This window comes from Ambystoma mexicanum, chromosome 1q (assembly GCF_040938575.1).
Source record: "Ambystoma mexicanum isolate Mex_15411 chromosome 1q, UKY_AmexF1_1, whole genome shotgun sequence".
In the NCBI taxonomy this organism is placed as follows: Eukaryota; Metazoa; Chordata; class Amphibia; order Caudata; family Ambystomatidae; genus Ambystoma; species Ambystoma mexicanum.
The window spans coordinates 304,553,969-304,842,326 of NC_090922.1; the positions used below are offsets into that span (position 1 = coordinate 304,553,969).

Below are 288,358 nucleotides of genomic sequence, written 5' to 3' on the forward strand. Positions count from 1 at the left end.
ACTTGTTTTAGTATGGGTGAAAACAGCAAAAGGGAACTGTGACAATGAGATTCAAACAATTGTACATATAGAGGGACACCCATACTTGCCACTTAGTGTTACTAACCGATAGCACACATAAACTTTTTCATTTAATTTTAAATTGCAAGCATAACATATTTTTGTAAAGGACAAGTATAATAAAATTACTTGTTAGGTGAGTGAACTTGATGTTTACTCTGGAAATGAAATTGATGCAGAATCTGGTTCCTTAATTTTCCGAGCATTGTCATAAAGTGGGTCAATGGAAAAACATAGTTGTATTAGATATGTGGGCAGATCCAACGCTCAAGAATATCACTTTGTGCATGCCAGTAGGAATCATCATCGGGACACTGGACATGTCGGTGGTTTCTTCACTTGTGAGGGTCTGCACATCCATCACTGTGCTCTACGCCAAAAAAAAGGAACAGATTTCTTACTGAGCACAGAGATGTTCTCCTGTTAAATGTCAAGGTGTTTATAGAGGATTAGAAAAGAGGGGATGTATGTGAATGTGTGACGTGTTTCTTGCAGGGTCTTGCAGAGGGGAGCCTGGAGACACTGGGTCTGGGGAGGCCATGAGAACAATGGTCACTGTGCAGAAGATTCCTTTTGAAATGTACATGGTGTTAGTCACCTTGGCCGGTCACATCCACCCAGCCCCCTTGCTTGCGCATGGCCACAGGTGCGAAATGCCATTGATACTGGAGCGGGGGAAGGATGGGCATGGGGTGAACGCAAAAGGCCTGGCACACTGCTGAAGGGAGACACACTTGCGTGGATTGCAAGGGTGGGGTCTTGCAGAGGGGAGCCTGGAGACACTGGGACTGGGGAGGCCATGAGAACAATGGTCACCGTGCAGAAGATCCCTTTTGAAGTGTACATGGTGTTTGGCAGCTTGGCCGTTCACATCCACCCAGCCCTCTTTCGCATGGCCACAGGTGAGAAATGTCATTGATACTGGAGGAGGGAACGATGGGAATGGGGTGAATGTAAAAGGCCCAGAACACTGCTAAAGGGAGAAACACTTATATGGATTGCAGGAGCCGGGTAATTTTAGAGAGAAGCCTGGAGACACTGGATCTGGGGAGGCCATGAGAACAATGTTCACCATGCAGAAGATCCCTTTGGAAGTGTACATGGTGTTTGGCACCTTGGCCGTTCACACCCACCCAACCCACTTGCTTGCGCATGGCCACAGGTGCGAAATGCCATTTATACTGGAGGGGGAAGGATGGGTATGGGGCAAGTGGAAAAGGCCTGGAACACTGTTGAAGGAAGACACACTTATGTGGATTGCTGGGACGGGGTCTTGAAGAGGGGCACTTGGAGACACTGGAGACACTGGGTCTGGAGAGGCCATGAGAACAATGTTCACCGTTGTTGATAAGGAGACGATCCTTGCCCCCCTCCCTTGCATCGCTCTAGAAACATACAATATGTACTAACCAAGGGGGTAGGCATAGTCACCCCCATGGCATTCTGTTGCACCACAGCCTATAGAAAATAAACAATCTTTTATAGGAACCAATTGTGAACTAGACCCAATGCCATATTTTGTAACCGGCCCGAAAAACAATCTCTATGTAGAAATGTAGCTCTCATCCATCATCTGTAGGGTCTCACACAGCCAGCCCGCATCATCGTCTCCCCCTTGCCAGCTCTGCTGCGAGCCCTGTTCTCACAGAAGCCAGCCATGCCTTGTTACAATCCTGTGGTAAGATTTTCAAAAGAATGTGCTCTGCGAAGAGCGTGTGACAGTAAGTAGTCATATGCCAAATGCCCATTCATCTCCACTAAACTTCCCATGCCCTCCCAATCACCATCCCGGACAGTCCAGAGCCCCCCATCTTCGACCCCTCCAGTTCCTTTGGTGGTGATACCCATCTTACCCTCCAGTGCCCTGGTCACTCACAGACCGCCAATACAGCCCTAATCCTGTGTGGCAATATATTTTCCCAAAGAACAACAAATGGCTATCTATCTAAAGAGGACCCAAGTGGGCCAGATGGCAAATCAAACCTTTGGGGTCGGCACCTGGGAGAAGAGATTGCAGTATCACAGAGAATCCACAAGGGTAAAGGTTAGATTGCCAATATATTAGCTTATGCGACCAGAACAGACCTATTCATGCTAGATTTTATGTGTGTCATTATTTCTGCATTATCAAATCCTGTTGTTTGTTTTAGTTAGAAAGATGTGTGCTCCCTTGCCCTGACCTTCACACCGTGGAGATAAGCCCAGCGGACCCACGTGTGCCAAGAGCAATGGAGAGACGGCACCCAATTATTAGCTTGTTTCCCATATGGTATAAACTTTTCCGTAGGCCCCTCACCTATGCAATGCTAGAATGTGCACCCTATTCATGATGTCATCAGTGATGCTGGTACATTGATACTGGAGTGGGGATGAATGGGCATGAGGCGAGCGAAAAAGTCCTGGAACACTGCTGAAGGGAGACACACTTATGTGGATTGCAAAGGCGGGGTCTTGCAGAGGGGCGTCTGAAGACACTGGATCTGGGGAGGCCATGAGAACAATGGTCACTGGGCAGAAGATCGTTTTAGAGTACATGGTGTTTGGCACCTTGGCTGTTCCCACCTACCCAGTACTGGAGTGGTGTATAATGGAGTGTGGATGACCTGCTTCGGGCGGTGTGAGCAGAAAAAGGCACAAACCATTATTTCATGTCCCTCAGAAACGAGTGAGCATGTTCTTGATTCACTGAAAAATTGAAACAACTATTTGTATATGCTCATTTGTATTTTATTTAGTTTGGTGATGTTGATTGCACAAAGAAACTACAAATTGTATACTTGAGGTTGCAGCACAGTGTGCGAAAAATCCCCTGTAATGTCCGCTGTCACTGGGGAATTTTGTGCGAATGGCACCAACGACACAGGCAGGTATTACTCATCAAACACGGAATCCAAGCCTCCCATAAAGCCACCATCTAAATGAATGGTAGGCCACTAGCTTGTACCACCTGTGGAAGAGAAACATACGTACTGTAAGTGTTCCATCCTTACTTGAAAAGGCATGCTGAATTCTATGACATAGTTGCCCTTACAAACGTCACTTTATTGATAAATGAACTTAGACTTTGGAGTCCAGGCACATTGCAGGAGTGAACACCCATTCAATCCATAACGGTTTGGGTCAAAGAGGAATATTGTTTCGTAGTTGAAAGTGAAACAAACGTAAGCGATGAACACTGAGCTTTGCAAAAAGAGAGGGCAATATATCCAATTTGAAGGCTAAATTCATTCGTCGGTGATCGATCAAAGTGACGACAATGTAGGGTACAAACATGAAATATTATTGGTCGCAGTGGTCAAAATGACATCATACCTAGAGTACACTTACTCCTTACTTGGATTGTGAGGGCGAACTGCTGCTCTAACTTCGGGAACAAGCACCATCATAAGCCTCAACACGGACCTTGTGAGGCAGGCTGCCTTGAAGTCATGCAGCTGGGTAACGCATAGCGGTGCTGTGTCTTCTTCTGATATGTAGGCCAAGCATCCAGAGTTTTCTTTGCAGCAGCAGTTCTCCACCTTGGGTGGCATGACCTTGCAGCGATTGCAGGTAGACCAGGTGGATATGTCTTCCATGCGACTTGGCTTAGGCTCAGGCTCATGCTCCGGTTATTCATGTTCCCAACTATCGTTTGATTCCCCATTTTGTTCCACATCTTTCTCTTTCAATTACTTCCTTCTCGGAAAGCTCATGCTCGTATTGGTAGGGCTGTATTGCTGCCAATATACGACAAATGTTTAAATAAAATGCAAGTAACGATTGAAATCAGTAGTAATGCTAGTCCAAGTATCTGTTCGCATGGGCTTTTTGCTAAGAAAGAAGCTGAACAGAGCAGAAACGAGTCACAGGCAGTCAAAAAAAGACAGCGAAACGATTGAAAAAGCAACTCTGATGTTGTCTGATGAGAAGGAGTCTGTTTATACTTATTGAGGAAAGAGGCGTCTGGCCATTTCCACGGAGAAACGTCATTAGCTTGCGCACAGAGAACCTTGACACATGACGTGCTTTGGCTCTGAGAAAAGGGGCGTAAGCGTCGAGTGATGGTAGCTTCGGGGGCTGGGGATATGATTTAGTGCTGCAGGGGCACTCGTACTTACTGTGATGCACCAACGGATAAGATTAGCACAAGATGGCCGTGCCCGACTCCATGTTTTTGCATGTGTAAAAGTGAGGAAAACCAAGGTAAGATGCATAGGAACGTTTTTTACGATCGATCACCGTATGCTGAAAAACACATTATTTTTGAGCGCACTATCCATTTAACATGCACCCTAGACCCGCCCAAAGTTCAAATTAAGGTGGCCTGAAAAAAGTGATCTCATTATCCCAAAACCTTTGGCAGACTGAATAAGGCCTTAACATGCATTCCAGACCAGTGAAAGTCCTGAAATCTTTTTCAGCCTGAAAAACGCATCCTAGACCCCCAAAATTCTAGAAAACTTAGGGTGCCAAAAAAAAGGCCTTAAAACGCATCCTAGGGTCCTGAAAATCAGAAAACCTTGGAGGCACGAAAAAAGTTCTTTAAATGCATCCTAGACCCCCCAACGTTCCAAAAAGATTGATGGCTCAAAAAATGACTTAAAATGCACCATAGGCTCCCGAAAATCTAGAAAACTTTGGAACCCTTAAAAAGGGCATTAAATGCATGCTAGACCCCCCTAAATTCAGAAACGTTTGGTGTCCCAAAAAAAGTGACTGAGAGCTCCTAATGTCTCAAACCCTTCAGCAGCACGAATAAGGCCTTAACATGCATCCTAGACCGCCCAAAGTTCAAATAAAGGTGGCCTGAAAAAAGTGACTGAGAGATCTGAATATCCCAAACCTTAGGCAGACTGCACAAGGCTTTACGATGCATCCAAGACCACGGAAAGTCCTGAAATCTTTTTCCGCCTAGACCCAGGAAATTCTAGAAAGCTTTGGTTGCTCAAAAAAGATCTTAAAACGCATCGTGGGCTCCCGAAACACTAGAAAAACTTTGGAAGCATGTAAAAAGGCTTTAAATACATCCTAGACACCCCAAACGTCAGAAAAGCTCTGTGGCCCGAACAAAAAGTGAATAGTAGCTCAGAAAGTCCCAAAACCTTCGGCAGCCTGATAAGGCCTTAACACATCAGCTGTGAAAGTCCCAAATTCTTTTTCAGACCGAAAAATGCATCCTAGCCCCGGAAAGTCCAGAAAACTCTAGTGGTTGAAAAACAGCCTTAAAACGAATCCTCAGCCCCCAAAAATATAGAAAGCTTTGGAGGCCTTAAAAAGGGCTTTAAATGCATCCTAGACCCCCCACAAGTTCTGAAAGTTTCAGTGGAAGGAAAAAAGTGACTGAGATCTCTGAAAGTCCCAAAAGCTTTGGCAGCATGAATAATGCGTTAACATGCATCCTAGACCCCTAAAAGTCACAAAAAATGTTTCAGCCTGAAAAATGCATCATAGGCCCCCAAAAATATAGAAAACTTTGGACCCCAACAAAGGACTTTAAATGAATTCTAGACCCCTCCCGTCCCCCACTAAAGTTCAGAAAAGTTTGCTGGCTCGAAAAAAGTGACAGAGAGCTCTGAATGTCCCAAAACCTTCGGCAGCCTGAATAAGGCCTTAACATGCATTCTAGACCCCTAAAAGTCCTGAAAACATTTTCAGCGTGAACAACGCATCCTAGATGCACACATTTATATAAAAATTTGACAGCCCAAAAAGAGGCCTTAAAACACATACTAGTCCCAGGAAAATCTAGAAAATGTTGGATGCCCAAAACAGGACTTTGAATGCATCCTAGACCCACCAAAGTCCAGAAATGTTTTGTGGCCCATAAAACATGTCTGAGAGCTCCAAATGTCCCAAAGGATTTGGCAGCCTGAAAAAGGCCTAACCTATATCCTAGACCACTGAACGTCCCAAAAACATTTTCAGCCTGAAAAACGTGTCCAAGAACCCCAAAATTCCAAAATAGTTTGGCACCCCAAAAATGCCTTAAAATGCTTCCTAGGCAACAATAAATCTAGAAAACTTTGGAAACCCAAAAAAGGGTATTGAATTCATCCTAGACCCCACCAAAGTCCAGAAAGGTTTGGCTGTCAAAAACAAACGGGGGAGGGGATCACCTACTAGGCCACCTATGAGTTTAGAGATGGGGGTTGTTGCCGGCTTTTGGTGCCTGGTGACTCTTCTGTGCTTAACTTGTCTCTCAACTGCATCATTCTTACCACACTTGTTAAATCTGCGGTGAAAGTGTGCTGTCTAGTGAAGCTCTGCCATATCACTAAAACCCTGTGCCCCAGCTAACCTCCATATTTCACCAAATGTACCAGGTCATGCAATGATCGGGAGAACAATTTAAGACGATGAGGGACTGCTGCCGCTAGGGTGCACAGCCCTGTAGTTCTCCCGCTGCTGCAGAGTGGGGATGTCTGCATATCCTGCAGGCAGGGGCAGCATGCCAATAGAGGGGAACCAACATGGCCACACCCAGTGTGTGTGAACTGTTCCTATGGTTGGCAGGACCTCTGACATTCTGCCTCCCTGTTACAGCACACCAAACCCTGGGGAAAATGCTGGTGAACTTCCAGCTCCGATAAAGTCACCAGACTGGGCACGGGAAAGCAGGTAAGTGTTGAGCTCTGTGGGTGACAGGTATAACATTGCGGACTGCTAATATGGCCTTTGCTATGTAATGTATTTATTATTCTTAATCCAGTACAGATGAAGTAGGACAGTGGACTTCAAGGGAGCTACCACAATTGTTTTGATACCAGCCACAGCAGCCCATTGAGGTATGGCTTGTGACTGGGGTGAAGGAATTGATGGGTAAACAGAAATATTTGGATCCTCTCCTTTCTTTGGTTGGTGGGCACACATTTGGCTTTGGACAGAATCCCCAAAAATCTGGGGAAATGCAGCACTGCAGAAACAGTGGTTTAATTTTATTCTTTATTTTATTTACAGTTTTTTTATTTAACATGACCCTAACACCAAACTGTGCCATAACACTGACAAAAAAACATACACCATAAAACAATTAGAAGCAATAACAAATTGCACAAAAATGCCCAACCATAGCAACAGAATAAGAAAAAAAACATTAAAAGACATTTTAAAATTTTTTCCCCAAAGCCATGTTCTTATTTTGTTTTTGAAAACTCAAAAGATCAACAGTCTGAAGAAAAGTAGGGGTACAGAATCCCAATCCCTCACGGCAAACCCCAGAAAAGGATATCTAAAGTCAGAGGCGTGTTGAGATGTCAGGACCTCCAGCAGAAAATTATCTTGGCTATAGGGGATTCTCATACCCCCAGGAATGACCAATTTGTCTTTTTCAAATAACAGCAATAGTGAGAAGGAACAGCCCTATAAGCCAAGTGAGAGAGCTTCATTGAAACTTTAGCATTCAAAGAAAGTCAATGCAACTTTAGGGGATATTCACTCAAATTGAGTAGTAGAAGGGGTCCCCTTTTACACAAGCCAAAGTTGTGACAGGTGGTTATGCCCCCTGCTTCCAGTATTAGTCCTTCCCCCTTTCGATGTGCTTTGATATAAACTTAATATAATTTTGATATAAAAAGAATATCAAGAATGTTTGCTATTGATTATATATTAAATGCAAATTGGATATGAAGTGTTTTCTAATTTATATCAGTTTTGATTTGAAGTCAATATACATTTTATATAAAATCTCTATATAGATGGGAGCGGCGCTCGACAATGTTGCTCGGTCGAGCAGCGAGAGCGAAGTTAGCTCTGAAGACAGGGACTGTCAATCTAGGGGTTAGCAGAGTGACAATGTGATGATGTCACAGAGGGGTTCTGCCCTGCTATGATAGGAAGCAGATATATCAAATTGAAAAGGCCCCCAAAGATTTTGATAGCAATTTTATTGAATCCCAACCATTTGTGTACACATTTTATATATTTTAAGAATCCCAAAAAATGATGATATACATTTTGAGCTAAAGGGACGGACGATGGTGTGGTGGGGAGGGCGTAGAACCTGGATATATAGCCTTTGTGGTAGGCCAGGGAAACACGTGCAATCTCTCAGCTTTCCAGGGGCTATTCTGGAAACAACGATTATGAACAGCTACAGTAACAGTGAGGGAAAAACACGCAAGCCCTGTTTGTTCTGGAGAAATTTATACCCCTTATTGTATATTAGAGGGTGATGAGCTGGAAGATGCGCAGGACTTGATGGCAGAATGCGAGGCCGGTGAGCTCTGTGAGAACATGACTACACTCTCTGTTTACAGCGAGCCGCCGTTCACTGTTACGGTTATGGGGCGCTCTGTTGGACACTGCATTCAAAACATTGAGGAGCATGTGCCCATAACAGTTACTAATCTGGAAATGGCGACCTGGAATGGCGATGATGTGGTTCTGGAGCAGCTGATGGGCGTGGTACTGGGGTTACCATCCATGGCCAATGTGGGTTCAGAAGACAGTGGATATGAATCTATGGTTCTGCAGGCGGCCCTGATGCCGGGCAGTGACTTCGCTCCGCATGGAGCATCGGGAAAACAGGGTCCAAACACCTTGGCCATTGGATGGACTGTTATCCGGTGGGTATATTTTAAAGCAAGCTTTTATATTTTGTAGTGCATATGAACTAACTATAGTTAAAACCATACATCTCTGTTTTGTTTACAGCGTCTAACCGATCAAGTGGACGGAGATGAGGAGAGCGAAATTGTAGCAGAAACTATCAATAGTTATTGTGTTTGCCGCTCAAACCAAATTGCAAACCCAGGGGATCGCAATATTAGCATGTGTAAGACTTGTGTTTTGCTAATGGAGACCAGCGGTATTAAAGATGACATGGGTAACATCGGCTGTGACCTGGATTGATATTCTGTCCATACAAGGTTTTACGCCCATAGTGGTGAAAACGTGTTTAAACAACACTTTCACAGATGGTGCTCAGGACATAAAATTGATGACCCCGAGAGGATGCTCATGAGTGTTTTGAAATATCTTATAGGGATAATTTGCTATGCAAAATATGCCACATGTTGAACTCTAAATGCCTTTTAGAAATGATGCGAGTGACACAGCTGCTAATGTAGCTGAAGGTTGGCATAGGGATCGAAATAAGCATATCTAGAACATTATGGGCTATACAATCGGCGAGTACCCCTCTTTTGAAAATGAAGCAGTTTAGACAATGTGGCCGGTGTCTTTTAGAAGCAATGTTGAGAAAACAGTTCACAAGTGGGGGGATAAAGTACATCAAAGACATTATGGTAGAGCAGGGTGCATGGGGACTGAGATTGTAGATGTTTTGATATGTATTTGCGCTTATTTGCAGGAAATCAAAAATTAACACCTGCTGGAAACCGATCAATTTAATGTGAAACCCGCCGTTGGATGTGTACAATGATTACTGCTGGATTTACTTAAGGAACATTTGAGTACTGTATGTCCGAGGCTGCTGTGTTACCTGAAGGCACCAATGGAGATAAACAGAAGGAAATGTACCCGCTTATGGACAACTACTGGCAAAAGCACCACAAAGTTAATTTTTTGTGATTTAAGGTCACCGGTGGGCCCCTCATTGCGATTGAAGCCGGCCATCCTCCAACAGAGTTTTTGATGCATTAAAGGACACTGGCTGTTTGACAGGGAACTTCATACATTTTTGTCAACCCTTTCTCTATTATGTATGTTTGCTTATCGACGTGGTAAAAGGCAGTGGGCCTCATTACGACTAGTGCGGAATGGGTTTAGCGGCGCCGTTAATGGTGCTGGTGCTGTTAAATCCGCTCTGCACTATTACGAGGTCCCCTCGCCGGACCCGCTCTGGACATCTGGTTTTTCCAGATGTCCATAGCGGGTCCTGCGAGGAGACCAGGGAGCTAACAACGGGCCCGTAATTGATGGGCCCGTTGTTAGCTCCTTCCCCATTCCCATTGAGCCCTACGGGGGCTCGAATGGGAATGGGGATGGACCGGGCCCGGGTTCCCTGAAGGAGGAAATACCGGGCTTACCAAAGTCGGAATGGCCCGGTATTTTACCATTCAGGGAACCCGGACCCGGACATGATTTTGGAGGATGCCATGGTGCTAATAGCACCATGGCTGCCTCCAAAGTCCTAATGGGGCCCAGTGTGTCTATGAAATCATTGCTGATACATAGTTATTTGTAGCCAACAGGATCATCATGCAGCATCTGATCACCCAAACTATTGTGAATAAAATCTGAATAAAAATCACTGTTTTAAATGTTAATAAAAATATGCTGTTTATAATACACATCTTTATGTTCAATGGTTATGGGGTCGAACATGACGTTTTTGGAAATATACTAAGACAAAGTGCAGTTAAGAGCTTGTGGCAACATCTATCAAATAAAACACCAGCATCTGGAACAGCAACAGAGTTCTACCATGTGTCTTAACTTACAACGGGTGATTAAATACATAGAAACTGTTTCTCTAAAAAATGGTTGCCCTGTCACAGCCCAGCATTACACTTCTGAATAAAATAACATTTTTTAAAAACCAACAAGCGATCAGTGTTATTATACATAATAAATAGGAATACATAATAAAGAGGCAGCCCATCTTATGATTTTGAACAAATATTTTATGTATAAAAACGTAAATTTAAGACATTAAAAAAAGCTTATGCACAAACAGTTCATGGCAGAGAGGAAATAAGTTATAAGTGTAAAAGCAATGTAATGCAAAAGGAAAAAATAAACATGCATACTCAAATGCCCAACTCTCAGACAGTCAGCTAGGATGGATGCATCACCTGTGTGGCAGAGATGATATAGAATTCGAGAGATGTTGGGCGCTGTGGAATAGTTTGGGGTGGGTAAGAGATTAACCCACAAATTTAATAGCCATAGGGGTGCATCAGTCCGCCCGGTGCCAGCGTTCTTTTATTAAACTGAACACTGAGCATCTTTTGTAGAGTTACAGTGTTACTTTACCACTGTTTTTTATCATGCACTAAACCCGGATCCGTAACTCTGATAGACTGTGGGGTGTTACATGCGGCTTGCTGTACAAAGGATTGCACCAGGTCTTTCAAACTGTCAAAATATATTGTGACAGTGTTAACGTTCAGCGTTATAGCTTTTACCTTCATACTGATGGACCTTAGACACGTGTGATAGGCGTATGCTTTGGGACATGCAGATACAAACTCCACAATGTATTCGATGGGAGCTAGCTCTGAAGTTAGATTCGCTAGATAATTGCTGGTGGGTGGGTCGACATCCCAGGGGAAGCTGACAAAAACAACACTATCAATATTGTTGTACAGAACCCGGTCTTGCAATGGTTCCATCACAACAAATGGTTTTAAGTGAGTGTGAGCACTTATGAATGCAGCTATAAATAAGTTTGTATTGTCTGAAGTTGTTGGATATTCTGTGGCGTAGTGCCAGCACAGACAAGCCGCTTCATCATCTATGAACATGCAGCTGCTCACATAGCTATCAAATAGATAGGCATGGCGCACATTGGGGTCTGTGATGATGGTTGTGTTGGGAAAATTAACTCTTTGTGAAACCTTACCCCACAACAAATTAATTTGCATAGTTTTGTCAGCAAACCGCTGAGAAGGGTTGTCCTCGATGTGTTCCATTCACAAGCGTATGCCCTGATGTTTAAAATAATCATCTATGAAGGCCTGTTTAGAGGCATCATCCACAAAACCGACAGGAAAGCCAGAGGCTTTCTGTGTCTGCTCTAGGAAGACGCCTACATAATCACAGAATAGATAGAGAGTGATTATTTTAAAATGGCATATTCCGTGTATGCACGCCAGGTGATATCCCTGTGTCAAAGCTGTCTGTAGCTAGATCGTACCCTAAGTTCCTGTCAGCCGCCGCTCTTCATCTGTGTGTACGCACCTAGCCTGTTTTGTTTCTATGCATGTACGGTAGAGTGGAAACATTAGTTTACCATTGCATTGATAGGGTAACATGGGTATGTGAAGACCTTGGGCCTCATTCGACCCAGGCGGTAATGGGTTAACAGCGCCGTAAAAGGTGGCGGCGCTGATAACCCCTTACCACCTAATTATGAGGTCCCTTTGCGGGTTCCCACCTTAGCATCTGGTTTTACCAGCCGTTAAGGATTGGACCCACAAAGGGACCTTGGAGGTAATTACGGTACCGCAATTTGCGGTACCGTAACTACTGTCTTCCCCATTTCCATTGAGCCGTATGGGGGCAAAAATGGGAATGGGGAAGGGCCAATGGGGAATTGGGAATTAACGCCCCGCCAACCTTCGAATGGGACGGTATTTCTGCCATTCACCATGGCGGAATCGGTAAAATACCGGCGGCAACCATGGCGCTAGTAGCGCCATGGTTACCGCCTGGGTCATAATGAAGCCCCTTTAGTGAATAGACCTTGCACCCGATTAAACCGAAATACTGGTCTATATTGCCGAAATTCCTACAGATAATCTTGTGTCCCACAGGATAGGGATTGTCATTATTCACAGAGGGGTATAGAATGGTCAAATCTAGGTTTTGTATTTGCTCACCCTCTGAGATGCAACAATGTAGCTTTAAAGCATTTGTGTGGATATCGTATAACACATCTCAAAGGTTTACGGGATCAGGCAGATCCCTCTCCTTAAGAAAACGGCATACATCAAGATTGTTCTGCTCCATCGCATATCACTCGTGTTCCCAGATACTGACGAAGCGAACACCTCTGCTGGTTAGGAAAGCCTGTTTCAACAGGGTGCGTCTATGCAGCTGTTCATAAGTAGTGCACATCAAAATACAATTGGGACAACCGTGATAAAAGCAGCTGTTGAATTCGTAGGCTGTTTCCACCCCCTGAACCGCCACATAGCATTCCAGCCAATATTGCCCCTAGCGTTTCTCACTGCTGCCAGTTAGGGCATATTGTATAGAGATGTTTTCAGTCTCTGAGATGTATACAAGCCACTGAATTGATGCCATGGAGAAACGTTTCTGTCGCCCATGGTATGAATCCTGGGGGAGCAGCATGATTGTTTCAAGTTTTTGATATAGTTGTCTGTAGATCTGCATAAAGCAACTAGCCAACGTAGTACTTTCGAAATGATTGACATATGACACGTGTCCTACCCTTTATAGGTGTTTCATGAAAAATCATCTGAATGATCCCGTCCCTGAACAAATTACAAGCTTGTCTTAAAATATTGGCATCTTCTTGACTGTAGGCCCTTAACTCGTGGTGAAAGTCAAACACGCTGTATTAATTTTCCTTGTACCATGCCATGAACTGATCTTTCTCGCTAGGCATCATGTATTGAGCGCCATATTGGTCTGGGGTGGAATTGTGTCAATGTAGTTCTGGTTAACCATTGTGTTGAAAAGATGGAGAAAGAAACCCTTTGAATCGGGGAATCTATAAGCTCTTGGGAGTTTGCTGAGTTTCATGGGTAAAAAGTTCAAGGATTCAATAAGCATAACTGTAGAGGTACCACAAAGACAGCCATGACCTTAGCCCCCTGGGTGATAAGTTTTACCCTAATTATTTCCCAAACCAGTTGTTGCAACACAAAGTATCCATCATAGGATTTGGAATTATGTGTGGCCCGTGAATTTGCATATAGTTTGGTTGGTGGGTTACATTCTCTTGACAGGCCGCCATATCATACACTATGTAGTTCTCGGTTTTATCTTTAGGTCTACTGGCTGACATGTAACACATGTGTACATCCATGTTGACAACATAAACTTTACACACTTAACAGATTATCCTGTTACATTTGTGACTTTTGGGCCAAATTTCTTAGCAGGCGGAGTAGTCAATATGCAGTTCAGACACGACCGACCCCAACACAGCTTTCTGAATGTGTGTGTCTAGACAGACCCGAGACCTTGCGAACACGTTACACCGGGGACATTTTGCAGGTTCTTTGTTAAATGTTTGACATTCCTCTCTTAAACACAGGCAACAGTGATACTGACAACTGTGCCTATGTTTGTTTTTGGAAATGTGGTGGCAGTGCTGACTGAGATGTTTAGCCCTCAGGAAACCTTTTAGATTGACTACACCATAGAAATGGCCATAGTGGTGTAAAACATACACATTGTTTCTGCTGTTTTAGCCATTAGTGGGAAATATCGTCACACCCCATTTTTAAATTACAATATCTTGGTGGGTCTATCAAAATATTCTGCAAAGAGAGCAAGCTCTCCAAACCCTACCAGTGTGTCCATCAGTACCCCCAGCTCCTGTGTACTTGCAGAGCGTTTACACGTATATGGGCATCTGTTATGTTCCTTGGCTTGATTAAACCTATGAGACCAGACGCCAGGCAGAGATTTAAGGGCCCATGAACAAAATTTAACAACCATCTGCCTATGGATTTTATGATGTGGCTGTGCACAATTTTGCTTAAAGGTTTACAAACACTGTCGGAACAAGTTATGACAACCAGCGCCACGATTCTTAGCGGCACAAAACACAGGATCTCAGTCTTACTCTGCAGAAGTCTCTGTAAATTCTCCAGAAATTGTAAGTTGCAGAAAGCATCACAAGGGGATTGTCTTGTAAACAAGGGTCTGTTTAAACCCTCTGCCTCCATTCTTATTTGGAAAAAATCATTGGGGCAGACGGTTTCCAAAATCAGTCCACCCATTGTTTCCACAGCCTCTGTTATGACCATTAGTCCATACCACAGAGAGCGCAACTGGGTCAAGTACATGAATCTAAATTCATGTAAGACTCCATGGCCGAGTATGTTTTATAACTTCTTTGATAGGTCTGCACCCTCTCCAAATAAATCGGGGCCTCCAGTGTCTGGGGAGTTGGTGCAGGTGGTTTGCTAGGGTAATGGCATCTGGATATAACCAACCAGGGCTTTTTTATGATTTTAAATAGCCGATGCCTCTGAGCTCTGGACTGGGCCCATTTTTAAGTTTCATGCTGGGTCTTTGGGGCAGTGCTGAAATGAATATAAGCCCCCACTCTGAACAATCAGTTTGTCTGTGACAATGTCTGTGACAATGGTTGTGTTTTTAATTTCACCAGCACCCCTGAGGCACAAGGGGATGTGTGCCTGGTCATGATTTCTAATAACACTGGTTTGGGGGGGGTTGTTATTTGATAGTTATAACCCTTTGTGTTTGTCTTGTTTGTTTGATAACAGGTATATTCCCTGAGCGGTTATTGACAGGGGAGGAGCTGAGTTAGGACCCACTATCAGTGTAGTAGACCCACTGAGTCTTTGTGGGATAACGGTTGCATTGTGAATTTCTGATTTCATTGGATCCTCTGGGGCTATTTTGCTTTTGCCAACCTGTGGAGATGTGTCTAACGGGGTGCCAGGCTGCACCCTTTGAATGTTTCACAAAATGCATTACAAGACACACCTGTGACTGGTGTGTAGTTCTGAACAACTGCCCCGTTGGCTAGCGGGGTATCTGACTGTGACCCTATGGCTGGCCCACAAAATCCTGCTGATAAGGCAATATTATCACCCCTCGAATGTTTTATTTGCGTAAAAACTGCCCCTTCCCCATCTTTAAAAGTGCTGGAACCATAGATTGTACAGTCTCCTTCTTTTTGCAGTACAATTTTAAACCTTTGAGAAGGGCAAGCATTTTCATATAACCTTGATGTAAAGTGTTTTTTTTAGGTATTCTTTTGACTAACATGTGTATACCCGCATGTACCCTCAGCATTGTCTATTTGTCTTTTTTATTTTAATGATTTTTATTGGTTAAATATTGGGTTTGATACAGATATCGACAAGTTACAGACTTTGAATAAAACAAGAACCATAAAGAAATGACATAGTAAATGATTCTGGTCACTTGTAATAGTATTTCTATATAGCTAAATCATTTGTTAAAATCACTTACGAATATAATATGAACTATAGTAGATATAAACCGCATTAATATAACACGTAGTATAAAATTAATAGTAGCACTAGTCTGCAAAGAGTGACTTATATGTAGTGAATATAGAGATAAGGGGAGAGACGTACAGGGAGACAGACAAGAGACATATAAAAATCAGGAGGGTAGAGGATGGGGGGGGAGAATGGGTATATTGGATTATTTCATCAAAATAAACTAATCATTTCAAACATTATTAAGTTCTAGCATTTCAATATGAGTATGGAAATATGGATAATGATGCAAATATAAGGGTGTAGATTCATGTACCATGAGCAGTTGCATTAAAACAGTTAAGATACCTGGTGAAATAATACCATTTAGCATTATATTTAGGAATTGTGTTATGATTATTGGCCATGCACATTTCCAGTTTATGAGTGTTACAAATGGTATTCCACCAGATTTTTGTAGAAAGCAAACTAGAGTCTTTCCAGTTAGCAGTGATGCATTTTAAAGCTATACAGTTGAATAAATCATAAAGTCTAGCAGAGTCAGATGGGAAATAAGTTGTAATGGCTATACTTCTGAAAAATATGTTAACAAAGGAAAAGGGCACATCAACACAGAAGATAGACTTAAGAAGCTTCCAAATTTCCTGCCAAAATTTAACAATATATGAACATTCAAAAACATATGCATATACGTGGCAGGAGATATGCCACATGACCAACATTTTGCATTATAATTCGGATTAGACTTACCCAATTTGCCCGGAGTAATGAATGCTCTATGCATGAAGAAATAATAGTGTTGTGAAATATTTGCTGATACCGATATTTGTTTGATTTTAGCAAACAGACGATGCCAAATTTCATCTTCAAACATGAAGCCCAAATCAAGTTCCCATTTCAGACGTATAGGGCAAATCTTAAAAGTTGACGTGAGCATATTGTATATTTTGGAGGCTCGAACTTCACTAACTATGATAAGGTGCATTAGTCTAAGAGCATCTGGAGTAAGAATTTCATTGGAAAATTGGGCAAGTGCATCAAGGCAGGAATTAATTAAGCTGTTATAAAATTGAAAGTCCTTCTTAGGAATGTTAAATGTGATAGAGAGTTGCTGGAAGGAGAGGATATATGGGTCATCTATAATGTGTTGGATGAATCTGAAACCTTTTTAAATCCATGTTTTGCGGTTGAGGATCTTATTATTAATTACTATGTTCTTATTATGCCATAATAGTGGGGAAAGATGCTTTTTGGGGGTTATAGTGTGGGAAAAAAGAAAGGTTTGTAGAGCTGAGATTGAAGCTTTAATAGGGTCTAAAATCTTTTTAGACGACTGTTTAAATATTTATATATAGTCCGTGATGTTGTGTGGTAGAACTACTTGTTTTTCTAATGTACACCAGGTCGGGTTATCAGCGGATATAGGATCCATGAACCATTGACGAGATTGTTTTATAAGAAATGCAGAGTGATATGACTTAAAGTCAGGGAATCTAACTCCTCCCATATCATAGGGGGCTTTCAGTTTCGTCAGAGCAATTCTTTTACTTTTTCCTTTTACCCAAAGAAAATTAAGTAGTATAGAGTAAATGGATTTGAAAAAGGAAAGGGATAATGGGACAGAGAGAAGTTGCAAATAGTATAGAATTATGGGAGTAAGCATCATCTTGATAGTATCTAAGCTCCCCCACCAGGAGAGGTATAGTGGAGACCATTTGGATGTTAGATCCTTGAGGGTGCCCAGTAGTGTTTCAGTATTGAGTTTGATCGTATTTGGGATAGTTGGGGCAAAACAAAGACCTAAATATTTGACAGAGCTACTGCACCATTTGAGGCCAAAAGTGACAATATCATGTTTAAGGCAGTCTGGATTTAAGGGCATAATTTCTGATTTCTGTGTATTTAATTTATATCCTGAGACCTGACCAAATTGCGATAATACACTCAAGAGGTTGGGAATGTGAAGTTTGGGGTTTTTAATTAATATAAGAATATCATCCGCATATGCGGCTATTTTATTTATTGAAGCACCGACTTGAATTCCGGGGATGTTTTTGTTAGCTCTTATTAATTCTATTAGTGGTTCAAGAGAGAGGATATATAGTAATGGTGAGAAGGGGCAACCTTGACGCGTTCCTCTTAATAAGGGAAAAGAGGAGGAAGTTTGACCATTTAAGTAAATAGCGGATTTGGGGGCAGAATAAAGAAGTTTATCCAGTGAAATAAATTTTTCACCACACCCATGCCAACGTAGAGTTTGAAATATAAAATTCCAGTCAACACGATCGAAAACTTTTTCCGCTTCTAATGCAATGGCTGCATAGCCTTGAGTGTCTTTTTTGTCATTGGCTGCAAGGTTGATGGCGTTTAGTAGGAGTCTTGCATTAGAGGATATATTACGTCCTTTCAGTATTGATAAGGGAAATGGGTCGATAGTTGCTAGGAAGAGTAGGGTCCTTCTCAGGTTTTGGAAAAATGATAAGTAAAGCTTCAGAAAAGGATCCGGAGGAGCATTTTTGTGAAAGGAAATATGAAAAACGTTTTTTAAGCTTAGGTGTTAAGAATTGAGAAAATCTGCTGTAGAATTCTGTGGATAGTCCATCAGGGCCGGGTGCTTTACCTTTTCCGAGGCCATGGATGGCTTTAGTAATCTCGATAGAGGTGATGTCCTTTTCTAGATGAGATAGATCAATTTCAGAGGAGGTGGTTCTACTGATGTTGTTCAAAAGGAATCAATGTTTTCTCTGGCAATAGCACATTCTGGAGTATATAGATCCGTATAAAATTTTCTAAAGCATTCCAATATTTCATCAGACCTATGATGCATTTTGCCCAATTTATCTTGAATGTGAGAGACTTGAACTTTTTCTTTTTTGGTTTTTAAACAAGAAGCTAGCATTTTACCTGCTTTATTAGAGGTTTGATAGATCTTTGTTTTATATTTAAGAATGGTACCTGCAGCTAACTCAGTGATTTTTTTATTGATTTCAAAGTGTATTTTAATGACTTGTCGTAGGTTAGCTGAGTTAGTGCAGCATAGTAGTGTTGTTCTGCAATGGTGAGTTTAGAATAAATATCATCAAGATGTTTTTTCCTGATTTTTTTATTCTTGCCTGAGAGGGCCATTATGTGACCACGAAGGGCCGCTTTGAATGCATCCCAATTATTGACAGTGGAGGTATCTTGATCTTGGTTTTCGTTAAAGTATTGTTGAATGAAAGTATTGATGGATTGAATAGATTTAGGATAATTTAAAAGAAAATTGTTAAGTTTCCATCTGGAAGCACCTTTGTTCATATCTGTAAGGGAGAAGGAAGTGATGACTGGAGCGTGGTCAGAAATAATGATATTGGATATCTTGGAGTCTATAATGGATCCAGATAGAGTCTTTGTAGCAAAAATATAGTCAATATGTGATAATGTGTTATGTGGGGGGGAATGGAAGGTATAATCCAAATGTGAAGGATGAGATATCCTCCACAAATCAATTAGTCCTTTTTCTCCTAGACATTTTATAAAGGATTTGTGAGTTTTGTTGGGTTTAAATATGCAGCTTGATTTTCGATATAAAAAAGGGTCAAGAACCTGATTGACATCGCCACACATTATCAAGTTGGTGAAGTCATTTTTCAAAATCATTTATTTGATATTATTCCAAAAGGAGGGATCTGGTAGTGTAGGTCCGTAAATATTGAGAATTGATACTTGTGTCGTGTCAATTTGCAGTTTTACCCAAACCCATCTGCCATTTGTATCTGCATCTTGGGCAAGAATTTTGTAGGGTTGTTTTTTACTAATAAGTATAGCAACACCATTTTTCTTGGATAAAGCTGGACTAGCAACAACCTCCTTCACCCAAAGAGACTTGTGTTTCATTGTTTCTTTGAGGGATAAGTGTGTCTCTTGTAGACAAGCTACTGTTGGTTTAAATTTATTCAAGTGATATAATACTTTACATCTTTTGATTGGATTCTTGCAACCCTTGATATTCCATGTTATGCATTGAAAGAGATTTAGCTGGAGGAGATTTGATATTCATACACCTTATAGCAATCGCACAGAAATAAGCATATACCATTGTCAATTGATTGAAATTATGTTTACACCAATATTTGTACAGAAGGAAGGAACATTGGGGGTCAGGGAGGGGAGAGAGGGGTTTGATCACACCTTGACGGGTAGTATACCATGACGAATGAATGATTTTAGAGATCAAACAAGGCATGGGAAAAGTAGTTAAAGGGAGATATATATGGGGGATAGGAAACGCCTACCGGGTCGCTAACTAGGAAAAGGCGACTACCTGTGGAAGATGGACCCAAAAGAGCGCCCACCCCACATAGTAAATATCAAAGTAAAATCATAGCATTAGGTAATTAGATACTTATGAGTATAAAAGTTAAGTGATGGAGATCCGGTTTCAAGTAGTAGGTGAAGTTGAGGCCGCCACTGGAGAAGAGGTGTCCATATTTTCATTTTTGATGGATTGTATGAAGAGCCTTAAGTCAGCGGGATCATCAAAGACTGCAGAGCGTCCTTCGTATGTAACTTTAAAGGAGCAAGGATGGAACAAGCCATATCGGACATTAAGTTGTTTAAGAGCAGGCCGGAATGCCAAAAAGACTTTTCTTCTTTGTGCTGTACTTCTAGCCACATCCTGTGAGATATATAACTTACTGCCATGCCAAATTAGAGATTTACGTTCTTTAACTGTGGAGATAATAAGCTGCAGTTGAGAGTATTCCAAAAGGTAAAATATGAGCGTTCTTGGTGACTGACGAGATGAGGGAGAGACTGAGAGTTGGCCAATCCTATGGGCTCGTTGTATATTAAAAATAGTTTCCAAAGGCAAATGTAGTATGGCCGGTAATAATTTTTGTAGGAAGACAATGGGGTCTGTATCCCTCAGCTCCTTCAGGAAGGCCAGAAATGCGTAGGTTATTGCGCCTACTACGAATTTCCAAATCTTCATTATGCTTTTGAAGTTCTTTAATGGATCTCTCCATTTGTGCTACCTTAGGCGATAAATCTTCAAGCGCGCCAATTCTTTTCTCTGCCTCTTCTACTCTGTTGTTAACTCCGATCCACCTTTCATCTAGTTGCTGTAACTTAATATTTGTGGTTTCCATGAAGGGTTTGAGTGCCCTGATTTCAGCAAGAATGGCTTCAATAGCTGGGTCTGAGATTCCAATTGGAGGTGGTGAGTCACTTTTGGGTCTTTTCAGAGTAGTTGAGGAGGCGGTAGCGTCTTTGATAGAGGTGCCATTTTTCTGGTTGGCTTTACTTGTTGCCATATTTGAGCAAATGTTAACCAATATGATTTGTTATGGCGTCTGATTCTTTATTATTTATGATGGTTAGTAGTATATAATTATTACTTCCATATTATTCTTCAGGCTTTACTATGAGCTAGAGTGACCAAAAAATGGAAAAACCCAGAATAATAAGGCATAAACTACTGGAGATAGAAATAGATATGTTGATTAGAGCTGTTATCCAAAAGGAGAGGTTTGTACCAGTGGAGCTGTAGGAGTACTGCGATGGGTTGCTTGTAAACCAGTCTGTTTGCACCGTATAAGGCGGTTGCAGCAATAATGTATGGCAATGGTATGAAATTTAACAGGAGAGAAGAGATTATGCAGATGGGAGACTGAATAATGTGTTCAGTATTATACTTTTAATGCTTGGTATACCTTTTAGATGTGACCTGCTAGACCTCTCACTGTCTTTTTCCTTTCCGTTCTTTTTCCAACTCCTTAATAAGACTAAAGACTTGCGTTGCTACTATTATTCATCCTGTATTTCTTCTTTTCTTTTATATCAAAACAGTCCTCTTAATTTAAGGAAAAAAAAAAAAAGAAAGATTCTTTTCCTCTCTTTTCCCCCCTTTCTCTCCATTTTTTTATAAAGTTTCCGCTTCAGTATTTATTCATGCACAGTTTAAGTAGTGCATTAGAATTGCTTCTTACTGTATTCTTTTTTTTTTTCCTTTGTTTTCTTTATTTTCCAGCAGATGGTGCACTCGTGTGGAGGAGCGGCACGTCTAGGCCAAGACCAGGATGTCAGCTGATGTTGCACGCCGCTCCTCTCCTCACGAGGGGAGGTTCGCGTGTCGGCGTGCGTCCGATGCGGAAGCCTGTATGAACAGCTGACAGCGTGTGAAGCTTTCCAGCACGCCGGAGCCGCGGAAGAAGACGACGAGTAAAGGCGGGATGTCGGCGGCGCTCGGGAGGAAGATAAAGGTAAGTTTTAATATATTATATAAAACCTAAATGCATTATTAATTTTGATGTGGGGTAGAGCCGGTCTCTCAGGCAGCCATCTTGCCTCGGCGCCAAGCCACGCCCCCCTCAGCATTGTCTATTATAATAACACTAGCGCTGAGGTCATTTGAAATGTTAACGTCACCAACATTGTGACCCATCCCTCTATCATGACAACCTCCATTTTCAGTGTCTGCATTGGCACCCATACATACACCTGTTTCACTTCCCATATTACTGACACCCGGCTCATGAACATCCAACACAGGCACTGAAATAACACCTTGTTGTTCAGTTGTAACTGAATCACTAGCCAGAATTGTGAGGGGCATTAGGATGTGTTTCAATGGCTGTATCACCGCTAGTGTGGGATGTTGATGCAATCTCAGGGCAGCATCGGCCTGAGGCTGAACACTTACCAACTAGTCATTTGAAATGTTAACACCCCAACACTGCATTCCTCCCCATCATTGTGCACACTCCCTTCTTGGGTATCAACAGGAGCAATATTAACAACCCGAACACAGCATTCCTCCTCATCCCTGTGAACACTTCCCTCTTGAGTACCAGCAGGAGTAATATTAATAAAGTCAGCATTGTGAGTGTCAACAGTGATACATACACCTGTTTCACTGCCAGTGCTAACAATGCCAGCATCCTTAAAAAGCGCCTCAAGGGCTGTATAACAATTAGTAGGCATAGAGTCTGAAAACGTCAGGGGCGGTGGTGTGCCACTAGCTTGCACCCCATCTCCTGAAAAGCGGTCATCAATGTGTCTAACTCACTCAGTGTGTTAATATGTATAAGTGAAGTAACATCCAGTTGAACCTATCACCACACCCCCTTACCCACCATCACCACCCAAGTGTCTGCCTGCAGCGACGTTGCAAGCTTGCCCTGTTGGATAGATAGCAATTGAAGAGCTGAGTTGTCAATAGGTTTCAATGATGCATTAACTAGGTTATCTAAAATTTTGACAACAGCGGATCTGTCAGTAATATTCTCTCCTTCGTAAATAGCAACTGCTACACAGAAATAGTTAATGGTGCAGTGCCTTCATCATTGTTAATCACAACCATGCTGCTTGTGACACCTCCACCTATACCCAATTGCTTGCAGTGAACAGCCCCTTCTGCGCAGGTGTAACACCCTGGGCCCTCCCTTGGGACCATTCTTCCTGAGCCTCAGTCGGGACTCACAGCCTCGTGGCTGTTTTACGACATTGGGCTCATTCTCAACATTGTGTCATAACCTTTGCCGCTTGGAGCATCCAGAATTGATATCAACACACCCCTGCTGCCGCTTCAACATTAGTCTGGCCTGCATTTGTACAATTTAAAGCAGGTTTTTACCCCCAAATCAGAGGGAAGTGTGCCTGAACCACTGGTTATACTGGGGCCCTGACCCCTGCCCTAATTAAAGACATTTGGGAGTTTAAGGATCTGGTAATATCCACCAAGGTCCTCGATCGTGTCAGGTGTGGAGGGGCAGCTCCATGGACAGGATTTAAAACCAGACTGCCCCTCTGTACCGCTGCAGGGTTTGGCGATGTGTTAAATTTGCTACCCCTGTTGCCTGGCCCCTGGCACTGGTAGAACACATGGGTGCCGCTTGCCCAGAAGAACCCCTGTTAGGTGTCCATTTGTCAGGCCATTTCCAAGATATTGGTTGACACAGGCCAATGTGGGTACAGCACAGAGACCTTAACAGCCCTCCTGGATCTCAGACACGCTTCTCCCGCTCATTGAGGCCCCCGATCCAGCCGTGCCCATTTCAGCGTGTGAAGATAAACATTGTTGCATCAAGCCCATCAATCCTTCGGGCCTTGCCTGCACCCCCGCACTGCCCATTGCTGATCCTACAGAAACATGTGCCCCCATCCTCAGATCCTCAAAACACACGTGATTTGGTGAACCAGCTGCACAAATCTCCATATATCCAATGGGCGCCTGGTGCTGGGCTTCGAAATCCACATCCAGAGAGTCTGCTTGCTATGCCATCCATAGGCCATTATGAAATGTGGCAGAACCCCATCATCCTTTGGGTCTTGCAGGCCCCAAAAGCAGATGGACGTGTTGCCTTAGATGAAGCAATCACCATAAATCCAAAGGCTGCCGGTGGTCAGTGCCACATCCATATCCAGAGACTCTACCCGCTGAGTCATCCAGTTATTCGAAGACATGTTGTTTCTATATAGAAACAATATAGCTTCAGAATAGGCTGTATTTTACACAAAAACAGTCTGCCATCAATAAAAGACACAACCCATACATCTCAAGCCCGGATAACACTGAAGCGCATGTCCTTTAAAAAACTCTCATCAACTCTAGTACTTTATACCACTAAATCAGAGCTGTACCGTTTGTGCAACATGTGTGACCTTTGGCAAAAACTAAAATACTGAAATACCAACTTTACATTGCACGCATTTGAAATATTTCATCAACTGTATAGGCGCTGTGAAGCTGAGACAAGGCATTGTATGCGTGCAAATATGCTTCATCACAAAAAGACATGTGCACCAAAAGTGCAATCAGTGTTTATCTAATGTTTAATATAATGTTTGGAACAGCAATACAGGCTGTGGGTTCCAAGCTTTAATATTGAAGCATCTGAATGATTTTGCAAGTGTCTGATTGATTGTGTGTGTCTGAATAACTGTGTGAGTGTCTGAATGATTGCCACCCATCAAATCTCATCAACTCTAGTACTTAATAATAAGGGCGGCTGGTTCCAAACTTTAATATTGAAGTGTCTGACTGATTGTGTGAGTGTATGATTGATTGTTCAAGTGTCTTAATGATTGTTACAGTTTCTGATTGATTGTGCGAGCGTCTGATTGATTGTGCAAGGGTCTGATTGATTGTGGGAGTGTCTGAATGATTGTGTGCATGTGTCTGTATGATTGTGTAGTGGGGACACACTAAACACTTACAAAACCCTCTGCACACATTTGCAACTTATTCTAAAGCTTTGTAGTCCAAATCTCAAAAACAGTTCTAGAACATAAGCTACCAATGTCCTATCCTTGCCGACATGCATAACCACAGAGCATTCTAAGCAAACTGTACATTTTCAAACATGTCATTAAAAGCACATAGCTGTTTAGTTTAAAAATGCCTGCCTTTGTCCAGAAAGGACCTGCCTTATGGCCTGCCTCATGGCCTGACTCAAAAAGGGCCTGCCAATCGATAAATACAGTAAACAAAAAGCCTTATCAAGCTTGAATAAAACTGCATACATTCTATAAATCACAAAAACAATACATTAAAATATTGAATAACAGTTCTAGAATATAAGCTCCACACATAGAAATAGAATCCGGCGTGACCAACAGATTCAGTGTGGAGGGTTAGCTGGGAGATAGGCAATTTCCCCAGGAGTTTGCCTAGGAAAGGAGTAATACAAATTGGGTGATGGTTTTCCAGAATGAAGGGATCGGCAGAAGGCTTTTTGAGCAGGGAGTGCATAACGGAGTGCTTGAGAGGAGAGGGGAAACTCCAGTGACAACAGAGTAGTTGCAGAGATCGGCCTAGCCTGGAGAGAGCAAGTCAATGTTGTCCTTAATGGTTCTGGAGAGGCAGGGAGACACCTGTTTGGATGAGTTTTTTATAGACCGGACTTGTCTGGAAACCTCATGAAGTGTGACAGGAGAGAGGGAGGAGAGGGGGAGTGGAAAAGGGGCAGCCGAGGGGGGCCTGAGAGAGGAAGAGGGACGGAGGGCAGCAGATGAAAGTGAGGACAGGATGTCCTGAGTTTTGGTGGTGAAATGAGAGGCCCGGGCTGAGCAGAGGTTCTGGATGGGTGTGGTAGAGGAAGATACTTCAGTAGGATTGGCCAGCTCATTGCAGATTTTAAAGCGTTCAGCCATGTTGTTAGATGCCGCAGAGATTCAGGCTTGAATGTAGACTATTTTTTTGGAGAGGATGGACAGTCTGTATTGCCTTTGAAGTAGACAGCAGTCCAGTTTGTCAGGCGGTGAACCTGAAGCTCCCCATTCCCATTCAGCTGCTCTTCACTGGTGTTTCAGGGTGGCCAGGTCAGAGTCGTACCAAGGATTGGACTTTTTCTGGCAGGCTTCAGGAGGATCCTCATGACAGGGGCAAGGATGTCAAGAGTGTTAGAGATGGAAAGGTGAAAGGTGGAAAGGGCAATGTCAGGATGGGAGTAAGCCGCAGGAATAGGTGGAGTGGAGCAGATGGAGGCAAAGGCTGCCACTGACACTCTCATCATGGGTCTGATGACCTTGAAGGAGGGTGGCAGTGCTGGGTGGGCCATTGCCAGGGGAACAGGAAGCTTCAAGTGAGAAGAGAGAAGAAAGTGATCAGTCAAAGAGAGAGGAGTAGTGAGAGGGTTGTCAGAAGAGATGAGAGCATCCAAGTTGTCTCTGGCAGAGTGGATCAGACCAGAGAGATTGCAGAGGTTGTGGAAAAACCCTGAGGAGTCAGGGGCATCCAGGTGGCTGTAGTGATCCCAAGGAGGAGAAAATGGGAGGCAGGGGAGAGGAGATAAGAAGGGCATTCAGACCATTCATAGAGGAAGAGGGTGGCCTGTAGAAGTTGATCAGGGTCTGAGAGGAGCCAGAAGAAACAGAGAACCTGCAGATCAGGCATTCAAAGGAGGAGTAAGTTGGAGTGGGAATGGTGAAGACAGGAATCCACTCAGGAAAGATCAGGGCCAATCTGCCTCTGGGCATGTTGGGCCTGGGCTTGAAGAGGATCTTGTAGCACACAGGGAGAAGTGTGTCAAAATTTGTGACAGAGCTGACCTTAAACAATGTCCCGGTAAAACCAAGAACATCTAGATTCAGCAGTTCTAGGAGGTGGCGGATATGAGAGGAATGTTTGACAGCAGTGCAACAGTTTAGAGTAGCAGTGTGGAGCAGGTTGCCACTTTTGAAAGACTTCCGGGGAGGTATACAGGGGCCCCTGCCAGAAGTGGCAGTGGAGCCTGGGAGGTAGAGAGAGGAGGAGGAGGAGGAGGTAGAGGAGCCAAGGAAGACATGGATGGCAGAGGGGATAGAGAGGTGGTGGCCAAGGGAGGCAAGATAGCCAGGAGAGAGGCATCTGTCAAGGGAGACCGAGAGGTAGAGGATGAGACAGACAAGGGAGCCAGGAGAGCCAAATCTGGCAAGGGAGCCAGAGTAATGGAGGGAGGGGGTGACAAGGAAGCCAAGGACCTAGATGGCAAGGGAGTAAAAGTAGCGGATGGAGGGGGTGGCAAGGGAGCCAGAGTAGAGGAGGGAGGAGTAGACAAGGGAGCCATGGAAGAGGGTGGCAAGGGAGCCAGGGTGGTGGACGAAGGAGCCGAGGGGCCATCGCAGAGGTAGCCAGGGTGGCAGAAGCAATATAGCTGATGAGGTAAGGGAGGCAGATTTCGAAAAGAAGAAGGTTGGGCTGTGGTCCTTGAACCAGGATGGTACCATGGAACCTCCCAATGTGTGTCACCATTAATGGTTGAGGAGGAGTAAGGAGAGAGCAGAGCGACCATATGTCAGATGAAGGAATGACAAAGAGGATGTTGGTGTGAGTCTCTCTGGTGGAATCACTGACATCGGTGTCAGCAATGGGAAGGCCTGGGTGAGAGACCAGTGTGTCCTTCTTAAGCTTCTTCCTACCAGACTTAGTGAGAGGCGAAGGATAGAAGTTAGATAAACAATTAGAGAAGATAGGGGAAATAGAGAGCACTCTAGTGGGTGTGGGAGGGAGGAGAGGAGGCACTTTGCATGGCTGAGCAACTGAGGTGCAAGGGAGGGGAACAATAGGAGGGGGAGGGAGAGGGAGAAGAGAGAAACACAGGGATACACAAGTAAAGGGAAGAGGCAAAGAACAGTAGGTTACAGTAGGGTTACAACTTCTAGGACAGAGTACAGAGTACAACAGAACAGCCACAGGCAATGAGTACCAACAGTGGGAGCCGGCTCAGAGAACCCTAGAGGGAGGAGAGCCAGAAGGGGAACCTAGAGAAGAGGAGAAAGGCCTATTGGACAAAGCAAATCATGCAGGGCTCCACAAGCGTTCACCTAGAAGGAAAACACAGGCTTTGTAAGAGAAGTGCAAGAAAACAGTAGTGGGAGTGAAGTAACAGAGTACAACTACCTTGGAAGAAGGGCAGTCTAGTGGATGCATGGGACACCGTTCAAAGTAACAAAAAAAAGGCATTTGAAAGCAAAGTACGCACTAGGTAGGGCAGTTTAGTTGGATGAGGTGATGGCTGCACCAACCGTACCTTTCCTACTTTGCGGTTGTTGCTGATCGACGCTGTCCTTCATGCTCACACTCTTTGATTCTGCATCCCATTCCGACCGCTTTGTCGCCAAACACATGCGTCAACACTGCAACCATGTCCTGGGAGGGATTTGCAGCATAGGGTGCGATCCTTGGTTCTTAAAGGCTCAGAAGCGTGGAAGTTCAGTTGCATGCTACATATCATCAGGCAGCATCTGTTGTTTACCTGCGTTGTTCAACACCACGGCCTTGTCCTGCGAAGCGTGGAAGCTGTGCTGTGTGCTACGTATCGCCGGACAGTGTATTCTGCGTACATGCGTCGCTCAACACTGTGGTCCATGTCATGTGAGGGTTTTGATGCAGAGGGTCTGATCTTTGGTTCTTAAAGGTTTGGAAGCGTGGAAGTTGCGTTGCATGCTACGTATGGTCCGGCAGTATCTCCTGCGTACCTCCATTGCTCAACAGTAAGGCTGTGTCCTGCAAGGGCCTTTTTCTTCGACAAAGTCTCTCTTGTACTTGTCACGTTGTCCTCTCCATTGAACCGTACGCATATCAGTGGACACTGGGGTACCTACCATCTCTTTGCGTCTGGTGGAGGTTTCCTCCTCTCCCCTGGCGATTTGCACAGCTTGTCCAGGGTCAACTCTTTTTCAAGGATAAACTTATCTTGTACTTTTCTACAGTTGTAGATGGACTACCAGCATGTCACAAATCATGCTTTCAGCATTTTCACCAAAGCTGCACGAAGCGGCCAGTTCCTGCATGCGAGTAACGTAGTCTTCAACAGGTTCAGTGCTCTCCTGCTTTCTCTTAGAATTTTAGATGGTGCAGAGCATGTTTTCCTTGCTGGCAAACCTTTTTGCTATTCTGCATACCACTTCCTTAAAAGGGTCATCACCATCCACCTCTGCTTCTTCTGGGTTTAATCCTTCAAATATTCTTTGTCCCTCTACACCCATGGCGTTTAGTGGCATTGCTTTCTTAATCCCCGCAGCATAGCACAGACCGCCCATGGGTTCCAAGTATGTATTGAATATCGGTTCCCATTGTGGCCATGGGATTGTCGGCCTACCTGGGGCTGTAGAAATGGGGGCAGTGGCGTTGCTCCTTGCATGGCAGAGGTGCTTTGCTCTGTCCCAGATCCTCGTTGCCAATTATGTATTGGCTCTAAAATGAAAGACTACACTGATGTGAATTTTTATAAGCTTTAATTTGACATGGCAGCTTGAACACAGATGCCCAATGAGGCATGAAACAAGCCAGGTAAGTAATTGTCTCACTAAGGGGCTGCTGGTGAGTCTCTCTGGAGATGGGTGAGTCACTGGCCTTTAAGCAGTTGTGGAAAGTGCTGAGTATGGGGCAGCTTGTGCGGGTGTTCCCGCATGATAGCAGGAGATGTGACAGAGGCGCCCGCTCTCTTCTGTGTCCTCTTCTCTGTTGGCTTCCCATCTCTCGCGAGATCTTGCACCGGCGAGACCTTGCAAGGCTGCGAATCCACACCAAGCCAATAACTCAACCAGATTTTGATAAAAGCATAAGGCTCGCAATCTATTCTGAAGATGAATTGAGCGTCTTTTCCTGAGGTGCTTTCGAGAGTTTCTGACCTAGTGAGGAGGTGTGGGCCAGCTTCCCAGCAGAGGGATAACTCACCTCATGAAGCAGCACACAGCTCATGCTGGCTGGGCTCTGCGGCGCTGGAGTGTTTACCAGCCCTGCATGCCAGTGTTTGTTTTCAGGGTGCTGTGTTGATTCCATCATCTGGATCTGTGGAATTGCTTTGGCATTTGTGACATATCTTTCCTATGGCCACCTATACGAGATGAATGGGTCCTCTGGCGCTGTGACTTCCGATTTAGTTTGTAGACAAAGCAAAGTTTTTTCTCAGGATTTAGAATTAGTTTTACAGTCAAGTGAGCATATTGCAATTTCTCTTCATAGGAAATATCTTAGAGATTGCAAGAATGGCTGGATGTTAGAGGGTGTAGAAGCAGCAACCAGTCTCTACACAATGTCTCCATTACTAGGTGAACTGTATCATCAGGCACCAAAAACTAGGTGACCGATCAGCATGCAGTAACAGTACCACACGCGAACATCACCATGAAAGCGCGTACTGTGGAATCTGCTTGTAATCTGTAGCCTGGAGATGTGTATTTGCCTTTTCATAGCATTCAAGAATTAATGCGTAACGTACTTGATATCCCAGGTTTAATTCTGCCATGTAATCAAAAGCAGTTAATGTGGTCTCCATAGTGAGGATTTGGCTCCCTGAAAGTCATTGTTCTGCAGACATTTATGAATCACTGCATGCATGACCGCAGGAAGTGCCACGTTTTACAAAGAACGACTACACGCAGGAGATTGGGCTTTTGGCGCTCAGCCAGTTCTGACAGTTCAGGTTAGGTCACTTTGCATTCTCGTGTCTGGATCACTGCAGTTATATAAGGTAAATATACGCATATGGCAAATAACCACTACATATTAAGAAGAAGTATGAAAATCAATAAGGAGCAGCAAACGCTATGTTTGGCTCTTTGATAAGAATTGATCCAGGTGAGGGGCAGAGCTGCCCTGGCAGTGTCCGGACCACATCACATTAGAGCAGTGGTGTTCACACTTTTTTAAGCTGAGCCAGCATTTCGAAGCAGACCAATACCCTCAAAGTACCCTTGTGCTCCGGCCCTGTTATCACTGTGGTGGTGTAGCCCATAAAGGACAGGGAATCCCTGTGAAGGACTAGTGCTCAGGTCACATGCCAGTGACCATGTGACCACATCAATAAAACGGATGAGCGGTTTCGAGCGTGTTACACATTTTCCAAAATAAAAATAAATCAGTCAATACCAACTGACCCCTGCCTGCTGCATCGTTCTTCCTGCAGCGCAATGTGGGCACTGCGCAGCAGGCAGACGGCCTAACCTGCAGGGCCTTCTACTAGGACAGTGCCCTTGCTTGGCAACGCTGTACCTGATGTCCCCCATGCCCTAGCAGAGCCCCTGTGGGGCAACTCTGCAGTGTGTCCATGCCCATGCATAATCCGTGATGGCCTGGGTGCCTCCAGGGCATGGTGCACCCATGTGACTACGGGCTGACAGGGTGCCCCCTGTCACTGAGTGTTGGCTGGGTGCCCCAGCAATGATGAGTCCGGACCCCTGTGCCCTGGCGGTCCAGGCATAACAATCACCTCACCCTCCCCCCCCCTTGCACAGGACTACCAGAGCATTTGATTGGGAGCACAGTCACAGCTGCCACAGCATGGTCACAAAATCAAACATCACATGTTGGATTCGGCTGGACTAGAGTTCCCAAGCAGCTCTGCCAGTGTTTCTTTTGAGCCAGTGCTTTATCTCTGAGACTGGCATGTGCACAGGACACATACAGCCAGCAAGCCTAAATACGATGTGCATTGCTCAAAGAAAGAGGCTTACTGTCTCTTATGCATTTGTTCTGCAGCACAGTATATTAACCACAGGATGCATAAGAGCAGGCAGGCAGCAGGCTGCATGACTGCTCAGAGAAAGACTAAAAGGCTGGCCGAGCGGGTTCCCACTCAGGGTTCATTGGAGTGTTGTTTAATCTTTACAAGTTGGAGAGGCTTCACAGATCCCGTGTAGTTTGATGTAAATTACTCATCCACCCGCGTCTGTTACTCTCAAATCACATTGCATTCTGGTTCCTGTAGTCTTACATTTATAAATGATCAATAATAGCAATATAAGCACATTACGTGAATTCTTAAGGATAGCTGCTACATGCCACGATGTGGTGAACACATGGGGGCTCTGTGCAGTAATTTATCAATTACACTAGGATTTTATTGTAACTCATCTCTTCCAACTCCACAGTTACATTCTATGTAGTATATTGTGATGTAGTAGAAGAGTATATATATATATATATATATATATATATATATATATATATATATATATATATGTTCACTTGTCACATACGCACTTCCCCTTCATTTCCCATTTCCACTGTTGTAATATGAAATTCATACCATATAAAATGTTCCTTCAAGACACATGCACACTGAAAGGCGCAGGAAAACCCCACACCCTGGACCAGGGATTAATGTACCAAGGTATATTGTCCAGAGGTTGTTTTTAATGCACACATTAAATTACATAAATATTGCAGGAGAGCATAATACAACAGATTATAAAAATCCTTACACAACCATCATTCCACAACAGTCAAACCATCATTTGCAACTCACATCAATCAGCCTCATTCAACCACAATTTGATAAAAATTGAACCAAACTATTAGTACAATATATATGTAGTGGCACTGCATTGATTAGCCACACATAATCTTTATCATTTCATCCACATTGAATATGTATCAGCACAATAATTCTCGAAAATGTCCTCTGTTCCATGGGGTGGGTACATTCAACAGAAAATGGCTAGTCCCATCCCCGGGTGTTCTTCTCGACAGGGTCATATGCTCTCGGTAACCAAACCCGTAAGTAGCATTCAAAATCAATTCAAGGAAATTCTACATCTCGAGCAAGGAACAGAGAATGTTCCAATGTTTGAAAAGTTATTGCAGTGTATACCGCCAATGTTAGTGTTCATTCAGCTCAAAGGAATCGAAATTCAAAATTATAGCTGTTAACGCTGAGAGAACAACACGCGCTGCAGAAAACAAAATCCGATTCCAGTGACGGGTGCGCATTGCGTTGGCAGTTCGTGGCAATGGCGAATATGCATTTGACTTTACAGGTGCTATGTGAAATTCATACCATAAACAATGTTCCTTCAAGACACAACACCTGCTTTCCTTTACTGTTACCCATGTGAATGTCTGTGTGCTACATTAATGTGCCTGCTGTAGAGGGATCGGTTTGTATACTGATGTCAAAGAGGGTGATAGCTCACAGGGTGTATGTGCCTGCTGCAGAGATGTGTGTGTCATCTAGGAGTTACAAGTTTCCATTCCATATCCGCATCAAATGGGCTTTTGTAATTGGTACAGGGATACCTCAAATACCTCTGAATTCAGGCCCAGGTCCCTGCCCGCCCAGCTGCACACCTGCACTGCCTCCTGGCAACACTTGGACGTGGGTCTGTATCTGCAACCCTACAGTCCCCTTACCTGCACTTATTAGATACCTGTTGTCTGCGCTTAACTTTTTCACTTGCCACCTGCTGTCCGTAATACTTGTTGTTTTGCTGCCTTGTTCAGCACTTTCCACTCCTCTGCTGCCCCTTGCACTTTCCCCCTTCCCTCTCCCCTTTACTTGCGCGATCTTAATGTCACTGGGCCTAGTAAGATTGTTGTATTGTCCTCCCTTGTTCCCTCCTTTGCCTCGTCGCACCTTGAAACACATTTGTGTGAGCGCCCTATAAATAAAATATCATATCATATCATATATCATATCATACGCTCCAAACCTTTGATTTACAAAAAATCTTTTTACATGCATCAGTGCCCACCACCAAGAGTGAACTGGGAGCCAAATGAGGCCCTGGAAATGATTATTGGGTACCAAAAGAGGCCCTGGAAATAAGGATCAAAGTGGCCCTATTTTACACATTTTCAGCAAGCCCACCAATGTTCTTATGAGGTAACTTGGAAATGCCACGCAAGAGGCCCTTGGTGCAGAAGCCTACTGTTAGGGAGAATTCTCATTTATGGCTAATTTCCCTCACCTAGTGAGTCCCCCAGCAGCTTTGCTGGACTTCTGGAGTTTATTTTTTTCCACTTGGTAAGAGTGAGAGCTTTTCCCCCATTCTTACATGGGTTTTGCTATGTGTTTCTACCTGTTTTTGTGATTGTTGACTCTGAAGTACACCACTTCAGTAGCCCCCTTCTTTTTGTGTGTCACACAGCACCTTCAGTGCCATGGCACAGGGTTGTCTTTGAGACTTCCCTCTACTCCATTTCTGAGGCGACTACTGTCCCCCAGAAAAGTGTAAAGTTACCATTAACTTTACTTAGTCAATCTACCACAGATCCAGTACACCCCATCTTCCATGGAATACTGTAAAGGGTTAACTCGTATCCCTTTTTATCTGTACCTCCTAGAGCATTGTTTCGCTCTTTTAACATTTAGAATTTGCTGGTGGCAGTGGTATCTACCCTAACTTTTCTACCGCGATTATATTAAATAAACGTGGTACTGTTCTTGGCTATTATATTAGCCTCGAACATAAACCCGCTTGACCAAATCGTCTTTCTCTTGGCTCCGGTTGGGTTTTTCGCCATTTCTTTTTGTTAAAGTCCTTCTTGTGTTTTACTTTGCGTAGCAAACTAGGTTTGCCTACTTTGTTCACTGTCTTTTGGCAGGCTTCTGCCCAGAAGCCCTCCTCAAGGCGCCTGGGTGTCTAGGTGGCTGAATGTGAAGGAGAGGTGTAGTCCCCCTGCACAGGGTATCCTAGGAAACCCAAATTGCACTTTGTCATGATTGGCCCGGGTAGTTGTCGGGGCTGGACAACCCCCATGCTGGGTGATTGACAGCCAGGCTGCGTGAATGGGGGTTTTTCGCATAAAAGGCAGGTCTCTTGGGCTAGAAGTCAGAGAGTCACCACTGGAACTACAAGGAACCGAAGAGAAGCGGAGAGAACGACGGCTGCTGCAACTACCCCGTCCCAGTGAAGCCCTGCTGCAGTCCTGAGCTATCTGCCCTTCAACGACTCAGAGAAGATCCAGTCCGGAGGCTTCTTCCCTTGAGCTTGGTGGGGATAACCAGCTCATCTTCTACAGCCAGAGGATCCTCTTCCGTGTTCGAAATCGCTGCACACTGCTTTAGTGGTCCGGATAGCCACCTGAAGAGCCTCTCCTGTTTTTAAGGAGTGCACCTTTTATTCTGTGTTGCTGCTGCCGGCCTCATCTCTGTGTGATGCAGACCCCCTTCATACGTCCTCCTTCCCAACGAAGCTCCAGGAATCGTGGGTCTGTGGGAAACCAACAGAAAAAAACTGCCAGGGCACCAGCTGCACCATTGGAACAAGGTACTGTGTTCAGTTGAGGTAACTGGGTGAATCCCTTTCTTCTTCATTTCCAAGGCTTGCCCTTGTCTTCCCTCCTTCTTATGACTTTTGCTTCCGAAAATTGACATTTACTTTTGGCTACGTTGAATCATGAACTGTCGGACCGTGTGATTTTCGGCAACTGGCCCCGGTGTCTTTCGACCCTGGCTCCGGCCCTTTGACTTTTGAACTCTAGTCCCTGAGTGTTTCTTGATTCTGCCTGCCTAACCAAAATATCGCCTGTGATTTTTGCCTCCAACTCCCTCTGGGTATCTCAGGTGCTAAGTGTGTTTTTGCCCCGGTAGCATTTCATGTCACGGATACGTGTTTGTTTAGTAGACCGAACTGTCAAAAAGTGATCGCAATCCTATTCGCTTGTTTTTGTGCCTAACACCGGTTCATTCCAACACAGGGTACTTACCTTGACACTTACTGTACAAAGTGAATTGGTTAGTTGTAGTATATTTAACGTGTGGTCTTTGTTGAAGTTTAATAGAAGTGTTGTGTTTATAACGAATGGTTTAAAAATAAATGCACTTATATTTTTCTACCTGAAACCTTGAGTCAGTGTTTGCTTGAGTCACAGTAATTGTGGTCCCTTTCTGTAATCTCTGCTACTGCTCATATACTCTTGAGATAAGCCTGGTTGCTCCGCCGCTACCACTCTGACATAGTAGTACAGGCTTGTAACAAAGGTAAAACTTGTATCACCACCTGTAGTCTTAATTGTGTGTAGTGGTCCCTAGGGGCACTGCACAGGATTCTGCCTAACACCTACCAGCAAATCTCTAGAGTTCCCTATAGACCAGTCCACCCCTGCCCACCACCCTCCCCTACTGTGGACTTCATGATTATCTCTGATTTAATTTAGACAGCTGTTTGTTGTGAGCATTTATCCATGTTACTGTGATGCAGTGGGAACTGATTGAACGGACCATCACTGGGTATTTGACTAAGATCCAAACCGAGGTGCAGGCAATAAAGGCAGTTAAGGGTCAGTGGTACAGGTATGTTAACCCAGCCAACCAGAGAGGGGATGTGTGCTATGCTGGCCTATGTCTACGGGCAAATTAAGCAGAGTGAGTAACTGGGGATCCAGGCAAAGAATAGGACAGACATGGCTAGTGCAGGGCAGGCAACAGAGAGCAGGTCTAGGGGTGCGAGTACAGCCACTGAAAGGGAGTTTCCCAGGTGGGGGAGTGCAGCCACTGAAGGGATGGTCCATTGGTCAAACTGCCAGCATTAAAGGGAAAGAGTGGGCAAAACAAAGGATCAAAGAGTGGCACAGTGGAGCATGATGTTTAGGTACTAGTTGTGATGGGGAAGATGAGAGCCTTTCACTGGATGCAGCACCTTTGGTGCTGTATCTACTAAAGGGAAGGAATTCAGGTGTGCTGCTGGAAAGGAATGTTAGGACTGGAAATTTTAATAACCTGCAGCCATTAAGATGTGCTGCAATCATTGCTTTCCTTATCCTTTTTGAGAACAGCTGTGTGTTCAGAAGGGACTGTGCTGCCTTGATTGCAATATTCTGACCTTGAAGGAAGCAAGCGTTAGGACAGGGGATGGAGCCGTGCCAGTGATACCTAACTTGTGTATTTCCTGCAAAAATAAACAGGACACGTGGAGATGAGCTGGGCAACCAGACGTGAACACTTTGTCTTGGGCCAGTTGAGGCATTTGATGATTAGAGACAGAGGTGCATACTGGTAGAAAACATTCTGAATGTCCAATACAAGGGGGTTAAGTATAAGAGGTCTAAATCGCTGGGGGCATTTAGCACTTTATTCTAGTCTAGAAGAGCCTGCTAGCTTTAACAACAACCTTTGCTTTTTACCTCTGCTATATGCATCTGTTATTACTTCCATCCTTGGGAATTCATCTATAGGTGTAGCACTCAGCAATCAGATTTCCCCAACTGCCAATATGATTTCTCTTTGTTGCTTTGTTTGAAGCAGTCTCGCCCTCTATGCAATAAAACACGAATGTCCTTCTGTATTTGGTTCCAGAGAGTGCGGTGCTTGTGTAAAGCTGTGTTTACTTCTGGACAACTTGACATCCTTGAGAGAATTGCATCAAGGTAGGACATACGACGGTAATGTTTCAGGGGCTCTTTATAGAAAGATACTATCTAAGTGGTTAAGACGAAAGAAGCCCCTGGTAGTCATGGGTGTTAAACTAACTGTGCTCCATTTTGCTTTAAGCAGGAGTCCAGTGCATCCAGTATGAGGGTTATTGTAATCCCTGGTTGTCAGTAAAAGTCACCTTTCAATAGGGGCTGTACATTTAAAAATAAAACAGGGAGGCCACCAGGGGGTGCGCTGGTGTAGCCAGTTCAGCTTGACTCTCTCGCCTTGGGGACCAGCAAAGTGGATTGAGCCCCCGGCCCTTGCCCCCCCTGTGGACCACGAGCCTCGCTGAGAGGAGATGAACCTTAGAGGACCCTGTGGGAGAAACAACGCGCAAAATCGGCCCGTGGTTGATGAAGATACAGACACTGGCATCACCGCCGAAAACCAAAGCGTTTCAGCGGGGAGGGATGTGCACTGGAGTGATACGCTGCGTGCTCAGTGCCAGAGGAAGCAGACCGGGAGAGGAGGGGAGGTAAGCGCTTGCCCCGACCCTTCCTGAGATAGTTGTTGAGAGCGCAACCGAGGAAGTGAGGGCCCACCCAATCGTCAGCTGGGCGGCCGGCATGAGTGGGGAGCCGGTCCGCCTGTGGGAAGGGAGAGCTACAACTGAGTTGGCGGCTTGCGCAGTAGGCCGCCCGACACTCTGGGGGAGAGTACAGGAAGACCGCAGGTGTCCCGCAAATGTGGTTGGAGTGTCAGCGAGGCAGGAAGCACCCGAACTGGCCCCCCAGGGTGAGCCTCGCAAATACATTAAAGAGAGTCACGTGGAGCGGGCGCGAGACTCCTAATCAATAACTAGACCAAGTGGAGGGTTCCTTTAACTGGGGGATCCTGGAACCTGTATGTTGACCAAATAGAGGGGGCTACCAGAAGTGCAGCATGGCCTGATAACAGGCGGGAGCCTGCAGTAACCGGTGCAGGGAATATCTAAGTGGAGAAGGAGATTAGGCCGGGCATAGGGAGGCCTCAGAAAAGGGACATAAGAAGGCAGCTAGGGCATAAGGAGACGGGTGGCCCCCCTCTCATGAAGGGACCTCCGCAACTAGTGCCTCACACCACCAAAGAGAGAGGAGACAACCCATAGCCCAGGGGGGGCCCCTGCCAATCGACCTCGGGGGAGGTTCTCACCGCCTCACAAGAGCAGCCACGTACACAGGATATGCGCAACAACCTCCCGCTGGAGCCTGGTGGGAGGGGGTCTAGAGGTGCCCACGCCTTTACAGCAGGAGAAACTGAGGTGGCCATGGAGGGAGAAGGGAGAGACCCGCAGTAAGTACCCGAATGAGGAATAAACCAGAGGTGAGCCAGGAAAAGACGTGGAGAGATCCTGGGACCCCAGCACTACTTGGGGAGAACCAGCGAAGGTGTGGGCCCACAGGTCCTTTCTGGGGCATGTGCCCGCCTCGTGGTGGACCCTCTTGATTGCCCGAGCCAAGTTAGGGCACCATCTGTATGGTGCAGAAAAGAAAGGAAGGACGTTATAAATGGGAAGAGCCTGAGTGGAATTTACCACCCCACCTGCCCCGTGGGGCCCTAACAGCGTCAAGTGAACTTGACTAAGGTGAGGCCACTATGAATCCCATCTGAGGTATGTGCCTACCTTAGGAGGGGCCAAGCAACGTGGTGCTCCACATTCAGAAGGGGAGTGCAGAGATATACAAGAACTTCCCCGTCTGAGAGAGGGGAAGGAAGGAGGTGATCCAGGCATCCACCTCCCCACCACAAGCACCCAAGTGTCCCGGACTGTGGGGGCAAAGACAGCAACGCAAGTGAGCAAGTGAGTGTGGGCCCCTGGAAGTGAGTGAATAGGACCTCCCCAACATGTGAGACAAACAGCGGGAGTCCTAGGACTGAGATATGACCTAAACAAATAAAGCAGTGTCCCACCGTACCCATGGACTGGAGAGCAAGACCTGGACACTTCAAATACCAGAAACCAGAGCTGGGGAGTGTATCATCTAGTCCAATCATGTCGGAGGTGGAGAGCGATGCCATCTCCAAAAAGATAGACATTGCCTTCCTTCTGAAGAGATTAGAGGAATGAAGGCAGACATCCGCGGTAAAGTAGACCGAATAAATGTTAGAATTGACAGCATGGACAAGAGGCTACAGGGGGTGGAGCACAATCAGATCTTCCTCGAAACATCAGAAGCACAGATGGATCTGAGGCTGGTGGGGTTGGATAGAAGGGAAGGCGAGGTAGCTTTAAAGATGGAAAAATCAGGAGAGGAGAAATAATATGCAATTCTTTGGAATCCTGGAGAAGGAAGGAGAAATGGAAGCAGACCTTCAGAAAACCATCCACGAGGTGGTGAAGACGCTTTTCAGCGATGAGAATATGGACAAACCTAAATTTGAGAGGGTCCATAGAGCAGGAGCAACCGGGAGGGGCCAGCGCTCAGTGCTTGAGTGCTTCCACAACTATCCAGACAGACAAAAAATACTTGAGAAGGTAAGGGGGCTAAGCTCTGTGTGACTGGGAAATGCGAAGTTGGCGATCTACCAGGGTCTATCGGCACTAACACTGGTGAAGAGGGAAATGTGTGCCCATCTCACAAAGTGGCTTTGTGAGAAGGGCATGAGGTACCGCCGGGGGTTCCCCTTCTCTATATCCTTTGAGGATGAGGGATACAGCTACAAACTGGTGACCAAGGAAGATTTAAGGAGAGTCATGGAAGGGTTATTGGGCGGAGATGGTAAAAAAATGGCTGACGATGAAAGGGCCAGGAAGACAGAAAATGGCGCATGAAGGGTCCAAATAGACATAAAGTCCTGGGATCCAGAAAATTCAGGAAGCTTGTATAGCCCCAGGCGGGCTCCTACTGAGCCGTGAGACCCGTTGGAGCTGATAGCATTGAGTTTCAATGATTAAGAAGAGGCGGGGTGAATTTATGGGTGAATTGTATGTTGTTGTTAGAGGGAACAGATGGGGGCTCGAATTAGTGTGTTTGGTTGAGCCGGTCCACTAAGGGGGAGGATCATTTGTGATTCAATCTCGTCAGGGCAAATGGCTCTGGGGGGGGTTGGATGCCAAGAGGGGTGAGATAGAGGAGTGTGTGGGGTAGTGGGGGATCTATGTTCAGTATGTGAATGTGTTAAATCAATGGTGTGGTGTAGGAATCCGGTTAAGAGGGTCCAGAAATTGTAATTGTCTCGGGGGGGGGGGGTAGAGTGTTCCTTTGGGTAAAAGGAGATGTCTGGCCAGGGTGATATGCAGATAGGCTCCCTAAATGTCCGGGGTCTGAACTCACCTTCAAAAAGATCTATGGTTCTACGTGAGTTCAAGAGGTCCAATCTCGACTGGATATGCTTACAGGAAACACATTGGAAGAAGGGGGAAACCCAGAATACGCTCCCGGGAGGTGGGTTAAGTGATTATGGCGTCTGACATAAAAAAGACATGCAGGGTTGTGGTCTTGGTCTCAACCCGGATGAGCTTTCTGATAGATGCGGTACTGACCGACCCCAATGGGAGGTATGTATTCCCAAAGGGTCAATTACATGGGGTTCAGCTCACTATTGGTTCAATATACACACCAAATGTGCAGCAATGTGTATTCTGGGAGATGGTCAGAGACAAATTAATTCAATTTGTTGAAGGTCAATTGGTGGTGGGTGGGGATTTCAATATGGGATTTGGCCCACTGAGGGATCACAAGAGGATGGGGTGCACCAAATGAGGAGGGTTAACCTGAGTGATTCGGAGCGGTTAAAGGGGTCAATGTGACTCCCTCCAACCGGTGCAAGAAGGTGACATGCCATTCACTTTCTAATCCACGATCCATGATTCCTTCTCCCACATCAATTTAATCTTAGTGGACGTGACCATACAAAATAAGGAAACAATTTAACCCTCAGATAACCGAGGGTTGGCCGACTGTTATTCTGTTGAGCAACCACATACAATATTGGTCTACTGTTTTATCCAAAGACATTGTTGCTGCAGGGTTTGACAATCTAGACCAAGAATCCCTTTTGGGCCTAACAAATGGTATGTCAACATTCAGGGTATTGCTTCCACCACTGCGCATAGACCATTGATCAGTCCTTATTTCTAATTCTTGACAAATTAAAGTTTTCAAAGAATTCATCATGTTCAGTTTTAATTTCAATTGGTGATTAAAATGATCCTGCCAACTTGTGTTTCAACCGTACAGAACATTGGTCTTCTTCAGCACCAATGTATCATCTTTTCACATTATCAAAATTGATGATGGTCAACACAACATACACAAAAAAATGAATCAACATGATTTAACAAACACAATTCATGTTCCAATCACATGTAAAGGATATAAGTCCAAAAATAATCAACATATGATCATATTAATATAAATAATGCATTACGAGCAAATCAGGAAACATATTGCATCCAGGTGTTGAAGTGTCATTATCAGACGTGGATATAAAAAGAAAAGAACACAGAAAAACATCTGTAATATCTTTACATCAGTTACATCAGGTAATAAAATACCTAATCCATGATTACTCTTCTTTTCTGATTCTCTCACAACAACCTGTGGCTTCCTATTAACATCACCATTTCCAATGTGATTGTTCTACTGACTGGGTGTACCACTATCACAGTGACCCCTAATATTGTGACCAACCACTTTTTAAAAAGAGTTGTTATCTCACATATCCATGCACTCTGCACGTACCCCTAATGCCTCATATCTTGCTCTCACCCGTTAATGTTTACAATTCAATGTGCACCAGTACCCTAATGTGTTTTATCTTAATCCCAAACAGAGATGATACGTTTCCTTCCTTCTAATATGAAGTTCTAACTATATGATAGATTGTTGTCCACCAGTTTGCAAAATTCTAAAATTTTAAATATATTTTTTCTCTGTCAGACACTGCCTATCCATTATTTCATATTCATACGGTATCTGAAAACAATATGTCCTGCCTCGGAGGTTGAATTTAAAACTCAAGTCCCAATGGCTTTTGTTTGAACTTGTTATCTTTTTCCTTTTTTGGACGGAGTAACGCTTCTTGGTCTACAAAACTGGATATCATTACCTATTTATATTCCAAATGTTCCTTGAATTATTTCTAGAAGGTTTTCTATAACCATAATTTCCCACGGTGTAGATTAAAATAAAGGGGTTAATATTTCAATATTTCAATGTGCACGCATGTGATGGAATGACTATTTAAAGATGTGGCCTGCTCCAGCTCGGTTGCGTGGAGCAGACCACTGCCAGAAGAAGTCACATGCTATTAGAAGCAGTATAAAGGTAAGAGGAACTATTAATGTGACAATTGATGTTGAGCCCTTGTCAGGTACTTGAATGGGAGTTTTCCAAAGTCCTTGGTGAGGAATGGAAATTAAAGCCTCATTGATAGTATTGACTATCTTTATTTAGATCTGCGCCCTGGAAAATTATGGTTATAGAAAACATTCTAGAAATAATTCAAGGAACATTTGGAATATAAATAGGTAATGAGAATTTTGTAGGTCAAGAAATACCACTCCATCCAAGGAGACAAAAAAAGAAAAAAGAAAACAAGTTCAAATAAAAGCCATTGGGACTAGAGTTTTAAATCCAACCTGCAAGGTAGGACATACTGTTTTCAGATACCGTAAGAATATGAAATAATGGATAGACAGTGTCTGATGGAGAAAAAATATATTTTACATTTTAGAATTTTGCGAACTGGTGGACAACAGTCTATCATATAGTTGGAACAGCATATTAGAAGGAAGGTAAAGTATCATCTACGTTTGGGATTAAGATAACACAAATTAGGGTACTGGTGCACATTGAATTGTAAAAATTCACGGGTGAGAGCAAGTTATGAGACAATTAGGGTTACATGCAGAGTGCATGTGTCAAGATCCGAGTCTACCTCCCCTTTCTCCTCACCTGACTCCCCTGAGGTAAATCCTTGAAGGTCAGTCTCGGTCTTCTGGGGTCTCCTCTTCGTCCTTGAACCTTTGACTCCAGGTGCTCGAACCTTCTTTTCGTGTAGGTAAGGTCTGGCCCCTCCGGAGGCCACCTTGGCAGAGGTTAAGACCTGCCCTAGGGGAATGCCAGGGGGCCAGCCTCAGTTCTAGGGAAAAAGCTCAAAGGCAGAAAAAACCCTAGTCCATATATGGGTTCAGCTGATGAGTTCAAGAGATGGCACAGATCTTGAGGTACAATGTCCGGGATAATAGTAATCGTGGAATACACAATCCGAAGAGAGGATACTAATAACAATGGATAAAGAGAAAAGGAGAGAGCAAGGAAGAAAAACAACAAAAGTAAGGAAGAAGGAATAACGAAGAAAGGGGTGGAATACAAAGAATGAAGAAAGTAGCGGAGAGCAGAAAACAAGGAGGAAGTAAGTTAACGGTAATACACACAAGAGGAGAAGCAAAATGGGACACCTTATTAAGCTCCGCTGAACGCGGCGCAGAGAGGCGACGCCGAGGCCGCCAGCAAGAAGGAGGCAGGAAGCCGAGCGGACAGGGAGATAAGCAAGGAGTACGGAAGGGTTCCGTGAAAGAGGAGCCGACGGCGACTACACAGAGCGGTAGGCGAGCTAGTGTAGCCAGGAGGAGAGGAGGAAAACCAACAGCCGGACAATTAAGGAAGGCGGAAAAAATAGAAGTACGGAACTAAGGAGGACAGGTAGAAAGAGAGGGATATTAGTGTAGTACAGGCTACTACAGGAGGGCTATAGAGGAATCAACAGCACAGGAAGGAAGAACGAGTACACAGGACTCGGAGCGTTGAATGAAAACAAACACAGATACTGCGCACCGAGTAGTGGGCGGGGCCTAGATTTATAGGCACCGGCGCCATGTTGGGTGAGGACTAGAAAGTTCATCGAAGTCTGAACTTCCAGCGACTCCAACATTTCCAATCCTGGTTCCTGACAGCATGCCCCCTTCCTCTCGGGGGACCCCCAGGTTTGCCCGGGTGGAGACGATGGAACCTTCTCAGAAGTCTGGGGGCATGAATATGGTTTACCGGTTCCCAGGACCTTTCTTCCACTGAACCAGGTGAACCAGGTATTGGAGTCGACCCTTGCGGTATCTGGAATCCACCAGGTATGCCACTTCAAATTCTTCTGGAATCGGTCTTACCTGGGCATGACCCTTGTGAATGGGTCTAAGGAACGGATCTTCCTTATATTCTTTGAGCAAGGAGACATAAAAAAACGGATGAACTCTCTTGAGATAGTCCGGAAGTTTGAGCTTATAAGCAACAGGGTTTATTTGTTGTAGAATAGGAAATGGTCCAAGAAACCAAGGGGAAAACTTTCCAGCATGAACCCATCTAGGTAGAAATCTAGTAGATAACCAGACTAATTGTCCTAATCCCCAGTTGGGATTAGATCCCCTTTTCTTATCTGCCCATCTCTTCTGAGTTTGTTGATTGACCTGGTGTGCCTTCTTGGCGAGTTCATGAACTTCATGTATTTCCTGCAAGATACCATCCAAGGCAGGGATCTTCGTGGTTGGAGAGCAGAGCCCAGGTAAGTGTTGGGGATGAAACCCATAGGTGCACAAAAAAGGACTCATTTGGATTGAGGTATGCAGTGAATTATTATAAGCAAACTCTGCTTGCGAAAGGAAATGGTGCCACCTTTCTTGTTGTGGACTGCAGAAACACCTCAAGTATTGCTCCAAACTGGCATTTAACCTTTCCGTCTGCCCATTACTCTGAGGGTGGTAACCAGAGGAAAGGGCTCGGTGAATACCCAAAGTCTGACAAAGCGAAGCCCAGAATTTAGACGTGAACTGAGGTCCCCGATCGGATACTATAGTCCGGGGTAACCCATGCAGACAGACTATGTCTCGGACAAAGACATCTGCGGTCTCTGAAGCGGAAGGTATTTGTTTGAAGGCAGAAAAGTGGGCCAGCTTACTGAAAGAGTCTATTGTGACCATGATTACCGTCATGCCGTCAGAAGGTGGGAGGTCGACAATGAGGTCCGTAGAAATATGTTCCCATGGTCGTGACGGTAAGGAATGTTGCTGCAAGAGTGGCTTACCCGTTCGGTATTTATTAGAGGGCCAAATCGAGCATGAAGTAACATACTGGTACACATCCATTCTTAAATTTGGCACCAGAAACCTCTTTGTAGTAGTTCATAGGTCTTTCTAATGCCAGGATGTCCCGTCAAGTGAGAATCATGACACCAGGATAGGATGAGTTTCTGGAGTCTCTTGGTAGGAATGAAAAGGGCGTCTTCATGGTAATATAATCCATCACTACCTTGGATGACTGTAGAAGGGAGTTCTGTGAAAGTCTGATATTGAGGTACCAGATCTTGTAGGAAGGAAACAGTGGATGCTAAGACCTTGAGATTGGGGAAAATACGGTCATGTCCTTCGTAATTCCCTAAGCTATTCCCAATGCTTTGTGACAAGGCATCCGCCTTCTTATTTTCAGAGCCAGGAATGTATGTCAATACAAAATCGAACTGCAAAAAAAAAATAAGCCCATCTAGCTTGACGGGCATTGGTACATTCCATCTGTTGGAGAACCTGGAGGTTACGATGGTCAGTTCTGATCACAAAACAATGGATTGCACCATGTAGGAGATGACGCCACTCTTGGCAAGCTAATTTGATGGCCAAAAGCTCTCTTTCCAGGACTGAGTAATTTCGTTCGCTACTGGTAAGGGTCTTTGAGAAATATGCCACCGGGTGTTTGTAGTTATCAGCAGCCTTCTGCAAGAGGATGGCACCTATTGCCCCTATTGACGCATCAGTTTCTAAATTGTAAGGTTTAGTCTGATCCGGCTGTACCAAAATGAGAGCAGAGGAGAAACACTCCTTAAGGGTTTGAATAGCCCTCTGTTGTTCCTCTCCAAAGATGAACTTGACACCCTTTTTTAGCGGGGAAGTAAGAGGAAGCACCACGTTGGAGAAATTGGGAATGAACCTCCTATAAAAGTTGGCTAATCCTAAGAAGCTTTGTAGCTCCTTGACAGTGCTGGGGTCTCTCCATTCCCTGATAGCCTTCACCTTAATGGGATCCATCTCTATGCCCTTACCGGACAGAATGAATCCTAGGTAGGATACCGAAGTGGCTTCGAATTGGCATTTCTCGGGTTTAACCAAAAGCTTGTGATCCTGAAGTCGCTGTAGTACCCTCTTAACCACTAACCTATGCTCAGGTAACGTCTGGGAGAATACCAGGATATCATCCAGATACACCACAACCGATACGAACAACATATCGGCAAATACCTTGTCAATGTACCTCTCAAAAACAGCGGGGGCATTGACAAGGCAAAATGGCATCACCCTGTATTCGAATAGTCCAAAAGGGGTGCGGAATGCCGTCTTCCATTCATCCCCTTGTCTTATTCTTAAGAGGTGGTACGCGCCCCTTAAATCCAGCTTGCTGAAGTAAATAGCCCCCTGTACCGCCTCCAGGATGTCTCGGCTCAATGGCATGGGATACCTGTCCCTAATCGTCACCTTATTTAGCCCTCTATAGTCGATGCATGGGCGTAATTCAGCGCTATCCTTCTTCGGAATGAAGAACAATGAGGCTCCACAAGCGGATCTTGACTCCTGGATGAGCCCATTCTGTAGATTGGAGTCCAGATAGTTTTGCAGGACTTTCCTTTCAGGGAGAGACAAAGGGTACATCTGCCCGAATGGAACCACAGCGTCAGGAACAAGGTCAATCTCACAGTCTTCTGCTCTGTGGGGAGGCAATTCTCAGGGTTGAATGTCTAAAAACACCCCGGAAAACTCCTGATATTGTGTTGGAATCGAGGCGATTAGAGCCGGACCTAGGGCTGGACCCGACGTCACTTCTTCATATGTGGAGAATACAGACTGGTTCATACAGGTCAACTTGCAAAAGAGTGAATTAAAACTCACTTTATTGGCCTTCCAGTCTATGTGAGGATTGTGTTTTCTTAACCAAGGGATTCCAATGACCACAGGAAAGTGTGCAGCTCTGATCTGATAGAATACCAAATATTGTGAATGATGACTCAGCTCCATCCTTAAGGGCATCGTCTCTCTGGTAATTGGTCCGGAGGACAAAGGCCTGCCATCCACACCTTCCACCGGAATGGGAGTAACCTTAGGTTTAGTGGATACTTGATGTTCCCGTGCCCAGTTGGAGTCCATAAAGTTCCCGGCTGCTCCACAGTCTAACATGTCAAGCACCTCAGTGGGACCGGAGTCGGATAGCCACAATCTGACTCGGAACACCATCAGACTGTTCTCCTCAGGGTTGTTCATGGTTCTTGAGTGGTTGCAAGGGTACTTGGCACTTCCCCCGAAACTTCCCTTGCAGTAGATCGGGGGCTGAAGTTTTCCTTCCGCCTAGGAGGCACTTCCGGACAGTTTCTTAATAAGTGTTTATAGTAACCGCAATACATACATAATCCGGCTTCCCTTCTACGTTTGCGTTCCTCAGGAGTGAGAGGCCCTCGGGTGGCCCCTGTTTGTATGGGTTCTTCAGGAGTAAAATTTGTCCTGGTTGTGGGAGAATGGTTAGGTAGACTGACAGATTGAGGGGTACCTCTGATTCGTCGTCTTTCTTGTCGCCGTTCCGTCAAATGGAATTTTATCTGTAGAGACAAGGTCATAAAATCTTGGCAGGATACTGGTCGGGCCACATTTGATTTCATCGCGAAGTCCTCTTCTGAATATGGTTTGTTGAGCAGAGTCTGGCCAGTCTGCCTTAGCCGCCAATCTCTGGAAGCGGGATATGTACATTTGGACGTCTGTATTCCCTTGTATGACATCCAAAATGGCTTCTCGAGAAGAGTAGAATACTTCGGGTCTGTCAAATTCTTCCTTGAAGTTTGCTACAAAACGATCATAGTCATTCAAGGAGAGGTCGTTTCTGGCGACCAGCGGGGTAGCCCAGGCTAGTGCGTTCCCTGTGAGATTGGCTATTATAAATCCGACTCTAGATTTCGCTGATTCAAAGGCATGGGTTTGAAAGGCAAAATAAACATTACAGGCATCCAGGAAGTCCTTCAATCCTCCCGGATGACCATCGTACTTGCCGAAAGAAAGGGGCATAGCTGGTAGATCGCCGTGGTCATCTCTATGTAAGACTGCCTGCTGTCGGAGAGCGATATTCTCTGTTCTCAGCACCTGGACTTCGGCCGTAAGGTTCTGCATAGCTGCCACCAATTCTTGGTATTGTTCCAATGAGGCCATGGTAGGTGTTGGGCGTTGTATGCTGTCAAGATCCGAGTCTACCTCCCCTTTCTCCTCACCTGACTCCCCTGAGGTAAATCCTTGAAGGTCAGTCTCGGTCTTCTGGGGTCTCCTCTTCGTCCTTGAACCTTTGACTCCAGGTGCTCGAACCTTCTTTTCGTGTAGGTAAGGTCTGGCCCCTCCGGAGGCCACCTTGGCAGAGGTTAAGACCTGCCCTAGGGGAACCCAAGGGGGCCAGCCTCAGTTCTAGGGAAAAAGCTTGAAGGCAGAAAAAACCCTAGTCCATAGATGGTTCAGCTGATGAGTTCAAGAGATGGCACAGATCTTCAGGTACAATGTCCGGGATAATAGTAATCGTGGAATACACAATCCGAAGAGAGGATACTAATAACAATGGATAAAGAGAAGAAGAGAGAGCAAGGAAGAAAAACAACAAAAGTAAGGAAGAAGGAATAATGAAGAAAGGGGTGGAATACAAAGAATGAAGAAAGTAGCGGAGAGCAGAAAACAAGGAGGAAGTAAGTTAACGGTAATACACACAAGAGGAGAAGCAAAAGGGGACACCTTATTAAGCTCCGCTGAATGCGGCGCAGAGAGGAGACGCCGAGGCCGCCAGCAAGAAGGAGGCAGGAAGCCGAGCGGACAGGGAGATAAGCAAGGAGTACGGAAGGGTTCCGTGAAAGAGGCGCTGACGCCGACTACACAGAGCGGTAGGCGAGCTAGTGTAGCCAGGAGGAGAGGAGGAAAACCAACAGCCGGACAATTAAGGAACGTGGAAAAAATAGAAGTACGGAACTAGGGAGGACAGGTAGAAAGAGAGGGATATTAGTGTAGTACAGGCTACTACAGGAGGGCTATAGAGGAATCAACAGCACAGTAAGGAAGAACGAGTACACAGGTCTCGGAGCGTTGAATGAAAACAAACACAGATACAACGCGCCGAGTAGTGGGCGGGGCCTAGATTTATAGGCACTGGCGCCATGTTGGGTGAGGACTAGAAAGTTCATCGAAGTCTGAACTTCCAGCGACTCCAGAATTTCCAATCCTGGTCCCTGACAGCATGGATGTGTGAGATACAAACCTTTTAAAATGTGGTCAGTCACAATATTAGGTGTCACTTTAATAGGGATACACCCAGTCAGTAGAACAATCACATTGAAAATGGTGGTGTTAATAGGAAGCCACAGGTTGTTGTGAGAGCCTCAGAAAGGGAGAGAAATCATGTATTAGGTATTTTATTACCTGATGTAATGGATGTAAATATATTACAGAAGCTTTTCTGTGTTCTTTTCTTTATATATCCACGTCTGATAATGACACTTCATCTCCTGCATGCAATACATTTCCTGATTCGCTCGTTAAGGCGCTATTTATAATAATGTGAACATATGTTGATTATTTTTGGAATTATATCCTTTACATGTGATTGGAACATGAATTGTGTTTGTTAAATTATGTTGATTCATTATTTTGTGTATGTTGTGTTGACCATTATCAATTTTGGTAATGTGAAAAGGTGATACTTTGGCCCTGAAGAAGACCTGTGTTCTGTACGGTCGAAACACATGTCAGCAGGAGCATATTAATCACCAATTGAAATTAAAACTGAACATGAAGAATTCATTGAAAACTTTAATTTGTTAAGAATTGAAAATAAGGACTGATCAATGGTCTATGAACATTACTCTAAGCTGTTAATGGGATGGTACAGAGATCTGGTGAAACAGTCCAAGATGTTTCCAGGAGCATCTACGCTGTGCCCTAGGGCTTGCGGAAACTGGGGGACCCTGGCCCACATGTGGAGATCTAGACTATATTTTCCAAAGTGGGTTAGACATGTTTTTTGTTATTTTGAAAATGGCTGTTTCTCTTTATAAATGCTAATAAAATCAAGTTTAAAAAAAGAAAACAGAACACAATAGTCTCACAAAATGTAAATAGTTCACAAATGAGATAGCCACCTTTATTGTGCACTTCATGCAATTCAAAATGCATGCCTGCTCAATGGTGGCATCTTGGATAATAGATATGTCTGCAATGCCATACTCTACAGGCGGAAAACATCTGGCAATAGTAGGGAGGCCAGCTCGGCCTTGGGAGAGAGGGGGCGAGAGAAGTATCATGTTACACTACAGTATCAAATGTGGATGTTTGCCTACGTTCTTACTTCCTGCGTATATGATACACACATTTAATTTGTAGGATATTCTTTCTATTGTTACCTGATTCTCTAACCTATTGCACTTTTCAAAGATGAATACTGTTGAAGATTTGCAGTTAAGGCCATTCCTTGGATCAAATCCAAAGAGAAACATGAGGTGAAAGATTAGGACCAGAAAGGCTTCAAATCACATTTGAACAGCATGCAAAGGATTGTGGCAATACCTATAACAGAGCACTGTAAATAGCCTGGCACAATGAAAAGAAGTGGCTTACTGACAGCAGATCTCAAACTGCACTATTCTGGTCTTCCTGAACACATTTTGGTGATAAAGTGGCCTTGACAAAAACAGGAGACACCTAGCTGGCAAAAAAGTAGTGTATATCTAACCTGGACAACTCTCCAAGGCTGGCTATAATAGGGCATTTATTATTATTACCACAAAATTAGCTGAAGTCTGTTGAATGGGAATAAAACAGCACAGTGAGAAAGTGGAACATTCTATCCAAATGAACTGACTGTGTTCATTTTTGTGGGGCTTAAAACTAGTGTCAAGTGACCATAATGAAACTGAATGGTCTCACATCTAGGAGTATTTAGAGATCTTGTGAATTCTGTCAGCAGTACAGACAGTGCAATGCAAACCCGTGTAAAAAAAATGCAACAGTGTTTAATGGCATATCTAAAACAATCCAGAAGGGGCCAGCTGGAATGCATTTTGGCAGTATGTAGGGAGATGATTACTCAAGAGTTAAGAAGTACAGAATATCTTGCTGTTGAAGCTGATGACACAACTGATGTCTCTAATAAGATTAAGTCAGGGTTAGCCTTTCACTATATTGATTGCAACTGCAAAGAAGCTGAAAGATTTTATTGATGGAGGGGAGTATCTACTGTTGGAGTAATTAGTGCGCAAATGTCAACCGTGTTCTAATTTCAATGCAGGATGTTAATATTGTAGCATGAGGTGTGTGGCTTAGTGCTGATGTGTGGCATTGAGGATAAACTAAAGAGGGGTTGATTAGGAGCATAGTAGCATAGCATAGTGTAGTGTATTATGCTAATGGTCATAACATGACTAGATACTAACACTACTAATGATACTAATCTTAACAATACTGACATTAGTAATTAGACAGGGATGAGAGTGGTTTGCAATGGCCACAGACCTGCTGCAGGCTTCACACTACAACGTTAGCCTAGGAAATAAAGGCACAAATTGAAAGCTGCGTGGCAGTGCGCTTTGTGGACGTTAGATTAAGAACACAATGAGGCAGCCAAATGTGTTTTGCAAAAACAGCTCCTTTGTTCAAACAAGAAAACCAGAAATGATGTGAGGATGCCATGTTGCATGTTTCATCCGGGCTGGAGATTAGAGGTGTACAAATGTCATAGTAGAAAAAGACAGAAGGGTTTGTGAAGCTAATAATAAAATAATAACAATTTCACATTTATATAGTGCTACGAACCCTCAGGTATCTGAGCGCTGCTTATTCGAACCATGGATGTCAAAGTGAGCACTCTACTCGCTGTGCCACTTGACCTGCACTGGGGTTGTTTGCTGTAAGGGGAGGTGATGATTGACTAGACTCATCAGATGACATCACGACAGAATGCATGAAAATGGGTGGTGAAAAAAATATGGATCATTATGAAAATATAGACAGAGGTGAAGCAACGGAGGTTTACAAGCTAGAGGAAGAGGGGAGGAGGGGGTTGGCCAGAGAAGGATTGAGTAGAGAAAAAAGAGAGAAAGGCAAACAAGAAAAATCAAGGACTCGAGAATGGTTGCTGACTGCGCTACACTGAGCCGGGCTGTAGAGAGGAGGGAGACGGGTGCATGGAGACCTCGCTGTTCTCCTGCAGACAACTGAGTGTGGGTGAAAGAAGGCCTGAGTCCCCATGAGACAAAGGGCATCCAGCTGTGCAGGCAGAATCGGCATTGTGCCACTGGTGAGTATAAGTTTAAAAAATGAAACAATTAATTAGGGCAACCCCTGGTTCAATCTTTTTATGTCATGAAAGAGCAAAAAATAACACTTATTCTTCAGTCACCAGTGCGCAAATAGTAACCTGTTGAAAAGGGGAGTGCTCTGTAAGAGTGCTAAAAGTTTGTCAGTTTTACTCCCAAGGTTACAGATAAAGAATGCATGTCTTCTGCCAAATGTGCTAATGGGTAAATAGTTCTGCTTGGAGAAAAGAGAGATCTTTGTCATGGGTGGGTGTTTATCTACGGAGTTTAAACGTGTGCTGATACAAGCACAAATATAAATGTTCTGCTGAATTACAAAAGCTGTGCGTTTGCAAGTTGCATAGTCTGACTCTCTCCTGTTGATAACATGCATGGCTGGATCGGTTGATTTATTGTAATCTTAGCCCAGGTCAAAAGGGGCCGATAGCAAGTGGGGCTATTTCTAAAGTGCACTTGTCTCACTGAACTTTATGTGAAGATGCTTTCCAATTTTATCACCAGTCCACTAAAAGTATATGAGGGAGAGATGGTAAATGGCAAATGAGGTAGCGCTGAGAAGTGTAGAATTGTTTTCTTTCCCAATGCAAAGTGGATGGTAAAATGTAAAATTGCATGTTATGTTTCTTTTTTCCTATTACAAAAGGCGCATCCAGGTTGATGCTTTGCTAAAGTTTTTCTCATACCTTGTCAATGTAAATGTCTCATTTTGTTGCTGGAATTTTCAAATTATTTTATAAAGGTGCCAATTTATGAAAGCCTGTGTGATAGTCTGTTTTCAGTGTGGCCTAGTCAATCTTTCATATGCAATGTCGACGTCTGGCAAATATGGTACTGTCAGTGGAAAATCTAGTGCGCTTAGCTCTGTCTTGCAAGTCACTAGCCAGGGATCCCAGAATAAAAGCATAGCAGTAAATAGGTGACCAATGAACTAATTCCCTACATCTTAGTAGCAAGTTTATACAAGTGTTTTCAGAGAAGCACATATTCCTGCACTTGGTGAAAGTGGCTTAGATATATTTCCCTGCACTACTACCAGGGGACTGGGTGAATATCCTTGTGCATGCGCACTCTAAGCTAGATTGCCTCTTGATGCCAGGTGGCTTTGGTGGCACATACGTACTGGGTGGGAGATGAGTGAACTGTGGGCTCATGTGTGATATTCTAACAGATGTTATGTTTTTGGGAGTATGCTTTTGGTATAGAAATCATAATGATGATGAATCCTGTACTTAAGTTAACAAGCGCTACATAAGGGCGCGAGATAAAAGGAGGGGTTTAGGATGCAAGAGGGTGGGCTGGAATTATGAATATATACCAGCGAAAAAAACTATCCATGTGTTGAGGCTCTGTTTGTACCTCATGCCTGACCCACTAAGTTGAAAGGCAGTAAGGGACCCGGGCTCATTCAACCTGCGCTTGGCCTCTCTGCTGAAAAGAGGCCCATATTCTGCCAATTGTAGCTGTATTTTGTTTCAAAATTAAATGGAAAAGGCAAAAGGACGCAAAGTGCCCTCACCTCTGGTGGTGGTCCTAGCCATGTTAAAACAACCCCGTGGCGGGACAAACCAGATTATTCTATGATGACAATTACGGCCCCTTGGCAGTGTTGGCTGCCCAGAGAAGCATACGGGGTGGTGCACCACAAAAATGCCACCCCTACAATGTTTATGAGTGACAGCAATATCTCACATCACTCAGGTCAAGGTGGATGTACTATAAACGTTCAGTGGGTTGCGCTCTAGCAGTATACCTGCTGCGCATGCGCAGTGCATGGCTCAAAAAGATACTGGGTTCTTTAAAAAAAAAAAGAAAAACAAAGGCACACTTTTCGCTTCACCCCTGTCCCTCATACAGGTTGGGAGCGTCAGAAATTGCAGACCTCAATCTACCCTGTGCAAGACACAGGATGGGAAGCAGGTTGAATGATGACACTTTGATGATATCACTCGCTAAGTGAGGAATGTGGCACATGCTCAATCCATTCTACAGTCCCAGCTTTGATCCTCTACCCTACGCTCCTGTGACTTCCCTTGATACTGCTGACCTGTTGTTGGGAAGGAATGGAGGACCAATGAAAGGTCAGGTGACCTGCTTATCAATCACAAACTGTGAATTGGACACTCTGACCTACATAGAAACTCCTAGACTAAAATGTTTAACAAACACACCAGGAGCAGTGACCCGCAGCAACATATGGGTCACAACTAAAACTCTATTTGTAGAGGTAGCACTGTAGACCAAAGGGCCAAACACATGCACATGGTCGCAATTTGTTTATGTAATGTACATTTCTTTGTTTATGTCTCTTTCTATAATTCTGAGATTAAACTAGTTGTGTTGAATGTATTTACTTCTTCAAACATCTGGTTTATATGCAATCTTTAGCTTAGTATGTTCTGCATGTTACGATATATGAATTCTCGAATACATGATTACGTAGAGGAGCAAGAGACATTTGGTACTCCTTTGGTACTCCTTCGATTTTTTTTTTGTTTTTGTCACTTTATGCTTAAAGATTTGAGGACAAATAATTAACCTCCAGCTTGAAAAAACAGAAATACATTTTTTTTAAAAAGAGTTTGGGGACATGTAGACCCACCATAAAAAACAAAAAATTCAAAAGAATCATGTGAACTGTTTTTGCAATTTGTTGTTGCTGAAAATGTTACATTGATTGTCACTGTTAGTTAGAAAATGAATGCACACCCTTGTGAGTAAGGAATTGGACAATTAGGACACCCCTTGTTATATAATATGACGCGCCCACTCCACCTTAACTATGTGCAGAAGCGAAACAAGCAGCAGAGCAGAGAGAGACAAGGAGTGGAACGGAACGAACAAAGAAGCAGTGAACAGAATAAAGACTTGTCAAGCGAGTGCAGTGCAGCACTGCTGGAATCAAAGTCTGTGACTTTATGAGGTAAGAATGAAGCATTTACATCCCACGAGTAGACTGATTGCGACTGCCCTCTAACCTTAGTTACCTCACCCATTCCTTCCTTCCTTTCAAATTTTTAATGTGTTTATTTCTATATTGTTTCCCTTTGTTGATACCTCTCACTCCCACATCCCTCTGTTTAATTCTACAATCTCCTGATGCGCTGACCCCACCTGACCGACTGACCAATTCTCTCGTTCTGAAGGGCGTTCTCTGGGTGTATCGGACCCCTTCTTCCCCATCACACAGAGACAGTCAAGGAAGTAGCACATTCCTTGCTGTTGTGTTGCAGCCACATCTCCCCTTCAGGTGCCCACCTTCCCTGCCACACAGGCAGACAAGCCTCTCTCGAGCTCTGCATGTGTCGATCAGATCTCACTTGGGGAAGTGGCAATGCTCCCGAGAGAAGATGTCAGGACAGGTCCTGGGATTGGGGAATGAGGAAGGGGCTACTAGGCTGTAGAGGGGGGCAAGCCAAGCCACTAACTGTCCCAATCTGAGGTCCACGTGGATTATTATACCTCCATCCCCAGGTACCAGTCAGAGAAGAGCTATCAACTCGCTGACCGATTATTGGGGCCACAGGTGGTAGGCAGGAACAGAAAACACTGGGTCCCGGATGGCTGTAAGGGAAAGGCACGATTAGTAGGCAGGTGTGAGGTAACTTCAATAAGCACAAGTGAACAGACAGAAAATAACACCTACCCTAGGGATGACCGGTGGCAGCTTGGAACCCAGCTGTTCCACTGAAGGAGTGGAGAGTGAGGTTTTGGAAACCACAAGGCAGAAGGGTTCAATGAGGTAGGATAGTAACACCCAAGAAGCAATGCTTGTTTTCCACTGCAAGTACCTCAGTCTGATGGGTAGGACATAGGGCAGTCCAAGGAGCAATCCAGAGGTCTTTAGCAGTTAAGGTAAACAAGTTCAGAAACAACCAAATCCAGAGGGCAAAATCCAAAGGCAGTCCAGTGGGACAATCCAGAGGTCTAGTCAGTTCCAGTATACAGGGTTTCAAGGGGCAAATCCAAAAAGGCAATCCAGTAGAGAAAACAAGGTCAGGAATCCAGGATTTCCAGTAGCAAGAAGACGAGGAGCACAAGAAATGCTACTCGCCGAAGGAACAGCTGAGAAGCACTGACTGAGAGGGCTGGAGCTCTCTTAAGGCGTTCTTATGGGTCACGTGAATGTCCACCTGGTCACGTGACCACATTTTGTGTTGTTTCTGGGTCACATGACCGCTGATCGGTTCACATGACCTTCTGTTGTGGAGCGCCGTGCCCAATGGGCGCCCGCAATGACGGAGGGCACCCCTGTATGCCTGCAAGCACAAGGGCAAGCCCCAATGTGATCGGGGGAGTAAGCGCCAGGGACACCATGGCGTGCAGCGTGCTGCTGGAGGCCGAGCGGGTGCAGGAGCAGAAGGAATCAGCAGTCCGCGCTGTCGCTGTGAAGTCGGCACACCAGGTAAGCAGGAGGGGGTCCGTGGTCCAGGCTGATGTTGTGGCGAGAAGTGCATGACACTAACTAAATCAGCTTTTGATGAGGGCTTCAGCCTCGGAATCAAGTCTAAAGAGGAATGGCGCTTCTTTTCCTGAGGTGCTTTCGAGAGTTTCTGACCTAGCGAGGAGGTGTGGGCCAGCTTCCCAGCAGAGGGATAACTCACCTCATGAAGCAGCACACAGCTCATGCTGGCTGGGCTCTGCGGCGCTGGAGTGTTTACCAGCCCTGCATGCCAGTGTTTGTTTTCAGGGTGCTCTGTTGATTCCACCATCTGGATCTGTGGAATTGCTTTGGCATTTGTGACATATCTTTCCTATGGCCACCTATAGGAGATGAATGGGTCCTCTGGCACTGTGACGTCCGATTTAGTTTGTAGACAAAGCATTGTTTTTTCTCAGGATTTAGAATTAGTTTTACAGTCAAGTGAGCATATTGCAATTTCTCTTCATAGGAAATATCTTAGAGATTGCAAGAATGGCTGGATGTTAGAGGGTGTAGAAGCAGCAACCAGTCTCTACACAATGTCTCCATTACTAGGTGAACTGTATCATCAGGCACCAAAAACTAGGTGACCGATCAGCATGCAGTAACAGTACCACACGCGAACATCACCCTGAAAGCGCGTACTGTGGAATCTGCTTTTAATCTGTAGTCTGGAGATGTGTATTTGCCTTTTGATCAGATTCGAGAAGTGATGCGTCATGCACTTGATATTCCAGGTTTACTGTGCCATGTATGTTTTGTTATTACCACCTGTCCCTGATGTCCCCCATGCTCTTGCAGAGCCCCTGCGGGGCAACTCTGCAGTGTACCCATGGCCCTGCATGATCCGTGATGGCCAGGGTGCCCCCAGGTCATGGTGCACCCATGTGACCACGGGCTGACAGGGTGCGCCCTGTCAATGAGTGTTGGCTGGGTGCCAACACCAATGATGAGTTCGGACCCCTGTGCCCTGGCGGTCCAGGCATAAAAATCACCCCACTCCCCCCTTGAACAGGACTACCAGAGCATTTGATTGGGAGCACAGTCCCAGTGGCCACAGCATGGTCAGAAAATCAAACATCACAGATTGGATTCGGCTGGACTATAGTTCCCAAGCAGCTCTGCCAGTGTTTCTTTTGAGCCAGTGCTTTATCTCTGAGACTGGCATGTGCACAGGACACATATAGCCAGCAAGCCTAAATACGATGTGCATTGCTCAAAGAAAGAAGCTTGCTGTCTCTTATGCATTTGTTCTGCAGCACAGTATATTAACCACAGGATGCATAAGAGCAGGCAGGCAGCAGGCTGCATCACTGCTCAGAGAAAGACTAAAAGGCTGGCCGAGTGGGTTCCCACTCAGGGTCCACTGGAGTGTCCTTTAATGTTTACAAGTTGGAGAGTCTTCAGAGATCCCGTGTTGTTAGATGTAAACTACTCACCCACCTGCGTCTGTTACTCTCACATCACTTTGTATTCTGGTTCCTGTAGTGTTACATTTATAAATGATGAATAATAGCAATATAAGCACATTACGTGAATTCTTAAGGATAGCTGCTACATGCCACAATGTGTAGAACAACACTTGGGGGCTCTGTGCAGTAATTTGTCAATGTTACTAGGTTTTTATTGTAACGGATCTCTTCCAACTCCACAGTTACATTCCATGTAGTATATTGTGATGCAGTAGAAGAGAACATATATATATATATATATATATATATGTGTTCACTTGTCACATACGCACTTCCCCTTCATTTCCCATTTCCACTGGTGCTATGTGAAATTAATACCATAAACAATGTTCCTTCAAGAAACGACACCTGCTTTCCTTTACTGTTTCCCATGTGAATGTCTGTGTGCTACATTAATGTGCCTGCTGTAGAGAGATCGTTTTGTACACTGATGTCAAAGATGGTGATAGCTCACAGGGTGTATGTGCCTGCTGCAGAGATGTGTGTGTCATCTAGGAGTTACAAGTTTCCATTCCATATCCGCATCAAATGGGCTTTTGTAGTTGGTGCAGGGATACCTCTGAATACCTCTGAATTCGAGCCCAGGTGTCTGCCCACCCAGCTGCACACCTGCACTGCCTCCTGGCAACCCTTGCACTTGGGTCTGTATCTGCAACTCTACAGTCCCCTTACCTGCACTTATTAGACACCAGTTGTCTGCGCTTAACTCTTGCACTTGCCACATGCTGTCCGCACTACTTATTGTTTTAAATCCCTTGTTCAGCTCTTTCCACTCCTCTGCTGCCCCTTGCACTTTCCCCCTTCCCTCTCCCCTGCAATTGCGCAATATCTATGTCACTGGGCCTAGTAAGATCATTATATTGTCCTCCCTTGTTCCCCCTCCTTTGCCTCGTCACGCCTTGAAACACTTGTGTGTGAGCGCCCTATAAATAAAATATATCATATCATACGTACAAAAACTTTGATTTAAAAATAATGTTTTATATGTATCAGTTCCCACCACCCTGAGTGGGCTGGAAGCCAAAGGAGGCCCTGGAAATAATTACTGGGAACCAAAACAGGCCCTGGAAATAAGGTTCAAAATGGCCCTATTTTAAAAATGTTCAGCAAACCCAACAATTTTCCTATGAGTTAACTTGGAAATGCCACACAAGAGGCCCTGGGTGCAGAGGCCTACCAAGAAATCTCCAGAGTTCCCCATAGGCCCGTCCACCCCTGCCCATCACCCTCCTCTACCGTGGACCTCATGATTATCTCTGATTTAATTTAGACAGATGTTTGTTGTGAGCATTATTGCATGTTTCTGTGATGCAACGGGAACTGATTAAACGGACCATCACTGGGTATTTGACTAAGATCCGACCCGAGGCGCAGTCAATAAAGGCAGTTGAGGTCAGTGGTACAGGGATGTTAACCCAGCCAACCAGAGAGGGGATGTGTGCTGTGCTGACCTATGACTACGGTCAAATAAAGACGAGTGAGTAACTGGGGATCCAGGCAAAGAAGAGGACAGACATGGCTAGTGAAGGGCAGGCAACAGCGGATCTAGGGGTGCAAGTACAGCCAATGAAAGGGAGGGTCCCAGGTGGGGGCTGGTGATGAAGTCAGGACAGTGGTGCAGGTAATGAAGGGACTACTGGAGTGTGCAGGAACTTAAGAAAGTAGGGCGCCAGGAATGCAAGCAATAAAGGAAGTGGCCACTGCCTAGAGGAGACAGCAATGTTGGGAAGGAGCAAGGACGTGGCAATGGACACAAGCGCCAAGAGGGCAGTCACTGAAGGGATGGTCCATTGGTCAAACTGCCAGCATTAAAGGGAAAGAGTGGGCAAAACAAAGGATCAAAGAGTGGCGCAGTGGAGCATGAAGTTTAGGTACGAGCTGTGATGGGGAAGATGAGAGCCTTTCACTGGATGCAGCACCTTTGGTGCTGCATCTACTAAAGGGAAGGACTTCAGGTATGCTGCTGAAAAGGAATGTTAGGACTGGAAATTTGAATAACCTGCAGCCATTAAGATGTGCTGCATTCATTGCTTTCCTTATCCTTTTTGAGAACAGATGTGTGTTCAGAAGGGACTGTGCTGCCTTGATTGCAATATTCTGACCTTGAAGGAAGCAAGCGTTAGGACAGGGGATGGAGCCGTGCCAGTGATACCTAACTTGTGTATTTCCTGCAAAAATAAACAGGACACGTGGAGATGAGCTGGGCAACCAGACGTGAACACTTTGTCTTGGGCCAGTTGAGGCATTTGATGATTAGAGACACAGGTGTATACTGGTAGAACACATTCTGAATGTCCTATTCAAGGGGGTTAAGTATCAGGGGTCTAAATCGCGGGGGGCATTTTTATTGTAGTCAAGAAGAATCTGTTAGCCTTGACACCAACCTCTGCTTTTGACCCCTATTATATGCATCTGTTATTACTTCCATGTTTGGGAAATCTGCTATAGGTGTAGCACCCAGCAATCAGATTTCCCCAACTGCCAATATGATTTCTTTTTGTTGCTTTGTTTGAAGCAGTCTCCCGCTCTATGCAATATAACACAAATGTCCTTCTGTATTAAGTTCCACAGAGTTCTGTGCTTGTGTAAAGCTGTGTTTACATCTGGACAACTTGACATCCTTGAGAGAATTGCATCAAAGTAGGACATTCAATGGTAATGCTTCAGGGGCCCTTTATAAAAATATGCTATCTAAGTGGTTAAGACAAAAGAAGCCAGGGTGTTAAACTAACTGTGCTCTGTTTTGCTTTAAGCAAGCATCCAATGCATCCAGTTTCGGGGTTATTGTAATCCCTGGTTGTCAGTAAAAGTGGCCTTTGATTAGGGGCTGTACATTTAAAAAGAAGACAGGGAGGCCACCAGGGGGTGCGCTGGTGTAGCCAGCTCAGCTTGACTCTCTCGCCTTGGGGACAGGCATAGTGGATTGAGCCCCTGGTCATTGCCCCTCCCCCCCTTTGGCCCACGAGCCTCGCTGAGCGGAGGTGAACCTTAGAGGCACTTGTGGGTGAAACAACAAGCAGAATTGGGCGAGGTTGATGAAGATATAGACACTGGCGTCACCGCCGAAAACTAAACCGTTTCGTCGAGGAGGGACGTGCACTGGAGGGATACACTGAGTGTACAGTGCCAGATGAAGCAGACCGGGAAAAGAGGGGAGGTAAGCGAGCGCTTGCCCCCCTCCTAAGATAGTCGTTGAGAGCGCTGTCGAGGAAGTGAGGAACCACCCCCCCAACTGTCAGCTGGTTGGCCGGCGTGAGCAGAGGAGCCGGTCCACCTGAGTGAGAGGAGACCTCCAACAGAGTCTGTGGCTGGTGCAGTAGTCCGCCCAAAACTCTGGGCGAGAGAGCAGGAAGACCATGGAGGTACCGCAGAATGTGGGTGGAGTGTCAGCGAGGCAGGAAGCACCAGAACAGGCACCCTGGGTGAGCCTCCCGAATACATTAAAGAGAGTAACGTGGAGCGGGCGCGAGACTCCTAATCAATAACTAGACCAAGTAGAGGGTTTCTTTAACTGGGGGATCCTGGAGCCTATATGTGGACTCAAGAGAGGGGGCTTGCAGCACAGCCTGAAACCAGGCAGGATCCCGCAGTAACCGGTGCAGGGAACACCAAAGTGAATAAGGAGATTAGCTTAGGGCGTAGGGAGGCCTCAGAAAAGGGATATAAGAAGGTACCAAGGACATGAGGAGACGTTGGCCCCCCTCTCATGAAGGGCCCCCCGCACCTAGCGCCTCACCCCATCAAAGAGAGAGGAGACAACCAATAGCCCAGGTGGGGGACCCCTACCAATCCACCTCAGTGGATGTTCCCACCGCCTCAGAAGAGAAGCCACACACACAGGATACTCGCAACAACCTCCCGATGGAGCCCGGTGGGAGTGGGCCTCAGGGTACCCACTCCCTCTTCGGCAGGAGAATTTGATGTGGTCCTGGAGGGAGAAGGGAGAGACCCAGAGTAAGTATCCAAAGGAGGAATTAACCCAAGGTGAGCCAGGAAAATACGTGGAGGGATCCTGGGACCCTGGCTCTACTTGGGGAGAACCAGCGAAGATGTGGGCCCACAGGTCCTTTCTAAGGCATGTGCCCGCCTCATGGGGGACCCTCCTCACTGCCCCTGCCAAGTCAGGGCACCATCTGTATGGTGCCAGAAAGAAAGGAAGGATTTTACAAATGGGAAGTGCCGGAGTGGAATTTACCCCCCACCTGCCCCATGGGGCCATAACAGCATCAAGTGAACTCAGCTAAGGTGAGGGCTCCCATGAACACCATCTGGGACATGTGCCCGCCTTAGGAGGGGACAGGCAACTTGGGGAATGTGGGGGCAAAGACAGCGACGCAAGTCAGCAACTGAGTGTGGGCCCCCGGATGTGAGTGAATAGGACCTCCCCAACATGTGAGACAAGATCTGGGGCTGTGATATGATTCAAACAAATGAAGCAGCGCCCCACCCTACCCATGGACTGGAGAACAAAACGTGGACACTTGAAATACCAGAAACCAGAGCTGGACAGTGCATCATTTAGTCCAATCATGTTGGAGGTTGAGAGTGATGTCATGTCCACCAAGAGAGACGTCGCCTCCTATCTGGATGAGATTAGAAGAATGAGGGTGGACATCAGCGGTAAAGTAGACCGAATAAATGTTAGAATTGACAGCATGGACGAGAGACTACAAGCGATGGAGCACAATCAGACCTCCCTCGAAACATAGGAAACAGATAGATATGAGATTGGTGGAGTTGGAGAGAAGGGAAGGCGAGGTAGCTTTAAAGATGGATAACTTAAAAAATTGGGAGAGGAGAAATAATCTGCGATTCTTTGGAATCCTGGAGAAGGAAGGAGAAACGGAAGCCGACCTTCGGAGAACAATCCACAAGGTGGTGAAGTCCCTTTTCAGCGATGAGAATATCAACCTAAACTTGAGAGGGTCCATAGAGCGGGAGCAACCAGGAGGGGCCAGCTACTGGTACTGGTACTGGTGCAGTAGGGTACTGGTGCAAATTGAATGATAAACATTCACAGGTGAGAGAAAGATATCAGGCAATTAGGGGTAAGTGCAGAGTGCATGGATGTGTGAGATAACAACCCTTTTAAAAAGTGGTCAGTCACAATATTAGGGGTTACTTTAAAAGGGGTACACCCAGTCAGTAGAACAATCACATTGAAATGGTGGTGCTAATAGGAAGCCACATGTTGTTGTGAGTGAATCAGAAAAGGAGAGTAATCATGTATTAGGTATTTTATTACCTGATGTAACTGATGTAAAGATGCAATACATTTCCTGATTCACTCGTCATGCAGTATTTATATTAATGTGAACACATTTTGATTATTTTTGGAATTATATCCTTTACATGTGATTGGAACATCAATGGTGTTTGTTAAATCATGTTGATTCATTATTTTGTGTATGTTGTGTTGGCCTTCATCAATTTTTGGTAATTTAAAAAGGTGATACATTGGCCCTGAAGAAGACCTGTGTTCTGTACGGTCGAAACACATGTTGGCAGGAGCTTATTAATCACCAATTGAAATTACAACTGAACGTGAAGAATTTTTTGAAAACTTTCTTTTGTCAAGAATTGAAAATAAGGACTGATCAATGGTCTATGTGGAGTAGTGGAATGAATACCTTGACTGTTGACCTAAAATATAAGGTCCTACAATTCCTAGTAATATCGATTCCATGGTTGGACCATGGGATGGTCACAATTCTGGTTGATATGGGCGGTCTGAAGGGTCCCCAGGGGCATTGGAAGTGTAATGACTTCCTGCTAAAGGATAAAGCGGTGCAACAGGAACTGCTCAGTGGAATCAAAGAGTACTTCCTCTTCAATGATACAGGGAAGGTGGGGGTACAATCAGTTTGGGACGGCTTCAAGGCAACCATACAAGGGACCCTGATGAGAATAGGCTCCAAAAAAAGAGAGAAAGGGAGGAGAAAGAGATTAAGCTCCACAGGAAAATAGATGAGCTACAACCGGGAGGTACCCACGGGCAATATATTTCACCTGCCAAAGCGATACAGCTCTGAAGGTGCAAGACACAATTGAAAGCTATATTGAGGCAGGATATGGAAATAAACTCCTGTTCATGAAACAGAAATATTGTGAGAGGGGGGACTGAGCTGATAGGATCCTGCATGGAGATTTAGGGAGGAGAAAAAGAGGAAGACCAATGGGGGCTATTAGGACGGAGGATAACAGGTTCCTACACAACGTTCAGAGTATAGGGAGTGAATTTGTAGAATGTTATAGAACCCCCCTATTCATCGGAATGGGCAGGGGATGAGTCAAAAATGTACCAATTTTTGGAAAGGCTACCAATTCCAGGGCTCGCTGAAGAAATAGCATAAACTCTAGAGAATCCCATAACTGTAGAGCAAGTCACGCAAGCCATCGTGGGAATTAAATCAGGGACCACCCCCGGGAAGATGGGTTTATGATAACATTTTATAAACTATTTAAATCCATGTTAGCCCCGCATTTAATGAAGGTATTCAATGCATGCTTGGAGGGGGAACCTTTCCCCCCCACGATGATGGCGGCAATTATTGTTACGATCCCAAAGGAAGGGATTGACCCCACTAGATGCTTCTTGTATAGGCCTATTTCCCTCCTCAATGGTGATGTGAACATACTAGTGAAAGTCCTAGGAACAAGACTGGAGGGAAGGATGCCACTCTTAGTGCATGGGGACCAGGTAGGATTCATTAGGTGAAGTGAAGGATCAGACAACATCAGGAAGACTAGCAACCTGATTCACTCGGTGCAAGTGGAAAGGCTGAATACATGTCTAGTGGCATTGGACTCGGAAAGGGCCTTTGATAGGGTAGAGTGGCCATTCATGATAAAGGTGCTGGGGAGGATGGGACTGAGAGCAAACTTTCTGAAATGGGTGTCTGCCTTATATAACAGGCCCAAGGCAAAGTTTCGGAAAAATGGGGTACTCGTGGAGGTCTTCGAACTCCATCTACCTTTGTGGTAATAATAATAGATGCCCTACTATAGCCAGCCTTGGAGAGTTGTCCGGGTTAGATATACACAATTTTTTTTGCCAGCTAGGTGTCTCCTGTTTTTGTCTAGGCCACTTTATCAGCAAAATGTGTTCAGGCAGAGCAGAATAGTGAAGTTTGAGATCTGCTGTCAGTAAGACACTTCTTTCATTGTACCTTGTTATTTACAATGCTCTGGTATAAGTATTGCCACAATCCTGTTACGCTCACCTGGTCTCTGCGGGGTTGTTGGGGCACAGTTGCAACCCTCTCTGGAAGTGAATTACCCTTGTTAGACTCCTTCCGCTGCTTGTGTGCTGTGGACTGCGCTGGTTGTCGGCACTGCCCCTGTGAGGTTATGAGAGATCGTGAGAAGTCTGCTATATGACTGCTGTCCCTCTCGAACCCGTCTTCTCGGAAAGTGGTGAGCATGCGCTGACCCATATATTCTCACCTGTTGATTGATGATGACGAGATCTCCATCCTGCTTCTCACTGCAGGGGCGCGTTGAATGAACCGAGTTCCTTCACTGGCCCTTGTGCGTGGCAGCCTAGACCGGCTGTGGCTGAACCACTCCTTAAGATAAGCGTCTTTTGCCCTTTAAAATATTTTACTGTCTTTTGGCTTTTAAAATATTGTAGTGTTGATTCTTGATTATTGTCCGAATCCTTTTAATAATGTCTTTCCTCCGCTTTCTCCTAATAGGTGGTGTGCGGTAGTTGCGGTGCAAGAAGCGAGGCCCAATGGGAAGAGAATGGAGTTCACAATGTTTTAGGTCAAGCGCGAAGATTTTTCTAAGCGTAACCTTAAACGTAATGCCTTAACAGTTTCTAGCCTTGTCTTTTTCCCTTGCAGGCACCGTATGTCGGACATTGGGCTAGAGCGCTGCTTTCCGGTGGTCTGGAGATGGAAGAGGAAAGTTAGAGTACAAGGTGATGCGTGCCGAAGGAAGCAGATTGCAAGATAAGAGCTGCGGCTGGAAACTGGAAACAAGGTAAGATGCGCTCTGACTGGTAGCCGAAGACAGATAAGATACGCTTTGGTGAGTTGCTGAAGACAGGTAAGATGCGCTCTGGCTGGTAGCTGAAGACAGGTAAAATGCGCTTAGGCGGCGGTGAGCATTACGCTGTAATAGCAGAATAACGCGAAAAGAGTGCTTGGAGGCAGAGCAGGCTTTTATAGCCTAGCTCTGGCCACGCCCATAGTCTTGACTCATCAGCCCCCCTCTGCCACTCCTAAAAGGATGCTTACATGTGCATTCTGCCTCTTCCCAGCAGCCACGCCCGACCTAATGCATATGGGGGCCCCTGCAGGGGAAGCCAAGTACCTGCACCATAGAAAATGTGCTAGTGCACATTAATTTATGTGCAGGACTGAGGGACAATAAAAGGTCATGTGCCCCTTGATCTCGTGCCCTGATGGTGCAGGGTCTGGGGTTCTGGGTCCATGGCCATGACAAATCCTTTGCATGCTGTTCAATTGTGATTTGAAGACTTTCTGAACCTCATTTTTAACCTCAAGTTTCTCTTTAGATTTCATCCAAGGAATGGCATTAACAGCAAGTCTTCAATAGTATTCATCTTCAAAAAGTGCAATAGGTTAGAGAATCCGGTAACAATAGAGAATATATCCTACAAATTAAATGTGTGAATCATATACGCAGGAAGTAAGAACGTAGGCAAACATTCACATTTGATACTGTAGTGTAATATGATATTTCTCTCTCTACCCCTCTCTCCCAAGGCCGAGCTGGCATTCCTACTATTGCCAGATGTTTTCCACCTGTAGAGTATGGTATTGCAGACACATCTATTATCCAAGATGCCACCATTGAACAGGCATGCATTTTGAATTGCATGAAGTGCACAATAAAGGTGGGTATCTCATTTGTGAACTATTTACATTTTGTGAGACTATTGTGTTTTGTTTTCTTTTTTTAAACTTGATTTTATTAGCATTTATAAAGAGAAACAGACATTTTCAATATAACAAGAAACATGTCTAACCCACTTTGGAAAATATAGTCTAGATCTCCACATCTGGGCCAGGGTCCCCCGGTTTCCGCAAGCCCTAGGGCACAGCAGAGATGCTCCTGGAAACATCTTGGACAGTTTCACTGGATCTCTGTGCCATCCCATTAGCAGCTTAAAGTTATGTTCTATTGTGGAGGTGAACAACCCTCCCTGGAAGACCACCCTATATATATGTGCCCACTCGTCCTTGGAAATCTCTGAACCCTCTAACTCCACCCATTATCTCTGGAAGGTTTGCCTCCCCTCTAAACAAGTTTTGTTCATTGCCTTATACAGTTAACACAGTATACCCTTCCTTCTCACAGATTGGTCTAGGATGTTTTCCACTGGTGTTATTTCTCTAGCCACCCCTTCCGGCCACTTTGGGTCAATCAAGATACCCTTAATGCGAATATATTAAAATATAGAAATTGAGTCCACTCCCCCTATATTCCGCACCTTACCCCATTCATGGAAGCTCCCATCCTCAAATAATTGTCCCACTTTCTCAAGCCCTGCGTCTGACCACCTCTGCGAGTGCGTGAATCCCTTTTGCCCCAGTTGAAACGGAGGACCCCATATTGAAGACATATGGGAGGGCCACAAAGTATACCCATGTGTATCCATAGAATCCCACCAGACTGACCAAAAGACTCTTATTTACCGGCATGGCGCTATTAGCGTGTCCGCCCTCACAGGAGACCGCCAATAGCGCACCATTACGAGTAAGCGGACACGCGCATAGGGCCATGCCGGTAAATGACCCTACCGCCATGCCGCAAAAGCACCTTACCGGGCCCGCCCAAAGTGCTGATAGCACCTCCGCCCTCACTGTACATGCTATTAGCGGTCACCGCTAGTGACCACTATTAGCATCGACCGTCAAATAGCGGAAGCGGAAATAGCGTAATCGCACCGGAACGGGAAAGAGCACGCGGCCATCTTTAAAAACACAATCCATTGCCATCCTCTGCCCCCTGGACCATATTGGAGTAGTGAGCTGTGTGAAATCAACCGTGACACCTGCATCATGCCCAAGGCCCTGAAGAAAACCTGTGACAGGCAGCGGAAGGAAAAGTACACCAACAAGGAACTGGTCATGTTGACACAGACCCTTGCAGAGCATGCAGAGGTAGTCTTTGCAAATGATATGCGCCGCGCCACCTTGCTCAAGAAGAAAGCCATCTGGGAGGAGGTGGCAGTCAAAGTCAGTGCCGTGAGCACGAATGCAGGAAGAGGTGGGACGACCTCAGGCTGCGGGTGAGGGGCATCCTGGCGGAGAACCACCGCATTGCCACTGTTGGCGGAGATGGCTCCCCAATACGCCTGAAGGAATGGGAGGAGACATGCGCCAACATGATTGCCACCGAGAGCATCGAGGGAGTGGGCAGCATGGAGGTCGGCGTGGCTACCACTTCCGATGCAGGTGAGTGTACTCATGACAGGATGCGGTGTGAATGCACAGTCACCCCCATATGTGAGCCCAGACCCCACTCATGCATGGACACACATCCACACATGCACCCATCCATCACCTTGTCAGTGTCAGACCCAAACACACACACATGCACACATCACCAGAGACAAGTCCCAAACTCAACCATGCATGGATGAGGCACTGAACTGGCACATCACCTGCATCCACAACTGCTAAGTCCCAATGTCCACAACTGCATCATTCCTGTAATTTACATTGAGTATATTGAAACGCAACCAATGCCATCCCCCTTCTCGTCCCTGACAGGCTCACATACAGATGGGGAGGATGCTGCTGATGCATCAAAGGCACCACCTACATCAAAGAGGCCAAGGGCACAGGAGCCAGAGGAAACCCCTGCAACATCCAGGGGCAAGGGTGGAAGGCCGCACCTGAAGAGTGGCAGCCTACGTCACAGTGCCACTGCCAGGGCAGCAGTAGCTGCACCACCAACTGTGGCCCCACCACCGGAGGCAAACACACTGCCAACAATGCCAGACACCCAGGGCCCACCATCAGCTGCGGCAAGCTCTACTGGTGAGGCAGCCGCCACTGGCCCCCAGTCCGATCCAGAGGACACCCTACTCCAGCACATGGAGATGCACACCCCAAGCCCCCCAGGAAGCCCAGAGCCCGTGGCATCCCAGACCCCTGGTTCTGATGGGACTTACGAGGACACCAACCCTGCAATAATGTCACCCATGCTACCATCACCTGTTGCATTGGAGCCATCTGAGGGCACGGCATCCAATGCACGGTCACCCGGCACTGATCACCAATTCACCGCCATCCTGCAGCGCCAACAGGAGCTGACCGTGCTGGTTGGGCAGCATGTCGCTGAGGCTGCAAATCTCACCGAGAAGATAGTCCAGACGGCGAGGCACTCCACTGAGCGCATGGACGCCAACACAGACAGGATATGCACTGAAATTGCAAGTCTGAGGGAGGTGCTTGTCCGCATGGCAGACACAATGGACCGCCACTTTCACCCACAAGGCCAGTCGCCCCATCCTTGACTTCCGGGTCGACTCAAACAAGCCCCCTCAGGTGCTCGATGCGAACCACCAGGCGCACGTCTGGCAACCCTCAAGACCCTTCCAAGGACAATTGCAATTAGGGGGTTAATGGGGATACCCCGGTGTGCATTGGCCATGGCAGAAATGGCAGAGACATGAGGGACTGTTGTGGGGGGTGGTGGGAAGGGTGTTATGGGTCTGTTGTGGGGGGGTGGGAAGGGTGTTATGGGTCTGTTGTGGGGGGGTGGGAAGGGTGTTATGGGTCTGTTGTGGGGGGGGTGGGAAGGGTGTTATGGGTCTGTTGTGGGGGGGTGGGAAGGGTGTTATGGGTCTGTTGGGGGGGAGGGTGTTATGGGTCTGTTGGGGGGGAAGGGTGGTGGGATGTTGTGGGGGGGTGGGAAGGGTGTTATGGGTCTGTTGGGGGGGAAGGGTGGTGGGATGTTGTGGGGCTTGCACTTCTTCACCTTTATGTTAGTCAATACACTGGTTTCTGATGAAAACACAGTCTTGGACATCTTCATTGTGTGTGTGTGTACTTCATTGGCGACAGGGTCCATTGCGTGCTCTGAGACATACACCAGTGCATTTCTCCCCATATCCATGTGACAGTACGAACACATTTTCCGCAGATTGATTGCCTGATCAGATGCTGTCTCACAGCACGTGCCTCCTGGCCATTCCCTCTTGCAACGCCTGCATCCCCTTCACCTCCGTCCACATCAACACCATCATCCTCATCATGTGCTTCTATCCCAACGTCAGGGGGCAGTGGGCTATTCCGTCTGTCACACATATTGTGCAGCATGACACATGCCATGGTGATCTTGCCCACCTTCTCATGTCCATACAGGAGAGCAGCACCAGACCTGGTAATGCACATTGGACGTGACTTCAAGAGTCCAAAGGTCTGCTCAGTCACGATGCGGGTACGGGTATGTGCATTATTGATTACCTCCTCGTGCCTGTTCTGTGGTCTCCGTAAAGGTGTGAGGAGCCAGGTTTTCAGGGGATAGGCCGCATCACCTGTATGGGGGGATGAATGGGGTCCTGTTACTGTTCGCCTCAAGGGCGGCCTGTTCACATCACACAAATTGACATAGCATTGTGATGCAAGTGCTGATATGTGCGCATACATGCAGATGGTCTGTGTGACAGCAACGTGCAAGTGTGTGGCCGACCCTGCAAGTAGAAATGGCACAATAATGCCTACAACAGTAGTTTTCACATGTCCTGGGTGTGACCCGGTTTTAGGTGTCCCTGGGCCAGGCAAATTTTGTAGCACACTGCTTGTGTACTGACATTCTGACACCAATGTTGCCATGCTGTGAAGCATCACTTCCGTGGTGCTATAGGTGTGTGGTTCAGTGCCATGTCTAGGGGTGTTCCCTTTGCATGAATTCAAGGGTACATTGCTGGGTTGATGCTGTGATGCGCTGATTCTGTATTACCATCTTGACGCCATGTTGATGATGTGTGTAATGTGTGGTGTGGCATGATGTGCAATGGGGATGGATGTGTAATATTTTGCAGCCTGCACTGTTCTCATAGTCGTGCACCATCAAATTGCATGTGGATGCTTCTCAGGTACATCGTGGCCTTCCCTGAAGGACATTGGTGTACATCTGTATGTCCATTTTCCCTACGGACGGAAGTCAACACCCAGTTGGATTATGTATCTTCCCCCCCCCATTCACACCCAGTTGGAGTATGTATCTCTCCCGCCCAAAATCACGCTGCCATGTGCTTGCCCTGCTACTCACAAAGTAGCCACGTACGTTGTCCGGTGTGTGGCTCCATATAGCGTGGCATACTTGAGTCCCGCAGAACCATGGAATCATGTGTTGATCCAGGGAATCTGGCACAGCAATGTGTGATTATCTTGCTGGCGTCACATACCATTTGGGCATTGATAGAGTGGAATTGCTTCCTGTTTTTCGGTACACTGCTTCATTGTGATGTGGGACCACCAATTCCGCATGGGTACAGTCGATGGCCCCGATGCAACTTGGAATGCCTGCCAGTGAATAGAAGCCAACTTTTGTGTTTGCAATCTCCTGGCCAGTCTGTGGCATGGATATGTGTTCAGGTGCATGCTTCAGGAGTGCATCGAGTACCTGGTTCAGCGTGCGTGAGGATACTGGTTGCGAGATGCCATGCATCTGTCCCACTGTATGCTGATGGGTGCCTGTGGGCAGGAAGTGGAGCACACTCACTACCTTCAGTATTGGGGAGATGGCAGTTCTGATGTCTATGAGGCTCGCAATGTCGTCGTGGATCATGTCCACGATGCTGGTGATGGGAGCCCTGTCCAGATGGTACAGGGTGTGTATCTGCTCAGGGGTCAGGTTGAATGGACTGGCTCTGGTCCTGGGTACTGGTGGGTGCCTCTGTGGTATGATTAGGTGCCGTTGTGGTGCCTGCTGTGCCTGTCTTGCCCTCCTCCTCCTCCTCCTCCTCCTCCTGCGTCTCCTTTGTGCTGCCTGTTGTTGTGGCAGCTGCGCTGCAATGAGGTCCTCCAGGCCATGTAATGCTGCCAGTATCGGTACCATCTTGGTGTGGGGAGGGGTGTGGGAAGGGGTGTGGTGTGCTCCTTTTGAGCTGCCACAGTCTCCATTGCCTTCACCTGTGCTGATTTGGTCCACCTGTGGCAGGTGGGTACACTGCCCATTTCCCTTAACGGGTGGTCCGCGATGCCGGTATTTGCACCATGGCGGTATGGGGTTTGGGGGGATTTACCATGCCACTATTTGCATGTGCACTGGCCTTGTGATGCTGTGCTAATAGCGGCATGGCGTAATTAACGGAATGGAGGGTCGCGCGCACGCGGCGGGTCCGCTATTAGTGGCACCGTAATTGGCGGTGCCGCTAATAGCGGTGTGCGGGTCGTGATCCACATAGGGATTTAACATTACCGGTAAATCATTACCGGTAACGTTAAATCAATACCGCCTTCCGTGTAATGAGGCCCTTAGTGTGGGGTGGGACAGAATGCGTTCCGGGATTGATCTGGTCAGGGACCAAAAGTAGTCCCTGACCTTCAGAGGGTGCACTACAAGATCTTCCAAGTAGGTCCAATAAGTCCTGAGATCTTCCCTCATATGTTCCAGCATCCCCCTGGTTTGTGCTGCCTTATAATACAGGTGGATATCCGGGAACCCAAATCCCCCATTTACCCTTGGAAGGGTAAGGGTTGCCGTTTTCATCCTTGGGGTCTTGTTTCCCCATATGAATCTTCGAAGCTCTCCTGTAACTTCTGAAAAAAAATCTAACCCAGGAACTGGCTCGGGATGGATGCAAACAGATATAGCAGTCTGGATAGGACATTCATTTTTATGGAGGTCATCATTCCATACCAGGTTAGTATCAAAGAGAGCCACCTCTTCAGGTCCGCCGTGAGTTCGGCATGAAAGGTATTATAGTTAGCCGCCACCATCTCTACTAAATTCCTTGTCACCCATATGCTCAGTTATTGAATGCTGCTCTGGTTAACCAACATGCCCTGGTAGCTCTTTTCCATACTTAGGAGGGGGCTCTGTACCAATAGTGGCAGGATAGCAGATTTTCCCACATTAGTTTTGAGCCCCGAGAGGCAGCCATACTCCACTATCTGGGCAATTAGCGCTGGGAGGGAGATGTGTACATTTGTTAGGTAAGCCAGTATATGGTCAGCAAACAGGGACATTTTGCACTCAAGTTCTCCCCCCTTGATACCATTGATCCATTCATTCACTCTAATTGCAATCGCCAGCGGCTCCATGGCGAGGGCGTAGAGGATCGGGGAGAGGGGACATCTGTTGTTTGGCGATAAAACAGCACAGTGAATAAGTGGGTCATTCCATCCAAATGAATTGACTGTGTTCATTTTTGTGGGGCTTAAAACTAGTGTCACGTGACCATAATGAAACTGAAGGTTCTCAAATCTAGGAGTATTTGGAGACCTCGTGAATTCTGTCAGCAGTACAGACAGTGCAATGCAAACCAGTGTAAACAAATGCAATAGTGTTTAATGGCATATCTAAAACAATCAAGAAGGGGCCTCCTGGAATGCATTTTGGGTGTATGTAGGGAGATGACTACTCAAGAGTTAAGAAGTGCAGAATATCTTGCTATTCAAGCTGATGACACAACTGATGTATCTAATAAGATTAAGTCAGGGTTAGTCTTTCACTATATTGATTGCAATAGCAAAGAAGCTGAAATATTTTATTGATGGAGGGGAGTATCTACTGTTGGAGTAATTAGTGCACAAATGTCAACCGTGTACTAATTTCAGTGCAGGATGTTAATGTTGTAGCATGAGGTGTGTGGCTTAGTGCTGATGTGTGGCATTGAGGGTAAACTAAAGAGGGGTTGATCTGGAGAATAGTAGTATAGCATAACATAGTGTAGTATGCTAATGGTCTTAACCTGAATAGATACTAACCCTTCTAATGATACTAATCTTAACAATACTGACATTATCAATTGCACTGGGATTAGAGTGGTTTGCATAGGACACCAACCTGCTGCAGGCTTCACACTACAACATTAGCCTAGGAAATAAAGGCACAAATTGAAAGCTGTGTGGCAGTGCGCTTTGTGGACGTTAGATTCACAACACAATAAAACAGTGTTAGGCAGAATCCTGTGCAGTACCCTTAGGGACCACTACAAACAATTAAGACTACAAGTGGTAATACAAGTTCACCTTTGGTACAAGCCTGTACTACTATGTTAAAGTGGTAGCAGTAGCGGAGCAGCCAGGCTTATCTCAAGAGTATATGAGTAGTAGCAGTGATTACACAAAGGCACCACAATTACTGTGACTCAAGCAAACACTGACTCAAGGTTTCAGGTAAAAAAAATATAAGTATTTATTTTTAAACCATCTGTAAAACACAACACTTCTATAAATTCAAAACCACACGTAAAATACACTACAACCAACCAATTCTCTTGGCACAGAATAACTCAAGGTAAGTACCTTATGTTTTGGCGGACCGGTGTTGTGAAACAAAAGATGTTACCGGAAATACATACGCAATCACTTTTTGACAGCTCCGTCGTATTAATGAAACACGTATCGGCAGCAAGAGATGTTACCGGGGCAAAAACTCACCTAGCACCAGGGCTAACCAGAGAGAGTGGGAGGCAAAAATCATAGGCAATACTTTTGTCAAGGCAGACAGAATCAGAAAACACTCACTGACAGAAATACAAAAGTCAATAGGCCGGAGCCAGTGTCAAGTGGAACCAGGTTCCTGTTGTCGAGGATCACACAGTCAGACAGTTCAAGATTCAAAGTTGCCAGGAGTACTTGGATGTTGTCAACAGAGGAAGCAAAAGTTATAAGAGGGAAGGAGGACAAGGGCAAGCCTTGGATGAGGAGAAAAGGGATTCACCCTAGTTCCTCGAAGCAGAACAGAGTACCTAATTCAATAAAGAAGCTGGTGCCATGGCAGTTGTTCCTGGTAGTTTCCTGCAGACCCACGGTTCCTGGTGCCTCGGTTGTGGAGACGAGAAGGAGGAGGTCTGGAGGGGCCTGCACCACTCAGGGATGAGGCCAGCAACATTGACAGTGAATAAAAGGTGCGCTCCTTTAAAACAGGAGAGGCTCTTCAGATGGCTATCTGGACCACTACAGCAAGGTGCAGTGATTTCAACCACGAAGAGGATCCTCTGGCTGTGGAAGATGAGCTGGTTGACCCCACCAAGCTCAAGGGAAGAAGACTCCAGACTGGATCTTCTCTGGTCGTCGAAGGGTAGATAGCTCAGGACTGCAGCAGGGCTTCAACGGGATGGGGTAGTTGCAGCAACCGTCTTCTCCGCTTCTCTTTGGTTCCTTTTAGTTCCAGTGGCGACTCTCTGACTTCCTGCCCAAGAGTCCTGCCTTTTATGCGAAAATCCCCCATTCTCACAGCCTGGCTGTCAATCACGCAGCAGGGGGGTTGTCCAGCCCGGACATCCACCTCAGTCAATCATGGCAAAGTGCAACTTGGGTTTCCTAGGTTACCCTGTGGAAGGGGTGACTACACCCCTCCCTCACATTCAGCCCACCTAGACACCCAGGCGCCTAGAGGAGGGCTTCTTGGCAGAAGCCCGCCAAAAGACGGTGAACAAAGAAGGCAAACCTGGTTTGCTGTGCAAAGTAAAACACAAGAAGGACTTTAACAAAAAGAAATGGTGACTAAACCCAACCAGAGCAAAAACGAAAGTATTTAGTCAAGCGGGTTTATGTTCGAGGCTAATATAATAGCCTAAAACAATACAACGGTTATCTAGTATAATCGCGGTAGAAAAGTTAGGGTAGATACCACTGCCACCAGCCAAGTCTAAATGTTAAGAGAGCAAAACAAAGCTCAGAGAGGCACAGACAACAAGGGGTAGAATTTAACCCTTTCCAGTACTCCATGTAAGATGGGATGTACTGGGTCTGTAGTTTTAAAAGTGACTATGTAAAGTTAATGGCAACTTTACCTGTTTCTGGGGGACAGTAGTCAGCCCCAGAAAAAGGAGTCATTGGGGAGTCTTAGAGACAACCCTGTGTTACCGCACTGAAGGTGGTGTGTAACACATACAACAAGTTGGGCTCATGGAGTGGTGTGCTCCAGAGTCTAAGACCACACAACAAGTAGAAATGCACATGACAAAACACAGGTAAGAGTGGGAAAAAGAGGCACACTCATACCAAGTGAAAAAAATAAACTCCAGAAATCCAACAAAGCTGCTTGGGGACTCACTAGGTGAGGGAAATTAGCCATAGAATGAGAATTCGCCCTAACAAGCAGACAAATGTGTTTTGCAAAAACAGCTCCTTTGTTCAAACAGGAACACCAGAAATGATTTCAGGATGCCATGTTGCATGTTTCATCCGGGCTGGAGATTAGCAGTGTACAAATGTCATTGCAGAAAAAGACAGAAGGGTTTGGAAAGTTACTGGGGTTGTTAGCTGAAAAGGGAGGTGATGATTGACTAGAGTCATCAGATGACATCACGACAGAATGCATGAAAATGAGTCGTGAAAACATATGGATCTTTATGAAAATATAGACAGAGGTGAAGCAAAGAGAGGAAGAGAGGAAAATGGGGTTGGCCAGAGAAGGATTGAGTATACAAAAAAGAGAGAAAGGTGAACAAAAAAAATCAAGGACTTGAGAATGGGTGCTGTCTGTGCTACACTGAGCCGGGCTGTAGAGAGGAGGGAAACGGGTGCATGGAGACCTCCTGTTCTCCTGCAGGCAACTGAGTGTGTGTGAGAGAAGGCATGAGTCCCCATGAGACAAAGGTCATCCAGCTGTGCAGGCAGACTTGGCATTGTGCCACTGGTGAGTATAAGTTTAAAAAAGAAACAAATAATTAGGGCAACCCCTGGTTCAATCTTTTTATGTCACGAAAAAGCAAAAAACCATTTATTCTTCAGCCGCCAGTGTGCAAATAGTAACTCGTTGAAAAGGGGGGTGTTCTGTAAGAGTGCTAAAAGTTTGTCAGTTTTACTCCCAAGGTCACTGATAAAGAATGCATGTCTTCTTCCAAGTTTGCTAATGGGTAAATAGTTTTGCTTTAAGAAAAGAGAAATCTCTGTCATGGGTGGGGTTTTATCTAGGGTGTTTAAACATGCGCTAATACAAGCACAAATATAAATGTTCCGCTGAATTACAAAAGCTGTGCATTTGCAAGTTGCATAGTCTGACTCTCTCCTGTTGATAACATGCATGGCTGGAATTGTTGATTTATTGTAAGCTTAGCAGAAGTCAAAAGGGGCAGATAGCAAGTGGGGTTATTTTTAAAGTGCACTTGTCTTGAAAGACCAAAGAAAAATCGAGGCTTAGTACCACAAATGAAATACGCCAATCACGGTTTGAAAAGAGACAAGTATCTTTTATTATTGTACAGTTTCAGAGCAAAACAGATAGCTATCTGGCTTCCAACACCTCACAGTGTGTACCAGCAGACACAATGAGAGGTGAGAGTGCTGGACATCTAAACACACACATATTTATATTATTTTTTAAACATTGTCCAGCCCCTCTCCAAACTAATAAGTAACATGCTAGAGTTTGTGCCCAGTTCACATGTCAAATATTACAATATTGTACAACGGATTAAACAGATTTGCATGTTCATGAAGTTACAATGATGCTGTTGGTTCTCTGATCCACGGTATGCCTTGTTCCAAAAATCGCTACAATGCAGTTCAGCCAGGACACACGATCTGAGTTTGTTTCCATTGTCTCATTGTTTATATGAGGATGAGTCTTGTGAGCGCAGACAACACTTGGATAGCAGTTCATTCGAGTCACAAGGTTTCTTTGCATTTGTCAAACAGTCTGCTCTCGGTCAGCCTGAACATAAACGAAACTCAAAGGTCGCTCGACTCGACTGCAAGTCGAAAACACAGTCCACCATTTTAGAACATGAACCAAGAGTTGGAATCAAAATGGCGGATGATTCCTAAAATGGCGGCGAAGTTGATTGAAAATCGGAACATTACGAACGCAGTTTTCTGTGCAACGCGAATGTGCTTAGGCCAATATTTATAACAAGGCGGTATTATATGATTATGGTTTAACAAACGCTCCTTTTGGCCTAAACCAAGAGCATTACTTAACCATTCGCTTTACTCAAAACCCCACGTTTCAATGTCCATACATCCTGAATCACATTCTTCAGAAATATCAATTGCCATGATTTCCTTGATAGTGATATCCTTCATTACAAAAACATTAGTCATTTTCTCGGGTGCATGTATATTTGGTCCTAATGTACCTATAGTTTGCGCACAATATCCTCCTATCATCGAACATATGGCAGGAAGACATTGTATGCAACAACAAAAGAACAATAGAACACCAAGAACTGTCACCAGGACTGCAAAGAGCTTCCAGCCCCATGAATGTAGAAAGTCCCAGAACCAAGCCCTAAGATCCCAATTTCCTTCGGGGACACGTACTTCCGTACTCAAGGTATGCAGATTTCTTATCACCTTGAATATGGTAGGGGAGGAGTCAGGGATGAAAACACAGCAAGCAGATCCCACCAATTTATATACCCCACCATGCTCGGCTAACACCATCCTATTTTGTAGGGCCACTTTTCTAATAGCTTTTTGTTCCAGCATCATGTTATATATTATATTGGTGGTTCTGTTGATGGTTTTCTCCAATTATCTTGCTAGTCTCCTGGTATCCTCAGAGTTCATTATCTGTCTGCAAAATGGCACAAAGGATTTCACTACATCACCCATAACCTGCGAAGGAGTATCACCATTCTCGTCCTGCCTCAGATGAGCTCTAGAGACCTCAGAGGTGCTAGCTACATATACCCCTGGTAACAAGATACCCAAGTAACAAGTACCCTGCCAATCTCTAGCTAACCAAGGATAGACTTCAAAGCCACAAACAAAATAAACAGGATCACCTACATATAGAGGTATTTCGTCACTGGTTAGATTTGCAATGTTGGTACAACCCTCAAATGTGCCCATTGGCTGAGAACCATCCCTTTGTATGCAGAAGGAAACAGAGTTGGGGCTATGATTGACAGTATAAGAAGGAGACATGGCATCCCGGTTGCCTACGGGAGCCATCTTAAAAGACATTAGCGATTGGAAAGGTCTAGAAAGTCTATAGGAAGGCCTAATAGAAGCAACATTGAGTTTTCTCCTATTCGCAAAGAGGGAGCATCCCAAAGGTGTCAGGACCCGTTTCTCAAATTCATTCAGATTAGTGCCATCGAAGTTCCCAGAAATACTGTCATTCCAACGACCAAAGAATAGTGCCCTTAGTGAGGCGTTGCATGCAGCACTCAAACGAAGAGAATGAACATACCAGCCCAACCCTTTTTCCCTGTGCTGTGGCAGATGTGAACACACTCAGCAATTTGTTCTGTTTAGAATCGCATGGGTCTTATTCATGATTAGTGGAGAGTATTATTCTAATAACGCTGTCTATGTTGGGAGTCCCTAGGAGGTAGAGTGTGCAGATGCACGAAAGATGAAGACACAGTAGGAACAGTTTCAGAAGGTAACAAAGACTCAAGTGGGCGCACCCCCTACAAACACCAGAACCCAAGCAAAAATACAACTGTCAGACCAATTAGTACTGTAACGAGAAAACAATGAGTCCTCAAGGACCATGATCTTTGTCATGGCACTGGACAAGGGCCCATGTTCTCATAAATTAAAGGGTCCAAAAGGACCCAGTCCTGGCGCCTCTGACACCAGGCTTATGCAAAAGTGTACTTTGCACACTTTGTACCTAAGGCACGTGCTTCTGGGCAGGGTGTGGACATTGAAGAACATTAGGGTGCACGTGCAAGAACCTCTGGGAGTGGCAAGGTAGAGCCAGAAGGTGGAGTCCAAGGGAGGGGCCATGGCCAGCCTATTTAAGGCCAACCCACCCTCATACAGGAACTTTGCATTAGTCTGCTTTCTGCAGTGTAACGCTTACCGCCGCCTGCAGAGTTCTTACCTGTTTTTCAGCTTTTCATCTCGATGCGCATCCGCCTGGTTCCAGTCCATCTTTTTAGCTAGCGCGCATCTTACCTGACACCAGCTACACCATCGCTGAAAGCACATCTTACCTGACCCCAGCTGCACCACTGCTGAAAGTGCATCTTACTTGACTCCAGCTACACCATCGCAGAAAGCGCATCTTACCTGAATCCAGTAATCCATCGCCCAGAGCATATCACTTCTTACCAGCGGACGTCCTGCTATGCAGGAGTTCCTCTTCCATCCATCATCATCACGTAGTCTTCCATCCAGCAACCGCGGACAGATTTTCGGATAACCGCTTCCTGCTCGACACCGCCAGGCCATTCCTGAAAAGGGAAGAATACACAAGGTTAGAAACTGCATAAATAACTTACGCTTGGCCACGCAAAAACTGTGCCTTACGTTCAACTCTTAAATCCAACTTACCTTCCATTTGAGAACTTCGCTATCCCCTTGGGCATAGTTTGGACTCGCTCTAAACACTGTGACTCCGTGCAGCCATCTTCACACCTTTTGGGGAGAGAAAAGACATTGCAAGAATTACAAACTACAATTATGGCAAAATAGACATTGCACTAGAACACAGACAATAATCATTGTTAAGAACACTTACCTTCCAAGTGGTTGGTTGCAGCCGGTATGGGCTGCCACATCCATGGACCAGTGAAGCAACTAGGTCCAACCAAGGCACCCCTACTAATCAGAAGCAGGACGGAGAGCTCATCTGTATAAGAAATCAGGTGAGCTGACATGGGTAAACGTTTGCTCACTTCATTCTGGCACGAAAGGTTTGAGGGAAATCACGACACCAGCATGCCATTCTCATTGCCTCTCACATTTTCTCAGGAGCAGTACCAGCAGCCAGATCATTCTACATTGCAGCGGCTGGGGGAGAGAACCGATCCAGGGGAGCCAAATCCAGGGAGGGCTCCAACCGTGCCCCAACGTCCCCGCAGAGACCAGGTGAGTGTAACAATCTTTGATGAACAGATTCTTTGTTAGCCACAAGACCAATAGCTTGTTCCTTACGAGTAGAGTTAGAAAAGGGCATTGTTTCTCAAAGTCCATTTAGAAGCCTCTCCATCAGGCTCTTTTAGTTCATCCGTCGGTGGCCCCTGATCACGTGGCATATCTTGCTTGAAGGTAAGTTTGCCAGTCCCTTCCACTTATTATATTTCAGTGAGAGAGTGGCAAGGGACTAGCTCAACAGTGGTTTCTTGTGGGCACAACGAATGCTATGCTCTAAGTCTAGTGCCACGGACGCAGATCGTACCTCAAGACTCCAGGTACAGTGTGATCTTCGAACAGCGTGCCGTTGCTTCCTGGTGCAAGTGGTGAAACAGAGGCAAGATTGCTCAATTTTGCAGAAAGCTCCGAAGAAGAATACAAAGGAAAAGCAGCAGTCTCCCCAGGCCCCACGGGCTCAGGAAGAATTTCTGAGACACCCTCTGTGTCAGTTAGCTTGCGATGAGGAACAAAGTGGATGATTTCCTTCTCTTCTCCTTCATCATATGGCAGAGGAAAAGGTATCTCCTTAACGTGCGTCGTGTGGATCCAGTGTTTCTTTCCTTCTAGTCGTACAGCGGTCTGTGTGGCTTACAAGACTTGAAACGGTCCTCTTCAGCGCAGTGCGAGATAGGATGCTCTTTCAAAGACCTTAGTGAGCACCCAGTCGCCGGGTCGAAGTTGATGACCTGGTCCCTCGTATTTTACTTGGAGGGTTCTTCTCGCACCTGTTGGTAAATCAAATATTTTGAGTTAACTGGTCACAGTACTCAGAAATATTGGCTGGTCTCCCCATCACTATTTCATAGGGGGACAGTCCTGTTTTTGTCTCAGGGGTCATCCGCATTGACAATAAAGCAACTGGTAAGGCATCTGGCCATTTCAAATTGCTACTGTCACAGATCTTAACCACATTGTTCTTTAATATACCATTAAGGCATTCTACAAGTGCAGCACTCGAGCATGCCTGGCTGAATGGAACCGTTTATCGATTTGTAATCCTGCGCATACTTGCAGGATAACAGCAGCGATAAAATGTGGACCGTTGTCCGACCAAATGATCGCTTCCAAACCAAGCCTAGGAAAATATTCCTTAAGCATAGTTTTCACCGTTGTCATTGCTGTGGCTTCTTTTAAAGGGAAGGCTTTGACCCATTTGCTAAAGGCACAAATGGCTACCAGAACATATTTGTAATTCTGACAACGCTCCATTTCGATGAAGTCGAAATGTATAACTTTGAAGGGCAAGAGGGGGGACCAAAACTACACCTCGGTGTTGATGTACCCTTTCCCACATTATGCTGTAAACATACCATGCAATTTTGGACCAAACACTCAGCAGTTTTCGGGATATTTATATTTACCCTGACAGGTTCTAGCAATTTACACATTTTTCAAACACATATATGGGTTGGGCCATGAGCCACTGTAACCATAGCAGTGACATAAGCATCGGGTTGCATCCATATTTTCTTGGCATTATCTACCCAACAACCTTCATCGTCTAAATTTGCTAAACCGTCAGGCCATTGTTTAAGCTCTTCTGTAGTGGCATCAGCTTGAATGTTTTTTATCAAATCAATTCCTTCATCTATTATACAAGTGTTCATGGCTTCTTTTGTTACATACATTTCCGAATACAAATCAGTACCAGTCTGTTTGGCTATCCTGTTAGCAAAAGTGTTTCCCCTCCCCACATCATCTGTTACTTTCTGGTTGCGGTGAACTTCATTATTGCTAGTTGAGTAGGAAGCACACGGGCTGAGAGTAGCCGAACTATCAAAGTGCCATGTTGAATCTTAGTTCCATGTGAGGTCAAGAAACCTCTTTCTACCCATAATCTACCAATGTTGTGGACCACCCCAAATGCATACTGGCTGTCTGTAAATATATTTACACTAAGCCCTTCTGAAAGTTCACAAGCTCGAGTCAATGGGATAATCTCTGCGGCCTGCGCGGAGTTATGCGAAATTCTTTTGGTTTCCACAATCGTGCTTAATGTAGTGATGGCATAAGCAACAAGCAGTGGATGTACCATCCGGAAGTTTGAAGCAGGAACCATCGCAAAACAGTTACCCTAGTGGATCTTTCAATGGTGTGTCGTTTAAATCAATTCTGTCCTTAGTTTCTTGTTCTATGGTATAGAGGCAGTCATGTGACATCTTGTCACTGCAAGCAATTTCTTGCGGAAGAGGCAATAGTTTGGCCGGATTGAATGTGCAACATCTCTTAATTTGGATATGGGTTGCAAATAGAATGTGCTTGTATCTTGTTAGTCGTGCTGATGTGAGATGTTGCGTTTGTGTTCTGTTCAATAGAACGTCTACAGAGTGGGGTACCATCACAGTTAAAGCATGACCTAAAACCATACCCTCACTTTGTTTTACAGATACAGCAGAATAAGTGACAGCTCTCAAGCATCTCGGCAAAGCGCAAGCAACAGGGTGAAGCGTGGAGGAAAAATAACCGCACAGTCTGTTTTTCCCTCCATGTTCCTGCGTTAACACAGCCAAAACACATCCATCACATTCCTGCACATACAAAATAAAGGCCTTGTCATAATTTGGTGTGCCCAAAACTGGTGCTGAACACAACGCAACTTGAGCAGATCAAAAGCTTTCTAGCAATCCAAGTTCCACCGTAATGGCAAAGAAATGCCCTTCTTTGTCAATTCCAACATTGGTTTTATCAATAATGAAAAATTAGGGATCCACTGTCTACAGTATGAAGCCATTCCCATCAAGGATCTGACCTCTTTCTGTGTATTTGGGACAGGCATGATAGAGATGCTTTTTATCCATTCAAGTGTCAGTCTTCTTCCCTCCTTTGACAGGAGATAGCCTAAATAGGCAACCTCCTGTCGACAATATTGAAACTTTTTCAATGAAACCTTATGCCCATGCTCTGCTGGATGGATAAGCAGCAACACAGTGCCCTCCTTGCAAGCAACTTCTGAGTCTGCAGCTAAAAGAAGATCATCAACATATTGTAACAGCGTACAAGTGGAAAGCAACTCGAGTGTGTCGAGCTGCTCCTTCAAAGCTCTACTGTAAACACTTGGACTATCAGTGTACCGTTGTGGCACACGAGTGAATGTAAACAAGCATCCCCCTAGGGTGAATGCGAACAAGTATCTACTGTCAACATGTACGGGAATGCTAAAGAAAGCATTCTTAAGATCGACAACACTAAAATGAGTAGCTGAAGCTGGAATCATCGTTAATATGGTGATCACATGAGGCACAATTGGAAATTGTGGAGCAACAATCTTATTGCTAGCACGTAAATCAATAACAAAACGTAAAGGAATCGTATTATCCCCTTTCTTGTACACCAGTAAAATTGGGATATTGCACAAACTTCCTGCAATTTCCTCAATCACTCCATGATACGTACAAAATCAGAAACTATACTCTTTAAAGCTTGCTCACTGTCAACTGAAATCTTATTTTGTGGAATAGGTGGCAATCTAACACCTGGTTTCAAGACAATTTTAACAGTTTCAATTTGCAAAATGCCAACATCATTATCTGAACTGCCCATGAACATGCCAGAACTTTATCCAATTCAGTCGGTAAAGGCCTAGTCAGAAATTGTGAAGTGGATGTTCGCTGAGGTGAAATCATCAAATGCACTCCATCCGGAGAACAATGAATTACCACATTTAATTCCTTCAACAGATTCAACCCCAACAAGTTTTCACCACAATTCATCGTCAAAAGAAATTGACATTGATTGGTGTATGGCCCCAGTGAAATCGGTACCAGCTGAGAAACCAGACTAACCACTGGCGTACCAGAAAACCTCACAGACATGTTATTCTGCCCTGATAGTGGAATATCTGGAACCCATGATAATATACGGAACACTTCTGTGCTCCTGGATCTATCAAAAATAGATGCTTCCTATTCCCCACCTTCATTTCTACATAGGGCCCTTTCTGATCGATGGGAATAGGCACTGGTTCCAGACTCTGCTTCGGACTATCCTAACTGAACAGTATATCGTCAAAAGCAAGATCCTCAGAATGATAGGCAGTTGAAGGATTATCAATAATATTCCTATTATCAACACTATGCTCTGACTATCCTGTGAAAATGACTGTGGATTCTGAGAGAACTGACTTCTACCAGGACCCCCTACCCCAGGGCGGCCTCTGGATCATCAACCCATGGTGCCATATGTGTCATTCGATCGCTGCTGAAGGATCGGGCATTGTGCTTGCCAATGACCTTCTTGTCTGCAATAGGCACATTGGTTCCTATGTATAGGACCCATCTGCGCATTACTCTGTGGAGCAAACCTACCTCTAAACTGTGTACTCCCACCTCTGGTTCCTCTGACTATCTGTTGCAACAATACTTTGGTTTTCAAGTCTCACTTCTTCTTTTCTATCCTCTCTTTTTCACTATTGATTCTATTTTCATAATACTGAGCCATGTGCAATACTTTGGACTGTGATTTAGCTTGCCAGGCGCTTTCGGAAGTCATAATTTTTGATTGGAAATCAGACAACAATCCACGCACAAATTTGTCCACAAACAGCCTTTTTCCTCACTCAGTACTTAAATCCTGACCACTAAAATCTGAAAATACTTGTTCGAACCGATGAAATAACTTGTTAGCACCTTCAGATTTCCCCTGGATGCAAGCAGTAAGCTTGTCCCAAACTATTCTTCTCTCAGGAACTAGAGTCTTCAATTTAGTTACTATTCTGTCTGGCAGTGTCAGTATCACCTGCAGCGGTCTCTCACCAGCTTTCCTTTCTCTACCTATTTGACTCAAGTTAACCCATGTGTCACCCAGTCCTGCCTGATCATCTACAGTTCTAATCTGTTTCCATAAGTCAGCAGGTAGAATCAAAGGGAACAGCTAGTCTACATCACCCAGAGTGAAAACTGACAAATGCAAGACAGATTCTATTTCTTTATAAAATCCTGTTGGATTTTTCCTAATATCTGGAATTGACTATCTAATGGTCAGAACCACTTGGGAAAGAAAGTTTTGAAAAATTTTGTACAAACGGTAGTGGAGACACTACCGCTGGTGGCAAAGGCAGAATCATGGTAACATCAATTATTTGTAAGGATGGAGATAGAGAAGGGGGAACAACAACAGGCAGAGGAACAACAACTGGAGGGGGAAGAGCAACGGGAGGAATGGGAACAACAACGGGAGGAGATAAGACGGCAGAAAGAGGCACATAAGGAGGTGGTGCGGTGGCAACAGTCCTACATTCATTTAAAAGTTTATCAATGAACTCGTCTGAGGCATGAAAATCCTTAGACGGATACATTTTCTATACACCAAGTAGAAAAACCCTATCCATGTTTCTAATAGACGCCGACTGTTTCTGTTGATCATATAATAATGCTTTCTCTGAGTTAGACATATGACGACGTGCATGTTTCTCTTTACTCTTAAATTGCTGCATAGCTTCCTTTTTCCAATTCTGAATTACATCAAATGCTGCAGGCCTAGCCTTTTTTTTAACAATGTAGACTCTAAATACTCCATACGGGCAATTTCAAAACTGCCATGAACTGGCCACTGAAATTCAGAAACATGTCTAGTTTGTCTGCGCCAAATAGCGTTGAATACTATACTACCAATGATGTACTTACAGTACATAGTAAATGCCGGTGACCCCTCCTGTGGCGCCAGTCGGCCAAATTCCAAAGATTGTCTGTCTCTGTGGCATAAACCCCTGAAACAGGCACACAATTTCCCAGGCATATCAGATCACTGGTGTCACCTGGCATCGTTTGAACTCGCGAGTGCAAATCTACAACAAATATCAGGATACTTTGGAATCGGGGCACGACTCACATGATTACAAAGGACTAAGGAGGTCCGATCGGATTACAAAGGATCCTCATGGTTGGTGATTTCGGCAAAGAGCCCACCTCGATATGGGGACCCTCGTCAAGATGCCCTCTCGACCGGCGTGCTCACTGTTCAGGGATCGGATTGTGCAGTATTGTCGAGGTGTCGCATATCATACAAAGGGGCCCCCTTTTTCTCACTCTCCGATCCCGGTCCGATAGCCGAGTCTTCTATTCAGCGAGGTGACACAAATCTTGAGGGTCCCTCTTCGGGTGCCACCTGAAAGACCAAAGAAATATCGAGGCTTAGTACCACAAATGAAATATGCCAATTACGGGTTGAAAAGATACAAGTATCTTTTATTAATGTACAGTTTCAAAGCAAAACAGATAGCTATCTGTCTCCCAACACCTCGCAGTGCATACCAACAGAAACAGTGAGGGGTGAGAGTGCTGGACATCTAAACACAGACATATGTATAATATTTTTGAAACATTGTCCAGCCCCTCTCCAAACTAATAAGTAACATGCTAGAGTTTGTGCCCAGTTCACATGTCAAATATTACAATATTGTACAACGGATTAAACAGGTTTGCATATCCAAGAAGTTAAAATGATGCTGTTGGTTCGCTGATCCACGGTAAGCCTTGTTCCAGGAATCGCTACAATGTAGTTCAGCCAGGACACACGATCTGAGTTTGTTTTCCATTGTCGCATTGTTTATATGAGGATGAGGCTTGTGAGCGCAGACAACACTTGGATGGTAGTTCATTCGATTCACAAGGTTTCTTTGCATTGGTGAAACAGTCTGCTCTCAGTCAGCCTAAACATTAACGAAACTCAAAAGTCGTTCGGCTTGACTGCAAGTTGAAAACACAGTCCACCATTTTAGAACATGAAACAAGAGTTGAAATCAAAATGGCGGATGATTCCAAAGATGGTGGTGAAGTTGATCGAAAATTGGACGCGAATGGGTTTAGGCCAATATTTATAACAAGGCGGTTTTATATGATTACGATTTAACAGTCTCATTGAACTGTATGTGAAGGTGTTTTCCAATTTTATCATCAGTCACTAAAAGTATATGAGGGAGAGATGGTAAATGGCAAATGAGGTAGCGTTGCAAAGTGTAGAAATGTTTTCTTTTCTAATGCAAAGGGGATGGTAAAATGTGAAATTGCATGTGATGTTTCTTTTTTCCTATTACAAAAGGCGCATCCAGGTTGATGCTTTGCTAAAGTTTTTCTCATACCTTGTGCATATAAATGTCTCATTGTGTTGCTGGAATTTTCAAATGAGCTTATAAAGGTGCACATTTATGAAAGCATGTGTGATAGTCTGTTTTCAGTGTGGCCTAGTCAATCTTTCATATTTATTTTATTTTATTTATTTATAATATGCATACAACAATAAAAGTTTTACATATTTAAGCACATCACATCATAAAAATTTCCATCTTAAAAACGCTTCATAGAAATCCACACTCATCTAATAATATAAAAAATATCTTTCAATAATTCTTTTAAAATTTCTAAAATCATCACATGAAATTTCATCATATAAAAAATTAAATTCAAATCCTTCCCATCAAATAACTTCCTCCACACAGTATGCATATTACAATTATACATTGAATTATCATAGGCGATCAGAGATTTTCTGCGTAGTTTGTCTAGACTTTCACACTCACATATTATGTGGTATGCCGATTCTAAAGCATTTATTCCACAGAGATGACAAAACCTGGTATCTTGTGGAATGCCCACTTTAGGTCCTAGTATTTCCATGACATCGCAATAGTTAAATTTAAACAACAAATACCAGTGGATAGTGGAGCAATCAGGATACGCCAATTGATAGTTAGGTATTTATCGCCAAATGCTCTACAAATACTCCACTATTGGACTGAGTTGCCAGATTCATTAATCTTTGTTCTCGATCAAGATCGCATATCAGTTTTTTCAATTTGCGTTTTATCTGAGCCGCAGAGTATAGCAGCCAGCAAAAGGCCTCATTATTGGTCCATTTGAGGTAGATTGATCTCCTTCTATCTATCATTGCAACATCTATTTTGGTATCAATGGCATCATATTGCTCCATCATTCGCACCATAAAAGTACTACTAGCTAGCTGAGTCAGTTTAACATATAGCATGTCTGTTAACAATAGCACTCTACTTCTTACACTAGTTAGCTCGCATTCCAATAATATGTATTCATAGGGCAGAGTTTTAGGCATCCGCATCAGTATCCTCAGCATTTTTGCCTCGAATTTGTCTAGCTCATTTCTAAATTGATTTCCCCAGATTTCAGCTCCATAAATCAGGCAGGAGACAATTTTAGCAGAGTACAATTTGACAAACGTTTCAACCGAAAAACTTCCCTGACTTCCAACAAACTTGCTTAGTGCCATTGTTGCAATCATGCATTTTCTTTTAGTTTCAGACCAATTTTTTTTCCATGTGAGTTTATTATCCATAATAACTCCTAAATATTTATATTCATTGACAACTTCGATCGGCTGCTTATTCAATGACCACCCGCCGTTATACCTTTTCTTGTTAAGCTGCTTCGTCTCAAACCCCATAATTTTAGTTTTCCCAATATTAATAACAAGATTACTTGCTGTAGCATACTTTTCTAATTCATCCAATTTTGCCTGTAAGCCTTTGGGTGTTTAATCTAGTAGCAGGAGATCGTCGGCATGTCCCAGCTTCCTTAGCATAAGTTTACCTAACTTAATGTCGTTCATTTGAACATTAGTAACATTTCTAAGAAAATCTGCCAAATTAAACAGGGTGGCAGCCAATGTGCACCCTTGCTTTACACCACGTGACATCTGGATATTTTCAGACAGTCTCCCCTCTATATCCAATGGTATTCTCACTGAGGTTCCCTGGTAGAGCAGCTGTATCATATACAGTAGCTCGCCAGGTATACCCCAGAGCTCTAATTTGGCCCATAGTTTACTTTGTGCACTGGTATTGAAGGCAGCCGAGAAGTCAATGTATGCTACATACACTGGCAGCTCTCGAGTCTTCCAAGAGTACTCAATAGCACTTACCAGAATAGCTATGTTATGAGCAGTAGAGGACCCACTTCTAAATCCAGATTGATATTCTGGGTAAAATCCCACAGCTGGATATCCACAGATTCAATTCAATCAGCAACATTTTAGCAAAAATGTTTGCAGGGATATCCAGCATTGCTAACAGCCTATAGTTGGCCGGATCTTCACGATCACCTTTTTTATAGATGGGTAATATGATACTCGTTCTCCACGTATCAGGTATCCACCCATTCACTCCTATCCACTGAAAAACAATGTTTAGGAACTTGGCCCATTTTTCAGGAGACTGATGTAATAAGGCATTGCAGGTACTATCTAGTCCGGCAGCTCTAGACTTAGGTAGCTTTTTTATTATATTGGTGAGGGAATCTACTGTATAGTTACCCTTCCATATAGTTCTTTTAAATTGGTGGTTGTTTTCATCGCCTCCAAGGGTACCTATTGTTTTTATGACATTAGTAGTCCATCTATTTTCTAGCACACAATTAATGGGATTGTCTTTTCTTTTCCCCTATTAATGATATCCCACATAGTTGGCTATTCTTATTACTTGATGCATGTGCCAGCGAGAGCCATGTTTCTTCTTTTTTTTTTCTTTAAGTGATATTTCAACCATCTTCTATACTCAGTTTTACATCTGTGCATCTTATCTATGACCCGTGCATCATTCTCTTTAATGCAATTTCGAATATTCTTCCTAAGAGTTTTTATTTTAAATTGTATCGCGTTATCAAGTTTTCAGTGTGGCCTAGTCAATCTTTCATATGCAATGTCGAAGTCTGGCACATATGGTACTGTCACTGGAAAATCTAGTGCGCTTAGCTCTGTCTTACAAGTCACTAGCCAGGGATCCCAGAATAAAAGCATAGCAGTAAATAGGTGACCAATGAACTAATTCCCTACATCTTAGTAGCAAGTTTATACAAGTGTTTTCAGAGAAGCACATATTCCTGCACATGGTGAAAGTGGCTTAGATATATTTCCCTGCACTACTACCAGGGGACTGGGTGAATATCCTTGTGCATGCACACTCTAAGCTAGATTGCCTCTTGTTGCCAGGTGGCTTTGGTGGCACATACGTACTGGATGGGAGATGAGTGAACTGTGGGCTCATGTGTGATATTCTAACAGATGTTATGTTTTTGGGAGTATGCTTTTGGTATAGAAATCATAATGATGATGAATCCTGTACTTAAGTTAACAAGCGCTACATAAGGGCCCGAGATAAAAGGAGGGGTTTAGGATGCAAGAGGGTGGGCTGGAATTATGAATATATACCAGCGAAAAAAACTATCCATGTGTTGAGGCTCTGTTTGTACCTCATGCCTGACCCACTAAGTTGAAAGGCAGTAAGGGACCCGGGCTCATTCAACCTGCGCTTGGCCTCTCTGCTGAAAAGGGGCCCATATTCTGCCAATTGTAGCTGTATTTTGTTTCAAAATTAAATGGAAAATGCAAAAGGATATATTTTGTTTAATATTATTTTTGTTTTTGTCACTGTATGCTTATAGGTTTGAGGAAAATTAATTACCCTCTAGCTTTAAAAAAAACAGAAATAAATAAAAATAAGAGGTTGAGGACATTTAGACCCACCGTAAAAAAGTCAAAAGAATCATGTAAACTGTTTTTGCAATTTGTTGTTGCTGGAAATGTTAGGAACCATAAGACATTGATTGTCACTGTTGGTTAGAAAATGAATGCACACCCTTATACATAGGAAATTGGACAATTAGGACACCCCATGTTTTATAATATGGATGCCCCCACTCCACTTTCACTATGAGCACCAAGCGAAACAAGCAGCAGAGTAGAGAGAGACAAGGAGTGGAACGGAACTAACAAAGAAGCAGTGAACAGAATAAGAACTTGTAAAGCAAGTGAGATGATGCACTGCTGGAATCAAAGTCTGTGACTTTTTGATGTAAGAATGAAGCATTTACATCCCACAACAACACTGATTAGGACTGCCCTCTAACCTTAGTTACCTCAACCATTCCTTCCTTCCTTCCTTCCTTTCAAATTTGTCTTTCTTTTATTTCCATATTGTTTCCCTTTGTTGATATCTCTTGCTCCCACATCCCTTTGTTTAATTCTACAATCTACTGATGCGCCGACCCCACCTGACTGGCCGATTCTCTTGTTGTGAAGGGCGTTCTCTGGGTGTATCTGACCCCCCTTCCCCATCAGACAGAGGCAGCCAGGGAAGAATCTCCGTCCTATCTCTTTTCTCCCATTCCTCTCTAAGCTACTTTAGCGCCTTGCCTACTAGCAACTCTCAACCTTTGTCATCAATCTCTCTCTCCTACACCCCCCTCTCAATCTGGCTTCCGTCCTAAACACTCTCCTGAAACGGCCCTCACCTACATCCTTAACTCCCTCCCCTCCGCTCGACACTCTAAGCAATCGTCTGTCCTTATTCTTCTTGATCTCTCTGCTGCCTTCGAAACTGTCGATCACCCCCTTCTTCTCAACACTCTTTCTTCCTTTGGATTCAAAGGCACTGCTCTTAACTGCTATCCTCTTACCTCCCCTCTTGCTCTTTTACTGTTCCCTGGGGCGGCCGGTCCTCTCCAACCCAGCCTCTGGAATACGGCGTTTCCCAAGGCTCGATACTTGGCCGTTTCCCTTTCTCACTCTACACCTCCCTCCTTGCCCCTGTTATCTCCTTGTTCGGCATTTCCCACCATTTCAGTATTTCATGAATATACTCTGCTCTTCCTTTCCTCTTCTTCCTTCTCTACCGACCTCCACCAGAAACTCTCTTCCTGTCTTACTGCCATCAAAAACTGGATGTCTTTCCGCTTTCTTTTCCTCAACACTGACAAGACTGAAGTCATATTCTTCCCCTCCAACTCTCTTCCCCCTCCCTCTCCTCCACCTTTCATTCACTTTCCTCCTTCTAATCTCCCTATCTCTGTCCACGCTCGCAACTTAGGCATTCACTTTGACTCCTCTCTCACTTTTTCCCACCATATCTCTCTCACCTCTTGTGCCTGTCGTTACCACCTTTTTAATATTCGCAAAGTCTGCCCCTCTCTCACTTTCCATGCTACTAAACTTTTAATCTCCTCCCTTATCTTCTCTTGCCTCTTCTACTGTTCCTCCTTACTCTTTGGACTACTTACTTCTCATCTTGCACCCCTCAAATCTACCATTCTGCTGCCCGTACCCTCTGTCTTCTTACCTCTCGTGACTCCATCCCTGTTTCCCTTTCCTCCCTTGGCTGGCTTCCCTTTCACTCCCAACTTAAATTTCATTTTCTCTGCTTAGTCTTTAAATCTCTCCATGGTCTTGCTCCCCCTTATATCTCCTCCCTCCTCTCTTTCTACACTCTCTCCCGCTCCCTTCGTTCTGCTGACCACTTCCTTCTCACTGTTCCTCCATCCCCTTGTGCCCCCTCCCGTTTCCGCTCCTTCCAGCTCCTAGCCCCCCTGCACTGGAACTCCTTACCTCTCTCAATCTGCGCTATTCCTACCTTCTCCACATTCCACACATCCCTTAAATCTATCCTTCTCAATTCCCTGCCATGAAACCCCTTCCCCCTTCTTGCTCCCCCTCCTTCCTTTATCTTCTCCCCTTGATCATCTCCCTCCCCTCCCCCACCACCCCACTCGCAACCTTTTCCCCTTCCGTTTCCCTCCTCCTTCTCCTCCACACCCCTCCCTCTCCATCTCAGTTCTACTGCACTTCTCTCCCTCTTCCCTTCAGTTTAATTACTCCAGTTACTGTTTTGTTGGACTGATTCATAATTTGTAATTTGCTTCTACTTTTATAATGTTATATCTATGAAGTTGTTAAAATGTTCAGCGTTTTGGAGTAAAGCGCTATATAAACTAAATAAATACAGATATAAGAAGCACACATTCATTGCCGTTGTGTTGCAGTCACATCTGCCCCTCATGTCCCCATCTGCCCTGACACACAGACACACACGCCCCTCTCGAGCTCTGCATGTGTTGAGCTCTCAGTCATCTGATCAGATCACACTTGGGGAAGTGGCAATGCTCCTGAGAGAAGGTGTTAGGACAGGTACTGGGATTGGGCAATGAGCAAGGGGGCTAATAGGCTCTAGGGAGGGGGCAAGCCAAGCTTCTACCAAACCAGCTTTTGATGACGGCATCAGGCTTGGAATCGATTCTAAAGAGGAGTGGTGCTACTTTTCCTTAGGTGCTATCGAGAGTGTCTGAGTTCCCGAGCAGGTCAACCTGACCCAGCTTCAAAGCAGAGTGATACATCACCTCATGAAGCAGAACAGAGCACATGCTGGGCTCTGCGGCGCTGGAGTGTTTACCAGCCCTGCATGCCAGTGTTTGTTTTCAGGGTGCAGCGTTGATTCTATCTGGATCTGTGGAATTGCTTTAGCATTTGTGACATCTTTTTTCTATGGTCACCAATCGGAGATGACTGGGCCCTCTGCCACTGTGAGCTGCGATTTCTTTTGTAGATAAAACAATGTTTTTTCTCAGGATTGAGAATTAGTTTTACACTCGCGTGAGCATGTTACAATTTCTCTTGATAGAAAATATCTTAACGATTGCAAGAAGTGCTGGATGTTAGAGGGTGTAGAAGCACCAACCGCTCTCTACACAATGCCTCCACTAGACAAACTATATCATCAGGCACCAAAAACTAGGTGACCGACCAGCATGCATCACCCTGAAAGCCTGTACCTAGCACGTGGAGGTTGTGAGTGAATAAAGGGCAGAGCCCCTTTAAGGAGAGGACACAGAACAGTGGGCGGGAGCGGGAAGACAGGAGGAAGGGGAGGGGCAGGGAAGGAGGAATAAAGAGAAGGTTGCAATGGAAGCAGGCTCTTGCGTAGTTATTTATTGTGCGCAGTGCTGCCCTTGAACAGGGCCAACAACTGGTGATGAGGGGAAACGAGCACCACCATTGTCATGGAAGAGGAGCCCTGCACAGAAGGGCCCAGCGGCAGGAGAGCAGGTGAAGCCCAACTGAGGACAAGGGATGCCAGCCCAGGGAGACATGCCGCGTAGGCAGTGTGGCGGGAATCTGTGCCGGGGAGGAGAAACAACGGATGAGACCAGCAACATCCAGGAAGGACGGCTGCAACCGCAGGACTAGAAGGACCCGGCAGTATGGCAGAGGGCAGAGACCCGGAAGAGGCGACAGCCATTAGCAAGGATGGCCCGGCGGGACGACGGGAGAAAAATGCCCACCAGTGACGCCCATAATGGAGGAAAATGTGCGCCACTGAATGTCAAGCCCAGATGAGGAGGGGCCGTGTGCCAGCAGTCGGAGCGCACAGGACCGCTGCAGCAGGAGAGCAGAGGCTCAGGACAGTGCCGAGAAGGGGCCCTCATGCCCAGCAGATATCCAGAGAACTGAGCTGATGAAGAGGAGGAGCTCCAAGCAGAACGGCGGGTCAGCACAGCCCAGCAAGAGGAGCCACGACGGGTGAGGAGCGCAGCATGAGGAGTTACGTCCAGGAGGGTTGGAGGGACGACGAGCCCAGTAGCATGAAGGTGCCCAACTGTGACGAGTGGAGCAGCATGCAGCAGCCCCAGTGTAGTGCTCAGCAGTGTGGAAGTGGGATGGACGTACCCAGCAACGAGGAGTGCAGCCAGAGGGATCGGGGTGCACACCAGTGAACAAGGTGCCCGACGGCCAACCACAGAGAAATGTAGAATGGAGAGCCACGCGGGCCCAGCAGGCTCCCAGCGGTCCAGTAGCAGAAAGCCAGCCATGCACCAGCAAAAAGAAAGCTACAGGTGTGGCACCGCTGGTGGACCGAGGAAGAGAAACCTGATGAGCAGAGGAAGACTAGCATGGGCAGACAGTGTAAATAGCCAGCAGCAGCAGAGGAGGGCCGGTGTGCCCAGCAGCAGGAAAAGAAGGGCAGTGTTCCCAACACAATAGGGACGACAAGGACTGCATCGTCACCAGCAGCAGAGGTGGGACCCCGAGCACAGCAGCTACGTGGAGGGCCGACACCGCCCAGGGACAGCCAAGCAAACGGAGATGAGAGCGAAGATCCACCATCAAGAAGCAGCCAGAGGAGGCTGCAGAAATTGCTAGACGGGGAAACACAGGACATAAAAAGCAAACAGGAGGCCACGTCGAGAATGAGGATCGCACACTGAACATAAGACAAGACTGTGCAATGGTAAGAGGACCGGGCCCCCCCCCACAGAGGGCCCACGCTGTTGCGCACCCGGAACATTGCACAAATAAATACGCACCAAACAAGGCCTCGAATATGTGCATGCCACGCACCCGAGAGCACGCCACGAAAGAATACACATCAGAGCGCATTAACATTGCAGCTCAACAGCCAGACGAGGCCCCAAATGTATGTACACCTGGCAATGCGACAAGGGAGCCCACACAAACGACCCCACCAACTAGGACACCAACAGCACAATACGCTGCAGTCAGGCCTACATACAGTGACACCTAACCAAATGGAAACAGCGTGGCACACCAGTGGCCCCCACCACGCTAGCCAGCAGACCGACAAAGACAACCGCACGCGGTAAGGAACAAGAACCATGTGGCACACTGAAGTCCCAGGCCGCCACACTGAGCAGTTCAAACAACAAAGGACATAAAGTACGTTGAAAGAAAAGTGATTAATGTGGTCCCCACAATGCTGATTTGGCTCCATGAAAGCAATTGTTCTGCAGACATTTATGAATCACATCATGCATATCGCAGGCAGTGCCACGCCTGTCAAAGAATGACTACAAGCAGGGGATTGGGCTTTTGGTGTTCAGCCAGTTCTGACTGTTCAGGTTAGGTCACTTTGCACTCTCGTGCCTGGATCACTGCAGTTATATAAGGTAAATATACGCATATGGCAAATAACCACTACATATTAAGAAGAAGTATGAAAATCAATAAGGAGCAGCAAACGCTATGTTTGGCTCTTAGGTAAGAACTGATCCAAGCGAGGGGCCCGAGCTGCCCTGGCATTGTCCGGACCGCCCACATTAGAGCAGTGCTGTTCACATTTTTTATGCTGAGCCAGCATTTCGGAGCAGACCAATACCCTATAAGTACCCTTGTGCTCCGGCCCTGTCATCACCCCAACCCCCATTGAATAGGCCTGCCAGAGCATATGATTGGCAGCACAGTCCTAGCTGCCCCAGCATGGTCACAAATTAAACATCACATGGTGGACTCGCTGGACTAGACTTCCCTAGCATCTGTGCCAATGTTTCTTTTGAGTCGGTGCTTTATCTCTCAGACCCACATCGGCATACGGCTTCAAAACCAATGCTTGCACATATAGCCAACAAGCCTAAATATGTTCCTCCTTGGCGTAAGCAGGGAGAGCGGCTTGCTCTTTGTCCCTTGTGGGACCTGACTTGATCTTGCTGCTGCAGTTCTTGTGCCCCCGTGGCTCTACCTGGTCCCGTTCTCCTTTCCCTCTTCCTCACTCCCACTTCTTCCTCCTCCCTCCCTCCCTCCTCCCGCCTCCCATGAGGCCCCTCCACTTTGATTGGGTCTATGACCCTCTGTTGGCAATCTTATTGCCAGCACTGCACGCTGCTCTCCATTTCATCCTTGGCGTGACCAGGTGAGTTCGGTGTGCTCTTTGTCCCTCCTGGGACATGGCTCGATCTCACTGCTGCAGTCCTTGTGCCCCTGTGGTCCTCCCTGGTCCCGTTCACCTTTGCCTCTTCCTTGCTCCCACTTCCTCCTCCTCCTTCCCTCTTCCTGCCTCTCAGCCGGCCTCTCCACCTCTGATTGGTCAGACCCCTGGTCATATCTGCCCTTCACAGGGCAGCCCCCCTGCCTTTGAAGCCCTGCGGCTAAGGGCCCCTAGGCAAATTGCAGCTCCTACTGAGGCGGCTCCACATCGTGTCTGCAGGTGTCAGCAGGGGAAGCCAGTTGCCAGCCATCATCCAGCAGCAACTAAGTAAGGTAGGGTTAGGAATAGAGCCTCCACGCTACCCTGATTACCTTGCCATATAGTGGACTCTCAGACATAGGTATGATTTTACACTGTTATTGAATTGCATCGTGAAAGTATTTAAAAATTGCATTGAGAAAACTAGGCCTTTTTCCCCACTTACAGGACTCCTATACTTAGGTGTGTTTTTCCTCCATTATTTAATTGCATTGTGAAGTAGCACCGTTCTTGGTTTTTGACTCCCAGCAAAGCATTCATCTAGCATATATTCTACCATTATCTAAAGCTCTTGTCGTCTTGTCCTATTTTTCTACTATTGTCTCGTCTCTCTTTGTCTCATCTGCTTGCGCCCCTCCTTGTGTCCCTCCTTAGTGTTCCCCTCTTCCCCTTGCACACCCTTTCCTCTTCTCCTCTCCCTACCTACTCTATGGTGCTTTCTGTCTCTCCCATCTTTTGTAACTGCTTCTCCAGCGATTATCATGCTCTCCTCACTAAATCTGGTAGGAAGAAGTTTAAAAATGACATCCTGGTCTCCAACCCAGGCCTCCCTATTGCTGACACCTATACCAGTGCTTCCTCCATGCAAACCCTCACCGACATCCTCTTTGTTGTTTCCTCGCCAGACCTATGGACTCTTCATATGGTCTCTGCGCTCTCTCCTTTCTCTTCTTCTCCTATTAATGGAAGCGCCAGGTGGGAGGCCCTCCTGACCTCCTTCCACTTCTCTAAGGTCATCATTAATGTTTACCTGAATGGTACCTCAAGCCAGCCTTCTCCTCTTTGATAGACGCTTGCCGTGCCTCATCAATTTCCATTCTTCTCCTGCTGTCCCCTCTCCCCCCTGCACGGCTTCCTCGCCTCCCCCTGCTGTCTCCTCCCTGGTTACCTTGCCCTCTCCTCCTTCCTCTTCTGCCCCCCTTCAGGCTTCTTCCACACATCCGCAGGGCGTACCTCTGATTCGTACCCTTCTCCGGAAGTCTTTCAAGGACGGCAACCTTCTCCATATTGCCACTCTTAACTCTCACTCCCCTGTCAAACACTCCTCTGACATCTGCCGCCTCCTGGAGGAACCTGATCTCGATGTCATCTGTCGCACTGGAAGGGGGCCTGAACGTCCCTGAGTGGATTCCTACCACTGTCATTCCTATGCAGGCCTACTCATCTTTCAAATGCCTCGTCTGCAGGCTCGTTCTCTTTCCTGGCCATTCTCTTACTGTGGTTACCATCTATCGGCCACCTGGTCAGATCTCCTCCTTCCTCTCTGAGTGGGCGGACCTCTCCTCTTCCCTCCTGGCCTTGACCACTCAACTCCTCCTTCTTGGAGACTTTAACATCCACCTGGATGCTTCTTGTCCTTCCTCTGTACTCTTTCGCGACCTCTGCGACTCTCTTTCACTCTCTGTTCTCCTCTCTGGCCCGACTCACTCTGCAGGGCACACTCTGGATGTTCTGATCTCTTCAGACCTTCCCCTTTCTATCCCCCTCACCATTCCTCTCTCCTGGAGTGATCACTTTCTCCTTTCCTCCAAGCTCACCCCCTCTAACCCTCAGGCCAAGCCTACCCCAGCATTGCCACCTGTCATGATTCCTGCCCCTCATGTCCCCAGCCCTCCAAGATGTCAGGCTGGAGCCAGGCCACAATTACCTACATGGCCCTCAAGGGTCTCTCCATCCCTTCAAAGACCCACTTGGAGTCAGACTTGGCGCTTGTGGCACCAGACTCACTCCCATAGGATAACATTGGGGATTGGTGCATTGATGGGGACAAGATGGATGCCCCCACATATTTCGGTTCCCAGAACTGCATGTGCAGTCTAGTCTTTTGGGTGTGGTTCAGCCCAGAGACACCTGGGATACCCACAGACCATTTAAGCCACGCCCAGGCTGAGAAACATGCTTTGTGTTTTCTACACCTGCAGCGTGACACTCACCGTGTTCGGAACGGTCTCCAGTAGGCCTGCATCCTTCTTCTGCGCTCAGCTCCTGCAAGACAAGAACACCGTTAGGAACAGCCTTACCTTGCGGCGCTTCTGTCCATCATTCATCGCTCCTTCTGTTCTGCGGGCATCTTCGGCAGTGTCATTCCCATCCAGGCACGCCGCTTCCTAAGGAAAAGGGAAAAGAACAGAAAAAAGGCATTAGTAAGCATTCAGCAAATCTTCGCTTATTTTTTAAAGACTGTATGAGCTTCAAACGCTTACCTGAATCCCAGCCGCTCTGGGGGATCTCTGTCTCCGGAACTTCTCATCCATCTGCAAGAGGGAAAAGACACTCTAGGTTAGCATGGAAACAGCTAGAGGCGCCGCATACCACGTTTACTCACCGCATTTCTTCTTCATAACCGGCATCCACGCTGAAAACGTCGCGGCACCTAAAAGACACAGAAAAATAACTCAGTTCAATACAAATACGAAAGGGTCGCATTGCGCATTGCGCTCTCACTCATCTTCAGCGCTACTCATCTCAGCAGCACGTCGCCATCCCCGGACGCCGGCCATCATGTAAGGAAGGAAAGGAACGAAGTTAGAGAACTGTTCAAAATACTCATTATACTTACCTGTCAGACTCTTGCCAGTGAAGGAACTAGGGAGCAACAAGCCCGCATCAATCAACGCACCCCTGCACTGAAAGCCGGACGGAGAGTACACTTTCCAAGAAAACAAGGTGAGCTGTGGATCAAAGGGAGGGGTTGGACCCCAGGGAAGAAGGGGTTCAAGCACACAGAGACAGTAGGGAGTTAAACTCTACCAATCCTGTGTTTCAGGCCCAGTCTCCAGTCGAGTAGACTCCAGGGAAGGGTTTGAGGTCGTAAGAGGTCAGAACAGGCTCAGTGACGTCCCTGTGGATACCAGGTGAGCGTTACACCACCTACCTTCTCGGTTATCCAACCCATGATGCATGTGTCAGTTGAGGCTTTCGCCGCCACTTTCTCACCCCCCTGCTCCATTAACTGACTTACACCCGGACATAGCCCTTTCCATGGTCCACTTTGCTATAGCCGATATTCTGAATGTCGTTGCCCCTATCATGAGGATCCGCTTGAAGTGAAACTCGTGGCTGTTAGGGAGAATTCTCATTTATGGCTAATTTCCATCACCTAGTGAGTCCCTCAGCAGCTTTGTTTGATTTCTAGGGTTTATTTTTTTTCACCTGGTAAGAGTGTGAGCCTTTTTCCCACTCTTGCATGTGTATTGGCATGTTTATTTCTACTGTTTGTGTGATCTTGGGCTCTGGAGCACACCACTCCATGAGCCCCACTTTTTGTGTGTTACACAGCACCGTCAGTGCAGTGACACACGGTTGTCTTTGAGACTTCCCCCTGACTCCATTTTTCTGGGGCTGACTTTTGTGCCCCAGAAACAGGTAAAGTTGCCATCAACTTTATATAGTCATTTAAACTGCAGACCCAGTACACCCCATCTTAAATGGAGTATTGGAAAGGGTTAATTCCTATTCCTTTTTGTCTGTGCCTCTCTGAGTTTCATTTCGCTCTCTTAACCTTAAGACTCGGTTGCTGGCAGTGGTATCTACCCTAATGTTTCGACCGCGATTATAATATATAAACATTGTACTGTTTTAGGCTATTTTATTAGCCTCGAACTTAAAGCCGTTGGACCAAATACTGTTTATTTCGGCTCCAGTTGGGTTTAATTGCCATTTCTTTTTGTTAAAGTCCTTCTTGTGTTTTACTTTGCGTGGCAAACCAGGTTTGCCTCCTTTGTTCGTCCACTTTGGCGGGCTTCTGTCCAGAAGCCCTTCTTTGGTGTCTGGGTGTCTAGGTGGGCTGAATGTGAGGGAGGGGTGTAGTCACCCCCTGCACAGGGTCTCCTTGGAGACCCAGGTCGCACTTTTTCCTGATTGGCTGAGGTGGTTGTCCGGGCCGGACAACCCCCCTGCTGAGTGATTGACAGCCAGGCTGTGTGAATGGGGGATTTTGGCATAAAAGGCAGGACTCTTGAGCTGGAAGTCAGAGTCGCCACTGGAACTACAAGGAACCGAAGAGAAGCAGAGAAGAAGACGGCTGCTGCAATTCCCGAGTCCCGGTGAAGCCCCGCTGCAGTCCTGAGCTATCTACCCTTCAACTACAAGAGAAGATCCAGTCCGGAGTCTTCTTCCCTTGAGCCTGGTGGGATCAACCAGCTCACCTTCCACAGGCAGAGTGTCCTCTTCTTGGTCGAAATCGCTGCACACAGCTGAAGTGGTCTGTATAGCCATCTGAAGAGCCTCTCCTGTTTTAAAGGAATGCACCTTTTATTCACCGTTGCTTTGCTGCTGCTGGCTTTATCCCTGGGTAGTGCAGATCGCTCCAGACGTCCCCCTTCTTGTCCCCACGACTGAAGCTTCAGGAACCGTCTGTCTGCAGGAACTACCAGGAACAACTGCCGTGGCACCAGCTTTTCTTCATACGAATAAGGGACTGTGTCCGACTTCGAGGAACTAGGGTGATCCCTTTTCTCCTCACCAAAGGCTTGTCCTTATCTTCCTTCCCTCTTATAACCTTTGCTTCTATTTTGACAATATCTAAGTACTCTTGGCAATCTCGAATCGTGAACTGTTCTAACCTTGTGATCCTCGACAACAGGACCCCTGTCCCATTGACACTGGCGCAGGCCTATTGACTTTTATCTACGTTTTAGAAAGTGTCTCTTGATTCTATCAGCCTTGACAAAAGTATTGCCTATGATTTTTCTCCCCAACTCTCTTGTGTTAGTTCATGTGTTAAGTGTGATTGACTATGGTAATGTTTCTTTTCGCGGGTACGCTTCTCTTTCATAAGACCGAACTGTCATTACTGTCAAAAAGTGATTGCGTAATAACCCCCGGTAACGTCTTTGTTTCACAACACCGGTCTGTCAAATCCAAAGGTACTTACCTTGAATTGTTCTGCACATGGGGAATTGGTTGTGTGTAGTGTATTTGAAATGTGGTTTTAATTTAATAGAAGTTAAGTGTTTTGTGAACATATGGTATAAATATAAATGTACTTTTACTTTTTAATCAGAAACCTTGTGTCAATGTTTGCTTGAGTCACAGTATTTGTAGTCCTTTGTGTAATCTCTACTACTGCTCATTTGCTCTTGAGATAATGCTGGCTGCCTGCTCTGCTACTGCTACCACTCTAACTGTGTACTAAAGGCTTTTACCAAAGATGAAATTGTACTACCACCTGTAGTCTTAATCTTGTGTAGTGGTCCCTAAGGGCACTGCCCAGGATTCTGCCTAATGGTGGCAAGACTCAGACCTCGTCACCCTTAAACGCAAGTGCAGGGTGGCTAAGAGGAAATGGCATGCTTCAAGTACACCCTCTGTCAAACTGGCCTACTGCCTGCTCCAGAGGCAATACCGGCTCTCTTTACGCACCAAGAAGAGAGCCCACATCCAAGCCTGCGTTTCTGTGGCATCTAACAACTCAGCTGAATTCTTAAAAATCTGCAAGGAGCTGGCCAATCCTGCTATAGTCTCTACCTCTCCTGTGCCCTCCCAGGCCTTCTGCATGACACTGGCTTCTGTTTTCACCTCTAAAGCTCAAGACATCCTGTCCTCTCTCTATTCCTCTCCCCCTCATCCCTCATCCCTCTACTCCCTGCTCTTCCTCTGGCCCTTCTTCAGCCACCCCTCCTCCCTCCTTCTCTGTCTTTCCCCTGTTCTCCCCATATGAGGTTTCTAGACAAGTCCAATCTATGAAAGTCTCGTCAAAACAGGTGCACCCCTGTTCCTCCAAAACCATCAAAGACATATTGACACTCTGGCTCCTGCCCTGGCTGACTACTGCAGCCACTCCTTTGCCACTGGATTCTTCTGTTCCCGCTGAAACACTCCCTTGTGCACCCCCTTCTTAAGAAACCCTCTGCCGACCCTTGCTGCCCGGCAACCTATCACCTAATCTCCATCACTCCTTTCTTGGGCAAACTCTTTGAAAAACTGGCCATCTCCCAGCTTAATCTTCACACTGAATATTTTGGTTGTCTCCATGACCATCAATCTGGCTTCAGAGCTGCCAGGAGCATGAAAACTGCTCACCGGGACATCCATGAAGATCTGCTCTCCAACCTTGATTCCAACACCCCATGTGTCCTCATCTTACTTGATCTCTCTTCTGCCTTTGACATGGTCAACCATGCCATCCTGCTCAACCGTCACTGTGATAACCTGGGTATCACTGATCAGGCCCTGGCTTGGCTGACTTCTTTCCTCTCTGATCGACCCTCCCAGGTCTAACTTGGGTCCTTCCTTTCCTCTATCTCTATCTCTACCTGTGGTGTTCCCCGTGGGTCTAACCTCTCTCCCTGGCTGTTCAACCAATAGCTGGCACTTCTTTCCCACTGCGTTGTCGCTCTTTGTCCCAACTTTCAGAGCTATGCGGATGACACTCAACTAATTTTCAGACTCCCCTCCACTTCTTCTCCTTCTCTAATCTCTGACTGTCTGTCTGCTATCCAGGAGTGCTGTGCCACCAATAATCTCTGCCTTAATGCGTAACGTAAGACTGAGATTCTCCTCATCAGCACACCTGCTCCCTCCTTTCCTGTCACTCTCTGGCCGGCCTCCCTTGGCCCTCTCCCGGCTCCCACCTGTGAGGCTAAAAACCTCGGGATCATCTTCGATTCCACACTCTCCTTCTCTCCAAACATCGCTGACTTCTCTAAGAAGTCACACTACCAGCTGCACCTCCTCAGAGGTATTCTTCATTTCCTCTGCTTCCCCCAGAAGCTCAATGTCTCCAGAGCTCTGGTTCTCTTCGGGCTGGACTACTGCAACAGCCACTTTCTAAATCTGCCTGCCACTGCCCTCTGCAACTCATCCAAAACAGGACTGCAAGACTTTTCCTTGGCTCCAAGCCCATGGATCGTATCTCTCTGGACTGAAATCCCTCCACTGACTCCCTGTGGCGGTGAGGATTAAGTTCAAAACCCTCTGCATTCTCTGGGGCCTGGGAACCCAATACCTTTAACTCTATCTCCCTAAATATCTTCCTTCTCCAGCTCTCCGCTCATCCACCTCCAACTCCCTCAGGGTCAGTCGCTTCTCCAAGCAACAAGTTGGTGGAAGATCCCTTCGTCTGCTGGGGCCTGCCTCTGGAACAGCCTCCCTGCCTCTCCAAAACTTAAGGAGAACCATCGGTTCCAGAAGTGTCTCAAGATTTTCTTCTTTGATTCTGCTTTCTCTCCTCCTCTTTCCTGCTGATCTCCTGGCTGAACCTGAAGCTGCACTGGTTACATGGCTACCCTCTGACCTCGGGCCCAGGTCCCCTCCCCCCATTTGCACACCTGCACTGCCCCCCTGGAAACCCTTGCACTCTGGGACCGTTTCTGTATCCCTACAGCCCCCTACCAGCACTTGACACCCGATGTCTGCACTTTCACCTGCACTTGCCGCCAGATGGCCTCACTTTTATTTATTTATTGTCTTATTTATCTACTGTTTATCCTATGCACTGCACTACCCCCTCCCCTTTCCCCCGCACTTTTTCCCCTTCCCCCTTCCCTGCACTTGCGCAATATCAATGCCACCTGGCCTAGTAAGATTGGTTTCTCCGTCTTCCCTCTGTTCTCCCTCCCTTGCCTCGTCGCGTCTTGAAACACTTGTGTATAGGCGTGTTATAAATGCCATATCATATCATATCATATCATATCATGATGTGCATTGCTCAAAGAAAGAAACTTGCTGTCTCTTAGGCATTTGTTCTGTAGCACTGTGTATTAATCACAGGATGCATAACAGCAGGCCGACAGCATGCTGGATGACTGCTCAGAGAAAGAATAAAAAGCTGGCCGAGCGGGCTCTCACTCAGGGTCCTTTGGAGTGTCGTTTAGTCTTTACAAGTTGGAGAGTTTACAGAGATCCTGTGTCATTAGATGTAAACTACTCACTCACCGTTGTCTGTTGCACTTCCCAGAGACGTCATTTAGGGGTTACTGCGACCCCTCAGGTCTCCCTTGCTACCCCTGTCGTCTCCCTTGCTACCCCTTCAAACCCCCCTTTTTTCTTTTTAATTGCAAGCTCTGGGACTGTGGCCAGCATCATGTGGCTCTTTGCTTCTGAAGTGGCTGGCTTTCTTGTTCAGGCCTCTTAAAGAAAATAAGACAAAAAAAGAACAGGAGTTCCACAAGTCTAACACTTTCAATAGAAAGAATAGGGATACTAAATAAGTTGTCTTTCTGGAATTCAATGCGATAATTGATAGGGTCATTAAAGGTTTATTTCAGAAACACTTCAGGGGCTTAGTCACTGATTTAGTCTGTTCTTAAACACCTTAACTAAGCCTTTCATCCGTCTGAGGACGATAAATGATTTCAGAAATATACATGGCATGAAATGGGCTCCTCTTAATCTTTAGTCACACAATTCGCCTCAGAGAGTCAGGAGCCAGGAAGACAGGGAGGCACGTAAACTAGCGATTATCTACATTCATGCCTGCTTATTCAATGCCCGAAGCTAAGTCAACACAATGTGCCCAGCATTTCTTGCATTTCTGTGCAAAGACACGTTTACCAGCCCTTCAGGCTGTGACCATTTTCAGCATGTGAAATGAAAACCTAGCAAGTGACCAAAGTAACCAAGATGAAGTCTAAATGGCGCAATTCAATGTTTGCCCTTAGGCTAACATAAAATAACGCTGAATGGATGCATTTTCATAGCATGTGCTGATTTATGTAGTCATTTATGACTCTGCTTGGAAGCTAGGTTAGGTTGACCTTGTCGCTTGGTCATAAAGCACAGTACCTCAGAACAAGACAAACCACTCCTTTTGAGAACACATACCTATCCTGATGCCCTCGATCAGAAGCTGGTTTAGTTAGTGATTGGCTTGCACCCTCCTGAGTACTTATTTTAATTCCCACCCTCATCATTCCCTATTCCCGGATCCTGTCCATACTGTTTCTCTCAGCATCATTTGCAATTCCTAGAGTGTTAGAATGAATGAGCTTACTTACTCCTGTAGAGCGAGAAAGGGGCTTTGTGCCAATCAGGACCACTGTAGTATGGACATTAACGACAGGTGTGGGGGAAGAGAGAGAAGAGAGAGAGAGAGAGAGGTAGGTCACTGTGTGGGAAGGGGAGGTTCAGTTGAACTGAGAGAACTGCCGTCAGAATGAGAGAAATGGTCAGTGGGTTGGTGTCAGCACATTGGGAGATTGGAGAATTAAACATAGAGGAGGGGAAGGAATTAAAAGAGGCAAGGGATGGGATGGAGGGGCCAGAGTTATCAACAATGGTAAAGGACAGATATAAATATGAAACAGAGAACACAAGTTTCTACACGGAAGGAATGGCCTTGGGAACTTTGGTCAGAAGGCAGTCATGATCAGTAGGGTTGGGTGGGCAGGGTACTGTTTCGTACTTACCTTAGAAAGTCACAGACAATGCTTGCAGCAGTATATCTGGCTCGCTTTGCATGGCCCTATTCCCTTCTTGGTTTCTTCGCTCGTTCTGTTCCAGTTCCCCTCTCTCGGTCTCGCTCTCTCTCTGGTCCTTCTTTCACTTCCTGCAGATGGTGGCGGTGGAATGGGTGGGTCCTCTAGGCCTTCCCAGCAACAGGACAATGACATTGAGGGAAGTCACGGGTGTTGAGGGGACAGGCAGGGACTGTACTAAAGACCTGATGGTTCTTCAGACCTCCCTCAGCTGGTGACATTATCATAGCGTCATCATTCAACCCGTCCCCTATCCTAGCTCTTGCACATGGTGGGGTGAGGTCTGCATATTTTGACCCCATCCCAAACTGTATGTGGGACATGAGTCAGGGTGAGGGACAAAGTATGATTTGGCAGTGTTTCTTTTTTAAGACCCCCAGGCATCTGTTTGAGGCGGGCTTGTAAAGCTTTCTAATTCTTGCCAAGTCCAACCTTCACTGCACATGTGCAGTGGGGCTGTCCAATTAGACTGCTCCCGCTGCACATTTAGAGCAAAGCCAGCTTGTCTGCAAGTGATACAAGATATTTCTGTCAAAAATCGAACTAGAGTGGGTGGGATTTTGGTGGGGCACCTGCCTCTATAAGCCTGACACCGCTGTCACACTGCCTTAAATGTCATCATAGGATAAACTGGTTTCTCCCTCATTGGGCTAGTTTAAACATGGCCTGGACCACCACCAGAAGCGAGCGCTCTTGTTGCCAGTCACAGCACAGTGGCCAAGCAAGGGTTAAATGGGCATGGAGTCTTGACTCCCCTCCGACTCGCTGGGCTGGCTTGAGGTGCATACAGTGCCTCGCGGTACGAATAGTTGTTTCCTCTATTCTATATCCATAATTCGTGCCCACCCTTTTGGATCCTGAACCCCTCCTCTTATTTCCTGCACTTATGTGGCACCTGCTGACCTTTGCACAGTATTCATCATTAGTATGATTTGTATGCCAAAAGCATACTCCCAAAAACATACAATTCTTAGCATCTCACATCCGAATATAAATCCCCCAGAGATACACAGTGGATGCTGTGTGCTCATCTAGTCAGTCAGAACGACCTTGGCAATATACGTGCAATACAGGAAATCCTAAAGATAATGACTCAGATGCAAAGCACATGGAATCATTAGGTTAACAGAACAGACGATTCAAAACCATTGTAACGCATGATAATACAAAGCATGGGGAACAGAATTCATGTGTAAAGCCATCAGGGTTGCACTGCCCCAGCGGAACACTAGGACTTCCCTCTGTAGGCGTTGGGGCATAGAGCCTCTTTTGGTAGCACCACGGGACTCGGAAGGATACATAAAAAAAGGAAAAACAAAAATGGCCTGGGTCGTTCATATAAAACTGGCTGCCGGCGCTGCGCATTTCTTTTCTTCAGCTCCTCCCCGACCCCCCCTCTCCCCCCGCCCAGCGTTGACGGGGGGGGCTTGCGCCTGTGCATGAGGCTGGGCACTGCCCGGTGGACCACATGTGCCCAGCTCTGCAGCCTGCTTGGCTGTCTGTGTGCTATCAATCACTGTCGCTGCACAGTGAACAGATGCACTGGGGCCGGGCAGGTGTCAGGGCTGCACGCAGCAGGTGACTAAGCTGGCTGGCCGCTCTGTTCCGACGAGGGAACTATGCAGGGAGGCCACGCGGGGGAGGGTTGCTGAATGGTCTACAAGGGAGAGTGGGTCCGTGTTTGATCCTCGGGAGGAGGGAAGAGAAGTTGCCAGAACCAGAAGGCTGCCTTTTGTTGATATTGGTAATTGGTAACTCATGGGCTGTGTGTCCCCCCAGTAGAGTGGGTAGACATGTCAGCTCAGCTGCAGTACAAATGTATTGCTTCATTTCTGAAAAGTAAGCTAATAATACCAATTTCACTGATATGTTTGTAAGATGTGAATGTTTTATGTGTAAGCCCACTTTGGAATTGCACATGACATGCATATATTTGCACCCCGGTATACTGTATAGTCACCCGTATACATGTGGGTGGATTGGAATTTGGAAAACACATCCAAATAATGTGTCCAATTCTAGCAACCATTACGTTGCCATTGCATGCTGACGGCTCAGCATTTTCAGCTGTGCGGCCGTGTTTCATTGCTTTGTTCACGTTTGCTCACATGGCTGGGCACAGCGGGCTGGGATGCATGTCTCACAGTGAGAGAGCCTGCTTGTTTGGATGTACTGTAGTCTTCAAATAATAGCTCCGGAATCGTAGGGTGGAAGTACTTGCAAGGTCCAACTCTATAGCCCTTTCCTTGCCTTTAAAGGCCCTGCCACAAATGATGTGAAACAACCTATGTAAATAAGCTACATCGTGATACATCTCTGTCCCTCAGAGTGGGATAACCCTTTGTACATGGATTGCAAAAACATATACCTACTTTTTGTGAATTGGGAGGGTGGGCATGGCGAGGAATGCATCATTATAGGAGGTGATTTGAACTGCAACTGTGCCGATGAAACAGGTACGCTGGTTAAGGACAAATTCCTCCCTAAAAGCGTAATGAAGCAAAGCTGCCCCGACAATGAGAGATCATGCTGGCAGAGGTTTTTCTATAGCTGGGAACTTGAAATGCTTAATGGCTGCACCAAAACTCATGCTCCTTGGAATTTTACCTGGAGGAGAGGTAATGCTAGTGCGACCCTTGATTATGTTTATGCAAACTGTGACGTGGCTTAGTGGATGTTAGAGCATTGCGCTAGTGTTAACTCATGGAGTGATCATGAGGCACTTACTCTTAGAATCAGGGTGCACTCTCCGTGGGTAAGAGTAAAACCGCCTGGGGAGTTGGTGATTAACCATTCGGCTAATAGTATTAAATGGTCAGAGAATGACATCAATAGAGCCAAGCGGGCCACATTTTCCATGAATTCCTCAGACCGCCAGGTTTTTCATGGACATGGATGACATCGAGAGATGGATCCTGGTCTTCTGTGGACTACATGCCTCGAAGCAATTGCCCGTCATAATTAGAGAGCACAAGCCACATTTGATCTATGATAAAATAATCTGGGATGCTAAACGTAAGCTCTGGGGAGCTCTGTGTAGAGCAAAGTCAGATACTCAGAGGGTCTATTTACAGAAGATAAGGCAATTAAAAAAATCCTACCACAACTGCCTTAAATGGTGGCACAGATCCAATAGAGACACATTATTGCAACATATGGTGGCTACCCTTTGCAGCTGAGATTCTCACAGTATTTGGTCCACCTTGGCTGAAGCTAAGGGGTGTAAGAAACGATCTCTGATCAACCCCATAAATGAGCATGAGTGGGTGGATTTTCTAACTCCTCCCCTTTGTCATCCCTGCCGCCATATATAGATATCAAACCCCTCAAGCCTTTTAAGGCAACTGTGATGCTGGAAATGCATTGGAGGGACAGGGCCTCCCTGTCCTTGTCCTGTAGTCCTGTAGACAAAGTCTAACTCCCTGGCTTCACAAGCACTCTGGAGAGCCTCCAAGCTCATCCGAGTCAATTTGCCATTTGCAATAGACTCCATTGTTTGTAATGCAGTTATCTTGTACACAACTAAACCTTAATTTAATAAAGTGCAGATATTTTGTAAGTGGCACGGTTATACACTGATTCTTAAAACCATAAGCATCCCACCGCTGCCACCAGCTGTAAAGGACCGGTAGGGGGTGGTCTGTACTTCTGCTCTCTATATGGTAGAAGAGAGGCACAGAGGACCCCAGCCAAGATTCTCTAGTACGGTAGCAATGGTCGAGCAATCAAGGCCTAGATTCTCAGGAGGTGATGCGGGCTGGTTCTTAAGTACAGTGTAGTCCCCAAGCCCCCACAAAGGAATGTCCACACACTGTATTGGTTAGAGCACAGTCTTTATATAATCAATATTCAAGGTTATGTACACTTATCATAATAACTCACTTTGTACTTAGGAAAATCAACAATGGCAAATATATACAATTCTAAAGTGGTACCACCCTTTGTATTAGATCTCATTAAAGTGCATCAACAGTACTGTAACAATGTCACACAGATCAATAGAGTGAAACCAGCAATAGAGAGAGGAGAGAAAACAAGATGGTTGAGCAATGGGCAGAATACTGGCCCCTACCACTAGACACAGTTCTGTGTGGAGATCCCCCCACTTGGGCAACCTGTAAAATAAAGATATAGCACAAGCCCAGTCCATATATTGTTCTGCAAGTCTTATTCCCTCCTATAATGTTTTTACCCCCCCAATGTACCTGGCGGAGTCGAGTTCTTCGAAGAGGCTTCGACAGATCCTTCTTGAGCGATCCCCTTTCAAGCGGGAGTCACGGACCGTAGAGAGGCGTCGAGAAGCGTCGAGGAACTCGGTGTTCGGCGACGGGGAATCGACGGCCCTTCTTGAATGCCTTCCCTTTCAAGCGGGAGACACGGGGCGTCGAACGTCCGTCGACAAACAAGGTAGAACGGCGTCGATGAGGCGGCAGCTTCGTCCGAGCGGTGCTCGTCGGCGTCGGAGCGTCGGAGTCCTGCAAGGCAGAGGCGTGCGGGGCACCTCGGTGACAATAGTTCTGGACCGCAAAGATTGTGGAGACGGAGGCCCAGCAAGGGCGTCGAGTCGTTCGAGTCTTTGTGGTCTTCGGGTGGCGGGAAACCCACCGGCAGGTTTCTCCTCGGCGCGTTGGTCGTCCTCGACTTTCTCCGGCAGGATAAAGCGGTCGACGGTGCGGACGAGGGAGTCCTTTGATTCGAATGTTCTTAGGCAAAGGAGCGGACGGCTCCGGTCGTCGGCGGCACGGCGTCAAGTGGTTCCCACGGCTGGGCAACACAACTTCGACGGGCCTCCAGCGGTTACACAAACCTGCGAACCCTGGTCGACGGCAATGGACTTTGACGGCAGCGATGTCTGGGTGCTTCACTTCGATCTCCTCGGCGGTCCCGTCTCGGGTCGGCAGCCTTTCGAGGGTCTGTCTTCCAGGGCGCTTCGGCGAAGATGGAGCGGTGCTCGATGGTCCCTCGGAGCACGTGAAGAGGGTGCCTTACCAGGTCCTCTCTCGGGTCAGTCTTCGACGATTTCGGCAGCCTTCGGATCGGTCGAAGCAAATGCAACAGCAAGCCTTCTTCTTCCAGCTGGACGTCGAGGATCAGCAGTTCCAGTTACTCTTGGGGTGGAGACTCAGCTCCAGAACGCTTCTGAACGCTTCTGAACGTTCCCTGAACCTTCTGAACAGTGGTGAGAGGTCCCCAGATATACTATTCTGTCTCTCATCCACACTGCTGGCACACACTCAGCAGCCAATCATACAGAAGGGCATTCATGCAGTCAGTCAGCCAATCAGGCACACAGTGCATTCAGGCCACACTCCTCCCTTTCAGACACTCACAACAAGGAATGTGGATTGGGACAAGTACCCAGCCATTCAACACTACACACTGCATTCAGGCCAGTTTCGAGCAGGGCTGTCTCAGTCTTTGTCTCTCATGCCAGAAACCAGACAACCACAACAAGGAGTGTATATTGGTCACACACTCCATTCACCCAGGTCCCACCCACAGGAGGTACCCACAACATACAGTCACTGGGAAGGCTCCAGTCAGTCTAGCTGGGCCTTCACAACACCACCATATATGGAACTTCCACCCAACAGCCAGTCAGGGGGAAGGGACAGAGTCAGGGCTTCCCAGGACTTTGGGAAACAAGGTAACAGGCAATAGAAAGCAAGAGGCCACAGGGGCCATCTTGTTTCCTATCAGGAATCAACTGATCCCCATGGCAGGGCCTGGGTATCCCAAAATGGAGGACACCCAGAGCACCTGTCAAATTCAGCATGGAGCTGCCACCAGCCCATACCCTGCTCTGTGGGCCACCCGCAGGTGCCCAAAAACATACACTAGGGGTACAGGGTTGTACCCCTACCCATGGGTGCCATAAGGGTATCCCATGGGTCTGTTCCCCAAACCAAAAGAGAGAGCTGTACTGCCAGGAGTCCCACATGGACTCCTGGGCAGAAAACATGACAGAACACACAATAAAAAGCAGTAAAGGACAAGGATTCAGAGGCCCTGTCCCTCTGATGCATTTCCAGCATCACAGTCGCCCCCCCAGACTGAGGTGGAGGGTGTCTAATCTCCCACGGGATAGACACCCTCATCCAGACGGTCAACATACCTTCTGGAAAGGCCATCTGCATTATCGTGACTCTTCCCTGGTCTGTGCTCTATGGTGAAGTCTAGCCCTTGCAGGCTAATGGACCACCTGAGCAATTTCGGATTCTCACCCCTCATTTGCATAAGCCACTTCAGGGGCTTATGATCTGTTTGGACCTTGAAGGTAGACCCCGTAAGGTAGGGCCTAAAACGCCTAAGGCTCCAAACTATGCTAAAACACTCCTTTTCAACAGTAGCCCACCTAAGTTCTCTACCCTTGAGTTGTCTATTGATGAATATGATAGGATGTTCTCTCCCTTTGTCATCTAACTGGGACAAGACAGCTCCAATTCCGGTGTCGCAGGCATCCGTCTGGACGATAAAGGGTCGGCTGTAGTCAGGCGCACACAACACAGGTGCCCTACACAGACTTTCTTTCAAGCGATCAAAGGCCCTCTGACAGTCTTCGATCCAATTAACCTTCCTAGGCTGTTTGGGTGAAGTTAGAGCTGTCAGGGGTGCAGCTATGGTTCCATAGTCTGCCATGAAATTGCGATAGTACCCAGTGAGGCCCAAAAAGGCTCTCACCTGGGTTTGAGTAGTGGGAGTCTCCCAGTTCTGTACATCCTGTACTTTACTGGAGAGAGGTTGGATTTGACCCCCTCCTACCTCATGACCAAGATAGGTAACTTTCCCCTGAGCTATCTGGCACTTGGTGGCCTTGATAGTGAGGTTAGCCCTTTTCAAGGCCTGCAACACCTTATCCAGATGTGTCAAATGCTCTTCCCAGGTGGAACTGTAGACGGCAATGTCGTCTAAGTAAGCCACACAAAAGGCTTCCAGCCCACTGAGCGCATGGTTGACCAATCTCTGGAAGGTGGCAGGGGCATTCTTCAACCCAAAAGGCATGACCCTAAACTGGTAGAGTCCCTCAGGTGTTGAGAAGGCCGTCTTTTCCTTGGCATGGTCCGTCAGAGCTATTTGCCAATAGCCTGAGGTAAGGTCAAAGGTGCTCACAAATTTGGCAGCACCTATGGTGTCCACGAGCTCATCAGCCCTGGGCAATGGGCGCGCGTCAGTTTTGGTGACGGCATTGACTCCTCGGTAGTCCACACAGAACCTCCAATCCTTGGTACCCGTCTGGGAACTTGGCTTGGGGACAAGGACCACTGGACTGGACCAGGGTCTGGTTGAGGGTTCAATAACACCCAGATCCAACATCTTGGCGACCTCAGCCTGGATGTGGTTCTTGACGGTATCTGACATACGGTAGCACCTGGTTTTGACAGGCACACTGTCGCCAGTGTCAATTTCATGCCTACACCACGGTGTAAGGCCTGGCTTCAGTAAAAACAGAGAGGCATACTGTTGGAGCAAAGCCCTGCAGGCCCTCTGTTGCTCTGTTGTCAAATCCGGAGAGAGATGTACTCCCTCCACTGAGCCATCCTGAGGGTTGCTATGCAGCAAATCAGGAAGGGGCTCAGCTAGCAAGAGACATGAGACTTCTGCTCGCCGGTGGAAAGGCTTGAGCCTGTTGACATGGAATATCTGAGGGGCTACCCCAGAGGCTCCCATGTCAACCAGATAATTGACTTCGCCCATCTTGGAGATGATCCTGAAGGGTCCAGTCCACTTATCTGCCAAAGCTCTAGGCTTGGTAGGCTCCATCACAAGGATTTCCTGTCCCGGAGTCCAATCCACTTGCGAGGCTTTAAGGTCATGCCAGTACTTATTCAATTCCTGGCTGGCCTTGAGATTTGCTGTTGCCTGACCCATCATCTGTGTCATCCTCCGTCTGAGGCTTAACACATAGTCCCCCACTTGCTTGGCGGGACCTGGAGGGGTGGCTTCCGAGCCTTCTCTGATCAAGGCGAGGGGCCCCCTCACGGGATGTCCAAAGAGTAACTCAAAGGGGCTGAAACCAACACCCTCTTGAGGTACCTCTCTGTAAGCAAACAGCAGGCATGGCAGGAGGAGATCCCATTTCCTCCTTAGGGGTTCTTCCAAAGCCCCTAGCATGCCCTTGAGAGTTTTATTAAATCTCTCAACCAGACCATTGGTCTGGGGGTGGTAAGAGGTGGAGAACTTGTAGGTTACCCCGCACTCTTTCCACATGGTTTTCATGTAACTAGACATGAAGTTGGATCCTCTGTCAGAGACAACCTCCTTGGGGAATCCAACACGGGTGAAAATGCCCAGGAGAGCCCTGGCAACCACCTTGGCAGTAACAGTCCGAAGGGGTATTGCCTCAGGGTACCTGGTGGCATGATCTACCAAGACCAGGATGAACCGATGTCCACCTGAAGTGGGAGGGTCATGGGGACCGACGATGTCGATGCCCACCCTCTCAAATGGTGTGCCAACCACTGGCAATGGCTGCAGTGGGGCAATGACACTGCCTACAGTCTTGCCAGACAATTGACAAGTTGGGCAGGTCCTGCAGTGGGACTCCACCTCTACTCCCATCCATGGCCAGTAGAAAAGGGCAGAGAGCCTCTGCTTAGTCTTCTTGGTCCCAAGATGACCAGCCAAGGGCACCTCATGTGCCAACTGCAGTAGGAAGGGCCTGTAAACCTCGGGTACCACCAACCTCTTGAGGGCACCAGGTTCAGGCTTAGTGGGCTCACTAACAAGGAGCTCACCCTCACAATAAATCCGAATGTCCTAGGCACTTCTCCTTGTGCCTGGGACAGGGCCTGTTTCCTCAGTCCCTCGAGAGAGTGGCACTCTCTCAGTCCCTTACAGAAGTCTGCCCGGGAGGGTCCCCCTTCAGCTAACAAGCATTGAAGGTCGGGATGATCCTCCGGGTTGAGAACCTCTCCCACAGGAGAGTCTTCTGCCTCTTCTCCCACAGGAGTTGAGTTTGGGTTTTCCACTGGACCCAGCCCATCCGGAGCATGGATCCCAATGGGTGCTGTCGGAACAGCAGGTAGAGAAGGTGTTCCCTCCACAGAGGTGACCTTCTTGGTCTTCCTTCTTCTTGCCTTCGGCCTCGCCTTTGGCTCAGGTACCTGACCCATAGCCAGACCCGGTGTCACCTGTGACCTAGTGACTGCAGCAGCAGTCATGGGAAGACCATCCGAGATCAACCCCAACTCTACTAGATCATTTCCTAACAGAATGTTAGCAGGGACATTGTCCTGAACCAGGACAGGAAGCTTTGCTGTCTTGTCTCCAATCATGAGTGTGGCAAAGGCTACAGGTGATAATTTGGGAGGCCCACAAGCTAACCTGGTGGTTCTCAGAGGAGCACCTACATAGTCCTCTGGCTTGAGCAGGGTCCTGTCCACCACTGTCATGCTTGCCCCAGTGTCTCTCAAACCAGTAGAAGGCTGGCCATTCAAGAGGACACTTCTCAAAAACCTACGGGTGTTCTGTGGGATAGTCGCCAGTACTTCTGCATACTGGTCCCAGGCCCACCAAGTGTGATCCCGGTAGCACCAAATGTGATCCCGGTAGAGGAGGGGAGGACAGTGGCCTCCACCTCAGACACGGGGTAAGGATAGGTCAGGCTGATAGCCTGTACTCCAAGTGCCTTACCTTTACACTTAAAGTCACCCCTTTTGTGATCCAGAGCCCCACAGTCCCAACAAGCGCCAAGAGCGCGGGGTACGGTACTGGAACCACTGGGAGCCTGCTTTGCAGCAGGTGGACCACTAATCTTATTCCCACCCACAGATGACTTATCCCCACTAGATTTTTGGGTCTTGGGAGAGGAAGGTTTAGGTTTACCCGACTGTGACTGCTTGTGGGACTCCTCAGCTTTCTGAGAGGCCCCCTTTTCTTTGTCCTTGTCCTTCCCACTGGAGTCCTTAGGGGACACCCGGTGGGAGACCCACTTGTCAGCCAACCTGGCCAGCTTAAAGGGGTCCAAAATGTTCTGGTCAGCCACATACTGACGCAGCTCTGGTGAACAGGCTTCAGAAAAATGCTCAAAAAACAAGAGGTGGGACAATTCAACAAAAGTCTTAACCTTGTATCCATCGATCCACCCCATCATGTTCATGTGCGCAGCACTCACCCAGTCAACCCAAGACACATTCTCTCTTTTCTTAAAATCCCTGAACCTTCTAAGGTATTGGGTAGGTGTCTTGCCAAACTTGGCAATCAAAGCAGACTTCATACACTCATACTGACCCCTTTCTTCCACACTCAGCTTCAGAATACAGTCATATCCAGTTTGAGGCACTCTGCTTAACAAACACTTAGCCCAATCTCTTTTATCAACATGTGTGGTGCCTATATCACTGACATACTTGCTGCCACAAGTGCCTGTAATCTCACATAAATTAGAAGGTTTACAATCAAAGGGGTTGATAAATTCTTTCCTTATGATGCTTACGGTCTGTGGTCTGAAGGACACATTTGGAATGGCCCTGCATTTACTTTTTATTCTGTTGGTTGTGGATACAGCGGGCCAGGGAATACTACAAACTGCCTTTTAGCAGTGGTATTTAAACATTTTTAGCCTAATCCCACGCCACTGTTGTTGATCACCCCTAGATTCCATATCTGATTATATTTTCTATTAAAAGCAGTCACTGTTCTACCTTTTGAAGAGCCCTGTGCCCCCCGACCATCCTTAGAGGGGCCATCACCACAGTCTGAAGACGAAAAACCTTTAGTTTTAAGATGTCCTCATTGCAAGTATACACATGGCGTCTTCCACCACTACCAGATCAGCCCACGCATCCAACACCCTGACTCTTTATGATTTCTTATCTTAGTATAACTCACAACTCGAAATGGAGTTAGGGCATGCCGTTTACTTTTAGACTGTTTTGTGTATATATATATTTTAAGTTGGATTGTTAGGGAGTGTTGGGTGTATTCTGGCTTCTGTGTTAGCTTTTGAACACATGTTCACATTGACCTGGGAAGTCAAGACCTATTATTCTCATTAAATGTCCTGGTGCAGCTTCAGGAGTTGTGGTCTGAAACCAGACACTTAAGGACTGCTTTCAGAATGAGCTGTCGCCTCTCACCAACCCCCACCCTTTCGTTATTTTCGTTGTCATGTAAGTGTTCACAACCCATCACAATTTGTATTGCCTAATAATATGTGCATGCCATAAAGTTGCTAACAATTAAACGCTTTACACTAGTAATTTCCAGGCCTCTGTTAACTGTGCAGCTGCAGTCTCTGTTTATTGTCTGTGTCCTGCCCTGCCTTGGCTCTGTAGGTCAACAAGATGAAGTCCAGATAGCCCAAAATTGCTGGGGCTGACGTAACGCCAAATATTTCCAATGGTCATTGCTGGCCTCTGTATAATCTTGTATCATACTCGTATGTTTGTGGGTGCTCTGTTTCTTCAAATGTTGCATAAGAAATAACGCAGTTCGTTTCTCATTTTAACAATTTTATTTTTGGTCGCCTTTAGGCTTGGGCCAGTGAACTTTATTCATTTGTTTTTTATTTCTTTGCATGATTTCGTACAACCCTGATTGTCTCTGCAACTGTGCCTCTCGTTCATTATTGATGCCCGTAGCCCGAGGTCTGAGGTAACTGCTGGTGGTGCCATTTTCTGAACACATGACAGTCACAACAGCTCAAACACAGATTACGGTGTGGACAGGTGAACATTTCTGATGGTAAGCCTCTACATTTTTCAAACTAAACTTGCTTGTTACTAATCACATTACGCTCCCAATTGTTGTCATTTATATCGAACCCCAGCATTCCAGTGGGTGTGTGTTTTCTCTTTGGAAAGCAAAGCTCAATATTGTCTTTTCAAAATTGCAATTTTGTTCCATAATCATCAAGGCAAGCGGCGAAAAAATTTGGTAATTGACAGCATCATGTGTGTGTAGCATCTGGCAGCAGACATGGGGAAATGATCTGCAGAGAAGAAGTTTAAAGTTATATGTTTTAAATTCCCTTTATAAAACTAGCGTTTTAACTCTATATGCCCACAGCATTGCATTAATGCAATGCATATCATGCTTGCTAAGTTGTGCATACGTTACACATGGTTCTTTGTAAATGTCATGACCAGTCATTTTTAACAAAAATATAAATATGTAATTTGTGCAAGCAAACCCATAGCTTTGTGAGGAGGCTCCATAGCGGTTGCAATAATGCAATGAGGAAATGAAGGGAAAATAGAGAAGTGGGATAGATGGGTGAGTGGATGCATGTTTCTCACATTTATTGAGACTGATATGCCCTCGTTGTATGTCCCTGTATCATTGAAGATCTATGTTTGCAAGATCATGAACCTATTTAAAACATGAATTATTTAATCCATTTATGTTTAAAACATGCTTTAAATGCACTCATTTTGACTAATTTTACTCAACATTTTCTTGGGGGATACTCCCAATCCCATCATAGAAGGGCTGGGCTCACGCACTGTGCTCGCTCCTTCGGTGGAATATGATATGATATAATATGGAATTCATAACACGCCCGTACACAAGTGTTTCTAGGCGCGAATATGGGGCCAGTGTGAAAAAGAAATCAGCAGCCACTTTTAGTTCCAGCCCAGCCCTGAAAGCCAGTGCATTTCAGACCATAGTCCATCATCAGCACTGAATCTGTATCAACTCTCACTGGATAACAGTATTGAATCATCAACTGCAAAGACCAGGATACAAATCTTGAACCAGGTGAGTATATGTTGTCAGACCTGTATATCAGGGTGGGCAGTGGGGTGAACAGAAACAAAATGGCTGAAGATAACCCAAGCAGGGTCCAGAAATGGAGGTCTCCTGATGTAATTGCCCCATAGATATGCACTGGGACTATAGATTAGATGAGCAGACAGCATCCAGGGTGTCTCTCTGAGGGAATTATATTCAGTTGCTATAAGTCCTTGGACCAGTGACTTTTTTTCTCTGTAGTGCGCCACACTTCACTTTACACTTATTTTGACAATTCATATTTTGGTGCACACAGTGCTGCCCACCATAACACTAACGTTCGAATCTAACATCTCACACATGAGCCCACACAGTCCACTCCTTTCCCATCCACTACCTTCATGTCACTAAATCCACCTTGCATTAAGAGGCAATTTAGCTCCAAGTGCATATGTACAAGAATACGCGCCCAGTCCCATGGTAGCAAAATGCAGAAATGTAGTATGCTAATGTGCCGCAGCTGTTGCTGTCCCAGTCAGTTTGTGTGCTATTGTCATATGTAAAGTGTCAAAATGTATTGGGCGGTCACTCTCAGTTCAGGGAGCTACATGTAACGCTCACCTGATTCCCGTAGAGGCGCCGGTCTTGACTGGGCGTATACCGTATCTTCAAAGGTGATGTGTAACACACGGCTGGCTCTTTGGGCTGGACCTCTGTGCACTGTATGTCTGACTCGAAGGGTAAGATGTCTGCAGATAGAAAATATGGGATTAAGGAACTGGGTTATTGAATGTCTCTCTCTTCTTCCCTTTCTCTTCTCCTGTAGAACCCCAAAGGTTAACGCTCTCACCTTAGGTAAGTGAACGGCGTGCTCTCCATCTGCCTCGGGGCAGGGTGCTGTAACCAGTTTCTTCACTGGATAAGGGGAGCAGGCCTCTTGACTTCAGAGGACTGCTGTCCGTCGTTTACTGCACAAACGGTAAGTTTCGAGTAATTCTAATGTCTTTAAAGTCTTTAGTAATGATGTTTCTTGTTTTGCAGGGTTCCGGCGATGGCGGATGACGGGCTGAAGTGAGTTGAAGATGGAGCCCGTGTGATGAATAGAAGCGCCTGGAAGCACGTAAGTAAGCGCTTGTTGCCTGCTTCACGATGCGCTCTAACTGTCTTTTTATTTTGCAGGTACAAGTTCGGAGCGGCTGCAGGGTGCCGGAATACCCACTGGGTTAGATGTGGAAAGGAGTAATGGCACGTGAGTATTAAAGTTCCCCAATGTCTTTAAACGCACCTTGTTTTGTCTTTCAGATGCGGGATGCAGCGCCGAAGGCCTCCGGAGCGTGCGAAGAGTTGGTAAGCTTTTGTCTTTCAGATGCCGGAATGCAGTGTGAAGACCTCCGGAGCGCACGAAGAGTAGGTAAGCCTTTGTCTTTCAGATGCCGGAATGCAGCGCGAGGCGTTGGTGACAGCCGATGGACCGGGTAAGTGAAGAGCTGTCACTGAAGACCGTAATGCTAACCTGTTCTTTCTTGTCTTTATAGGTGTTGCTGAAGACTGGATTCAGGATGGTAAGCCTTTTTCCTTAGGCCCAGGATCAGATGCAGAAGACACGATGAGCGTTCTGCTGCAGAGGATGCAGAATAACGCAAAGCAAGATTCATCCATCGGGTGTGGTTTAAATAGCCTCCTGTAGTGCTTAGGTGTCTCCTTCCACAGCCACGCCTAGGTAAGAAAAGAGTTCCTGCTTTCCAGAAGAGTTCCAGTGTTCTGAATCTAGGGAGTGGCTCCTGCCCCACCCAACAGGAAAAGTAGTTCCAAACAGAAGAGGATCAGAGGCTCAACTGGCAGGCAAGTAAGCAGCATGGTCTGCTGCAGGTAAGTCCACCCAAGCATTATGAGCCCGGCGCGTCCAGCGCTGGGACTGGGCATATTTATGAGCCTGGTGCCACTGGCGCCAGGACTGGGTCCAAAAGGTCCCAATTGGGACTGGTTGGCACTCGGAACCTGGGTTATGGATCTGCTTCCAAGGGAGTTGGGAAAACCCTGACCTTTTGGAAGCAGAGATCATGACACTACCCCTCCCCAAGCCAGGTGGCGCACAATGCGCTTTGCAGATTAAACTTTAGTGAAGCCTCCAACATATATAGTACCATTCACCAAATACTCTCTTTACAACCAATAAGCTAGTAACCAGGCCGGTGTATAGTAAGAATATATATTTATTTAAGTTTTTAGAAAGAATAATAGAACAGTCACAAAAGCATCAGCCACCAACGCTGTGGCACTACACAATATCACAATTTCAAATTACTTGTACGAAATGACTGATTTATATTTCTAATAGACTTTCAGTTACTACAACATACAGGTCAAATTTAGATATGGGCACTTATCACTTTACATTGGATTTCTTGCAATTGAACCCATAGAAAAATGTAGCACACACAGTTATTGCTTAGTTTGTTAATGTGCTCTTGTCTCCCAGCATCCCCGACCCTCCAGGCATCAAGCAGGTATTACCCCTTTGGGGGAAGGCAAGGTACAGGCAGTCGGAGTGCAATAGGAAAATTGTTTTGGCATTTTTTTATTTGAAAGGCAAGGTGTGGGAATGAACTTTTCAACAGACAATATGTGAACTGCGAGGCTTTGACGATTCTGGTTTGAGAATAAATGGGAATAAATGGTAAATTTCGTTCGCACCACTCATACAAGGGAATTGCAATGCTATAGGTTCCTTGTTTGAGTATAATGGGAAAATGTGTTTTACACACTCCACATTCACTTGAAAGGAAGAGTTTTAGGGTTACTTCTTTTTGGGATTATGGACACCCCCTTCTGTTCAAATCTTAATTTCATAATCTATCACCACACCTACTTTCCATTTCCTCAGAATTATGAGAAGGGCGGAATAATAATTTTCTCCATAATTCAAATTGGATGCATCACACAGAATTCATATTTCCATGGTACCAACACGCTTCTTATCTCCTTTAATATGTGTCTGGGGTCTGCTCGTTGGGACACATGATTCTCTTTTAATTAAAGAAAAGGTGGCACAATGATATTCTATGGCAAGGCATCACCTGGGAGTTCATAGTTTCATATGTAGCCCCCACTTCTCTTCTGTGACCTGACATGAACATCTGTTTATCAGCAGGGTCTGTTCATACACTATGTTTGAAGATAAATGAGTGGCTCTGAAGGACATTTCTTGACGTCAATTTAGCCCTAAAAAGGTCATTTATGATGGCCACTAATGCACAAATATTTCAGAGGCCTGACCATAAAGGTCATTTCTGCTGGCTTATCTCAACCCTCCACAATTCCGATCTAATTCTATATATTTCTTTTGCATTTAACTGAAACCCAGGCCTGGTTTCTTCTATAGGGCCTCGGCCAAAGGCCTTAAGGTCGTGGTTTCATTTCAGTGGACAGGCAGAATCAGCCTTCATACTTCTGAAAGTACAGATTTTAAATCAACAAGATTTGTTTACATGTAACATTTAGTATTGCATCTGGGCATTTTGTTTACAATACAATCTTTCTTTGCATAATTTTTGAACAGATATAAGTTCACTTTTGATATTATTCACATGAAGTCCATAGTCGCATAGAAACCAGTGCTCAATGTCCATTTCAATGTCACATGCTGCTATCTGTCTCTTCAAGTTGAAATTGTAACTTTTCATATTTTAGGAAAACAGCATTTCAAGCTACACATGCCTTTTCCTATTCATTGGGTATACCCAGCAGTTTCTCAGGTAGATTCCCTTTCACTTGGGCACCTGTCCATTTCAGTAGAGTTGAAATAGGCCCATTAGTTTTTATTTCACTAGGCCGTATGTCAGAAATCACTGTTTTGTACTGGCTTTTATATTTCAATGGGACTCTACATTAGCCAGCTACACTTTGACAATAGGGGCCTAGCATGCCTCTCTGTCTCTGTCACTCTGGGGATGTATTTTCACCCCACAAGTCCCCCCTAGGTCTTTGACTCGGTGACCAATAGAAAAGAGCAAGGGAGAGTGGGGTTTTCTGTGCTCTTTCTGCTTTGGGCCTTTGTTTTTCTTGTCAGAGCATGTCCACTAGTTTAATGTCCTGAGGGAGTGGCACTCTGGTCTGCACTCCACCCTTTTTGGATTTTAGGGGTTGGTCCTGGAATGCCTCCCTTTTTGGAACGACCTACCCCCGGGCTATGAAGGTAATGACTTATTGAGTCTGCAGAGAGTAAACAAGAGGTTAAGTATATCATACAGTACTTCTTTCCCCGTTAAATAGGCATACAATTTGAAAAACAAAAGAACATCACATAACACATTGATATTTATTTCCCTTACATGAACATGTCTACACACATTATTTTCTCATCCTGATTTTTATACATTCTTTACAAGTATACATTACTTTACTCCCTGTAAATGTGTGATATTATCCATCTGGGTTTCCATTATTTCCTTTCATTCTTCAGATGGTTCCTGGGCTCTACCCTCAATAGACTCTTCAATCAGTTCAACAGTCTGTCTGGGGTGACAGCTCTTTAACTGATTGATATGGACCAACTTCTCTTCTGCATGTTCTCCTTTAGGGATGCAGATCTTATAGGCAACAGGTGAGATTTTATAAACAATTTCAAAGAAACTGTACAAAGAGGGAAGGAACTTCTGCTCTTTGGCCTGGCTCCTTTGTGAATTGCACAGGTAGACCATTCAACTACTTTGCACTCCTTCTTGGTAGTCTTTAAGTCATAGTAGGTTTTCAGTCCTTCTGCCGACTTTCTAAATTTCACTGAGCATAGTCAAAACAAAAGCATGCTAAAGTGTCAAATGTTTATTTTCAATGTACTCATGTGTACTCATGTGTCTTGGACGTGTTTATCAGTGTCTGCTCTTGAGTTCTGTAGAGCAGATGCTGAGGTAGCACCATCTTTTGTCCAGTCTTGAGCTGAAATGGAGACATTTGTGTTGCAGGAGACGGTGTGGACCTAATGGCCATCAGGACAAGCAGTAATCGGATGTCCCAACTAGGTCCAAAGTCCTCCACAAACTTCTTCCAGGAGCCCACAATTGTTTTGATTGCACCTCTCAAATCCCCGGCTCAAGGGTGGGTGGTAGGCAATGTGGAGTTTTCTTTTTACACCTAGGATCTCCCAAATCTTGGTTATCACCTCGCTGATAAAATGACTTCCTCTGTGCGACTCAATCCTCGGTGGGAGTCTGAAACGAGAGAAGATGTTGTTGATAATTAGTGTGGTAGCTGTCTACGCCTTACAATTCGGGGCCAGAACACATTCTACCCACTTGGTAAACAAGCATTTTATGGTCAACATGTACTTGTTTCCTCTAGAGGAGCAAATCACTGGCCCAATGAAATAGACTTGCAAATCTGACCAAGGCAGTGTCATTCCCCATTTTTGTGGGGGAGATGTGTGTCTGAGGGAGTGTGGCTGAAATTGAGCACACACAAGACACCCCTTCAAGTAGATATTAAGGTCCTGAGCCATATGGAGCCAGTATGCAACCTTGTGCAAGTTTTCTATTGTTGTATGAAACCCCCTATGGCTGGCAGTGGCAGCGTCGTGTGTGACTTAACATCAAGGTTTGGAATCAGGTAGGTACTACCCACTGGTCACATCCAGAAAGGGATCTCCGTACCAACAAACCGACTTGGATTCAGAACATTTTGGAAAACGTCATCAACACCTAGAGATCCTCTTTCATGGTATAATCCGATTCTGTCAGAGGAAAATTCATGGGGTCTTCAATATGCAGATAACATTTCCCAATAATTGGGTCCTCTTTTTGGGCAGTAATCAAATCTGCATATGAGGTTTCTTTACTCCACTGGGCAGTTGAGAGTTCACTATTGGCATGGGCTTCGGACCTGGTAACAGCAGTAACCTGGATTTCCCCCAACAGGGATTCAATTTCTATGAGATCCCTGTGAATGGCTCTGGTTTTTGCCAGCTGTCGGCCAAGTCATTCCCAGTTTTGTCTCATCCCTCTATTTTGGAATGACCTCTGATATTTTTACAATATATGGTTCTCATTGGTGGTCAATAGATCATCAAATGATTGGATTCATTTCCCATGCTTGGGCGGTTTGTTATTTGCACACAGCATGCCTCGATTTTTACAGTTCATCAGGTGTTTGTTTGTTTGTTTGTTTGTTTGTTTTATTTAGTATAGCGCTCCAGACCCAGGGGTAAATGGGCGCTTAAGGACAGGTTACATAGTTACAGTAAATAATCAGTTATACAATTGTGGCGTTAAGATGCCAAATATAATATGTACAGGCAGGTAGTAGGAACATTTCAAAGTATGTACAATATATACAGTTGGGACTGAGCTTAGTTTATCTGAGGATTTCCTTCTCCAGAAGCCAACTAATGACTAATCTTCTGAACAATTGGAAGGATTTGGTCAATTTAATACTCAGTGGCAGGGTGTTCCAGAGTTGAGGGGCGAGGACAGTAAAGCTTGAGCCCCCCGCTCTTTTGGCGGAGAATCTGGGCACGGTGAGGCAGAGAGTATTGGATGATCTGGTGAGTCTTGTGTTAGGCTTGAGGGAGAGTTTATTGGTGAGGTACTGGGGGGCAAGGTGATTTAAGGCTTTATAGGTGAGGCAGAGGGTTTTCAGATCGATTTTCTGTTGGATAGATAACCATTTACAAGATATTCTTATGTGGGAGATGTGCTCTCTCCTGGGAATATTTAGTGCTGCTCTCAGCGCATTATTCTGGAGGATCTGAAGTTTCTTGATTATAGCTTGGTTGGCACCAAGGTAGAGGCTTTTGCAATAATCAAGCTTCGATTGTACGAGGGCCCTCGCCAGAATAAGGCAGCTGTTTGTAGATAGAAAGGGTCTACAAGCCCTAATTAATTTTCCTGTGTAGGCGGTAGCTGAGGTGGTCATATTAACTTGTTTGGAGAGGTTGGTATTGGCGTCAAGGTAGAAGCCTAAGGTTTTCACATGATTCACAACTGGAATGATGTTGCCATCTATGATGAATTTGGAGTAGTCAGGGCTGAGTTTCTGTAGGTTATTGGGGGACCTGACCAGGAGGAGCTCGGTCTTCTCATCATTCAGGCAGAGGCCGTGTGTGGCCATCCATGCCTGAATGATGGCGAAGATTTCGTTGATCCTGGTGGCGTCAGTGTTGTAGTTGCCGGTGATGGTGAGGAGTATCTGGGTGTCATCTGCGTAGTTGGTGTAGGTGACACCCAGATGGTCCAGTTTGTCAAAGAGGGGTTTAGTAAAGATATTGTAGAGGGTAGGGGAGACGCAGGACCCCTGTGGGACACCGCATGTGATGGGGATGGGGTCTGCTGCAGCCACAGATGAGAAAACCCTCATGGTTCTGTTGGCTAGGAAGGATTGTATCCAAGTGACAGCAGAGGGTGAGAAGTGGGCAGCAGAAGAGAGGTGGTTGCAGAGTATTTTATGGTCAACCAGGTCAAAGGCTGCTGAGAGGTCTAGGAGGAGTAGGATGGCTGCTTTGTTTTTGTCCTTGATGTCATCAATCTGACTTTTGAGGTCAACAAGGGCCGTTTCTGTTCTGTGTTGAGGACGAAAGCCAGATTGACGCAGGCCTAACAGTTGATTGGTCTCCAGGTAATCTTGGATTTGCAGGTAGGCGACTCTGTCGAGGATTTTTAGCAGGAAAGGGACCGTAGTGATGGGCCTGTGATTGGTGGGTATGGCCGGGTCAAGAGATTATTTTTTTAGGAGGGGGAGAACCCAGGACTGTTTCAGGTTGTTAGGTACAGAATTGGTCGAGAAAGATAGGTTTATTAGTTTGGAGATGAAGGGGGCTAGGTCTCGTGCAGCATCTTTGATGATGTGGGTGGGGCAGCTGTCCCCTTTACAATTAGAAGGTTTAAGGGATGCTATGATTTTTTGGATTTCAGGTATAGTAACCGGTTTGAAAGTAAAGCCGGAGGTGTTACTGGTCGGGGTGGGTGTGCTAGGTATGAGGGCATTGCTGTTTGAGAGTTGTAGTCTTTTGGCCTCAATTTTGTTTTGGAGACCAGTAATTTTGTTGGCCAGGGCATTTTGGATACTGGTGCACCAGGGCTTGTCCTTCACGCAGGTATCGGTAGGAGGGTTAGGGTTTTCTAATTCCTTCAGGATGGTGAAGAGTTCTTTAGCCGAAGATTGGGCATTATTTATTCTAGCATTGTAGGTTTCTTTTTTAGTGCGGATTATCTCTTTCTTATAGAAGGAGGAAATGGTTTTGAGATTAGATTTATTTTCTGCAGTGGGGTTGGATTTCCATAAGGTTTCCATCTTGGCTTTCTTTTTTCTTATAGATTTGAGTTCTGGTGTGAACCAAGGGTTCAAGTGGGCTATGGGTTTACCTTTGCGTTCCTTTAGGGGTGCAACAGCATCAATGGCGCTGGTGAGGGCATCATTGTAGGTGTTGACTAGAAGGTTAAGGTCGGCGATGGCAGGGAGTGTGTTTAGAGAGGGGAGGATCAGAGGTGTGAGGGTCTCCGCAGAGATATTGCGCTTGTTTCTAGACAGGCAGGCTGGTGCATAGGGGCGCTGCTTGGGGTTGGGATTATTTAGGTTGATTTCAAATGATATGAGGGAGTGGTCAGTCCATACAAGGGGTTGTGGGGCTTTGCAGGTGATATTGCAGTTGTGGGCTGCGACCCAATCTATGGTTTTACCTTTCTGGTGGGTGGGTAGTGTAACGACTTGAATGAAGTCGTGCTCGGATAAGGCGTTGGCCAGGGAAGCAGATGGAGAGTCGTTAGGGTCATTAAATCCTAAATTGAAGTCTCCTAGAATGATTTTTTGGGAGTGGGGTTTGGAGTTCTCTGCTATGAGAGTGGTAATGTCATCCTCAAAGGATCCTGTGGGGCCTGGGGGCCTATATATTAGTTGCACGGTAATGGTACTCTTAGGGGTGGTTTGTACTTTGAAGGTGAGGTGCTCGCAGGACTTTAGCGGGGGGGAGGTGATATGTCTGAAGTCGAGTGAGGATTTGAAAATGATAGCTACACCTCCTCCGCGAGCATTAGGTCTGTCTGCTCTGAGGATAGAGTAGTTGTCGGGGACGGCAAGAGTGAGGTAGGGTCCTGCTGCTTCATGTAACCAAGTTTCTGTAGTAGCAAGGAAGTCGAGGTCTTCTGAGAGGATAATGTCAGCGATTTCGGTGGGGTGGGCTACTAGAGATCTGACATTGAGTAGTGCACCTTTTAGAGAAGTTGTGTTAGTGGTCTTAGCGCTATCCTTAGTGGTTGAGGTCTTAGTCATAGGTTTGGTAGGCAATTTGCTAGATGTGGTGGGGAGTCTAGCACCGAGTCTATTATTGCGGTCTTGGAGGGTGGGGTAGGTTGTGGGGCAGTGATCTAATGGGTTGGGAAGGAGAGGGTTGGAGGCAGTGTGGTTGGCATTTGTTGAGTTGGTACTGTTAGGTAGGATGTTGGCTGGTGTGGCCTTGCTTTTAGCGATGAGTTGTTGGTGAGGGGTGTGTTTGAAGGGTGGAAGGGAGGGGAGGAAGGGTGTGGGGCAGGGGATGGGGTGGTGCCTAGGGCAGCCTAGTTTGGCTAGTCCATTGTTGTATGGTATGTAGCTGTTGTTGCTACATGGAGTGTTATTGTTTAAGATACAGAAAGGGAGCATGGTGAGTATGAGCCAATGGATCATAATTGGAATTGAGGAGAGAGTGGGCAGTTTGGTTGTTGACACAGTAAGGTAGGCAGGGCTAGGTTCGAGCTAGCTGGTGTGGTGCGGAGGCGGGCAACTTCAATTAGAGCACAGCCAAGGTTACAGATTGAAATTGCTGTTATAGTGCAGAAAGGGCAGTTTCAGTAATACAACCACAGGTAGGCACAGGCTAAGTTCGAGATTATAGCTAGGGTGCAAAAGGGCAGTTCAAATGATGCAACAACCGGTAGGCACAGGCTAAATGCGAGATTATAGCTAGGGTGCAAAGGGCAGTTCAAATGAAGCAATCACAGGTAGGCACAGGCTAAATGCGGGATTATAGCTAAGGTGCAAAGGGCAGTTCAAATGAAGCAATCACAGGTAGGCACAGGCTAAGTTTGAGATTATAGCTAGGGTGCAAAAGGGCAGTTCAAATGAAGCAATCACAGGTAGGCACAGGCTAAATGCGGGATTATAGCTAAGGTGCAAAGGGCAGTTCAAATGAAGCAATCACAGGTAGGCACAGGCTAAGTTCGAGATTATAGCTAGGGTGCAAAAGGGCAGTTCAAATGAAGCAATCACAGGTAGGCACAGGCTAAATGCGGGATTATAGCTAAGGTGCAAAGGGCAGTTCAAATGAAGCAATCACAGGTAGGCACAGGCTAAGTTCGAGATTATAGCTAGGGTGCAAAAGGGCAGTTCAAATGAAGCAATCACAGGTAGGCACAGGCTAAATGCAGGATTATAGCTAAAGTGCAAAGGGCAGTTCAAATGAAGCAATCACAGGTAGGCACAGGCTAAATGCGAGATTATAGCCTGTCTGAAGTGATGAAGTGATAAGGGCGTTACTGTGCACCAGGTACGATAGTATTTGCAGCAGGAGGCAGCTAGCTTAAGACTCATGTCAGGGGCTGCAGTGAATAGGACAATTGTACATAAAGCTTACAGTCTCACCGTGGAAGCCTTAGCAGGCTTATCGTGCAGGCTGGGTTGGCTGGCTAAAGGCTAAGGAGATAGCAGATGCAGGGGTCGAGGAGGTAGGAGTAAGAGACCTGGACCATCAGGCAGCATGGCCAGCTCGGTCAGCTCAGTCAGGAGCCTTTTTCCGTGGGCCGGCGCTCGCCTTCCGGCGAGAGATGATTGGCTAGAAAAGATTCTAGCAGCCAATCCGGGTCCTGCAGGGCTCAGAGGCTCGAGGAGGGGAGGGTTGCAATGCATGGGGCGGCCATGTTGGAAGGTGGATGTCCTTGTGTTGGGCAATGGCGGATGCACCTTTACACCCAGCAGGGTGAAGGTGAAGGTAATGCTGCTCCTGCAGCTCGGAGGGGGAGCAGCCAGAGCTCCTGCTCTGAAGAAGAGGTGTTTCACAAACCCATTCCTGACATAATCTAAATCAGTGATTATGACCAGTTCTTTGAGTTGGTGGTGAACAGCAGTGAGGATAGCAGGAAAACTGCCTTAAAGTCTGCCACCTGACTACTTCGGGGTCCTATTTTGTAACCAGCCAAGGGTTCGGGGGTATCATTCACCCAGGCATTCCCAATGTCAGCCACTAATTCCTTTTCCCTGTTATTTTCAACAGGGTAGGAGCACCCATCCACATAAACGGTGGGTATCCCCTGACACATGACTTCCTCATAGACTTTGTACGGGGAAGTAAGGTACGCCTCCATATGTCCTTGGTCCTTAGATTTTCATCCTCAAGACAGTTTTCGTGAGCACAGTCATGCAAATCAGCCAATCCTTGTGCTAGAGAACTCTTCTTATTTTGGCCATATCTGACCTCCACAGGAAAGGCTTGCATGGACAGAATCCAGAAATTAATTCTGGAATTACTCACGTTCCCTGTTTGGATTCTGTAACTTTGGAAATATTGCAAGGGTTGGTGAGGAGCCTCAACAATGATGTGCTCCCCCTGGATGAATGGCGGTAATTCTTCAACTCCCACACTGTTGCCAGGAGTACATTTTGCAATTGTTGATTTTTTCCACCTTAGAGGATTACTTTGTTGACCTTTTCATGCTTTTGGTATAATAAAACTTTTAAGCAAGTATCTGAGAACCCCGTCTCCAAGCAGAACTCCTTGTTCTTTATGGGGTAAGCCAAACAACGGGCTTAGGGAAGGCTTCTCTTTAGTTGTTTTACTGCCTCGGATTGTTCCAGACCCCACTCCCACTTGACCCCGGACTTAAATAAATGGACCAAAGGTCAAGTGACCTCTGTGTAGTCTTCAATTAACTTTCTACGATAATGAGTGTGTCCAAGAAGGCTTCTTAGTTCTCTCAGTAGTAGGGTCTTTCAATTTCAATAATGCTTATTCGCTTGGGGACTGAGACCCTCAGGGGTGATTTTGTGCCCTAAAAAGTTCACACAGGTCTTACACCACTGTGCCTTATGAAAGGACAGTTTTGCTCTGGCTTTCTGCAACTGGGTCATTTCCGTTTTATGTTCTCCACAGTTGAGCTCTTGATTAAGACATCATCTACATAGGCCAGGTTTCCCCTTTTGCCCAAATCGGGAATGGACTTATGTAGGAAGATGTTAAATTCATTGCCAGAGTTTATGTATCCAAAGGGGTTTCAGGTCCGCATGTATTGCTGCCCCCTGAAGGTAAAGGCTAGCTTGTACTGGTCTTCCCTACTCATGGCTACTGTCCAGTAACCATTGGTCAGGTCAATGGTGGTTTACACCTTTGATCTTTGGATCTGTGTCAGCCATTGAATAATGTAGAGAAGGGGCCATCTTGACATGTGGACTCATTTGTTTAACTCCCGTAGGTCTGCACAAAGTCTCTATTGGTCGTTGGTTTTGAGTATACCCAGTACCAGGTTGTTAAAGGTACTATGGATTGGACGGATTGCCCTATGGGATTCTACATCTTTAATAATCTCTGTGAGTGACTCCATGGACGCGAGAGGTAACCGGAATTACTTCACAAATACTGGAACAATCTCAGGGTCGTGGGTATGATGGTTGGACGTACCTCTGTGTGTCCACATTCATATGAATCCACTGAAAAGATAACCTGAAAGTTTAGAAAAACCTGTTTCATCTTCTGTTTTGGCTCCTTGGTCTCACAGGTATCAGCAAGATTGATTAATTCTTCGACCATCTGATTAAGGCCTGGAAAGACCTCGGGCTTGGCAATTTTGGTGGTATCCTCCAGTTAAGTGGAGTTGAGTGGAGAGATTTCTTGTTATGCTTTTGGCTATATATGTGAGTTTCCAAGGATGGCAGGCAGTCACTGTTGACTCTGAATACCTCCTCATCCTTCCTGATGTCACAGGTCACATCTTCCACATCATAAGGGCTAGAAAAGTACACCAAGAAATTTCCCCTGTGCCTGGTGAAAATCTTTTCAGGAGGGATACCGTCATTAAAATTGTAGCAGTCATTTGGAATCAGTCCAATAATCTCATTACCTAAATCAATAGAATAATGTTAGGCATCAACAGCCATTCCAATAAAGGTGTCTGTGCCCAAAGTGATACTTAGAGGGTCACTGTTATCCACCAATATTCAAATTATGTTATGTTCTAGATCCAATAGGGGTGTCAGATGTAAATACAAGCCTTGATGTTGGAGATGATAAATGAAATTTATATAGGCCTACTGATTTTTGAGGTTCTGTCATTGCTTAACCTTTAGTGGAAGGGTAAATTGTTGCATCTATCCTGGGATAGGGACCTCTTCTGTCACTTGAACTTCAACTGTATAAGGCAGCAATTGAACTGACCGGAATGCTCTCTCAGTATTGTCAAAGCCCATGGGGTTACCCATAAATCAGAACCAGGCTTTAGTATTAATTAGGTCCAAATTAATTGCGAATCGATTGAGAATGTCACTACCTAAGTAAAAGGCAGAAGGGTCATCTCTCACGACCCAACAATTATGTTCTATGCTTTTGTCACCAATAGACATTTCTATCATACTCCTGCTAGGCAGGAGATGTTTGGAATTTGGTGTTTCCAGTCTTATTTGCCACTTATCAACCAATTTAAATGTGGGAATGGTTGGAACCTTCAGGAGTTTACTGAATAATGCTTCACTGATGAAGCGTCTTCCATTATTCAGGCATACTCTGGCGAGAACAGGCCACACTCTCGTTTATCTGAATGGGGAAAACAGCTGTTCATTCTTTATCTGGATGTCGGTCAGACTTTGAGCCTGTTTTTCACCTTCTTTCATCATGGGATCTGGGTTTTCTGCTGATGTCGGACTAGTATAACATTTCAGAGTATTCCCTTGCAATGTGGAATGCCACTTAAAACTGGGAGGGAGGTTGATTTTCAAGAATTGAGGACCATTCCCATCACCAGTTTGTTCTCCTCTAGAGATGACAGTGATGTCTGAGACCTGATTGTTCTGGAAATTACTATCCATTTTCTCTGAACGTTATTCAATAATGTGACATGTGCCATTCAAACTCACATAATTTGTGCTCTGTTTTAATTTAATTGGCCAGTTAGTCTGATTCCCGAGGACCTTGTTCACATAGTCAATGAATGATGATAATCTCTGAAGGAGGTCATTTCCCAACAGACAAAGTGTGCCCTTTGGAGTCACGACTATCAGGTGTTTCATCCTATGTCGGCCAATTTTTATTTCCAGATCTGCAGTCCTTTCAATGGAAACATCCTTCCCATCAAAGTTTTGGAGTTGTCCGGGAAGAGGTGTTAGGGGAATTTGGTGACTCTCCCCGCTTCCTGAGTTCAGTTGATCAAAGGCAGTTTTGGACAGGAGGGTGGCTTGTGATCCCGTATCCACCGCGCTGATAATGCAGACTGACCCTGTACCTTGAGAGGAGCATATAAAATTCCTCCCTTCTCCTCAAGGGGGCAAAGAAAATGTGCATTATGTGCCAGTTTGGCCATTAACTCGTTTGTATTGAACTCTGACCATGTTTGATCTTGGACAGTTTTCTGTGTCAGAGTCTGGAAAGCTGTAAAAAAGATTTTGCACCCATAAACAGTTGGGATTGGGAAGTTCCCTTTTTCCCTGGATTTTTTGATGTCCCCTTTTTCATGGAGACAGTTCCCCAAACCTGTTTGGGGTTAGATACCTCTGTGATTTCTGGGTACTCTGGGTGACATTGTTTGGGCTTAAGAGCTTCTTGCTTTGGGTCGGTTTCCATACTTACCCCATCCAAATCAGGGTCTTTTGGGACCAATTTTTCCTTGGGACGGGTCCCTCCATCCCTGAAAGAGAAGATTTTCTTCCCTTAATCACCCAGGGATTCTTCTCCTTCAAAAGGGATGATTCAGACTTCCTCCACAAATTGGGTTGTCTTTGGCTTTTGATTTCTCCTACTTACCTTCTGTTCTTTAGGTTTCAGCTTTTCAGGGGATGAAGATTCATGTTCAGGCTCAGAGGTTTCTGAGGGTTTAGTTCCAGTGGGAAAGAAAGCTTCCTCTAGGGCTTTGAACCTCCCTTTCACCCGCGCCCCCTCCTCTGGAACCTGATGGTTGTCAGAGTTTTCTTCCTGTCATTGCTCCCCCGGGGCATCAGACCCGTGTGTTCAATTTTTCTGGTCAGCAGTTTCCAGCTGAGGGTTCTGCTGAGCCCTCAACATGCGACCCAGGTCTTGTGTTAATTGTTGGACTTGTTGCTTCAGTTGTGACATTTTTTTCTGGTAGGCAGGGAGGTCTTGATTCATACCTTTGCTGCTCCAGGAAAGGGTAGCTGTCCCTTCTCCCGGAGTAGCTTGGGTATTGGATGTTTCCCTCATAATCTTCCATTCTAGGTCTCCATTCTCCCAGGTTCGGAAATCTATTGTCCTCAAAGCGGGGAGAGAGGGGAGGGTTATTATGGAAATTAGGGCTTGAAGGATATCTGGGAAAGAAACTTAGGTTGGGGGTGCAGTATTACTTCCTTCCTGAGGAATGTTTGGAGGGAAGTTTTGCAGGAAGTTTGGAGGCAAGTTTACTGGGGTGGTACTTACCTGGTTGGGCCCCCTTTTCTGCACCAGGGGAGTGTAGACATACCCCAGGAAGCGTCAGTTACCCGTGTATCTTGTACTGATGCAGTTGACAGGGTCAGATAGAGCATTGGTATGGTATCTTCCCTGGCTACCATCTGATTGGTTTGGATCCGAGGGTCTCCTCTGCCTCTCATTCTGTTTATTGTTGGGAGGAGTATTTTTTAGGCCCCCCGTCTCCAAGTCCAATGGGGGAGTATTTTGCAGTGGCAGTTGTGTTTGATGGTTTGGGTTTTTCTGGGTTATTTTTATTTTCAGAGAACTTTTGGACCTCATACATCCCAGTGGCCTGTTCAATCACACAAACCAGGGTCCTACATTCATGGATCATGGATCATGGAAAGAGCAACAGACGTTTCTTTCACTGTAACCGCAACGATTGCGTGGATCGATTCTGTTCCCCGAGACTCCTGGAAAGAACAAGGAAGCGAGCAAGATTCCCCTGTTGAAACGGAGTCTGACTTGCCTTTCGCAAGCACTCCTAGATTAGTATTTGATATACTTCAGATTCACAACAACAATAGAGGCTTTCAACGTCCTACTTTGTCTGAGCACAGCGGACAGTATTTATGGCACTTCCTACTGCTTCCCATAAGGGGCAGCAGTACATTTTCTGGAACAAACTGTGATTGAGTGGGACCCAATAGAACATACCAGACTCTTACAATCAGCAGAGCTGTACCTCCGAAGTAGAGGAGGTATATGTAAAACAACACTAAGAAGTTCATCCCTCATTGAACTTATATGTTGCAAACTGAATAGTAATAGTGGGCTAAAATTTGAAACAAGCATGATCAACCAGAAGTACTCCACACAGAAAAATCTCTTTGAGATGAATAGTTCTTTTTTGTCCTGAAGACGGCTACACCTGCAATAACAGGCATATTCTGAAAGTGTCTGATTGTTTTTGTTGCTATTAGCCGAAACATATGTCGACTATCACAAGAGCCAAAGGTTTGTAAAAGGCTCCTTTTTGATAGAGCAGTGTCCTGTGAACAAGAGTGCCCTACCCTTGTGTTTTTTTAATAGTAGTATTAAAAAAGCACAAACGCAGGTACTAACCCCACTATATTTTAATGTCCTGTATCAGACTCTAGTCTTTTCTTGTTTATTCTATACTATGTTCCAGTCAAAGATCTTTTTAAAAAAAATATTTATACATGTTTTATTGATAATTAAATACAATTTATATTTTTTTATATATGTGTATGGTTTCATAACTTGCATTGCATGCTAGTAGGAGTGCATCAGGAGATAGTCTTCCCTATGAGTACAGGTATAGATTGAAACTCTGTTTTGAATAAGTGACCAATATAGGCACACCGACAGATGACAGAACCAAGAGAGAGGGTTACCACCTTTGCTGTACTCCTTTTCTCATGGAAATCCCTTACAAGTTGGGTCATTATGTGTTTTGGGAACACATGAAAATATGTGTTGATGAACTACCGGCTATTGGCTTTCACCATATCACTTTCCTCTCACATTTATTTTTCTCAGTCCCCATCTCTTGATGGTGTGCAGAGGCCTGAGCTTTCAATTCTGACACCAGTGCTTGTGTGGCTTCTAGTACTTTACTTTGTGCCATTAATCAGTCTCTTAGTCCCTTGTTCTCTTCACAAAGGAACTTGTTTTCCTTCTGTGAGGGTTGCATCATCTGCGCATATTAAGAGCATTTCTATTTCAGAAGACTAATCTCCTCCCCCTGTGCAGTTCTGGCCTGTGTTGCCTGCTCAAGGTCAATCTCTGCTTACCTCACACAATCCGTTAATTGTGCATTTTGTAACCTATTGTCAGTAAGTTCCTGAGAACATGACTTGCTTTTTTCCACATCTCTCCTTAACTGATGCACTTCCTGAAACAGGGCACTATTCTCTTGAGTTAATGTGTTATTTTCTTCCCTCAACCGCTCTCTCTCCTGTTTCAAGGTGTTCAGACCCATTCATAATTAACTGGTGGTTTTCAGCTTTCAGTTAGTTTACCTGTGATTGAAATGTGAAAATTGAAATGTGAAAATGTCCTCTAAGCAGTCTCTATTATGAACAATCTGCTAATTAAATTTGTGTTGACTTGTGCTCAGATTTTCAACACATACTTTATACTCCCCTTGCAGTGCAGAAAATTGGGTTTCGCGCTCTGCATTTGCTTGCCGTTGTGTTGTTATCTCATCATTTAGTTGACAGCTCTGTTGCGCTTTTGCTTTTAATTGTTTCAGCTCTTTCTGGGCTTGATTGAAAAGCTCAGCCTGGTTTTGCACAGAGGCCACATTATTCTTGTGTCTTTCTTCCATGATCAGCATATGGAAATACACGTATGCTGTGAGCTGAGCTATTTTAATTTGTTCATCTTTGCTGATTTGTTTCATATAAAAGTATGCCAGAACCTGGTGTAAGAGACCGTTTTCCTGCCACTTGTCAACATTTTCAAGGGTAACCTCCTGCATCATTCCGGTTTGCCACATTTCATGTTCTTGTTCTACCCATTCAACTTTAATTAATAATTTGGATGGGAGGTGCTTCGTGGCCATATTGATTTTGACCGTGCTCATTCTGAAATGTGTCCTGCACCTTACATACTCTCTATAATAGGGCAATAATCTCAACCCTGTTCATGCTTAGTTTCCACTCACAATGACAATTTAAAATCAACACTGTTTTATCTATACCCGGCCTTAGAACCCAGAGTAGAAGTCTGAATTGTAATTGTAATTGGTTATTTTTAATGCACTTAACACCTAAATGTTTCAGACCCGGGATTGAACCTATGTTGCTCTGCGTCATCTTGCATTCAAGGTGAGTGAATTGCCACTGAGCTATCCTTTGGGGACAAGGCAAGGTACAGGGAGTGGGAGTGCAATGGGAATATCATTGTTTGGCCTTTTTTCTTTGAAAGACAAGGTTTGAGAATTAACACTCTAGGAAAAATTATGTTTCAACACACAATAAGTGAAATGCAAGGCTTTGAGGATTCTGATTTGAGAATAAATGGGAATAAATGGTAAATTTCTGTTTGCACCACCTATACAAGGGAAATGCAATGCTTTAGGATCAAGGTTTGAGAATAATGAGAACACTAATTTACACACTCAACATTCACTTGAAAGGCAGAGTTTTGGGGTTACTTCTTTTTGGGATTAAGGGCACCCTCTTCTGTACAAAAGTCGGGAGTTTCTGAAAAATAGCCACCCAATTCCTTATTGTTTACACCGCTCTAACACACTGGGTATAAACATTGCTAGTTTTGAACGCTAACAACCCTCATCCTGTGATTTTTCAATATGGGAATTCATTGATTTACTTTAATTAAATGTGCTAAAGGTCTACTCAATTTCACCCCACTCCCCACAATTTAATGGAAAAGATTAAGGCAGGCAGTTCCCAACACAATTCAATTTACATGCATAGGGTTGTTTTCTATGGGATAATTAATTTTAGTTATATATAATAAAATGTGCCAAGGGTCTACCCAGTTCCACCACCCTACAGCAGGGCTCTTCTGAGAACAGCACAGATCTGGTCAAACGCTTCAGTCAAGGATAGTCTTCAGCACCCAGTCCTCCTCTGGCTCCTCAAATGTCAGGCCCAGCTAGCTTCCAGATATCCCGGTCTCTGTCTACTATGCAAGTTTTAAAGCTTTTCCAAGTAAACCAGTTTTCTCCTGGACATTTTACCCTGATGGCTTTGGTAGCTCTCCTTGCCTCTCTGAGAGTTGTTCCTCGAAAGAGTCCAGAAGTAGACTACCTCCAGGAATAGGGTGGAAAAAGTCAAGTCCTTCTCAGATTGAAATAGGATCTCTTATAGGGCTGATGACTCTCACATATTATAATAATTCCCACAATATGGATTGGCTAGCTCTCTTCGCCCCCCCACCAATTCCGCCCACTGCCTGCTGAAAGGACAAGGAGTTGGGAGGTGTGGATGAAGGAGGCTGAGGGAGGAGAAAGATTCATTACCCCTAAATGCCAGGTTGGTTTACCATTTTAGTGTTCTTAAAATCTCACAACATGGCAGATAGCTTAATTTTTCAGATAACTGTAGGCACATATATATTTTTGCGTTCTATATTTTATGGCAAGTCAGAAAATACTAATCTTATTTCAGCACGCCCTTCGTGGGACAAGCTACTGTATTTTTTTATTTGATCCTGCGCTGAAATAGTAAAATATCTGACCTTTCAAGATTCAAACCTTAATTTCACAATCTATCACCACACCAACTTTACATTTCCTCAGAATTATGAGAAGGACAAAATCACAATTTTCTTCATAACTAAAATTGTATACATCACACATAATTAATATTTACATGGTAGCGACAGGCTTCATATCCCCTTTAATGTGAGTCTGGGATGAGTTCACTGTGACACACAATCCATTTTAATTAAAGAAAAGGTGGCCCACTGTTAATTTATGGCAATGCACCACCTGGGAGTTCATATAGTTTCATATGTAGCCCCCCTTTTTTTAAGTTTCATTTCTATTCTTTGACCTGACATGAACATCTGTTTATCAGCAGTGTCTGTTCCTACACAATGTTAGAAGATCCATTAGTTGCTCTGAAAGCCATTTCTTGAGGTCAAGTCGGCCCTAAAAAGGTCATTTCTGTTGGCCACTAATGCAGAGTTAATGGGGAGGCCTGATACTTAAAGTCATTTCTGCTGGACGGTTTATCTGAACCCTCCACAATTTCGATCTAATTCTATATATTTCTTTTGCATTTAACTGAAACCCAGTCCTGTTTTCTCCTAGAGGGCCTCAGCCAAAGGTCTTAAGGTTGTGGTTTTATTTCAGTGGAAAGGCAAAAGCTGCATCAATACCTCTGAAAATACAGCTTTTAAATCAACAAGATTTGTTTACATGTGACATTTAGTGTTGCATCTGGGCATGGTGTTTACAATACAATCTTTCTTTACATACTGTTTGATATATAAAGTTCCTTTTTGGTATTATTCACCCACAGGCCACAGTTACATAGAAACCAATGTTAATTTGTACACAAAACAAAATAGGCCTTTCCCTTTAAATGTTGTCATTTTATATGATGAAAATTAAGTATTTTTATTACTAACAAATGCAAAATGCTTGGCTTCATTTTGGATATCTGCATCAATTAAGTTGAAATTGTAACTTTTCATATTTTAGGATAACAGCATTTCCATTCACACATGTCTTTTCACATTCATTGGGCATATCCAGCAGTTTTAAGCTCTCAGGTATATTCCCTTTCACTTGGGCACATGTCCATTTCAGTAGAATTGAAATAGGCCCATTTCTTTTAATTTCACTAGGTCTTATGTCAGAAATCACAGTTTTGTACTGGAATTTATATTTCAATGGGACTCTACATTAGCCAGCTTCACTCTATCAATAGGAGCCTAGCATGGCCTCTCAGTCTCTGTCACATTCACCCTGGGGCTGTATTTGCACCCCACAACAGCATACAGTCTTACTTGGCCACCGAGAAATGATCCATCCCTTTATAATGTATTGATCTGTTGCAGGAAAGAGGGGCAAGATGTATAGGACTTGTTTTTAAAAAAGGCAGCCCGGTGGCACACAAGTTGGGGTTGTCCACACATACTCCTGGTTCTACAGTGTTTTGATTCAAATAGGATGGAGCGTCCACCCAACAGTGTATGTACACTTCGACTGAAGTCAGTCACTTCATGACTGACTTGAGTACCACTTCTTCTGCAACGCAGTAGCTGCAGGCATTGCAAGGGCAGGGCCATGTGCGTGGGCTATGGAAAATTGTTACATTTTAGAATTATATTGTATTGTACCTAGTACCAATGTACTTGCCAAACAATGACTCCAAGAAGGTGAATATCACACAGGCTCACCTGTGTTGCATGCAAGTCTGAAAGAAATACAACCATAAATCGGGCCTAATTCATAGAAGCATTTTATAATGGCAAAAACCCATTGGAAAACATTCTGTGAATCATGTCCATAGTGTAGTTTGCAGAGATCTCAAGTTGTGCAAGGCCAGGTGTGCAATAAAAAAAACTCCTTGCATGTAGGTTTGCATCATGTTGCATTTTGGGACATGTTGTCCTTCATTTGCAATAAATACATGAAAACAAAAGGCATGCAATACATATGCCCAGATTTATGGAATATAATTAACTCTATTTCAAGATCTTTTATTGAAACAAAAATGATTTTTCAAAATATCGAAAGTTTCTTGAAATTTCTTAAGTAAAGCATTACACCCATTGGCTGATTTAAGGTGAGCAGAAGAGAAAATATGCATATGTTTAAATTATGACAGGGTCAAGTTTTTCTTTTTTCTTTAAGCAGTTGTTAAAATGAATACCATTTGAAAGGGTACTATTTAATCAATATTGCCTGAGCTTGTGAGAAATAGAGGATGTAATGAGCTTACATTCCTGACTTGTGTTCTCAGAGCCTGACTGAAGTGAGGGTGCTTAAGGAGGGCTATAGGATCATAAACCCCTGTACTTCACAGCATTTCTAGGCAATTTAGCTATTAGCACCCAGTCGGCGTGGGCTGAGCTGGCCTGGAGTTCCCCATTGGCCCTGTTAGTCTTACTTTTGAACCCGGCTTTACCTCTCAGACCCACATCTGCACAAATTTGCACAGCCAATGCTTGTACATACAGCCAGTATGCAAGACTAGATAAGATGTGGATTGATCAAAGAAATAAAACATGCTATCTATTATATATTTGTTCTGTGGCACCGCAGGTTAATTTCATCATGATGTGATATGATATGATATTTTATTTCTATCACGCTTGTACACAAGTGTTTCAGAGAGCGACTATGCAAGGGATGGGAACATAGGAGAACACAACACAACAAGATCTTACTAGGCCCAATGACATTGAGAACGCGCAAGTGCACAGGAAAGGGAAATGGGGAAACGTGCATGGAAGGGAGAGAGTGGAAAGTGCAGAGCAGAGGAGAGCAGATAACTAATAATAAAAATAAATAGAACATGGAGGCAATAAACAGTGGTAGTGCAGCCAGCAAGTGGAAAGTGCTGTGTTTAAGGCAGCAGACTGGGTAAGTCTGATAAGTGCAGAAAAAGAAGAAAAATGAGGGGGGTGGCTATATGGGTACAGATACAGTCTTCAGTGCAACAGGTGGCCCGGAGGCAGTGCAGGAAGGTGGCAGGGTGAGCAGGTACCTGGGCCCAGGGGACAGAGGGTGGCCAGGTGCACAGTGCCAAGAGAAAGCAGATCAGCAGGGAAGAGGGGGAGCGAAGGCAGAAGCAAAGAGGAAGGTCTTGAGGTGCTTCCGGTACCGGAGATGGTTCTCCTCAAGTTTTAGTGTGGCAGGGAGGTTGTTCCACAGGGAGGCCCCAGCCAAAGATAGAGATCCACCCCCAGCTCTTTTCTTTGAAAAATGATTGACCCAGAGGGATTTCGAGGTAGAGGAGTGAAGAGCTCGAGAGGGGAGGTATTTGCGCAGGGATAGCTGAAGGTATTTTGGACCCAGGCCCCAGAAAGCCTTGTGGACAATGCAGACGGTTTTGAATTTAATCCTGTTCTGGATAAGTTTCAGAGTGCGGAGAGTAGAGGCAGGTTGATTTAGAAAGAGGCTGTTACAATAGTCAAACCTAGACCTAGAGAGAACCAGAGCTTGGGAGACAGTGAGCTTCTGAGGGAAGGGGAGGAAAGGCAGAGTACCGCTGAGGAGGTGCAGTAGGAAGTTTGACTTTTTAGAGACCTCAGAGATATGGGCGGAGAAGGAAAGTGTGGAGTCAAAGATGACCCCGAGGTTCTTAGCCTCGGAGGTAGGGGTAAGAGGAGGGCCAAGGGTGGCCGGCCAGAGAGTGAGGGAAAAGGAGGGGGATGGTGTGTGTTACACTCACCTGGCTCCCACAGAGGCGTCGATAGGAACTGGACAGCTGCGGTCTCCATCAATGTTACACGTAAGGCCGAGATGACGGACTGGACTGGCCCACCTAGCTTCGTTTGCTTGGCCCGTAGGAATAATCTTCTGCAAATGGAGAAAGGGAATTAACCACCCGTGGAGTTGAGCGTAAATCCCCCCACCCCTGCTGTTCTCTCCACAGATCGCCTTTGATGTTGCCTCCTATAGTCTCACCTGATGGTTTGAAAAGATGAGCTCTCCATCCTGCATTGAGCGCAGGGGCGCGTTGATAACCAGTTGCTTCACTGGCTCGAAGGAATTGATGAGTTCCAGAACAATATTGACTCCGAGATTCCCGGCAAGACGCCATAAGTATAAAGTTTGTAAGAGTTCAAATGCCTGACTTTCACTCTTGTCCGATTCCTTGCAGGTTGCAGCTTGACCCTAATGAAGAGTTCCTCGTGGCAACCGGTAGTATTCTGGTAAGGATTTGTATTTTCCAACACAGTTCGATAAAATAAAGTCAATATGTAACCTGTTGCTTTCTCTCTATTCAGGCGCTGTGAGAAAGTATGAAGTCTTGGGGAATAATACCTCTGGCGGTAAAATCAGGTAAGTCTATTGTGGTGAGGAGGGTTCCCCTTGTTAGCCCCTTTGTTTCACCTTGCTGTCCTTTTGTTTCCCTTTAGGGGCCGGGGTCCGCCGAAAATGCAGTGGAAGCTGCGCTGACCCGTGAAGAGGAATAGTACCCCCGGTGGTAAAATCAGGTAAGTCCATGGGGTGTAACTAATATTCCTATGTGTATTCCCTTAGCTCACCTTGCTGTTCCTGTCTTCTCCTTAGGTGCCGGAGTGCGGCTGGAACATGCAGGAGGATGCAGTGAAATGTGAAGATGCTGCGAAGGCCGGTGAGTTCAGCGCGGCGCTGCAGCAGGCGAGGTGACGCGCATAAAATAACTTCTTTCTTCCAGCTTGAAGGCGCGATGGATCGTGAATTCAGGTAAGGATTAAAGGTATTGCTCTTGTTCTAACCTTTTCTCCTTCTTTCTCCCTTTTTCTAGGAGCTCCAAACTCGAGGCGGGCGTGGCAGAAGGCTGGATGCCGACTTGCAAGCACAGTGAGCATTACGCTGCTGGATGCAGAATAACGCGAAGCGTGTGCTGCTCTTCGGGTGTGGTTTAAATAGCTTCCAAAGTAGTCCCAGGTAAGTATTCCTCCCCAGCCTCGCCCGAGTAAAAAATAGTCCCGAAGTAAAGTAGTCCCTTCCAAGCCTCTTTTGGCTTGGAGCTCTTGCAGCATGGTCTGCATCAGGTAAGTTTGCAGCATGGTCTGCATCAGGTAAGTTTTAATCTATAAGCCTGGTGCCTATGGCGCTAGGACTGACTCTCCATATGAGCCTGGCGCCATAGGCGCCAGTACTGGACCCAAATAGCCCCTAGCAGGGGTTGTTGGGCTTGCTTAGGATAACTTGATGCCTGCTTACGGAGTTGCTGGACGTGGTCTGGATCCCCGGGGGTAGGCATCATGATAGTGTGCCGATGAGGAGGATCTCAGTCTTGTTGGCACTCAGACAAAGATCATTGGCGGCACACCAATCTTGAATGGCAGTTAGGCAGTCAGAGATGAGAGAGGAAGACAAGGTGGCCGAGGGCAGCCGGAAAATGAGTTGAGTGTCATGAGTGTTGCACTGGAAATTTGAGCAGAAAATGGCAATGCAGTGGGCGAGATTTGCCAGGTATTGGTTGAAGAGCCAAGGTGAGAGGTTAGACCCGTGGGGAACACCACAGGTAGAGAGGAAGATAGATGATAGGAAGGACCCCAGTTGGACCTGGGAAGGTGGATCTGAGAGGAAAGAGGTCAGCCAGACCAGAGCCTGATCAGTGATACCCAGGTTATCAAGGAGACAGTTGAGCAGGATGGTGTGGTTGACCGTGTCGAAGGCAGAAGAGAGATCAAGAAGGATGAGGACAGAGGGAATGTTAGAGTCCAGGTTGGAGAGCAGATCTTCACAGATGTTCAGGAGATCAGTTTCTGTGCTTCTGGCCGCTCTGAAGCCAGACTTGTGGTCATGGAGGCAGCCAACAGAATCTGATTGAAGGTTAAGCTGAGAGATGGCAAGCTTTTCCAGGAGTTTGCCCAGAAAGGGGGCAATGGAAATTGGGCGATAGATAGCCGGACAGGAAGGATCAGCTGTGGGTTTCTTGAGAAGAGGATGCAAAACGGAGTGCTTCAGAGGGGAAGGATCCTGAGGCAAAGGAGTGGTTGCAAGAATTAGCAAGGGCCAGAGTGAGGGTGTCAATGTGGTCCTTGATGGTTTTAGAGGAACAGGGATGAACCTGTTTTGACGAGGCTTTCATGGATCGGACTTGTCTAGCGACCTTGTCAGGAGAGAAAATGGGAAAGGAAGAGAGGGACGGTAGGGGGGTGGTTAAAGTGGAGGTCTGCAAGCACAGACTGAGAGGGAATAGATGCATAGCAGCTGCATGACTGCACAAAGAATGTTTAAAAAGCTGGCCAGGCAGGTTCCCACTCATGGTCCTTTGGAGTGTTGTTTAGTCTTTACAATTTGGAGAGTTTACAGCGATCCCTTGTTGCTGGATGTATGCTGCCCACTCACTCCTGTCTATTAGGCTTGCATCACTTTGCTTTCTGATACCTGTAGTCTTACATTCAAAAATGATAAATGACATTACAAGAGTATTACTTGTATTCTTAAGGATAGGAGCTGCAAGCCATGATGTTCAGGACACCACCTGGGGGCTCTGCAGGTTTTATCAAATTAGTGTGAATGACCAAGTAGCAGTGTTAGGTGAGAAAAGGGAGCAGTAGTTTGCCAACACTGCAAGGTTTATTGTAATTCCTCTCCACCAGTTCCACTGCGGTTTCCATGTAGTTTATTGCTATGCATTAGAAGAGAAAACATATATGTTTACTTGTCACATATACACTTTTCCTTGATTCCTCATTTCCACGGATACAATGTGAAATTCATGCCCTAAACCATGTTCCTTCCAGACACACGACACCTGCTTTCCTTTACTGCTACCCCTCTGAATGTCAGTGTGCTACATTAATGTGCCTGCTGTAAGTGATTTCAATATGGCACACACCTAAGTCAACGCCTAGCGTGTAATGCACAACTGAAATCCTTATTTATTTTTGTCTAAAAGTTATTTTATTCTGAACGATGTACAACTCATATCATGCCCCTCTCCTGGACACCCCCCGCCCCCCGGGTCGCACTGAACGAGGAATCAGGCAGGTTTGCAAAGTTAAAATATTGATTTATGTATTTAGAATTTAACCACACTATGTTTTAATAGTACACACTAATCACCAATGCGGTGATGTATCCCTAGATAATCTCTTTAATACAGAGGGAGTAATAGTGAGCAAAACAATTCAGCACAGAAAAGATACTTTTGTGTGTTTTCAGATCAAATAGCAGTGTGGTTACTATTTCCCCCTGCACACCCCTCACCCCCCCAACAGGCCATGTAAAGAGATAAGAGGAGAGAGCAGGTATTCAGGAATGGCAGAATTCTAACAAAATCTCAATCCCAATTTCCCCCCAGCAACACAAGAGAAAAACAAAATTGATTGGCAAACGGTCAGAATGGCAATTGAGAGAGGTAATTGAGGGAGTTATGGACATTTTAGTGGAGGTCGTTTTTTCGAGATAGGCGCAAGAATGGGAAACAGGAATGTGCTTTTAAAAGGACAAAAAGGATTTCTTACACTAGAGGATGACTATGAATAAACGGATACCACGCAAGAACACAGCCACTTGATCAGGGCGACTGCCTGCAGTGGTCCCACCTTCTTCAGATGAAAATATCAGTGCAAAGATAGTTTTAACAATACTAGCACAGGAGGAAGATAGGAGGGATAGGATACAGAGTTCAGGCAATTCAAAAGTACTCCTAACAATGCAGGTTCTGAATACAAGATAGGATGGATTTAAGATTGGGATTGGACTAAGCAAGGTACATATGTTAGTGACACATTTCTATCTATAGATACTCACTATATATGTTTCAAATGGAACCGTCAGGATTCTGGTCAGGGATTCTGGTCAGGGATTCTGATCAGGGATTTTGGTCAAGGATTCTGTTCAGGACAGACTGCTGGGCACATCGGATTTTGGCAGCGTCACGGCGCTCTGGACACCGCACTGCAGGACTGGACTGGATCTGCAATGCACTCTGGTCACAGCATGGCACAGGATTGGATTGAACCACCCTCTTGGTTTTGAAGATAATTATTTTAGCAGGCAAGCAGTACAGCACATCCCAGCTGTCTCTTGTTCCCCTTAGGTTTCTGTGGTTGGTTCTGGTTGTGGAAATTTAAGGCTTAGCCGAGAATGGTTCAGCTATGCAATGGGCCTTTCTGCTTTGCCGAATTTCTGGAGTCTGCAGCAAGTAAGATGGATAATTCTGCGGCAGGGTGCCAGAATCAGGATAGTGGGTGAATCTGTCTTTCCTTATCTGCCTTCTGCTGTCTCTATTTATGCTTATGATAATGGGTGTGTGTGTGTGCTGGTTTAGCCTAAGCTCACCCCTTCGACAGAGATTGGCCAGGATCTCCTCTCAGCCTTGATAGGAGGAGAAATCCAAGTGTCATCTTTATTATGTGGGTTTATGAGGCTTAGAGTCCACCCCTGGCCTCTTGAACACAAAATCTACTTTTGATACAATACATATTTCCACGTGTGCAACCTTTATAACAACCACATATACAGATTACATATTGTGTACAGCAGCTACTCCTCCAACCCCGTAGCTCTAAGATCTTGTGTCTGCTTTTCCCAGAATTTCACCCTTTTCATCAGGAACACAATGTTCCATTTATCTGCTAATTCCTTACAAATTATGTCACACGATCTTGCTGCCTCTTGAAATGTGCAGTCATGAAATTAGATTTACCATTCTGTTATTTTTGTGTTCTTGACAGTTTTCAGTGGCATGTTATATGTATTTAAACAAAATGTTTTTTGTGAATTTCCAGCCACAGATGGTTGTTTGTCTCTGCCTCTTTTTGTCTCCCTTCAGTTCGGGAGCAGTCTCCTCCCTGTTTCCTTGGCAGAGGCCATTTTACGACTGTTCACAACTGGCATTTCCTTTAGCTGGAGGATGTCCATTGATTAATTCTGGGCTCACCAGCAATTCGCACCTCCCTGTGAGTTTCAGCTGGGGGGAAGTGTCCTCCTTTTGTGAGGAAAGCTGTTATTCCAGTTTGGGTAGTTTTAGCCAGGCTTAAATTTAAATGTTATTTATGTTGCATTTTTCCTGAATTTAAAATAAACTTGTGATTTCCAAATATCAGCTAGAACACTTATTCAAGATTTTAAGCCATGGGATAAAAACAGTTACAACACAGGTTATTCTCAGCAACAGGCCACTTAGATTTCAGTCTATACAGGTTTTAAAGTTTTAATCAGGCTTCTGACAGCTGTCATTCAGGCGGCCGAGGGTGCTGCACTAAGATTTTGACAGATTCCACTGGCAGGCAACTTTTGCTGTGGATGTTTCTTTGATACTTTCAGCCGCCACTTTTGCTGTGGAAATCCCTTGATGCTTTAAGCTTTTCAGGACATTGAGTGTTCACAATGATTTGAATTGTAGTACCCAGTAAGAATTTTGGATGTTTGAGGGTGTTTTGTACCGGCATTTTGCAGTTTCAGCAACCAAGAAAAAGTGATTTGAAGCAAGATTTTGAGGTTTCAGTTAGCAAAGCACTGCCTTTCCTTCTGTACTCCATCTTCAAGTGTTGTGGAGCCCAGTGACATGTTTCCGGAGTGCGATCTCTGTTCCACCACTGACAACATGCATGGCAGATTGGGCAGCCATCTTTCTGTGCTTTGCAAAGCGCAATTTTCAGAGGTTTTGGCGCACACAAGCGTTTTGCGGCCATTTCGGTGTTTTTGTCACCATCAGAACACAATGATGCCGCATGGCAGAGCAAAAGTGGGTTAAGACATCCCACAGAGCCCCCCCTCACACTTGAGTTTGAACACCCATCAAGAGGAAGTCGGGTGATTGGGATGTTCTTTCTTTCTTTGGTCCAGGTGAAGAAAGTCTTCTGCTTCTCCCATCAGTGGTGGATTGACATGCTCTCCTCAGCGGTTCTGGATGGGAGTATGGAGCGATACTCCAGGCCCCTTGGGTCTTTCCTCCCGGTCCCCGAGAGGTCCTCCTTGGTACTTAGAATCCTTGGTTTCAGTGCTATGAGACAGAACAGAGCATGGTTATGGAAATTCCCTACTACTATTCATGTAGTGGGGCAGATGCATACATTTGACATACAATGTACAATAATCCCCGCCTGTATTTCCCAATGATTTTAACATGTGGAATGGTTTTAACACTTGGAATTTTTATAGGCGTCCGGAATGTCCCCCTCTGGGTTTTCGGTTGGCGCCTCTATTTGCCGCAAAGTATGCCTGGGATGGCAACACTTCAGCTGGTTGATGTGGACCCACTTGTCTTCCTCTTCTGCCAAACTGCCCTTAGGGATGCAGATTTTGTAGGCGACTGGTGAGATTCTGTCTACAATCTCAAAAGGACCCCGCCAACTAGGGAGGAATTTGCGCTCTTTGGCTTGGTTCCTTTGGAAATTGTAGAAGTAGACCCAGCCTCCTACGTGGTATTCTTTTTTAGTTGTCTTAAGGTCATAGTGGGTCTTCTTACTGTCTGCAGATCTTTCTAGATTCCGCTGAGCATAGGCAAAAGCATATTGAATGTGTTTTCTCAGATTCTCAACATACTCATGAGATGTGGAGGCATTTATCAAGGTCTGCTCTTGGATTCTGTAGAGCAGATGCTGGGGTAGCATCATCCTTCATCCAGTCATCTTTTTGTTGCAGAAGAAGGGGTATAGCTGATGGCCATCAGGACAAGGGGTAATCGAATGTTCCAATTTGGCCAAGAATCTGCCACAAACTTTTTTAATATGTTCACAATTGTCTTGTTGTATCTCTCAACTCCATCACTAGAGGCTGGCTGGTAGGCAATGTGTAGTTTCCTTTTGACCCCAAGTATCTCCCACATCTTTGTCATCACTTCGCTAGTGAAGTGACTACCTCGGTCTGACTCAATCCTTTGGGGTAGTCCAAAATGCGAGAAGATGTGATTGATCATTAAGGCAGCTGCTGTTTCTGCCTTGCAATTTGGGACCGGGAGACAGTCCATCCATTTAGTGAACAAGCATATTATGGTCAACATGTACTTGTTCCCCCTAGAGGAGCGAATCACGGGCCTGATAAAATCGACTTGTAAATCTGACCAAGGCAGTGCCATCCCCCTCTTCTGGAGGGGAGCACGGTGTGTGAGTGATGTTGACTGAAATTGTGCACACACAAGACACCCCTTCAAGTATTGGTCGAGGTACTGCCCCATGTGTGGCCAGTATGCAACCTCTCGCAAGATTTCTAGTGTCATATGAAACCCCCGATGACCGACTGTGGCCGCATCATGGGCGTGACTTGGCATCAGGCTTCAGAATGAGGTAGGGACAACCCACTGGTCATGACCAGCTACGGATCTCCTTACCAACAAACCGTCTCGGATTCAGAACATTTTTGGACATTTCATCAACACTCTGAGATCATCTTTCCCTATGTAATCGGTATCCGTCAGGGGGAAGTTGTCAGGGTCCTTCAATGTGTTGATAAAACTTACCAATTATTGGATCCCCCTTTTGAGCTTTAATCAAATCAGCATATGGGGTCTACTTACTCTATTGTGCAGTTGAGAGTTCATTGTGAGCATTTGTCTGGGACCTAGTGATAGCAATGACCTTGATTTCCCCCACCAGAGACTCGATCTCAAGTAGATCCCATGGATGGCTCGGGTTTTGGCCAGCTGATCAGCTAGATCATTTCCAGTTTTGTCTAGTCCCTCTACTTTAGAATGACCCTTGATCTTTTTCCAGTAGATGGTCATCCTATTCGAGGTGACCAGATCATCAATATTTCATATTCGTTTCCCATGTTTCAATGGTTTGTTGTTAGCACATAGCATGCCTCTGGTTTTCCAATTAACCAGGTGCTCCACAAACCCGTTCTGTACATAATCCGAATCAGTGATTATGACCAGTTTATGGAGTTGGTGTTGGACAGCAGTGAGGATGGCTTGATGCACAGCCATCAACTCTGCCACTTGACTACTTCGGGGACTGATTTTGTACCCAGGTGAGGGTTCTGGGGCATCATTCACCCATGCATTCCCTACGCCGGCCCCAAGTTCTTTTTCCCCATTGTTGTCAACATGGTAGGAGCACCCATCCACATAGACAGTGGGCATTCCCTCACACTGGTCTTCTTCATAGACTTTGTGTGGGGAGTTAAGGTATGCCTCCATGTTGTCCTTGATTTTAAGACTTTCGTCCTTGAGACAGTTTTCTCTGGCACAATCATGCAAGTCAGCCAGACCTTGCGCGAGGGGACTCGTCTTGTTTTGGCCATATCTGACCTCCACAGGAAAGCCTTGCATGGACAGAATTCAGGAAGTAATTCGGGAATTACTCACATCTCTGGCCTGGATTCTGTCACTCTGAAGATATTGCAAAGGTTGGTGTGGAGCTTCCACTATGATGTGTTCCCCCTGGATAAACGGCCGGTAATTCTTCAATGCCCACACCGTTGCCAGGAGTGCCTTCTCACAATCGTTGAATTTTTCCTCCGCAGAGGATAAAATCTTACTCGCATAGGAGATTACTTTATTGACCTTGTCATGCTTTTGATATAATATTGCAGTCAAACATGTATTTGAGAACCCTGTCTCCAAGAATAACTCCTTGTTTTTGACAGGGCAAGCTAGGCAAGGCACTTGTGAGAGGCTTCATTTGAGTTGTCTTACTGCCTTGGCTTGTTCTGGACCCCACTCCCACTTGACCTCCCCTTCAAAAGATGGATCAGGGGGTCTTGTGATAGTTGCGTAGTCCTTAATGAACTTTCTGCTGTAATTAGTTAGTCCAAGGAGGCTCCATAGTTCCCGCAGAGTTGTGGGGTCTTTTAGTTTCTGGAGGGCTTATACTTTCTTTTCCTCTGGACAGAGACCCTGAGGAGTCATCTCATGCCCCAAGAAAATGACATGGGTTCTGCACCACAGTGCCTTTTGAAAGGAGAGTTTTTCTCCGGCAGCCCTCAACTGTGTCAGGACATAACAGATCTCTGCTCTGTGTTCCTCCACAGTTGAGCTTTTGACTAGAACATTGTCTACATAGGGCCAGGTTACCCCTTTCACCGAGGTCTGGCATGGCCTTGTGTAGAAAGATGTTAAATTATTTGCCGGAGTTAATGTATCCGACGAGAGTCCGGGTCCAAGTGTATTGCTGCCCCCCGAAGGTAAAGGCCAGCTTGTATTGGTCCTCCCTACTGACAGGTACAGTCCAGTACCCATTGTTCAGGTCAATTGCAGTGAATACCTGTGACCCCTGGATCTGGGCCAGCCCTTGGTCAATGTAGGGAACAGGCCATAGGGAAGTATGGACCCATTTTTTAAGCTCCCTTAGGTCAGCACAGAGTCTCCTCTGGCCGTTTGGTTTCAAAATCCCACGCGACTCAAGGTTCTTAATTAGTTCGGTAAGGGACTCCATTGATGCGAGAGGCAAGCGATATTGCCTCACAAACACTGGAGTCATGCCAGCGCCCGTGGGAATTGTTGTTGTGTGGATGTCGGTGCGACCACAGTCATATGAGTCCACCGCAAAGAGATCTTGAAAATCTAAGAAAACGTCTTTCAGTTTTTGCTTTTGCGCCAGAGTCTCACAGGCATCAGCTAAGTTGACTCTCTCTTCAACCATTTGCCTGAAGCCTGGAAAGACTTCTGGTTTGGCTATCTCAGCGGCCTCCTCCAGCTGGGTGGAGAAGTCCTTTGTCAAAGTGCTGATTTAGACTGATGGCTTCAGGTGGGGTAGGCAGTCCTGGTGGACTTGAAAGAACACTTCATCCCTCCTGAAGTCACAGGTCACATCTTCCTTACCATAAGGGCAGGAAGAGTACACCAGGAAATTCCCCCCATGCCGGGTGAAGATCCTGTCTGATGTTGTGTCATCGTCGTCGTCACTGTCAAAACAGTCCTTGGGGATTGGTCCTAACAGTTCATTACCTAAATCTATGCAAAAATGTCGGTCATCCACCGCCATTTCAATAATGGTGCCTGCGGCCAGAGTGATACTCTTTAGGTCTTGTGTTATCCACCTCTATTGGAATGGTGTTGTGTTCTATGTTGACTAGTGGTATTGGGTTTACCCCCAACCCTTGCTGTTGGAAGTGAGCATTGAGATGGACATAGGCATCAGGGTTTTTCAGTTTCTGACCCCTTTTAATTTTTACTTCCAGTGAGAATTGTCGGGTCCGTTCTGGAATGGTGACTTCCTCTCCAATCTGAATTTCAACTGTATATGGCTGCAGTTGTGCTGACCGAAATGCTTTCTCTGGGTCATCAAAGTCCATGCTTTGAAGTTTATTAGGTCCAAACTAATGGCAAAGCGATCGAGAATGTCACTGCCTAAGTAAAATACAGCAGCGACATCTCGCACGACCCAACAATTATGGCCTATGCTCTTGTTGCCTATGGAAATTTTGAGCATACACCTGCTAGGCAGGAGATGTTTGGAATTGGGTGTTTCCAAGTCCATTTCCCATTTGTCTAACAGTTTAAATGTGGGAATGGCTGGATCTTTTTTGGGAGTTTGCGGAACATGGCCTCGCTGATGAAGTTCTTACTGTTGTTCACACATACTCGGGCGAGAACAAATTCCTTCCTTTAACTGAATAGGGATGAACAACTACTCTCCAATTTTCTGAATATCAGCCAAGCTTTGAGCTGATTTCTCATCTTTTTGGACTGTAGGAATGGAATTTTCTGATTGTGAATTTGTATAGAATTTCAGAGTGTTTCCTTCCAGTGTGGAATGCCACCTTAGACTGGAAGGAAGGTTGATTTTCAGAAACAGAGAAAACTCCCCATCACCAGTTTGTTGTCCTACTGCAATTACTGTCACGTCGGGGATTTGATTATTCTGGAAGTGAAATTCTATTTGGTCAGGTTTTTGTTCAACCATGTGGCATGTGCCATTTAAACTAACATGTTTGACACTATGTTTCAATTTTATTGGTTGGCTAGTCTGGGTCCAGAGTACCGTGTTTACACAATCTATGAGGGGAGACAACCTACGCAGGATGTCATTCCCTAGTAAACAAGGTTTGTCCTCTGGAGTCACAACTATGACCGGGTGCTTCACCTTGTGTCGCCCAATTTTAATGTCCACATTCACAGTCCCCTCGACAGGAATTTCCTTCACGTCGAAGTTCTGAAGTTGTCCAGGAAGAGGGGTGAGAGGAATTTGGTATTTCTCCCCCTTCCCGAATTCAGTTTATCAAAGGTACTTTTTGACAGAAGGGGAACTTGGAACCAGTGTCCACCAGTGCCAAAATTGTACATTGTCGCTCTATTTGAACCAGGGCATAAAATCTTCCCTCCTTTTTCTCAAGGGGGCAACGATAATGCACATTTTTGACCAAATGGTGGGTTAATTTCTTGGCTTTGGATACTGACAGAGAGGTGATTTGGGCAGGATTTTGTTTGGAATCTTGGAAACCTGTAAGAAAAGGGTGACAGCTAGATATGGGGCAAGTTTTGGGTTTCCGTGGTTCTGATTATGGGCTGCCCTCCCCTTTCTGGAGGCATTTACCAGCATGGGTTTGAACCAGGGAATTTTCGTGCTGGTTATTCCGGGTACTGATGATGGGAGGTTTTAACTCGGTCCCCACATCTACCCAGTCTGGATTTGGAATCTTTGGGACCCATTTTTCTTTGGGAGGAGTTCCCCCATCCCTGAAGGAGAAGATCCTTTTCCCAGAATCCTCTGAGGACCCCTCTCCTTCAAACTGGAAGAATTACACCTCCTCCATAAAATGGGCCTTCTTAAGTCCTTTATTTCTTCTACCTGCCCTCTGCTCCTTGGGTGGCAAACTTTCGGGGGGCAGGAGATTTTGGTCCCGGTTCCTGGGTTACAAGGGGCTTTTCACAAGTGGGGAAGGAAGCTTCCTCCAAGGCTTTACACCCTCTTCCCCTTGTGCTTCATCCCTGGGAACCGGTGGTTTGTCGGGGTTCTTCCCCTATCATTGTTCTGGAGCACCAGACCCTGGATTTGAGGAATTCTGAGCCACCATGCTCATCTGAGGGTTCTGTTGAGCCCTCAGCATGTGACCCAGATCCTGTGCCATGTTCTGGACCTGGCGCTCTAGTTGGGACACCCACTCTGGTACAGGGTCCTCAGATCTACCCTGGGTTGATCCCGGGAAGGGTAACTATCCCTTCTTGCAAAATACCCCTGGTTCGGAAGGTTTGGGTACCCCTCCACCCTTGGCCTCTCCTCTCCCGGATTGGGCTGTCTGGGCTAAGGAAAGTGGGGAAAGAAGGATGGGTTGTTTTGGGGGTTGAATTTTGGTGGGTATCGGGGAAAGAAGTTTGGTCTGGCATTTGGGGGATTACTGCCCTCCTGGGGAAAGTGAGGAGGGAAGTTTCCTGGGTTCCCTGCTGCCTGGTTGGATCCCCCCCCTTGGGCTGGAGGAGTCCACACATAGCCCAGGATGGGTCTATTTCCCTTGTTGCGTGGGCTGATGTAGTCAGGGGACTTAGGGGTCCCATTTGTGGGGTTACCTCCTTGGCTCCCTGTTTGGGATTGGCCCGAGGACCTTCTGGGTTTGGAGTTGGTTGGATTCTGCGTGGGAAGGTTTTTAGGCCCCCCCCATCTCCAGATCTAAAATGGGGCCACCTTCACCCCCGCCACCTTAACAGCAGCAGGGTTGTTGGTTGTTTTGGGGTTTTTGCTACTATTTTTTATTTTTCAATGGCTTCTGTACTTCATAGATGTGTGTTGCTTGTTCAATGACCCAGTCTAGTGATCTTTTCTCATGAAAGCCCCTCACTAGCTGTGTCATAATATACTTAGGGAGAGCATGAAAGAAGGTGTTCACAAATTCCTTACTATCAGTGTACACCCTTCTAGTGGTCTGCGCAAAGGCGCGTTTCAATTCCTGAACAAATTCTTGTGGGGCCTGGTCTTCCCCACATTGTAAGTTGTAAGCTGCCTTGTGAGCCTATTGAGGGTTCCTATGAATGGAAAAATGTTTCAGGATGGCCGCTCTATAAGTGGACCATCTGGAATGGTTCTGATCCTCCAGCCCCGCAAAGAAGCTGGAGTACTCAGGAGAAAATGTGCACTTTACATACTATATACAGCTTTGGTTGTCCTTCAGATGAAAATTCTCCGTCATCTGCTCAAATAATTCAAGGTGCTCCCAAACTGAATATTTAGCATTTCTGTGGTATGGCGTGATGACGCTCCTAATAGCTTTTATTTGTTTCAGGGGATCCTTGAGTAAAGCCCTCTTGACTTTGTTGGCCTTTTTAGTTCTGGTCACCCTGGTCCACTCATCCTCTGACTCCGAGGCACTGCTACCAGAGGCAGCTGTCTAGTCTTCTAGACTCTCCCGGATTCTGCAAGCTTCCTTGCTCCCAAGATTGGCTGAGTACCCCCCCCCCCTCCACTTTCCCAGCTGGGAAGAGGTTTTTAGTATGCTCTTAGTGGGCCTAATCTCATGGGATTCCCCACCAAATTTTACTGCCTGATCTCTAGGTAAGTTATATTTGTAAGGATCCATCTCTCTGATTCTCCCCTCACTTGAGTCTCCCTGATCAGAGAAGATGGCCCTAGCACTTGGGAACCTGTACATAGATGCCCGCCCATCCATTTCTGGGAGGCGCTGACCTATTAGATCCATATTACCCATTGGGTTGAAGTCTACCATCCCCGTGGCACTTGGCTCATGTGAGCCAGTGGACATGGGGGTGGCAGAGTCCATGGAATGGAATAGATTAAAGTCTCTGGTGGCAAGGTTCCTGAGGTTATGCTCAAGGGTTTCCCTCTCCCATCTGACCTCATCTCTCTAAGCCCCTACTCCCTGAAGGCATGCAATAATCTGACCCTTTTGTTCTTCTATTAAGGACTTACTGGTCTCTATTAGTTCTTCCTGCATGGCTATTTGTCTAAGGAGCCTGTCATTTTTTCACAGAGGGCTTCATTTTCTCTCTGTGCTTCCTGTCTGATTTGGGAGCATTGGGCCAATTTTTGCTGCAGGAGGCTCACCTCCTGAGTTCTGTCCTTACTGGCCTGGTCATTCTTTGCCAGAGCCTCTTCCACCCTCCTGGTGTGCTCTAACAGCGTTTCATAGTCCATTTTGAGTTCACCCAGTCCCTGAAGGGCCAGGTGATTTTCTTCCACCTTTTGTTTTTAAATAGTTGACTTCCTGGCCTAAGGCGTCCCTTTCCTGAATTAGAGTACTCCTCTGTGCAGCCAGGTCGTCCCTTTGTTTTTTGAATGCTCCAGCTTTCTGGCACTCTTCATCAAATTCTGTTTGGGATTCAAGGTCTTTAAGAATTAATTTATTATTTTCTTCTTTTACTTGGTCTATCTGGTCTTGTAAAACGTGGAGCTGTTCTGCACAGACTCTGTTAAAAGTTAATTGTTGTGCCAGTTTTTGTTGGCTCCGTTTTAAAGAGTCCACCTTTCTTGACACTCTTTCTGCAGTGTCAGTAATTTGGTGTTTTGCTCTACCCTCTCTTGCTGCAGGAGATCCAGAACTTATTTTACTTTTGTCAGGTACTGTCTGGTTTCACTCTCTGATACTTGGCTCTTTTGTAGCCTTTGCTCTGCAGAGTCCAAATCAGTTTGGGTCTTCTCTAGGGATCGTACTTGACTTTCTTGGTTTTTGGCATATTTTACTTGTTCTCCAATGTGAAGGTAAGGGTACGCCGCTATTTTGGCAATTTTACATTGCTCTTCTTTGACCCTTGGGCCATATACAGCTCACTAAGTGCCTGGTGTAATGGACCCTGATCCTGCCATTTATCTAATTCTGTGGCAGTGGCTTGTTGTTTGATTTCCTGCAGCCAAACATTATCATCCTGCTCAGTCCATTCACCTCTGACAAACAATTTGTGCAGTGGGTGTTCTTTTGCCATATTAATTTCCACTGGGGTCGCCATTCCGGAAATATTAATTTCCTTCTGACTTATCTCAGGGTTACTTTTGCCTTTGCAAAACAGGCCAAACTCCTTTGAGTATTTCTATTGAAGGGTGTTTTTTACAGTGTAGCACAGTGTGGAAGCCCAACAAGGTGTATGTACCCCGTCAGTTAGCACGCTGTGTTAGACTGTCACAAGTAGTATATCTAATTCAGGATCTCGTGACGAGCCTCCAATCTGTAAGTGATTTCAATGCGGCACACAACTAAATCAATGCCTAGCGTGTAATGCACAACTGAAATACTTATTTATTTTTGTCTTGAAGTTCTTTTATTCTGAACGATGTACCACTCATATCACGCCCTTACCCTGGAACCCCTGGTCACACTGAACCAGGAATCAGGCTGGTTTGCTAAATTAAAATATTTATTTATGTATTTACAATTTAATCACACTATGTTTTAATGGGTACACAATAATCACCAATGGGGTGATGTAACACTAAATAATCTCTTTAATACAGAAGGAGTGATAGTGAGGAAAACAATTCGGCACAGAAATTATACTTTTGTGTGTGTTCAGACCAAATAGCAGTGTGGTTACTATTTCCCCCTGCACACCCCTAAACTCCCCAACAGGCCATGTAAAGAGATAAGAGGAGAGAGCAGGTATTCAGGAATGGCAGAATTCAAACAAAATCTCAATCCCAATTCCCCCCAGCAACACAAGAGAAAAACAGAATTGAATGGCAAACGGTCAGAATGGTTTTAAAGTTCTCTTGAGAATGGATTGGCTAAAAACTCTAAATATGGTTTAAATTGCTGAAATTGTTTAAATTCTTATGGGAGCCACTTTGCATAGTTGCACACAAACACTAGCAATGATTTAATACCAAGAAACAATGTGAAATCTTAAAATTAAGGTCGGAAGCAATCAAAAGCTGTTTTACACGTGTCAGAATTTCCCTAAAACGAAATTTGCAGCAAACTTTTCAGTGTGCGGTAATCACAATTACAGGATAACCGTATGGATTTGGGATGCAGTTTTAGATCTAAATTAAAGCTGCGGATGTTAACTACAAGCAGACGTTTGAATACTGTTTCTAGCTCATTCCTTGAGGGAGTTATAGACGTCTTAGTGGAGGTCGATTTTTCGAGATAGGCGCAGGAATGTGCTTTTAAAAGGACAAAAAGGATTTCTTACACTAGAGGATGACTATGAATAAATGGATACCACACAAGAACACAGCCACTTGATCAGGGCAACTGCCTGCAGTGGTTCCGCCTTCTTCAGATGAAATATCAGCGCAAAGATAGTTTTAACAATACTAGCACAGGAGGAAGATAGGAAGGATAGGATAGAGAGTTCAGGCAATTCAAAATAACTCCTAACAATGCAGGTTCTGAATAAAAGATAGGATGGATTTAAGATTGTGATTGGACTAAGCAAGGTACTTATGCTAGTGACACTTTTCTATCTATAGATACTCACTATACATGTTTCAAATGGAACCGTCAGGATTCTGGTCAGGGATTCTGATCAGGGATTCTGGTGAAGGAATCTGGTCAGGACAGACTGCTGGGCACATGGGATTTTGGCAGCGTCAAGGCGCTCTGGACACCGCACTGCAGGACTGGACTGGATCTGCAATGCACTCTGGTCACAGCACGGCACAGGATTGGATTGAACCACCCTTCTTGGTTCTGAAGATAATTATATTAGCAGGCAAGCAGTACAGCACATCCCGGCTGTCTCTTGTTCCCCTTAGGTTTCTGGAGTTGGTTCTGGAAATTTAAGGCCTAGCTGAGAATGGTTCAGCTATACAATGGGCCTTTCTGCTTTGCCGAGTTTGTGGAGTCTGGATCAAGAAAGATGGAAAGTTCTGCGGCAGGGTGCTCTGCCAGAATCAGAATAGTGGGTGAATCTGTCTGTCCTTATCTGCCTTCTCCTGTCTCTATTTATGCTTATGATAAAGGGCGTGTGTGTGCTGGTTTAGCCTAAGCTCGCCCCTTTGACAGGGATTGGTCAGGATCTCAATCTCAGCCTTGATAGGAGCAGAAAACCGTTTGTCATCTTTATGGTGTGGGTTTATGAAGCTTAGATTCCACCCCTGGCCTTTTGAACACAAAATCTACTTTTGATACAATACATATTTCCACATGTGCAACCTCTACAACAGAGGTCTTCAAACTGTGGGGCATCAAAAGGGAGGCGCCAGAGCCCTGCATGAAATGTAAAAAATCTTTTTTTTTTAGATTGGAGGAAATGGGAAGGGTACTCATACACGAAGGGCTCCCACAATTGGTTTGAAAAAATGACTCTTCGAAATTGTTATCATAGAGAAAGATCTCTAGAGGATTTTTTATGTTGTAATTGCATGAGTCAAAAACCCAGCAACACAATTTACAGAGAGAGAATAGACATCATCAATGGTTTGTTGGACCATAACAGAACATAAACGTAAATGCTTTAAAACACCATTTACCACCAATGCTCGGGACAAAGTTGAAAATGGTGTGTGTGCAACAAACCCAACCTCTGTGGAGGTTTGTCAAAACAGACACAGTTCAATTGTGAAACAATTCAAAGCGGAATTCTAAAGACAACGTAAAACAACTAAGAGGCAACGGATAAGATTTTTCATGTGTGAACAGCAATCTGCTGTGAATTCGGGGAGTAGTATGTCTAAACCAGGTGTTTCGGCCGTTTAGAATTGGGCTAAATGAGCCTCATCTTTGGGACGGCCATCATCAGGACAAGGTTCTGTACACAGGCGTCTAAGCTGTGGGGAAGGGAGATCACAATCAGGTGGGTGTATGAGCCGCAGAACTAATTTAAATTGACTGAATCAAAAATGTGTAGTCACAAAATAGAAAACACACAGCTTACCTATGTAGCAATTGATAGGCACTGTATTAGAGATCCATACGCCACACTGGGCTGGTCTCTAGGTACTCTTGTTGTGTTAAACAGCAAAAAGGGGGGAGTGAGTCTAAACCCCAACCGTTATGTACATAATAAATATAAATGTACACAAAGCATAAAACGTGTCTTACCTTTCACCGAATAACTACAGGTGAAAAGGTCCAATGTGTTGTAAAGCGGTCAGCCATCAAAGGTATGGCTGCAAGTAAACAGAAAGTCACATTTAAGTGTCTGAATGTAACGACTGCTCATGTAGAACTAAAAGTGCCCATGCTGGCGAATTTACCTTTGGTGGTGGGCCAGATAGGCTGTCAAAAGGCTGCGTGCAGAGAGCGGGGCATCTTCGAGTGACTGAAGGAGCACACTGCACAGCGTGGGAAAAAGCTGTTGCCAAGGCTGCATGAGTGTTTTATATGGCAGCCATGTTAGGATCAGGCTGAAATCAAGCAGCCAGAGAAAAAATGTATAGCGCTCGAGCTGGTGGAGCATAGTGATAATAAATCAATTTAGAGGGAACACGGGATACACATCTGTCTTAAAAATTAATTTAGGAGCTAAAATTAGCCAACTGGTTGTCATGGTAACCGTCATGTGACTCATACACAAAAATCATGCATCAACTGAGTGTAAGAATACCTCATGGGGATGTTAACAAATTCGTTGAAAAGTCGGCGCATGATTAGAAAATGGGCCCAATATGTACAGCTCTTGGAATGCATCGGCAAATAGTAAAGCAATAATAAATACATAGCACATAATGCAGGTACATAATTGCATAGTCATAGAAAGCCGCAAAATGCATTAATAGGTACAACTCTTGGAATGCATAGACAATAGTAAAGCAATAATAAATACAAGGCACGTGGTGCAAGTACATAATTGCATAGTCATAGAGAGCCACAGAGTGTACTGATTAAATACCAGCCGTGGGCAAAAGAACATATAAATTGTACCGCTATCCTAAATAGATGGCAAAAGAGAGCCGCAACAAAATGCTCACTAAATGTGCACACAGACATAAGAATTGGACTGGATGGAAATCGATGTATAGAAAACCGAAAAAACAGTGGCATTTTTTGGAAAAACATTCTAGTAGGCATACCGGAAACATTGTTTGGTCTAGATGTAAAAATATCTAAACAAATGAATGTTCAAGAAACCAAAAAACAACATTTTTTAGAACAGTGTTACAATGGACATTCAAGTGTGTCAAAGATGGTTTAAAGAAAAGACTTCCATTCCACTGAAATGTTTAAGCCAGAATTTACGGTGTTAAGTCTGTGCACCCACCGTTGCTCTAACTGAGTCAATGTTTTATTCAAATCCCCACCCCTCCTTGTCGGGGTCACTTTCTGAAGAACAAACCACCTTAAATCTGTGTCTTTGTGATTTTTACTAGTAAAATGTTCTACTAGGGGCTTGTCTGGTATTTTGTTCCTGATGCAGGAACGATGCTCGGAAATGCGCATTTTAATTGCATGTACTGTTTTCCCCACGTATAGAAGATTGCATGGACACTGTATGATGTATATAACACCCTTGGTGTTACAATTGGTGAAATCATTCATAGTCGATTGCACCTTATCGTGTTCAAATGATTTCTTTTGTAGGGTCAGAGGGCAGGCGACACACTGGCCGCACTTATGGTGTCCAGAGAAAGGTGGTAGATCCCAGAGTGTGCGCTGTGGTTGGGAGGGTGGCTCTATGAAAGTATGGAGGAGAGCATCTTTTAAACTCCTGTTTTTCTTAAATGCGAAACATGGTACATGCTGCAATGTGCCGGGATGGGCTACCAAGTGCCAATTCTTTTTAATCGTTTTCTGGATCAGTGGACTCAAGGGTCCAAAAGTGGTGACACACACAAGTCTACCCAGGTCTTTTTTTGGTTTTGTGCTCAAACAGATCTCTCTGGGAGTGTATCTTGCTCTTTTTTTCGCTTGGTTGATGGCTTTTTTGGATAGCCTCTTTCAATGAGTCGTTGGGTTAATCCTTCTGCATTTAGATGAAACTTTTCCAACTCTGAACAATTTCTATGAATACGTAGGAACTGTCCGTAGGGTAAGTTATACTTGAGGCCCATTGGATGGTAGCTGGTAAAGTGCAATAAAGTATTGCGGTCTGTTGGCTTGCGAAAGAGCTCAGTTTTTAGTCGGTCTCCCGTTTTATAGATGTGAAGATCAAGGAAGTCTATGTGATGGTGGTCCCACTGCATCGTGTTGATGTGGGTATTTCTCAAATTGATCCATGTATGAAAATCTTGTAGTTCAGCAGGTGTCCCTTGCCAGATGATAATTATATCGTCAATGTACCTTTTCCATAGTACGATGTGATCCTGGAAAGGATTTTCTGGTGTTAAGACATAGTTGGCTTCATACCGGGCCATATAGAGATTGGCAATATCGGGGGCAAAAGTAGCGCCCATACTCACGCCCTTCACCTGTTTGTAGATCTGGTCTTGAAACATAAAGAAGTTTTCTGACATTGCAAGTCTAATGCACTCGAGAATGAAATTAGTGGGTGTAGATTCTTGGTCCGCTCTTGTGTTCAAAAAATCACGTATCGTTTCAAGGCCTTCTTGTTGGGGTATGGATGTGTAAAGGGCCTCAACGTCCATTGTGACCAAAAGGGTATCGGTGGTGAGGACAATGTCATCAAGTAAATTGATTGTGCTAGTAGTGTCCTTAAGGTAGGACGGCATCTTCATTACAAATGGTTTCAGAAAAAATCTGTGTATAAGGACAAGGGTTCCAAGAGGGATTCACAGGCTGAAACAATCGGTCTTCCAGGTGGTTGTTTGGAATTCTAATGCATCTTGGGAAGAATGTAAAAAGCCGGGATACGCGGACTGGTTTTGTTGAGGAACCTCTTTTCGTCTTCGCATATCCAGCCTTGCGTGAGAGCATGTTGTGTGAGGCTCGTGATCTCATCTTGGAGGTCCTTTGTGGGATTGTGGGCCAAAGGTAAATAAGCGTCACGGTCGCTTAGTAACCGTAGGAATTCGATATTGTAATCAGATGTGTCCCAGATGACTATGCCGCCTCCCTTGTCTGTGGGCTTAATAGTTATTGATCTGTCAGTTTCCAGACTTTTCATGGCAATCCGTTCTTCTCTATCTAGATTGTCCTGGTGAAAATGTTCTTTTTTGAAACCAGCCATTACGGTCTTGATGACAATTTTTTCAAAAGTAATTCTCTCACCTGGGGTGGAGCCCGGTGGGGGATAGAATTTAGAGTGTTCTTTCAGACCCGTAATGTTCTCTGTGTTTCGGCGTGGGTCTACTGTAGCTTCCGTATTGGATGGTATATAAATTTCAAAGAAATGTTTTAAACGAATATTCCTAAAGAATTTCCATAATTCAAGTTCCATTTCAAAAGGTCGTGCCCTTTGGGCGGGGACAAAAGATAGACCCTTACCTAGGAGCCGCAATTCTGATGCGGTCATGGTCCGGGAGGATAAGATGAAGACTGGTATCCCTGATTCTGCCCTTGGTTCTGCTACCATTGGCGCGTTCTCATGCGCTGCCCTGACTGGGCCGGGCGTCTCTTCGGTCGTCCTCTTTGTACGCCCCTGGGAAAAAAAGGTTGTGGTGGCTGTCCTGTTAATCCAGTTAAACTAGAGGCACTGCCACTTCCACTCGATGAAGTAGCTGCGAAGTTTACTGATCTGTTTCTCCTGTTAGAATATTGACTTGCTTGAAGATCAGTGTAGTACGTAGGTCTGAGGAATGGGTAAGTTTTTTCTTCTGAATAGTTAGCTAGATCTTTTTTAAACTTGTCAACTTATCTATCAAGAGTTAAGTTCTTGAACTTAGTAATCTCCAATTCGAGCTTGTCTAATTTGTCCTTTGCATCCTGGATAGATTTATCCTCACGGAACTCTTTCTCTAGGTTAAGCAATTCTGCACCCTGTTTGTCGCATTCCTCTTTAGCCGTATCTATGACCAGTATTAACTAGTCACGGCTACATTTATTCCCCACCCCACTGAAGTGTTTCGTTTTGATTCAGTCAATTTAAATTAGTTCTGCGGCTCATACACCCACCTGATTGTGATCTCCCTTCCCCACAGCTTAGACGTCCTGTGTACAGAACCTTGTCCTGATGATGGCCGCCCAAAGATGAGGCTCATTTAGCCCAATTCTAAATGGCCGAAACACCTGGTGTAGACATACTACTCCCCGAATTCACAGCACATTGATTGCTGTTCACACATGAAAAATCTTATCTGTTGCCTCTTAGTTGTTTTACGTTGTCTTTAGAATTCCGATATGAATTGTTTCACAATTGAACTGTGTCTGTTTTGACAAACCTCCACAGAGGTTGGGTTTGTTGCACACACACCATTTTCAACTTTGTCCCAGGCATTGGTGGTAAATGGTGTTTTAAAGCATTTACGTTTATGTTCTGTTATGGTCCAACAAACCATTGATGATGTCTATTCTCTCTCTGTAAATTGTGTTGTTGGGTTTTTGACTCATGCAATTACAACATAAAAAATCCTCTAGAGATCTTTCTCTATGATAACAATTTCAAAGAGTCATTTTTTCAAACCAATTGTGGGAGCCCTTCGTGTATGAGTACCCTTGAACCTATTCATTGGTGTATTTTGTTTCTGATTTAACCCTCCTGGGTAGAATAGGTTCCATACCAGGAGTCCAAATTATTTGATTCGGAAATGGGAAGGGGCAGCTCACATGGTCAGACTGGACCATAAAACCGTCTTAAGCACTAATGACAAAATGGCCAGCAATTGCAAATGGATATTCAGTCCTTTAGTCACAGACTGTTTGAATAGTACCCAAGGGGTTGTTTTTGGTTCAAATGTAAATAAATTGTGATTTTTAAAGAATATTTATTCAGCAACAATGGTCAAAACTACTAGCTGCATAGTGAAGTAACTCCTCAAACTGGCCCACATTGGCCAAAGAAGTGGGCCATTTTGACTGGCCTACACTAGCATTTTGCATTTTTGGTACGTTCATCGCCCTATTGCCCTATAGGCCAGTCCAAGACTGCCAGCTCATCCATAATGGGTGAGGGGGTGTCCACCCACTGGCCGCCTCACCCATTATAGAGGAGCCGAGGAGCCAGCCCAGTGAAACACTGAGCACTCCCTCAGCTGCTTTTTCCAGCTGAGGGAGTGCTGCTGGGCTGGCTGTACTGTCAAAGGGAAACACTGTTTGCCATTGACAGTTCATTTCCCCAGCCGCACATGATCACTGAGCCATGCAACGCTGGGGGTGTTTTGCTTCGCCAGCCTTGCATAGCTCATTGGAAATGGTGGCTGGGGCACTGCATGTATTTATGTGTGAGGAGGGTGCTCCTGCGCCTCCTCGCACATATGGGCAGAGCAACCTGGAGTGGGGCATTTTAGCAACCACGCGCAGGCCCCTGCAGAAGGTACGTTTATGGTGATTTATTTTTTATTTAAATGTGTATGGATGTGTGTATGCTTGTGTTATGGGACTGTAGTGGGAGCAGGATGGGTGACAGCACTGGGATAGTGGTGGGAGTAGGGTGGGGAGAGACCACGGTCTGTACTGGGAGTAGGGTGCGGTAACAGCACGCAAAAGTTCATAGCGATTTCTACATAATGTCCATCTGGCACTTTTGGGGTGGGGGCCCGACCTGCCCAAACTTTGCTCAGGGGCCCAGGCCAAAAAGGTTTGAAGACCACTGCTCTATAACAACCACATATACAGGTTACATATTTTTACAGCAGCTACTCCTCCAAATTCCGCAGCTGTAAGATCTTGTGTCTACTTTTCCCAGAATTTTGCCCTTTTCATCAGGAACACAATGTTCCATTTATCAGCAAATTTCTACAAGTGTGCGCATATAAAGTGGCCATAAGTGTATAAAGTTTCATACTTCTATCAGAAATACATTTGGTGTAAAATCTAATTTTCTGCTGTTTCCTTATAAATTATGTCACACGATCTTGCCGCTTCTTGAAATGTGCAGGCAAAAATTTGATTTACCATTCTGTTATTTTTGTGTTCTTGACAGTTTTCAGTGGCACGTTATAGGTATTTAAACAAAATGTTTTTTTTTAATGTCTAGCCACAGATGGTTGTTTGTCTCCGCCTCTTTTTGTCTCCCTTCAGTTCAGGAGAAGTCTCCTCCCTGTTTCCTTGGCAGAGGCATTTTTACGACTGTTCACACCTGGCATTTCCTTTAGCTGGAGGATGTCCATTGTTTAGTCCTGGGCTCACCAGCAATTCCCACATCCCCGTGAGTTTCAGCTGGGGGGAAGTGTCCTCCTTTTGTGAGGAAAGCTGTTATTCCAGTTTGGGTGGTTTTAGCCAGGCATAAATTTAAATGTTATTTCTGTTGCATTTTTCCTGAGTTTAAAACAAACTTGTGATTTCTAAATATCAGCTAGAATACTTATTCATGATTTTAAACCATGTGATAAAAACAGTTACAACATAGGTTACTCTCAGCAACAGGCCACTTAGATTGCAACATTTGATTTCAGTTTATACAGGTTTTAAAGTTTTAATCAGGCTTCTGACAGCTGTCATTCAGGCGCCCAGATTTTGACAGATTCCACAGGCAGGAAACTTTTGCTGTGGATGTTTCTTTGATACTTTCAGCTGCCACTTTTGGTGTGGAAATCCCTGATGCTTTCAGCTTTTCAGTACATTGTATGTTCACAATGATTTCTTATACTAAGTGAATTGTAGCACCCAGTAAAATGTTTGGATGTTTGAGGGTGTTTTGTACCGGCATTCTGCAGTTTCAGAACCCAAGAAAAAGTTATTTGAAGCAAGATTTTGGTGTTTCAGTTAGCAAAGCACTGCCTTTCCTTCTGTATTCCATCTTCACATGCTGTGGAGCCCAGTGACATGTTTCAGGAGTGCGATCTCTGTTCCACCACTGACAACATAAATGGCAGATTGGGCAGCCATCTTTCTGTACTTTACAAAGCGCAATTTTCAGAGGTTTCGGCGCACACAAGGGTGTTGCGGCCATTTGTGTTTTTGTCACCATCAGACCACAGTGATGCCGCATGGCAGAGCAAAAGTGGGTTAAGACATCCCACACTGCTGTAGAGAGATTGGGTTGTACCCTGTGATCAACGAGGATGATAGTGCAGAGGGTTGATGTGCATGCTGCAGGGATGTGTGTGTGTGTGATCTAGAAGTTACAAGTTCCCATTTCATATTCGTCTCACATGTTTTTTTGTGGTTGGTACAGAGATATATGCACATAAGTTGTTAATTGTATTTTGGAGCCTTTTTCCATGCACCAGTGTCCCCCCCAAATCCTCCCCTCCCGCCTCTACTGTGGACGTATCACAGAACATGGAATGATTATCTCTGATTTCATTTAGACAGCTGTTTGTTGTGAGCATTATTCCATGTTTCTGTGATACAATGGGCACCGATTTAAGGGACCATCACTGGGTATTTGACTAAGATCTGACCCGAGGTGCAGGCAATACAGGCAGTTGAGGGGCAGTGGTTCAGGGATGTCAACCTAGCCGACCAGAGACGGGATGTGTGCTGTACTGACCTACGTCTACAGGCAGATAAAGGGGAGTGAGTAAGTGGGGACCCATTCAAAGAAGAGACAGACATGGCTAGTGCATGGCAAGGGTACCGTACAGCCACTGAAAGGGAGGGTCCTAGGTAGGGTCAGGTGATGAAGGCAGGGCAGCAGTGCAGTCAATGAAGGAAGTATCGGAGTGCGCAGGAAATTTAGAACGTTAGGCACCAGGAATGCAAGCAATAAAGGAAAGGGCTACATGCTAGAGGAGCCACCAATGATGGGAGGGAGCAAGGTCCTGCCAAGGACAGATGAGTCAAGAGTGCAGACGTTCACATAAAAAGGAAAGTGCAGGCAAAAGGAAGGATCAATAGATGGATCAGTGGAGCAAGAAATGTAGGTAAGAGTCGTGAAGTGGGTAATGACATGAGGACCTGTCATTGGATGCAGCGCCACTGGTGCTGCATCTTGTAAAGGCAAGGACTCCAGTTGCAGTGTAGTAATAGAATGTTAGGACTGGAATTCCTGATGAGCTGCAGTCATTCGGTCATGCTGCAATCATTTATTTCCTTATTCCTTTTGAGAACTGCTCTGTTTGCAGAAGGGATTCTGCTGCCTTGATCGCTAATTGTAAAATCAAGACCCTAAAATAAGCAAGCATTAGATCAGGTGACAGAGCCTGTGCCAGCATTATCTGACTAGTGTGCTTCCCACTCAAAAAACTGCAAGCATGGAGGTTGGCTGGTTAGCCATAAGGGCGGACTGCTTTTTCTGGCCCTAGTGAAGTTATTTGATGATTACAAACAAAGGCTCATACGGGTAGAAAACCTCTAGCTCGGGAATTGACATGGCCTACGTTCCTAATGTCCTCTTCAAGGGAACTAAGTACCAGAGCTCTAAATGGCTCCAAGCCACTGATTGTAGCCTAGAGAACCCCATTAGCCTTAGCAACAGCTGCGACCAGCAATTGCTTTTGAGTCCTACTATATGTATGTGATTTAACTCAATCTTTGGGAATTCTTCTACAGGTGTAGGACCCAGCAGTCAGACTGCTCTGATTGCCAGTATGCCTGCTGTTCCTTATCTTTGTTTGAAGTATTATTCCCCTCTGTAAAATAAAAACTGAATTTCCTTCTGTATTCAGTTCCACAGAGTAATGCACTTGAGTGAAGCTCTGTTTACGTGTGGATAACCTGACATCCTTGAGAAAATTGGATCAAGGTAAGAAATAACAGGTAATGGTAATACTTAAGTGGTCCTTTGTAAAAAACAAAGGAGACTATGTCTGTTGTTAGGACAAAAGTAGCCCCTGGAAGTCATGGGTGATTTAAGCATGTCCGATGCATCACATATCCGGGTTATTATAATCCCTGGCTATCAGTGAAAAGGTGTCAACAAATACAGTTACCCCGACATACATCGAAGGACAATGGGTTTAATGGATAGGGTCTATGACTTGGTTCTATCCTGATTCAATATTAACAGGTTCCTAAATTGGAGATCCTTAGAGTAAATCTACAAAAACCTCTAATCACAGTATAAAAATTACAGGATTTTACATCTGTAAGGACAACATTAAAAGAAGCAAAACCTAGAAAAGAAAAATGTAAAATTAAAAGGAGGAGGAAAATGACATTAATCAATAATCCTGCTTCAGTTAAGTACAAGCAATCATATGTTTATTCTATTATCTGTACCTCAAATAAATCACCTGTTTCAAAAATGCAACAACATTATAAAAAAAAAAACGAAATGAACAAGCAATACAAAATGAGTAAAGTCATGTGAGGATATCAATTGTAATCCTTTGACAGTTCTAATCATAACTTTCAGTCAATTGTGATATAAAAACAAGGGATGGTTTGAAAGTAATTTTTACAAAGTGTGTCAAACAAAAGCTATGTTCCAGATTCAGGCTAATAATTCAATAAGCCCATTGCACGCTGGGGGAGGAGTTTCAAAGTCACCCTTAGAAATGAAAAAGTGATTTTAGAAGACAATAAAATGTTCTAGGGTCATGGGGTAAAATATATCTTTGCAAATGTGGAAGTTAGTAATTCAGCAAAATGTACAGATGGGGAACAGTTTTGTTCTGGGGTTCCCTGTGTTCTTCACGTTTCGGCGGTCATTGACTGTACCAACTCTGCCTTCATCAGGGCTCCGAGTTAAGGACCCTGCCGGGACCTTTGATCCCAATTTCTCAACCTAAATCATCTATGGAGAACTACTTGAACAGTCTGGTGGTCACGTAATTAATGTTGCATGTAGGGGCCTATAGGTGTGTGAGATGCGGGTCTGTCTGTTCAGGAGGAGGGGAGCTGATCAGGCATCCGTGTTGTCCTGAATTTTGGTGTCTGGATTATATCCAGATGTGGATATACTCCAATCTGTTTGTGGTGGGGGCAATTACTGGCTTGGTGCCCTGTTACTCCTACTCCTTCGGCTGTTGCTGTCCGCAGCGTATACTCTGAAGGATCGAGTGTCAGTGAAAAGGGCCTAAGTGTAGACGCTGTACATTTAAAAAAACAGAATTCAACAGTCTGACAAAATTCAAATAGTTCAGAAACAAGCTCACCACCATTTGTGCGTGCTTTGTAAAATTCCAAATGCAGGCATGTGATTTGGTAACATCTCTGATGATTGATGTGCTGCCAGTGCCATCAAATCTTAAGATTTATGATTAAGTTTAATTTTACTCTAAAGGAGTAAAACATCTGGCAATAGTGGGAAAACCAGCTACTTCTTAAGAACGAGAGAGACAGCACGCTGCACTAGAGTAGCAGGATTGTTGTGTCAAAAGGTATATGCCTGCCTCAGTTCTTACTTTCTGTGTGTAGGATCAAAAATATTCAATTCATAGGTTAGGTGTTCTGATGCCACCTGAATCGCTAACCTATTGTACATTTTGAAGATAAATACTGTTGAAGCGTAACTGCTATTGCCATTCCTAGGATTGAAAGCACGAAGATTGAGAAAGCACAGTCTAGGCAGCTGGTGCAGCCAGTCCAGCCTCTGGGAAGAACATTGCAAGCAGGAGGAGATACAGATTGATACCATTTATATGACCTTTCAATAACTCATGTGCCCTTCCATGCTCTGTGGCAAAGTCACAGTGAAGTGCGAGGAAGCACAGTCATGGCAGCTGGGGGCCAACCACTGTAGGCTCTGGGGGGAACATCACAACAGGAGCAGCCGCAGATTGATGCCACTTGTGTCGCCATTCAAAAGCTCTGCTCTGCGGCAAAGCAACGACAAAGCATGAGGAAGCGTACTTGTGACAGCTGGGGGCAGCCACTATAGGCTCTGGGAGGACATCACAAGCAGAAGGAACTCCACATTGATCCCAGATGTTTCCCCATTTAAATACTCTGCTTTATGGCAAAGCCGAGGCAACGTGCAAGGAAACACAGTTATGGCAGCTGGGGACAGTCGCTCTAGGCTCTGGGAGTAACATTGCAGGGAGGAAGAGCTGCAGATTGATCCCTCCTGTGTCCCCTTTCATAAACTCTGCTCCAAGTTGAAGCCCCAGCAAAGTCTGAGGAAGAACCGTCATGGCAGTCTGGGCAGTGAGTAGTGAGTCATCAGTGCCTTTTGTGCTCCACATAGGTTTGCCGGCTGCACAGGAACACTGCTATAACCCTGATGCAGTACAAAAGATACAAATGCTGCTAGACATATACTGACTCTCTTTGCATTTAAATTGTTCATAAGTGGGTTGAATACAATGGGCCTCATTACAACTCAGGCGGTAAGGGTTTTACGATGGCGTAAACAGCGCCGACCCTTACCGCCTGAGTACGAGGTCCCTTAGCGCCATGGCGGATTTAACACCTGCTTTTAGCAGGTGTTAAAATCCATGGCGCTAAGGGACCATGGAGTTAATTACGCCACCGTAATTTACGGTGGCGTAATTAACGCCTTCCCCACTCCCATTATGCCCTATGGGGCAAAAATGGGAATGGGGAAGGGTAAATGGGGATTGGGGACTTACCGCCCCGCCAACCTCGGAGTGGGGCGGTAAGTCCGCCAACCACCATGGCGTAAACGTAGTTTACGCCATGGTGGTAAAGTCACGGCCCAGGCGGTAACTTACCGCCTGGGTCGTAATGAGGCCCAATAAGTTCAAAAAAATGTATTTATAAAATTGAATTTTTTCATACCATGTTTATTTTTTAATTATTTGATTTTCATTTTATTCTTTTTTCTTTATATAAACATTGTTATCACATAAACAGTAATACAAAAATACAAAAATACACAATTAACAATCACTCATTAGTATTGCATGAGAAACCTGAGTGAAGAGCAATTAAACCTAAAATCTCATTTAATACAAATTCATTGTCTAAAAACACCACGCCATACTGTGATCTCATATACACCCATTCCTCTCAATCACTTCCATCCTCATTCAAAATAACCATTCATACATATGCAAAAAAACGCAATGAAGACCTTTTGGTTAGAACAAACCAGTGGGCCTGAACTTTAGGCTCTTGATGTTAGACATTGTTCATTGCCACAAAAATACATCACTCTTATTCTATAATGTTGACATATATTACAATCGTTCTAATATATTAAATTGCCACAACTATGTTATACAAGAAAGAACCACACATTTTTCTTCCTGAAAATATTTTTAAACTGTTGTCATGTCGACTCAGGTTTCGGGCCAGGCTTGAGGGTGATCTCCTGCCAAGGCCCTCATCAGGACAAAAGAAAAAACACACATTTGATTTTAGATCACATTGGTATCTGTAGTCGTAGTTTTGTTCATTGAGTTCTTTGTTCTTTTCTGTATGTATTCCTAAGATGTTTAATAGTGCAGTCTTATGTGTCGAAGCTCTGTCTTCAATGAGAAAAATTATTTCTCTATATCTCAGGGCCCCATCGTGCTTCAATGGGATTGAAATACAACCAAATCATTCTTTGTTGTTGATACTTCCACCTAGAGACCCCCTGATGTGCAGGTCATGGACAACAAAGGGCCGAAGAACTGAGCCAATCCCTAGGTGGATTCCACAAGAAATGCCATTAGTGAATCTATGTTTTATGACCCTTGGGCAACTCCTCCCAAGGGTGGTCTGTGCATCCATGGTGCCTATGTTTCCCCAAGATCTGGGGGGGGGATGAATTTCCCATTAACTCGGCCGTGCGATGTATAACCCTGATGCAGGGAAGAAGTGGATCAATTATCCGAATCTCTCCCTGCTCGACCCTGTGAAACTGCATTCGTTTTCAAGATGTAGCAATCTGGTGACTGGCAAATGCAAAGAGGGCTGTAGGTTTACAATCAGCTTTTTTACAAGGCACTAACTACTTTACTTGTATTTGGAACAAGATAGTGCCGAAAGGCCCCAAGTAAAATAACATATGAGCCAGAGGAGAGTTACCCAAGCAAATGGCTTGAATGTTCATTGCAATGTCCAACTGAAGGGCTCTCCAAAGGCCCATTCAGCCTGTATAGTTTATGTACCTACTATGTCAGTGTCAAATAGGTTTGATGTTTTGTCCCAACCTATTAATAATATTGTTTGGGAACGTATAGTGGGCAATAACGGGCATAAATAGTTCCCCACTAAGTATGGAGCCAGGATAGTTGCCCCCCTCCCTGACCGTGCAGCCCAGCAGGAGGATGCTAGGAGAGAAGTATCTCGTAATAACTGCATCATGACACCATCAATGGAAGGAACGAAGTGTCCAGATTATACAAACTGTGCAGTTAGCCATATCCATTCTATTGCTTCTCCTAAGAGGGAGTGGGTTAACTGTAAATACCCGTTGCAGAAAGTCATGGATTTGAGCGATTTATTTATTTATTACATTTATATACAGCACAAATCAGTCCAAGTGCATCGTGGCACTGTACAAGCAGGAGTACTTAGTTACATGAGGACTAGGGGAAGGAAACATAGGGAGAAAAACAGATTTAAACAGCCTGACTGTGGTTCGTGGTTACAGTGAACCTGGTAAACAGTGAGGTGACGTTACTGAACAGAGGTATAAAGATTGGTTGGTCCAACTGCATTAAGAGCTCGAAATAGTTAAGAGAGTGCTCCAACTTGTGAAAAATGGGCACATTAGTAAAACCATTCAGGGACCGAGCCTGGCTAGTAATAAGTGTACATTTCCCAAGGCAGATGTGTTCTCTGGGGTTAGGCACCTTAATAAGGATGTCCCACTGGAGGGCAATAACGAGGGGTATCTTTGATTTTAGATTCTCCTAGGCTCCTCTCAATAAAGATCAATGAGACCACTGATAAATGTGTTGCTTGAAAAAAGCCAACTTCTGGGCACAGAGACGTGACAGCTGGATTTGCAGTTCATTTTAGGCCACAGCATATTATCCATACTGGCAAGGGGTGGATGACATCCAAGAACATTAAGGGTGTTGGTAGGCAGGTATCCTCTAGTTGCCACAGGATTTATGGTCACAATCAAAGAGAACATAGCATCATCTTCATAATCAATGTACCAAAGCCACCACCAGACTCCAAAGAACATCCAGATTCATTAGTTAACACATTCATACATTGGATCAGGCACAATAGAGGATGACGTTGTGTGATCCAAGATGCCCTTGTGAGGTGCACTAGACATAATGATGCCAACTCGCCTAACAAAAACTGTATCAGCATGTAATTGGCTAACCATTACTTAGCAGAAGGCCTATTGCCAATTGAGCCTAAAACGCTACCTCTAAAGAGTCTAGATATTGAATTAAGTTCAACCCCAGCCACACTCCCAGAAACAAGGCCTGGCAATGGACTAGTTTTCAAAATTATAATAGCCCTTATTGGGGTAAGCATAAGACACACAGGTGCGTACAGGTAAACAATTGAGAGTGATACATGCACCGAAGCGGATTATAGTGATAATGGTCTGGATGCAGTTGATTGACAATTGGGGGGTGGCCAGGTCTGGTGCAATAGCACTTACACCATCAGCACCACGTACCATTACTTCTATATCCAAACTTTTCATTCTGTCCTGGAACCTGCAGGCCGGCCAAGAATGCTGTGGATGACATCTGGTGTCAATTTATGAGCCTGTATCAAATAATTTGCTTCCAGAAAGCCTGGGCCACTTGTGAAATTCAGATGCATTATCCCATCAATGCCTCCAAAGGGAGAATGGGTGACCAAGTGGTAGATAGTCTGCATGGGTTTATCCAGCCATTAATGCCATAATTACTCTTTGAATTAAAGTTAGGTTCAGTATTCTTCCTCTGGCCAGGTCCCTAAATTTCTTGGATGGATCCAAGTCTGATCTCTGTTGTTTTTGCAATAATACAAAAGAATCGGATTGTCATTTTATGTTAATGTGGCCATTATATGATAGGCTCAGAAAAACATATTTGATGTTTATCTTTATTGCGCATAATAGTCGTTGAACTGCAGATGCATTGAATCCATGCAAAGGAACTGAGGATCCAGTACTTGTTGGCACTGCTACTAAATATATGTAGAGAACAGAGCTAGCCAGGATGACTTACCAATATACAAGTCCTAGAATGTATTGTAAGACGTGTTATCATCTTGACTGGTATGTGCTGCTTTTATAGTAATCTGTTTTGTATAGGTTGTTTTTATAATTAATAATATTGAATTGATTTTGTACATATCCGGCTAATGTACAGTGTTTGTATGCCTAATGATTTTACATTAAAGATGAGTATTTACTACTGGGATTGAAATCCGAAAAGGTACTTGAGGTTAAAGATTAAGAGCATATAGACTTCAAATCACAATTGAACAACCTGCAAAAGACAAGGCAAGGACTATTCTTGAAAATTCTCAATAGCTGGTATGATAAAAAGAAGTAGCTTACTGGTAACAAATCTAAAAATACACTATCCTGTTTTCCCTGAATACAGGTTGGTGGTAAGGTTACCAGGACAACAATTGTAGTCACTAGCTTGAAACATCTATCTGAAAAAGCCCCCCAATGTGGATGAACCTAAGTTGGACAACTCTCTAAGGCTGGCTATGTTTGGACATTTATTATCATTGCCAGAAATTTGGACGAAGACTGATGTTTGAGTATAAAACAGCACAGTGAGGAAGTGGAAAATAGCGCAAAGATTTTAGCCAAATTAATTGATTGTGATATTTTTTGGGGGGATTCAAACTTGTGCTACACGGCCACAATGAAAATGAAGGTCCCTCAAATCCATTAGTATTTCGAGGCCTTGTGGATTTTGTCAGCAGTATTGACAGTGCAATGCAAACAAATGTGACTGTATTTAAGGACACATCTAAAACAATGCAAAATGAGCTGCTGGAATGCATATTGGAAGTAACAAGGGAATGTATTATTCAATATTTAAGAAGCATAAAGTATGTTGCTATTCAGCCTGATGACACCATGGATGTCTCCGCTAATGTGGGATATTTCAACCCATGCCAATGTGCCACACTACATCCCTTTGCCAATGGGGGAAAGAAAACTGCCAAAAATGGAGGCGCTAACCCCTATGCACGACAAATCTGCAAAACTGTGCATGTTCATAAATCACAAGAAGGCTGCACCACCTTGCAACACACAGGTAAAGTTTATGTCAACACATAACTCCCTGCTTGAGAATGCCAGTGTGTTCTGTGACCTGTCACATGAAGTAAGAACACAGAAGGGCTAACATTCGAAAATGCCCTTAAAATCCAGTTTTCCTAATCCATTGCAACATTCAAAGTGCTGTTTTGGTACTAATTTCAGTCATTTCCCCAGTGAGCTATTGAAATGAAAAGTTGCTAAAATCACAGATTCTACAGGTGGCTCAGAGAAAGCCGTGCCTCATTGACTGACAGATGCATAAGAAAATTATATGTCAAACCCAGTTAAAGTGTTTCTGCTTCCGGAAGAAAGTGCAAAATTCACCTCTTTAAAGCATGTTTGTGAATGGCTATTTCTTTTAAATGTACAAATCCCTTATCAACTGTGCTTATTTTTATATGTGTAAAATGAAAAGACTTTAAAGTGAAATTAAACCAACCCAGAATTGGAGTTAAGTAACTGCTTAATTATGAGTGGACATTGGCCTGACAGTGCTAGCCCGGGAAATATTCACATTTCAGCTTGACACTCAACTGCTACAGGAAGGCTTAAGTGATGCTAATGATTCCCACATATTGACAACAAGGACCACAATGAGACCTCATTAGACATTTGTCTGGGGCTGAGGCAAGAACAATGGCAAGCTGCCCAACTGATCTCCACTGGGGGGCTTCCCTCTCCAGGAAGGGGACACACCTCCCTGATAAAAGCACTATGACAACTGTTGCCTGTGAAAGGGGAGTTACTAAGGAGAACAAAAAAACTGCTGGAATGTTTTGCTGTTTATATCACTATATTTTGAAACTCTTTAAATATGCAACCTAAAGGAAGATAAATCTAAAAATTGGTAGATGTTAACCTAATTTTAGGCTTTTGCTTTTAAGACATTGATGAAACCTGTACCATTTAAGAAACAAAAGTTATGAAAAAAATCCTAATTGTAGCAGAACTATTAATGTTGCAAGCCTAAGATTGTATGTACATGATCCACTGATAAGCGCCCAGAGATGTACCGAATTAGAAATTAATCCAAACTGTTATGATTAAAATGGAGACATTTCCATAGGGGAGAAAGACAGCTCGCACAGAGATGGGGATTGAATATGAATATAGCCCATCAAATATGAAATGTATATGTCCAATTTTATTAGGGAACATCATTTTAGAAATGTACCTTTGTGCAAAAGTTAAATTTTGGTTTAAATCGCATCATAAATAAGACAGCTCTGTTCAGACCGTCAATAATCACACGGCAAGTGCCTATGGCCATTCACAGCCATGGGGGCGTGTTTTGAAATTCCGCCCACACCATAAACTTAGGTGCTGGCATTTGATAGTATACATATAGGAACTTCACAAAACATAGGACGCACTGCTTCCTGAAACCCATCCAGATTTCTGTGCAGCGCTTTGTTCCTAACATCTTAATCTTGTCCAGAGCTCCATCTTGCAGTTGACTCCAGATTTCTTTGCAGAATCAAGGCCTTAGCATTGCTGAACTCGTTTCTAGCTAGGCCCAAATTCAACCATCTTAAAACTTAAAAGAATAATACTGATTCAGCTTGGCTTGCTACCATTAAGGCTTGCCCGCTGAAACTTGAATTCTGATAATCTACCATGTCCAATGACCAGAAGTGCCCCTCCCAATCCAGTCTGTGGTGCAGTCCGAAATCCCTCCAGAAGTGCCCTGCTGCCGATAGACCTGACCTGATCCGATGTTCAGAACTTTGACGGTCCAACTTTAATTACAAGGGACTGTATGTATCAATAGGAAGAACAGTGACCCATAGTATATTTGCATTGTCTTATCCCATCTCAAACCCATCCCAACTTTAATTCAGTACCTTAGTATTGTCAGAACCATTCTTGCTCTGATTTTCTCTCATTTGTATTCCAAAAACCATAAGTCCTTAGCGATTTTGAGTAACTAAAGTAGATCCCAGAAAGAAATGAGATTATCCACCACGTGAGCGGTTATGCTGGCCACGTAGCTGTGAAGATTCATGTGTGGCATTCTCTTTTTCATAATCTTAATATAGTATAATCAAACCGATTTGTCATTTTCAAAACCGCATTCCTGTTTTAATTTGCGCGCCTATTTTGCAAAAACACCTCTCACTAAAACCTCTATAACTTCTTCAATTTTAAAGAAACAAAATTTCAATTCTGACTGATACCTAAGACCCTTAGCTACACCCACAACCAAAACCTGCATTGTTTTTGACACATTTTTCTCCAATAACGCATAGTGAAATTTTGCCGCAATTTGACATTTTAGTAAAAGTTTACACATGTCTTTTTCCCCTTCAAAGTGTTTTTTCCATCCCATCCTGATCTAAAGTGTGTACTGTTGTTTATCCTATGGCTCATGTGTGTTAGGATTTGTTTAGAGTTGCATTTCTAAGAATTTTTCTCCATTTAAGAATTTTAACCATTTTGCAGTATTATACAAAGCCATGTTCACCTGTCATTTTAAAAGTGTAATTTTCCAAAAACGGTTTTCTCTCTTGTTTGGGGAGGGAAGATTGCATTTAAACTCTATACATCATCTTTCATTCCTGAATACCTGCTAATTAACTTCCATTTGTATAGGATTGTTCATTTGTACTTTAAGAACTTTGCAGGGGGAATTAGGGGGAATTATTAACCTACACGGTATCTGTTCACAAACAAAAACTGTTCTTTTTCCTGTGTTTCTATTCTGCATTAGTGTAAGTAAATTAAATTGCTTTGCTTATTGTTGAATTGTATTGTCACCCCTTGGTGATTGCGGCCTCATATATATATATAGAAAAGTGTGTGTGATCTGATATCAAAAAAAATAAATAAATATTTACCTTTACAAACTAGCGTGATTCCTGGTTTAGTTTGACCTGCGGGGTATTTTGAGACGGGTGTGAAATGAGTGGTATATCATTCAGAATATTGAACTTATAGACACAAATAAATAAGGGTTTTATTGCGCACTACATGCTAGGCGAGACCTGGGTGTGTGCCTGATTGAAATCCTTAACAGATTTTGAGGGCTTCGGCCGTGATTCTGAATTCGAGATACCACCCCTGACTGTCTAACACAGCATACTAGCCTGCCGGGTACAAACACCTTGCTGGGTTGGTGTACTGTGCTACACTCTACAAGCACCTCTCAAAATAAATACTCCAAAAATGGGGCCTGTTTGTAAAAATAAATTAACCACAGAATAAGTCATAAGGAAATTGATATTTCTAAAATGACGACCCCAGTAGAAAGTAATATTGCTAGGGAGCACTTCCTGCACAAACTGTTTGTCAGTGGTGAGTGGCCCGAACAGAGTGAACAGGAATGGCTGCAGGAAATGAAAGAACAGGTCACTGCCATAGACCTAGATATATGGCAAGACAAGGGCCCATTACACCAAGCACTCAGTGAACTGTACATGGCCCTAAAAATAAAAGAGGAGCAGTTTAAAATTGCCAAAATAGCAGCCTATCTGTACCTCCACATAGGAGTAATACAGGAAAGGCATGCAGAAACATAGTTCTGGCAAAGAAGCAAGAGGAAACACGACAGGAAATCCAAACTGAGCTGGATTCTGCAGGGCAAAGGCTACAGAAGAGCCAAGAATCAGAAACAGAGACTAGGCAGTATATTACCAAATTAAAATAAGATCTGGCTCTCTTACAGCAAGAGAAAGCAGAACAAGATACCAAATTACAGACACTGCAAGATGAGTGTCAGGAAAGGGTTGACGCTTTACAACAGAGTCAACAGAAACTGGAACAGCAATTAACTTTTAACAGAGTCTGTGCAGAACATGTAGTTATCCTACAAGACTGCATAGACAAATGAAAAGAGGAAAACAATAAATGAATTCTTAAAGATTTAGAATCTCAAACAGAATTTGATGAGGAGCGCCAGAAATTCCATCCATTAAAAAAACAGAGGGATGACCTGGCTGAACAGAGGGGCACTCTAAGTCAGGAGAGGGATGCTTTAGGCCAGGAAGTGAGCCAAGTAAAAACTAAGTTCGAGGAAAGAAAGCTGGCCTTCCAGGAGGTTAGTGAAGTCAAAACCGAATATGAGAAGCTACTAGAGCACACCAGGCGGGTGGAGGATGCTCTTGAAAGGAACAATCAGACTAATAATGACAAAACTCAGGAGGGAGGTGAGTCTCCTGCAGCAAAAATTGGCCCAGTATTCCCAAACCAGGCAGGAAGCACAGAGAGACAATGAGGCTCTCTGTGAAAAGAATGATAGGCTCCACAAACAGATAGCCATGCAAGAGCAAATCATTGAAATCTGTAAGGCCTTAATAGAGGTCAAAAGAGTTAGATTTTGGCATGTCAACAGGGAATAGGGGCTGAAAGAGAAGAGGTAGGAAGGGATGATGAAACCCCTGAGCATCACATCAGGACCCCTGTAATCAGGGACTCTAACCCCTTCAGTACCGTGGACTCTGCCACTTTCATGTCCACTGGCTCATATGAACCAAGGGCCACGGGGATGGTAGACTTCAGCAGAATGGCAAACATGGGACTGACAGACCAGCGCCTCCCAGAAATGGATGGGCGGGCATCTCTGTACAGATTCCCAAATTTTAGGGCTAGCCTCTCTGATCAGGAAGACTCCAGTGAGGGGAGAATCAGGGAACTGGATCCCCAAAAATACTGGCTACCAAAGGATCAGTCTGTCAAATTTGGTGGGGAACTCCATGAAACTAGGCCCTCAAATAGTATCTTAAAGACCTCTTCCCAGCTAAGGCAGTAAGGGGGGGGGGGGGACTCAGCCAATCCTGGGATCAAGGGAGAGTCAGAAGACTCTTCTGAGCGCCACAGGCATCATGAACTAGGTCCCACATCCTGCTAGCCATTCCCAAGCTTTCATAATCAGGGAGAGCCTAGAGGATCAGATGGCCACCTCCTGTAGCAGTGCCTCTGAGTCAGAGAATGAGTGGACACGGGTGACTAAGACTAAAAAGACCAACAAAATTAAGAAGGCTCTCCTAAAAGATCCCCTAAAACAAGTCAAAGCCATTAGGAGCGTCATAACTCCCTATCACAAAAATACCAAGTATTCAGTCTGGGAGCACCTTGAATTATATGAGCAAATGATGGATACTTTCCACCTGAAAGATAGTCAGAATTGTATACAATATGTCATTTGGACATTTTCCCCAGAATACTCCAGCTTTTTGGCGGGGCTGGAGGATCAAAATCACTCAAGATGGACCACCTACAGGGTGGCCATCTTAAAAAGTTTTCTGTACATAGGAACCCCCAAGAGGCCCGCAATGCGGCCCACAATCTGCAGTGTGGAGAAGACCAAGCCCCACAAGAATTTGTGCAAGAACTAAAATGTGTCTTTGCACAAACCACCAGGAGGGTGCCCACAGACAGTAAGGAGTTCATTAGTACCTTCTTTCATGCACTCTCTAAATACATCATGACCCAGCTGGTGAGGGAGTTTCATGAGAAGAGATCACTAAACTGGGTCATTGAAAGTATTTATGAATTTATGAAGTGCAGAAACCGGTAGAGAATAAAAAAACAAATAAAAACCCCAAACCAGCCAACACCCCTGCTGCTGCTAAGGTGGCGGAGGTTAAGGTTGCCCCCATTTTAGATATGGAGATGGGGGGGCCTAAAAATATTCCTGTACAGAATCCATCTTATAACCAAAGAACCTGAAGGCCCTCAGGCCAATCGCAAACAGGTAGTCAGGGAGGTAACCCCACAAATGGGACCCCTAACTCCCCTGATTATATCAGCCCCCATTACAAGGGTAAAAAGACCCATCCTGGGGTATGTGTGGACTCCCCCAGCCCAAGGAGGGGATTCAACTAGGTAGCTACCAACCCAGGAAACTTCCCTCCTAACTTTCCCCAGGAGGGCAGTCACCCCCCAAATGCCGGGTTGAGCTTCGTTCCCCGGTACCTGCCAAACATTAACCCCCAAAACAACCCTCCTTTCTTTCCCCAATTTCCTGAGCCCAGACAGCCCAAGCTGGGAGAAGGGAGGACCAGAGACCTAGGATGGACCAGAGACCCCCGTACCAGCCAGAGCGGGTGTCCCAACTGGAGTGCCAGGTCCAGAACTTGTCACAGGATCTGGGTGGCATGTTGAGGGCTCAGCAGAACCCTCAGATGAGCATGCCGGCTCAGAACTCCACCAATCAAGGGTCTGATACTCCAGAGCAATGACGGGGAGAGAACCCTGACAACCCACCGGTTCCGAGGGAGGAGGCACAGGAGGAAGGGTGTGTGAAGCCTTAGAGGAAGCTTCCTTCCCCACTTGTGGAAAGCCCCTGGAAACCAAGGAACCAGACCAAAATCTCCAGCCCCCAAAGGTCTGCAACCTAAGGAACAGAGGGCAGGTATGAGAAATAATGAGCCTAAAAAGACCCATTTTGTGGCGGAGGTTAGAGTCTTCTAATTTGAAGGAGAGGGGTCCTCAGAGGACTCTAGGAAAAGGATCTTCTCCTTCAGGGATGGGGAACTCCTCCCAAAGAAAAATGGGTCCTGAAAGATCCTAATCAAGACTGGGTAAATGTGGGGACTGAGTTAAAACCGCCCATCAATGAACCCCATAATGACAAGCCAGAAAATCACCTTGCCCAAACCATTTCTGGTGTCTGCCTCCAAAAAGGGGTGGCAGCCCAGAATCAGAACCAGAGGAGCCCAAAACTCCCCCGATATCCAAATGCCACCTTTTTCTTGCAGATTCCCAAGCTCCCACACCGAATCCTGCCCAAACTACCCCTGTGTCAGAATGAAGAATAAAGAAATTAACCCACCAATTTTCCCAAAATGCACATTATATTTGCCCCCTTGAGGAGAAGGGGGGAAGACTTTATACCCGGTCCAAATACAGGGGCAATGTACATTTTTGACACTGGTGAACATTGGATCCCAAACCACCCTACTGTCAAAGAGGGCCTTTGATCAGCTGAATTCAGGAAGGGGGGGAGATACCAGATCCCTCTCACCCCTCTTCCTGGACAACTTCAGAACTTTGATGGGAATGAAATTCCTGTCGAGGGGACTGCAGATTTAGAAATTAAAATTGGGCAACACAAGGTGAAACACCCCCTCATAGTTGTGATCCCAGAGGGTACACCATGTTTACTAGGGAATGACATCCTGCGTAGATTGTCCCTCCTAATAGATTGTGTAAACAAGGTCCTCTGGACCCAGACTAACCGACCAATAAAATTAAAACATAGCGTCAACCATGTTAATTTAAATGGCACATGCCACATGGTTGAACAAAAACAGGATCACACTGAATTCCGTTTTCAGAACAACAAAATCCGTGACGTGACAGTAATTTCAGTAGGACAACGAACTGGTGATGGGAAGTCCTCTCTCTTTCTGAAAATCAACCTTCCTTCCAGTCTAAAGTCGCATTCCACACTGGAAGTAAATACTCTGAAATTCTATACCCGTCACAATCAGAAAATCCCTCTTCCATAGTCCAAAATGATGAGAAACCAGCTCAAAGCTTGGCTGACATTCAGAAAATTGAAGAACAGTTGTTCCTCCCAATTCAGTAAAATGAGGGGAAGGACTCTGTTCTCGCCTGAGTGTGCGTGAACAACGGTAAGAGCTTCATCAGCGAAGCCATGTTCTGAAAACTCCCAATTCCAAACATCTCCTGCTTAGCAGGTGTACTCTCAAAATTTCCGTAGGCAACAAGAGCATAGTCCATAATTGTTGGGTCGTGCGAGATTTCCTTGCCGCATTTTATTTAGCCAGTGACATTCTCAATCGCTGTGCCATTAGTTTGGACCTGGTAAACTTCAAAGCCTGGTCCCGATTAGTGGGTAATCCCATGGACTTTGATGACCCAGAGAAAGCATTTTGGTCAGCTCCACTGCTGCCATATGCAGTTGAAGTTCAGATTGGAGAGGAAGTCACCATCCCAGAACAGACCCGGCAATTTTCAGTTGAAGTAAAAATTAAAAGAGGACAGAAATTGTAAAATCCTGATGCATATGTTCACCTGAATGCCCATCTCCAACAGCAAGGGTTGGGGTTAAACCCAACACCACTTGTCAAAACAGAACACAACACCATTCCAATAGTGGTGGATAACAGCGACCTTAGGAGTATCACTCTGGGAGCATGCACCATTATTGGAATGGCGGTTGATGACCAGCATTTTTCCATAGATTTAGGCAACAAACTGATAGGACCCATCCCTAATGACTGTTTTCACAGTGATAGTGACAATGATACAACACCCGACAGGATCTTCACTCGGCATGGGGGAATATCCTGGTGTACTCTTCCTGCCCTTATGGTAAGGAAGAGGTGGCTTGTGACTTCATGAGGGATGAGGTGATCTTTCAAGTCCACCAGGACTGCCTTCCCCACTTGAAGCCATCAGTCCAAATCAGTACTTTAACCACAGACTTCTCCACCCAGCTGGAGGAGGCCACTGAGATAGCCAAACCAGAAGTCTTTCCGGGCTTCAGGCAGATGGTTGAAGAGAGAGTCAACCTAGCTGATGCCTGTGAGACTCTGGAGCAAAAGCAAACATTGAAACAAGTTTTCTTAGAATTTCAAGATCTCTTTGCGGTGGACTCATATGACTATGGTTGCACCGAAATCCATACAGCAACAATTCCCACTGACCCTGATATGACTCAAAGTGTTTGTGAAGCAATACCGCTTGCCTCTCTTTTCCATGGAGTCCCTCACAGAAATAATTAAAAACCTTGAGTCCTGTGGTATAATTTGTCCAGTCCACAGCACCTTCAATAATCCGGTGCTGGGGATTTTGAAACCAAATGGCCACTGGAGACTCTGTGCTGACTAAAGGGAGCTAAACAAATGGGTACACACTTCCCAATGGGCTCTTCCCTACATTTACCAAGGGCAGGCATAGATCGAGGGGTCAAAGGTATACACTGCCATTGACCTGACCAATGGGTACTGGACCGTACCTGTCAGTAGGGAGGACCAATACAAAGTAGAAGCACTGAGGAAACTAAAATGCCCCACAACTCTGCGTGAACTAAGGAGTCTCATTGGACTGACTAATTACAGTCAAAAGTTCATTGAGGATTACGCCGAGATCACAAGACCCCTGATCCATCTGTTGAAGGGGGGTCAAGTGGGAGTGGGGTCCAGAACAAGCCGCGGCAGTAAGACAACTCAAAAGAAGCCTCTCACAAGCACCTTGCCTAGCTTACCCTGTCGAAAACAAGGCATTCTTCTTGGAGGCAGGGTTCTCACATACCTGCTTGACTGCAGTATTATATTAAATGCATGATAAGGTCACTAAAGTCATCTCCTAAGCGAGTAAGACTTTATCCTCTGTGGAGGAAACATTCAACGATTGTGAGAAGACACTCCTGGCAACGGTGTGGGCATTGAAGAATTACCGCCCGTTCATCCAGGAGGAACACATCATAGTGGAGACTCCACACCAGCCTCTGCAATATCTTCAAAGTGACAGAATCCGGGCCGGGAATGTCAGTAATTCCTGAATTACTTCCTGGATTCTGTCAATGCAAAGAGGCTTTCCAGTGGAGGTCAGATATGGCCAAAACAAGAAGATTTCCCTCGCTCAAGGTCTGGCTGACTTGCAATTGTGCCAGAGAAAACTGTCTCGAGGATAAAAGTCTTAAAATCAAGGACAACTTGGAGACGTACCTTAGTTCCCCACACAAAGTCTATGAAGAAGACACGTGTGAGGGAATGTCCACTGTCTATGTGGATTGGTGGTCTTACCATGTTGACAACAATGGGAAAAAGGAACTAATGGCCGGCGTGGGGAATGCCTAGGTGGATGATGCCCCAGAACCATTTGCTGGGTACAAAATCGGTCCCGTAGTAGTCAAGTAGCAGAGCTGATGGCTGTGCATCAAGCCATCCTCACTGCTGTCCAACACCAACTCCACTAACTGGTCATAATCACTGATTCAGATTATGTCCAGAACAGGTTGATGGACCACCTGGTTTATTGGAAACCAGAGGCATGCTATGTGCTAACAATAAACCACTAAAACATGGAAAACTAATAAGGAAAATTGATGATCTGGTCACCTCGAATGGGATGACCATCTACTGGAAAACTATCAAGGGTCATTCTAAATTAGAGGGACCAGACAAAACTGGAGCCATCCAAGGGGATCTACTTGAGAACGAGTCCATATTGGGGGAAATCCAGGTCACAGATATCACTAGGTCCCAGACAAATGCTCACGATGAACTCTTAACTGCCCAGTTGTTTAAGGAGACCCCAGATGCCGATTTGATTACGGCTCAAAAAGGGGATCCAAAAATTGGTAATTTTTATCAACACATTGAGGACCCTGAGAACTTTCCCCTGACGGATACCGATTGCTTTGGGAAAGAGGACCTCAGAGTGTTGATGAAATGTCCAAAAATGTTCCGAATCCAGGACAGATTTTTGGTGAGGAGATCCATTTCTGGCAATGACCAGTGGGTGGTCCCTACCTCATTCCGAAGCCTGATGCTAAGTCACGCCCATGATGCGGCCACAGCCGGTCAGCAAGGGTTTCATACGACATTATAAATCTTACGAGAGGTTGCATACTGGCCACACATGGGGCAGGACCTCGACCAATACTTGAAGGGGTGTCTTGTGTGTGCACAATATCAGCCAACAACACTCACACACTGTTCTCCCCTCCAAAAGAGGAGGATGACACTGCCTTGGTCAGATTTGCAAGTTGATCTCATCGAGCCCGTGATTCACTCCTCCAGGGGGAGCAAGTACATGTTTACCAGAACATGCTTGTTTACTAAATGGGTGGAATGTCTCCCGGCCCCAGATTACAAGGCAGAAACAGCAGCTGCGCTGATGATCAATCACATCTTCTCACGTTTTCGACTACCCCAAAGGACTGAGACCGAGGTAGTCACTTCACCAGTGAAGTGATGACAAAGATGTGGGAGATACTTGGGGTAAAAAGGAAACTACACATTGCATACCGCCAGTCCTCTAGTGGTGGAGTTGAGAGATACAATAAAACTATTGTGAGTATATTAAAAAAGTTTGTGGCAGACTCTGGGCCACGTTGGGATATTCGATGATCTCTTGTCCTGATGGCCATCATATCTATCCCTTCTTCTGCAACAAAAATGTCTCAGTTTGAGCTGATGACTGGACGAAGGATGGTGCTACCCCAGCATCTGCTCTACAGAACCCAAGAGTAGACCTTGATAAATGCCTCCACAACTCATGAGTATGTTGAGAATCTAAGGAAACACCTTCAACATGCTTTTGCGTCTGCTCAGTGGAATCTAGAAAGATCTTCCCACAGTATGAAGACCCACTATGACCTTTAGACAACTAAAAAGGATTATCAAGTAGGAGACTGGGTCTACTTGTACAATTTCCAAAAGAAGCAAGCCAAAGAGCGCAAATTCCTCCCAAGTTGGCGGGGGTCCTTTTGAAGTTGTGGACAGAATCTCACCAGTCGCCTACAGAATCCGTATCCCCAAGGCCAAGTTGACAGAAGGGGAAGACAAGTGGGTCCACATAAACAAGCTAAAGAGTTGCCATCCCAGGCATACTTTGTGGCAAATAGATGAGCCTACCGGAAACCCTGAGGGGAAAAATCCAGAGATCTAAACAGAATTATTAAATGTTCATTGAGTACGTGCAAGGAAAGTGTTAAGACTATCATTAAACATAGGTGGGGAATATTGTCAATTGTTATTAAATATATGCATCTGCCCCACTACACCGCTCGGGGAACAGTAGTGGGAAAATTTCCATAACCGTGCTATGTTCTGTTTTCTAGTACTGGAGTTAAATCCACCTAATCACCAAGGAGGATCTCCTCAGGGACAGGGAGGAAAAACCCAAGAGATCCGGAGTATCGCTCCACACAGAACCAGAGAGGAGAGCATGTCGCATCAATCGCTGATGGGAGAAGCAACCAGATTTTTTCACATGGACAGAAGAAAAAAAAAATAAATCCCATGTTCCCGACTCCCCCACGACTGGACGTCACGCGGAAGTCAGGGGGGTTGTGTGATATTTCAACCAATGCCAATGTGCCACACTACATCCTTTTGCCAATGGGGGAAAGAAAACTGCCATAAATCACAAGAAGGCTGCACCACCTTGCCACGCACAGGCAAAGTTGATGTCAAAACTAAACTCCCTGTTTGAGAATGCCAGTGAGTGCTGTGATCTGACACATGAAGCAAGAACACAGAAGGGCTAAAATTTGAAAATGCCCTTAACATCCAGTTTTCCTAATCCATTGAAACCTTCAAGGTGCTGTTTTGGTGCTAATTTCAGTCATTTCCCCAGTGAGCTATTGAAATGAAAAGTTGGTGAAATCACGGATTCTACAGGTGGCTAAGAGAAATACAGGTCTCACTGACTGACAGCTGCATAAGGAAATTATATGTTAAACCCAGGTTAAAAGTGTTTCTGTTTCCGGAAAAAAGTGCCAAATTCACCTCTTTAAACCATGTTTGTGAAGGGCTAATTCTTTTAAATGTCCAAGGGTCTCATTACGAGGTTAGCGGTAAGGGGAAAACGATGCCGGTAACGGATTACTGGCATTGCTTACCGTTCCGGGCGATTATGACCTGCCAACCCCTATTAGCGGCACCGTAAATAACGGTGCCTATAATAGCGGCATGGGCTTGGGCACGCGACCCTTCATGCCGGCAATACCGGCATGGCGTAAACAGAAGGACATCACAAGTCAGGTGGACATGCAAACAACGGCCTACTGAAGCCCGAAAAGTACCTTACCGACATGGAGTAAATACCAGCATCGCGGACCACCCATAAACGGCCATGTGCAGTGTTCCCAGCTGCCACAGGTGCACACAATCAGCACAGGTGGAGGCAATATAGACTGGGCCAGCACAAAAGGAGCACACCCCACCTCTTCCCACGCCCAGTCACACACCAAAATGATTCCAATACTACTAGCAATGCTGGGGCTGGAGGACATGATTGCAGTGGAACTCCAGCTACAACAACAACAACAACATGTAGCACAGAGGAGGCGCAGGAGGAGAATGAGGGTGAGGCAGGTCCAGCATGCCCCACCAGTGCAGCCAGTGGTACCATGCAGACAGCCCCCAATCCCTCGCATCAGAGCCAGTCCATTCAACCCAACCCCTGAGCAGATCCACACCTTGTACCATCTGGACCAGGACACCATCACCACCATTGTGGACATGATACATGATGACATTGTCAGCCTGATTGAAATACGCACCGCCATCCCACCTTTTCTGAAGGTAGTGTCTGTGCTCCACTTCCTGGCCACAGGAATTTACCAGCACACAGTGGGGCACATGCATGGCATATCACAACCATTATTCTCACGTATGCTAAACCAAGTGCTCGATGCACTCCTGAAGCACACAGGCGACCACATTTTCCTACCACGGACAGCCCAGGAGATCGCCAACAACAAAGTTGGTTTCCATTCACTTTTCAGGCATCCCTGGTTGCATTGGCGCCATCGACTGCACCCATGTCGAATTGGTGGCCCCACATGCCATGGAGGTAGTGTACTGTAACCGTAAGTCATAACACTCCATCAGCGTGCAAATGGTATGTGACTCAAACAAGATCAACACACATTGTTGTGCCCGATTCCCCAGATCAACCCATGATTCAATGGTCATGCGGAACTCCACGATACCATGCTACATGGAGCGGCATGCAGGGCAGAGATCCTGGCTTCTCGGTGAGTTGCATGCTAGGCTCATGGAAATGCGATGTGGGTAGGTGATTGGGGGGAGAGATGCATACTTCACCTGGCTGACAGCACCTGAGAGGATGTACCATGCTCATACCCCAAAGCAGGCCAGACTTGACCCGACACCTGACCATTAAATACAAGACGTAAGCTGCACTACCATGAAAATGATGCAGTGCAATAACCATCACATAGTCATCAACATGTACACTGCACATAAGCAGACCATAGACCCCACAGCACAATGGAATACACACATAGCAGTCATTTCATGTGTCTCTACTCATGCATGGATCTGTGGCTGCATACAGGAAATGAATGGTTGCTATGGTGTCATTGATACAGCTCCCATGTGATGTGAGGACTTACACATAATCATTGTTGCCCACATGCAGGTGATGCAGGCTATCCCTTGAAGAGGTGGCTCCTTACCCCATTTCGGAACCCGCAGAACAGGCACGAGGAAGACTATAATCGTGCCCATACACATACCCGTGTGTTGATTGAGCAGACCTTTGGCCTCTTGAAGGCACGGTTTCGCTGCCTCAGCAGGTCTGGTGGTGCACTCCTGTACGGCCATGAGAAGGTGGGCAAGATCGTCATGGCATGTGTCATGCTACACAATATGTGTATCAGCCGGAATGTGCCACTGCCCCCTGACGCTGAACTGCAACCACCTGACGAAGAGGATGAGGAGGGTGGAGATGGGGCTGCACTTCAGAGAGGCAGCGATGCTCAGGAGGGAGGTGCCATGTGTCAGACTCTGATTGACCAATGTTTCAAGCAAACATGGATGGGGAGGTGACATGGAGGTGGAACTCAGGGCACTGGGTGTGTCTGGGACATGGACACTGTAGACTGTTCACCAATAAATCACACGTACACAATAAGCAATGTCCTCACATGTGAAATCAGATTGCATAACAAGTGTATTCAAAATATGTAAGTAACAAGTGCACAAGCCCTCCACCCAACACACCCTCTCCCCCCTCCCCCCTCAACTTCCCCACACACCCTCTCCACTCTCCCACTCCCCCCTCAACTTCCCCACACACCCACTCCCCTCTCCCCCCTCAACTTCCCCACACACCCACTCCCCCCTCCTGCTCCCCCCTCAACTCCGTCACACATGGTGTGCACTGGCGTGCACCATAAGTCCACATGGGACCAGTATGCCTGGCTGAACCTACAGCACTCCCCCTCTTCCAGCACCAGGTGCAATCCTGTCCGATCTGCACAGGTTCTGACCAGACCTACGCACAGGGCTGGATTTAGTTGAGCTTGCATTGGAAGATGTCGCAGGTTATTCTGCAACCTGTGCCGGACGCATGGCCTCCATTGCTGCCACCATTTGGGAGAGGACCTGCTGCACTGCTGCCAATTCACCGCAAATGTCCTTTGAGGTGGTCTCAATTGCTGTTTTGAGGTATGCAGCGAGAAAAAAGCCGCACTCGCACAGTGGCAAACGTCCCACTCTGAAAAAGACAAGATTATCTTTAAAGCCCTATCCACCAAATACAAAAAGGCAATCACCCAAGCAAAGGCCAAATCCTTTGAATCCAGAATCTCGGAAGCCCAATCTAGCACAAAAGAAATCTTCGCCATTTTCAGAGAGCTCGAGACACCCACTCCCGCCCCCTAGAATTTCACCAAAGACAAAGTCTGGTGTGACAAAATACAAACGCCCATGCAAACCAAATTAAGCCTCCTCAAAAGCAAAATACTAGCCACTAAACAAGCCCTACCCAGTAGGCATATCCCTATCCCATCACCCGCCCCGGATCCCCCCCTACCCTTCTCCTTCAAACCCATCCAAGAAAAAGACATCATCAACATTATGAGGAACATCAAGCCCTCTAACTGCAAAGGTGATGCATGCCCAGCCTCCATTATCAAAGACTGCACGGAAGCGCTAGCGCCCTTCCTAACAGCCTTTGTGAATGCCTCCTTTACCACAGGGAAAGTCCCCGCCTCCCTCAAGGAAGCTTGGGTCCGCCCTCTTTTGAAAAAACCAACTCTCGATCCCACCTCCCCCAACAACTACAGACCTATCACCACTGTCCCATTCCTCCTCAAAATATTGGACAAAGCAGCCTACTTGCAGGTCCAGCACTTCATTGAAGAGAACAAACTCCTTGGACTCCGCCAATCTGGCTTCCGCCCCAGACACGGGACCAAAACCGCCCTACTTGACTTGAAAAACCAAATGGACGATGCTAGGGACATGGGTAAACCAGCACTTCTCCTACTCCTTGACCTATCCGCGGCATTCGACCTCGTGGATCATGGCGTCCTATGCCACCACCTTTCCTCCACCGCCAAATACTCCCCAGAGGCCACAGCTTGGATCACCTCCTTCTTACAAGACAGAACCATGCAAGTATTCTCTGACCTAGCCGCCGCATCACCAACTATTATACTTTGTGGTGTACCCCAAGGCTCTTGTCTCTCCCCCACCCTGTACAACATCTTCACACGACCCCTCTTCCTCATCCTCGACGCTATGGGCATCTCATACACCAACTACGCCGACGACACCCAGATCCTCCTCACTCTCACAGGTAACTATGACACCGACTCCCTGACCCTCAACAACCTCTACAACACCATCCAAGCTTGGATGGCTGACAACGGACTATGCCTCAACTCTGACAAGACAGAACTCCTCCTGGTAGGTTCCCCCGACACGCTAAAAAACCTAGATGCCCAATTCAGCCACTTCACCATTGACTCCATTAAAATCCCGGTCTCCGATTCTGTCAAAACTCTGGGAGTCTACCTGGACTCCAGCCTATCCATGGATAGACAAGTCAACGCAATAGCATCCGCAGCTGCATATCATGCTAAACTTATCAACGCAATCAGGCCCTTTCTATCCAAAGAGAACTGCACCAACATAGCCAGAGCCATCACCGGCTCCAGGCTAGACTACTACAATGTACTCTTTCTAGGAACCTCCAACAAAAACTTAGAGAGACTACAAGTAATACAGAACAATGCTCTCCGGGCAGCCCAAGGCATTGCTAAAAGAGAACACATCTCTGAAGCCAGAAAACTAGCCCTCTGGCTCCCAATAAAGGAAAGGATTGTATTCAAAGCCCTGACACTGACCCACAAGTGCATTCACTTCACTGCTCCTGCATACCTTTCTCAAAGGATCCACCCTGTCTCCACTACCAGGCCAACCAGATCCCCGTACACCAACATGCTCTCTGTGCCACTAGTAAAAAGAGTAAAAGCGGGTGGATCCAGCTTCCCCTATCTCGCGCCCACCCACTGGAATGCCCTACCTCCACTATCCGTGGCGAGGACTCCCTCACCACCTTCCGCAAAACACTGAAAACTACCCTCTTCACATAAGGACCGACACATCAGCACGAATACTTATCATATATGTTTGTAATATATGACCAAATGCAATATTTGTAACAACAGTATGATTTCTTGTACTATTCATAATGTCTCAACAATCACTATCATATGTACCATGTAACTAAGTTATTGCAAGTAACAGCGCCTCAATGCCCCTGGGCTGCTTGCGCGCTATATAAATATAAATAAATAAATAAATAAAAATTCCTTAATGTCATCCCTTGCCCGGCCACATTCTGTAATGTGCTGTGTCAACAGCCCTGTCAGCCCCCTCTGCCGCTTCTGAATTGCCCTGATCCCCTCTTGGCTAGTCGGGACAGTGGTGGATGTGTGAGGGTTTTCCAACATGGTTTGTTCCTCATGCACACTTGGCGTGGGGGTGAAACCCCCGGGCTATGAATCCCCAGGAGACAGCCCATGCATGCTGCTGTTGTGCAAGCTGAATGGGGAGAGTTGTGGTGATTGCAGGGGGCCTGTGGTAGTTGCCTGTGGTAGTTGTGCCATGCGGCAGAACATCTGCCTCATCATCCGACACAGCTGCTGTGGAAGCTGTCTCCCCCACTGTGCTGCTGGCAGCCGATGCAGTGGCTTCTGACACTGGCTCCTCTGTGCTGGCGGCTGGTGTGGGTGTTGTGGTGGGGGGCGTAGTGCACATTGGTGCTGTGGCCTCTGGGGTTTTCTTGCCCTTCTGCAGTAGTGCAGGTTGGCCTCTTCCCCTTGATGTTGAGGGGCGGTGTTCTCCCTCCATGCCCCTGGCCTTCTTTTGTGGTGTAGCATCATCCTCCCTAGTGTCCCGGTCATCGCTGTCTGAATGCGTGCCTGTTGGGGACCAATAGAGGGAGAGGGTCAGTGATGGGTCTATAGGCATCAGGCATGCATTGGGGTGGCTGCATTCATATGGAATAGCAGTTGATTGACATTGGGGTAGTGACATACGGGTTGCTTGGCTTTTGGGTGGGTGATGCATGGAAGCGTCTGGGTTGAAACATATATGGGGTGCATCATGCATGTGGACAAGATGGTGCTGTGCACTGCCTGTAGGAAGTCTTGTATATATGTGTCTGGTGGACCCTGCTCTATATCATTGCACTGTCAGTTCAGGTGGACATCATCGTGTTGGTATTTGCATTGTTTCATTTGGGACACCTACCTGCATCAGCCGATGACTGGGCTCCTCGCTCCATGTCCCCCACTCCCTCAATTGCCTCCATCCCTATGGTGCTTGCGCAGATCTCCTCCCAGGGTTGCAACTTGATGGGGGAGTCCGCACCTCCTCCTGTCGCCATCCCCAGCTGGCGGTTGGCAGAGAGGATGCTCTGCACGCGTAAACGCAGATCGTCCCAGCACTTCCAGACATCTTTAGGAGTGCAGGGTGTGGTGCCAACGGCACTTACTTTCTGCACAATCTCCGCCCATATTTGCTTCTTCCACTGCACTGCAGAGCGGGACATGTCGGAGGAGAAGATGACATCGGCATGTTCTTGCAGCGTCTCCGCCAGCATGGTCAACTCCTCTTGGGAGAAGTGCTCCTTGCGCAGGCGCTCTGTGCTTTTTTTGAGTGCTTTGGGCATGGTAAGATGCAGCAGGTAGTGGTGGAGGTGGGTAGAGGTGTGTTGGTCAGATGGCTCCTGGTTGTGGGGATGGCAATAGATTGTATTTTTAAAGATGGCCACCGTGCTCTTTCCGGTTCCTGTGCGATGATGCTACTTCCGGTTCTGCTTATGCGGTCACCACTAATAACGGTCACTGCTAATAGCAGACACGGCTAATGCTGATGGCTTGGATGGCGGTGGAGTTATATGCGCTTTTTGCTATGCCGGTAAGGGGGATTTTTTGCCCTTTTACGGCATGGTGGTGGGGTCATTACCGGCATGGCACAAAGCTTGTGCCCGCAAAGTCATAATAGGCTGCTTTTAGTGGTCTATTGCCAGCACGGACATGGTAGTTGCTCCATGCCGTAATGACCGGTACCTATGCCAAGCTCGTAATGAGGCCCCAAATCCCTTATCAATTGTGCTTATTTTTATATGTGTAAAATGAAAAGACTTTAAAGTGAAATTAAACCAACCCAGTACTGGAGTTAAGTAACTGCTTGTTTCTGATTGGACAGTGGCCTGACAGTGCTAGCCTGGGAAAGATTTACATTTCAGCTTGACACTCAACTGCTACAGAAAGACTTAAGTGATGCTAATGGTTCCTGCATATTGACAAGAAAGAGCACAATGAGACCTCATTAGACATTCGTCTGGGGCTGAGCCAAGAACAATGGCAAGCTGCCCAACTGATCTCTGCAGGGGGGCTTTCCTCTCCAGGAAGGGAACACACCTCCCTTATCAAAGGACTATGACAGCTGTTACCTGTGAAAGGGGAGTTGCAAAGGAGAAAAAAAAAACTGCTGGAACTTTTTGCTGTTTCAATCACTATATTTTGAAGCTCTTTAACTGTGCAACCTAAAGGAAGATAAATCTGAAAATTGGTAGTAAACCTAATTTTACGCTTTTGCTTTTAAGACATTGATGACATCTGTAACACTTAAGGAACCTAAGTGGCGAACAAAAATCCTTATTGTAGCAGAACTATCAATGTTGCAAGCCTAAAATTGTATGTACATGATCCACCCAGAGATGTACCGAATTAGAAATTATTAATCCAAACTGATTGAGAAATGTCCATAAAAAGAGAAAGACAGCTCGCACAGAGATGGGGATTGAATATGAATATAGCCCATCAAATATGAAATGTATATGTCCGATTTTATTAGGGAACATAATTTTAGAAATGTACCTTTGTGCAAAAGTTAAATTTTGGTTCCAATCAATGTCGGAGTTTGTAAATCGCATCATAAAGATGCCAGCTATGTTCAGACCACCAACCAGGACAAGGCAAGTGCCTGCAGCCACTCACAGCCGTGGGGCATGTTTTGAAATTCTGCCCACACCATAAACTTAGGTGTGGTATTTGATAGTATAAATGTAGGAATTTCACAACACATAGGACACACTGCTTCCTGAAACCCATCCAGATTCCTACGCAGCACTTTGTTCTTGACTTCTTCATCTTGTCCAGAACTCCATCTTGCAGCTAACTGCAGATTTCTTTGCAGAATCCAGGCATTAGCATTGCTTAACTCTTTTTAGCTAGGCCCAAATTCAACCATCTTAAAACTTAAAAGAATAATACTGATTCAGCTCGGCTTGCTACCATTAAGGCTTGCTCGCTGAAACCTGCATTCTAATAATCTACTGTGTCCAGTGACCAGATGGGCCCATCCCAATCCAGTCTGAGGTGCAGTCCGAAATTGACCAGAACCGCGCCACTGATCCAATCCCTCCAGAAGTGCCCTGCTGCCGGTAGACCTGACCCGATCCGATGTTCAGAACTTTGACGGTCCAATTTTAATTACAAGGGACTGTAAGTATTAATAGGATGAACAGTGACCCCTAGTATATTTGCATTGTCTTATCCCATATTGAACCCATCCCATCTTTAATTCAGAACCTTAGTATTATCAGAACCATTCTTGCGCTGATTTTCTCTCATTTGTATTCCAAAAACCATAAGTCCTCAGCGATTTTGAGTTACTAAAGTAGATCCCAGAAAGAAATAAGATTATCCACCACGTGAAGGGTTATGCTGGCCACGTAGCTGTGAAAATTCATGTGTGGCATTCTCTTTTTCATAGTCATAATATAGTGTAATCAAACCAATCTTTCATTTTCAAAACCGCATTTCTGTTTTCATTTTCGCGCCTATTTTGCAAAAACATCTCTCACTAAAACCTCTATAACTTCTTCAATTTTAAAGATAGAAACAAAATTTCAATTTTGCTGATACCTAAGACCCTTAGCTACATCCACAAACAAAAACCGCATTGTTTTTACCCCGTTTTTCACAAATATTGTATATTGAAATTTTGCCGCGATTTGACATTTTAGTAAAAGTTTACACGCGTCTTTTTCCCCTTCAAAGTGTTTCCTCCATCCCATCCTGCTCTAAAGTGTGTACTGTTTTTCATCTTATAGGTCCTGTGTGTTAGGACTTGTTTAGAGTTGTTTTTCTAAGAATTTTTATCCATTTAAGAATTTTGACCATTTTGCAGTATTTTACAAAGCCTTTTTCACCTGTCATTTTAAAAGCGTAATTTTCCAAAAATGTTTTTCTCTTTTGTTTGGGGAGGGAAGATTGCATTTAAACTCAAGACATCATCTTTCATTCCTGAATACCGGCTAATTAACTTCCATTTGTGTAGGATTGCTCAGTTGTACATTAAGAATTTTTGCAGGGGGAAATATTAACCTAAAAGCTATCTGTTCACAAACCAAAACTGTTCTTTTTCCTGTGTTTCTCTGCATCAGTATAAATGAATTCAATTGCTTTTTTTTTATTGTATTGTCACCCCTTGGTGATTGTAGCCCCATATATATATATATATATATATATATATTTTATTAAAATGCATTTGTGATTTGATATTAAAATAAATAAATACATATTTACCTTTACAAATTAGCCTGATTCGGTGTGACCTGGGGAGTATTTTGAGACAGTGTGATATGAGTGGTATATCATTCAGAATATTGATCTTATAGACACAAATAAAAAAGGGTTTTATTGCGCACTACATGCTAGCCGAGACCTGGGTGTGTGCCTGATTGAAATCCTTAACACTAACATTCAGTCAGTGTCAGGTATCTCACTATATTGATGGCAAATGCAAAGAAGGTGAAAGATTGTATTGTTTAAATGATATAAAGACTATATGGCGGAAACAATTTCTAGAGCTGTATGTACTTAAACTACATAATTTTGTTTTTCCTGCGCACAGTAACAAACAGAAAAATACAGCTGAAAGTTATAATGCTATCAAAAAGATGTGTGGAGTGTCTGGTGGAGTCCCAAAATAAGATCAGGGGTGCATTTCCAAAGGAACACTTCATCACTTCATCCAATGCCAGGCCCTCCAGCTTAATCGCATTATGAAGCAGGCTGTATCACAGGTCTATATAGTGAGAGTCTTCTATGCAGGTCTGTCTGACAATCACTATATTGTAATAGAACAGATAACACCTAATACAATGTTTCAAACTATTTGATCAGTGAGGTTTAAGGTCAGTGCAGTAGTTGGGGTTTGTGGGCTTCTCCAAACATTGGGAGACTTCAGATTCTTCTGCTTCCTCCTCTTGCTGCATGATATAAAGCCGCATGTTGACACTCTGTGCTGCAATCAGCTGCATAAGTAATGCTATATGCATTTATGCAGAACGCGACGGCAAACCTTGTCAGTAGTATGGTGTGTGAATTCACAGATCATTTCAATTTTACACTGACACAATTTAGAAATGAATCCTCTGGTATGATTTTCAGAATCCACACTCGAATGGTGTTTTCAACTTTTTTCATTATTAAAGACACATTTGATTTTAACCATTTATATGTCTACTCTGTGAGCAAAGCTCGGCTGTGGAAGGGCTGTGTATTCTTGTCAGACAACCGGCCTATGCCAGCCAGATGGATAGGAAACTGAAAAGTTATGTTTATCTTTTGATCCTTTGTGAGTTTGGGTAACACTTGTCTCCAGCAGGAAAGCCCCTCAGCAGGAGCTGTCCTGGCAAACAGAAAAAAAGGCACGCCCTGAACAGAATTAGTGGTCTGATACATTGGTGTTGCATACCAAAGGTCCTATGATCCTAAGGGTCTGAGAAGGGTGTGCGAGTAGTGTAGTCAGTGGGAGCTCAGCTCTGTTTCTCTCTGTGTCTCTCCTTCCTTCCTGTGCCCTCCACTTCCTTTAGCACAAAGCATGTTGAGTATCATGAAAGAAAGCAAAGACCATTCATCACAAGGAAAGGAATTGGACCCCTTAAAGCAGACTTGGCTTTGCCCAATCCCCTGTGAATTCATTTGGCCCTGTTTTGGGAGAGTTGATCTTTCCAGATCCCTCCACAAGTGAGGTGAAGATTGAGTGTTCCAAGCTCTACTCCGTACCACTCCCATTGCACATTGGGGGTGACCTGCTGCTGAAGCAAGGCCTGCCTTTCTGTCCTCTAGACCAGTACACAGGACCTCATGGACACTTGGGGAAGTACAGTTATTGGCCAGGCTACCCTGTTAGAACAACAAGAATAAGGACTATATGGACTATATATTATGCCTGAGCCCCTGGATCGGGACTCACAACAACAAGAGAGCCAAAAACACAGGATCCCTGTTTTCTGCTGTCAAATTGCTCTGAGAAATCTTCAAACCAACAGGGCCCACCAGTGGCACTCTCTCGACCTATGAACCTCTGCTTATTGAACTTTTGAACCAGCTCGATCCTGCACCGTACCAAGCCGAGCCCTCACCTGTTCGGCTTGAATGTCTCATTCATCTGTGGACCTCAATTCGAACTACTTAAATTATGGAACCAAGCATCGATCCAAAACTATGGTTGTTAATGCCTTGAACCGGCTTGACATTGAATCGTTGCCTCGTATAACCAAACATCAGACCATCAGGATCACAGTTTCGACCCTTCAGTGCATCTCAACTCAAACTGATAGAGTGTCACTCGTCGAATCCAGCCAGCAATAACCACTCAAACTGGCCTAAGCCTCAAACTGAGCCTTGGGAGCCCTCCGAACTGCATCACTTGAATGCCACCTTGGAGCTGCTCTGAGCTACCACTTCAAACCGACTAGATGCCTCCTCCTCGCTTGGACTTACTCGACTTAGCACATCCTACTTGGTTCAACCCACTCAAATAATGGTAAGAAGCCTGGTTCGGTGCCATCTGTCAAACAGAAAAGGTACTGTTGGAAGGCCTCTGCCCCCCATTCCACTTTAGTTGACATTCGAGACTAGTAAGCCATCCTTTTTAACACCTTTTTCACAATGACACATTTCTTTTTCCTTCCTGCTGAGTGTCCTCAGCGCTTGTATCTTTACGTTCTGCATTTTTCCATCTTCCTTTAAAGTTTCTGTCTTCCTTTAAAGTGATGGGTTTTTGATAGTCTTTTTACTTGTTAGTTGTGCATTGGTGTGTTTAAAGTTCATATTTTTATAGAACATTTACTGGACATTCCTTTATTTGAGCTGTTGTTCTATTACTGTTTGGGTTGCTACCATTTCACATTCGTGCTTCCCTTAATAATGTAGCCTGTCCTTGGTCCACAATACGACATTAAGTAAAGAAGCTATATCTCTTATCTTTGCCTGTTTCACCTTTATGATTGTGTTCACTCTTGTTTTTTAGAAGTGTACGGGCTCAGTGGACGGTTTAGCCACTACTCATCCTTGAACTCCTGTGGGTCTGAAGTCATTTAGTCACATTGCCTTCTTCTTTCTTTCTTGTTCCAGGTCACCTGGTGAAGATGGGATATGGACATTGCATGCCTAACTATACAAAAATGAGAATCCTTGCCACCTTTTGGATTCTACTAAGTGTTAGTGTGGTTTATAGACTATGCATTGTCTATTATTATACCAGACAGCAGGCAACTGCATGCTTAAACTGTTCCAACTGTGACAAGGCACCAGCCTCTTCTGTACAGCCCACAATGAAAAAGATTGCTGATGGAATATGGACAATGGATTCAGGAGGCCGGCTAGGCAACCAAATGTTTGAGTATGCCAGTTTGTATGCTTTGGCCAAGATGAATGGGCATCAAGCTTATGTACTTCCAAATATGTTCGACTTTCTTGCTCCCCTCTTCAAAATTACTCTGCCACTTCCTTCTAATCAGGTGGCTGAGAATATCCATTGGATTAACTATGAACTGGGCTTATTTATGGATGACCGGCACAAACATATTGAAGGAAAATATATCAAATTATCTGGCTATCCTTTGTCATATACATACGTTGCTGACTTCAGAGAGGAAATCCGTAAAGAATTCACCATCCATGAATTCATCAGTAAAGAGGTTCAGGAATATCTATTCAAGGTAAAAAGCTCTCGTAAAAATGCAACGTTTATCGGGGTTCATGTTCGCCGAGGAGACTATGCAGCGTACATATTTAAATATTGGGGAGGAGTGATAGCGGATAAAGCTTATATGGACAGAGCCATTAGCTACTTCAGAAAAAAGTACAATGAGCCTGTCTTTTTGGTGGTCAGCAATGAGATGCAGTGGTGTAAGGAGAATATTGATGCCTCCAATGGGGATGTCTACTTTTCTGGGTATGGCATCGAATCATCTCCAGTAAAGGACTTTGCCCTTCTAGTGCACTGTAACCACTCCATCATGACCGTTGGCACCTTTAGCTTCTGGTCAAGTTTTCTGGTGGGAGGGGAAACTATCTACCTCAGTAACTTTTCAAAACCCCACACCTTCCATTATGATAAAATGTATCCTCCAGAATGGAAAGGGATTCATGGGGACCTTTCACCAAAGACACCATAAAAGAAATAACAAAACAGAAATAGCTGCTCAATTCTCTGTCATCACTCACTTTAGATTAAAGCGCTGTAGAAAAAACTAATTATTACGATGATGATTATTATTATTATTATTGTTATTATTATTATTAAGTCACCAAAAGGTTCATTAAAAACACTTTACAAAATGTTTAATTGTAAAACTAAGAAAGAGAGTGATGGAAGCATGACAGTCCTACTCACTCTGTCACCCTTCCAGGACATTAAATATAAAATAATGGAGAACATGTTTTGGTAAAGAAAACCAACCCAAATGTGAAGGTTTCATAACTTTGGAAAACTATCTAAGGGGAGGGGATTTACCAGCAAGACAAACATATTGAGATTGTGATCCAAGACATGCAGAGTGGTATGGCCACAAAATCTCCCTTAATTAGTCACAGTAAAGGAACACATCAATTTGAAATAGAAATGGCGAGTGGCTCAACTTGAGCAATGCAATGATAAATTAAAAAATCCGATGGGTACCCTCACACAACAAATTAAAAGAGCAAATACTTAAATATCTCAGTGTTAAAGACTGCTGGGATTTAGGATTGCACTAGTAATGTCACTGGTAAAAATGACAGCACTTGAGGTTTAGCAACCGCAACCTGCTTCTGCAAAAGTCTTTTCAGTGACTTTTAAGGACTTTGTGAGGATACATCTGTGTTTTTTTTTGTAGAGCATTCCTGCAATGTTGTTAATTTACAAGAGGTGTGTAATCAGTGTCTGAATATTAATTTACAAGAGGTGTGTAATCAGTGTCTGAATAAATATCAGATAATGATGTTATTGTTTTATTTGCTCTGAAATCACTGATGCCCAATGTAATCTGTCTTCTAAATTTGGTGTACTTTAGATCTCTGTTTTGAGATAACTGGTGGGAGCGGGGGAGGTAGGAGGTGTGAATGGAGAAGGGACATTTTTATACCCTCCTTATGACCATGTCTGTAGTTTTGCCTCACCCTGACCAACATTCACCAAACATGTTTTTTTTACCTTTCTAGTGGGTGTCTTAAAAGTGATGTATGTATTGTTCAATGGCATTGGGAATATTATCTCTATAATTGTTTTATTACTTATTGTGGTGTTTGTAATGACATAGATTGCAAGTAAATATTTTGAAAAAATAAAAATATGTACAGAATATATACTAGCGGTTTTCTCACCATACAGGACTCCCGAAAGCTAGGCATTCATCCACACTGTGAAGATTAGCTGCATAACATGTAACCCACTAACCAAAAAAGCTGAACATTTCTGCAGACTTAACTCACTCACAACCAACACAACCACCTCTCGCACTGCAAGCCACATTCACTTCACCACACTGCAACAACACATAAACCGCACCAACAGCACATGAGGACTGACATCGCTCCGATACTCGCAACTAAGCTTAGCGCATGGTGTATACCAAGATGAAGCTAACAACAGAACACCACATCTCTCACTATCCTACTCCCTCTTCACCCTACTAACCCATCTTGCCTTCTCGCTTGCACATCCACCAGAGCGCATGGGGACCGCCTCTGTTGGTGACGGTGCGCGGTACAAATAACTTTAACATTTAACATTTAACAGAACACAGCAAATAAAGAAGGAATGTGATAATATAATTAACCCACAACAATGACAGTGCAAACTTAATTCTTCATTTCCACGAGATAAGTCTTCAAAGTTCTGCCTGCTTTTGTTAGTGCATACCAATTCTTTGCTCTCCACTCTTAAATTCCTAAAGCTCTGATTTCAACCAAGATTAAGCAGTAACTAGCCAAGCTATGACTGTGGACACACATACAATTTGTCCTGCACATTTTATTTTATTTTTATCAAAATTACTGTTCAGTTGTCAGATTCGGACCCATGGCCACTACCTGTTATTGTGTTAAGAAAATGAAGCAACACCTTAAATTATTCTTGCAATTATAAACAACGAAATCAACTTCCCCATCAGTGCTTATTTTTTGGTCAGTGCAACTCAAATCAAATATTTTTCCAAACTGGTTTAGCTAAATATTTGTGGGGATGCTAGGAATTCATCTAGGAGTAGAGCAACATATTATGTAACCATCATTAAGAAATAATTGGCCCAAACAATGAGAGACTTTTTATTGCCCAGATTATGCCTACTTCTTTTGAAATGTCCTGGGGAAATTTTTTTTTTTTTGTCAGTGCACTGTATTACAGGATATACTCTTAGACTGTATATGTTTTTAGCTACTTAACTAAACTTTAGCCAGCAGAAAACATGCATAATTACGAAAAACATCTCTGTCTTGCAGATAAGGGCACTGCAGTCTTTGAGAGCAAGGTTTTGCTGCCCTGGTTCCAGAGATATGCAATAGTCTGATGTCAATATAGGCCCAAAAGTGTAATTCAAATGTGGGACTCGGCAGCCTTACTGTTCTGAGAAATCTTTTAATGTTCTGCTGCCCCTTTGTCTATGCACATTCCCAGACATAATGCCTGCTTGCAGTAACCTATAACAAATTATTGGGCATGGGCACTCTCTTTAACATAAATCCATTAACTTTTCATAAACACTGGGAATGATGGATTTATCTAGACATTGTGACCAATCCAAGGAATGTGTCCCTTCTCCTCAAGGGGAGCCACCCCTTTGGGGCTAGAGAGGTGAGCCCGCTATGCAAGACACTCCCTAGGGGGCAGGGCAAGTGGGATCTCCTTGGGGTTGACCCAGTTTCAGAAACTACTGCAAAATATTTCAGGTAATAGCATCCGATAAAACAGATGGGGTTCTGCTAGCATTCAGAAATGGGTTTGCTGTGAAATGTCTTGATGTAAAGGAAGACAGCCATATCTTTATTAATGTGAAATATGGAGCATCTCACATCACCCTAGCTAATATGTATATGCTCACAGTGCAGTACAAGATGGCTTTCTGTAAGCAGTGCTCTCTTGGTTAGAGGTGACATTATCCTCTTGGGGGATTTTAATTTAGCCTGGTCCCAAATATTTGACAGAAGTCATTTGGCCTTGCAAGGCATCTAAAGTGCTTCAAACCTCTATGAAGAGACTAAAACCTAGGGATGCTTGTAGACAGATTAGAGGCCAGGAAAAGGAGTTTAGCTTTTACTCGCATGTCCATAAAACGCTCTCAAGGATCGACTATGTTTGGCTATCTGTCCAATTATTGGAAAGGTTGGATGATGTAGACATAGGTAATATTTTCCTATCTGACCATGCACCGGTTCTAGTGAAGCTTAAACTCTACACTTTTAGGAATAGATTGTGGAGATGGAGCTTTCCGGCCAAGCTTCTTGAAGATCCTGTCCTCAATGAAAGGATTGAAAATGTAATCAATAACTATTTAAACAATCATTTGATATCCCTAAACTCTCCGGGTACTACCTGGGATGCATTTAAAGCAGTCACCAGAGGGGAACTTATCTCTGTTAAGGCACAAAGGGATAAACAGATGAGACATCTAGAGCAAGAGCTAGGAACAGACTTAGGAGGGATCAAATAGGCTTTGGAGGTGAACCAATCTAGATCAAATGTAAGGTCTGTAGTAGGGTGAACGGTCAATTGGATTTGCTGAGGTCTAATTCGGCAGTGAAAGCCCTACCATACACTAGATAGAAATATGACATACTAGCTAACAGAGCAGACACATTACTGGCCAGATCTCTTAGACAGCAAAAAGGCTTGAGAACAAAGAAGGCATTGAGGAACTCCAGAGGAGATACGATCACAAAGTCTGATGATATAAGGATCGAATGTTCTAAATATTATGAGGATCTTTGCACTTCAGACTCCCCTCCAGCAAATATCTAAAATGAATACCTGGAGAATTTGTCCCTACCAAAAATCTCTCCATTGGATCAAGACGGTTACACTCAGAAATAACAGAGGTAGAGGTTTTAGTGTTCATATGCAATCTACCAGGAAACAAATCCCCCGGCCCTGGTGGATTTCCAGCCATATTTTATAAAACTTTTAGAATAATTCTGATTCCCAAATTGGCTAGTCAATTTAACATGTTCTGCTCCTCGGGGCACATTGCACCCTCAATGGAAGGGGCAAAGGTAGCCCTTATTCGGAACCAAATAAAGATCCCTCCTCATGTGGTTCATACTGCCATATAGCTTTAATCAACCCAGATGCAAAAATGTATTGAAAGGTGCTGGCCAACAGGCTAGACCCTTTAATCCACAACCTGATTGGACTGGATCAATCCAGATTTGTGAGAAATCAACAAACCTTTGACCACAAAAGAAGTGTTACCCATCTTGAAAAGAAAGTGGCAAAGGTTGGTACCCCTGCTCTCCTCCTAGCTCAAGACACCAGGAAGGCATTATTTTATCTAGTAAAATGGTCCTTTCTATTTATCACCCAACAGCATATGGGCTTTGAGCATTCCTTCATACGGATAGTGAGAGCTAATAACGTGGCACCCTCAATATGCCTACTGGTCAACAAAGACCTCTTACACAGTGTTAAGCTCATGAGAGGTACGAATCAGAGTTTTCCCTTCTCTCCACTCTTTTTCACAATCATCCCGGTGCCATTCTCGTTTGAGAACAATGATAGATGTTAGAGGAGTCCCAGTTGGAGGCCAGGACCATACGGTCTTTGCTTTTGCAAACAATATGCTTTTGACCCTAACCAACATGGTTAGCTCTTTGGCAGCAATTGCTAGGTAGCTTAATGCTTTTGGGGAGGTGGCAGGGCTAAAGGTGATTCTGGATAAGTCATAGATGCTTAACCTCTCTGTATATGGGATGTCCTTCAAACTAAATTTCCTCACCCTTTAAGTGGACAACTAAATACTACCACTGCATACTACTTGTGGGTAAAGTTAAGGAGGACCCTTCAAGATGGGGTCCCTTGTATATTTCATGGATGGGAAGGATTGCCACAATTAAAATAGTTGTCCTTCTGAGAGTCCTCTACTATTTTCAGGCATTGCCCATCTGTAATGCGTGCATGAACATAATCTAAAATATGGCGCTGGTGGGTGGCCATTTTGGACATTCACTTCCAAACCGCAATGAAAGTCTATGTTTTTGTGAGCTCAGTTAGAAGGCAGACATGAATTCTGCAACAATTGCAATATTATATAATGAAACAGAGGAGCTCACTATGAAGGATAGTTGTATTGTTCGCACATGGACGAGCCGAGAAGGGAGTCAGAGATGTGCAGGTGCATTGATTAGGGGTGCTGGGAACAAGTGTGTGGGAGACAAACTGGGTTTTTCCACTACTGTCTGGATTTTTCCACTATTTGCCTCTCATGCTTGTTGTCTGACCTTTGGCTGGGGACAGTTTTGCAACCTAGAAGGAGCAGGGATGTGTCCCCCATAAGAAGAGAGGTATCCTGATGGTAGGGAGAGAATTGGAACCCCGGGTGATGAAGTCTGGCTGAGAGTGAGGACGCTCCGCTCCAGACCCCTTTAGAATGTGTGATCTCTCTGCCTACCTCCCTTGGGATTGGGTAGTGTTGTTGTGGCTGCGATGAAGTTTTCTTCTGCAACTGCACTAATGGTGATGTAAACCCTTTGTAACTATTCTTGTTTGTGTGTGTTGATGTATAACAAATTGTATGTATGACCAATTGTATTTACTCCAATAGTGATCTGTACGTCTATAGTATATTAAAGAAGGGCCTGTAAAGAGCCATTATATTCCAATTGGTGGTCTAAGTGTCTATTATTGCCTTCCTCAGTCCAAGAACTTTAGGTCTGTGTAATAGGGTGAGTAGCTCTGGTGTGATTACACGTGTGTAATGAAGAGGGAGGCAGTGTGTGTAAATACAATGTGTACTTTATTCTTATAATTATTGTTATTTTAAATCAACACATATATAAAGAAGTAAAAGGTATTGAGCCCCACGATACGGCTCCTTTCTCCTGCTCTCTTCGCCAACCATCTCCCCACTCATCCGCGTTTTAACTTTTCATAACCCGCATTCCAGACACGGGTTGTCACTGCTCGTGCCGTATGACAGGTGCTTCCAGACCCATGCTACACATCCTCCTCTCTTTACAGATGACCAAAATGTACAACTATCGTCTTCCTCAGCTACATACATATTCAGACAGTCACAGTGGTTTACAGTAGAATCTTCCACAACGTGATAGTTGAACAGTTTCTGTACAATTTTTAGGCAAAGAAATGTCCACATTCTGTTCACTTCTTTCTTTGACATACACCCCTTTCATATTACACTTTCTTTCCCACTGGACACTCCCACTACCTTCATTCAAACCTGTCCTTGTTGCTTTCACCTTGGAAACACTCTCCACACCTCTCACTACACACACTCTTTCCATATTCCATACCCGTCCATTATATACTCTCATAGCATGTTTCAATACTTCAGAAACCAATGGCCTGGACCACTTATCTGGCCCATTCATGAGGGCAGGGGAAAGCTTAATTCTGATGGTGTCCTACAGAAAGTGACATTCTCATGGTTTTTATTACCCCCACTCAGTCATGTGCTGTTTTGTTCTTAACTTGGGAATTTCTGATATGCTCTACCAGTCCCTCTGGTTTCTCTCTTGTGTTGGTGCTCCTACATAACCAAGGAGGTACACGTTTGGTATTGGCCTTGCATCCCCGGCTAAATTCAAAAGGTGAAATACCAGTTGTACAGTGTGGGGTAAAAGAATGAGCCACAATGGAATCCCTCACAGCTTTCTTCCATTCTAGCCCATTGGACCACGCCCATGGAATGGTCTCCTTGAGAATGCGATTAAATCTCTCAATGACACCAATAGTCTGAGGGTGATAAATGGCACTGTACTTGTGTTCTATGGAGTGTGCTTATAATAATCTGCCATCTCCTTTGAACGAAATTGGTTTCCATTATCAGTAACCATAACCCTGGGAAAACCTTCTCGCTCACTAATCTCATCTAAAAAATTAATAACAAATTTTGTGGTGATGCATGCTTTGATTAACACTTAAACCCATCTGGTAAGTAAATCAATCACAACCAGACAGAACGACAGTTCACCATTACTCCATACCAGGCATAAAACATCCAAACCCACTTTGCGCCATGGCTTCTCTGGAACATCTGTCATAAGCATAGGATATTTTGAACCCACATATGCCTTTTCACAGTTACAACAAAAGATAACATTGTGGACTGCTCTCTCGATCTGGAGGTCGCATCCAGGCCACCAATAATCACACCTTATCCTCTGTTGGGTCTTAATAATTCCTTGATTTCCCTCATGGCCCAAATCTATTATTCTTGGTTGTATATTCGTAGGAGGAATGATGTTGTCTCCCCGCATCACTGAACCTTCCTGAATGTTTAAATCATCAATAACATTCCAATAGGGTGCTAAACTCGACTCCTGAAAATGGCATTTCCTCCGTGTACTGTCACATTGTATTGCATCTTTCAACATGTTGGGTGATTTGTGCTCTCTCATCACTTGATCCCATTCTTCACGTGGAACTGGTGCAGAATTTATATTAAAAACAACATCCTCATCGAGGTCTTCTTCTCCACCTCTACTACATTGGTGAGTCTGGATAGGCATTCTGCTGTTCTGTTCTTAGCACCAGGTGCATATCTGACCACACAAGTAAATTCTTTTAATTGTGTCACCCATCTCCTGATTTGACCAGACACTTTATCCAAACCTTTCGATGTATATATCTCCACTAAAGGTTTGTGATCAGTACGAAATTTGAATTCTGTGCCCCATATGAAATTTCAAAATTTGTCTGCAGCCCATTTTATGGCTAACGCCTCCTTCTCGACAGGAGCGTAAACGTCTCTCAATTCTTTAATAGCCTGGACACAAAAGCGATGAGAAATTCTCTGCCATTTTCTTGTTGTGTGATGACTGCACCCAAACCCACATTGCTGTCATCTGTTGTGATGACTGTTTTGTGATCACTTCTGAAATTCTTCAAAGCCGGAGCTACAGCTAACACAGACTTGACGTAAAGAATTTCCTCTTCACATTGACCTGGCCATTCAAAGACACTTCTTCCTTTTATGAGTTCATGCAAAGATACTGTGTGATCAGCAAAATTCTGAACAAATTTAGAATAATATTCAGCCATTCCTATAAAAGTGAAAACTACATCCTTTGACTCAGTTCTGGGCACATTCTCAATGGCATCTGTTAGCTGCTTCCTGGGGCATACCTCTTCTGCTGAGATGATATGTCCTGAATAATCAATTTATGTCCTTTTAATTTTATATGTTTATCTACTTAGAGTCAGACCAGCCAGATTGAGCTTGTTGAAAACATGTTCTAACCTTACATTATGAAGCTGTGTGTTGTCGGCATACACTAGTATGTCCTCTTGGAAGCACCCTATGTCATCTTTTCCATCAAACAACTTATGCATGATTTTCTGGAAAACTGAGGCCGCCGACACAAGACCAAAAGGCATCCTTTTATACTGAAATAACCCGTCCGGGGTCATAAATTCAGTGAGGGCCTTAGATTCTCGATGTAACTTGACCTGATGATAAGCTGACGTCAGTTCTAGAGTGGAGAAAAACTTGGCAGGACCGATCATGGACACCATGGGACTCATTACAATTGTGGCGGTAAGGCAACAATGGTGCCGGGAGTGCTACCGGAGCTGTTGTTACCATACCACCACAACATGAGCACTGCTTGCGGGTGCCGCTCTGGACTCCTGGTCAGACCAGGCGTGCAGAGCGGCTCTGATTTTCCCTGTTTTCTTTCTTAAAACTACAACAGGTGAAATCCATTCACTTGCATCTATTCTCTCAATGATGTCTTGCTCCTCCAATTTCTTTAATTCAGTCTTTACTTCTTCTCTCATGGACAAAGGAATGCCCCACAACTTTTGCACCACTGGACGATGGTCTTTTTTCATCTGAAATTTGTGGGCAAATCTTTGTACGCATTCACAGAAAACCCTTTTTTAACAACCTGCATATCTTTGGTACTTCCATGCGCACCACAACTTTCCACTGCAAACACAGTCTCTAGAGCATTTGGGTCAAGTCACACTTTGAGTTTGTGTTGATGAGTCCAAATCAATAAGGGAGTCTTACCCTTGCGTGTCACATACATCTTCCCCCGTGCTGTTCTCTCCTTGAATTTCAATGTGCCCCAGAACCATCCTAATACATCAATCGCAACACCTCCATACGCCCTGGAGTTGATGTCTGGTTCATGAAAAAACTCATGTTTGGATTGATCCCAATTATCGAATGGAAGCAATGTATATTTTGCACCAGAGCCTATCATCATAACTATTTCTGTGCCATCGATGATTACAGAAGATCTGGGGCTTTCAATTTCTTCTTCATTGCTATCCTCGTCAACTACCATGTATACACACTTTTCTGTTTCTTCTTTGCTGTGTTCATCGCGAATGTAATAGGCAGGAGATCTTTTCATTCTGCAACACTTCGATAGATGCCCCTTTCCTTTGCATGGTTTGCAAATGATTTTTAAGGCAGGACATTCAGGATCATCTGCCCAGTGGCTTACATTGTCACACAGAAAACATCTGCTTGGGCTGCTTCTCTTGGGGCTGTTCCTTTTTTGTCCTCGATTTGATATTTGACCTCTCTGTCATTCCTCCGATCTGACTTACAGGTCTTTTCGTATTATTTTCTTTTCATGAAGGTACCTTCTATTGGTGCAAAATTCACACTCATATTTGAAGTAACCATACACATGGGATTCTTCTTGATTTCCTTGGAGCTGATGTCAATATTGTTTATCCTGCTTTCTAATATTTTAACACACATATTCGCGTGCTCCACTTCCTTGGCAACCCGTAATACTACTTCTAATGACGGGTCATCCTCCGACCATAGTTCCTTTACCTTGGCATTGCTACACTCCAGCATAAATTTGTCTCCTGTTGATTAAAATTGCAGGTTCTTGCCAACTTCCATGGTGCTGTTATATATTGTTCCACACACTCCCCATCATCCTTATCAAATTTGTATTGTTCCAGAATGATTCTGAGTTTCTTTTCATAATGTTTGGCAATCTTCTCCACTGCTTTCTCATATGCCCTCAGGCTTTCCCCTTCACTCCGAACTTCAGGCAAAAAAATGCAGGGGGAGGAACACTGCTGAAAGCCATGATATTGGGTTTGTTGGGAGTCTAATGAAGAACTGTGGGCATTGGCCCAATATGACAAAAAAAATGACAGAGTGATCCTTTAGTGGCAGTAGAATTACTCCTGTGTGAAATGCAGCAGTGGCAATGCAAAGTAATAAGTAATGTTGGCAGATTTTCTGGCGATGCTGGCCACGGTTGTCACAATCAAGAAGAGGAAAAGTTGACTTAAAACGAATTCGGATGAGCCTCTATTATATTGCAGTGATAATTCTTTCACAGGCAGTTGAAACTTTGAGATGGGCCTCTATTACACGGCCACATTAATACCAAACAGGGTTGGTAACTGGACACTTGAAGTTGCCATGGTTTATGCCGGGAGAGTGAAAAATCTGTAATTGTGTGTCTCAACAGGGCGTCGTCGCTTGCTGCTAGGCGGCGCCGCAGAGGGAATGGGTGGCTCTTACCTTAACGTTGCGGTTCCAGCTGCAAGAGCGTTGCGGTGGATCTTGTTCAACGCTGGACCATCCTCGTCAACACTTGTAATGAAGAGGGAGGCAGTGGGTGTAAGTACAACGTGTACTTTATTCTTACAATTATTTTTATTATAGATCAATACATATATAAAGAAGTAAAAGATATCGAGCCCCATGATACGGCTCCTTTCTCCTGCTCTCTCCGCCAACCGTCTCCCCGCTCATCCGCGTTCCCTTTTCATAATCCACATTTCAGACACGGGTTGTCACTGCTTGTGTCGTATGACACGTGCTTCCAGGCCTATGCTACAACGTGTCAGAAAATCAAAACACCATTCTACTGCCTAGACTTTTTTCAAGGCGCTAAACACATGGATGCCGACTTTTATATGTAGAAACAAGAACCCCTGTGTTTATTATAAAATCTTAACAGCCCTAAGAAGAAGAGGAGGTTTAGCGCTACTGGATTTCACCACCTACTATGAGTTCGCTCAGGTTCGAATCGCTTGGGAATTGTTTTCAGGGGACTTTAGCAAAACCTGGATATGGATGGATAGGGCAGTGGTGGCTGCTCCGTTGAAAGAAGTCCTCTTGCTCCATAAGCCCCGTAACCCCAACACATGTACCTAAGTCAAATTACAGGTGTAGCAGGTGATATCTGGGACACACACATTCAGAAATACGGGATAACCACCATCTCATCACCATTTACTCCTCTCTTTCGAAAACTACAGTTTTGCCCTGCGTTGGAGAGGGCAGCATTTGCCCCTTGGCAGGAGGCAGGTTGCCGTAGACTGAGGCACATGGACCAAGATCATAGGATTAGACCTTTAAGGACTGTAAGCAGTCCTTCCAAGTGAGAAGGAGCAACGCCATCACTGCAAATTACGGCACTGGGTCTCTGATTTCTTAATTCAAGATGCAGCTTCCAGCTCGCTAGCCTCATTTGAGAAATTCCTCGTCGCCCAATCCAGCGTTAAAAACCTTATATCTTCATTCTGTAGTTTATTGTTAGATCGTGAGCTAGACAAATCGGCCATATATGAACATGTGGGAAGTGACTCTGGGATGCACTATCCCCTGAAAGCACTGGGAATATCACTGGAGAAATGTACCTAAACTGACTCCAGCCATACAACTGATATAATGGTGAAATGGCATGATACCCCTACCCATTTACAGAGTATATTTCCCCAGTCCCAAATGCTGAAGAGGATATGACACTCGAGGGGAATGGGTGCATATATGTTAGAGCTGTCCTAAAATTACATGGTTTTTGGAAACCAATGCAGAAAATGTTCGGATCACTTTTATTGTCATCTCTCAATGTAAGTCTACTAGGGTTGTGTGATCCGGATGTGTGCCGGAAAGTAAACCTCTCTTTAAGGAGTGAGTTATTTTAACTTTAACTGCGTTTCTACTGATTGCATGACCTGGAAGAGTACAGAGGCCCCAACTGAGTCAGATTGAATAAGGACACTTTGGGACTTTGTGGCACTGGAGTGGGTTACATACTCTCTCCAACAGGACCATGCTGCCTTTCAAATAGATTGGAACCAAGAGCTAGCCTTCCTAAAAGCTGTCTTTGTTCTTCTCGTTTGCCACAAAGACTACCGCTACTAAATATTGCCACCCTCTTGCTTGTGTTGAATCTGCATAAAAGTCCCTTTGCATAGTGTTTCATGAGAACGGTTCTGGGGCTGGGGTGTGGGGGGTTACAGGGACATTTCTGTTATAATGTTTTGTTGGCTTTGAAATATCAATAAAAAAAGTTTACAAAAAAACACCACAAACATCCACTCATTCAAAGCGGCTCTGAGGTTTCTCCCTGATGTTGCACACACTGTATGCATCTCAATACATCAGATGCTGCTAAAAGGTTAGTGCTGACCATTCATGTCAATGTGCTTACCCCCCCTGTGAACATTCCTCTTCCCCCATCAGTCATGTCTCTAGTTTATTATGTACCTTAATTCACCTTTTGCAACTAGACTTCTCCCCTTTTTACATGACTCTACTGCCAGACTGCCACTTGAAAGACCTGCTTACTGTACGCTTTTATGTACGTGTTTCTGTTTGAAACACATTGTTAGCTCCATAAATAATCATTCAAAATACACATTAAAATGCTTGGATTCTGTTAATCGTGGCGTGTGTGTCTTTGTTCTGAGGGAAGATATAAGAAATGAAGAAACAATGAAAGGAATAAACAGTTGTAATCAAATCATCAGGAGAATATGGCAAGCTAGTACCACTGGCAAGCATTTTTGAAATGTGTGCAAATGAAACACTGGTTTGGTTTGGTTTGGTTTGGTTTGGCTTGATACATGCATTCTTTTTCAAATATATTCAACATAGAATCTTTTTTTTACCACATTGCTTTCTAATATCCACCAAGCAAATCAAATGCAAGACCCTGCTTTCTGTAATAATGTAGCAATCAATTACTCAGGATATATCATTTATTTATGAATTTCCTGATGTAGGCTGCATCCCTGCTTAAGGAAAGTGCTCTAGAGAGCAAGCAGGAGGCATGTGTGAATGCAATTTCTCAGAACATTTTGAATCGTTGAAAGATATCTTATTATGTACTGTGGTTAGTCAGACATAGGAGCAGGTCCAGAAGACATGGTTTAACACATTTGAATAAAGAAAAAAAAACCTCAATTGACCCTATAGCTGTGATGATGGTTACCTACATTCTAAGACAATAATAACATGGTGTTTGTCAGGATGTCTCATAGAAATTCGGTCCTCTGTCTAAAATCTATGTTATCCTATGCTCATGGACGATGATTCACCAAAATGCCAGGGGTACAGGAAGTTCCATTACATACCTGATGACACCGCCAGAAGTGATGTCACATGACCTTTGACCTCGATGGCATAAGTCCCTCTTTTACCCTGGTGACATCACCGGAAGTGGATTGCGGGTGGGAAAAAAATACATAAATGTAAACATTTTAAAATACCAAATAGGTGCTGAAGCAGAGAAGAATATTTTAGATAACAAACACATTGGGGTCGATTCATGGAGCAAACATGCGCCGAAAATCCCAGCGCAAGCAGGCGCAAGGTGGCGCAAGCGTGAGAAAACCAGCGTACGCGCAGGTGTGCGATTCAAGGAAGACGCTGCCCGTGTTTCCCGCTGTCCGTGCGCCAAACCTGCCATGGCGCTCGCGGGCACACACGGCGTGCGCTACGCGCACAGCAAAAGCGCACATAGCGCGGCGCACACAACCAAAGTGGGCGGAACAGTGGGCGTAACATGCGGAATGGGGAAAAATGCGTGAAAAAGAAGGCGTAACTGGGGAAGTACTGCAGGGAACTACACGGAACGCCCACACGCACGCGAACAACCCGTATTCATGGATTCGAATACGGGAAACCCGCGCACAGCAAAAGACGCACACAGGCGTCAACGCGTCCGCCACAGGAAGGCAGGAGGAAGCGTCCCCACGCACAGTATAAAAGTGCATGCAAACAACAAACACGTATATACAGCTACGATGAATGCCCCATTTGTCGCAGCACTGATCGTGGGACACCGCAGGAGGAGGAGAATAGCCAGGGCACGCATTTTCGCACCACGGACAAGCCTTTTTGGGATGCCTGATGACCAGGTCTGCCGCAGGTATAGGTTTCCACCCCATATCATCCTAGACCTGGTCAGGTAGTGGGAAGATGACCTTACATCCCCCACGCTTTGCTCCCAAGCATTGAGCCCCTTGGAGAAGGTGCTCAATGTCCTGCATTTCTTGGCCACTGGGTCATTTCAGCGGACTACTGCCATAGTGGTGGGGGGTCTCACAGGCCACGCAGTCACGCTGCCTACACCAGGTACTGGCAATCATGACAGCGCGCCCCTCAGTCCACAGGCACATATACATGCCCAGAACCCCCGCAGAAAGGCAGGCCGTTGTCCTGGATTTTTACAGGGTGGCAAACTTCCCCAAAGTGCTCGGTGCTATAGATTGCACCCATGTGGCCCTACGTCCACCTAGGGCCACTGAGCACATCTACCGAAACCGCAAGCACTGGCATTCCATCAATGTACAGGTGGTATGCGATGCAAAGGGAATCATCACCTCTGTCTATGCAAACTACCCTGGCTCCACCCATGACAGTTTCATATACAGAATGTCCACCCTGAGCCGGGCCCTGGAAGCTGGGCAGCATGGCGACACATGGCTCCTAGGTGAGTACAAATGCCCTTGCACATGCATGCATGTCACACACACACAAATACACAAACCCCAATAATCACAACCATTTACACCTCCCCAGGGGACAGTGCCTACCCTCTGAGCAACCACATGATGACGCCAATCCGGAACCCAACCCCACCACCCCAGGTAAGATACAAAGCCGCCCATATTGCAACCAGGGCCATAGTGGAGCGCACATTCAGAGGGCTCAAGTCACGTATCCGCTCTCTTGACCGCTCTGGCGGGCAGCTACTCTATGCACCCCCAGTAGTGTGCAGGATCATTGTGGCAGCATGTGTCCTGCACAATGTTGCAACACGGCAGGGCGTACCGGTGGACATGGTGGTGCCCCCACATCCCCAACCACAGGCACAGGCGCTGCCCATGGGAGGGGACAGAGCACGTGGCAAGGAAGCCCGGACCCAGCTTGTGGCCACATTTTTCACCTAAACTCCCACCCCTGCGGAGTGCACACAGGCCTGGCACATACCAGGTGACAATCGATGATGACAAAGAGACAGTCAACTGTCACAACCTTACCACCCTGAGATTGTTGCCACGGAAGTGCCACATTGTCTGCATCCCTAGCTACTTAAACACAAGCTATCCTGTGTGACCAAAAGGCACACATATGACATATGACATGATATGGCATTTGTAACGTGCCTATACACACGTGTTTCAAGGTGCAACGGGGCAGGGAGGGGGGAACAAGGGAAGACAGATAACAATACTACTAGGCCAGGTGTCATTTAGATTGCGCAAGTGCAGGGGTAGGGGGAAGGGAAAAGAGCAAGGGGAAGGGGAGGGGGGAGTGCAGTACAGGGTAAGTAGAATAAAAAACAAATAAATAGGCCAGCTGGTGGCAACTGCAAAGGTAAGTGCAGACAAGTGCTGGGAAGGGGGGCTACTGTAGGGCTAGAGAGACAGTCCCGCAGTGCAGGGGTTGCCAGGGAGGCAGTGCAAGTGGAGAGTGGCTGGGCCAGGGACCAAGGTCGGTGAGAGTGGCCCAGTTGCAGATCCAGTGCAGTTTCAGTGAAGAATTTAGCAAGGGAGAGGGAGAGAGAAAGCAGAAGCAAAGAGGAAGGTTTTGAGGTGCTTCCGGAACCGGAGATGGTTCTCCTCAAGTTCCAGGGAGGTAGAAAGGCTGTTCTAGAGGGAGGTCCCTGCCGCGGAGAGAGATCTACCCCCAGCTCGTTGCTTTGAGAAGCGGCTGACCCTGACATGCAAGGTGTGAATCACACACACCTGCAAAACAGGCCATCACTGTTATGTCACTCAAACCCTCCCAAACCACAACATGACATGGCAAGCAATAGCCATACACCAACACAGTACCAATAAGGTACACATTGCCATGTCAAAAATGTACAGTGTCATCAGACAATGATGCCTTACATGGAATCAGATGAAATGACTGACCAACAACCTCCCACCCAAAATAAGTCATTCCCAAATGCATCACAAAAGTTGTAGACGTAACATAACAATGAATGCCTGTCTACATGCACATTGTGCATTGCAAAATCAACACTGCAGCTTCTGTGTGCTGTGTCCAACTCCTGCAACACACTGCTCAGCGCACAGCACAGTGAACAGCTATTGTGTGTGATGCACACCCTGAGCATCACATCTAAGCGACAAACCACATCAAAAAGCCAATTAGGCATGTACAGAATCCATAATTGGTCACAGAACATGTGCTGCAGGGACACAGTGGGCACCAGAAGGCAAACAGAGTGTACACGTGGATATCCAAGGGTGGTTGTACATGTAGTGCATCATAGTGCGAGTGTGTGGGTCAGTAAGGACATGCACTCAACATATGCATGTGCAATCAAGTGACCATCAGTGTCCTCTACACATCACATGTGAACATTCACCATGTGTACACCCCAGCATGTCAAACCACAACTATCCCCTCACACCTGAAAGGTAAACACAACACATGAACAGGCATTGATCAGCAGAACACAACATGTACATAGGATACCACAATTACAATGTCAGGGTTCCCATCACACTGCAGGGCAAGGCAACTATCAACAACAAAACACCCCCTCTCCCTCACAAATGACATGACCCACTGAACAACTGCACCTGGGTCATGGAGCCTTCAACCCTCAATTTCACCTGGCCACAGGATCACCCTTCCCCTTCGTCACCATCTCCCACCTTGTGTGTAAAAAGGTGCCTGCACCCTCAGAGTCCACCTTCATTTGCAAAATCACAAAATCCAAGGCAGAAAAACGAACCAGAACAGCCTCCAGTAGATGACTTGACGTAGCAGTACCTCACAAAGGCCAAGTACTACCACAATGATGTAACAACCAAGGTAGCACAGTAAAACAATGTTACAACAGGATGTGAACCATGTGTGGTACATAACATAGAATGATGCACCACAAACGGATGTGTAATGTCACAGGTCCCGTGCACAGGTGCAGGAGTGGCACGAACCAACCACCCCCACCGTAGCCCGGGTGCCTGCAAGGTCAAACTCACACAGGCCTCTGAGACCCTGGTGGGGAAGGAGGGTCAGGGATATGCAGTCGGGACAGGCGTTGGCACACTGGATAACTGGAATGAGTGGCAGGAGAGGGGAGGAGGAATGACACATGAAAGTAGGGAATGCACGAAAATGTACTACCTGCATGAACACATACACAATCTGAACAAACTTGTACATCATTGTCATGGCCTTCTGGAGTCCAGGCTTAGGAGTGGCATGAACCAACCACCCCCTCTAGGGTTTTGGCGCCTGCAAGTTTGGGGCTTACACAGGCATCCGCAACCCCAGCGGGGAAAGAGGGTTAGGGAACGTTGGTTGGATAGGTACGGGAAGCAGGAACACCGGGTAGAGGGTACAGGGTTTAGAATTGGATAGGACTCTGGGTGATTAGGGGAAAAAAAACATACCAAATTGAATTACACATTCATCCATGCATTAGTGCACCCCCCAGCAAGCCTATGCAGAGCAGTTTGGAAGAAAAACAAGACACTTAGCTCTGGATTTGAGTGCTGGCCTCCTGCCTACGCACTCTCAGGTCCGGTTACAGGAGCACTTCAATGCTGCAAAAAGAGCCACAGTTAATAATCTGTGCGTGCCCATAACACAAAAACACACCACCAAACATGCCCCATAGCAACAAACTACTCTACAAACAGACAATCTGGTGTGGATGCTTCGTACCCATATGTAACATTACCCCTGTGATGGGTCATACAAAGTCAATGCAGTAAGTCAGCTACGGTGGGTGCGTGGCAAATGGAACACCAATATGTCACAATTCACACAACATGCAATGTTCCCTGGGTAAGCAGACAGACCCATATAGCAAGGCATGACTTCAGAACAAGTCGTGTTCCACCATGACCAAAACAAAGTAGGCAGTGCATGTTTCAAAATGTACATGGAAATGAAATGCACTGCACCCGAGTATGTCCCTTGCTGTATGTCCCTGTGAGCTGCTCCTTTCCATGTTTCGGAAGGCTACATGGTTGATACAAGTGCCTCAATGGACCTTGGTGCACCGGAGAGTATGTGCCACTGCCCCTGCAGGTGTCCCAGACAACCTTACAACCAACAGCCATCAGTCCACCAACACATCTGAGCTGTATTGTGTGCTTAAACACCAATATTCGTCCAAACTCACCCTCAGTGCTGCTACTAAGCCTGCATGTGCAACTGGCCTGGTGTAAGCTTTGCTGTGTTGTGGCCCCCTGTGCTGCTCACCTTGTCTGGAGTTCCATGGAACACGTCAGCAGTTCTAGGATGTAGGTCTGGAATCCCTGTGCCTCTGCTTACGCAAACATGTGCATGTGGGCACCAACAAGCGTGTCCAGAATTCAGACGTCCAATGGGCCATGTCTGCTGGCAAAGGTGGTCTGGAGGCTCATCCCCCTGCAGAAAGGGCATGAAACACATGATTAATGCTTTAAAGTCATCTGTGTGTGTCTCTTCAGGCATCTCATTACTGGACCATGTCAGAGACTTACATCAGAAATCACACCATCAGTCCGTCTTTCACATCCAAAGTGTGGAACACACTATCTACGGCATGAATTGCAACAAGCACGTGTACAGTAAAGATAAGAAACATACTACACAATGCATAGCAATGAATGTACACATTAATCATGAAACACCCCATCTAGCAAAAGCTGAACAGTGGTCAATAACACCGCAATCATCCCCACTAGGGGTGTTAACACAAGTTACACAGTACCGGACATGCCACAGATATGACAGTCCAAAGCCCTTGTGTAATAGGCTGTCACACCGAGCCATCCTTGCGAGCCCATGGATAAGGGAGGCAGGAGTGGCATATGTGAGTCAAGGACCCCAAGCAGCAAACACATACACAAGACAAGCCTGAAGGGCCCAGCTGGAACAGACAGTGGATGCTTTCAAAAGCCACAAAGCACTGCACAGTCACATGAAAGCACAATAGACAAGCAATTTTAAACTATATTAACTAATTACACTAACTATGAAAAACCTACAGTACCTAATTAATCTAACTATCAAACAGAAACTGAACTAACTAAACTAAAAGAAAAATAAAAAATGGCCACATATGACCCGGGGGGGGGGAGGGGAGGCACCCAGGAGGGGGGAGGTACAGGGTGCTGCTCAACACCCACATGCGATGATGCTGAGCCAAAAAAGAAACCTCCATGGGCTCAACACCTGCACAGCCCAACCTATGTGGGAGATAGATGGTCATCCGAGTCTGGCTCATCCTGGAAAGGAGGACGTGGCACAGTAGCCTGGCCACGCCTAGCCGCAGCTTGCCCCTCGTCGGAAGCAAGTCTGCCGGATGGGTGAGCCTGGTTCTGTGTGGCGATGTGATGTAGGTCTGCATGCAGAACCTCACGGGATACACGTGCTTCCTCTTGCAAGGTAGCACGTGTAACACGGAGTTCCTCCTGCAAAGCCTGGCTGGACAACCGCTGCACCTCTCGGCAAGCCTGTAGCTCAGCCGAGATGGTAAGCTCAAGCTGTGCAAACCTCTCCTCTGCCCGCTGCCTCTGGGACATCATAAGGACACCCAGAATGGATTTGAGGGAAGCATACTCCTCCCTCAGGGCATCCATGTGCGCCTCTGCGTGAGCAGCAATTGCTTTACGCAGAGACGACATTTCAGCCTGGCGTGCCCTGCCTGAGGCCGCCATGTCCAGCCTGAGCGAGCGGGCCGTGGACCGTGTCGCCTGCCGCTGGAGAAGCACCTGCCTAGCAGGGGGGAGCACAGATCGGGCCACACGCTCCATGCTCTCAGCGATTTTCTCCATTGCTGCCCCCTGCCATTCTGAATTGGCAGTCATGTCTTGCTCCCACTCAGTATACTGCGGTTGCGCGTGGCGACCGCGTTGCTGGGCTTGACTCCTGCGGGACCCAAGGACCGGGTGTCCTCGCTGTGTTGGCACCGCCCGCGGCTGCACGACTACATGCCCCCGTCGACGTGATGTCCCAGGCACATCAGTGACTGGTGTGGAGGGTGACCCTGCGTCCCGATCCACCATGGGCAGAGGAACCAAGACTGTCTGATCCCTCAGTGCAGGTGTCGCGGACAGAGGAGTGTCCACATCAGAATCACTCACCCCTGACACATGGACTTGATGCTCATCCAACTCGACATGGACGTCAGAGTCGTCATCAAGGCAGGACTCATAGGCAGCCAGAGACAAGATGGACTGTAGAACTTGGGGGTTTTCGTTGCCTACCACCCCACGACCCCCACTTGTGCCGGGTTGATGTAGTGGTAACAACCCTGTGTCTGGCATGACAACACCATCCTCCGCCTCCATTGCGTCATCACCTGAAAAATAGAGAGAAAAAAGGTCACTACACATGTCAGAAGCACACAACACACACACACACACTGACAACAAACACATCGGGCAGACCTGTGACACACAACATCGAACCTGGCATGCATGCTGGGTCAACTTTGAATTGCTTCTGTGATCAGACCTGTTGAAAGGTGGCAGTTTGCATGGAAGTGGGTCTATGCAGTGCAGAAAATGTGTACGCCACTCACTACCTACATGTACAAGGACTCCATGGTGTGTGTCAGGAAATGTGAAGGCAGTGCAAGGTCAAATTCAGGCATCACGTGCACTGTGCATTCAATGGGTAGCATATCTACAAGCCAAGCACCCCTCCACCCAAGTACAAAAGCAGGGATGCCTAGCATGGTATCAAAAGGCTGACCATACACCTGTGTATTGACAGGCAGTGTTGACTGGCATCAACAGCTTAATGTGATTCAAGTGACAACACTGAAAATGATGATGGGACAGCAAGCAGGACACATGATGAAAACTCTGGAGGCCGCCCACGTGTGAAGAAGACACTACAACAGTTGGACAGAGTCATTGGCCATTAAACAGGCCTAGGCCTGTGAGCCACACAGATTGTCAGACCCTAAACATGTGTGCAACGCAGTACTGAGCCACAGTTGACATGGGAAGACTGATGAGATGCCATGCAATGTATGTCACCCAGGACTTGTATTACAGTGATCATCCAGTCAAGGACACATAGGGGCATGCATGCAATGCACATGGAGCATGAATGGGCACTCATGTCCCTGCGGGACATCTGACCCATGTACAGTACAATTGAGATACCCTGCATCAAGTACTAAGGCTGTCCCACACGACATATGTTTGGCAGATTGTACGCTGGAAGTTAGCATGTACACAGGATGCATGAACAGGAAAGTGCACATTGGCAAGATTGAAGCAGACCAGTGCAAAGGTGGAACTGGGGTGCAGAGTGGCGGAGGAGGGGCAAAGGAGCATGCCTACATGGAGTCACCGCATGCAGGCAGAGGAGACATGCACGTCAGTCATGCAATGACATTGTGCCTGGGCTGAGAGGAAGGTCACCCTACGTCACATGCAGAAGGGCCAGTGAGCTGGAACATGGACCGGAGGGGCATACTTGTAACCAGCATGTGAGTAGGGTGCAATAGTGGTGATGCGGACAGTCCCCGTCTGCTCCACATGTCCACCATCCAGCAGAGCAGACATGCATCACGGAAGCATTGCATTACTCACACATCAGAACCATGTACACGTCACATGTAGTGGCAATCATGCACAACACATCCCACAAGTGAAACACACACGTCCTCAACAAACATGCATCAACACTCACTGGACTGGGCATCAAAGTCCAGCATCTCTCCCACTCCTTCGACCAATTCAGGTGGTATGAACTCCGCAACGAGTGCCTCATGCGGAGTGAGCTCTTCCTCCTCTGGTGCAGGCCCACCGCCAGTCACCAGAGTCAAGTTGTAATTTGAGGCACGCTTAGCCTTAGTGCTGCGTTTGAGGTCATTCCAACGATTTTTGCACTCTTGCGCCGTGCGCACCTCATGGCCGAATGAACTGACATGTTCCGCAACATGCTTCCAGTGGGTGTCATGGTGGGCAGCCGTAGTCTGACTATTGGCACCCACTACCATGTCACGGCTGTGGCCCCGCACGTAGTCCACGAGGAAGTCCAGGTCCTGCTTGCAGAAAGGCTTCTTCCTCGACGTGCAGGAGGTCGTGGCTGTGTGTGGGGTCCCAGCCTGTGCTGCAGGTGCAACCTTCCTCCTCTTGGACTGTGGCGCAGACCCTGGCTGGCTAATGCCGCCCTGACCAGTATGGCCAGTGGGTTCGGTAGATTGAGCCATGGGAGTGGCAGGTGGAGGGACGACCAAGGGCCTGACTTGTGTCAGTGGCATCTGGGTGCCCTCTAATGGACCCTGCGCAGCAACATCCGCTGTGGCAGGGTCATTGACCGCAACGGTCCTGGTTGGCAGACTCACAACCGGGGTGTTGTTGGGTGCATCTGCCCCTGCACTTGCCAATACCCGGCTGTTCGGGGCAGCAGATGACATAACTGCCCCAGGGACACGTGTCTTGGTCAGAGCAGCCCTGCGTGCCCCTATGGTTTCCCTGCTGGCCAGTTGGAAATCTACCAAGGGCTCCTCAAGTGCCAACACAGCCTGCGCTGGCAGACCCTGAGCCTGGGTGGCGGTGTCCACAGCTGCACCTGCAGCTACCACTACCCTTGGGCCGTGGCAGTCAATGGAACGGACTGCCGGGTCACATGGGCGCCAGTGCCAGATGCAGAAGCTGCATCCCCCGGAAGCACAGGGGGTGGTGGCATGACTGCACCCACACATGGCACAACATTGTGCTCAAGTGGCACATCCCTGCCTCTTCCCCCTCTGTGGCCGCCCTGGACACCCTGGAGTCCCCCTACTCCCTGGTCACCACAGCCACATCCCCGACCACGCCCGCCACGAGGAGTACGCCCAGCTGAGGCGCCCCTCACCTTTGGTGTCCTCCCAACCATGGCACAGATGTAGTAGTGCCGGCACAGATGGAGTAGTGCCAATGGGAGGTGTACACCACAATTGACCTGGGCAATTGGGGTGAAGGGGGTGGGAAGCAAGATGTTAACAGCCCCCCTGCACCTGCAAGGCTGTATGTGACCCCGGTGATATAGTGACGGGTCACGCAACGCTCAGGCACCCCAAAACTGCAGTAAAACCGTGCATGCAACCCTGCAGCCTACGTGCGTGGAATCAACCTCCCGCAGTACGCAGTGGCACCCAGTAACACGAATAACGCGTACGCGTGGGACACGCAGGCTACTATGACCTCGAAAATGGGTGCGATACACAGGGGCACCCTCAGTGGGAAAAATAGCGTGTGCGACTCACCGTCTGACTAGCGCGATGCAGAAAAACACGCGTAGCCAATACCCCCACCAAAAGAAGAGATACGTCCTTGATAGCTGTGAAGTTGTGATGGCGCGCGAAACAGCAGGAAGCAGCAACACACGTCGGTCTCCACGAAAGGCACGTACAGCGAACTGCTGCCCCCGCTCACCTTTAACCCGTGCTGAGGGAAACGCCCGCGCGCGTCACGTCACTTACGCGCATGGGCCCTTTCTTCAGATTACACGCATTCCCACGCGGACGTGCAGTTTTTCACGTGCGCTGAAACGCCCGTGCACGCCCGCGCACGTCACGTCACAGAGGCGCTTACGCTTGAAGGGCCTTCGGTCCAATGAAATCGCGTATGCGTGCAGACGCGCTTACGCGCTAAGGGCCTTTCCTCGAATTACACGCTGACGTGCAGAATTTTCACGTGCCAAATCACTCCATATCAAGCTGGCCATGCGTAAGCACACGGAAGACCACGCTCCTGCCCAAAAGGCCGAATTACTGCCCCCCAGAGCCCTGAGCAGCCTCCCACGAGCCATCTGCTGCTGCCTGCCTGCCTGCCTGCTGCCACCGTGCCCTGCCATTTGGTGCCTGCACATCAGCCATCTGCAGGGGTCCAGTTGCGGTGCCCACCCCTGCTGGAACAGAAGACTCCCGACTGGAATACCATCGCTCCACAGCCCAGCCCCAGGACCCAGTTGCCCACCCACGCCTGCCTCAGGGGTCACCATGTCGGGGCAAACACCATGTGAGACCACTGGCGACCCCCAGCCAGAGGGGCAGAGGGCCACCAGCTTCAGTCAGAAGGAAGTTGGTGTCCTGGTGGAGCTTGTCCTGGGGCATTATGATGCCCTCTTCGGATCATCACGCGCCAACAAGGAAGGACGGGACAGGATCTGGGACGACTTTGTGGTTGCCATCAACGCGGAGGGGGTGGCAACCCGCAATATCAAGCAAGTCAAGAAGCGCTGGGAGGACTTCAGGTCCAGGACCCTCATAAAGGCCCGGCGCCTCGTGGAGGGGGCTGGGGCAGGCTGAGTACCATCCAGCTGAGGGTCCTGGAACGCGTACGCCCAGTGCTCCATGCCCAGATCCTTGAGAGGCAGACCCGTCTGGAGTCGAACAGTAAGTGGCCAAGCATTGCTGTGTGAGACAGGGCATGTTGCAGTGTGCTGGTTGTCTGATACTTGCCTGTATGTGTGACATAGGCCATGTACGCGTGTGTGTGTGCAGGGACATCATGGTCATGCATGTGAGACCAGTAATGTGTGAAGCACACGGTTGGTGTATGTGTTTAAATGCTACATGGGGAGCCCTATGCGTAATGGACACATGAGAGCATGCCAGTCTCTGTTCCTGGACATGGGTGGGGGTGAGGGATGGGTGATGATGCCATGTACATGTATGGTGTCCATGTCTGTGTGTCTGACCTGCGTGTCTGTGACTTGTGAATGCCATGGATGCATGACACATGTCTGTGACAATGTTCAGATTCACTGATGCAGCCTAGTTATCCTTGCATCCACTGTGTCTGGGGTGTACGAGTCCAGATGGATGAAAGTACGGTGAAGTGTGTGAATGTGATAGGCATGACCCATGATGCATGTGAGTTCAAAAACAACATTGTATGTTTCAAGAGTCCCTTGGACATGTTTGCTAATGTCCATAGCATGCGCCATGCCTGTTACAGCATGTGTTTTGCCTGCACTGACCCATGTGTTGTGGAGGGACATGATGGAAGTGATCTTTGACAGTGCCACTCATCTGCTATTGCTTCCTGTCTAGGGGACCATTGTACAGTACCCTGATGCTTGTGTTCTATGTCTCCCTCTACACAGCGCAAAGTGAAGAAGAGGGCGGAGACGGCGCTGTGGAGCAAAGCGGCGGGGATGCCCCCATGACTGCAGTGGAAGGGGTGGGTGAACCCCCACAGGGGCTTGCAACGGCGGAAGACGGGGTGGAGCTTCCAGGTTGGTGGTTTCCACAGAGGAGGAGGAGGCCGCTACTGAGCTGCACATGGGGCCTGGTGGGGGCATCCCTGCTGGTGCAAGTGGTGCAGTCCAGGGGCAGGAGGCAGCACAGGTCGCCGTGGAGGTGCCTGTGCATGTCACTGTCCCTGACACTGTGACTGCACCACCATGCACCAGCAGGGATGCCCCATCCCAGGCCCGTCCGCAGGTAGGGGGGATGCCCATGTCATCTGACTCCCCTCCACCTGCGGACGAGGGGACCCCTGGCCGTATGTAGAAGGTCCTGATTGGTGTCGCGTTGCGCACGGGTGTCATTCGTGATGAGGTGCGTGCTTCCCGGGGGGAGCACGCACATCATCACGAAGAGCACCGTGCCAACGTGGTCCAGTTGGAAGCGGCCGTGGTCGGGGGTTTTGTTCATGTGTCGGGCACTCTGGCGACCCTCTCCTCCTCTGTGGAGGCTATGCGCCAGTCATTCTCCATGCCGTCTTCCGGCCCAGATGCCACCAGGGCCCGCTGTGGACCTGCCCCGACCAATGCAGCCAACTCGGTGGGGATCCCATCCCTGCCACAGTCGGGAGTCGGAGGTCCAGCAGGGGTGGACACACCAGCAACTGCACCCCAGCAGATGGAGGATGTGACGGCATCATCGGGCAGGGCACGTGCAGGACGGCGTTGGTGGTTTCCATCAGCCTGGATGCCGTCGTGCTGGCACAGGCAGTTGCGTCGGAGGCAGCGGCAGGCTCGACGTGGGAGGCATCATGGCTCGGGCCATCAACATTAGGGGGGCAGGCATCGGCTTGAGGGCAGGAGAACCCTGGAATGGGAGTGTCTTCCGTGTGGGAGTGGTTGGGCCAGCAGATAGGTGTGGAGTGGCAGCGGGCAGAGGTGGAACGGCTCACAATAGTCAGGGCGGAGAACTCCATGCGGAGGGCGCTGAGGCGGGCTTAGTGCCTCGAGGGTATTCGCAGGGAGTTGGAGCTGGACACTGCATTATCCCTGCGAGACCTCGGGGCCAGGGAACATGCCCGCCTCCAAGCCATTGAACAGGAGTTCGATGATGCCCTGGCCCATGACAACAACCAGTGAACCGTTGGACTAGCCCGCTGCACTTGTAAATAGTTATGTAGTTAGTGTTAGGTTTCCTTTGCTTTTTTATTGATTTTGGACCGTTTGGACAATGGACCACATTTGTGTATATAGTTTTTTTATTAGGTAGTATTTTTAGATAGGTTTCATTTCTTCAGTTGGAATCATGGACCCTGGATTGTTTATCTGTATATAGTTGACTGTTGGATTATGGTTTTTTTTTGATTTACCCATGGAGCAATGGTTTTCGGTTTTGTTTTTCCCTTGGATGTACTTTTTAGAACTGTGACTTTGGACACCTTTCCTTTGGATTATGATTTGTGGTTTTTCATTATTTTACGGACATGCTGCTTTTTGTTTTTAATTCCCATTGTCGTTTGATTATTTTTAATTCCATTTATGTTGCTTTTAATACATTTTTTTCATCAAAACTTCAATGCGTAGTATCATCTCACTGGTTTCATGCATATCATGATATGGGTTTTGACATTCACTTACACCCATTGTGTGTATGTGAGGTACATGTGTTAATTTACATACTTGACATTGGGGTTGTATCATGTAATTGGCATTTCTGAGTGGGTGGATGCAATACTTGGGTGGGTGTTTGGCATGTGGAGGCTGCCCATAAGGGCCAGGGATCTAGATTGTGATGACGTGTTGGCTGAGGGACATGTGTCAGGGCCTGCTGGCAGGTGCCCCGCAATGCTGGGGGGTGGGGGTGCAGGGGGACATTAGTGGGACATGAATGGGGGCCTGCTGGCAGGTGCCCCGCAATGCTGGGGGGTGGGGGTGCAGGGGGACATGAGTGGGACATGAGTGGGGCCTGCTGGCAGGTGCCCCGCAATGCTGGGGGGCTGGGGGTGCAGGGGGACATGAGTGGGACATGAATGGGGGCCTGCTGGCAGGTGCCTCGCAATGCTGGGGGGTGAGGGTGCAGGGGGACATGAGTGGGACATGAGTGGGGGCCTGCTGGCAGGTGCCCCGCAATGCTGGGGGGTGGGGATGCAGGGGGACATGAGTGGGACATGAGTGGGGGCCTGCTGGCAGGTGCCCCGCAATGCTGGGGGTTGGGGGTGCAGGGGGACATGAGTGGGACATGAGTGGGGGCCTGCTGGCAGGTGCCTCGCAATGCTGGGGGGCGGGGGTGCAGGGGGACATGAGTGGGACATGAATGGGGGCCTGCTGTCAGGTGCCCCGCAATGCTGGGGGGTGGGGGTGCAGGAGGACATGAGTGGGAAATGAGTGGGGGCCTGCTGGCAGGTGCCCCGCAATGCTGGGGGGTGGGGGTGCAGGGGGACATGAGTGGGACATGAGTGGGGGCCTGCTGGCAGGTGCCCCGCAATGCTGGGTGGTGGGGGTGCAGGGGGACATGAGTGGGACATGAGTGGGGGCCTGCTGGCAGGTGCCCCGCAATGCTGGGGGTTGGGGGTGCAGGGGGACATGAGTGGGACATGAGTGGGGGCCTGCTGGCAGGTGCCTCGCTATGCTGGGGGGTGGGGGTGCAGGGGGACATGAGTGGGACATGAATGGGGGCCTGTTGTCAGGTGCCCCGCAATGCTGGGGGGTGGGGGTGCAGGAGGACATGAGTGGGAAATGAGTGGGGGCCTGCTGGCAGGTGCCCCACAATGCTGGGGGGTGGGGGTGCAGGGGGACATGAGTGGGGGCCTGCTGGCAGGTGCCCCGCAATGCTGGGGGGTGGGGGTGCAAGGGGACATGAGTTGGTGATCAGTAGTGCAAGGAGACATGTGCCTTTGCTGGGGGGCATGCCCATGTTGGGTGGGCTGCCAGCGGGACATTGACCAGGGGTGCAGGGTAGTCCCCTGTGGTGTGGGCTGCCTGAAGGGGCCGTGGAGGGTGTACAGGGAACACCTGGGAGGACCCACACTGCCAAATCACGTGTGGGACTCCCCGGCACCCCGAAATACACGTACCCTGCTGAAATAGCATGTGAAACTTCCCGCGCACCCCAGTAATACACATACCCTGCTGAAATTGCGTGTAAAACTTCCCGCGCACCCCAGTAATACACGTACCATGCTGAAATCGCGTGTGAAACTTCCCGTGCACCCCAGTAATACACGTACCCTGCTGAAATAGCGTGTGAAACTTCCTGCGCACCCCAGTGATACACGTACCCCGCTCAAACAGGGCCAATCGCGTGTGAAACTTCCCGCGCACCCCAGTAATACACGTACCCTGCTGGAATCGCGCGTGAAGCTTCCCGCGCATCCCAGTAATACACGTACCCCACTCGCACAGGGCCAATCGTGTGTGAAACTTCCTGCGCACCCCAGTAATACACGTACCCCGCTCGCACAGGGCCAATCGCGTGTGAAACTTCCCACGCACCCCAGTAATACACGTACCCTGCTGAAATCACGTGTGAAACTTCCCGCGCACCCCAGTAATACACGTACCCAGCTGAAATCGCATGTGAAACTTCCCGCGCACCCCAGTAATACACGTACCCTGCTCGCACAGGGCCAATCGCGTGTGAAACTTCCCGCGCACCCCAGTAATACACGTACTCCACTCGCACAGGGCCAATATCGTGTGAAACTTCCCGCGCAGGGATTTGCACGCGCACACTGTGCGCCAGCCGCGTGCGGCACTTGTGCGCTAAATTCTATGAATTACCCCCATTGTAGCAAGGGTGCTGCCTTTGAATGCCCTGGATGGGCTCATGCTTTCATAGGGTTAGACCCAATAGAATCACCATAAGCCGAGGCACTGCCATAGATATGCCACTTCAGCATTGTGTGGGCCGTTACTTCCATATTAAGCCAGTTATTGCTGCATGTCAGGTGTTTTCATGATATGATAAGTAGAGCCCCTGTAGTTGCAGAAATATTGCACTATACAAAAATCCAATAGATGCATGTGACCAACTGATTAGTTATTTATATAGCGCTTTCGACAAGGCATTATACATAGCACATATTTAAATACAATTATTATTCCAACTGAAGTTGGTATTCCTTTATCAACCTCGGAAGAATTAAAGGTTGAATTGGCTGTGCCAGTATTTGAACATGCAAACTGCAGTTCACGCATAATTTGCACCAGAGGGCACTCAAACCGTGGAGCTATTTTACCGCTTTGCTATTGAAACTGCAATACCACTATAAGAAAGCATGTCAAAACTGGTTGCAGAACATAGGCTATACACATAATGCCACTTATCATGTTTGCTGTAGCATTGCTGATGCACAGTAAAAAAATGCCATGCCACAGCAAGAGATACCTAGATGGGGTGCACCAAAATGCCAATCTAACCGCATAACAACACTTAACATGCTTACTTTGTCATAGATGCCCAGAAAAATATACCATGCCGCAGTAAAGAAAGACTAGAATGGCTGCAGTCAAATTCCAGTCTAGCCAGGTGATTGCACTTATCATGATTGCTTTAGCAGAGATGCCCAGCACAAAATGTCAAGGCACAGTACCAAATTGCTAGATAAGCTGCGCCAAAATGAAACTCTAGCCATGTAATAACAGCTTTGATGCTTCATTATATATGCCCAGAAAGTATTCCATGACATAGCAAGAAAATGCTATACTGGCTGCACCCAAATGCCAGGCTAGCCAGATAATAACACTTATCATGCTTACTTTATTATAGATGCCCAGTAAAAAAGTCATGCCACAGTAGGAAATGACTATACTGGCTGTATCATTGTGCCAGTCTAGCCACTAATATATATGATGCCTGCTTTATCATTGATGACCATTATGTATTATCACACCCCTTTCCAGCCCCACCCTTTCCACACCTCCCCCTTCCCTCCCACTCTCCTCCTCCAACCCGTAAAATCAACTCCTCATCCCAGTATTACCTCAACGACCCTCTTCCTCATCCCAGTACTTATGTATGAGGCAAAGTGCTTCATAGGCAAGTACTGGGATGTGGAAGCATGGGACTAGGAGTAATAACGATTACCGGTCAGTAATCTGGGTATTTAACACAAGCACACATATTCATACACCACTTGCTCATTTACACATGCAATCATTCACCATCCACTCACACACGCACGCCCAGCCATCCAAACATCATACACGCATTCACCCACATTACATGATATATACGTACATTACATAATACACACAAGCGCACACACCCACACATAAACTTTTGCGTTTAAACAATATATGTTCTTACCTTCCAGAATTCCGTTGCTCCTCCTCCGCAGGCATGGCTCCCATGCTCCAGAACGCACATGTCATGCGCAGCAGAGCGCAGGAGCCAGAGCCATCACTGTCCTGGTGAGGGGAGACGGGGGGGGAGGTTCTGGGGGGGGGGAGGGAATCGGATTTCAAAATGAAATTATTTCTTTTTGAAGTCAGAGTGACTTCAGAAAGAAATCCTTTCTTTTTTAAATCCGAGCCCACCGGGGTTGCAGTTGCAGTGCCAGGGGTCACACAGGAGTTGCTAGGGGTTGCACATGTGACCCCTAGCGACCACCAAATGACATCCCTGCCGATGCTTGCCCTACCACTAAAACTAAATATTATAAATTGGCCTAAGTAAGTTTCACTCCGAATTTATTTGGGCTTCTGTTGGCTGCTTTCTGTCCCTCCACCCAAAGAGTTCTCAATGTCTTGAAAACAAAAGAAAGAAGTGTCTCTTGTTTCCTTTTGTGGCAAAAAGGTCTCTTTAGTAAGTTCAAATAGTTTGACACCTATCCTGTCTCTGGGGGTGTAGTCTCCTCTGTGTAACATATAGGTGTTCTGACCCCTGTTGGTTGGTATTCACAATACTCAATAATGTTCTCACCCCCTTTGGCAATGTCTGGCATCTTGGCACAGGCATAGACAGTGTAGGGCCTGCGCGGGCAAGGCCACCCAAAATCTGTAGATGTGACTCTGCAGGCTGAGCAGCAGGGGCCATTCTTCAGCTCATCTTTGCATGTCAGAAACCAGCAAGCTCTCCATAGCTTTCAGGTTCCTGTCTGCTTGTGTCGAGTCTGGAGGGAAACTGATAAGGGGGAAAAGTGGTTTTGTTTGTGTGCATGTGTGTGCATGGATTTTATGTTTGTATGAAAGTACGCATGTTTTAATGCGAGGCTGTGTATGTGTAAGTGTATGTAAGTATGTATGTGAGTCAGTGTTTGTAAGTGCACGCATATGAATGAATGCAGTGTGAATGGTGTACATGGGTGCAAGTGTGGGTGTGAATGAGAATGCAGTGTGAATGTTCTAGGTGCGAGTGTGAATGACAGAGAAGCTGTATTGATGTATGTATGACTGGTGGGTGAATATCTATGAATGTGTGTGTGTGTGTGTGTGTGTGTGTGTGTCTATGTGTGTATCTATGTGTGTGTGTCTGTTTGCATCTGTGCGTGTGTGTGTTTGTGTGTGCGTCTGTGCATGTGTGTCTGTGTGTGTGTATCTGTGTGTGAATGCGTCCCGGGGGTCGTTGGAGCATGAACATGTTTAACAGGGGCATGGCATGTCTTGCTGCTGATATTTTCCAAATAAAAACCAACTTGAGTAATATTATGTGTATGAAGGGTTGGGAAGGAGGGGGGATACTACAATGGTGCTGACTGGGTACTACTGTGGCATGGAATGTTGTATTCACATTAAGGGCAAAGCCAACATAAATGTTCTTACATGGGGCAGTGGAGGGCATGTTTATGTGTTTTGGCATGACATTTCTTACTGGCGTTAAGGTCAAAGGCAACTTAAGTGTTCTTATACAGGGAACATTTGTGGAGACTGCAAGGCAGTTTTTTTCTTACTGTGGCATGACATTTCTTACAGGTGTTGGGGGCAAATACAACATGATGAGTGTTCTTTTATGGGGGGGAGGGATTTGTGTAGCCAGCAAGCACATTTTTTCTTATTTCTGGCATGGCTTTTTTACTGGCATTAAGGCAAACCCAACCGGTGTATGTTCTTACATGAGAATACTGGCATATATTGGCAGAGCCAGCATGAACATGATTTGTTAAATTATCTTTACTGGTACTACAGGCAAAGCAAATATGTATTTTCTTATTTTGGAATACTGGCATACATAGGTTCACCAGCAAGGATATGTGTGGGCACAAACAGTATGGAACTATTTTTTACACTTGCAGAGTACTGGCATATAAAAGCAAAAGCATTATGAAAATGTGCATTGTTGGTGATTGTCATCTAATGGATTTTCTTTCATTGCGCACCCTAGAAACAGATAGTAAACTGTGTGTCTTTTTACCTAATTTATCACACAAAGTGTATTGTAAAATGCACCATTTTAACTGATTTCTTTTTTTAAAGAATCTCAGCAGGAGAACCCATCCTAACCCTGCTTCAGTGGTACGCACTCCTGCGCTATGTGCAGTAGTCGTGCACATTCGGCGGGAGGCACACCAAGCCTCATTCCCTCTTTAGGCTCTCCTTAGGGTGGGCCCTACTTCATTAGTTCCAGGCAAAACCTGTTACATAATCCTGGCTACCCCTATGCGTCTTGGCATACCTTCCTTATTCCATCTTACTCGAGTTGTGGGATAGTTATCCCTTTGTGGAATTTGAATTGCTGGCCTGCTAACCCTTCCTGTGTGTACCAGTTTCTGCACCCCTTTGTGAGTTATTTGGAGTCTCAGTCCTGCGTGGATTGTGGATTTCTCAGCCTTCCTTTTATCAGTTTTTTCGCCTTTTCATGGGTTGTTTGGACTCTCAGTTCTGCGTGTGTCTTTCTCAGCCTGTTCACCCCCTATTTGAAGGTACAGATTCTGAGCCTGCTGTGTGCTCTGCTGTGGCCTCACCACCATAAACCTGCTCTTGGTACGCAGTTATGTACTTTTTTCCAGCTGCGGTACTCAACTAGGGTTTCAGTATTTCTTACCAATGCAGTTTCACATCTCAGACCTGGCTGTAAGGGAGAATTCTCATTCTATGGCTAATTTCCCTTACCTAGTGAGTCCCTCAGCAGCTTTGCTGGATTTCTGGAGTTTATTTTTTCCACTTGGTAAGAGTGTGAGCTTTTCCCCCACTCTTACCTGTGTTTTGCCTTGTGTATCTCATCTGTTTTTGTAATGGTGGACTCTGGAGTACACAACTTCAGTAGCCCCACTCTTTTGTGTGTTACACAGCACCTTCAGTGTCTTTTAGACTTCCCACCGACTCCATTTCTGGGGCTGACTACTGTCCCCCAGAAAAAGGGTAAAGTTGCCAATAACTTTACATAGTAATTTAACCACATATCCTGTACACCCCATCTTACATGGAGTATTGGAAAGGGTTAATTCTTAGCCCTTTTTATCTGTACCTCTTGGGACATTGTTTCTCTCCCTTAACATTAAGACTTGGCTGGTGGAGGTAGTATCTACCCTTATTTTCCTACCACGATTATATTACATTACGTGGTATTGTTTTAGGCTTTTTTAGTAGCCTCGAACTTTAAACCCACTTGTCCAAATACTTTTTATTTCGGCTCTGGTTGGGTTTAATCGCCATTTCTTTTTGTTAACATCCTTCTTGGGTCTTTCTTTGCGTGGCAAACCAGGTTTGCCTCCTTTGTTCGCCGACCTTTGGTGGGCTTCTGACCAGAAGCCCTCCTTTGGCGTCTGGGTGTCTAGGTGGGCTGACTGTGAGGGAGGGGTGTAGTCACCCCCTGCACAGGGTCTCCTTGGAGACACAAGTCACACTTTGTGTTGATTGGCTGGTGTGGTTGTCCGGGCTGGACAACCCCCCTGCTGAGTGACTGACAGACAGGCTGTGTGAATGGGGGGATTTTGGCATAAAAGGCAGGACTCTTGAGCTTAAAGGCAGAGTCGCCTCTGGAACTACAAGGAACCGAAGGGAAGTGGAGAAGACGACTGCTGCTGCAACCCTGAGTCCCGGTAAAGCCCTGTTGCAGTCCTGTGCTATCTACCCCTTAAACGACAAAGAGAAGATCCAGTCCGGAGTCTTCTTCCCCTGAGCCTGGTGGGATCAACCAGCTCGTCTTCTCTTCAGTCTGAGAATCCTCTTCTGGGTCAAAATCACTGCTGTGCTGTAGTGGTCCGGATAGCCATCAGAAGAGCCCTCTCCTGATTTAAAGGAGTGCACCTTTTATTCATCGTTGTCTTTTTCGCTGCTGCTGGCCTCATTCCTGGGTAGTGCAGATCGCTCCAGACGTCCTCCTTCTTGTCCCCACGACTGAAGCCGCAGGAACAGTGAATCTGCAGGAACTACCAGGAACAACTACCGTGGCACTAGCTTTTCTCCAACGGAATAAGGTACTGTGCACATTTGGTCATTCTCTCTGTCTGACCAGCCGGAATCGGGGTGAATCCTTTTCCTCCATGAAGAATTGTTCTTTCTTCTCTCCCTCTTATATCTTTTCCTTCTATTTGACAATCTTTACGAACTCTTGGTATCTCAAATCTCGAACTGTTCAGCGTGTGATCCTCGGCAACTGAGCCTCTGCTCCATTGACACTGGCACAGGCCTATTGACTTCAATATGTATCTTTGAATAAGTCCTCGAGTCTCCTTGCCTTGAAAAAGTATTGCCTATGATTTTTTATTCAATTTTCCCTTGTTTGAAATTCTCGAGTACAAAGTGTGTTTTAACTTCGTGAGCATTTCTAGCCGTGGGTACGCGTTAGTATCGCAAAACCGGTCTGTCAGATCCTAATGCACTTACCTTGAATTTGCTGGAACAAGTGGAATTGGTTGTGTAGGGTATTTTAAGTGTGGTTTGGAATTGATAGAAGTGTCATGTTTTATAACAGATGGTTTCAAAATAAATGTACTTATATTTTTTACCTGAAACCTTGAGTCAGTGTTTGCTTGAGTCACAGTAATTGTGGTCCTTTGTGTAATCTCTACTAGTGCTCACATACTCTTGAGATAAGCCTGGCTGCTCCATTACTGCAGTCTTAATTGTGTGTAGTGGTCCCTAAGGGCCCTGCACAGGATTCCGCCTAACACTGGCTTTGGTTTGTTGGTAGTGTTTCTCTATGCATTTGTTCCCTTTCAGGACTGACAGGGTCTAGTCATCGCTTCAGGAGGATGTCAACCCACTGTGTTGGCTCCGTTTGCTTCTTCTTTGGCGGGACCTGTCTCTCCGGGTTCTTGGTCTTGCACCAAGCAGCAGCATCCTGCAGGCTTCGTAGACTTTCACCCACAACAACTTTGATTACGTGGTTACTCCTTTTCATTCTTCCTGTGAGTGAGGGTCTCCCTTCTCTGTGCGGTTGCGCATGCCAATGCTTCTCGCTCTCTGGCTGCTTCTCTCTCCCAGTACGGTTTGTGGTCCTTCTTGGAACCAAAGATTAGAGTACATTGATTCTGTTCTGCACACACAGGCAGCAACAAGTTTGGACCAGAAACCAACCGTTCTACTGTTAAAGGGCCCTGTACATTACTGCCCTGTTCAACCACTATGTATCCAATGAAGAATTGTGACTGGGGGTAAAGGGAGGTGGAATAAAAACCTTACTTGGGCATTCCTCATCCCCAAAGGGGGGGTCACCCCCAGTGGGATCCCTCGTGCCGTGTCACCTAGGGAGGGTTTTCGGATCAAAGGCTCATCTCCCTAGTCCCAAAGGGCTTGGCTCTCCATTTGAGAGAAGGGATGAATTTCGTGGATTTGTCTCAATGCATGTTGTATCTTACCATGCATCAGCATTACAGAGTAATGTTTCAGATGCATATAAAACATGTGCGTCTTGGTGCCTCATCAGGGGTTGGACGGAGTGGCAAAAATGCAGTGTTAATGGTATTACCGCAGCATTACTGCTCCGCCCAATGCTGAGTTTGGGCTGAAAACTGGAGATTTACCTATAGCTCTGAGCTGGAGGTAAATATCCAGCTTTCCCGCCCATTTTCAGCGCTATTACCACCACGGGTAATAGTGCCAAAAATCCCCATACAATCCTATGGACTCTCAAAATAATTGGGAATTACTGACTAACCACTACTCGGCATCCAGATCGGGAACAGTACTGACCAAACAAATAATATTATTCCCATTTAAAATACCATCTTAATATTAGCAAGGTCTGATCAAGCATTGTTTTAAAAAACTGCTAATATTGCATGTTCATAAAACAATGCTGCATGGGGGCAAAAAAATTAAGATTAAGGGCCTCATCATAGCCTTGGTAGTATCCCAGTGTTAAACGCGCCTGGATGCCGCCCAAGGCTATTAGGTTTACCGCAACTGAGTCCAGCGCAATTTGTCTGGATCCAGAACAGCAGTGGTGCTGTTAATCCCCATTTATTCTGAGTCCATAGAACTCTATGGGGCTTTCCGGCGCTATTACTGCTGGAGGTAATAGCGCTGGCAGTAATAATACTACAAATGTCCAGAAAGGGGAGGTTTTTACCTCCAGCAAGAAGCCAGAGGTAAACCTCCCACTTTCTGCCCAAACTCGGGATTGGGCGGAGTGGTAATACGGTGGTAATAGCGTTACCACTGCATTTGTACCGCTCCGCCCAAACCCTGATGAGTCCCAATATCTGTCCATTTAAAATAGTCTAGTGAAAACAATATACAGTTCCCAATATTAGGTTCCCAATAATATTGCTGGAGGTTTTTACCTCCAGCAAGAAGCTGGAGGTAAACCTCCCACTTTCCGCCCAAACTCGGGATTGGGCAGAGTGGTAATACAGTGGTAATAGCGTTAGCACTGCATTTTTACCGCTCCGCCCAAACCCTGATGAGGCCCAATATCTGTCCATTTAAAATAGTCTAGTGAAAACAATATACAGTTCCCAATATTAGCAATAAAGTAGTTGAGTAGATTCCTAGCATCCTACTCTTTTATTCAATACTAAAATGTTAAAACCCCCTATGACCAATGAACAGTGTGTGTGTGTGTGTGTGTGTGTGTGTGTGTGTGTGTGTGTGAGTTTGTGTTACTATCCTTGTGGGGACTTGGGTGTGTAAACATGCACACGCTGTGGGGACTTGATTTCACTGTGGGGACCTAAACCCAAGTCCCCACATGGTAATGCCTTCCAAATGACTTAAAACAACTTAAAAGACATCTGTGCCAATTTTTAGAACTTTTAAAAAAATGGCTTTGTGGGGACCTGTGTTTATTTTGGTGTGTTGATTTTTTACTCAGCTCTGCCCCCGCAGGCTGGGTGTGGTATTGCAGTCATCAACACACGGACAGGAATTTAAACACACTTGATAAATCAGATGCCCTACATGCTTAGGCAGCAGACAGCAGATTCATGGGAACCATTTATACACAAATACAATTATGTTTTAAATGGCCTGAACTCTGCGTTTAAATGTAAAATAACGAAATTAAGCTATTTTTTGTGTATTTTGTATGTTTACAGAATTGAATATAATTGATACGCAACATAAGTCTTCCCTCATTGCACAACACACTTCCAGATTAATTTTAAGCATTGGCTACTTTGTAACAAACCAATCACAATATGACTTACTTTACTTCCTTATTTTTCTGTGATTTTGTTGAAGTCCCCATAGGGGTGGTGTGTGATGATATTGAATTCCACACTGTGAAGACAAGGCATTATGTGCACTGATGTCATCTTGTCTATAGTCTGATATGTGAATTAATTGAATATTGGCATCACAATTTATCTGATTATACAAACAATTCACAGGGTTAATGTTTAATTGATACTAATTTGGTTTCATTACAAGTTCATCTCTAAGAGTCAAAGTGGCAGTAGTGGAATTTCCGCCACTTTGATCAATCTGCTGATATACGGGTTATTGAAAATGGACGCTAATTCCTCTGGTGCAATTAACCCTGAAGAAATTAGCACTGGAGGAATAAGCAATGAAAACCAGTGATAATTCCCCCGGGGCTAAATCCTCCAGTGAAATTAGAGCTGGAAATAAAAATGCTAATTCCATCCTATCTTCAGGTTAAAATACTGAACGAAACACTGCCAAAAATAGTGGCCGATTTAACCAAAAATACGCAAAAGGCGAAGGAAAATGCATTCAGGTGATGCAAATGAAGCCACAGATGCACCCAATTGGCCATACAAAGGTATGTGAATACGAATAGTATGTAATGATGCTGAACTCCCCATAGAGCTGATATGATGGTACTGTGTCCACCAAAAGGATGGTGCGTGGTCATGTTCAGGTCCCCACTGGGATGTTGTTTGATGACAAAGAGGTCCTCACAGGGATGGTGTGTCATGGCATATTAGGCCCCATAAGAATAGTGTGTAAATATGCTCAAGGTCCCATAGAGATGGAATGCAATGATATTGAATCCTCCAACTGGATGGTGTGTGCTGATGTTGAGGTCCCCACAGGGTTGATATGTGATCATATTTAAGTCCTCAAATGGATGGTGTGTGCTAATGTTGAGGTCCCCACAGGGTTGATATGTGATGATATTTAAGTCCTCACATGGATGGTGTGTGTTGATGGTGAGGTCCCCACAAGGATGATCTGTGATGATATTTAAGTCCTCACATGGATGGTGTGGGCTGATGTTGAGGTCCCCACAGGGTTGATATGTGATGATATTTAAGTCCTCACATGGATGGTGTGTGTTGTTGAGGTCCCGACAGGGTTTATATGTGATGATATTTAAGTCCTCACGTGGATGGTGTGTGCTGATGGTGAGGTCTCCACAGGGATGATATGTGATGATATTGAAGTCCTCACATGGATGGTGTGTGCTGATGTTGAGGTCCCCACAGGGTTGATATATGATGATATTGAAGTCCTCAACTGGATGGCGTGTGCTGATGTTGAGGTCCCCACAGGGTTGATATGTGATGATATTTAAGTCCTCACATGGATGGTGTGTGCTGATGGTGAGGTCCCCACAGGGATGATATGTGATGATATTGAAGTCCTCACATGGATGGTGTGTGCTGATGGTGAGGTCCCCACAGGGTTGATATGTGATGATATTGAAGTCCTCACATGGATAGTGTGTGATGATGTTGAAGTCTCCTTAATGAAGATGTATAATGATATTAATGTTTTCATGTGGGCTCTTTCACATTACATGCCTTACAGATATATAATGCTTCAAGGAAGTAAAAGAGAGGTTTTGTGAAGATGTTGTAATAATTTAAGAAAGTATTCATAGGCCTGAGTGTGTTTTATGTTAATTTGAACTCATGTAATGGTAACGTTACATCAAACTCTGCTTAGTACATGACCAAATCAGAAATCGAATAAAATCTCACCTGACAATGGGGGTCATTACGAGTTGGGCGGTATTCTGTCTGTAAATCCACTGGACTTTCGGTTACTTTCACTTGGTCTGGAAGATTTACCGCTGGATTATACGTGGTGGTGGCGGAGTATGTTCCCATCTTTTCACATTGGACTCTATGGGGCATTTTTGGCAGCAGTAATTCTGCCTCAGTAATTTCACTGAAAATGGGTAGAAAGTCAGCAGATTTAGCTCCAGTTCATAGCTGGAGGTGAATCCTTTACATTTCTGCCAAACGTCTGCCACATTTCACCTACTTCACTGTGCCCATTTATTTAACATGAAATTCACGATTGTCCTTATTTACCGGCATGTTGAAGCTGCCCCTCAACTCCATTTAGGAGATTTGTTGTTGCTTCAGAGACCACGGCCCAAAATTCAAAAGATAACTTGGCCAAGGTGCAGGGTGCATTTAGTGCGTTCAGGGCAAGGATGCCCGTAGTTAATATCTTGTGCCCCTAAGCATCCAGTCCCTTGCTCCCCCTGTCAGGAGACAAAAGGGGGAAAATGTGGTTTGGAAGTTAGCCATCATGACCTTCACCACCAAATCTTATGCGGATGCATGGGTGGATCACGGCAAGATCACCCCCCTTACATTTCTTGGAGGCACTGCAGAGCTCACCTCTCGTGTGCCTATACCTATCCTACCCTACCTACCAACCTAGGCATACCTACTCTTTCTCTTCTCTGGGTTAGTGTACATATTTCTAGTGTAAGTTTAAATTTTTCTTTTGATATGATATGATAGTTTATTTATATAGTGCCTATACACAATGTGTTTCAAAGCGCTTCAAGGCAAGGGAGTGAACAAGGGAAAATACGACTACATTCTTGCAGGCCATGAAAAGTAAGGATGTGAAATTAACTATCGTACTCGGCCTGACAACATTTCAGATAGTGCTAAGACATAAATAAGGAAGGGAGGGAGGAAAGGGAAACAGACAGGCGACTACCGTACTAGGCCTGACAGCATTTCTGGTAGAGTCGGAGGAAAACAAAAGGTGAGGGAGAGGGGTGCAGAAGGGAGGGGAGGAACAAAACAAGCGACTATCATACTAGGCCTAACAACGTTTCAGATAGTGCTGGAGGGGGTGGGACAGTAAGGGGATGGGAGAGCGATAGGCGAGTTTGCTATCATACTAGGTCCAGGGACAATTCTGATAGAGTAAGTGCATAGAAGAAAGTAAGGGGACGAGGGGAGGAGATAGGAAAAGGGAGAGGGGAGGGGAGGAGAGAACAGAGAGTAAGCAGTCAAAAAGAGTGGAGAAGCAAGAGGGGAGAGCGAATACAATTGCAGAAGTCAGTAGTAACACATAATGTTGCAAGCCAGGATACAAGATGAAGAACGGAACAGCATGATTCAGGGGCACCATGAGTACAAGATGCAAAGTAAGTCCAGCATGAGAGCTGAGAAAGGGTGACACACCATGAATCAATGAAGGCCATAAAAGTCAAATCCAGCATTGGCCACAAGACGGTGATGGTGAAACTAGAATGTATCAGGACAGACTCCTGTGTGCAGGAAGGGGGGGCACAAGGGAACAACACGGGGGGACCAGAGAGGGTGGGGATGGCAAATGGGGACAGAGGGTGTAAACACATGTTGGTGCATGCTTACCTGCTGTCTTAGCAGGGGGTCGGACCCTGGATCCCCCTTGACCGAACAGGTCCAAACAGGAACTGACCTTTTCTTTGACTGCCCTTCACTTTGGACGCCAGGGCGAGAGATGCCCTTGATCCAAGAGTTAAGAGCAGGAAAGAAGAGGCAGGGCTTAAAAGTTGGGTGGTGCTTAGGCCAGGTGACCTAGCTCCACTTACACCTGCTCCCCAGCTGCAAAGGCAAAGAGGCTGGAGGGCTCCTTAAGTAGGGAAAAGAGCGGCAAGCAGGAAGGCACCAGGTGGGCGGGGCTTGCTAAATTGTGAAAAAGAGCGGCAACCAGGAAGGCACCAGGTGGGCGGGTCTTAGGCCCGGTGACCTAGATCCACTTACACCTGCTCCCCAACTGCAAAGGAAAAGAGGCTGGTGGGCTCCTTAAGTAGGGAAAAGAGCGGCAAGCAGGAAGGCACCAGGTGGGCAGGGCTTGCTAAGTGGTGAAAAAGAGCGGCAACCAGGAAGGCACCAGGTGGGCGGGGCTTAGGGCAGGTGACCTAGATCCACTTACACCTGCTCCCCAGCTGCAAAGGAAAAGAGGCTGGAGGGCTCCTTAAGTAGGGAAAAGAGCGGCAAGCAGGAAGGCACCAGGTGGGCGGGGCTTGATAAGTGGTGAAAAAGAGTGGCAAACAGAAAGGCACCAGGTGGGCGGGACTTAGGCCAGGTGACCTAGATCCACTTACACCTGCTCCCCAGCTGCAAAGGAAAAGAGGCTGGAGGGCTCCTTAAGTAGGGAAAAAAGCAGCAAGCAGGAAGGCACCAGGTGGGCGGGGCTTAGGGCAGGTGACCTAGGTTCACTTACACCTGCTCCCCAGCTACAAAGGAAAAGAGGTTGGAGGGCTCCTTAAGTAGGGAAAAGAGCGGCAAGCAGGAAGGCACCAGGTGGGCAGGGCTTGCTAAGTGGTGAAAAAGAGCGGCAACCAGGAAGGCACCAGGTGGGCGGGGCTTAGGGCAGGTGACCTACATCCACTTACACCTGCTCCCCAGCTGCAAAGGAAAAGAGGCTGGAGGGCTCCTTAAGTAGGGAAAAGAGTGGCAAGCAGGAAGGCACCAGGTGGGCGGGGCTTGATAAGTGTTGAAAAAGAGCGGCAACCAGGAAGGCACCAGGTGGGCGGGACTTAGGCCAGGTGACCTAGATCCACTTACACCTGCTCTCCAGCTGCAAAGGAAAAGAGGCTGGAGGGCTCCTTAAGTAGGGAAAAAAGCAGCAAGCAGGAAGGCACCAGGTGGGCGGGGCTTAGGGCAGATGACCTAGGTTCACTTACACCTGCTCCCCAGCTACAAAGGAAAAGAGGCTGGAGGGCTCCTTAAGTAGGGAAAAAAGCAGCAAGCAGGAAGGCACCAGGTGGGCGGGGCTTGCTAAGTGGTGAAAGAGTGGCTAGCGGGAAGGCACCAGGTGGGCGGGGCTTGCTAAGTGGTGAAAACGAGTGGCAACCAGGAACACCAGGTGGGCGGGACTTAGGCCAGGTGACCTAGATCCACTTACACCTGCTCCCCAGCTGCAAAGGAAAAGAGGCTGGAGGGCTCCTTAAGTAGGGAAAAGAGCAGCAAGCAAGAAGGCACCAGGTGGGCGGGGCTTGCTATGTTGTGAAAAAGAGCGGCAACCAGGAAGGCACCAAGTGGGCGGGGCTTAGGGCAGGTGACCTAGATCCACTTACACCTGCTCCCCAGCTGCAAAGAAAAGAGGCTGGAGGGCTCCTTAAGTAGGGAAAAGAGCGGCAAGCAGGAAGGCACCAGGTGGGCAGGGCTTGCTAAGTGGTGAAAAAGAGTGGCAACCAGGAAGGCACCAGGTGGGCGGGGCTTAGGGCATGTGACCTAGATCCACTTGCACCTGCTCCCCAGCTGCAAAGGAACAGAGGCTGGAGGGCTCCTTAAGTAGGGAAAGGAGCGGCAAGCAGGAAGGCACCAGGTGGGCGGGGCTTGCTAAGTGGTGAAAAAGAGCGGCAACCAGGAAGGCACCAGGTGTGCACATTTGTGGAAAAGGATTTGATTATATTCTTTTAATAATTGTGATTTGCCACCACAGCAGATAGACAGGCACCATCTTCATAAATCGGGTTCCAGTAGCTAGCTGGGCTGAGCGTGAGAGGTTTAAGACTGACCATTAATACATTATAGGTGATGTTGCATGGAGCACACCCCTACAACAGGTGCTCAAAATGCCGGTGTCCCTAGAGTCCCTCAGAGGCTAGGTCAAGTGCCTGGGTAAAGACCTTGGCCCAGCAAGGACCAGTATCCTGGTCTGCCATGGCCCTAAGAAAGTCGATGCTGAGACATTGCCCCTTACCATCCACAGGTGTGACTCAATATTGTCCTATCCTCTTTGGGTATTAAACATCTGGCCAGTGTTAAAGGCTAGCCTACCATCCACACCACCTATGCCTAGCTCAAGCCCTGCCCTGCCCTTCCTTGACCAACACTGCATGCATTCACCCTGCAGTGACCACTGTAGGTGCCATCATAGCTGCACCAACAAGCAACCCTAGTTCATCTGGGTGTAGCATGCACCAGTTCTACACCAGAGCATAGAGGCACCATACTGAACTCTTCCTCCATGGCAAATGCTTTCAAGCATATGTTGAATGAGGGTATCATGAGACCAGCGGAACATGGACCCTATATCTGCCTGAGACCCTTCTCAGGTGAGAAACCGACCCGAGATGTGAAGAGGAATATCGGGCATTGAGGGCATTGCAGTAGTCGAGTTTCGACATAATTAGGGCTATCACTAGGGTGCTGCTGCTCTTAGTGGATAAGTAAGGTTTGCAGGCATGTATAGGCTTTCAATTGTACGCTGTGGTGGATGAAGTGGCGTTGACTTGTTTTCCCATGTTCAGTGTGGAGTCTAAGTAGAAGCCTAGGGTTTTAGTCTCTTTAGCCACTTTGATGGTGATGCCATCAATAATAAATGCAGAGTATTGAGCATCGAGTTTATTGAGTTGGGCTGGAGCACCTAGGATTAGGATTTCTGTCTTTTCATCATTCAGGCATAATCCATGGACCGCCATCCATGACTTGGTAGGTGTTGTTTAGGAAGGCTAGATCTCGGTCGTAGTCGCCTGATAGGGGGAGTAGTATCTGGGTATCATCTGCATTGTTGGTGTAGATGATCCGTAGACGGTCCAGTTTGTCGAATAGCGGTTTAGTGAATATATTATACATGGGGGACACACAAGATCTCTGAGGCACACTGCATGTGATCGGGGAGGTGTCAGCGGCAGCTGCCTGAGAGAAGACCCTCATCGACCTGTTAAGGAAGGGTTGGATCCAATCAGTGGCTTTGTGCGAGACGTTAGCCACAGTGGAAAGGTGCTTGCAGACAATAGTGTGGTCCACCAAGTCGAAGGCGGCCATCAAGTAGGAGGAGCAGGGCATATTGCCTTTTGTCCTTGAGTAAGTCAATTTGCATTTTTAGGTTGATCAGGGTGGTTTCAGTACCATGAAGTGGTCTGAAGCCTGATTGTCTGAGTCCTAGGAGGTTATTTGTTTTCAGAAAGTGCTGGATCTGAAGGTAGGCCTCCTTATCTAAAATTGTAATGAGGAATGGGACCGTGGTAATTGGCTTGTAATTTGTGGGGATGGTTGGATGTAGGGAGGCTTTCTTTAGCAAGGGTATGACCCAGACGTCCTTCAGGTTGGTTGGGAATTTGCAGGTACGAAATGAATCATCTATTGATTTTGAGATAAATGGGGCAAGGTCTCTGGCAGCTTCTTTAATTATTTGAGGGGGGGCAGAAGTCACCTTGGCATCTGGAAGGCTTGAGAGATGTGATGGTTTTTTCTACCTCTACGATTGTAACTTGTGAGAATTTGAATTCAGGAGTGCATTTCACTTGGGGTTTTGCCGGTTCTGGGTCTGAGTCAGGTTTGGCAAAATTGAGACTTATGGCTACAATCTTTTTTTGGAGGGTGTCTTTTTTTTACAGAGCATTTTGTATGTCTCTGCACCATATTTTATCCTTGATACAGGGATCTTCAGGGGTTATGAGGGATTCCAGTTCCCTTAGGATCGTTAAGATTTCCTTGGCGTTGGAACTGGCTTTGCTGATCCGGTTGTTGTAAGTTTCTCTTTTAGCTGAAAGGATTTCAGCTTTGTATTTACTTGCTGATTCGGTTAAATGGAGTTTATTTTCTTTTCATGGGAGGTTTCTCCATAAACTTCGAGTTTTCTTTTTTCTGCGTGCATGATTTGTAACTGTGGGGTGAACCAGGTGTTGAGAGGGGCTTTGGGTTTGCCTTTACGCAGTTTGAGAGGCGCGATGGCGTCTAGCGCAGAGGTCATGGTGGCGTTGTACATTTCAACTAGTTCGGCTGGGTCTGCTGATTCTGAAGCGGTGTTCAAGGTTGGTAGTAGGAGAGGCAAGAGCCTGTCGGTAGTTATATTTTGTTTGCTCCTTGTAGGGAGGGGAGGCACTATCAGTTTGGTCTGAGTGGTGAAGGAGATGAGAAGGTGATCTGTCCAAGTTAAGGGTAGGATAGATGATATGGGGGTCTATGTATTGATGTCCGCTACCCAGTCAAGAGTTCTATCTTTCTCGTGAGTAGGTTGATTGACTCTTTGAGTAAGGCCCAGTTCAGTTAAGACGTTGTGTAGTGCCTTGGTTCATGTATGGTTAGGGTCATGAAGAACCCAAATTGAAATCACCTAGCAGCAAGATTCGGGATGAGGGCTTGATGTTGTCTGAAAGTAATGTCATGACGTCTTTTTCGAAGGTACCAATAGGGCCAGTGGGTCTGTATATTAAGTGAATCGTAAGGGTGCTAGTCTTGGACGTGGGAAGTTTAACTGTAAGTAGTTCAGAGGACTTAAGATTGGGCGAGGGGGTTGCTCTGAGCCGTAGGCTAGATTTGGTGATAAAGGCGATGCCACCCCCTTTGCAACGAGACTCTCACAATGGTGAAGTTGACTGGTACGGCCAACACGAGGGAGGGGCCTGCTGTTTCAAGTAGCCAGGACTTGGATACAGCTAGGAAGTCTAGGTCACCTGTGGTGATTAGATAGACTATGCCTGTGGCATGGTATTGATTAGACCTCCTTTTAGCTGGGGGATAGTCATGGGCGGGGGGGTTGTTTTAAATTTTTTCTAGAGACTCTCTATTTTTCTTGGGTGTCTTTGAGGTTGTGAAATGTATCAAGTTAGGAGTGTAAGGTTTGTCTTGCAGGTTAGACTGTTGGGCAATGTTATTGTTAAGTCTAGCAGAGCCTGTCATTTCTGACCATAGTAGAGCAAGGTTGGTTAGGAGTGCATTTCCTGGCATATAGATTAATTCATTGTGCTGGAGTTAGGGTTGCTACTGTATCCGGTTTGGTGTTGACCTTAGAGGCTTTGGGGGTTTTGGACAGTTCAGGTAAGAATGTTGTGGGTCTGATGTTGAGGTGACATGAGTTGGTGTTAAGGGAAGGTAGGAATTTCTAAGGTTTGATCCCTAGTGAAGGGGGCAGGGTCATAATGGTTGTGACTTTGGGAAGCTCTGAGGTCGAATGATGGGTCAGCGTGAGGTGATGGCGAGCCTGAGCTAGACTGAACAGTAAGGTGGCTAGGAGGAGGCAGGCAACATGCATGTTGTGGTTGGGAGATATAAGGGGGGGGATGTTCCCCATGGGGTGATAACATGGGGTATACAGTACGCAGGTGAGATACAGCTCAGTAAAGTTTGCAGAAGCAGTAGCGCAGCATTTGAGGTGTAATTCAAAACGATACAGAAGCAGATGTGTATGACATGCTATCTGGTATGCTACTGTGCCAGTAGAGCTGTCCCACAATCAGGGGCACGGTTCAAATGGCAGTATAAAACCTTTAGAAATAGTCATAGAATACAGCAATACAATAGGTAGATGCTGGGCACACAATAGAGTATCACAATGCAGTGTCTCGATGCGAAGCAACTATAGAATACAGCAATGCAATGGACGAATGCGGGGCTCACCATAGAATACAGGAGTGTAGGGCTCAAAATGCGAGGCTCACTAGGGAATACAATAATACAATAGGCAGCTGTGGGGCTCTCCCAGGCATATAGCAATACACTCGGTGAATGCTGGGTTCGCCCATTAGTACAATAATACAATAGGCAAATGTGGGGCTCACCCAGGAATACAGCAGTACAGTAAGCAAATGTGGGGCCCACCAAACAGTACAATAATACAGTGGCTCAGTCCGAGGCACCCTATGGAATACAGCAATGCAATGGGCAAATGTGGGGCTCACCAAGGAATACCAAGGAATACAATAGTGCAATAAGGAAATGCAGGGCTCTCCCAGGGATACAGTAATACAAAAGGCAAATGTGGGGCTCGCCCAGGATTACAGCAGTACAGTAGGCAAAAAGCAGGGCTCAATCAGGATCAATCAGGATCATGGTGGATAGGTATCAAGAGGTTGGCTATAGTATGGTGAATGCAACCATTAGGCGCAAAGAAGTCAATATTCCAAAAAGGGTCCTTCTTGGCAAAGAATCCTAGCAAGTGGAGACCAAGGCTAAGATCACTCAATACATATGGCTGGATATTGGGTGTCCTAATGAGAATTGAGTAAAGTAGACTCCCTAAATATTGATCATGCAAGTATACATTCATATGCACAAGAATCAGCAATTGTGGGAAGGCGTAGAAATAACAGTAAGCAGTAAATACCAGTTCTATGCTCAACGCGGCTGCAATATTAGATTGATATTTGCATGTATTTTCATATATCAAAGAAGTGGCAAGCAAGCTATAAACACATATGGTTATGTTACAAGTACTGGCAACATTTGTCATTAGTTCCATCAGTAAAGGCTATGGAAAATATTTCGTATGTTGAGCTATATTGGTATTAAAATGGTAGTCCTATGTGACGTTCTAGGTGGACATCAGGATGGGAAAACCGATTTTGGTCATGGACCTGCGGAGTGGGTACTACCAAATCCCAATGCATCCGGTGGATGTTGAGAAAACAGCATTCTCCTGCTTGCTTGGATTGTGCAAATTCCTCAGGAAACACCTCATGTAAAAGACTGTCAGTCACATGAACCACCTGAAGGTAATGGTTTACATGAATGATTTTATTTTGTTCAGAAGGACCCTGGAGGAACACAACAAGGGGCTCATGAAGGTGTTGATCGCCTAAGGGAGCAAAGGCTAAAGGTCAGTGTGAACAAATGCCAGTGTTGCTGGACAAGCATCAAATGCAGCGGAAACATTATCGCTGTAGACAGCATTCCTGTAGATCCCTCAAAGACGGAAGCCCTCCTCACCTGGTCAAGACCTCAGTACTTGAAGGAGTCACAGAGTTTCCTTGAATTCTTTAACTGCTATGTAGAGTTGCTGTGGGATTTGCCAACATCGCACGACCACTTGTTGTCCTCATCAAAGGATACCTGCCTAACCAGATGAGCTGCAGGATTACCATCAACTCTGCAGACCATTTACACAATCCACATGAGCCCTTTGATGATAGGTGGACCGACTAATGCCAGGAGGCATTCAAGGAGAAGCGGCCCCTCACTACTTGAGCTCCTCGAATCCTCAAACCAATTCTGGGCTACACGGATCCTCAGTTGCCTTTCATCTTGCACATTGATGCAAGTGTTCTGCCTAGTGATTGTGTGTTGATCCACAGCCTGGGAAAGAGTGGACAGAAGAAGATGAGTCACACGTGGGAGTCTCAACCATTCATCATTGAGCATCAATTGGGAGTGCTGCCTGTCTACTGACTGTGGTTAGGAGGACAGCCAAGAAACATCAAGACCTTGCACCGGAACCATCTGCTCCAAGTCCAGGATGAGTTTTAGCTGACACCAGCAGTGAGAGGAGAGGACGTGAACCTGAATCTGAGAGTGTTCATTTGAGACTATTCCTGATCACATTGCGCTCCTGCTAAGTTGGATGCAGTAGGGATCCCTTACCCATTCCTCCACTGGAATATAGGGACCCTGAGTTGGTACAGGGTTGATCGCCAGGCCATGGACAAACCCTAGATGAGGCCCCGGCTGATCTTTGTCCTGCCACCAGGGAGAGCAGGACTGTCATGAAACTAACTTCGGATTCACCAGGGGTCCAATGTGAGTTTCCCATTGCCTGATCCTCAGGTTTCCATTCTTCCTTCTTTAGTGCAGGCGTCTACGCGTTCAGGGGTACTGTGGCAGGTGGACTGTAGATATAAATCATGGCTCAATTATTTTTATATTATTATTATTATTATTATTATTATTATTGTTAGGGTATTCGGAGGGGGAGGGTGGGAAAGGGAACTCCAAACTATCAGGGGAGGAAACAGTGAGGAGCAGATCACCCAGTCTCAGGTTGGATGCAGAGTGGAGGGTGTGTGGAGCTAGTTGTTAGCTAGATAGATTCATAATTCAGGTCAAGACTATCCTCAAGGTTGAGGATATTTTAATGGGGGGGAAGCATGCAACAAATTAGAGTAAAAGACATCCACATGTGATGCCACACAGGGATTCTTTAAAAAAGGAAAAGGTGTGCGGCGTGAGCAGAGCGCCTTGGGGACAGTTGGTCTCAACCTTCACTGAGGAGGGTTGAGCAGCACTCCTCCCTGCACCTTTGATAGTTCTTTTTCACCTCTGCGGGCCCGACCTGAAAGGGTGATTCTCCCCAGACAGTTAGGGGAGTGCCAGAACCCACCACTGCCTCCTGGCACTCCTGTCACTGCCGTGGCCTGGCTCCACATGGCTCTGTGAGCAGGGAGCACCCCCAGTCATTGCCCCCCACTCACCCTCCTCTGTCAGGCGTGGCACTCTCTGGTAGAGAGGGGAGCGCTGTGTAATGATTTAAGGCCTGCTCCCTGCCAAGACGGGCCTCTGAGACTCCTGGGGCTGCATCTGGCAGACGCAGCCTGGGTGGAGCATTGGTTTGGGCCCCCGCCCCCAGGCTGCCATCAATGCCGGGCTGCACCTGGCATAAGCCACAGAGGAAGAGACATACGCACAGCAGAAAATACCTTGTGACAGCCCTAGCCTAGCTGGCTCCCAAGTAATGTTGTTTTAAACATAGTTACAGCACACTGTATGGAGACTTTTACATATATCCTTAAGGATTTTTATATTTTGGAAGAACTGTTTATATTTTAAAAGGACTCTTTTCTGTACTGTTTTTAGTAATTCAGCTGTTTAGGTAGGTTAATAATGTAAATGGTATTGTGTGATTACCCCTTTGTATATACAAATGTAAAAATCCGCTGGTGTACTGGGAGAAGGGAAAAAGCTTAAGATCAACTAAACAAACCGTACACCAGCATTTTGCTGTCTGCGTTTCCTTTTCTGTCTGCTAAAAGTCATATCCTGTGTTTCTTACCAATAGGTTTTTGGGGAATCCCATCCTAACCTTTGCATTATTATCTCAAGTCCACTTCCCACCATGGTGCACCAAGGCAGGTTCAAACTGGGGCATACAATTAGTCCAGGCACCAATGAAAAAGTCAGCCACAATCACACATTACAATTCATCACTATCCAGAACAGACTGCTTGTGTATTAACCAAGGTGGTCCTTTTGGTAAGATATGCTGCAACTAACATGTTTGAAATCATATTTGCTTAGTAACATTGGTTAAGACTAGTGTAGTAATGAAACTGGCCCACTCTGACCAAAACAGTTGTCCATTCTATTAAAAGATAACTGGCCCCTTCTAGAATTGGTTGGCAGATCTTAGGCAAGTGGGGGCTGCTGTAGACAGGTAAGAGGTGAGTTACATTTTTAAAGTTAAAAGTTGTGTCATAAACGTATATTGCTGAGCCCGTCTACAACTGTCTTCCATTCAGCATGGTAAGACTATCCCCCCACTATAGAAATGGGGGATCCACTCAATGACAGAGCTTTGGGAATCCTAGCACTGAAGGGAAGGATGCACTGGATGGCACGGGTGGGTGCACATCAGAATGGGTATGTACTGTAATATGCAAGGTTTTGGCATTATGTGTTATGTTATGTTATCATGGTTTTTACTGTGCCAAATTGCCAGCACAGTGGTATGCACAGTAGAACACATATGCTTGCCCATGGGGTGGCATACCATGAACCTATCAAAGGTATGCAGACCTTAATCTGCTGGAAGAAAGAAAATGAGCGCAGGTAAGAGAAAAGGATGGGAAAGCTGCAAGTAAATGTCAGCGTTATCTACGTTTTAGATTTTGCAATGAAATATTTTGATTCTATCCTCAGTGATCATGTTTTTGTAATAAACTAATACAATACTATTCAGATTGGTGCTTGTCAACAGTTTTCTTCATACTGTGAAAAAGTCTGGGTCCTGACCCTGTTCCTTGAGCTAGTGGGTACACTAGGGACAGTGGTGGCTTGTAAGAATTTTTTATTGGACAGGTGTATGTTGGAATATGGTGGAGTGACTGAGTATAGTGATGGAGCATGAACTAACAAAGGGGGACTCGTGTGAGTTCCTTCCCTGAAAACATTTTTTATATAATAGGCTAAAATAGTGCATTTTACAGCACACTTTCTGTAACAAATAGGGTAAAAAGACACTCAGTTTGCAATAGATGTTGTATAGTAACACACAAACACTTCCAATGACTGCAAGTCACCAACAATGAACAGAAGCATTTTCCAATTCGTTTCCATGATGCCATTGTGCACAATATTTGCAAGTTTAAAAAAATGTTCATGCTGGCTGTGCCCATACAAGTCCATGCAGACTGAACACATATATGCCAGTATTACCAGATAAAAAACATACTCCTGTTAGCTGTGACAGTAAAAAATGCAATGCCACAATAAGAGACTATATCCAGCCTGCCTTCACCAATGTACGCTATTATGTCAACTTAAGAACACTCATGTTGGCTTACCTCCTTATGCCACTAAGAAATGCCATGCCACAGCATTTCTATTTGCAGACTGGTTGCACGAATGTAGGGAAATCTAGCCATATAATAACACTGATCATGATCCTTTAACTTTGGTGCCTGGCACAAAATGCCATACCACAATAAGAAAAGATGTTCAGGTGGGCTGCACCAATGCAGGCCAGTCTAGCCACACAATAACACTTATCAGTTTTGCCCATTGGGCATGCCTACTAGGGTACTGAAAGCTGTCAAAGGGAAACTATGCTTCCCTTTGACAGTTAAATCCAAACCTGGTTTACTTACTGAGCGGCTTGCCGCAGCTGAGAAAGCACTCAGTCTTATCACAGGACTAGCTTTGATCCTCCATAATTTGTGGTGGGCCAGTTCCATGCTGCTCATTATCTGAGCCACACCTGCATGGAGACCAGGAAGTCCAGCTTACCAGGACCCTTAGGCCAGTGGCTTTAGTTACCTGGAGGAAGACTGAGTAGGGTTTGTCAGTGGTCTCTTCCCCATACCCACCTACCACCTTCTAAATTCATTAAGGACAATACCCTTGCAAAGCTGCTTCCTCATTCTCTCCTTGTATGGTTCCCAAACGTTTTATGAGGGCAGTAACAACAACGTATGGTGAGAAAGGCACAATAGGTACAACTGCTTCAACTGATCTCACCACAATCAAACTCAGGCTCCACATGAGACACTTCCTGCTTAGGTTAGACATAGACCCAAACCTAGAATTTCCCTGAGTAAGCCATCTCACTGTTTCACCACAGAAGAGGTAGACAGAATCATTGACTGAGAACCGCTTGACCAATTGAGCTACTAGAGCCACCAGAGCCAAATGGGACATAGACAAAGTCACAGAGAGGAAGCAGAATTTTCTCCTGAGCCCAAATGGCCACCCAGCCTTTTTAAGCCTTGGGCACACAGCCAGCCAGATGCACATATTGAATTATCCCCATTGATACAGAGCAACTCATTCGAAACAACCACAATTCAATAGGGTGAGCCACTCCCAAATAGGCAATTGGGGTTATGTGGATTTATTTTCCTTACATTGAAAATAGTATCTTGTTTGTAAATCAAAAGGTGTTTTCCTTGATGGGAAAATGCCCCCTTTAACCACCAAACATATGCAGTTATGCTACAGTATTCAGTAGGAATCAGAATGACATTGAAGTCCCGACAGAGATGGTGTGCTGTGATATGTAAGGCCCCACATGGATGGTGTGTGTTTTCACATCACTGTTGTGTGATAAGTCTCCACAGAGTGTATGGTCATATTAATGTCCTCATATACTTCACATGAATTGGGTGTGATACTGATTTACGTACTGAATGAGTTGGGATTATAATGAGAATAGTCCCAACATTATGTGCAATTCTAATGAAGTCCCTGCAGGTTTGCTGTGTCATGATATTAAAGTCCCCACAGGGATGGTGCAATGGCGATACAGAGGTCAATGTAGTGATGGTGTGTGAGGATATTTAAATTGCCAATATTTTGTAATTTTGAAGTACCTTACAGGGATAGTTTGTGATAATATGGATTATCTTCACAGTGAAGTTGTGCGAAAATATTGAAGTCTCTATGGGCTTGGTTTGGTGCTGTTGTAGAAGTCTCTCACACTGAGGTCCCACTTGCCTCAACCCCTAGGGAGGGCCTTGCAGTGTGTGCTCACATCACTAGCCTCAGAGTGGGGGGGTCTCCCACTTGGGGAAAAGGGATGAATACCTGTGATTTGTCACATACCCTTCCCCTTACAGTGGTGGATCCCCCATCTCTTGAGAGAATCAATTTAGAAAATACATATTCCACTGTTCTTTCCCCTTCCGATGTTCTGTGGTGAAGCAAAATGTTTGGAGTTCCAGGAACCATCTCATTACTCTTGGGTTAGTGTCTTTTCTCAGGCTCATCCAGGTTAATGGTGGGTGGTCAGTAAGCAACCTGAAATTCCTTCCTTTGAGGTAGTACCTCAGATGTGCGATGGCCCACTTTATGGCTAGTGTTTTGAGCTCCACGGTGGCACAGGACTGCTCTCTGGAAAAGAGGTTTTGGCTGGTATATAAGACCAGAGGTTCAACTATTTCATACCCTTGAGAGAACACTGCACCCAAGCCTACTTTCTATGCATCTGATTGCAGAATACATTCTTTATTAAAGTATGGCGTCTTAAGGACAGCCTCCTGATATAGAATTGTCTTCAGCCCTCCAAAACTTGCTTGGTCTTGCATACTCCAATCCAATTTCTGTGGGCGTGAGTTTATTAGTTTGTCTGTCAGTTTAGCAGCTAGGGTGGAGTAGTTGGGGATAAACCTTCTGTTATATCTGGATAGACCCATCGGAGATCCTGGTTGGTTTTAGGGGTTGGTGTTTTTTTGCATACTTACTTTCTCAGTTTGAGGTTGGATTAGAATATTCCCCACAAAGTATCTGAGATATTTTACAATGGAGACCCCCCACAGAAAGCAGTGCATAGGTTCAGTATGTTATCTATGAGCTGTTGAAAGGTGGCAGGAGCTCTGTGTAATCCAAAGGGTAAGACTTTGAACTGGAAAAGGCCTTGTGGTGTTGAAAATGCTGTCTTTTCCATGTGTGCTAAATTTATGGTGACCAGACAGTATCCTTTTGTTTAATCGAAAATAGAAATGTACTTGGTTGTCCATAACTTCTCAATTAAATCGTCAATGCATGAAATTTGATAATCGTCAAAGATGGAGATTTATTTCAGCTTCCTAAAATCCATACAGAATTGCCACAAGTTATCAGGTTTGGCAACTAGGAAAATAGGGGAGGACTAAGGACTCTCAGAGGGCTCGGTGATATCAGCCTTGTGCATCTCCTCTATCTCCTGTTCAATAATGTTTCTTCTGGCCTCAGGGATCCTGTAAGGCTTTAGGTTGATAGTTTTCCCTGCTGGTGTGAGGAAGAAATGGAACAAATTATCGACCCTCCCTGGTTGTTCTGAAAACACTTAAGGGAATTGAGCCAGTAAGTCGCCTAGGTCCTCTTCGTGGGATAATGGCAACTGAGGTGAAATCAATTGGGTCTCAATTTCTGGATCAGTAAGGAGGGGTGCCATAGTGACTGTAGCTTTCTCACTGGGATCTACTTTCCATTCTTTCAGGAGATTAACAAGATAGACTTGAGTTTTCTGACGCCTACCAGCTTGGGAGATTTGATAGTACAGGGGACTTTTTTTTCTAGGACTTCATAGGAAATTATCTTATTATCCACTGTCAGAAGGAGAACTAAAACTGATTGCCTGATAGAAAAGGATCGGGTTACATCATGTTTATTATATACTGCCTTTTGCTGTTCTTGAGCTTGACCTTAGTGTCTTTTTACAATTTCCCTTACTGACGCCATATGCGCTTTTAATTTCTGGGCCATTTGGGAAATGGGTAAAATGGCCTCCTCGCTCTCCTCCCAGGTTTCTTCAACATTTCCAAAACATCCTGGGTTCCCTTCAATAGAGTAGCTCAAAGGGAAAACACCCCAGGGAAGTCTGACGGGTCTTCTGGACTGCGAATAGGGCCCTGGGTATCATTGTATCCCAATTTTGCCCAATGGATTCCACCAGTTTCTGTAAAATTCTTTCTAAGTAAGGATTAAACTGGATTGTTCCTCTTCCTTCTTCACAATGTTTTCCTTGCATCTGCAGACGCCATGCCTCTGGCGTCTTGTATTGGCGTTATCTGCCAAGTTAAAAGTTGCAGGCTCCGCGACATGCCTTTGCTTGACCTCCACAAGGCGTAATGATGTCAGGGGGCTTTCCCTGAGCACAAGGCTCTCCTCCTTCTCTCCTACTTGTCCAGGTAATATATGTCTCTTCTTAAAGAGACATCTTCATTTTCTCTTACAAATGGGTTTCTTTTTTGCATTGCCTTCAGCCAACAGTAAAGATGCCACACAATTTGATCTAACATGTATGCAGCCATGCTAGAGGGCCTAGGGAGTTCCTCAAAGGAATGAGAGTCCTTGTCCCCAAAGGGGGCACTTGCCTCGACCCCCTAGGAGGTCTTGCAGTATGGGAACATCTCCCTAGTCTCACAGGGGGGCTCCCCCTTGGGGCAAAGGGACGAATACCTGCAATTAGTCAAATAACCCTGGAAAAAATAATAGAATTCTGGCCAGAGTAGGGTACAGCAGGCATTAGATGATCCCATCCCATCCCATCCACTTCATCTGTTTCACCCATTTCTTCTGTTCCACCCGCTTCATCCATTCCACCCGCTTTGTCTGTTCCACCCGCTTTGTCTGTTCCACCTGCTTCGTCAGTTCCACCCACATCATCCATTCTATCAACATCATCCATTCTATCAACATCATCCGTTCCACCCACATCTTCCTTTCCACCTGCTTCATCCGTTCCATCCACTTCATAAGTTCCATCCACCTCATCCATTCCACCCGCTTCATCCGTTCCACCCGCTTCGTCCATTCCACCCACTTCATCCGTTCTATCAACATCATCCATTCCACCCACATCATCCGTTCCACCTGCTTCATCCGTTCCATCCACTTCATCAGTTCCATCCACCTCATCCATTCCACCAACATCATCCGTTCCACCTGCTTCATCTGTTCCATCAGCTTAATCTGTTCCATCCACCTCATCCTTTCCACCCACTAGATCCGTTCCACCCACTAGATCGGTTCCACCCACTTCATCCATTCCGCCCATTTCAACTGTTCTATTGGCGTCATCCGTTCACACACTTCATCCCTTCCACACGCTTCGTCCTTTCCTCACAAGTCATCCGCTCCACGCGCTTCATCCACTCCACATGCTCCATCCGCTCCGCACGCTCCACTCACTCCGCACGGTCTTTGTCCTTTCCATACACTTCATCCTTTTCGCACATGTCATCCTTTCCGCACACGTCATCCTTTCCGCACACGTCATCCTTTCCGCACACGTCATCCTTTCCACGCACTTCATCTGCTCCGCACACTCTTCATCCGCTCCGCACACTCTTCATCCGCTCCACACTCTTCATCCGCTCCACACTCTTCATCCGCTCCACACTCTTCATCCGCTCCACACTCTTCATGCGCTCCGCACTCTTCATCCGCTCCACACTCTTCATCCACCCCACACTCTTCATCCGCTCCACACTCTTCATCCGCTCCACACTCTTCATCCGCTCCACACTCTTCATCCGCTCCACACTCTTCATCCGCTCCACACTCTTCATCAGCACCACAAACTTCATCCGCTCTATACTTATCCTCCATTCTACACTCTTCATCCGTTCAACCCACTTTATCCGTTCTGCCTGCGTGCAGCCCAGATTGTGATCTATACAGAAATATCACGCATATGCATCAGAATATGTCTGATCAGGCTGTAAAATATGATCCTTCACTCTCTGAAATGTCGCTGGGGTTCTGTGTGGCCCAAAGGACAGTGCTGTGAAAAGAACTAAGCTGACCTACAGTGGCGAAGACAGCTACCCATGGTTTTCAGTCACAATTGGTACCTGCTAGTATCATTATATTAGATCCAGTATAGGGATGTATGTGGCTGGTCTTTGTGATAATTTCCTTGAGACAAGGCATCAATTATGCATCAAGTTAGTTTAGAGTTTAGAGATTATTTTGATTTTTCAGAAATCTGTATCCATAATCTCCAGGGCCCTCCGGGTTAGAGACTAAGACAATGGGTGATGGCCACTGACTCTGCAAAGTCTCAATGACTTGTGTTCAAGCATCTGTTCCACTTCAGTCTGGGTGCCTGTATTCTAGCAACCTGGTGGGTTAAACATTCAAAGACCTATGGGTGGGGTCTCAATATTTTGTATGAATTTACTGACTCTTCCCAGCTTGTCCACAAACACATCTTTGAAGTGGTTAAGTCATTTACATGGTAATACTTCAGCTTCTTTGAAATAATCTACCTCAGACGAGTGGTGAAATCTAAGTCTAAATGTTCAGGTTTAGGTCTATTTGACTAAAAAAAAAAATACGTTTTTCCAATTTAACCAAATTGTTTTTGTTCGTTTTTTTGTTTGAACGAAATGCAGGTGGGAGACCCCTCTTCGCCCACCACCCCCCACACACCCCCAACTTAACCTATTCCCTTACCCCACCCCACATCTATATTTAATTAAAATTGGCTGAAATTCCTAAAGAATTAGAACACACAAATTTGGTCAGTTCAGAAAAGGTCCATTGGGACACGATCAAGTACGCTAATACCAATGTTTATGCCACCATCAGGGGGTATACTTGCGGGTTCTACCAGGTTTTAAGCCAGTTGACATCACAGAGTTGGGAAGTCTGTCTTTTGGACACAATAGTTCAGATTACTTAAATTATCTGTGATTAAGTAAGGACCCATACCACTGTGCCAAGAGTTTTTTTTTTTTATCATACTTGGAAAGTGACATCTAGACTTGTTCCTCAACTCAGAAACTTTCCAAGTAAGCCTGGCTACTGTATGGCAAAATGTATGCAATTATGCTACAGTATTCAGTATATTGATATTCTAGTCCCCACAGAGATGGTGTGCTGTGATATTTAAGTCCCCACATGGATGGTGTGTAATAAGGTTGAAGTCCCCAAAGGAGTGGTGTGTGTTGATGTTTTTACAGTACTGTTGTGTGATGATTCTAAAGTCCCCACAGAGTTTGTGGGGATATTAATGTCTTTATATGCTTCACATGAATTGGGTGTTATGATACTGAATTACATACTGCATGAATTGGGATTATAATGAGTGTTGTCCCAAAAATGATGTGTAAATCTAATGAATTATCTGCAAGTTTGCTGTGTCATGATATTGAAGTTCCCACAGGGATTGTGCATGGCGATACCAAGGTCAATGCAGTGATGGTGTGTGAGGATATTTAAGTTGCCGGTGTTTGATAATGTTGAAGTACCTTACAGGCATAGTTTGTGATAATATGGTTTATCTTCACAGTGAAGTTGTACGAAAATATTGAAGTCTGGCTAGGCTTGGTGTGGTGGTGTTGTAGAAGTCCCCACAAGCATGATATTTGAAGATATTGTAAAAGTTCCCTATGATGTACCTAGGAGGTTCTTTAACAGATTATTTTCCATAATTAGGGGATTTATATGGAGAGTGGGTAGAAACAGAATGGCATTGGTCATGCTTCAGAGACCCTTTGTAGCTTGCAGGATCAGAATATCTTATTTTGAACTGTACTTCCTTGCTGGGCAGCTGCTGTTTGAGGCGGGTGGGCTGGTGGACGTTCCATCATGAGACAATATTTTTGCAGCCCTCGGTTTGGCAATATTATCTGATAGAGATGCTGTGGATACACAAGACCTACCTCACTCGAGCACCCCACATTCTGACACTGGCCAAATGGCTGTGGCATAGGATCTGGAGACTCTTGGGGGTTGACAGACCCATAATCCCTGCACTTCTCTCTGGTTGCTGTGCTACCAAGTAGTATGCAGGGTATTGCCCAAATTGACCTTTTACAATTGACCTTTTGCACAGTTGACCTAATTATAGTGGTCCTAATTGACCTTCTGCACAATTGACCTTTATATCATTTTAGTTATTTTATATATGTATTGGGTTGGTTTTGGATTATAAATAATATAAGGGGATTGAGTGGGGGGTTGCAGGGGGTTTTGGATTGGGTGTAGGTGTTGCGGGGGGATTCCACCTGCATATATGTCCTAATTGACCTTCTAAATTAGGTCAATTCTCCCGAGGTCAATTCTCCAGAGGTCCATTGTGAAAAGGTCAATTAGTATACAAAACGTATGCAGGACATCAGGAAGTACTGGGAGACCAATGGGGTGGCTACACTTGAAGGCTTGCTTTAGATGGGAAAGCTGACTGAGTTTGCCGTACTTGTTGAAAGGTTCGGCATATACAGGGGCCAATTCCTTTTACACTTGAGTTTAACTCAGAAGTTTGAGAGAGTAGATGGCCTAGATTTCACAGTGGTATAGAGGGCGACACTGTGTTGGAGATGATGTATGACATGTCAGACAGCGGCCCATAGTTTCTAGACTTCATGACCCATTCCTGAACAAGAACCTTGCACCTGATCTTGGGGTGCGGACTAGGTGGGAACCAGACTTGGACAGGATATTCTCTGATGCTGAATGGGTGGGGATATTGCTTTATATAAAAAAGATTTCAAGAAATGCCAGATTAAAACTCAAGCAACTATATGTCACACAGAGAGCATACATGACCCCTCACAAGATATCCCGGTTTAAAGGAGCAGACAGGCAGCACTGCCCCTGATGTGCAGAAGAAAATGCAGACATACTCCATATGTTCTGGACTTGCCCGGTAATCAGGGAATATTGGTTGGGGATTGCGGATAGGGTGACCACAGGTGGAATAGACATGCATGCATGGCTCCCGGAGGTCCGTTTATTGGGTTTATTTCTGTGCAGGCGAGGAACAGCACATCTTAAAATAATGCAATACCTAATCTGTGTGCTAGCTAAGTGCAGGATTGTGATGACTTGGAAGTTGGCCGATGGCCCTAATATTGAGGCATGGTGGGGGGACTTACAGAGATGGAAGTTAGCTGAGACTGAAGTTTTGCAAAGAGCAGTGTATAGCGTTTTGAAAGAGGCCAGTGAGGTGTTAGCATAAGGAAATTCACTAACGCAGGAAATGCCCCCCCCCAGACATTACGCCCACATTGGAATGAAAACGTTGTGTAGTCAGTTTCACCATACTGTCGTCTAAGGAGTGTGGAAGAAAGAAAATGTGAGGCACTACCTGAGGAGTAATGTATAATTTATAGGACTTATAGGTTTGGAACTGCATGAGAAGGCACTGTTTGAAAGTTTGTAGGTTAATGGAAGAATGGATTGCATATTAATGGAGTGCTGCAGAATTTACTGAACATTTTATAATTTATCTATGCTGCTAAATTTCCTTTTATAACCACCACAGCATGTAGGTAAATAAACATAATTTATTAAAATAAGGATGAGGTTTGAAGATATCAAAGTCACCTAGGGGCTGGGGAGCGGTGATGATATTGGTGTCTTCAAAACACTAATGACTGATGATGTCAATGTCTGATGATTTTGAAGTCCACACAGGGGTTATTTGAATGATACGGAATTCCTTGAATATTGGTGCTTTTATTTAAACTCTGTCTGAGAGGGTTGGCAATTTTACAGACATTTTCATGTGGCTTCTGTGGTGTTGGCAATTTGGTATGGGGGGGCTGGCCTGAGTAACAACGGCTATAGAATTGTAGAGACAGACTAGCATGACATATGGACAGAGAGGCTTGGGACAGCTTTGTGTCATCCCGAAACAAGATCACTGTAAGGAAGACATTTATCTAAACCTTGGAAGACACACAAAACGAGTGTGCCTCTTTTCAGACAACAATGCTAATAACCAACCCTACTAAAACCTCACCCCTCTGCATACACATCGCAAACTCTAACTACACACAACCATACCTCTTAAACAACAGCATCCCACACGCACTTCACTACAACAACAAACAAACCACACATAGCTACACAACAGCACACAACGGATACCGACGCGATAGCACACCAAAAAGCTCAGCGAACAGTGTTAACCGAACTGAATCTGCCAACAGCACATCAAAGCTCCCTGCTCTTTCTCCTAACTTTGTCCTACTAACGTACCCCAACTGACCCCCTTTTATCTTTTAGATCCTCCAGAGTGCCAGAGGACCACTCGGGTGGTGATAGTGCGCGGTATAAATATCCTTTAACATATTATGACAGTGCCTGGTAAATGTCTATTTAATGCCCATACAAGAGCCAAAACGTTTGGCTTCACCAATGCTGGCCATCAACAGGACTTCAGTGTAAGGAACATATGCAAGGACACACATATTGATTATGAAGGCACACTAGTTTAAGACATTTTTAATGATATCATGAGCTGATTTTCATTTGCCAATATGCTTTTACCTTACAAAAGTTGGCTAAATAATAACATAGGCTTCGCCATAAAATCACAAAGCTAGTGGAATGAGATCCTGTGTGAAGAGTGTTTTAGATGGGGAGGGTAATGTAGTAGGTGAGAATGGTGATACGAACTAGCATGGGTATAGGTGGTCATTATGTGGATAAAAATCCAAACAATACCCACAGCATGTCTGTCCCACTTCACATCCCATCTGTCTCCTGGGGTGTGCGGGAAGTTTCACACGCGAATGGGCTGGGTACGTGTATTTCAGGGGTGCGCGGGAAGTTTCACACGCGAATGGGCTGGGTACGTGTATTTCATGGGTGCGCGGGAAGTTCTACACGCGAATGGCCTGGGTACGTGTATTACAGGGGTGTGCGGGAAGTTTCACACGCGAATGGGCTGGGTACATGTATTTCAGGGGGGCGCGGGAAGTTTCACACGCGAATGGTCTGGGTACGTGTTTTTCAGGGGTGCGCGGGAAGTTTCACACGCGAATGGGCTGGATATGTGTATTTCAGGGGTGCGCGGCAAGTTACACACTCGAAAGGGCCTGGGCGAGTGGGGTACATGTATTCCTGGGGTTCGCGTGAAGTTTCACATGCGATTGGCCATGGGCGAGTGGAGTACGTGTATTTCAGGGGTGCGCGTAAAGTTTCACACGTGAATGGGCTGGGTACGTGTATTTCAGGGGTGCGCCGGGAAGTTCTACACGCGAATGGCCTCGGTACGTGTATTACAGGGGTGCGCAGGAAGTTTCACACGCGAATGGGCTGGGTACGTGTATTTCAGGGGTGGGCGGGAAGTTTCACACGCAAATGGCCTGGGTACGTGTATTTCAGGGGTGCGCGGGAAGTTTCACACGCGAATGGGCTGGGTATGTGTATTTCAGGGGTGCGCGGGAAGTTACACACGCGAAAGGGCCTGGGCGAGTGGGGTACGTGTATTCCTGGGGTTCGCGTGAAGTTTCACACGCGATAGGCCATGGGCGAGTGGGGTACGTGTATTTCAGGGGTGCGCGGGAAGTCTCACAGGCGAATGGGCTGGGTACGTGTATTTCAGGGGTGCGCGGGAAGTCTCACACGCGAATGGGCTGGGTACATGTATTTCAGGGGTGCGCGGGAAGTTACACACGCAAATGGCCTGGGTACGTGTATTACTGGGGTGCGCGGGAAGTTTCACACGCGAATGGGCTGGGTACGTGTATTTCAGGGGTGTGCGGGAAGTTTCACACGCGAATGGGCTGGGTACATGTATTTCAGGGGTGCGCAGGAAGTTCACACGCGAATGGCCTGGGTACGTGTATTACAGGGGTGGGCGGGAAGTTTCACACGCGAATGGGATGGGTACGTGTATTTCAGGGGTGTGCGGGAAGTTTCACACGCGAATGGCCTGGGTACGTGTATTTCAGGGGTGCGCGGGAAGTTTCACACGCGAATGGGCTGGGTACGTGTATTTCAGGGGTGCGCAGGAAGTTACACACGCGAAAGGGCCTGGGCGAGTGGGGTACGTGTATTCCTGGGGTTCGCATGAAGTTTCACACGCGATAGGCCATGGGTGAATGGGGTACGTGTATTTCAGGGGTGCGCGTGAAGTTTCACACGCGAATGGGCTGGGTACGTGTATTTCAGGGGTGTGCGGGAAGTTTCACACGCAAATGGGCTGGGTACGTGTATTAATGGGGTGCGCGGGAAGTCACACACGCAAATGGGCTGGGTACGTGTATTTCAGGGGTGCGCGGGAAGTTTTACACGTGAAAAGGGCCTGGGCGAATGGGGTACATGTATTCCTGGGGTTTGCGTGAAGTTTTACTCGCGAAAGGGCCGGGGCGAGTGGGGTATGTGTATTCCTGGGGTTCGCGTGAAGTTTCACACGCGTTAGGCCATGGGCGAGTGGGGTAGGTGTATTTCAGGGGTGCGCGTGAAGTTTCACACACGAATGGGCTGGGTACGTGTATTTCAGGGGTGCGCGGGAAGTTTCACACGCGAATGGGCTGGGTATGGTTATTTCAGGGGTGCGCAGGAAGTTTTACACGTGAATGGCCTGGGTACGTGTATTACTGGGGTGCGCGGGAAGTTTCACACACGAATGGGCTGGGTACGTGTATTTCAGGGGTGTGCGGGAAGTTTCACATGTGAATGGGCTGGGGACGTGTATTACTGGGGTGCGCGGGAAGTCACACACGCAAATGGGCTGGGTACGTGTATTTCAGACTGCCACTTACTAAACAAACATGCTGTTGCAAGGTATGTTTTAACATAGCTTTCAACTCACATGCTTTTGACGGGTGTCACCCACCATTCAATCAGTTCACTTACCTGCCAAGCCACTTCAATGGACTCTCAGGCACCAAAAACACTTGTGTGTAGGAGCGTTATAAATGTCATATCATAAGTGTTTTCACCTGCCAAGGATACTAAAAAGCTTGAGAGCTATGGCTTTCGTTTAAAAAAAACATGCCTTTCTTAAGGAACATGTGAAGTGTGGGATTGCAAATTCAGAGTGTGGGCCTCATCACGAGCTGGGCGGTATCCCAAATGGAATACCGCCCAACTGTATTTGTGTTACCGCCCAACCCTCTGTCTGTAATACTCCCGGATCACGGGTTGGGCGGTAACTGTAATTCCCAATTTTCCGCGCAAATAGCGCAGCGCTAAATGTGCCTGAAATAGGAATTTTTTGGGCGCATTTACCCCCAGCTTATAGCTGGGGGTAAAAGCTGCCAGACTCATGTTTGGGCGGACCCTTAAATGCAGCGGTAATAGCATTACTGCAGCATTTAAGGGCTACCCCCAACTCATGATGTTTATGCCTAGTTATTTATTTATCATTTCACCACTGGATTGGATTACAACTTTAATGCTGCTGCTGGGAGATGATTATCTCTGAAAAGAAGCAAAAAGATCAATTTCTTTTGCGTACCATAATATATGTTATGTGAAATGTGGTTTTGTTTTGAATACTTTAAATACTGTACTTGACTTTTAATTAAATCATTGTTTTTAAACTCATGCCGTACATCGCAATCGTTTTACATCCTTTTCATGAAGTTCATTCATGGCGCTTTCTGGCTTGCAGAATCAGGAGAAGCTGAGGGTGGGTGATGGGGCCGTGATATGCGCAAAGCTCAAAGCCTTTGTCATGTAGAACTTGACCAGCTACCATTCGCACCTCTCTGCCTGGTAACCATGACAATTTGAGTTTGTCTGCTGCCAAGGAGGCACACCCAGCAGATCAATCAAGGGCAGGAAGGGTCACTCTGAAGTGGCCTGCCAGTTTCAGTACTTGCAGATTTTACTAGACGTGATGCATCTTGCTTTTGTTTGAAAACGGCTGATGTTTTCATTAGGTTTTCCGAAGTTTCAGAAGAGCATTTCTGAAATCTGACCTGCTTCAAAGGAAAAGCGCTGAATCGTAATGACACGCTTTAAGTTGCAGGGAGTAATCACATACAACTCTTTAGTTGTCATTTTTGTTTGTCTATTTGAAAACATTATACAAATGTATCTGGCATAGACTCCTTTCAGCATGCGTGGGATATCAGGAAGGGGAACACTGTATGACGAGCAGCGTGCGTTGTTAGAGCTGTGTTTGTGTGTGCTCTCAGTGTCAAAATGTACAGATGCTGTAGGTAACATACAGGACAAGTAGAAAAGATATGTTTTCAGAGAATTAGATGGCAAAGCTTTTCAAGGTTGAGGTGCATTGAAAGAGATGTGTGTGGTCCAAGCAATGGAATACATGAGTGCTGCCTGTCAGAACAGAGCTACATTGTTACATTGGTGTGTGCATTTGTTGACTGCTTTGGTTACTTTGCCTTGTGACCATTGGACACATAGGGGGCCTCATTACGACCCAGGCGGTAAGTTACCGCCTGGGCCGTGACTTTACCACCATGGCGTAAACTATGTTTACGCCATGGTGGTTGGCAGACTTACCACCCCATTCCGACCTTGGCGGGGCGGTAAGTCCCCAATCCCCATTTACCCTTCCCCATTCCCATTTTTGCCCCATAGGGCATAATGGGAGTGGGGAAGGCGTTAATTACGCCACCGTAAATTACGGTGGCGTAATTAACTCCATGGTCCCTTAGCGCCATGGATTTTAACACCTGCTAAGTCCGCCATGGCGCTAAGGGACCTCGTACTCAGGCGGTAAGGGTCGGCGCTGTTTACGCCGCCGTAAAACCCTTACCGGCTGAGTCGTAATGAGGCCCAGGGCCTCATTACGACCCCGGCGCTAAACCATGGTGCTATTAGCACCATGGTCCATGCCGGGGTCCGCCATGATGAATGGCGGAATTACCGCCTCATTCCAAGGTTGGCGGGGCGGTAATTCCCCATTCACCATGGGCCCTTCCCCATTCCCATTTTTGCCCCATAGGGCTCAATGGGAATGGGGAAGGCGCTAAGTACGGTGCCGCAAATTGCGGCACCATACTTAGCACCAAGGTCCCTTTGCGGCACCCTACTTTAACGGCTGGTAAAACCAGCCGTTAAGGTCGGGTCCCGCAAAGGGACCTCGTAATTAGGCGCTAAGTGTTTAACGGCGCTGCAGCCTTTTACGGCGCCGTTAAACACTTAGCGTCTGGGTCATAATGAGGCCCATAGTGCAAGGGTAAGGCTCATGCCGGGTGCTGAGCGGCACCACAACGAGGCTGAACCTCGTTTTGATCCGAAAACATCCGCTGGCAGGCGGAGTCGCAGGCGGCCAGCCCGAAGGCCATACAAAGGCCCTGTTTGCGCCGCAGGTCCCCCACTTCAGCCATCCTCATAGAGGGTTGAGGGCAGGAGCCCCCCCAGCCCAGAAGAGGATCCGTGCACCGAGCGTGCTGCAAGGCAAGTTGCTGCCTCGACGAGTAGGGCCTGCCTGACGCTGTCCCCATACTGTGCCTGACTTGCTCATGCCGGGCGCTGAGCGGCACCACAACGAGGCTGAACCTCGTTTTGATCCGAAAACATCCGCCGGCAGGTGCAGTCGCCGGCGGCCAGCCCGAAGGCCATACAAAGGCCCTGTTTAGCGCCCTGTTCGGCGCATGGGAGGCGCAGCGTGGCCTGCTCCCTTGATCCTGCTCCCTGAAGTTTGCTGCAAGGTCCCTGCCCGCTGCCATGATGGACTCACATAACCATGCTCCGGCCCGTCGACCAATATCACTGGCAAAAAATCTGTGAGTACACTACCGTGTTCCGAACCCTTCCTCCTGAAGCTACGATTACGCATTTAGGGCTGTACGCGCACCCTCATACTGCACCGGCCCTCACCCGCTGCAAAAAAATATAACACTCACTAATCTTCTCCCCCTGTTCCAACCCATCACTAATCACTCTAGCCAGTCCTCTTACCCTAACGATCTAGTCGACCTGTACAACAACACCATCAACTCGGCGATCGACGCCATTGCGCAGCTGAAACCCACTAAATCAAAACCTATTGCCCATCTGAACACCTGGTTCACCCCAGCCCTAAAAGCCTTACGCAAAGAGAAACGACATGCAGAAGCCTGTTGGAGAAAAAACCCCTCTCCCCATAACAAAGACCTTCTCACTGGGCTCACTAACAGCTACAAAAAACAAATCATTCTGGCTAAAAAAGAGACCTTTAATGACAGAATCAAAAAAAGCGAATTTGAATACCAGAGAAATCTTCTCCAATCTGAGAGTAGTTGGGATCAAGGTCAGGTTTCTTAAGGATGTGGATGACAGTTGCAGACTTGTACGAGTCTGGAAAGCTGGCATGGTTTAGAGAGGTGTTGTAGAGGGAAGGAAATAGTGGAGTAACATTTGGTGCTATGATTTTGACCAGATGGAGATGCAGGATGGATTAGACCTGAAGAGGAGGGTAGGAATTTCTTCTGCATTTGTGGGGGTGAAGAACAACATGATGGCGGGAGAGGAGGGTAGGGGAGTAGAAGAGAAGTACATGTGGGGGAGGAGGCCAGATACGTAGTTAGGTAGTTTGAATGGTGGAAATTGTCTAGGCAAAGTAGGTCGCAAGATCAGTAGCAAATAGAGTAGATAGGATGAAGCAGGGCTTGGGAGGAGAGAGAATAGATGTTAGCGATCTCTGGGGCAGCTTAGGTTGAGCAGATTGGGATGAAATCAAGTTTGACCGTGATGAGAGTAGAGGTGAAGCTTTGGAGAGAGATGAGATAGAGTTGGAGATCAAATGGCATGCTAGTCTTTTGCCAAGTGTAAGGGTTTTTTTCTCATTGTTGTTTTCAAGATGCAAATGAAAGGTGTAATGCAAGGACGAGGAAGGGAGGCTTTAGGAGTAATTGTTGATAGAGGGAAGTGAGAGGAGAAGGGAGCATGGAGGGCCACGTTAAAATGATTGAAGGCTTTGTCAGTGGTCGGTGTCCTTAAAAGAGGAGAGAGAGTGTACCGGATAGGTATGATGAGAGTTTGGAGGAGGGAAACCTGTGCTTGGTAATCATAACAGTGGGTTGGGAGAGAGAGGAGAAGGTGGTAGTGAAGACAGAGGCAAAGACGATAGTGGTCAGAGATATTGGAGGCAGAGAGTTGGGAGGAGATGAGAATAAGGTTGAGGGAGTTGCCACTAGTGCAGGAAAGCTGTGGGGAGACACTAGTGCATGGCTGGAGAGGCCAAGGCTGAATTTCATGGACAGAGTAGTGGAGAGAGAGGATAGGTTGAAGTCACCAATGTTTGAGGTGGTGGTTAGGCAGAGGGAATCAATTAGCTAGGAGATGTGATCAAAGAATAGACCAGGTGGCCAAAAAAGGGAGATAACATGAATTCCATAGGGGTAGTGGATAATGTGAATTCAAGAGAGGGAGAGACAGCAGACAATGGAGGAGTGGTGGAGATGGGTAGTTTGTAGGAAGAGAAAAGTCCTATGCCACCACCCTACCAGTAAGGCGAGGAGAATTGGTGACGGTGTATGCAGCGTCATGAAGGGCAGAAAGTGTAGCAGAGTCAGAGGGAGAGATCCAGGTTTCAATGATGGGTAATAAGGTCAAGAGAGTGGGATTGAGAACGAAGGAAATCAGCGCTAAAGGAGGTTTTGTTGCAGACACATTGAGCATTTCAGAGAGGAATAGAAAGAGAGTGAGACATAGAACCATAGAGATGTTGAGATTGGGAGGTGAAGAGATGATGCCGGTAGATGGGGAAGGGGAGGGTACTTGGGATTAGGGAGGAGATGAGTGGTGGATAGGGAGAGCAGAGGAGAGAGAGGAGGGGGTGATGTCGAGCAAATGTGGTGATGGGAATCCGGAGGGAGGTAATCTGGTAATGGGCAGAGGAGAGATGTAGGAAGCAGAGGAATGGGTAGGAAGAGCAGAACATGGTGATGGTAGGGTTAGGGGAGAGGTGCAGGTATAACCTATAGAACAGTTGGAGGGTACAGTATAGCAATAGCTCGTAAGCAAAGAGGCTGCAGGAAGACTGGAATAATGTCCCTTAGATGTTGGACCTTTGCTGGAACACCCCAGGGCTAGGGTTGCCCCAAAGGTAGGAGGTAAAATGGTAGGAGTGATGGGGAGCCGCCAATGGGGATCTGGGTTTCCAGCAATAATGCGACCCTGGCGGTGCTGGAAGGCAGAAGCATCAGTCTGGAGTGACAGTGCAGGTGAGACTGGGAGATGGGGTCCTATGGAGTCCTATGGCGGCTCCCCTGCTCAAACTAATTGTGTTGCAGTCGGTGGTGGGAGTGGGTTGCTCTATGTGCAGTGCCAGCGGGGGATGGAGGTTGAGCGAGGTCACAGAGGGGTAGAATGGGGAGAGCCTCACCACAGGGCTGGTTGTAGTTGGGTTGGGGGGTCAGAGCAACAATGCAGCCAACAGGGAGCGGGGTTTGCCGGTGACAATGTAGCCAATGGTGGTGCTGGGGTTCCAGCTATGATGCGGCCAATGGCGGTGTTGGGAGTCAGGAGCAGCAGTCTGGTGTGATAGAGCAGGGGAGGCAGGGAGATGGATTGTTGTGGTGGCCGCCCTGCTCAAAGCTCACAAGGTTGCTGTCGGTGGTGGTTGCGGGCTACTGGATGGAAGATGCAGTACCCATGTGCTGGCAGGTGCCAGTGGGGGATGGAGGTCGAGTGAGGCCACTGAGGGGCAGAAAGGGGAGAGCCTCATGTCGTGGCTGGGGTAGTTGGTGGGGTCACAGCAACAATGTGGCCACTGGGAAGCTGGTTTTACGTCGATGATGCGGCCAACGGCAATACTGGGAGGCAGAAGCAGCTTTCTGGAACATTCCAGCAGGGGAGGCTTGGCGATGCAGTCCTGTGGCGGCCACCCTGATCAAAACTTAGTGTTGTGGTCGGTGGTGGGAGCGGGTTGCTGGATGGTAGATGCAGCGCTCGAATGCTGGTAGGTGCCAGTGGGGGATGGAGGTCGAGTGAGGCCACGGAGGGGCATAATGTGGAGAGACACCTATTTAAATAGTGCACACAACATGATTTGTATCTTGATTCGACTTTGTCAAAGTGAAAGATCTACTTCACACGTTCCCATCGTCTTTTCCTTGCCCGCTCTAATTTCCATTCCTCCAGGAGAATAAGGTCTGGATACCCCTGGTGGGGGCTCATTATGCCACTGCACGGTCAAGCCTATAGGCCTCATTACGAGGAAGGCGGTAGGGGGTTAACGGTGCCAGTAGAGCTGCCAGCGCCGTGAAAGATTTACCCATGGCACCTGGAGATGTGGAAAACTACCTGTTTATCAGGTAAAAACTACAGACCTTTTTATAAAGATTTTTGTGTCCTGATCGCCAGGCATCTTATGTCCTCCTATTTACTAGTAATTTCACACATAAAATCTATAGATGCATGACAAACGTATTGCTTCATAATATCTTTTCTATTCTCCAATTGCCTCTCCCTGTTTTGTTCTCCCAGAATCTCTTGTGCACTTTCGCTATTATTGCCACACTTTACTTGTCTTTGGTCCCAGGATTTTGTACCCTTCCCCCCAATCTACTTAGATACTTGGAATGTACAAATGACTGCAAATTGTTACATAGGACTTAATTACAATATTAGCAGTAATTATGGTGTTAATTCTTCCAAATGTAATTATTGTTACCACCCACCTAAGTGTCCAATGGAATTACCATTGTTTTACAGGCCCATGGGCATGCAACAATCGGCCTGGCAGTAACTTTAATTACTTCTTGAGGAATAAGTATCAATTGGAAGATTTACCGTTACCACTAGCTGTACATGGAGGAATTACTGAGTGGTAATTCCTCCAAGAACTTTCAACATTAACCCTTGGTATTCCTCCATTGGAAACGGGAAGCTGAGCAGCAAACATCTTTAAAAATAGAATCCATTGAATAACCACCCATTTTCTGATGCCATCTATGGGAGAAATCCACAGCAAACATGTCAGGGGACAAGACCAAATCCAAAATCTCAGAAATTGGGCTGAGGAAGCCAAAGTTTACTGAATGAGAGCTCACTGTAATGACTTAGGAAGATGTGGCTCATGTGCTAGAGGTATTTGTGGCACAAGGTGGAAAAGCACACACCAGAGGAAGTCTGCCATCTGAATATGGCTGCATGAAAAGGTGGTGGCAGTTGGGACGGTGCCAAGGGGTGCAGAGTGTTAGGCAGAATCATATGCAGTACCCTTTGGGAACACCACACACAATTAAGACTACAAGTGACAGTACAAATTCACCTTTGGTACAAGCCTGTACTACACAGTAAAGTGGTAGCGATGGCTGAGCAGCCAGACTTATCTCAAGAGGAAAGTGAGCAGTATCAGAAGTTACACAAAGGACAGCAGTTACTATGGTTCAAGCAAATACTGACTCAAGGTTTCTGAGTAAAAGAATATACATTTATGTACACCTCATTTGTAAAACAGCTCACTAAAGTAAAGAAGTAGAAAATCACAATCTTAATACACTACACCACACTCAATGAATGCTGGACAAGTTAAGCTCAAAACGAAGTGTGAGCAAAATGGCACTCCAGTAATTTAAAAAGGGAGGGAAAGACAAGGTTATTCACAATTAAGCAGCACCAACAAGTGAGTAGGCAGGGCAATCTAGAAAAGGCTTACTACAATGAGGATTCAAATCAATAGGCCTGGGCCAATGTCTGTGGTTCAGGGTCTTTGCAGAGGATCACACAGTTCAGAGTAGTTTGCGGTTAAGTCTTTGCCAAAAGTTCGAAACGAAGTTGGTCAGAAGAAAAGTTACTTGAAAGAGTAGAGAAGGACAAGCCCTCGAATTGGCAAAAGATTTTAGACACTTTCACCGCGGTCGGATGAAACGTTGTAGCTGAGGCAGAAGTTCCTGGCAGATCCTGCAGGCTCACGGTTCCTGAAGCGACTGTCGGACTGACACGAAGAAGGAAGAATGGAGGGTCCTGCACTGCCCAGGGAAGAAACCAGCAGCAGGGCAAAGCAACAAATAAAAGGTGCGCTCTTTAAAACCCAAGCAGGGTCCGGTCCTCCTGGCTATCCGGTTCACTGTAGCTGTGCACAGAAAATTCGACCTGAGGAAGGAGGCCTGGCTTGGAGTTTGGTGGACTGGTTGGTCCCTCCAGCTCAAGGGAAGAAGACAAGAGAAGAAGATTCATTGCAGATCTTCTCTGTCGTCGAAGTTTGACGATTCGGAACCGCAGCAGGGCTTCACCTGGAGGTTCAGTCATGGTAGTGGTCCTCTTCCTTCAGCTTCTCTTCGGTTCTCTCGATCCAGTGGCGACTCTGCCTTTCAGTCCCAGAGACCTGGTTTTTATGCAGTTTTCCCCCATTCACACAGCCTGGCTGTCAATCACACAGCACGGTTGGTTTCCTGGTGGGACAGTCACCACAGCCAATCATACAGAGTGCGACATGGGTTTCCAAGGAGACCCTGTGCAGGGAGTCGCAAACCCCTCCCTCACATCCTGTCCCCCTCAGACATTCAGAAGCCTAAGGAGGGCTTCTGTGCTGAAGCCCACCAAAGGACTGCAAACAAAGGAACCAAACCTGGTTTGGCGCGCAGAGTAAATGACCTTTACAAAAAGAAATGGTGAATAAACCCAGCTGGAACCAAAATAAAATAAAAGGGGTCCAGCGGATTTAAGTTTGAGGCTACTAACTTAGCCTAAAACAGTACCAAGGCTATTTACATAGAAAAATAGGGTAGATTCCACTGCCACCAGCCAAATCTTAAAGAAAGGGGAACGAAATAACGTTCCCTGAGAAACAGACAAAAAGGGATAACTATTAACCCTTTCCAGTACTCTATGTAAGATAGTTTGTACTGGGTCTGTGAATATAAAAAGACTAATAAGGTCAATGGCAACTTTACATGTTCTGGGAGACAGTAGTCAGTCCCATAAAATGGAGTTTAGAGTGGGAAGTCTGAAAAAGACAACCCTGTGTCACTGCACTAAAGGTGCTGTGTGACACACAGTAAAAAGATGATGCCTTTGGAGTAGGGGAGGCTCCAGAGTCTATGAACACAAAAAACAAAAATGTAAAACACACAGCAAAACAAATGTATGAGTGGGAAAAAGGCTCACACTCTGACCAGGTGAAAAAATGTATCCTAGAAATCCAGCAAAGCTGCTGAGGCACTCAACAGGTAAAGGAAATTAGCCGTTCTGGAGAATTCTCCCTAACACAGAGGAGATCAAGAAACAGTGAATTTATCTTAAGGCCATGGTCTGTGATCTCTTGGCACTCCACCACAAGGAGACCACTAAAGTGACTTACTGGGAGGAGACGTTCAGCAGTATCCTTAATACGGCTTACATGCGGTGTGAAGAATCTGACTACTGTAGGTTGGCAGCAACGTTCATGCTTATGAGTACATGATTGTTCATTTGCAGGTTGGACATCCCACAATGAATGTTACACTGCCTGTTTTCCTGTAGAATATGGCTGGCAATCACAAACACAATGGAAAAATCCAACTATCAAAGCCCACAGACCACGGTAGGTCATATTCAGGAAAGGAGTCAAGTGTAAAAAACACATCTACAAAGAACCTAATCTGTCACATTAAGGGTGTGTCATGTATCCCGCATTGCTCACATTAAATCAGCTCCTTCATCTCTGCTTCAGACATCAGCTACAAATTCCAGGCCCTAGTGCTCACCAACCTGGATGGTTGCCATGCCCCACCCCCACCCATGTCCCAACCGCTATTCTGGCTCCAGAAAGCCGTCCAGCATGCTGCTGCTTGACTCATTGCAGGACTGAAGAAATTCAGCCACATTTACCCCACTCTAAAGGAACTACACTGGTCTACCCTGAAGCCTGCATCATCTGCAAGACAGCCTACATCACTTACAAAGCTATAACCTCCAAAACAACATTATACTTTGCTACAAAGATCCCCCTCTCAGGGTGTCAATGTTAAACCAGAAGCCAAGATATCAGCAGACTGGAATACAAGAGGTGTAGGAATGAGAAGACCAGATAAGAAGAATTCTCGTGCAATGCTACCACAGTCTGGAACAACTTTCTTGCTAACATAAGTCTGGCTCCCTCTCTCCTGCATTCCTGGATAAATCTAAAAATCCTATTCTTCAAGGAACACTTAACCAACCAATGAGTGCCATAGACTGACAAGATGATCCTACTCCACTATGCTCCACTCCCTAAAATAGGTACACACTATATTAATGACCTACATACATACATACAGGTCCAGATAAGGAAAGAATGACAGTTTATCATTTTTCTAAGGCTAATAAAAAAAAGTACCCTTGACTTGGTATAACCTTCTAAAAAAACAGTTTAGTTCCTACTGACTGTGCGAGCTACAGACCTATCTTCAACTATTAATTTCTTGTGGAAATGATGAACAAGATTGCCTCCCTTCAGTTAAGAAAGCATTTAGCGCAGTTAAACTAGCCTGGAGCTTGCCAGACAGGTTTACGTCCAGGACGAAGCACAGAAACAGCTCTCATCGATGTCGCGTACAGCCGTACTAAATTGATAGCAAGTTCGTATAAGCAAGACTCTTCTATCTTTTGGAAGGAACTCAATATACTCAGCTCACAAAATGACATTCATCCTCTTTCAGTGTAGACCTCTAACTATGATAAGAGCTCTCATTATTTACTTTTCATCTTCCCCTCTTTGATTCTTTCTGAGGTATTTGGTACTTAGTGCTTTATAAACATCAATAATGCATATATTCAATGACTCTTAATGATAAATAGAGTAGCAGGTAAGTCTGAAGCAATAGCCAAAAGGACTGAATTAGGAAGCAAGCATTTAAATGTACTAAATTAAGCGGTCAAAATAAGACAATTGTCAGTTTATTACAAAGGACATCTTTTTTTCCAGAAAGGTCCATTTGGGAATGGACCAATGTGAAAAAAATGGGTTTATGAGAAACCTCCTAAAACCACTTCACAAAGAACATTGGGGTAATAGATATACGTGAGCAACTGTATTCAAAGAACAAAGGTCATTGATATGTATATCCAAATCCTAGTCTCATTCTGCTGCTAAAAACACTTCTTAGAAGCCTCCATATTATATTCACAAACTTTGATTTATTATGTAAGCTGGGAATAAAGCTCAGTCAATTAAGCACTCGTCTTTGAAATCTGTTTAAAATGTGCAGTCACTGGCTTGAATCCCACCAGGACAGATTTGACCTTTCATATTACTGCTGTTGATAAATTGAGCCCAATGGGATTGGGGTAAAATAATATCATCTGTTGGGCAGCACTCAGATGCTGGATTAACATGGTTGGAGGTGCTATTTCAAAATTAAATTATTGAAACATAGGGACAGAAAATGTGATCACTTTCTTTGGATCAAACCTCCCATGCTCTGATATTATCATCTTTCAGAATATGTTAAATAAGTACCTGGCACAAGAATAGTTACTATTTCTATGTTGTGAGAGATGTTTTAAATTTGGACTTAAGTATCTGCCAATATCTGTGGATAAATGTGAGAAACCAATCCCATTGATTGATTCTAATATCTAGATATAGAGATTTGAATCAGCATGCCAATCAGTACCGTCACAAACCATCTTTGGAGATACTTTTGTAATACATTTTACCCCATGTGATGCTAGCTGCACAAGGAACAAGGAGGCAGTGTGTTGCACAGTCCACAAGAGGTTATTTCTGTCACTCACAACCCTGAATATTACCAACAAACAATGTTTGATCTTATTCCAGCATTAGTACCTTCTCTTGTGTTTCAGGGTGGACACGGGACATGCAGGAAATATCACGGTATGCACACAATTCTCCCATCATTATACATATGTATATAAATAATTATGGACATCTTCGAGAAAGAAGTCATACAAAAGTATGTGAGTAATGGTATATTTAATTTAAATGCTTTTTAAAAAATTCTCTCTCTCTCTGGAACTACAAGTGCACAAATACTATATAGGAGTTAAAAGTTATTAGCAATATTATTTTTGCAAAGTGGATGGATCTTAGGTTCACCATAACTGTATATAATTTTTACAGCAATGTTTGTCACCCTAAGATAAGGGTGAACCCTAAGATCCATTGGCTTAGATTGCTAATAACGCTTGTCTCTTTTGATGTATCTGTGTGAAATTTTCCAAATATGTTTCCTACCACCATCCCCCTAAAGTTGTTTACAAATTCATCTAACGGTTTAAAAGATGTAAAGCATTGAAGAAAGGGGTGCTTTTCCTCTTTTGCATTAAACAGTCTCAGAACCCAAAGAGCTCCATGGATTTGCTTAAAATACAAAACAGGTTGGGCAGGAAGCAATGCAGTTGTACCTCGTGGTAGTTTGGTACAAATCCATCCAGTATTTTGTTTAAATATGGATATTGGGGTGCTCCTGTATCTGTACATATCTGTATAGAGCGCCTGAGTGTACAGAGCGCCTGAGTGTACAGAGCGGATGGGTGTACAGAGTGGATGGATGTACAGAGTGCATGGGTGTACAGAGCGGATGAGTGTACAGAGCGGATGGCTGTACAGAGCAGATGAGTATAAAAAACAAATGAAGGTATAGAGCGGATGAGTGTAGAGGGCAGACAAATAGATAGAACAGGATTACTGCCTACTAGCGAATGACTTTATAAGGCCGATGAGTGCATGTTGCTGTTGAATGCGCGGGGAGCGGATGAGTGCCGGGGAGCGGATGAGCGCCGGGGAGCAGATGAGCGACGGGGAGCGGATGAGTGCTGGGGGGGGTGAGTGCCGGGGAGTGGATGAGTGCCGGGGAGTGGATGAGTGCGGGGAGCGGATAGCGGATGAGTGTTACAGAGCGGATGAGTGTGCAGAGTGGATGAGTGTACAGAGCTAATGAATGTACAGAGCGGATGAGTGCACAGAGCGGATGAAGTATAGAGCAGATGAGTGTAGAGGGCAAACGAATAGATAGAACAGGATTACTGCGTACTAGCGAATGACTGTATAAGGCAGATGGGTGCATATTGCTATTGAATGCGTGGAGACCGGATGAGTGCGGGGAGCGGATGAGTGCAGGGAGCGGATGACCGCGGGGAGCGGATGACCGCGGGGAGCGGATGAGTGCGGGGAGCGGATGAGTGTCGAGGGCGGACGCGCGTGGAGCGCAAATGTGCGTGGAGAGCTGGTGAGTTCCGGGAGCGAGCGAGCGAGTGCGAGGAGAACGTGATTGCGTCGGGTGGATGAATGCATAGAGCAGATGAAGGTATGGTGCATACGAGGGGATAAAGCGAACAAATGCCTAGAGCGGAGGAGTTACATAGACCATGTGAGTGCGCAGAACGGATAAGCATGTAGAACCGATGAGTGCGGAATGCATGCATAGTAGATGAGTATATAGAACAGATGAGTGCCGGGAACTGATGGATGAGCGTAGTGGGATGGATGAGCTGAGCGGAAGAATGTATAGAGTGGAGGACTCCATAGAACAGACTAGTATGTAGGGCTGACAAGTATATAGAACAGACGAGTGCATATGATCGAAAGAGTGCATATGAAAAAGGGGTGCGTAGAAGGAGATGAGTGCGTAGAGCAGATGAATGCGCAGAGGGGCGGAGTGCGCAGAGGGGCAGAGTGCACAGAGGGGCAGAGTGCACAGAGTGTGCAGAGGGGCAGAGTGCGCAGAGGGGCAGAGTGCGCAGAGGGGCAGAGTGCACAGAGGGGCAGAGTGCGTAGAGAGGGCTGAGAGCGTAGAGAGGACTGAGAGCATAGAGAGGGCTGAGAGCGTAGAGAGGGCTGAGAGTGTAGAGGGGGCTGAGTGCGTAGAGGGGGCGAGTGCGTAGAAGGGACAAGTACGTAGAGAGGACGAGTGCGTAGAGCGGGTGAGTGAGCAAAACAGGTGAAAGCATAGTGCGTGTGACGGCATAAAGAGGACGAGTGCCTGGAGCGAACGGATGCCTAGAGCGAACGAGTGACTAGAGTGGAACGGACGTGTCGGATAGTGCGGAAGAGTTGCATTGAGCGGATGAGTACATAGAGCAGCCGAATGCGTGTGAGGGCATAAAGAGGACGAGTGCCTGGAGCGTACGGATGCCTAGAGGGAACGAGTGACTAGAGTGGAACGGACGTGTCGGATAGTGCGGAAGAGTTGCGTTGAGCGGATGAGTACATAGAGCAGCCGAATGCATAGAGCGGATGGAACGAGTGAAGTGGAGTGCATGTGGCAGACAAGAATGCATGCGTGGGGCAGACAGGAGTGCATGCGTGGAGCAGACAAGAGTGAATGCGTGGGGCGGACTGGAGTGCGCGGGGCGGACTGGAGCGCGCGGGCGGACTGGAGTGCATGAGTGCGTCGAGCAAACCAGAGTTCCTGGAGCAGATTAGGATGCATGGAGTGGATAGGAGTGCATGGAACAGACTGGAGCGCATAGAATTGCGTGACGTATATAGTATGGTTTGGAATGCAGAGATCGTTTTGAAAAAGCATATAACCCATCATATCTCACCACCATGCTTACTCTCTTCTTTACACCACCACTCAACTAGAACACAGAGATACTATGACACCATTTGGTATAACTGTTCTCATACCAACATCCGCCGCTTACTACACATCATTCTAAGTAAACACTGCTGGTTACGCACCCCCCAGCCAGGCGTTCTCCTCAGGCCTAACGCAGCCACACTCGGTCTGGATAAATCCTGCCAGAACGATCACATATTCCTGATCTCTCAACCACCGCACCTACCGCTAAGAAGCAGCTACTACACGAATACCGCACCAGCTGCACACATACCCGGTGCTCACACGCACCGTTGACTCTCTCTCTCTCTACTGATCTGAACTTCGGTTCCCAAGGGCGTTCAACCTACCAGTGCCTTCAGCCCATATCAATGGTATATAAGGCGCTATATAAATGCAAAATAACATAACATAACAGAATATCTCCCGTGGTGCGTTGAAGCAAGAAAGACTTTTCAGAAATGAAAAGTCACACATTTGTTCCTTCAGTGTGAGAAATTTTCGCAAGAATTCCTGCAAAGACAGAAAAAGAAATGTGCTTACAATGTTACTAGGAATGAAGTAAAGGAATGTATTCTTTCAGGGTGGATGAGGAGAGGGTGAAACCGGTCTAATTGGTGAGTTAGGAAATTAAGGAGGATTATGAAATATGTTTAGTTCCTAACTTTTTTGTTGCTTTGTATGTACTGTTTCCACTGCCACTTCACAAAAACTGCAGGGTTCTCACAGGAATTGGATGTGCATCACAAGATTAAACATTCTTAAAATGATATTGGCAGATAGCCTGGTGGCACTTTGCCTTCAGGATGGATCTGGGTAGACAATAAAAGAGGATGCGTGCACATTTAAAGTTTGAGGAGTCTTGTAAAAAAGTATAATTAAGCCAGGTTGTGGCAATTCTCATAGCAATCGGAAAACACAATTATAATCTTGAGATATTTACTTGTGGTTAAATTCCATGAGTAAATCTTGTCAGAATAAAAAAGCGGGACACAAGGAACTCTTTTCTAAATGTCTGCTAGAACACAGCCAGAGGAGCATACACATTAGTCCCAATCACTAATTGCTGCAAAGTGGCCACATTCCATGGCCAATGGACCATGGTGTCTTAATACCACAGGCCGAGTGAGATGTAGCATAACAATACCATTGGAATAAAGACGAACAACTTAACTGTCTCATAACTATAACATTTTAAACAGCAAGATCTGATTGAGGATGAAGCAAACACTTGCTCTTGGTCTGAAGTATGTTGTAATGAATCATGCCCCACACCCATCATGGCAAAATAAAAGGGGTGATGGCTGGAAGGTTTAGAACTAACCTTCACCTCTGGCATTGCTCTGAGCAACCCCCCAGACCATCTTTCTTCGCCTGCCAAGCCATTACAGAAGGGGAAAGACCATATGCAAAATCGGGGTTGGTGCCACCCCAAAGGGGGCAGTCCAGCCTTAACGGCTTGGTCACATCCCTTCTGCACGAGACCACGAGCATCTGCAAACATGTTTCAGCCGTGTTGGGTCTCATCAGCGAGGAGTTGTTTGGGTCTCTAGGCCCAACAGGCACGAGACCCATGTCTGGGCGTACCTGTCCCACTCACGGTAACTATAGCAGAACAAAAGGGGTGATGGAAGGTTTAGAGTTAATCTTAACATCTGGCATTTCTCTGGGCAACCCTCCAGAACATCGTTCTTCGCCTGCCAAGCCATTACAAAAAGGGAAAGCCAAATGCAAAATCAGGCTTGGCCCCACACCAAAAGGGTCAGTCCAGCCTGAACTGCTTGGTCACAACCCTTCTGCATGAGACAAGCATCCTTCTATTCAAGGAAAGGACCTCATGCCATTAATAACGGACAATGGCATCCCTTTTCCAGAGAGGAACTTCTTTCATGTTCATGTGTGGTAATATCCAGATCGGAAAGGGCTCTTAGATGTTTGCCTCAAGCGCCAGAGTACTTTGTAGGCTCTGACATAGTGAGACAGGAAATAACACATGAAGGACCACAAGGTCTTGACACTATGCACTCAGTTCACAGACCAATAATGTAAACATTACAATATTGCAGTTCTCATTGACATCTGTCCAGAAAGCTTGTTCACTCAAGAGGCTCCACACATGGTTTCCTGCAACACAAAGTTGCCACAAGCTGACAGGAAACCAGTGCCATGCTCCAATGTTTTCTTTAGTCATTGTTTGCCATTGATATGCCTGTTCACTGCTCATAAACCTGGTCTCTGGAGAACAGCCACATCCAGGATGTCTGCAGTGTGGCACACAAAGTGAAAGGGTTTTGAAGATGGGTATTGTGTAATATTCAAACTTTACCCAATCTCCCAGGTCCCCATTTGACTCAGGTCAATCATTTATCACCCAATCACAGGACTTCAGCCAATTACCCATTGGATAGTGTTTGGAAAAATTGGAGGAGGGAGTGCCACTAGAGGAGGAGAAATAACAGCATGTGTGGTTTGAGGTGAACAGCAGGAGTTGGCTGGAGGTGTACGGCATGAGATGGCTGGAGATGAACAAAAGAAAGCGGTTGAAGATGAAGAGCAAGAAGTGGTTGGAGGTGTACAACAGGAGATGGAGGAAGAAGTTGGTGATCAGGAGGAGGCAGAAGTGAAACATTGGAGGAGGTAACAAAGGGCATAGTTATACAGCCTATGAAGGACAGAGTGGGAGATCTTGGCCCAAGGCAGGAGGTAGGGGCAAATCCCAGTCTGAAGGGGTTAAACCCATGGTGAAAGGGGGAATGAGACCATTGCACAGTAATCAGGAGGTAATGGTTAAGCAGAGGAGTAACAATGAGGGGCAGGAGAATAAGGCTTGCCATCCGAGAGGTGCTCCAACCCCGTGTTTCTTGACCACATCTGATCTGAGACACTCCACATGTACCTGTTTACTTGGGCAACAATTACAGACAGAAGATCAGAGAACAAAATTGCCTACTGGCAGAATGTGGGAACCCCATTAAAGCCAGATGAATAAACCTTGGCATTGACCCTGTGGTAGGTGAAGAAGTGTGCTTGGAAACTCTTAAACCCGAGACTGTGATTCAAGAGACTTAACTTATATGTTGTTATTTTCCTTATATTTTGGCTGTGTAAATAAACTTAGTTTAACTCAAGGTGTTGGTGCTTTCTCTTTGTGCATAATCCTTTCACATCACTAATATGACATAGTATATCTATTTTGAAATGTAACTAACATCAAACAAGTGCTACAAATATGTGGTCTACTTTCTGTAGTAGATATGGTTTATTTGCTCATTTGATGATAGTGGATCACTGAATCTTGACTTATACTACATTGTTCTCTTCTTTCCTGTTATTACGCTCCATACCTCTTGTGACACAGAACTCCTCAACTCGCTCAAAATCTCTGTTGAAAGTTTAACATCAAGATAATCACAAGCTATCAATGCAGAGAAATCAAAACTTAAAACACCATGTTTGCAATGATTTTGACATTACCATTATCACACACTATTCATTTGAGGACCTGATCACCATTACTATCACACACCATCTCAGAGGGAATTTTAACAATATTATTATCACATTCAAGGTATCTGGGGGGATATCAACATTGCCATTTTCAATCACACTGGCTCTGTGAGGGCCGATACACCCTCTCTGTGGGTTCCTTCACATCATCATAACCACATACCATCCCAACGTGGACTGTAACACCATTTTCATCACAAAGAATTACTGTGGGGATTTCAACATCCTTATTAACAAACACAATCTCGGTTGGGACTGCAACATAACCAAGAGAAAACATTTTTTGTCTAGGCTGTAACATCATCAATGTCATCATCACCCCTTTTCCAAACCCACACAATTCTATGGAGACTTGTATGTCCTATTTTTAACACACTACCTTTAAGGGAGACTTTAGAATCACCATTATCACACACCATCTCTGTGGGGACCTGAATATCAGTATAAGGACACAGAATCTCTATTGGGACTTTAACATCCCCAACTTCACACAATGTCTATGGGAACCTTAACATCATGAAAATAACACACTGTCTATGTGAGGAAACTAACATCATTATCACACACACCTTTGTGGGAACTTTAACATAAACCTCACACACCATCTATGTGAGGACCTGGACATCAGTATCATGACATACAATATATATTGGTACTTCAACATCACCAACATCAAACACCACATCTATGGAGACTTTAACATCAAGAAAATCAGACATCATTTGAGTGGGGACTTTAATATCATTATTACTACATACCATCACTGTGGGGACTTTAAAGTTATTATAAACACACACCTGCTCTGTGCGGACTTTAACGTAAATAACACACCATCTCTGTGAGCACCTGGAGATCAGAATCATGGCATACAATATATATTGATACTTTAACATCACCAACATCAAACACAACATATCTGGAGACTTTAACATCAAGATAATCACACACCATCTCTGTGGGGACTTTAATATCATTATTATCACATTCCATCTCTGTGGGGACTTTAGCATCAAGATAATCACACACCATCTCTGTGGGGACGTTAATGTAAATATCACACACCATCTCTGTGAGCACGTGGAGATCAGTATCATGACATACAATATATATTGGTACTTCAACATCACCAACATCAAACACAACATATCTGGAGACTTTAACATCAAGATAATCACACACCATCTCTGTGGGGACTTAGCATCAAGATAATCACACACCATCTCTGTGGGGACTTTAATATCATTATTATCACATACCATCACTGTGGGGACTTTAAAGTTATTATAAACACACACCAGTTCTGTGGGGACTTTAACATAAATATCACAAACTGTCTTTGTGAGGACCTGGTTATCAGTATCATGACATACAATATATATTGGGACTTCAACATCACCAACATCAAATACCACATCCATAGAGACTTTAACATCAAGATAATCAGACACCATCCTTGTGGGGACTTTAACATCAAGATAATCACACACCATCTCTGTGGGGACTTTAGCATCAAGCTAATCACACACCATCTCTGTGGGGACTTTAATATCATTATTATCACATACCATCACTGTGGGGCCTTTAAAGTTATTATAAACACACACCAGTTCTGTGGGGACTTTAACATAAATATCACATACCATCTTTGTGAGGACCTGGATATCAGTATCACAAAATACAATCTCTGCTGGGACTTCACCATCACCAACATCAAACACTAGTACTTTATCATCATGTTAATCACACACCAACTCTGTGTGGTCTTTAACAACAGTATTATAAAACAACATAGGAATGCTGTCTTAAACACGATTATTCGTACAAACCATCTCTGTGAGGATCTGAAATCAGTATCATGACAGACAATCTGTATTCAGACTTCAACATCACCAACATCAAACACCATTTTAATGGGGACTGTAACATATTCGTCATCAGACAATCATAGAGAGATGTTTCAGTGGACAAGATGGTGACTGTGAAACAATGAAACCTGTATTCAAATCTCTGCTTCTCCACCTGACCACATTGTGTGATGCTGAGCCATTCACCTAATATTTCAGTTCCCCAGTTCTCCTTTCTGACACACTGAGTTTTTTGTAATATGGTCGCATGCCAGATTTAGGAAACGTTTAGTGAGGTTCTTATGGAAAATACACCACCATTACAATCCATCTATTGTGTATACCTACGGTGTGGGTAGGTACACATATGTAGAAATAGAATTGTGCAATTTGCAAAGATGCCTATGAAACAAACATTTAGCTTTTGCATAGGGATACATTCAATTCCAAATAAGAATAATTAAGTCCTCACAAGGATGGTAACACGCGTTCAGGTCCCCACAGAGATGGTACCGGACACGCGATTAAAAATTAGCATTTTTGCACATTTGAAGCTGGATCCTATATTAGCATTTTTTTCTGAATATATTTCTGCTGTTAGCATATTTTTAAAACATTGGGAAAGGTTAGTCCCCACAAGGCTGGTTTCCACACATAGTCCCCACAAGGTAGG

General features: G+C 45.6%; 1 long non-coding RNA gene across 1 annotated transcript; it reads left to right on the top strand.

Annotated features, from left to right (window-relative positions):
- Positions 1–95,270: 95,270 nt before the first annotated feature.
- LOC138527622 (uncharacterized) lies at positions 95,271–209,071 on the top strand. Its single transcript, XR_011283960.1, has 4 exons — positions 95,271–97,310; positions 119,385–119,487; positions 170,540–170,616; positions 202,352–209,071. It is a non-coding gene; the product is annotated as an uncharacterized lncRNA (long non-coding RNA).
- Positions 209,072–288,358: the final 79,287 nt, after the last annotated feature.